Raw genomic sequence first — 288,358 nt, forward strand, 5'->3', positions numbered from 1 at the left:
AAAATGCATGAATTATTTCTGCAAACACTTCAAGTAAGAGTATTTGAAACCATCCCCTTTCCTCTCCTAAACGTTAGTCAGCCATAAAGAGGCTACATATCACCATTTAGAAACAGTTAACAATTTTAATGTTTTTGTTATTTCTTCTGTTTGGGACATAGGAGAAAGTTATGATGGACAACATGTTCAAAACAGAAACTTAAAGATAGCTTTACAAGCCTAAAATGAGAAATGCTCTCGTTTTCAGAAAAAAAGTGCTGAATCTATAATTAAGGAAAACAAAAATGAAACCTTAAGCTCTCAACTTTCAGTTCCACTTCGCAAATCTTAAGTCAAACATCACTTAACAACAACAAAAAAACAAGCAAACCAAAAATAAGCATACAAAACACACAAAAAAAGGGAGTATAGCCCATGTAGACTGGAGATAATGAGGCTGCTCACCGAACAATTCTGCATTCGTTGCAAGCCTTTAGCATCCAGGCTTTGTTTTGAGTCATATCGCTTTTCAGTTTCTCACCCCATGAATGAAATCCTGAGTCACACACACTTGGAGAAAATTTTCTTTTGGTCTCTCCAAGACTTGTTTTCTTGATAAAACTGGGACAACCTATCTTTCTCATGGAAAATGGCATCACCTCTTTCCTCTGCAATCCCAGTGCGCTCACAACTACCTAGCAATCAAACTGCATCTCTCCCATTACCTGCAAAATCCTTCAAAACCCAGAGCCCATCTTTTTTATCACGTCTGTTAGACCTATTCAACAGTTTATCAGATGACTCAACCTATGCAATATTTTTATGAGCCACAACAATGCTGTACACGTGTACTTAATACACCAAGACTTTGCTGCCATTCAGCTCATGTTCCTATGTCATGTAAAAATCAAAGCACAAAAGAAATATGAATGTAAAGTTAATGAACTTTCTTCTTCAAACATTTCGAACTTATATTCTTTAATAAGAAGCCTTACAGAATGTGGTATTATTACAGCATAAAAGCATCCTTTGAATATCTAAAATGAAAGACTTTGTACTGATGCCTTGTTTTTAAGAAGAAACCATCTTCTGGCCTCGCTTTACTGAAATACATTATCTAACAGACAATTAACACACTCTTGGAACAGACTAAAGTTTTTGACTTTTAGCCCATCATGCAACGATGACAAAGCAGGGATCTGGGTTACAAGCAGGCTGGCTTCTGGCTCTTGTCTCTGGCTCTTTACCTCTCCAGTTCTTATCACAGCTTTACTTTGCCAGCAAAATGCTCCATTATTTCTACTTTGTCTTGAGACAGCCTCCCTAACACACGGCTGCAGCAGAACGCCGCAGCTACAGATTATATACACCAAAGCTAAAACCTACTGAGGTCTGTACTAGAGTATTTTTCTTTCCCAGCCAGCTAGGATTAGTTTTGAAACCTCATAACAATATATTTGGATCACTGCTTATAAGGTTTCTAGAAGAAATACAAAATGCATCAAGTAAGTTCTTGCTTAACTGGAGACATAATCTTCAGTAATAGAATCAATTATAGTATAAATAGGTTTAGGATGCCAGTTTAGGTTAAAAAAAAAAAAAAAAATCCCCCAAAACAGGCTTATTCATGTTTCACAAAGAAAATGCAGTCTAGATTAGCATAATTTAAAAAAAAAAAAAAAAAGCAGAAAGAGATCAGACCATAACCCTCTCCCAAAAAACAGGGAACTCAAGGCAATTGTGTCAAGCAGCATTGATTTGTTCCACACAATTAAAATCACGTTTATAGAAAAAAAAATCAATATTTCATGGTAAAAATATGTTGAAGTTGAGCTTGCAAACTGTAATCAAAAGGGCTTTTCTTGGTGAGTGGGAGAAGGGTATGCCTGCTATATTTATAAAATCCAACTTGGGGGGGGGGGGGGGGGGCGGGGAATCTGTTCCTGGGGCTGTGAAGCAAATCTGCCAAATATAAAATGAGACAATGTTGTCATCCGATGGCTACAGACAGACTTCACGCATCCCAGATAATTCTCAAATGACAGCAATACAAAACTAACAAACCTCTGGCTGCTTTTCAAAAGCTACTAAACAACTACCCTCATCCACTTCAGCTGGCTGCTGCTTTGAAAAGTTATGAGGAGCAGCAAACACTGTAATAATTCTAAGAGGGTGGGGGCAGAAGTCAAACACTTCTGTTCCCATCCTCACCCAGAGGGCTCCAGTTTTCTCTCCCCTTGTAATTAAATGGCAGAAGAAAACAACTCCTCTAAATAAAAGCATCTATCCCCATACCGACAGCTGAGCTCTGGGTTTGACATGGTGCCTAAGTACTGCTCCGGAACAGGAGCTGACCCAGTGGCTCCTCCTTTTCAGCTCTGCCTACAGTTTGCAAGCTTTCAAGTAAAACAGGAATGCATTTTGTACTGCCTCACTCTCTCATTTGTCTTCAGTCACAGCAAATAACGTTAAAAGATGTTATCTTTCCACCTGATGTTATCTGAGCACATATTGCATTGGCTTTTTATTGGTCATCTGCTGAAGACATTTGCAGGGACTGGCAAAAAGTATTGCTTTTTTTCCCCCTCCTGTGCATAACTGCCCGTTTTGTGGTCACAGTGAATGCGTGTTCATCCTAGACACCATGCAGTACCACCGGTGGACAAAGCAACAGGCTTGATGCCAAAACTTTCATTCTGAACCTACACTGTTTTTTGAATTACTGTGCTAGCACTAATCTCTTGGTAATCAATCATTATCCTCTCACTTTTATAACTTACACCCACCATTAAAAATGACACCTTGCTGTCCTTTAACTCAAAGGCCACACAACACCTCTGGCACCTTTCCTTCATTCCAGAGGGACTTAGCATGCTGCTGAACTTAATATTGCCAAGACAGGTAACACCACGGCTTTGTGGTCATCTCTGGCTAGTCTGAAGTCAGCGTAATTTCTAGAAAGGCTATCTGACCCTTTACCTTCTTGGCCACTCATTGCTGCTTTGTGCCTCCAACCCACCTGACCTGACATAAACAGTACTAGAGCTGCACAGTAAAGCAACCGAAGGAAGCTGTTTGGAACTAATTCAGCAAAGGTGGGGGGAAAGCAAATTTAATGCCAGTCAGTTCCCTGATCCCGTTAGCCATGTGGCTACAGTTGGGTAGTCACAACAACAGTTGTGCCACCATGAAGATAAAGCTGAGAAGGAACAAGGGGTCAAGGCTTGAAGAGAGTGGGAACCCTTTTCTGTAGCAGCGCCTACTTACACTAGCTGGAAGTGACTATGGCCTAAGATGGAAAATGAGGTCATCTTAAAATAACAGCTGCGAAAAATACTTTCTAAACTGATATGCACCATGAAGCTCACATAACCAATATGAAACAGAAGTAATACTTAAAGATCTTGAAAGCGTGCAAGAACAGCATCTATTTCATAACAAACAATTCAGAGCTTCAAAAGACTTCCAGAGCTAGCGACGCTACTCAGGACTAGGCTTAAGCACAGAGCAACACCTAGAGACCTACACCACCTCAGCCAACCAAGCCTCAAGGACTGGTAACAAAACTTGAGGGGAAAAAAATTCCACCTTCTATTCCTTTTGATACCTTAAAAAACCTGCCTGTTAATCAGATACTTGTGAGTCACATCGTTGGCTGTGCATCTACTACCCTTATTGTAGCTCTTTGGAAATCACACGCTGAGTAACCCTCATGCGAGGGACTTAATTCTCTACTAATGATAACAAGGTTAAAAAAAATCTTGACAGATAAAATTTAGAGCATATTGTCAGAACAAGATAGGAGTTTATGAAAGGAAACTTGTTCACACTAATAACTTCCTTCAATAGGAAGACTTTACCTACGGCATCAATGTGATTTAATTCCACTTGCCTCACGAGGAAAGAAGGGAAGACATACAGATAAAACGTTTAGTCAGAAACAGCCTCCCAAACGTAGACATACATAGTATTTTGCATGTTCACATGAGTAACAGGGATTTACTATCTTACAGCATGAGGTTGTAGCATGAGGTTGTCTTACAAACTCATGGTACCAAAGCAGATCTACCCCAAAATTAAATTTAATTCAGCCTCTTCTGCCAGCAACAGGAACCTTGGCTCCTTTTGGTCCATATGGTCAGACTCCTGAAAGGATACTGGCTCCTCCCTTGCCAGACACCATCCCCTCCATTTCGTGCTTCCTGCATGCTCTCTCCCGGCAGAGCACAGCGGGGGCAGCAGTTGCAAGTTAAGCATACTTACCTCCACTGAGGGAGGCCACCTGTCCTCCTGTGCTGCTCTGTCTTTGATGATGGCTCCAGGCACTGCTATGCATGCGATATAAACCCCTCCTTTATAACCACTGGTAGTATGTTGGCTCAGAGAAATTAATACACTGTGAAATTTTCAATGATTTTTCTGAATGCTTCCTATCCTCTTCACTTTTAAACAAAAACCAAAAAACCAACAGCCCCCCCCCACCACCCCCCCAAAAAAAAGAAACCCAAGCAACCATTCAGGAGATCTACTAAGTCAGCTAAGTGGTTCCAGTAAAATCCAGCATTTCTAATCGCACATGTGTTCTTCCATATGCGTCTGTGAAAACTGAAGGGCAGGTGTCTTAACTTACTCCACCAACGGACTGTTATTGAAAGGCCGTTTCCTTGCTGTCCCTGTGCTAGATCAAGGACCAGACCTACTTGTCACACCGCCATTGCTCACACACTCTAAACAGGGAGGAGAAAGCAGCCTGCCACACATCTCAGGCGTGAGCCAGAGCCTGGTAGAGACTCAAGAAAATACAGCCTTACCGTCAGGGCTTTTTTTCCAGTTGGCGCTTTATCAACAATGTCTCCACCCGAACCCAGGGCTGCTTGCAGCACCACCGTGTGCCTGGGCAGGGCCAGGTGTCCTTAGCGTGACCCGGGGACAAAACGGGGCCCACCGGTCCCGAGCCGTGGTCTCCCCGCCACCGGGGCTCCGCGGGGATACACGGTCCTCGCGGCTCGGCGCCCCCCCAGCACCGACACGGCCCTAAGGGCGGGTTAACGCGAACTCCGCGGGGCGCGCACCGGCACCCTGCGCCGGCTCGGGCGCTGCGCTGCGGCGGGTGCGAGGCCTCCCCGTGGCGGGGACCGCGGGGAAGGAAGGGGGCACCCCCGCTCCGCAGAGGCTGGCACCGCCGGCCCGGCAGGGGGACGCCCCGTGCAGGGGGTGGCACGGCAGCCCACGCTGCGCCGGGCTGTGCCCCCCCAGCCGCTCGGCGCGGTGCAGCACAGGTGCAGCCCCGGGCCGGCTGCTCCGGGGAAAGCCCGGCAGGCACGGCCCGCCCCGCTCCCCACGCTCCGCGGGCGGCTGTGTGGGAGGTTACTGTCTCGCAAGCGCTGCCCGGCCCCGTCCGAGCGCACCGAGCGCACCGACCGCCTCCGCGGTTGCGGACAGCAGCGCCCGAGTCCCACGAGGCGAAGGGGGAGAGAAGCAAAGCGGGGGGGGGGGGGGGGGGGGGGATCCCGGGCAGCGCCCCCTCCCTCCGCTCCCGCCGCCACTCGCCTGGTTGGGGTCGGTGGCCCGGAAGACGTGGCAGGCCATGGGGGAGTCGGGGTTGTCGGGCTGCGCCTTGATCAGGTAGGCGAAGTAGGTGAGGTCGTGGCTGTTGTGGATGAAGCGAGAGATGTGCTGCGCCTTGTGCTCGAAGATGAAGACGGCGGGCGCGGGGCTGGCGGGGCGGCCGGGGCCGGGGCCAGGGCCGGGACCGGCGGGCACGCAGCGCAGTGTGGGCGAGCCCAGCAGCAGCAGCACCTCACGGGCCAGCACCCCGCTGCCCGGCACGCCGCCGGGCTCCTGCCGCTGCCCGCGGCGGCGGATCTCGGCCATCAGCCAGGGCAGCATGGGCAGCGTGGTCCCGCCGGTCCAGGCACGACGAGCCCACGTACCACAGCCTGAAGCGCTTCTCCCCCGGCGGCGCCGGCTGCGGCTCGGGCTCGGGCTCCAGCTCCAGGGGGTGAGAGAGCGGCTCGCCCTCCCCTCGCTTCTCCATGGCGGGTCCCCGGGCGGCGGGCGCCAGGTGCAGCCGACGGGGCCTGCGCTCGGCCGGAGCCGCCGCTAAGCGCGCATCCCGCCGGGCACGTCCCCGCAGCCGCGTCGCCCGCCTGCCCGCCTGCCCGCGCGGGATCGGCCCCCGGGTAGGGGAAGGACGGCCGAGTCACCCCCCCGCCTCCTCCTCCTCCTCCTCCGCGCCCCGGGGAGGAGCGGGCAGGCTACGCCCCGAGCGGCTCCGAGGGGCGGGGCGGTGCCGCCCCGGGCAGCAAACAAAAATACAACGTGGCCTCCGCTCCGCTCCGCGTCGCCAAGTGCGCCCGGCCCCACCGCTCCCGGGGGTGCGGGCCTCTCCCTGCGGCCCCGCAACGTGACCAGCCCGCCGGGGAGGGGTGGGGAAGGAGAAGGAAGAGGAGGAGGTCCGCAAAGAGAGGAAGGTCGCCGAGCAGCGGCGGGAAGGAGGTGGGGAGGCCGGCGGGGTCGCCCCCCGCCCCGTTTGCAAAAGCTCCCGAGCTTTTTCCCGGTCGGTTTTGCTTGCGGCAAGCCGGAGGGGCGTTGGGGGGCAGCCCCCGCCCCCCGCCTTCCCCGCGCGGGGAGGCACAGCCTTGCCGCAGCGTGCGGGGGGACCTTATGGCTGCATCCCAGCAGCATCTCCCTGTCGGGTCGCTCGCAAGTCAGAGTTTAATCAAAACTGCTCTTAAAATGCTGTTTCTTTTTCCTGCTTAAGATTTTATCTGTGTCCTGTCCCGTCCGTTCGCACTCCCCCCCCCCCCCCCCCCCCCCGCTATCGCGATAACATCTCCTATCGATGAAAAAACCGCCACCTACTGTAGATCTTAGTAACTAGTCTCCTCTACCTGATAAAGTAGCTGGACAAAGCTTTTCCAGTCACACAGCACCCGTATCCATTCTGTAACTGTCAGTTTGAGTGGCTGTCCTTGTGCTTACATCGGTAGCAACAGCGGCGAGAATTCCCAGTAACGTGCCATTATAGCAACCGCTTGAACCCTGTCTAGAAAAAAAGAAAAATAATCTGTAACTCAAACCGAAGGGCTGCTCTGTAATTTCAGGCTGGGTGGCAGATTTGGGCAGAGAGGTGTTATGTAGGTCACAACGACCACAGAAGTGACACAGAAACGGTGGCACGAGCAATATTTCAATAGCATTACCAGCAACTGCGCTCGCTTCCTGAGCAAAGTATTTTGCTCCTCTTTTTCCCAGTTTAATCATCTGGTTTATGCATTTTGGTTTATCAGTTGTAGTTTTCAGTTTTAACGTTCTGGTTTGGAAAGATGTCAAGTATACCTCTTCCCACAGCATCCTAAAATGAGCTATCCTTTGAACAGGGCAGCTAATGCAAAAAGTCTTACGTAGGTTGGACACCAGCTTTAGTATTTGCTGCAATGGTACAAGTTAAAGCCAGAATGGAATTGCTTTCCCAAACGGATTATTTTCACACACTTTAACATCTGAACTGCGTTGGTGTACAGTAGATTTTACAGCTGGGCCAGTCAGAATAACGGATGCATTTTTTGGATCCCAAAGCTAAAAAATTTCTTGTTCCCCAGTCTGCGCAGTTAGCATTAACCCTTTAGCTGAGAATGGTACTTGAAATATGGCTCCAGCAACTACGGGATGACGGTTCAGGATCCTCTAACAGTGCGCCTGGGAGAAGACCCATTTGCTGCGTGGCAGCAGCCCTAGCTCGCGTTTAATGCTGCAATGAACTGCGCCTTTTCTGCCAGCTCAGTTCTGTGAGCCGCCTCTAATTTAAGAGACAGCACTCAAAAGACACCGCTGTGGGCACAAAGGAAGCAGGAATAGCTGCTCTGGGGTGAAGAGGGCAGCAAGACTACTTGCTCCTTTTGGGAATGGTTGGTTAGATGATTCATCCGATGTATGAAGCTGCAATTCAAGTCACTTGAGCACAAAGACCGATTTAAACTACCAGGGAAGCGAGCTGAACGCTGGGCTGGCACCAAAGCAGTGGGGGGAAACCCCCTCGTGCATTCTGTTGCAATGTTTTTAGATGGGATAATCATGAAATGGCTGTAATGAAGCAGCCTCAGGGGGAGGCTGCAACATAATGAATTGCTGCAGCTGCTTACAAACACTATTCAACCCCTCTGTATGATGTTTGTGCATGACCTACCAAAACCAGGTTCCAGACAACCACCTAGGCTTTGTAGGTGCTGTGGCGATACAAATTAATAATAGTCAGGAAACGTGAAGACAAACATGGGAATACATTTAAAAAAATAGCAGAAAGGTTGAAATTCTTTTAACTAATCAGAGATCCATCGATGTTCTCACATTGTTAGAAAAGAACAAGAAGCCTTCACTTTAAGACGCTACAGACCCATGTTTTCAGCTGCTAAGAACACATTTCAAATTTTGCAAATTATTTTGTGAGGTAGAACTGCAAGAAATAAAATGTAGAAAATTAATCTGAAATTCTTAAATTATCACCATTGTGCCAGTTATGTCAAGCTGTTTGATTTCTTCAGTTGGGTGATTTGCTTAATGTGGTATGAGATGTGATTATTTTAACCTAATTTATTTTTATTATTGAATTCTTTATACAAACCCTTATAAGACAAAATTAATCTATATAAACTGTACCACTAATATTTTAACTACATCCAAAATCAAATTCTCAGATCTTAATCCAAAGTTTTCATGCTGTCTTCCCATTTCAGCTTTTTATGTCTGAATCCCATTACCTTTATCCATTTACTTCATCTTTTCTTATCCTTTAATCTCCTACCACTTTTTATCCCCATCTCATTAATAGTGTTTCATTAGAAACTCAGTCCTTTAGTTACATAACTTCTTGAAGTTAGTGCCCTTTTCTCATTTCTTCTCAGTTGTAATATTGCATGCGTCTTTAAGTTAAAACTTCCTAATTTCTGTCATACTGAGTACAGTATTCCTTTGCCCATGACTTCTGATTTATTCCTCATGTAATTTGTCCCTTAAGTGTTTAAAACTGTAATGGTGAGAAAAGAATCATCATCTAACTCTTTGCACAATATAGTTAGGAATTAGCCTAAACTATATACTCCTTATAGCTCAGTTAATGGGAATCAAAAACTTTGAGACAGAGAAGAAAGGAACTTTCCATAGCCCTTATCCACAGAGCTTTGAAAACATGCCTGTTCTTGCTGAAAGAGCAGTTTCTCTCGAGGTCATCCCAAATGGATGTGTAAATGCAGCACCCATGCAGCGACGCAACAGACAAAGCCTCTGATGAGACGCCACAATTTTTTTAAAGTTCCTGTTTTAATTATTATTATTGGCCAAGCTTCTTGAAACAAATTGTAAAATTCAAAGTGAAAACTATATTCAAAGATCTAAAGTACATAAAGTACTAGGGCTCAATAATTGCCATAGCATGTGCTGCAAATACATGCTCAGTTGGTCAAATAAAACCCACCACAATACCCAGAGTTTTGAATTGTTGATAACCTGACATTGATTTCTGCTGACTGTATAGACTTTAGATGCAAAATCTCTTAAGTGATATTGTTGAAGTGACCAAACACGGATGCAGTTAACTAAATGTAAGTAAACATAAAGAACATTTTGGATTCAATATGCCTGTCAGTGAACTACTACATGTAAAGATTATTTTTCCAAATAAAATTGATATGTTCCTTCTATTAAAGGAAGTATGTTTTGTTTATTAAGACAGTATCTTGGTAATATATACTGTTTCTGCACATGGCATCACAGCAACCGTTTCATTTATCATATCTAGATCATCAGTTCATATTCAGTGTTAAAGGATTTAAACTTGTAAAATGGTAAAGCAACCACAGTTCTCAGTAATATCTTAAGGAGCAGAGAGACCTCAGCATCTCACATGATCGGACTGTTAATTGGTGGTAATTATCCATCCCCTTAAGCTCTCTATCCACAATTTTAACTGCAGAAAAAAAATTAAGTTATTAGAGGAGCTGTAGACTTTACAATCCTGTAATTTATGCATAACTTCAATCAGCTTGGACTAAAGTACTTTATTTCAGTAATATGCCCTGTAGCTGGAATTGCTTCTCATCCTATTGCTTTTCTAAGAATGCTGTCGCTTAACTCTCTGGGATTTCAGGGTTCACTATTGTATTTGCATAATTTTTAACTAGTAAAATTTTATTTACTCCCAGATTGCCTCTTAGGAAGATCCGAGATACAGACATTATTCCTTTAGAAAACATTTTATTTAAACTACCCAGTCTTATTTGAAGACTCTAATGAATTAACTTTTGGAAATACAATTAAGTTTTAGAAAGCAAATTCAGTGGACTGGGCATATTACCAAGGCTTTAAAGTTTAGCTGCTAGAGAAACTCTGGTGCCTCCTCTATCAAGTATGTTACGAAAAAAAAAAAATCACTAGAAATAATGAAAATTGTAGATTTTGCAAGATACATAGAGGTTATTATAGTTTAAAATACAATGCCAAAAGTTTGAGTAAGACATACCAGTCTTGTAGAGACATGTCGATAGCAGGAGACACTCACTGAAATTTATACACAATAGAAACGATGGAAAATTAATCTGATAGGGGGTTGGTGATGTGTTTTTTTTCCTTTCAAATGGCACTAATCTTTTTTGATCGTAATGACAGATTATAATTTGTTCTGCCAATAAGAACCACTCCCAAACAGATTTAGGGGAACTGGAATGAGCAAAATTTGTAAGATAATCCTAGCTAGAAGTTTCATAAACATCTCTAGAACTTAAAGCGACCCACCACATTTTTTGTGTTCAGTGTATTGTTATTCAATTTAACATAGCACTGATTAAAGAGAAAGAATGCATTGAATTCTTATATTTCTCTTGAAAGAATTATTTGATTGTGGAAAGATTCTTATTTTTGTCATTTTTTTCAAGTAATAGCCATCCCATGAAGCTTTCTGGCACAGCAGACTTTGATCCAGCAAGGAACAACAACGTTTTCTATTTAAAACTAAGTTTGAATCTCGAGTCTTGTGTGCTTACGTGTGATCACAGCATCTTTCCAGATGGGAACATTTTCAGTTTGTTGGGTTTAGGATTCTTTTTTAAGGTTTTTCCCAAAAATGGAGTATCGGCTTCATGAAATCTCTGCTCTTGAGGTAATACAGAGTTTGATGGCTGTCAGCAGCTCAGGTCAGTTGCAAAGCTAGTTATTGCAGGAGACAGAGCAGTTTCTGCAAAAAGAACTTCCACATTCTCAATTATTCCTGCTTTTATATAAAGTAGACATTTACTTCCCAACTATTCCTCAACCACTGCAGTAGCATACAAAGAAAAAAAAAAAAAAACCAACAAGGAAGAAGAGGCTACCGCAGCTGCTGGAGTCTGTTTTTTTCCCTGATAGCGCCCACTACCCTCTACCTCATTTTGTGATTTGGAAGAGATCCAGGTCCCCTCCAACTCTCCAGCAATGGCAACTAAGAGAGAATTTTTCATCATTGCCAAAGCTAAAAGGAACATCTTGATATTATTCCACAAATACATTATTACAAAGGATGAACCACAAGCTAGAAAGGTTAGCAAATCTGCAGTAGACTGCAGAAATAACACCAAAGAGAGATGCTTTGGAAGTCAGGAGTACTTCAGCTTTGAAGGTCACAAATTATACATGTTCAAGAGGAAAACACCATTAAGACTTCAAGAGTGTATCACTGTTAAAATGTTAGTGCCACTCCACAACTCAATACTGTATGTCTGGTAAAAGGTACAGCTTACATGAACAGGGCACTTGTCCCAACACAGTATCAAGAATGGTGCCTGGGTAGCTGCCAAAAAAAAAAAAATAAATAGAGCAGATGGGAACCACTTAATCCTCTTTCTCATTGTCCTTGACTCTCCTAGGTGAATGGACATCTGTTGTCTTGACTCTGTTCAACTGCTGAGCATCTCTCATCTTCCCACATTCCTAACTGCGAGAAACAGCATCATACAGAACACTGATGATTCATGCAGGACACACACTTCCAATCCTGTGCTCTTTTTAAATGTAAACTAATTTAGCACCCCTCTCAAGCTTCATGTGTGGTTGTCAGCACCCAGTACTTGCCAGTTCAGAAGCATCACTGTGAGGGAAACCTGCTCTCAGATTAATATTATTTTTTAAAAGTACCTGTAAACTGCTGAAGACACAGCAGTGATGACATTCATGAGGAACAGAGAAATTCTTTGCAGCTTCAGTAGTAACAAGAACATCAGTATGTTATTTCTCAAATTCAGAGGTAATTCATGTAGTTCACAGGGGAATTGAGTAACTGGGCCACGTTCAGTGGCAGAGAAGTGTATTCTTAAGCGTGGTATAAAGACACTGGAAACTAGGCTGCATGACAAAATATGGAATAAGGATTTTAGAGTGGATAAACTGCATGAAAACCTTGGACAGAGAAATGCAAATGCTTATTCTATGAACAAGATACAGATCTAGAAAAATCTAGCTGAAATATGATAAACGGGAAAAATGCAAAACAAGAATAGGCCCCAATAGTACTGTAACACGATACTATATAAAGAGCAAGTCATAATGCAGATATGTTAGTATATTTAAAATACTGTTTCAAGATATTCTGTTATTAAAAATATCCGGTGACATAAACAACATTCTGTATTTTATGCTCATCTTTTTACTAATTAACACAGAAGTTAGAGTATTTCCCTACAGTTTAAGAAACAGAATGAAAGTTATGGTGACATGAACGTGTACAGTTCCAGAGAGAAGCTACACGGGCAAGTCCTTATCCCGTTTGCCAGACAGGCTCTCAAAGGAGTACCGTGTATCAAGGCTCTATGTAGCACTGCCATCTGGTGACCAATGCTGTGACAAATTCCTCTTCAAATAACTATCTAGCACAGAAATTTATTGCATGAAATAATAAATTTTCCTTCTTTTTTAATATGCACATTAAGGCTTACTGTTCCAAAGCTCAGTATGCGAAATCCAAAACTGACATTGAAATTTCCTATTTGTAAATATAACATTTGTAATGTAGACACTAACAAGAGTATTTGGAAACTATGGCACCTACACATATTAAGCAGAAATGGCTCTAAAGTTAGGGCAGCTAGACCATAATTAGTCATAGGAGGAAAATGCAGTACAAGGAGAAGGAAACCCAGAAACACTAAAATTAGCCTTTATGGAGAAGTTCAGCAATCTCGGTTTCCTTACTTTCTCAATCACACCAAGTCATAATTAATTAACAGACACATCCCAGTAACTTAGTTTAAATGGCAGGTCATTTCTCCACCTTTCCTCAGAAAAGCCTTGGAAATAGAGAGTCAGGAAGTCTTTCAAAGCATCCAGGACTAGGTATGAAAAGTACCTAAAAGAGCATCATCCCTGTAACACACGTGCTTCCTTATGCACTCAAGTACCAAGATTGGAACTGGTTGAGTATGTATGGACAGTGCTGTCTGGTAGAAGTAAAGGAAACATTTGGCCAGAATTGCACAGTGACAAACAAATCCAGTTGTTTATAAGGTGACCGAGCCTCAGGAAGGGAGCACTGTAATACCACACAAGCTCAACTCAGGCTGAGGCACTCCTCCTGTCATACATTGACCTACATAGATCCAATGCCCATGAGCTAGCAGCCCAACCAACAACTATATAACATTTTACTTTAAAAACAAAAACACTCACACACACAAAAAAAAAAAATCTGTCTGGGAAATGACCAACCACAGGGTACTAGATAGGATAAAGGCTGTTGATTTTTAAGTTCTTCCCCTTTAAAAACATTCTTCAGAGATTACGCATTTCTTGCCGCAGGTATACCAAATGAGTTAGGCCCTTTAATCTAGTACCTGCAAGGGTTAAACAAAAGAACCCTGCATGCCTCTGCAAAGGAGTGGAAATTACCCTCTCATTATACCCACAGCTAAGAGGATAATAAAACATTAGGGAACAAGGCAAGCAAGAAAGAAGAAACAACATTCTTCCTCTCCCCCAGTTTATCATCTCTCTACCTTTTTGTTTTTTATTGGTCCAAGCTAATGCATCTTCAGGTGTTTAAATAGAGTGCAAAGGCTTGAAAACAGGAAGGTAAAAAAAATAAAGGGAGGTGGTCTCACAGTGAACAACATATCTTTGAATATTTACATATCTTTGAAATGTGGTTTAAAAAAAGGCAGTACAATTTTGTGGAAGCAGGAACAGAGGCATGCTCTAGGCCAAAGAGTACAGAAGCTAAATATCCAATACTGGTGCACTGCGTACTTTCTGTGGGCCTGTCTCCATTTTTTCTGCAAAACAGCTTTCTTCAAGTGGGGCTGTGTGTTTGAAACTAATGAGAAAACCAAACAGTCATGTGAAGAAGATAACAGACAGTCATTGGCAGGAGATTATTTCATTATTCCCTCCCTTGGGTTTACTATGTAAGACATCCACCCCCCACCCACCCCTTCTTGCTCTGTTCCCCATAGATGTCGAAAAAGAAAAAACATTTACATGTCTCCTAAATACAGTTATGGAAAGGTAACCACTTGAATGAATTTTATTCAAATATATATACAAAATATATATTCTATATATATTCAATATACAAAATATATTGAATTAAATTATGCAAAATTTTATTACTCTATGTCCTCTGTCTTTTCCTCATTCAATAAAAAAAGTCTGACTACCTGTAATCGATACAAATACTCCTTGCAGCCTGCAATTATCCCTCAGCTCTTTGGTACCCCATCACAGAGAAAGACTGCATATGTCTGAACTTCATCCTAATTTAATACGGAAAGAATTTCAGTCAAAGTCTAGTCCTGAACTTCACCCATTGTAGTATTTGAGACAGACTTAAGTGCAGTAGGCTTACAACAAAGTACAGACCATCTTTAGCTTTGTTACCCATATGTTTAATGACTGTGGACTTACAAAAATATTTGTGTTATACAATTTCATATCAATCAACAAGTAGAATTAGGAACACACAGGGACTCCTGATATTCTTTGAAAAGATCTGGGTTTTGCACATATAGACAAACAACTCAACAGCTTGTTTGAGCATGTTAATATTGCTACCCTGCAAACTTAGGTTTTTAGTTTGGTTTTGGGTTGTTGGTTTGGTTATTTTTTTAATACTTAATTCTTCCATTACTCTGTATAGGAATTCCTACTGACAGCACTCAAGACAAATCTCACAAGTTTGAGTACATAACCAACTTATAATCACATCTCCTAGATGTCCACAAACGCCTCTGAAAATTCTCAGACGGTAAGCTGGTATAGCATAAATGCCTAGGCATCTTTCAGACAGACTTACTACATGCTAGAGTTCAGGGACATGACAAAAATATTCATTAATATTTCTAGAATATCTGCCTTGACAAAAATGGAAAGTTAGACTTTTCAAAGGCTTCCAACTTTCTCCTCTTGGTGATAGACCATGCAAAAACGGTAACTGAAAGTTTCCTCATTACCTTCCAGCGTCCACTAAATAACTGTTTCTAGAAGTTAAGACATGATTTAATTAAATCTTATTTTCCATCCAGTTCCATTAAAGGCACAAGTATTTCCAGCTATATGAAGAACTTGACTGCATTAGAATAAATAGGAAGTATTTGTAAGGCTACAGCTTTACTAAAAAAAGTATTCTTCTTTTTCTGGAATTCTTGCATTGATGTAAGCCAATTAACTCACTACACCAAAGCATGACAATGTTTTCCAGTTATAGCAGTCTTACACTCCAACTTCTGCAAATTAAAAAAATAAATAAATCAGCTGCTCACATCACTTTTCCAGACGAAGAGGGGATTTTTTTCACTGTGTTCAGCCCCAAGCCCTTGCAGACAGACAAGGGAAAAGGCAAATGGGTAGTCTGCTCCAGAGACCACTCTGTGACATTCCATTGAAAGGGCCTCAGAAAAGAGCAGTCTGCTCCCCCCAGCCACAAATCAAACACCTTGGACTTCAGCAGCACAAAGGAAGTACCATCCAGATCAATGGCCACAGCCCAGAGCTTTTACCGTCTTTCATTAAAGCCAACAGTTTTGGTGTGGGTTGGTTTTTTTTCCCCCTCTCTCTTCTAAGCAACTCCAAGCACTGCTTTTATGCACCATGCATAATGTCCAAATAGTGGGGATGTACCCTTCTTTAGTGAAAGGATTGCAGTATGCAGCACATGCAGTGTGCTGCAGTTTATTTTCAGGACACAAAAAGGCAGGCATAACCTGTATCAATGACTTTCAGCCAGCTTCTAAAAAAGTTAATAAGAAATCTAATTTAAGTGAGTTAAAAAGGTAGAAGTTCCCTCTTAAGGGAGCCTGAAATCACTTGAGGATCTGTCCCAGCAGAACTGGTTCTCAGTCTCTACCATTCTTAAGTTAAAACATAAACTTCAGTCTGCTTACCAGTATGAAATGCCTCTCTTCAGATTTACTTGTTCTACCATACCACAGCCCATCTTGAAATGCAACAGTATTTTTATTATCACTATATTTGCAATTTGTATTTTGTTTATGGAAAATGCAAGGGGTAAAAACACCAAACAAAAACAAAACAGCATGCAAGCACACCAGATTTATTACTCCCCCCTTGGAAATGCCCCCATTCTTCAGAATCAAAGTCAAAATTTTGCTGTTTAGGACATTCTCTGAGAGCAGTCACAACACAACAAGCATAGAAATCTTGCTGAATTTTAGTGCAGTCCTCTCTCTGATGTGCTTGGCTAACACTCCAGCCTGAATTTTCAAGTTTCCTCTTGACTTTTCTAGTTCAGAGCTTGGAGCGAGGCAACTACACCAGTATTCTAATCTAATTAGAAAGTAGACTGGCGATTCAAAACATCAAGCAGAGTGCCACAGATTAGAGTTGGATTAAATGTAAAGGCAAAAATATATTTAAATGTTTTTGAATAAAATTCACCTTTCTACCTTGACTTAAAATTAGCCTCTGGGCTTCTCAGAGAATAAACTTTGCATCTCCAGAAAAGCTTAACGCATTAACTCAATTTTTATAAGCCTAGGAAATAAGTATTTGAAATAAACAAGCTGTTAGGATAAGTACATTCTCCTGTTACTAAAAGACAACTGGAAGCCAGGTCTGCAAATGCCTGCAACTAACTACTTGACATTGCTATTCTTCAAGAATAACTGTATGTTAGGCATAACTTCATATACTCCTTAATATTATAGAATCCAAGCACATCTCAATTTTACAGACAAAAGTGTTAATGTGGGTTTTACGCTTCTGTCAGCATCTTCCCAGTCAACATTTGTGAGTGACTTCCACGCTCTACAGTTAAATGTGTGGTTTCTTACTCTTGGATATTAGGAAGTCTACAGTGATGCTTCTCCATACACATCCTGATCTTTTGTCTACCAGGATGAACAAAGCTGAACACATTATCACAAACACTGCAGAGTTTGCTTCAAGTATTCAAAAGTGAGGAATTCTTCACAGCAATTCAAGGATGATGCTGACAAATACCTGTTGAAAAGACAAGGATACATACCTTGCTGAACAATGGCACTTTATTTCCTGTGCAGAACAGAAAGTTTACTTGATCTAAGTTTGTCCAAAATTTCAGTGTAAATAAAAGTTCTTTTCAAACTGTTTCAAGAATAGCTGCCATTTCCTTGAACTGTCTGAAGAAGTTCTAAAATGCAAGAGTTAAGACAAATTTCAGTTGCTTGAAGAAAAGCTCAAACCATAGTTCAAATTAGCATGTTAGGAAAAAAAAAAAATAAATCACAGTCCATGTTTCTCATATTCCCTTTTTCTTCCAAGTGAAGTTTCCAGCTTGAACTGAAAGTTTCTGCTTTACTTTTTGTAAGTTGGTTGACATTTGGGCACATTCAGTATTAAATCTACACAGGTGTTGCCTTATTTGTATGGGTTTGGCTATTAACAGGAGAAGATGCTATGAAAGAAAAATACTAAGTAGCTCTCACACCACAACAAAAAACAAAAGCCACCAAAAAAAACTTCTCACGCAAATGTTTCTATTCCCAGCTGAAATAATCCAGGCTTCTGAAGTATAACACCCATTTCTTATAGTAGCTGAACAGCAAGTTATTAAATAGGTTTCAACTAGAGTGAATGCAACATTTCACAACACCTAAGTATTCAGAACATCCTTGTCAAATTCCTGCCAGTCCAAACCAAAGGATTTATTTGCTTGGAGTATTGTGCAAGCTCACAATGTACTCACCCTTTAAAAAGGAATTACAACACAAGTCCTACATTTACACAAAATTAAACAAAGTTACATAAATTCATAGATGAAAGCTTAGCAATTAAGAGCCAGTGGTGACAAAGCACACTGACCTCCATTCTTAATCATTAGCAAGTGTTAGGCTTAACCCAAGTTTTAGATTTAGTTTTAGAGACTAGGGAACCGTTCCATATATTTAGAATATTCCTTCTGGTTTTAAAAAGGCAGAGTGACAGCTGACAGAAAAGTCCCAAAAGTCTTTACATCTTCAGTTGTTAGCTTATTTGTAAGAGAACACATAAATTACTGCTAAATTAACAGTTTTGGGTAAAGTGATGTAGAACTAAATGCTATGAAGTTAGTATTTAGCTTCAGCATTTTAAATATTTAATGCTTCATCTTTGAATGACTGTATGAGTAAAGAAGCAACACAAACATATGCATTAAGGTATACAGTTGCTCCCTCACAACAATGTCACTGTTTTTTGAGACTGAATCAAGTAACACTGATTACAGACCTTGAACTGTGGGATTGTCATTTCAAAAGATTTGTCTGTTATTTGTCCTGAAGGGTCTGCCACTTTTAGCGTCACTGTAACATAAGGATACTTCAGAGACCTGCAGGTGTCAGAACTCATCGCAACTCCCAGTTTCCATTTCATATCTACAAACTACAAAGAAGAAAATAATTGGAAACAGTGTTAAAGAAAGATCTACCATGGTTATTCTGTTGGATGGATGTTTTACAAACCATATAGGACATCTACAGCTCATATCCAAATAGGAAACAAACATACATATTCAGATATTAATGTGAATACAATATCATTTGCCCTTCCTTTTGATAATGAACAAATAAGCAATTTAATTTGTTAACTAATCTGTTTTCCTTATTCAAACACTCTCAGTCAAGTACAGTCTAAAGTTGTAGTAAAAGCAGCTTGAGCCACAGAGTTCACCTGACTTATAAAAAAAAAAAAAAATCACAAAACCATAATGGTATACAAGTTTCTAGATCTAGTGGAAACATGAGAAAAACCTCAGACAGTGCACAAGAATTTTATAATAGCAGTAATGAAAACAATTAACATCTTTTATAACTGTATTTTTTATTTATCTAAGTACATAAATTTCAGACAGGTAGCATTTTTAGTCTTTTACGATAGGCAGAACTGTTGAATGAAGAAGTGAAGAGAGCCTTTAGAAGCCTACTATCAAGCTGCAGACTTTTTTTCGTAATTCCATATTCTTTTAAACTATTGTTAGACAAAAAAGATCTAAAATGCAAATATAGTCTTATTTTTTCAAAAAGGAAAAAAGGAATGCTGGAAATTGACATAAAGTATCTTTAAAAACAAGAGTTTAAACTTAGGGAGACAAAATGATCAGGCAGTGGTGTTATCAACTCTAAAGAACAATTCAGATTACATTTAAAACAGATTCACATTAATGGCCAATACAATTGTCTACCACACTGACTGCCATTTACCTTCCCTAACAGTACTATGATGCATTAATTTTTAAAACGCTATAAAATATGACTTTATCATCCAAACAATAATATTAGAAAACTGGTCAGCATTTAGAAAACCTTTATTGTATATGCTTATTTATCTGGGTAGACAATTGGCAACATATATATAGAAAAGCTTTCAGCAGTTAAGATACCGCCCTGTGCTTGAAAATACAACATACACAATGAAGCATTGATATTTCTGAAAAGTTAATAGTTAGCTCAACTGCATTTTGTCATTTAGTTACCTGCCCCACTGTGGACATATTTCTTGCATCTTCTGAGACACTAACGGATTTGCCCTGCTCGTTCCATACATGACGAATAACTTGAACTGCATGTTTTGGCAGTGCGCTGACTGTATTGCCCAAGGTGGTGACGAGTTCTTCTGTAGAGAGATTGTTTCTGGCTGCTGTGCTATAGGTATATCCAAAGAACACCATATCAATTTAATTCTCCACGGATTTAATAAAATTTCTCACTTCACCCCAAATAGGCAATTTTGTATTGCTGCTTGGTGTGTCTATGTACTTTACAATAATTAGGCAGCCTATGATTTTTATTTTTTCCTATAGAATATTTAACTACGCTTTTGTATCCACATGCAAAAAACACCACTACTTGGCTTTCAATGTGTCTTAATATGCAGAGACCAAGCTTTGCTGGGCTTGCACAACATGCAACATTATAACAAGAAATAATCACAGTCCCTAAGTTCTGTTGCAACTGAAAAAAACCAAGCATAATTCAGTGAAAGACATCTGCATAGAGCATTCAACAATACTATTACTTTAGAAACAAAGCCATTTTTAATTAAACATTTAGGAGAGGTAATTAAAGTATCACCTAAAGGCAAATAAGGACCTCTAGGTAATGGTATAATTGGTACTAACAGGAGTCAAATGATGCAATACACCCTCAACTGAAAATGCAGCAAGTCTAGAGGAAAATTGCTACTCTCTCCTCTACCAGAAGTTTTTAAAAAAATTCCCATCCTTGGCTTGTCCATGCTGATCCACACCCCTTAGAGACATTAATAGACAGAAAGAGTTGGTCTGCCAAGTAGCACAGTCCAATATAATTTAAGGCTTTCTATATGAGAGGAAGTAGTAGTATCTTAGATTTCTACTGGTATACTTTCTTCAATCATGTTAATGTTATGTAAAATGTTTAGATACTAGATATTAGAAGAATAAGAAAGCTCTTGAAAATTTTATCTTTCTGAAAGCAGAAAAACTTAAGAGGAAAATAACTGCTGAAAATGCTACCTAAAAACTCTGTCACAGCAGAGTTCAACATCATAAAACTGTGCGCCCTTCAAACAGGCACAAATGCTGGTTTCTAATCTCTAAGAAAGTTTTTAGAACACACTTCTTCCAGGTAAAGGCCTAGCCGACAGCTTCAGAACTGAGCTTAACTTCAACTTATTTGGCCAGTAGTTCCAAAGCTTGCAGACAGGATCTTAGAACGTTTTCCTCTCTTTGTTTTTTTTTTTTTTATTACAAAGAGTGAGATGATTTATTAACCACATAATTTTTTTAAGAACATAAACTAAGTCCAGAAGTTCATTTTCATGTACTGAGTTACAAACTTCTGCCCTTTTCCCAAATCAGTTCATTTTACATCCACATTCGATGTCACTTTTTAATACCACTGTTAAGTTGGGGTGGAGGGGAAAAAAAAAAAAAGACGTGAGGCAACATAATTTATTTTGTGCTTACCTGAATAGAAAGGAAACAATATTAGCTACTTTTGCTAGGTCACCAACATTAATCTCACTCCCAGATGTTTGAATTCTCTAGAAACAGAATGTTTGAGCAATTACAAATAATCATGAACAATGCATTAATAAACCCCTCTTTGTATATACACACACAAAAAGAAAACATTTACTGGGGGAATCTATCCTTTACAGCATATACAGCTAATATACTTGCTTCTAAGTGCTAGTATCTAAACTTACCTGACACAGTTCAGCTACATTTACACCTGGGATCTTCTGGTTCAGATGCTGAATTATTTGCTCACACTGTAAAGAGAGTAAGTTTGAAAACATTCTTAATGTGTATTTTAATATACAAGACAAAACTAGTTTGACTACTTGGAGACTAAAAAACAAAAAAGAAAACTAGTTATTGCAAAAATGGACAACAAGAATATGCTTTAAATGCAGAGTGGAGAATAAAGTCATTGAAATGACTTTTAAAGTTACATCAAATTCAAGAAAAGCAAATAAACTCAGTCAAAACTTCTAGTTACCACCTCACTAGCTATTCCTACTTAACACACCATTTTAATGCTAATTGAGCAGTCATCTTGTTCAAGTGCACACTACAATAAACAAACTGAATGTCTTCTGGACAAGCTCACCTGATATCTTCAGATGAAAAGCAAAAATACATATTTAGAAATCTTATATGATAAAAACATTTAAAGCAATCCCATTTCTTTTAGCAGGATTGGCCCATTTCATGAGTCATGTAACTACCTACCACATACAAAAGATTCCCTTTGCAACAGACAAAAAAAAAAAACCTTAAACAAAAAGGTTTCATTGAATCAGAGTAGCAGAAGCCCTTCAACATCCAATTTATTGCACTACTTACCAGTTCTGCAAAAAAGTCTTGAGGTATTAATTTAATCTTATCTGCTGCACCACCAACATCTGCAAAACACAAACACTAGCAATCAGAAGCAAATCCTCAAAGTGTTATGGTACTACACCTAGACTCTCGCTGAAGATTTCCTAGGTCTTCATGCATGTATTTAACCTAAAAACAAAGCTTTCTTTAAGGGGGTTTGTCCTGAATTGCATTAACATCATCTGCTCAGCATGTCAAGCACAGTCTAATAGGAGAGACTCCATAAGGCCAGACCAAGTCCATGCAGTTGCAGTTTCACAGCCCTGAATAATCCCTCCAAGCCAGTGGAGCTGTACTTGCACCCAGTTCCTCAGCTTACCGGGGAGCCGGGCATGCCCAGGGCCGCCCTCTGGCACCGTAGCACAGCACCGCGGCTCTCCCTGCGGCTACGCTGCTACATGCAGGCCGCCTCACGGTGGCAAACCCCCCAGGCGGCCCGCGGGCAGCCATGGAAGGGCCCCGCTCGCCCACCCCAAGCCTTCACCAGGACGCCGCGGGAAACGCTCAGGAAGGGGCAGCGCCCGCCCCCCTCCACAACCTACCCTGCGGGTCCGGGTGGGCCCAACACCCCCTCAGCTCCCCACCGCCACCCTCACATCGGGGTCCCCACCCTGCACCCCGACCCTGCACCCTCACCCAGCGCCTCCAGCGCCCGCACCACCGCGGAGCCGGCGGCCATGGCGCCACGCACCCGCCAAGGCCCAACTTCCGCCACACAACGCTTGCCGCTCTGATTGGCTCCGGGCGACACCAGAGCGAGGCAAGGCCAGCGAGCTCGCCCTTATTGGCTTCTGGTCAGGGAGCGTGCGCCCTTCTTGCCTGGGAGGGCGGAGCCTGCGCGAGCAGGTCGGAGTCCTCCGCATTTTTCGTCCGGGTTGGTTGCGCGGGGCGGGTTGCGGCGGTTTTCTTTGTCGTTTTTGAGGCAAACCGCGTCTTAAATAGTTACGAGTAAAGTCAGGACAGCGTTTTAAGAGACTATTGAGTCGTTGGGTGGAAAAAGCCACTTACATATGGTAGGCTAGGGCCTGCCTGTGCTTCCCCTCAGGCTGGCCGCGCTCTCTCCTGCCGCAGGCCCCTCTGGCAGCGCTTGTGTTAGTGACGGCTTGGGAAATGGCGCAGGCCTGAGAATCGTCTGGGGAGGCTTGTGGAAATGCTGGTTCAAGTCACACCTGGTTTGCGCAACAAGCTGTTTACTGAGTTTGGTTTATTGATAACTGGTGTCAGGGCTCTCTCGGTGCTCCCCGCTGTAGTCTCGGGATCTTAAATCACGCTCTGTGCTTTGTGAACGCAGCAAATACAATATATTAAACAGTACAGGTACATAGACTGACAGTACTTTGTACAGGTGGATTGTGCAATCAACTTGTACACCTGCAAATAAACTGTGCAGTTCATGGATGATTTGTGTAGATAAACTATGTCTTCAGTTTTATGAGAAGATCGTGGTTTTTTTTTTAACTACAGCTAGAACTGTTCAATAAGCTTTTCAATCCTTTAAATTTAATTTAACTGCATTGTTTGGGGTGTGACTACAGCCCTAAAGCATCACTAATTCTTTACCAGTTTCACCTTTTAAAAATAGAAAATATTCTTAGATTTCTCAAGTAATCAGTTTTACGTTTGCTTTTAGCTTTAAAAAAAAAATACCACAATGTTACAATTTTAGTACTTCTATTGTAGGATTGTGACAGTAGTAAAACATAACCTGTCATGCAGTAGTTCTGGCAAGTTTAAAATTACATATTTGCCATAAATGGTAATGGAAGAACATAGAATATATTTCAGGAAAAGGGTAATTAAGGAATATGGTATGTGTTTATGAGCTTTATACATTCACAGCTTGTCTGATCTTGGCCTCTCCCTTTTAAAGTATCTAATTAAGCGTGCAAACGTTTTTGAGTAGTATGTGTTTTTATGACCTCATGATTATCAAAACACTAGCAGTGCACGTACTGGTAAGATCTGTCTCTGATAGCAAGGACTTGATTTAATCTCTTTGTTCTTATTGCATACTTTTTTACCAAGACAACTTTACATACTATTTTATATTACAATTTCACCAAGTCTCTTAGTCATGCCTTTAGCACTAAGACTAATATTGTTAGGTTACTTTTTATTCTTTCTCCAAAATGTGGAGGTAGATGTGGAGGTGAGTATCTTGCTGGTTGGGTAATTACAGAATCATCTGCTGAAATTTGGAGTTATTTGGGGGTTATTTTCATCAATATGTAGACCTGCGTTTAGTTCTTTGAATTGTGAATAGAAAGTGGTGAAGTATGTAATGGTTTCTGCTTGTCCGCCCATCCATGGAATGAAACTATGTATCTTTAGAAAACTCTGCCTTTTGTAAGTGTGTTCTATGAAGCTTTTTGTGGCAGAGAGGTAGACAGTGGTGGTGATCTGACAGTACAGGCCCATGTCTTAGCTAGGTAAGAACTGAGAACTTAGTATGAGGAGACACTGTGTATAGAAACTAAAAGACAAATCTACAAATAGACAGGATTGCTGAAGGGAGACACTACAGTATTGTTGACAGGTCAATGCAGAAGCTTCAGGCACAGGCATGTAGCGTCCTGCTAAATGATTACAGGGCATAAAATAAAATAAAAACATTAGGTAATTTACCCTAGTTCATAAACTTCACATTTACAGAATGGGGTATCATTTACATCAACACTGAAGGACTACAACAAGTTCCTCAAAAAGCTCTTCAAGAAGATATGTTTCTCCAGTGCCTGGGCCCTCAGTTGTATGGTATCCCCAACACCCTACTGCCTGGCACCTTGGTACTCCTGTCTTTACAGTACCTAGAAACACCAAGTGTTCATATTGTACTCCTTCCTTTCCTCATGGGGATCAGATCTGCCTGTGAACTGGCACAGTTCCTAGTCTTCCCGCACCCTCCCTGCTCACCCTGGATGTTTATTTGTGCTGACCCACCTTTCTGCCCCAAACCTTTCCGGGCATACACTGGGCAGGCCTGGAGGTGCAGCTGAGGGGCTTCTACCAAAACCTTGTCCAAATGTCCGCTTCTGAAAGCGTGAGGCCCTGTGCAAGTGCTGCAAGGGGCTGTGTAGGTGAGCTGCAGCCTGTACGGAGTGGTGAGCAGATGCAGGCGGGGAGGGCTGGTGCCGAGAAATGACAGGTTCCTTCAGTTTTTGCTTTTCTGATTAACTTGAAAGAAGATGCAACACAATCTGATATATATATATGTGAAATATCTTACACCGCATATGATATGTATATGATACTGTGCTTGATCTTAGCCAAAACGCCAAGAAACGGTATGTTGATGCCACTGAGATGGGAAAGCACGAGGGGATTCGCAGCGTTAGAAGATGGATGCTATTCTCAGTTGGGTTTACCACATCAATTTGCAGCAGCTCACAGAGAGACCTCACCACCCGTGTCCCCCCGCTGCTACACACGGCTCAGCCTGCTCAGGCGGTGTGGCGGTACCCGCTGCCGCGGCTGGGCAGTTCCCTCCGAACGCTTCGTCCGCTCTGGCTCCGCGGCCTGCCCCGTTCCCGGGGGTGTGTACGCGCCTCCCCGCCAGGGAACGGCTGTAGCTCAGTTTAGCTGTGAGAGGCCGTTTCGCACGGGCCCGGCTGTACCGAGCGCCTGGCGCCTGCTCCCCGGCCGCTGCCGGCAGGGCCCCGGCGGGCTCTGGGGCCGGTGGGGGGCGGTGGGGCGCCCCCCGGCGGCTCCTGCGCACCAGGCAGGCCCTGACGGTTGGGAGCAAGCGCGGGGCGGGGCGGCCGAGGCGTCGCCCCTTGGCACGTGGGAGAGCCCATAGCCGGGGGGAGCCAAGAGAGCGGGGAGGCGGGAATATTCCGGCCGTCGCTGCCCGGAGGCGCCCCGGGGGGAAGGCGTTGGCTACCGGTGTCCGCCTGGGCCCGCCGCCCCGGAGCGGGGGAGACGTGTGGGGTGGGCCGCCGGGGGTTGCCTTCGTCTCCGCTTCCCCCCCCCCCCGCCGTTCCCGCGCGGCTCGGTGGTGCGGTCCCGGGTCAGGTCTGAGGCGCGGCGGCGTGAGGCGCTGTCAGTGCCGTGCTGAGAGGTTCAGCCCAGTGCCGGTACCCGCCCCGCCGCTGCCGCCATGGAGCCCCATCGCTGGCTGCCCCTGGAGGCCAACCCCGACGTGGGTGCTCGGCGCGGGGGTGGGCGCGGCGGGAGGGGGTGGGGGGGCTGCTGGGTGCGCGGGAGGGCTGGCGGGAGGGAAGGAGGATGGCGGCGGGGAGGGGGTCGGGGCTGCGGCCGCGGCGGGCTCAGCATCGCGGGCTGAGCCACGGCTGGTTGTGGCAGGGAGCGGGGGAGGTCTCAGCCTGCGGATCTAACTGGGGTCTTAACTTCTCTCTGTTTTCTGCTTTCTTTCCAGGTTACGAATCAGGTAAGCAGCTTTTATTCGAGGTAACCTTTAGTGTCGCTTCAGCTCTAGGCCCATCTTTCATTTTCGTGTAGTAAAGGCTCCTGCTTCTCCAACGAGAGTAACCCCTTCCTCCCCCACGGGTGCCTTCTAGTACTGGACTGTACTGGACACTCCCCTGAAACCTCTCAGTACGTAGTGTAATGTAAAGATACTATATAGAAAAAAAAAACCAAAAAACAACAACCAAACACCCACAAGCTAAAGGAAGAGAGAATAGAATAGATAATGTCTGGCTATTAATGTAATGTAACCTCTGATGTGTCGCGAGGTGGGTTTTAATTAATTAATTGATGATTAAAACATTATTATATAATGTGTGCCTGTTCTGGACCTGTACAGGATGGCTTTGTGCACTTGCATGGGTTTACTCACACCACTGTGTTGTCTCTTTCTTCTTTGGCTGCCCATAAGAAATAACGTCATTTTACTATTTTTGCACTTTGCTGCTTATTCATGACCACATCTGTGTGATTTGTTATTTCTGGTTTTGTAGCGTAGTAGAATCCATGCTAGAGAAAGGAAGCTTGTTCTAGTCCACAAAACAATGTTAAGTGCTAGATAAATTCTAGCTGAAAGGGTATCACACATACTCCAACCCTGCATCAGGTTCTCAGTGGCAACTTTGAGTATCTTTAACAAGCATTAGAGGGAAGACGTTGATCCTAGCAGGCCTGTTGATAACGTTAAGGGTAGTGTTTAAGCCAAAGGACTTAAGCTTCCAGCTGTAAGATTACATTCTTAAAACTGTATTGTTGAAGTATTTTGGAAATCAGGAATTTCTGTGTGTGAAAAATGTTTTGTTTGTTGTTGTAGTAATACACTGCGTCTTCAGGAGAGCAAAAAGTTATTTGATGCTGCGTCATTTTGTACTTTGCTTTATAGTTTCCTAGAACAAATAATTTTATAATTTTTACAGTATTGCTACTGTGGAGAGTTCTTAATCCTAGTCCTCAATTAAAATTAACAGCCTTTCGTGGGAGTTTTTCTTGGATGTGTGTTATAATCTCCTTAAGTTTTAGACTTCTTTTAAGTTTTGTAATTCAGAGACTAGATTCCTGTTTAGAAGGAAGTAAGTATGAGTAAATGACTAGTACAATTTCAAATTCTCTAACATCGCTTTCCAGATGTTGATGTTGAGATGAGCTCGTTACAGTTAATTTAAGCTGTAAAGTATAAACTGAGGAGGAAAAACAATGTTACTTTTTTAAAAAAAATCTGAATTATCTTCTGCCACTACGTTTGTTATACAGAGTAAATCCTGAAAAAACACTAAATGAACAACTTAAGCATGTTGAAAATCTGGCTGTCTTGCCCATTGGCTTTTTGTTGATAATGGATATCTGTCAGTTGTGGGTGATCATGGATTATTGGAATTTTCATTCTGCAAGGATTTTCTTCTTAATATTCCTGTACAGAAAAGGCCACTTTAGACCACTTAGACTTGCTCCTTCACTGTATTTTGCCAGTCTTAACTTAGCAGTGGTTGTTGCTACTATCTAGACTAAGAGATTTATATTAAAAAGAAAAGAAAAAATGGTCAGTGTTGAATATGAATACACTTTGCATTGTTAGTCATTGTTCTTTTAATCTCATCAGTACAGTGGTAAGCTGTAAGAACAAGGCTATTAGTCACAAGTTGCTCATATCCTGCTTATGTTTAGAACAACAATAATAGTAATTTGAGATTCAAATGAAGTTGCAAATGCTTTTTAAAAAAATCCTGTCAAGTTAATTGCAAGGACAGACTGGTTTTTTTGTGGTACTCTGTGTTGTGTTCTCTAAAATATTCTAGAATTCCTCAGGATTTTAAAAAACCCACAAACTAACAATGGTGTGCCCTTAATAGCTGTAATGTATTAAGATACATACACATAAAGAGATACATCTAGTAGTATTTTTTTACACAGATATCTAGACATGTGTTTCTTGGTGTTTTGGGGTTGGGTTTCTTGCTGTTTTTTTAAAAATTGTATTTTGTTTGTTTTACTTGAGTGTTACACTGTCCTTGCAATGTACTACTCTTAGTGTTAATGTTATTGCCAGGTGTGTGAGTGAACTCTTAAAACTAAAAAAAATTCCATTCACCTGTAAGGTGTGTGGATTCTTAAGTCTTAGTTTGTAGTCAGAACTGTCATTACAGTTTAACAAATGGTTAGCCTATTTTGGTTATTGTACAAATCATACCCTATTTTAATAGTAACTGGAAAGAAAATGTACTAAATACAGGTTAATTTGCATTTAATATGTGCTTACTATGCTGTGTGCTCTCTGGTTTTGACATGTAAGTTGCAAGTTTGAGACTTTAAATCTTTGTGGTTGGAATTCAGACAATAATGGAGAAGTACTGGTATTTCTCAGGGTATGTGAAATCTTTTCAAACTATCTTGCAAGCTTTTCTCTATCTGAAAGCATTTATGCTGTAATACAAGTCTAGGAATTTCTAAATCCTTGGTGTATATATAGGACCTCTCTTCGTGCATATGTGTTAGAATTATTTAAAGGTTCAGAAACTGACTGAGGATAAACAGGGATATTCTTTTTTAGCTTGAAAGATTTACAATGGCAGTGACTCACTCGAAATACCACAGCCACCTATCTGTTGTGGTATTTTTAAGAGAGAAGTCAGCATACTTAGATGTACCATATAGTGCTAATATAATTGTCACGATGCCTTTTTTTTTTCTCCTCCCCTTCAACACTGATAGGATGAATTGTTAGTCCACCTCTGATACAGAAGGTGTTGATGATTCAGCTTTTACAAAGCTCCACTTTGTGTACAGTGATGATTGGGAGTGGTTCCTTTTCTTTCACCTTCAACTGAATCTCTTATGAAACCTTCCCCACTAATGGGAGAGAGAAAGCAAGAAAATGGGATTTATCTGCCCACTGTTTACCATATTATATTTGGCTGTGTATGTTCTCAATTTCTTCTACACACACACAAAAGCAAAACCAAAAAAAAAAAACAAAAATGCAACAACAAAAAACCTCACCAACCCCCAAAACCAGACTGCAACAAATTATTGCAGTGAAAAGGCCAGACACAAACTGATTGTTCATGATGTCACTTCAGTTTGGCTTGCAACCCATGACTGATTTCCTAGCATGCACAGATAAACACAAAAGTAGTATTGGTTGTTATCTTTTTTGATCTTCTACCTTTCTTCATTCTCTCTTACCTTTCTTCATCTCACGTGCTCTAAGAAACACCCCTACTTTCTACATAAGGTACCATTTCAACTCAAGCATTGGCTTCAGGTAGTTCAGGTTAAACAACTGGGAGGTGACTGGCTTGGGTTTCTCTTGCCACCTGAGGGCTTACTTCCTGGTTCTTAGCTACCTTCCAGCATTTTTTCCAGGCCTTTGATCCTACCTTTTTTTTTTTCCCAAATCCATTAATGTACTGAGACTCAGCTACATACAGAAATTAATTTTAGTCCATGGGTGACCTTGACAGCTGTGACTTTAGAGTCACGGGGGCAATAAAGATCACAAAACATAGCACAAATGGCAGAAACTGGATACAGCCAGTCTTCACCCAGTCACGGACCACATTTTTTAAGGGTGTTGGGGAGACACAATGTAAGTATTCTGAGGAAACAAACTTTACTCTTCCTAAAAGGTCTTTCAACTTTATGAACTCTTTAACATTATCACACAAGCTTTCCCAAAAGAAAGCCCTAGGGATGGAAGTAACTGAAAGTGCCCACGATTCCTGATGTGCAGGGTGAAAATACTTGTAGATGAGCTGTGTTGGAGTGGAAGCATGTTGGATGTGAAGAAACAGAGATGTCCTGAAAATGCTTGGCTAAGCTTACTTTTTTACTTGGGAGTGGGGGAGTAGAGTTGAACTCTCTGTTGCAAGCAGAGTGGAAACAGTAGACATAGCATGCATGCCTGGAAAACAGCCTGTTACTATGAGCCTCAGAAGGCGAAAGACCAGGACTCAGTTTATGCCTTTCTGTAAAGAGAATACCCCCAGAAAGCCTTCCACAGAGCCAGCAAACGGGAATTGTTGAGGCTGTGGCATAGCATAGCAAAGAATAAGCCGAAGGACAAATACAAAGGGATTGTAGACATCCACTGTAAGATCACTTGTTGAATGGCTTCTAGTTTAAAATATCTCGAGCTATATAGACGTCTTCTTGAGTTTAAATGGGTAGATATGCTGTAAAAGGAAAATTGTAACTTGTTTTGGGGTTTAGAGCATTATATATATGAGTAGTTGAAGGATTGACTTAGATCTTCCTTTGTACATTCCTCAGTAACTGAAAGCTAAGAAAACCACGTATTGCATTTCTCTATTTGTACTTGCCACTTCTGGCCTTTTATTATGCTCTCTTTTGCTTAGTTTCTTCTTCTGTTTCAGTGACAAACTAAAAATTGTAACCATGAGACCCTTACTCTCTGGAACACTGTTTAAGGGAATGAGGTGCTACAGAGTGGAAAACCAAGCCATAGCAGTTCATGTGATAGGTTACTATATTGCACTGAAGATGCTTTTCCCCACTTTCGCGTTTTCCTTGGCTTAAAGGACAAGCAGAATCAGTAGAATCCAATTGTTGGTTTAGTATGCTGTAGAAATACTATCCATAAAAGCTTGTTTGGAGGAGTGGATTGGTATGGCTTGTGCCCAGTATGAATAATTTAGAGCATAGAAACAGGTCTCTGTTTTTCACAGTGTAATTTGGTGTCCTGTGCTGAACCAGTGGCTCAGTAGCTGCACCTCAGGACTCTGGAGCATTCTAAAACTCTCACTCACTGGGGTGGTTTCAAAGGAAGCCTGGGTCAGCTGGTTAGTTTGGGTTTTTCAGCACTTTGTATTGTTGCCTGTGTGATATCCTGGTTCAATATATGTGGCAGTACCAGTACCTGGGCATACTTAGTATTAAGTTTCAAAACTGCTTGATGGATATGTTAAAAAATAATATACCTCTCATGGTGAAGATCAGCTGTAATTCAGCAGTGCTCTTTGAGACACTCTGAAAAAAAACTAACTCAATTGGAAAGATAAAAATTTTGTGGGTGTAAGATCTCTCACATTTTTTATGAAGTTGAAAGTGTTCCCTTTTTTCCCCCTTCATTGCAAATTTTCTAAAAAAAGTTTAAAAAATTGTGATGATAAATGGGCTGTATTCTTTGAACTTTATTATGAGGTTCTGAAAATCAGTGTTTGAGGATATTTAAAGAATTTCTAATAAATATTGAATTTCCCAAATAAGTTTATTATAATGGAGCATCTCTTGCGTAAGCAAGACCATACTGTGGCCACTCTAACTGGGGAGTAGTTGGTAAAGAAGAGTAACGCACCTCATGTAAGTTACAGCCATTTATTTGCTTCTGGTATGCCTTTTGACCAGCTGTATAGAACTAAAGTTTCTACAGCTGCTGCCGTCTTGTCACATCAGTCAATTTGATTACTAGTCTGAAAGATGCGTTCTCTAAGACGTATTGATAAACGATCCCTTTATTTTAATTCCACAAATTCCATAATGAAAGAATTAAGAAATATATCCTCATAAGGCCCAAACAATAAAATACGGTTTGGGTGATTACCTTATTTCTAGAAAAGGATTTAACTTCTGAAACAAAGTATTTTGCTTTCAAGTCTTTATACATAATTTATAGGGGCATATTACAAAAATCTGTATTTATATTTGTAATATAGATTAGTAAGAATTGGATACTTAAAGGGCTGAATACAACCATGTATTTTTGGATTTTTATAAATTGTAATATAAGTGCTTTTCAGTGTGGGGTTTTTTTTTTTTTTTCTGGGTGATAACTCCCTAACACATCTTATGCAGTGACTTACGACTTCCTAGGTAAAAAGATAGCTTCGGTTTAATGAAGTGCCAAAAATTCTTGGGCTTTAACGAAAAAGTTACAAAATATTGGTTGTCTCACTTGGTTTATTTGGATGTAGTCCTCCCTGTTTCCTACAGCCATAGGCTTGTGTTTTGGTATTTGTGTGGTTTGTTTTTTGGGGTTTTTTTTTCAGAAGAAGGTCTTAACTGTGTTTTTGTTGTGATACAGCAATGCTTTAATGCGCTGAGCAGAAGTAGAATAAAATGTAGACTCTGTTGGTGTCTTGGCTTGCATTTGCATTAGGAAGAGGATTACAACAGTTGGTTCTTCCCACAAAAGCCCTTTGACTTTTGCATCTGAATGTATGGAAATGTTTGTGCTTTTTGCCAGTTTTATGGTTTCATGGTTCCAGCTTCTATACAAGTACTATAGTAAAATGTGGAAAACTCAGTCATTACTATGATGACTTAGTATTCAGAATGTGGCATTCTTGAATATTTGCAAATGCTGTCCCAACTTTAATTGCACCTAATTTTCAAAGTCCATCTTGTTTCAGTGTTTGTCCTCACTTTGTTTTTATGTGCAAGTGACAGTACAAAAGAGCACTGCTACTTCAGACTATTTAAATTGCACATTAACTACTCCAAAGTTTTCTGTTAAAATAAATTGCACCCTTACTTCTTCTTACCTCACTTACCCTTCCCACATCTCCAACAACCCCATAAATCACTTCTTCCTACTGGCTGCATAACTGTGTTGGCAGAAGTACTTCTATTTTACACTGCTGAAATCAAGTCTCATGAGTCAAGATGTTGCTAAGTTGCCTCTGTCCACTGGGTTTCCATTCTACTTTGAGGCTCTTTAAAAATAAATAAATAAGCATGAATTGTTTTTTTATAAATAAATAATTTTCATGAACCTTAAAGGTAGCCAATGTGCTTCAGAGCAGAATCAAGTATTAAAAATAACTGCTTTGTGCTTCTTTCAGGTCTAACAGTTAGTAGGTTAAAGTATTGGTACCAACAATGAAAGCAGTGTAGCTTATACCACATAGGTAACGTGCCTAAATGTGCTTATTGTAATGCTTTTTGCTATTAACTAACATTTAGACATACATATTTACAGTGCGTGGTGATTTAGAATAGCATAGGGTTGGCTGGAAGGGACTCTTAGAGTTCTGTAGTTCAGCCATGTTCTCTTCAAAACAGGTTGCTCAGGAACTTGTCAAGTTCTGAATTCCTGAAAGGATGGACTTCACAGCCTCCTGGGCAGCCTTGTACTAGTGTTTGACCATGATCGTTATTTTTAAAATTTAAATGCTTTCCTTATCAAGTTCAAATTTCCAGCGTTCCAGCCTCTGTCCATTGTTTCTCATTGTTCTATTGTCCACTGCTGAGTCTGTCTTCATCTTCTCTGCTCTCTCTCTTAGCTAGTTGAAAACAGTATTTCATAAGGCGCTTCCTTCTCACCTGGGGGGGGGGGGGGGAAGGAGAAATTGAGAAACGCACATAAGGAGGAGTGTGTGGAAAGTAATTTCAGAAGTGTTTTGTCTGATGGTTAGTTGGACCAGTGAAAAACCAAGAAGAGTTTCTTAGGAAGGTATTTTCATACAACAAGAAAAGAGATAACTGGAAGTATGGCAACAATCAGTAAAAATAAAGTTCTGAAAAAGTTAATAAACTAGATACAGGCATGCGTGATGTTTTTTCTTGTTGCTGTTACTGTTCTTCATGAGCCCCTGTAAGACTTCTGCAATGAAGCCAAGTATGGTTTTTTTTTCTTCTTTATCTAAGGATGCTCAAAGAGGTGTAAGTTAAGGAGTCAGCAATGTGATATGCAGTGACTGAAAAAGACTATCTAATACTCTCTTGTGCAGCTCTAGAGAAACATAAAGGTGCTATTTAACCTGAGTACTTATTAATAAGCTGAGAGAAAGAAAGCAGCTGAAAGTGAGTAAGCCCTCAGATACAATGTAAAGTACCCTTAACTGCTCTGTCCAGCAGGTATCTGTAGAATAAAATTGCTTGGATAATTACTGAATAATTGGAATACAAAGCACCAGAGGTCCCTCCCTATGAATGACACTGTCTAAAAAGCATGCAGAACTGCCTTCTGTCCTAAAACAGGAATGCTTTTGTCTGAGGGGAAGGGGTTGCTTCAGCTCCTGGTGCATAACTGACTCCTTTCTGTACCAGCATCTTTGTCTGGGCTAGGAAAAAGCTAGGAGACTGAGGGGGGGGGGGAAGGAGGTTTAATATAGTTATTACTAAGCTATTCATGCAGCTTCCCTAAACTGAAGCAGTTGCTTGTGACATCTTTTTCTGACCTTCCTGTGTTACATCTAACTAATATGCGGTTTTGTCCTTCTGAAGAACTCTTCCTGGTTCCTAATAACTTCTTATTCCTACAAAATTTCTTCTACCCAGCCTTGCTAAATACAGTCTTACCTTGCTTTTATCAATTCATAACAGTGGCAAAAAATTATTTATCTGGCTGTGTAATTGACTGAACTCTCTTTTTTTTTTTTCCCTTGCATGTCTCCACATTAAAAATAAGCTCTATATATTTGTTTTAAGAGTTCTTCCCATGCTGCCATCTATTATTCATCTGTTACCCATCTGCCAGTCTGTCTTACACAGGGGCTTATGCTTCCAGTTTTTATCATATACTTACTGAATTTTCAGAAGGATATATCTCCCCTCCTCCCAGGCCTGAAGGAAACCTTCTTGATAGACAGAGGCATCTCTTTTGCCTATTTTTGTCTCTCCTTAGTATTTTTTTCTTTTTTTCTGACAATTATACAATAAAGTTGTTAATGCTGCTCACATGTTTAACATCACTGCCTGTCATACTAAGCCTGTGCTCTTGCTGTTCCCTGTAATGCTGATCAGCACTTCTAGTCATCACTGTCATATACAGAAACGTACAATTCCTTAGATTGTAATGTTTCTAGGCAGTATGGTAACACAAAAGGCACCCTCTATCTGTAGAGTTTTAGTTATGCTGAATATTTCATTAAGGAGTTTGAGTAGCTGTTCTTGGGTTTAGGGAGCATTCTACTAATGTGGAGTTTGTGGCTTTGGTTTTTGATTTGGCTGGGTTGGTTGTTTTTTTTCCACAGTGGTGTAGAACAGGACAGGAGACCCTAAATCACTTATTTCTCCAGTAGCTCAATATGATCCTTCTAGCATTGCCTCTTCTAGGCAAGGGAAGTGATTGTCCCCCTGCACTCAGCACTGATGCGGCCACAGCTCCAACACTGTGTTCAGTTTTGGGCCCCTCACTACAGGAAGGACACTGAGGTGCTGGAGTGTGCCTGGAAAATGGCATTGAAGCCGGTGAAGGGTCTAGAGAACAAGTCTTATGAGCAGCAGCTGAAGGAACTGGGGTTGCTTAGCTTGGAGCAAAGGAAGCTGAGGGGAGACCTTACTGTTCTTTAGAATCACCTGGGAGGAGGCTGTAGTGAGGCAGAGGTCCGTCTCTTCTCCCAAAGAACAAGCGATAGGGCAAGAGGAAACTGCCTCAAGTTGCGCCAGAGGAGGTTTAGATTGGATATGAGGAAAATTTTCTTCACCAAAAGGGTTGTCAGGCATTGGAACAGGCTGGGCAGGGAAGTGGTTGAGTCCCCATCCCTGCAGGTATTTAAAAGATGTGTAGATGTGGCACTTGGGACATGGTTTAGCAGTGGACTTGGCAGTGCTAGGTTAACGGTTGGACTCAATGATCTTGAAGGTCTTTTCCAACCCCAATGATTCAATGATTCTGGTTGTGGGGTCTTTTTCTAAACTGAGTGTTGTTTTTATGTTGTTGGGGTTTTGTGTCCTTACTTCATGTAATCTTGCATAATAATAATAATTAATAATAAATTTTTTTTCTGGTTATGTTACTTTTTCCACAGTTCTGAATCACAGCAGTTAAAACGATGGAAAGATTAGTCATTTGCTTCATAAGGAAAGTGCTAGAAGTACAAACAGTATTTTAATGCACCTATATGCATACTACCTCCCCTTTTGCTTTTGTTTTTTTTGGTTAATCATAAAGTGGTAATTATTTTCACAACCTTGAGGGTTAGAATAGGAGTTCAAAATATACGTCTTCTGTTTCATCAGCTAGTAAACACTTAAAATTTTCCCTTTTCTCCATTTTCACTAAAACATAATATTTCGGCCTTCTTCCCAATCTTGGTAAGACTCAAAGATTGTACAGAACCAAAAGAGCTTAGTGCATTGCATAAGGAAATTCACTCAGAAGATTGCTTACTGTACTTCAAAACTACCTTGTTTTTTGAACTAGTCAAAAAGGCTAGATTCTACAAAGCCTTCGTTATGACTTGTGCACGGTTCCATAAACCTCTACATAAGGAAGGAAAATTTCCTTAAGAGCCTGATAAAGACACTTTATTACTGTAGATACACAGAAAAGCTGTATTTTTTCAAGATATTCTTTAAACTTTTTTCAAACTTAAATCACCTTTACTTGCCCTTTGTTTTGATGTCATGTCTTGCAGTGTAAAATGGAAAGAGAATAATGCATTTAAAACGGTAAAATTTTGGGGGTTGGTTGGTTTTTATTTCCCCCCCTCAAAACACTGGCTACAAACTGTAGCTTCATTCACTTAATAAACTTCAGGATATTTGTATTTTCTATTTTTTGCCCCTTTTGTAGCAAATATCCTTAAGTGTTACTGGTAAGAAATCTTCATCTTCCTTACTCTTTAGAAATCCTTGTTCTCCATACATTCAGCCTTTGTAGAAACTGTTTCCTTTATATCTCTTTTTAAGTATTGAGAGACAGCCCCTTTGCTATGTTTCCTGAAAGACAACCACTTTGCCTCTTGCCCATTACAAGTTGAAACTGGTATTTGAAGGGATCTCATGTTAGATGAAGACACTTGTCTTTTGTTGTATGTTCTCATGTTTTGTTTTACTAAAATACTCATTTTAGGTATTTCTCACAGTTATATAGGTATGAATCTACTAAAAAATGGTGTTACTGTTACTGAATTCTTGTGTGGATGTGTAAACCTGCACGCTAGGTGGATTATGGAAAGAAGAGAGTCATCTGTGCCTTTCATTTAGGCTTATCTTACGTTATTCTTAAGCATCTTTGCTGCAAATGTATCAATAAATAGATTTTCTCAAGTAGGGTTGAGCAGGAAGTATGATGAGGCTTTTAAAGTAATCTTTCCCCTCTAAGAAAGATAATGGGCAAATCACTCTGGTCTTTTACAGTATCACTTTTGGGAACAGTATCAAGAACTGCAGAGTTGAGTTTTGTTGGGAGCTTGCTAAAGAAATGCCTTAGGAGTTCATTGTTTTTCCATTAAAGAGGGTAGAGGAATATTGCTTGCTGCATGTTTTTTCAGGCATTTGAATTTACAGCTGTTTATCAGCAGACTCCTTATTTTAAACTTGAGAGCCCCAGGTGGCTGGATAAGACTTTTGTGTGGAATATGTTTTTTCAGTGAGAATATACAGTAAGTTATGAAACGCTGACTTCTTGGAAAATACATGGGGTTCCCACATCTTTAAGTTTTTCTCCAAAATGTATTACTTTTACCAGTAGAAGTAGTTTCAAATTAGGATTTGTGTATGCCACAGTGTACAGCTAGCTTTTCCTTATAATTATGAATGGTCAGTGTGTGTATAGAAACTAGTTTCTGAATTCAGTTAGGTTCTTCTAGACTGGTAATAGAAATACTTCAAATTATTTTAGATCATGCATAGTTAATAATTCTGCAGCTGTTATTGTGGTACATATCTGAGTAAAAGAAGAATATCTAATTAAAAAGTGAACACCCAATTGTAGGCTAAGGTTGTCAGAGCTTAGTAGGTGCTGCAGTCTCTTTCCTTCTTAAGTGGCTTAATGTTAGGTAAAAGATCCAAAATCACTTCTCGTATTCTGACACATAGCTATAATATAGGAAACATGATCAGAAAGCCTTTGGCTGAGATGCTGTTCAAATATTCTAAAAAAGCGACTGAGAATTACTTGAAGATTCATGATTAGTCTGGTACTTAATCCTTGTCTAATTCAAAATATGTTATTCTATCATAGTTTGAAAGGATTTTTCTTGTAAAAGAACACCTTAAAAAGTACACCTACTGAAATATATATCTTGTATCTCTTTGCTCAAAAGGTCATTAAAGATCACAACTTTTTGAGCTGCTAAAACCCAGCAGCTCCAATATAATGAGCGCTGGTGTCAGGTACTCTGTAGTACTCATGAGACAAATAATATCATGTTTATTCATATGTGCTCTGATCCATGATTTGTAGTTAGTGACTATTCAGTACTTCTGTATTTTATGACAAAACACTTTCAAAATGGCTGAAATCCTTTAATGCTTCAGTAAATAGCGCTAGGAGTGTTTTCACTTCCGTTTCATAAAGCTATTTATTTAAATAAAACATGGGGATTTTGAGTGTCATTGTTAGCGCTATGATTTGTTTAGCCTTATTTATTAATACTTGAGTCTCGTTTATTCTCCTTTATGCTCCTTAATTTTTGGAAAGTACGGGTTGTCGCAATGTATTTCACGCTGTAAATACTCTGTTATGTTTCTAAAAAGGTATGTATATGAGCATATTCATTTAGTAGTATTCTATTTTTTTCTTTTCCAGTTTCTCAAACAGTTAGGTATACATCCTGACTGGCAATTTGTAGATGTTTATGGTATGGAACCAGAACTGCTTAGCATGGTGCCAAGACCTGTCTGTGCAGTGCTGCTTCTCTTTCCAGTAACAGAAAAGGTAAATATCTATTTAAAAATTGGCTAATCACTTTTGTTGTAAATGAAATGGGAATGAACAACTTGAGTCTTGTACTTTGGTGTCATAAACAAGGTGTGACTCAAACCTTATTCCAGAGACCTCTTAATTAAAAAAACCAAAATGCTTCCTTCAGAATCTTCTTTTGATAATCTGATCTGTATATTTCCAATTTCTTTTCAAGTTGGAATGTGAACAGCTAATGTAGAAGCACAGACAAATACATCTCACATTTTTCTAATACAGACAATTGATGGTGGTTTTTTTTTAATATGCACTGTGAAATGGCTCAGATCCGCTACTTATAGCGAAAGCTACAATAGCTTAAGCAAATTAAGAGGTAGTGTGTAAGATTATATGAAATGTAACTACTTCTGGAGTTTTTGTACTGTTGCACTGACCAAACTTCAGTCCACTTCCAGTTCAGTCATCGGTACCAATATGGCTTTTGCTTCTTGGACTGATGGGGCATACTTCTAAAATGAGTTCCCCCTGCTTCTTCCTCTGTTAGACATCGAAATGCTTGATTTGATTAAATCTTCTAATCTGTGTTGTGATGTGTTTCTACGTAGCAAAGACATTCATCTTGCGTATCTCCTTTGAGTGTTATGTGAGTTGAAATGCATAATTCATAGTGATCTTCCAGTTTATAGAAATCTTATGTGATTGTGATAAGGTTAGCCAAAAAGTTTGAGGTGAATCTACCTAAACTTCTTCCTTCTAATGTGTGTCTCAACAAGAACACATGGTTTATAAGAACAAAGCAGTTAGCTATTAAAACTTAACTTCTACAACAAAACCTGTTTCGAGGGAAGAGTGACTAAGTTAGTAGTCTTACTCATCAGGTACTGCAAACTTCTGTGTTCACAGTTTCTCCATACAGCTATGCAGGCAGTCTTTTTCAGGCTTGATTTCAGCCACCTTGATAGTTTTGAATATAAGCAAAGTCTTAACTGTCCTCACCTGTCTTTGGGGTCTTTCCATCACCTTTAAGGCATTGTTTTCTGTGTTCTGTGGTTTCTGTCTGGCTGCTTGAGCTCCACATCTGAGCTCCTTCTGTGACTGTCACTTTTCTTTTGCCTCCCTGCCTGTGCAAACTTCCTTTCTTGGATCATGCTATGGGATCATCATCCCGTGGGAAAGAACAACTTTCCTCTTGTTCCAGAAGGTGTATCCAATTTCGTCCTGAGGAAGCATATGACAAACAGAACTGGAGAAACAGCATATGTTCTGTTGCATCGATCAATCACATTTGATCATCAGCCAAATATTTGAGACTTTCTACAGCATGTTGATACTTCAGAAACATAAGGGACAGAAGTGTTTCAACTGTTTAGCCCGAGTGTGTGAAGTCTGAATCTTTCATGTGGAAGTCACAATGTTCTGAAGCTTTTGTTGTTTAGTGTGAACTCCACGAGACTCTTGAGCGTTATTTTGTATTTCTGGAGTACTTCTCCCCTCCTCAGTCTCCCTTTCAATATGGCCTATTATATTCTGCTTTTATTTAGTTTATTATTTATTTATGTTTCCTGGCTCTGTCTACACTTATGAAAGTATGCCTCTTAGTTTTGCTGCCTTCGTAAATGCTTTTGTGTCATGCCTTTGCTCTTCTGTCTAGAGGTTCCTTTCTTTTGTGCTTCCTAGATACCAATTTGCTTAAACTTGCTTTTAGGGCAAGATATTCTTGTTGGCATACAGATAGTCTTAGGGTGCTTGTCCAGTTTAAAGGTCAGTGTCTTTTTTTTCTTAGTCTTCATTGTCTGTTCTAGACAGAGTGAATACTGTAAGGGTTGGGCGTTTGGGGCATAGTCCAACGAACATATGTGGGATAGGTTAGGAGGGACCTCTTGAGGTGATGATCTGCTCTAACCCTTGCTCAAAATTGTATTTCAGTATTCTCAATATTTATATGTTTGGTTTTGCCATGGAGTTTATTTTGGTGAGCGGGAAGCGAATGACAGCTATGTTGGTTACCCTCTGTAATCTGAACTTTTGTCCAATTATGCTCTCCGAAATTTGGGCTGGTTTTGTTAACTTGTAGATAAGTGGTACCATTCAGACAAGGTGTAAGCGTGGAATCGTGATGCTGGAAAAGTTCTTGTTTCTGTTTGTCACTGATGGTACACAGAGTCTGAGAGAAATTTCTCATGGGTTTTCAGGAATAGTTCCATGATAACACTCTGCATTCAAACTCTGCTTTTGTCACACTTGTATGAAAAGCCCATCTACTTCAATATTTTCTTTTTTGTCTGCAAAAGTACCTAGTAAAGAGGTAAAGGAGGAAGAAAGAACAGTGTTGTCTGGAATATTTGAAGTTTTCTTTCATTCTTTTCCTGTTTGAGATGAAAATCTTAAACACAAAAACCCACACAACAACAAAATCCCCCAACCAAATAATAAAAAAAAACCCACAAAAAATAACCCACCCCCTGCAGAAGAACCAACAAACCACAAGGAACAAAAAAACCCCCACAAAACCAACACACTGTTACACAGTATAACAGATTTTAGTCGGTTATGATCTTTATAAAACAAGTACTTTAGATTGTTCAATCAAACTAAATTACTACTTTTATTGTGGAAAATAAACATTCATTTTACAAATATGGCTTTTAAAGGGCCATTTTTGAGGCTGTAAGCATTATATAAATCTTTTTTTAAAATCCTGGAAAAAAATGAAATTTAAAAATGGAACTTGTAAGAATGTTTCATGCTGATTAAACACCTGAAGTATTATGGTTTGCTTGATAGCGCTTTGAGACCTCTGGCCTTAAAAGCTTTTTGTTGAAGAGAGATGGTGACAGGTGCTCAGATCAAGGAAATATTTTGAACATTTTTGAAATTAGATTAGATAACATAATATTTCAAAATTGTTTCAGCTGTGACTGGTTTTTGACTACTGACAAGGCATTGGTTTAAGAAATGATATAGAGCTGTTCAGTTGAGTAAGTTTACATGTACGTGTTGGACCACATCTGTTAAACATTTCAAATTGCAAGTTGAGTTTTGGTTGTTATTAGTTAGCTGTTGTTGCTTTTAAAATTACTTTTGCTTGAATACTGTAGCCAGTATCTATTTGTACTATATGTGAGACGTTTGTAACTTTCCTTGTAGTATGAAACCTTCAGAACAGAAGAAGAGGAGAGAATAAAAGCTAAGGGGCAAGATGTCAAGTCATCAGTGTATTTCATGAAGCAGACCATTAACAACGCTTGTGGAACAATTGGGCTAATTCATGCTATTGCAAACAACAGAGATAAAATGAACTTTGGTAAGTCTTTTTTTTGCCAGGTGGGTTTTGTTGGCTTTTCTCTTTTTTTTGTTAACTGTGGGGAGGCAGGGAGGGAAGGACACATTTTGTACTATTTTCTCTGAATGTAACTATTCATAAAGGACGATCTCTACAAAAGAACATTTTGACCTATAATTATAAAAACTATATTTCATACTAATACATGAACTAAAGAACTCAAAACATTGTGAACTGCCGCAGGTAGCAATTCCTTTTGCAGTCAGCCTTCAGTGTCTTAAAGATACAATGTAATTACATCTTTAAACCTTTCATTGGATGTAAGCATTCTATAAGCTTTGAATGAAGTTGGAGTTAAAGTGTGACTCTAATGATGTTTCTTTTGGTGTGTTTTTTTTTTTTTAAGAAACTAATTCTTCACTGAAAAAGTTCCTAGAAGATTCATTATCTATGACTCCTGAAGAGAGGGCCAAATATCTAGAAACTTATGAAGTTAGTATCGTGTGGTTTTACTTTTATTTAAAATGGTATAAGAATTACTTGTATGAGCTGGTGCTGTCCTTAGGACTTAATCCAGTGAAGAAGCACTTGAACAATTTGATTTTTACATGTGAGCTTGTGATCAGACAGTTGCTACAAAGAAAACCCTACGTTGGTGGGTTTTAAAGTATTCCTGCCTGCCAGCAGAATGGACTTTGTCAATGTTCCCTCATCCATGTTAATTCCCTGGCTTACTTTTAAGATTACTTTGAAATGGGTGACAGGCGTTTGTGATCTTTTTGGTGGGTTCAGGATGCAGTTTAATGGGCAGTCTAAGTTGATCTGGGCCAGCTGCTGAAGAGATGGTCCTTCTGCTGCCACCTTTCATTTGTGCCTTCTAGTTATCTTTCTTTCGGTTCTAGCAGTTTGGGGCACACAAAGAGCTGATTTGGATGAAATATAATCTCCTTTCCCTGCTACGCCAAGCAATTAGATGAGCTAGGTAAAAGTGTGGTTAGCCAGATTGTTAGTGCTGTTTGAAAAGATGCAGCAGAAACATCTGGCCAGTGGTAGAAGCGGAGACCAGTGTTGCTGCTTCTGATGGTAATGATGATCTCTCAAAATGAAAGTTTCTATGTTCTGAGTTCAATTGAAGCTTATTATGAAGTGCTCAGGAGTAAGGGTGTTAACATGTGGCTGAGGGAAGTAGTAACAAATATAAACAGTAGCGGTTTGATGACATTTTCTGTAGAAGTGTTGGACATGATGTTTGATCAGAGCTTCTATCTAAAGTATTTTGTCTGCTCACAAAGTGATACATATACCTCCAAAACACTTGCCTGTGGTGTTTTCTATGTGTAAAAGTGACATTACAAACTGTTAGGTATTTGATTTGAATTGACTGTGATGAAACTGAAATACTGGGCTTCCAAGATCCTTAGAAGTGGACATTTTTTTATTATAAGCACGGAACAAAAATAGTTACATTTATGGCATTTAATAAAATTAAGAGCATACAGTGATTCTTAAAACACTTAAAATCTCTCATTTAAAGTCTGATTGAAATATGTTTTAATTTTAGGCTATTCGTGTCACTCATGAATCCAGTGCCCATGAAGGTCAGACTGAGGTATTCCTTTTTTTAAAAAAAAACTATCTTTGTTAATAACTGCTTTGAGTTGACTGTAATTGAAATGAGTCATATATTAAAAGTTTACAGTAAAATGGAGACTATTGCTTGGTTTGCAGTATTGTGTCATTAGTCAAAAATCAGGCTACAAAATCAAGTGGCATTGTTGGGGCAGGGAACCAGACTTGAAGCTGGTGGTGGGTTGGGGGTATTTTAAGCTTTTGTGTAAGGTGTCATCTTTTCAGAGTAATTCAGCCAGCAATAGTGTTTTTAATGAAAGTTGAGGTTTTGATGTTGCAAATTAGTAGGTAAGACTGCAAGATCTATAGTAATCACACAAGTGGAACAAACATTTTACAAGTCTGGAAAGTTCTACTTCAGGAAAAGAAATAGTACAACACTTGGTTTGCCATTGTGTATGTGTTTTTTGTATACAAATACTAATTCAGATAAATTCTCACTAATACATGTATTTACAAGCTTTTTTCCCCCAACAGATTGGGTGATATATTTAAAAAAACCAAACACCACCCCCACCCCCCAAAATCCCACAAAACCAAAACTCAATTCCAAACCCAACAAAAAACCTTAACATAAATATAATTTTCACGTTCAACATTCTTCTGCTTCAGTTGTAGTAACTCAGTTTTCCATCTTCCTGGTTCAGATTTCAGTATCTGTTCCACAGAAAGAAAATTGATTAGACTGTCACTAGCACTGCTTTGTTTGAAAAAGAGAGGAACCCTCCTTTGTTTGACTGTGACTCCAGTGGCTCATCCACTTTTCTTTTTTTTTTTTTGAAGTACAGAAGGTAAGGTTTTCTCTCTTCTTATGGCTTGTGCAGTATCTTCTGAACAATGCAGGAGAAAGCAAAGCAGTCCTTTCTGCTCCCTCTTGCCCCATCGTCTGGAAATTAAAATTAAGAGGATTGTTTTAACCATTTCGGTTAGATACTGAACTGTCTTTGTGATACTTTCATTAAAAACACCACCACTCTTTCTTCTTATCTCTTTCTCTAAATTAATCAAAGTTTTATATTGCAAGAACAAATACCAGAACAAAACTGCATTTCTCTTCTTTTTCTAAGTGAGACTCTAAAAAAAATCTGGTCTGTTTTCTTTACAAATGAGTCCTTTTATAGATATTCTTGGCAAGCTCAGTATGAGAGAGGCTATGGAGATTATTCCCACAAATTGCTGAAGACTGAATCTTTTCTCTTTCACAAGAAAGGAACTTAGGAAGAATTTCTTTAGCGCTTCTGATGTACTGTGACATTCATACAGAGCATGGTTTGTCTCTGCATTCTTCTGGCAGAAATTATGGAATGATTGGGAAAGAAGTGCAAGGGCTTTGTAGTTCCTGAGAGTCTTTGTAGAGTCGGGAAGCATCTAAGTGATGATGGAATACCCTAACAAGTGACAGTTAACTTCTTGAGCTTTCACAAGTTAATTCGTTTCCTGATCAAGATAACCACAGTACAAAAGATTAATAATTACGTGGAAATATGAAGACTTTTTTCATAATAAAAATTTACAAGATTGTCCTAGCAACCATGTCTAAAGACACATTAAATAAGTAGTTTCCTTGCCAAATATTTATTATTACATTGTGCATAATTTAATCTGGAAGTAATTCAATATGGATATTCCTTAGACTGGTAAAATAACTTTTTCCTGTATTTCTGTTTCCAAAAGCTGAAATACTACAATGGTTAAGTACGTGTCTTAGGACCATTTTTCAGAATACTTCTGAACCATCAACCAAGAAGGGAAGAAATAAACAAGTTACCTTACTGGAACATCTAATTGCCTGAAGATCTGTCCTACCACAGTGTAGTTAAACGGGCAGCGCAGCCTCCCCTTTCCTCTGTACAGGAGGAATTTTTTTACTTTAAAGTACAGTTCTTCTTAAGCAACACAAAATCTGAAACATGAATATGCCGAGAAGTGTAATTGAGTGTTGGAGTGAGTTAATATCCTAGTTTTTTCCTTCCAGTGGTACATTTTAAATGTTGCTATATACATCTTAATGTACTGGTGAAGGAGCTGATGAACAGCCTGTCCTTAAAGATGCTAAAGTTAGCATATGCAGGTCCTACAAGGATGTAGACTTGTCCTGCAGGGTAAGTTCATAACTTGTAGCACCTTTGGAGCACGAGAGGAGAGAATCCCATAATTCCTGCATATCAGTTATTGTTACGATTACTTTCCTGAGAGTTTAAACTTCCTTTCAGAGCACTGGAAAGGAGCATGTTTGCCTTCCTATGTATGACTCTGCTGGGGTTTTGTTTTCCCCATGACATTCAACCCTCACCCCCCCACCCCCCAGGATAGCTAGAGTGTTTTGCATAGAAATCTTCCCTTTGAATAAAGTTGCTCAGTAGTAAGTGCTGTAGCTTTGCAAGCAAAAAGTCCTTTCCAGGTCTCCTACAGAATTAAAGATTAAGAAAACATGCAGGTCTTTCTTGGGATGATTAACCTGGCTTACATTCTTCCCAAGAATAGCCTGCTCTGGAGGTAGTTCTGTCCCCTTAGATAGGTATTGTATACTACTGTCCACTCAGATTCTTTTGAAAACATTTCTTAAGCTCAACTGTATTAGAATAACTTCCAAAAGTGGGATATATGGCAGTCAGCTTTGCTGATTTGGTTAAGAAACTTTGTAACTGCTTTCAGGATTCCATTCTCTTTGTTCTGCCATGCAAAACACACCATCACACCATTGAGATTTTCTGAAATTTTGAGATGTAGAAAGGTTCTCTTCTGATAATGCTTTTTTTTTTGGGGGGTGGAGTGGCTCTGATTTCTCAGATATTTGAGGATGCTGCCTTTAAGGCTTCTAAGTAAAGCCTTGATTTGTTGATTGCTGACAGTCTTTCTGAGTCTTCACAAGCTTTTTTGTATCATCTCAATGGCTATTTGATTTTTACGATATGCTCTGGATTTTCTGCTTTTGTTTCTGTTCCATGTATGTGAGTATATCAAACCTTAAAATAAAGCAAGTCTATTTAGGAATAAAAAAAGTTAGAAATAATAGAGCAAAGCAATGCTATCTTTCTAGTATCTGTGCATTCCATCTGTTTATCTTGTCTGGTGGGTAAGATTTGTTTCTGGTTTAGGATAATCTATAATCAGATATTTTATTTTGTTTAATTTCTTACGTTTTTGAAGAAGAGTTCTATTTGGGGGAAAAAAATAATTATTTGGCAAGATATTGCTTGTGTAACTTCAGTATTAGTGGCCTGCTAGATTCTACATTCCAGTTAGTGATTGCTGGAAGAGAGGAGTTATGGTGAACAGTTTGCTTTTGGGATTTATCATTACTGTGCAATCTATTGAGATGAAGCATTAAGATGAATTGCTAAGCAAAGGGTTTGAAGCTGACAGCTATAGAGTGGGGTGCTTTAGCTTTAACAGGCTTCCCAAGTTTGATAGCTGTGATTAATTTGCCTAGTTTAAAACACAACAACAAAAAGCTCACAAACCACCAACAAAACCCACAAACAAAAAAGAAAAGTTTGTGTTCCTAGCCATTTTATATAACTTCTGGTATTGCATTTAAAACTGTTACAGGCCATCTATAGACTGGAATAGAAGTGAGTATTTTGGGGAGGGTTTTATGTATTAGAATATGTGAGACTTTTAATGAAGTTTAGTGAATTTTTTTAAAACATATTTCTTAAATAGAGACATTTTTTGTTCTTTCAAAGAGATTAAATTTTAAAAACTGTTAAGCAGTTTTCATTTTGCTATTTCATCTCAGGCTTGCAAATTCAAAGGGTTGTAAATTTGGTCTTACTCCTTCAGGCCAGGTTTTGTACCAGGTTTGATTCAAGTTCTGTGTTAAGACTCCTGGATTCTGTGGCTCCGTGGCTCGCTTTTTCTGCTACAGTGAGGCAACTAAATAGATAAAGCAGTCTTATGGGTACTTTTATGTGTGGTTTTTTTTTTTTTTTTAAAAAAAAAGGTAGGTCTATTTAAAATTAATTTGGTAGCAAGGTCTGGGAATAATTCCACAGGAGTGGTGTTGGTTTCAAGGGTGGTTTGATTCTGGTCCCATATTCCAGTACCATAACGATGCCAATTGATGTAACTCCTGTAACAGTCTTTCTGTTAAACTTTATGCTGCTGAAGCTTACACTTTCTCAAGTGACAAGTACTTCGTATCCAAAGCTGCCAAATAAAGGACCTAGGTCTTTACGATAAAGCTTCATGGATCCAGCTCGCTGCTCTTTCTGTGTGATAGCTCCTGAAAGACAGCTATTGCTGAGAACAAGAATAATTGCCAGCTACTCAAGATCCTCTTTATTCTTTCATGAGTCTTCTGCTGAGCATATACTTTTGTTTGTAATACCTAGGATGTCTGAAGATGTGGAAAATATAACCTGTCTCTTTGCAGAACTGCACTTTTAAGCTGGTCCTTATATTATTGCTTCATACTGAACAGTGTTTGAGCTTTTCTGGTTTTGTTTTGCTTTTTTTTTTTTCCTTTTCGTTCTTCCTTTGCCTCATTCAGCAGTTCTTGAACTCCTAAAAACTGTGGTACCACACATCGTCTTGACTACCCTCTTATAAAAAAACAAAACAAAAACCTGAAAAAACACCATCCTTCAAAAATATTGAAGACACAATAGTTTGTGGATGCTAGACCATCTGCATTAGCTGTCTAACCTACAGTGATTATTAACAAAGAAATGGTGGCAAAATCTCAGAGAGGAGAAGCAGCAATTAATAGCACTGATCAGGGTCAGTTTTATATCTAACTTTTTTTGTATTACTATCCTGGGTTGCCTTATTTCCAAACAATCAAGTAACAGATGAGGAAATCTGAGGGGAGAGTTTTCTTTAAAAAAGGAAAATGTGTCATTGCATAAGAGAGACTTCCACATCTGGAGTCTTTTGCAGAGCAAATACCAGCTTTGAATTTGGAGTTAGGGAAGAAGCTTCTTCCCTATCCTGCCTACTAATTTTTAATAATAAAAAGTTACTGTATAGTTTTCTGAGAGAGTAGGAAAGGAGGAAAATGGAAAGGCACGCTTAGAAATAAACCAGTGGAAATTTTCATTCAAACAATGCTATGCTACGATAGCTTGAGGGAGGTGATACCAGGTAGAAAATATTATCTGTTTGATTCTTGAACTAAATGACCTTTTTAATATGTGAATATAATAATGTGAGTAGCAAGATATTTTTGTTGTGCTCTCATATTACTGACATGCACTTCCACTGCTTTGCAACTGTACTTCATTACAGCTCAGTTCTACAGTAAGGAAGATGGCAAGCTTTAATTGGCCTTTGGTCAAGAAATCAGATCTAGAGAATAATCTTTATTCAATTTCTGCATTTCTAAATGCTTTAACATGCTTGACTGTTGTTCAAGTAATGGTCTGGTAATGACATCTGAAGTTTTAGCCAGCTATGTGTGTCTGTTGAAGTCATTCTGGATTGTTAGATTATCTACAGTACCTGCTGCCTTCCATCAGCTTCCTAAACAGCTTCCTAAAAGAGCTCATCCTATAGCCTTGTAAGAGCTAACACTGGCACAACTGTGGCAGAAGCACACTCCTGGGAAGAGAGAAGGCTTAACAGACTAGACTTAGATCAGCTTTTGCTTCTGTGGACAGCAAATACTCAAATAGCTGTGGTGTGAAGTAATTGGCGGGCAGTTCGTGCAACATCAAGGTATCACTAACTGCTGACAGATAGCTTTCCATATCACTCTGTTATAAAGTTCAAATGATAGAGCAAACTTTTTATTATGTCTTGTGGTACTTGCGGCATATGGAACCACTTTTGTGTTTGAGGTTGACATTTTTTTGGACAGGGGAGTTTTAGCATGGTTTATGCATTACTGCTTAGCAGAATGTGATTTGTGGTCTTTGGGAAGTTTACTTCTTTAAAGGTTATTACAGCATAGCTCAAAATAATGTTTCAATCAATCACATAAATACAAGTGAAATGGCCCCATGAAATACCTGTGTTAGATATTGGTTAGAGTGTAATAAGAGTTTTTGATTTTGTTTGTGGCCTAAATTATTAGGAGAAACTTAGGAGCTCTCAAATACCTGTGTTTCCTTTCCTCTTCCTTAGAGGTTATTAAGAATGTCCAATGAAATGAAGTTTAACCTACAGTGTTTCAGTTACTAGTTAATATGGAAGAGAGAGGAAAACAGAACTGGAATATAAAATATATCAACCATTTCAGGGAGCACAGAAAATACTATCTCTGGTTCTGTAACTTTTCCTGTTTATTTCGTTGTTTTGTTTGGGGTTTTTTCAGTTCACTTCATATGTCTATTTACCAACTGACGGCTTTGGCTACTAGAACTATACATTGGGCTAAATGAGGCTCAGAACTGAGAAGACTGAGGTACTGCATCTGAGCTGCTGCTTCAAATGAAAACAACATTCTTGTACCTCATTAGACCTCTATCAAAAGATCGGTGGTGGAAAAATTAGCCTTTGAAAATAAAAACTGGTATTTGACTCTGTCAGTATAAAAGTCATAAGGAAGAACTGGCCTTAGATGTTCACAAAAAAATGAAATACTTGTGCACATCAGTATATTTACTTAGATGTACTTTTTGTTCACAAGTATGATCATGAATATTTTTAACATGGATTGAAGTTGGCAGCTACTAAGAAAGCTACCACAGCTTGATTTCTTCCTTAACTCAAACCATAACTGCAAACTGTAGTCTGTAAACTTGTTTAGTGTGCCTTGAGAACTATAATCCTGCTTGGAATGCGCCAAGTTAGGCTTTGATCACAGTAACAGTCATTAACATTGGCAAGAACTACGTAGAGTCAATGCACTCTGTTCTCAACTGCTATAAAACTTGAACTTTCAAAGATCTCTGGTTCCCTGGGGCATTACAATTTATCGTTAGGGAAGAAACATAAAGGAGCTTCCCTTTCACTCCTGACAAGAACATATGGTGGGATTTTTTTCTTAAATAGCCCATATTCCTTAGTGTTTCTTCTGAATAATGCCTGGTCTTGTAAAGAAACATTTGCGTCTTGGGAGAATATAACATCAATTATATAACTGTTTCTAAGATGATTTTTGTTTAGCTTAGCATTACAGAACAAACAGGTAATCTCTTCTGTAAAGACAAGGAAGTTGCCTAAAACTATTAGCTATACCTTTTTTCTCTTTTACAGCCTATGCAGTGAAAGTGTAAAAATGAGCTTACTAGAATCATGTGTTTTGGGAATCATACTTGGTTAGTCTTTGACTCATTGCATTGCCGTGTTATTTAACATACCAGTGTTTCAGAGACATGCAACAATCTGATTTCTGTACTTCAATGAGCAAATAACTAGTAAGATATTAATACAGTATTGCTCCGAATTGTTGTTCTGGGTTTATGCTTAACCATAAAATCTGCATGAAGGAACTCTGATTCCTAGGATGAAACATAACTATAGAGGATATTCGCACCCATAAAGCAGTCCATGAATTTAAATAAGTATATAATAAATAAATAACACGTGAAGTAACAAAATGTTTCTACAGTTTTGCTTCCAACTTCTCTACCAATCAACTGCCATAAGTGGGGGTTTTTGTTTGTTTGGTTGGTTGGTTGGTTTGTTTTTCATCTCTGCAATCCATAATGCTGGCGGTGCTGTTCTTGCACTATCTGTGTAAGAGACAGAAAGCAGCAGGCTCTAGCCATGTGTTTGCTCAGTGGCGTTTTAGCAGGCTGATCATGACAGGTGATGGTGGAGTTCACACTCAACCTGCTTCCCTCAGGCAGAAGAGAAACTGATTTGGTGCTCTTTTTTTTTTTTATTATTTTTTTTTATTTTCTTTATCCAGCCACTAATTTGGGGGAAAAAAAATGTAAGAACTTAAGATCCTTAAGACTCCCAACATTTTACCAGTATGACTGAAGGTAGGCAGTAGGCTAAAACTATTCAGAGAATTGTTGCATGAACCAACTTTGCTTGAGGAAGCACTCTAAAAATATGGTAATGGGATGTGCAACAATGCTGTTCAATTTATTTAAGAAGAAAAAACCTTGCAGATGAAAAAATATTTGAAAGAACCTAGTTAATTTAGATTTTGCAGAGCTCCCTAACCTTTGGAATTTTCTTTTTTGTAATTCCACTGATTTTTGATCACAGAAGTCACCATTGTGATAATCTAGCTTGACTTTTGCCTAACATAGGCCATAGAACTTAAATTTAGGTCTTCAATAAAAGGTAAATTATCACTGATTTTGGAAAGATTTTTGGGGGGGTGGTGCTCTGATCTGACCATTTTTCTTGTCTTTAAGCTCTGTCTTTACCCATTTGTCTAGCAAAGTAATACTCTGGGGATAATGTCTATTCCTAATCATGGATTAAACTGACTTGGAGAATACTGTAAAGATTTTCTTTTTACCAGCTGCAGAAACACTAATTAAATGTACTGGTACAGAAGTTGATCAGCTAGTAGATACAGTCCAATCCAGTTTTTAAACTGTAGTCTCAGTTTCAATATATATTAATGCTGATAATTGTAACATTGACAAAGCAAGGAGGTCTGTGAGGACCTTAACTTCCTGCGAGTTTGCTTGTGGTACAGGCTTTCGTTACATGTAAGGAAGTTCAAGTTAGGATCAAGGCTTTTCTTGCAGTTGAAATATTCATAATGTCTCTCATTCGTGTGAATTCTGTGATGTACTGTTGGAGATGAGCTCACGAAGCAGCTTCTGCCTCTGTGGAATACTTATTTTGTCAGGCTCCTCTTCCTGTCTGGCTGCTTATCTTCTTATAAAAGACTGAAGGAACTTAATGTCTCTCAAGATTTCACCACCACCACCACAACAGGCTTGAAATGTAGTTAAAAGGTTAAAAACACTTGTGTGAGAAGAAGGAAGAGGTTTTTTTCAGATAGTGTGATGCATAGGTTTAATCTGCAGTTAAAAAACCCACTAAGGATAATGACTTCTAAGGAAGAAAAAAGCTATTACACTTTAAACTGTAATACAGACCCTTTAAAACATTGTGTTTAATTCAGTAATGAGTAATTACTTAAGCAAAATAAAAAAAGCCTCAAGAGGTGGTGGTGGAAAATTCTATTAAGTACGTCCTCCCTGAGTATAATCTTAAAGCTGTAATAACTCTAGTATTGCCCGTTTGGCTGGAGAAGTTGCACTTCTTACTGTCGCTTCGACATTCTCCCACCTCTACTACAGGGCTTACAGTATGGGAACTGTGTAACAAGGCCACAAACAGTTTGTTGGGAGGAATTACTGCATGCTTTTGGACTGACTCAACTGAGCAGGTGCAGGACGTGTGGCTGGGCCTCTGATCCCAGGGCTGTGCATAAGAAACAAAGACCAGGACTAAAAGTATTGTATCCCAGGTTTCCAGTGATGTTGGTATGCACTTAAAGTTCGTTTGATCCCTGTCCCAGTGCAGCCAGCATTTCTTTCTACACAGTGACACAACCTCAAAGTAAAGGAAAGAAGAAAGCCCCAGTCCCAGCTATAATTCGTCAGCTGATAGACAGGGAAGCTTCCTTCGAGGAAGGTGGCGTGGGCATGGACTTTCCACTGAGAGGATGCCCTGAACCTGAGCTTCCAGAAAGGTGACTTTTTGTAAACGCTAGCAAGTTAATCAGTAATAAGTATTTCTTATTAGAAATTTCAATGCAGTACCAGATGCTGCTTTGTCCTGTCAGGTCTTCAATGTATTGGACATGGACTTTGCTGGATTGGGTTCCCCAAACAAGATGAGCACACAGATCCCTGTTTCTAGAACCCGACAGGTTTGGGTATGAGCCAAGTCATGAGCTATTTGGCACTATCAAACTTCTGCACTTTTAGATATGTGCAAAAGCACAGCTCTTGATGCCTGACAGATTTTATAGGTGTTTCTTTTAGATCTTAGGTTTAAATGGCTCTAGGTTTTAATAACAGCTATGTATCGGAATGAGTTTTGGATTGGGGCAGATGATAATTGCCTCAGCATTTTTATTTTTGGACCTATTCCATTACGCTTTTAACTTGTTTATAATGCATTTTTTGCATTACAGACCATAAACTTAATGTGCTTACGAGTTTATAGGACAATATCATTAAATTATATTTCAGGATTTTTGTTTTACCACTTCAGATATTTGACCTGCTACAATTTTCAGTACAGAAATATGCTCCTGTGATCTTTTAATCTTGTGAAGTTAGTCTCACTCTCTTCTTTGCAGTTTCTAGCTGTTAATAAGTCTTGTTTGAATAGTGTCTCAAGTCATGATTTGTCTTCTACGTTTTAAATTAAATGTGAAACATACAACTTTATTTGGAGATTTGTATTTAACATTAACTTCATATTAACGTTGCAGTGTAATTTATTTTTTTTTAATATTCAATTGCAAAAAACTTCAGTTATAGCTTTAATTTTGTGCTTATTATTAAAGCAATTTCATTTATGGCTATCGTAGCCTTGTTAATTAGACAGTGTTAACTTTGCTTTTCCAAAATTCCTATATACTGTCTATTGAAATTTCACTCTTACAAATGCCAAAGTATATTTGCAGTGGGGAGGAAGTTTCTTTTTGTCTTGGTTGATCTCACTAGGGGACCCACTAAAACAGGAAATAAAGGATAAAAATTCAATAAAAGGAATTCAAAATGATGACAAACACTGGCCTAGAAAGATTAAAATATTAGTTGCCTTAAACTGCATTCTGGATTATAAATTCAGTTTTGAGAACTTAGTCTTTTCTGGTCTCGTTCAGGCAAGGGGTGTTTTTAATATATTCTCATTATTTTAGCAATATTAACCAGGAAACAAAGAAGTGCAATCATTAAGAATGGTAAAAGTGAAGAATTTTGGTGAGACTGGCAACAAAAGTGAAAAAGGCTTTATTAAAAAAAGTCTATCAATATTCTGGTCATCCCTGTACTGTTAAATAAATCTTAAATTTGGTATTATTCAAAGTCTTATTAATAGTTTCAGAGTAATTACACTAGGATTGTTAAAAGACAGGGCATTTTCCGAGCAAAAGTATACAGTTTAACAGCTTCCAGTCAATGGAATGCATCCAAGCCAGAGTAAATTCCTACTGTCAAGCTTTTGAGTTTCATTTTTTTAACTATTTCTAAGTAAACCATTACTATGTTAGTCTTCCTGGAATCCGCAATAATGTTGTCTGTTTTGATAGCAGCAGCTTACAAAATTGTAAAACTTAATGTGCTGTGTCTTGCCTTTTATTGTGAACTGTCTAGTCAGCAAAGCTCTTAAATTTCAGTCCCACAGCAGGTTCTAAACTTACAGGTTCTTCCCTCCACAGGGAGGTCTGTGGACAGCGAGGACTTCTAACAGCAGTGTTTTATCAGTCATTTTTCAGAATTTTGTTACACAAACTGAGAATAAATTGTTTTTAAAGCCATCTGATACATTATCTAAATGTAAAATGTCTCATTTTAAATCAAGTGAAGAATTTGGGAAAAACCCCCAAACTATCAGGAGTACAGATCAATTATAACAGCCATTACACATTTGTAAGCTTCCCTGACTCGTAGAAGTATTGTCATTGCTAAATTCCTCTTTCTCATACAGTTACATTTTGGGGCTGGAGGTTTTCTGGTTTTGTACTCTTACATGCGAAGCTGCTGAGATTTAGGAATGGATCAGAATGCTTGAAAATCAGAAGCTAACTGAAAAAACCAACAAACCCAAACACGTGGAAAACCCTATTCTCTGGGCAGGTTATGAGACTTGGTAGCACTTCATGCTTATCTCTTGAGCTTTACAGTTGTACTACTGTACAGTTGTGTAAGCTGTACTTGATGCTTGCTTTTCATGAAGAATTCCTATCCTGTCTTTGTTCGTTAAGGCCAACAGTACAAAAGCAGAAAGAACCAATTCGTTGTCCCACTTCTGATAGGAAAAGGGAAAAAAAAATTAACAGGAAAGAAGATTAATTGCTTCAAAATTAATACAAAGAAAGTAAATGGTTTTGCTGTCACTTATGCATTTAAAAAGAGTGAAATTTTTTTTCAGAGAAGCTAGCTAATATTTGGTTTTTGAAATCTACTAGAATCATTCAATTGAATGCGCAATGTGGGACATATTGTAAGGAACCGCATTGTCTATCCTGATTGCATAACTTCAGTGGATTCACAAGCAGCTGGCAGGTCTTAGTGTAGGTAAGTGCAGTGTCATTGATGGATAAGTGTATTTGCTAGTGGGGCTCGGCAGAGATTGGTTCTAAGACCTGTACTGTTAAACAACTTCTATCAGTGACATAGAATCATTTAGGTTGGAAAAGACCTTCAAGATCATTGAGTCCAACTGTTAACCTAGCACTGCCAAGTCCACTGCTAAACCATGTCCCAAGTGCCACATCTACACGTCTTTTAAATACCTGCAGGGATGGGGACTCAACCACTTCCCTGCCCAGCCTGTTCCAATGCCTGACAACCCTTTTGGTGAAGAAAATTTTCCTCATATCCAATCTAAACCTCCTCTGGCGCAACTTGAGGCAGTTTCCTCTTGCCCTATCGCTTGTTCTTTGGGAGAAGAGACGGACCTCTGCCTCACCACAGCCTCCTCCCAGGTGATTCTAAAGAACAGTAAGGTCTCCCCTCAGCTTCCTGTTCTCCAGGCTAAACCACCTCTATTCCCTCAGGGACTCCTCATAGGACTCGTTCTCTAGACCCTTCATGAGCTTTGTTGCCCTTCTTCAGAGACACTCCAGCACCTCGGTGTCTGTTTTGTAGTGAGGGACTGGAAGACAACATAAAAATACACCACAAAACCTACAGGCAGTGTAGGAAGATCCAGAGATAGTAAAGCACAAAACATCAACATAGGACAGTCTGGATTGCCCTTTAGGCTAGCTTCAAACAAATTTTTTGGAGGCTAAATAAAAACTGTGTAAATAGTTTAAAAGATAAAAGTTTGTTTCCTGGCAGAAGGTGAGGGGTTCTCTGAAAGACTGAATATGATATTGGGCATTTTCATATGTGCTGAAAGGGGAAAGTAATGGTGGATGGTAATCTGAAGGTGAGCCACTGTTTGACATTGTGGCCAGATGAACTAATGTAATCCATTATTTCATGTTCTTATCATCATTAAGCAGGACTAGAAACATTGCCTTTTCATTTAGCACTAATGTATTCAGTAAACTGTATGAATATGTCCTTACTGTCTTTGTAGCTATAGACAGGATCAGTTGAAATTTTGATTTGTTCTGATATATTTCAGTAGTAAAAAAAAATTGTTATGCTTGAATGTTTGTTTTTGTATTGTATGTTCTCATCCAAACAAAACTTGAACTTGATTGGTCCTGTGGCCTGTGTGGGAAGAAGATCAAAACTAAATCATCACAATGGTCCTTTCTGGTCTGAATATATTTACTGTAACTTTTAGTTGCAGCTGAGAGTCATTTTTAATACTTCTGTGGTCTTTCTTCTAATAGTAACAATTTGAATGGTTTAACATAGTCCTACTGCTTCCACGGATACTAAAGGGATCCTGAGTGTTAATGGCAGTACTGCCACTGGCCTGCTATTTTAGAAGAATAGGTGAAAAACTTAGGAAGTTGCATACCTCACCACGGTAAGCTTCCCTTTTCCTTTGCTTTCCTTTTATGTTACACACGGAACAGTAAAGAAACTCTGGGTTCTGTTACAGTAGTTACTGGATTCATTTAAAATCCCAGAGTAGCACAACCTAGCTTTCCCAAATTACCAAAGAACTGTTGTTCACAGTTTTTGTAGCTGTAAACAGAACTTATTACTCTGTTTTCAACTCTTCCTTCTGTCAAATACTTAAAGCCCCCCTCCCTCCTCACTTTCCAACAATTTGTCTCTTGAATGAGTCAGTTAACTTGTCTTCATATTGTGAAGTTCACTGGGTGTGAATAACCTCTAGTGTATCTAGTAATAAAGATAAAGATAAACTTCAGATTTGGACCATGTCTTTGCTTATTTTCATTGTTCTTTTTGTCTTCTCATTCCAATTCAACACATTCTTGGTTATTATTTGCGTGATTTGATCAGTTAAAGGACAGTATAATAATAGTGGACAATCTTTGCAGTTGCCTTTTTAGGTATGTTACTTCAAGTTTAAGTGGGCTAAGTATGTTCTTTTTTAATGTTTATGTAGTCGTCATCGTCCTCGCTGTCTTCACCACCATCCTCATCGCAGCCTCAGGTTAGCCACAGCAGAACGAAGGCTTCACCATTGTGTCACTCTGCATCCCTCTCCTGGGCCAAACGTAATCATGTAGGTCCTGCAAAGGCTACCAGTCCGTCAATCCGTCTTCGTCGTTGGCGGCCCTTGATACGCCTTCCATCTGTTGGGCTTCATTCTGTTGTAAGTGTAGTCCATCTTCAGTCTTTTCTTACTCTGACACGACTGGCCTTCTGCCATGTAACTTCAGTCTTCAAGGCATCATTTTTTGTTGGGGTCTTTTCTCAACCATTCTTAGGATTTCTTTTTTCTTCCTCGCCCACTCCCCCCACCCCACCCCCTGCAATGGCAGACAGCAAAAGTACATCACTCCATGCTTTGCTGTTCAGGTATTTTTGATTCAATACACTTGCCAAATCATTTTCAAAGCATAGATGGAGTTTGCCTTTCATGAAGTGGCTTTTTTTTTTTTTTTTTTGCCATAGGCTCCGCATCCAGCCTCTTCTTTTCACCTCATCTTCATTATCTTTCATTTGGATGTGCTAAACCAAGGGGCTTCTAATTCTTTGTCACGTTATATTATTTCTTCTGTGTTTGAGACCTGGTTTATGTTCTCATATCCTAAACCTAGTCTCCTTTCATTCTAAGTCTTGCTTAATGGTCCCTGGGTATTTCAGTAAAGATGAAATGTTTCCTGTAATCCCAAGGGGCTGGTTTACTTTCTCACTTGACATCTGTTTCTCTATCCAGCTTGTAGAGATACATTCTAGTTGAAGGTGAAGACATTTGAATAAGAAAAGCTTGTCATCAAATATCGTACTTACACTTTTTTCCTTCTTCACTCACAAGGCACAAATATATCTTGAAATACATTGTGAATATATATCTTGAAATATGAAAAAATTGCATGCATGGAACAGCCAATATTTTTAAACTGTCCTATGAGCACCATCAGAAACACTAAGCTGAAAGAGTTGTTTAGTGGTAGTTCATCCTGCTTTTAAGGAGTGATCACGCTTTTATTTAGTACACACACAAATATCTTCATATGTAGAAGTGAATGGATGCGAAATTGGGACAGTGATTTTGTTTTTATCGTTCTTTGGTAATGATCATATTTCACCTGTGTTGCTAGAAATTCTTATTTGAGGTATGTGAATTTTTTACTGAGGTGAAATAACTATTCTGACAGTGTTCCAAATAATTTCCTTTTTCATATGGATCTGTCTTTCCAGATGTGGAAGTCCTTCTTAATGTTTTATTGCTATTAAAAATTAGTGTCTAAATGCTTCTATTTCTTCATAGCTTTTATATTTTATCCTAGTAAGTATCTCAAGATGAGACCTTTTCCCAGAGTCCTTTCTCTTTATGCGAATAGTAATAGTTATTATTGAGTATCCAGCTCTCTTGTAGTCTTCAGAACTATGGAACATTCTTGATCTTACCATTTGGAGCTAGTTGAATACCTTAGGATTTGAGGAAGCATGGAGTTTAGCACAGAGCTTAGTTCTCCTCATGCTTCTTGTCTCCTTTTAGTATTTATGCCATTAACATTGGCAACCCTCTGACATTTTACCTGGGGACTTTTTTGTTCATTTAGCAAAACTTGGAAAATTCTGCATCATATTTCTGTAATTTGAAACTGGGATCTTGTATGAATTTGATCTATACAAGCTTGTTGTTTACAAAGGACTTAGTAAGGAATACTTGAGCTTGAGTGTGCCTGCCTAGAACAAAAACTAATTGACCCCGAGTTTACTTCAACACTAAATAAACCGTGACTTATCCAAGGATGGCCATTACAGCATAATTTGTTGTGATTATACTAGAAAACCACTGTTGGCAAGTTGCGAGTTCTATTTACTTCAGAAGATTTCTAAAAACAACTCCTCATCCATTAGCAGTGAGCTTTTGCTTTGAAAACATTAAAAAAATTCATTCAAAAAATAAGTTGCCTTCAATACAACTCTATCTGGCAAAACAGAAGCTTGCCACTAAAAATAGTTTTAAAATAATAGTCGTTAACTCCCCTGAGATCCTGACTGTCTCCATCTTACAGATAAAACTAAGTCCAGTATGCAAAGACTTATCACTGAATACAATAGTCTGATATTTATCAGTAACTGAAATGTTGTTCTTATCTTTACACTTTTATATAACATACTTTTCAAAGAAGATTCAAGAACATAGCAACTATACGTATATTAGCTTAATATGCAAAAACCCCAGCATTTTGGGCATTAAAGCTGTCTCAGTTGGCTTGATAATAAATACTACCTTGTCCTTCAAGTTTTGTCCTGTCAATGCCCGTCAACAAGTATTATTAGTATAGCTCTGATTATTGTTAGATGTACAAAGAGGCTTATTGGTCTCAGTGTTGTATGATAATGTTCTAGTATTGCTTTTATTAAGGTATCTATGCACTTTAAATTTAAGGGCAGAGGAGGGGGAACAGGATGTCTCAAAATTAAGGGTGAAGGTCTTAATGATGGGAGACTGTATTTATGCTCCGTAAGTAAAACCACTTTTCCTGTTTGAAAACTTCCCTTGTCTTTTGTGGTTGGGTTGACCTTGGCTGGATGTCAGGTGCCCACCAAGCCGCTCTTATCACTCTCCCCCCTCAGCCGGGTAGCAGGGGAGAAAATAAGGTGGAAGAAATCCTCATGGGTCGAGAAGAAGACAACTTAATAAAGCAAAGGCTGCGTGCAGAAAACAGAAGATACTATCTTCTACTTCCCGTTATTGGGTGATATTCAGCCACTTCCCAGGAAGCAGAGCTTCAGTATGTGTAGTGGTTGCTCCAGAAGGTGAACGTCGTAATAATGAATGTCCTCCTGCCTTCTTTCTCTTAGCTTTAATTGCTGAGCAGTCCTCATGATATGGAATATCCTTTTGATCATGTGACCTGGCTATGTCCCCTCCCAAGATCTTGCTCACCCCCAGCCTAGTGGTGGTGGTGTGGGGATGTTGGAGAGGCAGCCTTGATGCTGTGCAAGCACTGCTCCGGCAGTACCTGAAACACTGGTGTGTGAGCAGCACCTTTCTAGGTACCCATACAAAGCACAGCATACAAAGCACAGCACTATGAGGGCTGTTGTGGGGAAAACTTAACTCCATCTCAGCCAGACCAAATACAACTTTTTAGAGTAGGTCTCCAGATGAGTTACAAACATATAATAGAAAAAAAAATAGTATTGAGAATCCTGTCCTGAAATGTTTTATGCAATCCTGATAAATTGCAGTAGGTGTGGCAAATTTTAAGCTACAGGTAACGTCTCTTTCGTTAGTAATGTTGACTTTCCCTCAATCCTTGTAATGATTTCTTATTCTTCTGTCTCATCTGTTCTTTTAGTTTAGTGTGTCTGCTTGCCTTAGGATCATTTTGCTGCCTTTTATATCTGAAGTTAATATCCTAATTCTTTTTTCTTCCCTACTTTTCTCAAGTTGGAAAACATGCTCTTCTTTTTTCTGCCATTTACTTTCTGCATTAAAGTATCTTTTAAAAAGTGCAAAAAAAACCCCCCACCCAAAACCAAAAAAAACCACACCAGAAAATACCTATTTAGAGCAACATACTCTTAAATAATCCCTCTTTCTTATGGATCTAAAGGGAGATTTGTGTTTGTATAAATAATCTGTATCCAGATTCTGTAGTCCATTGATAGAGCTTTTCTCTGAATTTCACCTTCTTGCTTGACCTCTTATTCAGAATCAGATACTACTGTTCTGCAGCTTGGAATTGTACCTCACCCGACACTTATTTATTCTAGCTATAGCTGGGGACATAGAGTTAATAAGCTTGAGATAGGTTGTCTACCGTGACAGTGTGGTAGAAAAATACATAAGGCAGTGCTTAGGAAATGAACTTCTTGTCCATTCTTGGGTTAGCACTTAAGACAGTCCCTCAGCACCTTTCTCAGAAAAATTCTTTCTTAATATTCTGGACAAGGGATACTTTAGATCAAGGTAAACTGTAAACTCACTGTAGTATATGGGGCGTGAATAGAGACATCACTGTTCTGTGAGAAAGCCCGAACTAATCTTGCTGAAACTTGTGATCATCATTCCAGTGGTCTTTGTTTTAAGTACAATATTTTAACCAGGATTGAAATCCCTTTCACAGGCCTACACAGTACACTTGCCCAAGCATGCTCCATGCTTCAAAATGGAAATTACAGGCACCTTATCTACCCAATGCAATAGCAATTGCATCACTTTTTCCCCTTTACAATTTATTGAATCCAAATATTACCTAATGTGCTGTTGTGTAAACTTGCATCTTTTAGTACATTTTCCTTTGGCTTTCATGTAACTCCTTGAGTGAAATTGTATAGTTAAACCCCTAACGATTTTTAATTCTCTTAGACTTATTTTATGTTTGTAATGGTCTTTCAGTTGGATGCATCTGAAACTTTTTATTTCTTTAAGGTTCTGCAAAATTGTCTTTTTCTATATCACTCTTTACTGCTCTTCTTCAGGAACCTGATAGACTCTTGATACCAGTTTCTTGACTTAGCACAAGTGGTGCTTTTTCCTTTCTCAGTCGCTACCTGTAGTGCAAGGCATTCTACCAAACGTTTGTGAGACTTCTTGTTTCACTCCTTTCTCTGAAGAGCAAGTGTAAGAAAATGATAAAAATACAAGATTTAGTTAGAAGTTGCCTGAAATCTGTCATGTAACATTGAACCTGGTTTTGTAATGTGGTCTTTCAAAAATAAATTGTAAGCAGGATGCGGTAAGGACTTGTTCGTTAAGTCCATGAGAACAAGACAATTTTTTTTTATTCCAATTGTGTGTTTGTCCCAGTAATGCAGTTTCAGGGAAAAGAAACCAGATGCACATCAAATGTGATGAACAGTTTTGTTCTAAGTTAGCAATATTTCAAATGCATGGAAGTTGAATACTGACTGATTGGGATAATGGTCTAAGTGCATTAGCAAGATAGACTGTGTAGGTGATGAAATACAGTTTATTAGCCCAGCTAATAAGATTGGGCAAACAGGGATATAGGGGTGTACCGTTGAGTTTCTGAAGGTTAGTGCAACAACAAGAAAGAAGACTGTTGTAGTTCATAAGGAGAAGGAAGCAGGCAGTGGCGGAAGGTAAAATCAAGGAATTTCTTAGTACAAGAGGGAGTAGGAAAGAGTTATAATTTGTATAGTAAACACTTCGGGAAGTGCCATTTTAAAAATTACTCATTAGAAATCTGCTAGTGAAGAATAGAGGAGGAAATGTAGAGTGCTGTTTTGGTAACAAGAACTAATGGGTATTGAGCTGAGACAAGTCAATTAAAATTGACAACTCACAGCAGCCAGCAATTATTTATTACTAATTTCAATGTCTAGGTTAGCAGAGAAGGCCTCTGAAAAACTGGGGTTTGGTCATTCAGGTGCTTTTAACGTGGTATCCCAAATTAAGAGGGCATGACAACCTTGGTAGTCTCTCTTGTATGTGACACTGCACATTCATAGAAGTGCTATATTATTATCATTAAGCATTATCTCAGTACCTTGAGAACAAACTACAGCCTAGAAGATATTCTTGCAACCATCATTTTGAGCGCAAAACTTTGCATTTTTCCTCTTCAAATCAGTTTCAATCCTATGGGTCATTTTTCTGTTGTGGGTTGGTGGTTGTTTGTTTTTTTTTCTTTTGAGGAGATAAGTTGGAAAAATGATGCCCATTAACTCATACCACCAAAACTTATTTCTTACATTACATTTGAAACCATAACATAAGCTTCTGTAAGCTACTCGAGATGCTGGTTATTTGCCCTCTTTCTGTCTTTTCTGGATGGGAAAGAAATACAAATTTTCTTCAATGTGTGCTACAGCCCTTCACAGGACATGAAAAATGAGTCTTGAATCCCATAGATTAGCTCCAAATCCTGATTAGACAATCATCTTATATAGACTCCTGTGTCTTTCTCCTTCCTTGGGATTCACACATGTGGTCATTCAAATGTGCTCTCTCCTTTTGCGCATCGAATGGGCTTTGAAGTGAAAAAAAATAATCTAAAGGAACATGTTATCCCAACACTTGACTGATGTTCATGTTACTGTGGTCTTTGACAAGAAGAATAATCAGGAGAAAATAGTCTATAATTGTTCTGAAGGTACTGCCTAGTGATGAACATGCAGGCAGACTTCTTAAAGCTATGTTTTCTTGTTCTTTTAAGCATTCACACAACATTCAGACAGCTTTATTAGAAGCTGAAAACTTGGCGAAAGGTGTAGTTTTTTCAAGGAGACCACAAAAGACATCTCCCTGAAGCTGACATTCCCTCTTCTTTCCATTTCTTTGAAATTTAAAGCCTTTGGGTTCAAGTGTTAGAACTTCTAGAGCTTCCCAGTGAAATAGAAATTGGCCTGACTAGGCTGCTTTTCATCTGTGTGTGTGCATCATGCGTGCACGCATAAGCAATAGATGTATGTTTTTGTTTTGGTTTTTTATTTCCCCCTCCCCCCAAGGAGGAGTGGGGGCCTTTCTAGTCCCATTCATCACACTAGGAAAGTTTGATCCAGTTACTTGTTTGCCTAAGTCATAAGCAACAGATTTTTATAATACAAACTTCTAGGTCATATGACTATTCAGACCCTATTGTTTCTCTGTGCTTATGATTAAGCAAATAATTGTCTGTCAAAAATGATTGAAATCCTAATTTTTCAAGAATTACAATAGTATTAAATATATCGCAAAGTAGTTCTATCTATATTAGATGAAGTCACAGTGGAAGGAGACTGTCTACATTAGAACATGTGGTGGAAACTTTAATAATGGCATGACACTTTCGTTCTCTGAGGTTGGGGAATTAAAAATGTAAAAATGCAGCATTTCTCATCGGTTATGGCAATAGCACAATGAAAGCACATTATTTAGATTAAGTATGTACAAAAACTCAGCAGGATTCTATAGGAATGTGTCTCCAAGTAAACTCTTATGAATTTTTTGGTGGCTTCCCTATCCATCTAGCTGTATATAGGCTCAGCATTCCAAGCACGCCAAGTGTGTTTTCTCTATAAAATAGGTGTTTATTAGAAGCTGGCAAAGAACACAGTCCTCAAAAGAGTCAAAGGGGAAACTGTATTTTGTTCTGAATGTGATGAAAACCAAATCCCTGAACATCTCAAAGTTCTCTGAAATAGTGGTACTTTGAGCTCTTCTAGCTGATGTCAGTTTGAGCGCTGGTAGCGTTATGTTCAGATACAACCTTTTCAATGCTAAGCCATTTCCTTGCTAAAGTAAGCCAGACTGGTAGTGGTCTTTCTCCTAACCCTGAAAGTTAGTAAGTTTAGTTTGTAAATGAACAGCTTTATGTCTGCTAAGGGAATTAGGTGGCAGTGTGGGGTTTGGCACGGAGTGTCAGCTTTGCCTGCCTGTGCACTTTTGTATCACCACGGTTTAGATGCCTGTAAAAAGTTGGTTGATTGATGAGCATAACGAGGTGCCATTGGTTGCTAGCTACTGTCTTGTGTGTTTTTCAGCAAGTTATGGAAACCTGTGGTCCTTGGAAGTTTACTACTGGGGCAGTCAAACTCTTGAGGCTGCTTGTTTTTGGGATCCCTCTGTTTGGCCTTCTGTAAAACAATTCTCAAAGACAATCACTTATTCCGTAGGGAAAAAAAAGAGGCTTTGGGTCCTGATGGAAGGGTCCTCTTGTTCCTCTGATAGCAATCTCCTCTTCAGCAGCAGAGATGCTTTTTCTGCATTCTAGGCCCTCTGAAACAGAGATGAAACAGGTTATTTATGCCTTTCACACTGTAACTGGTCATGGAGATGAATCTCAGATGACAGTGAGGGGAGGTTGTGGGGGGTTTTTTGTTTTTCTCTTGGTTTTGAGCTTGCTGCATTGAATTTCTGTAAGCTGTTGGCAGTTCCTCTGTAACGCTGTGTTCTTTGTCACTCTTGGTGTATTGAAAGACTTTATGGTGACTTCTTGTCCTTTGCTTTGTTGTTCTCGTTGTTTGCTACATTTCTTCAATTTAGATCATCTTTTGAAGGCTTTTCTCATGACTTCTCAGGAAGAAATAAACTTAACCCAGTCTTCAAAACATGATGCGACTGTAGGGTTCTACAACTCATTTTACACTCTAATCTGTTTCTGGCAAAACCTTAGGGTTTTGGGGTGCTTCAAGAAATTCACATAAGGGTAACAGTAACTTCAAGATGGAAGAAAACTGCATTAAAACTATTTTCACAGAAGTCAGGTCTTTGATAATTTATGAAAAACTGTTTCCCTCAAACGGTTTCTTCTTAATTTGTTGATCAAGGCTCAGATGCAGACTGGAAGGATTGATGAGGAAATAAGACAATCAATTGCTATTGAACACAACAGTGGTGATGCACCTTTTGGCTCTGGGGATGTATGCTAGCAGAATATCATGCTGTGCATGCCCTGTGTTCTTCTGAAAAAGCTTTTGCTTGCTGTAGTTGACAATACAGTACTGGGCTAGATAGATCTTTACCAACTGTGACTGTTTTTTATGCCACGTCACTTGATGCTGTCAGTGTATTTCAGTTCTTTCTTGGTATGGTGGCTATGATGCCACTTCAAAATTTCAGTCTAAGCACCTCTGGTTATTTTCCTTCCTCTTCACCTAAGATGTGAGAAGTGTTTCTTTTGACTGCCTGTGTAGAGAGAACAGAGGAACTGTATTCATGGATTATGAGGAAAAAAATATTGTGACCGAGTGATTATTTCAAGTTTTACAATACTATGGGTTCAGAGTTCAGCTTTGCATTGTTTTGTTTTGGGAGATGGGTTATTGAAGGAGTTGCTATTTATACCTATCTTTTTTTAATGTTGCTGTATTTGAGTTGGTACTAATTCGGTAATGAAAAACAGAGCTTTTATGTAGAGCTATAATTGGAAATACTTCCAGATACTTCACTGAAAGGATTCTTATGGATCTGTGCGTTGCATAAAGCTTCTTTATATTCCAAAATGTTCCACAGTGTGACTTCTGCCATTCTGTATAGATCCAGAATGTGCTTCTCACTTGTGATTTATCTTGGCCAGGTGTTTTGCATATTGTGTTCTCATTAATCATATTGTGATAAGGGGTTTAGTGAATACAATTTCTTTTGTTTTGTTTTGTCTTGCAGGCACCAAGTATAGATGAAAAAGTAGATCTTCACTTTATTGCATTAGTTAACGTAGGTGGTCATCTCTATGAATTGGGTAAGAACACTTTTTATCCACTCTCTCCATGTGTTTGAAACAAATACAAGCAGTAATGTTGTTAACTATGAAAGTTGGAGAGATTACTTCATGGGACGTATGGCTTAGGTTCCTTTTCAACTGCATCATAGAGTCTGGGGGTTTCTGGCAAACAATTGCAGCCACCTTCCCCCTGGGGTTTTTTTGTGTTCTCCTTCCCTCAACTCCCTCCTCTTAAGATAAAATGGTACAGAATACTAGACTGCCTCCAAACTTCTTTTATGATTTATAAGGAAAGGAAACAAGAAAGAATTAATGAACACTCAAAGTTTCTGAAAGAAAGTACTGTTATATCCCGATATATAATTTTGGAATATATATAATTGTGGAATTAATAAATGAACTGTATGCCACTTTAGAGTGTTAGCTATATTATTAAATAGTGTGATACAGTTAAACTGAAATCACGTCAAGATACTAGCAGAGACTAATATTCTGCAACCCATTTGTTACAGGCTGGTTACTTCTGCCCTTTTGTGGTCACTAGACAGTTAACTAAAACAGTAATCTGTTTTCTGACTTACAGGTGGTTGTTTGTTTTTTTTTTTCCCTCTTCAGATTGTGTAGTACCAAATTCTGCTCAGATAATTCTCTAATGGCTCCAATCTTAAACATGTTGCTGGGCAACTAGGTTTTGCTGCAGGTGCTTCAGAAAACTAGCAAGTAGATCAGGATTTAAAAGCTGCAATTCACTGGTCTTTCCTAACATAATTTTTTGCGCTATTTCATGGTGAGAACATCTTAATCTTCTGAAAATCAGCATGTAATTGAGAATTGCTCTTAACGAGTGACAACTAATCATAATCTGGGACATAAGCAGTCTGTAAGAAATGCTTATGTTAAGATTAAGGTGATCTAAGGGCTCTTATCAGTGGTAGGTCATGAACAATAGGCGCACATTGCTGCTGTATTTTTATGATGCTCTATGTCTGTCAGTGAACTAGATCAAACAGTGAAACAACTACTTTTAGGATGCAATATAAATATTCTATAAAGCTAAATTTCAAGGCATGATGTATGGCTCATTCTTCGTTTAGTTGTGTGCCACTATTTCCATGTTACCTTTTCGTTGTGGATTAATTTACTCTGTTTAAAAAGCACACCATCGACTATGACTACCATGTTTAGCTATTCTCCATTAATATGATGCAAGATAAAACCCACATGAATTTTTTGCTTAAATAATAATTCTAATAAATATTTTCCTTAAGTTAAAAAAAAGAAGCATTTAGCTCCACTGTATAGTTGAATTCAAATACTATTTCCTTTGCTCTTAAAATAACTTTTCTCTGTACCACCGGAAGAAAGCAAAAAATACTTAAAAGTAGGAAAATGGAAGAAGGTTTTTCAATTGATTCACTGGCCTCGGTCACTGTGGTCAGCATGTGGGCTTTGGCAGGCAGAAAATGCTAAAGAAGCACATGGATGTTAAATGCTTATGATATTTGTGCCATAGAAAACATGTTATTTATAGGCACATGAAATTTAAATCCTGTTCTGCCAAGATGTATGTAAAAAAAAAAAAAAAAAATCCAAAAAATCCCCACAAACCAACAAAAGCCTAACAAATCAAACTTAGCTTGCAACCATACAGGCCATTCAGTTTTGTGTCCCTGGCACATTCTGAGGGTTTTGCATTGTTGTATCTTCAATCATGGTTGTTACAACAATGAGCAATCTCTTGCTCATGTAAATCCAAAATTTATCTGCATCAAATCTACTTTTAGTTATGGTAAATGTCGTTTAGAAGTGTTGTCAACTTCAATGGAATCTTTGGGGAGGGAAAAGTCTTTACAAGGGAGGGCAGAGCCAAAAGGAAATCAGGTCTAGCAAATATTTAGGATATCATGACATATATTCTCACTGTTAGCTTCATAAGTAACCTGAAAAGTATTTCTAGTGAAATAATTTTTTAAATGCTGAGAATTATTATATTACAAATGGGAGAAAAAATAATAACTATAACTATAGCAGCCATTTTAAAATGATGTGAAAATACTTGATACTTAAGAAGTTATTAGGGGGTGGGTGTGTTTATTTTAAATGAGAGTAACATTTCAGTTATGCGAGACTCTTCAGATTGCTGGGTTTGGTATTCTCTTCTGTTGTGGAGTCCCTGTTAACAGCTGCCAAAGACTACAGACATACAGCTGTCTGTCTGGGTAAATCCATTCTGTGTAGTTGACATTGTTCTTCTCTACTTGAAAAACCAAAGTACTATACCAGCATTAAAACAATCACAACTTATAGCCTTGACGTTTTCAAATAAAATATATAAAAGTATCTAATTGTTTTGATTGAGTATTTTTTTGTAACATAACAGACTGCACATAATGATCTCTTTTGAAGCAGTCAACAGTGGAGGAGAGACCAGGGAATAGCTAGCTGCATGTGTGATTCTTTTATGAAAAATGAGGTAGCATTTCTGTAAGTGAAGAGCAGAATATCTGTTCAAAGAATTTTTACTGCAAAAATGAATCTTTTCTAATTTTATGAATGTGTTGTTCAATCCTGCTTTGTGTTTCAACAGATGGGCGCAAGCCATTTCCAATAAACCATGGGGAAACTAGTGACGATTCTTTTTTAGAGGTACGAATAGAAAACCTTCTTAGTGCTACACAAAATTCGTGCTACATTTCCACAAATTTTATAGAAAATACTTATAAAAATATGTATTAAAATATTTCTACAAAATCTTGCTTTGTATATGGTTGGATGAGGAATAGAGTGAGAGAAAACTAGGTTTGCTCAGCTCTAAAAGAGGTATTTAAGAATGTTCGTGTTGTGACTCTGGTTGACAAAGTATCATAAAATAGTAACAAGAAATATCAGATCAGAAGGGTTGACCATAACAGAAGATCAGACTGACTTGTCTTCTGTGCTGAGATTTTCATATAACCCTGCTCTTCTCAAATTGTACATGAGTCATCAGATTGAAAACTTAGGATAATTTTTCATTCTCTTTCCTTTGGTTTAGTTATAGTTTGATAGGTGCCGTGCTAGACAGAAGTTGATTTCCTTTCTGACGCTTACTAATAATCATTCTTCTCCGGTTTTGTGGCTTCTTTTGGGTGCTTTTTTGTTTCACAAGCTATTTAGCCAAGAAATGAATTAGAAAGGAATATACTGAACTGGGAGGATAAACTGTCATCCCCACAGAATGGTGTGAAGTTGAAGCTGAGAGAAGGCAATGCATAGATCTGACTTTTATGGTATCCAGACTTAGCTTTACAAACTGGACACTCCCCAGACTTGCCAGTGCCTCTCTGCTTGTGCTTGGTCCTAAATGGCTGTTCTTCCTCTGCCTTCACCAGGCTAAAAATGTTCAGAAGATGCTGCTTCTGTGAATTAGCTTTTCAAAAGGAAGAAACCAGAGAAACTACAAAACAAAGGAGTAAAACCTTTTATAATTTAGTAGTATAGACTAATGTCTGTAAAGTTTGCATACAGTTTATGCTTGTTGAGGCAGGGGAAGAAGCTGGATAAAGCTTTAATTTTTTCATATGTGGCTTTTTTCTGTTTTACTGATAACATGTGTTCTCCAGATTGCTCCCTAAAGCGCAGATGAAGGATTTACTTATAATCTTTCACTTACCCCACACAGCTTAGATTCATTTTGAAACAAAGGAAAAACTTCTGAATACAGCATTACTAGTAAAGGCAAACTGCAGAGATGCATTTAGAAAGTCAGACAAGCAACACATCTGTTGCACAAAGTAATACTCAGTCACAAAAATCATTGTTGCTAAAGTTCTGCATAAAACGTTGGCCCTTTTAATGCTGCCCATATGAGTACTGTAAATAATCTTGAATAGTGGTAACTCAGATCAGAAATACAGTTTATGTAGATTTGTGACACTATTAACCCTTAATGGAAAAATCAGTTTTGAACATAGTTTGTATAGAGCACATCTTCCTATTTCAGTTTTGGGTGGTTGGTTTTTTTTTTGGTTTTTTTTTTTTTTAAGTAAGTATGATTTATAGTCATCTTTTGTTTTGTTGTTTTGTTTTTTACTTTTTTTCCCCCTAGGATGCAATAGAAGTTTGCAAGAAATTCATGGAACGTGACCCAGAAGAATTAAGATTTAATGCAATTGCACTGTCTGCAGCTTGAAAGCCTTTTCCAGTGGGGCTAATGTATTGTAACAATAAAACCGTTGCCATATGTTAATAGTACAAATTTTGATACTTCCTTAACATGCTGATTAATTGTAGCATACGTGGAATAAACTTTGCATTTGTCCTTGCTATATCTTGCTGCTTGTTCCTAAAACAACTTTGGGTATTTATATACACGCATGCATTTTGTGCAAGACTTCTTATGTGGTGGGTTTTTCCCCTTCCACCCCTTTAAAAGTTTTGGGAATTACTGTCTGTGTTATTTCATCATAATAATGATGAGCTGGTTCAGAGGAGGGTTATCATTTGTATCATTCACAGATAACATTTTGAGTGGAGTATGTGTTATGTTAGTGGGTAAAAACTCAAAATATGAGGCTATCTCCATCTTTTACTATGATGGTACATTAATATTATAAGAACTTTTGCAGGTGACTCAAAAGACAAAGGCATTTTTTTCAGTGCATTATTTATAAATAAATAAATGGAAGAAAAAAGGGACTGTTTCTTCTAACTGTTGGTGAGCACTAACATTTTAAAATTACCTTTACATTTTGAATAAAGCTTAATTTTGTTTCTCAAGCTTAATAATGTTAATAAATTGTCAAAAACCTTTAGTTAAACTAGTGTTTGCTCTTTGTGTATATGGAAAAACATGGATTTTTGCTCCAGAAAAGCCACGCTGATAATGCTAGTTCGAACGGCAGGACTGCAGAGGGCACACACAGGTGGATGCAGCAATGTGAAGTATCTTACCTAACTGAAATAAAGGATAGAAAAGCAATGATTGTTGTAATGAAGTTTTGTGTAACAAGAACAGAAACAGACTATAGATTTTAGGATACACATGATAGTCATATACTTTTTTTTCCCTTTAGGAATATCTATTGTAAGTTTGTCACGTGGCATTACTGAATGCTGTGTGATACCCTTCCCCTGTGCCATCCCTCCCACCACACGCACTGGATCTTAAGGTACTGTTGGTCAATTTCTACAGTCAAATTAGTAACAACTTGGGGGTTTTGGGTTGTTTTGGGTTTTTGTTTGGCTTTGGGATTTTTTTTGGCTGAACAATCACATGCTTTAGGATTCTTGTGAAAGTTTATTTTGGTTAACTTGCTGGTTTTGACTTCCAGAAGAATATTCCTTATTTGTTGCTTTGAAGTGAAATAATTCAGGTTTGCTTCCAATCAAGACCACTGCCAAAGGAAACTGAACCCCCAGTCCCGGAGGGTTGCTTTCATTTTCTACCAATTGTCATTGCAGGAAAAATGAATGGGGTTATGCCAGAAGCAATCTGGCAGAGTTTTCCTTCTTTATAGAAAAGAAAGAGGCCTGGGAGGAGTCTGTCTTATCACTTAAGAACATCTTTTGCACTCTAAAGAAAGTAGGAGTGTCTGTCTAAAACATGTCACCTTAAGAGCCCACTAACAACAAGAGTCTGTTTTCTCTAAGTGAGCTGGTTGGAAAAGCGAGGGGGAAGAACGACACTAATGAGCTTCTATTTTTGAGAGCTTTTTCACTCCAATAAAAAGCAGTATCGTTAAGACTTGCTTTATGTTGTCATGCTCATTAGTAAAGCCATGAAACCTGCTTTTAAATAAACATCAAAGGACTTAGTTACCAAAACAGCTGCATTGTCTTCCGGCTAATATCAGAAAAATCAAATAAAAGTTGTCACAATGTAATTAGGATATTGCATATTTTATGCTGAAGGTGACTCAGAGGATTACATTTCAAGTAAGCCATAGTTGATATCGATAAGGTGCTTCTAGGATAGGGAGGAGGGTGAGTAAAAAGACAAAGCGGAAGTGCAGTTCAAAGCTGTTCAGCTACCTACATCACTTGTCCGCTTTGGGGAAATTTTCACAGTGTGTATGCTCTTCAGTGTTCAGCGGATTTTGGTAGTTTTAGGTAATAAATGGAGGGGCACTGTTTTTGTGCAATTATTTATTGCAAAGTCACTTCAGGACCGGAGCTTTAATTGAGTATGAGGACTAATTAAGTGAATTCATGACAAACAAACCCAAGGTTAGAATAGTAAACTTGGGGTAGGATTTTTCATGTTCACACTGGAAAAATCTGGAATCTTAAGTAAAAAATTATGAATAAGAGGTCCTATTATTTTGGCAATATGGTAGCTTTGCTCAGTGGGGTTTTTTGAGGGGGGTTTGGTTGTTTGGTGTTTTTTTTAATGTAGACTTCAAATCAGTTGTCCTGCGTGCTAAGGTTTCCTTCTATTTTGTTTTACTTTCAGTGTTCATTTCCAGTTTATTAATATATAAAATGGTACTTTTTAGTGAACATTGCTTTTGGAAAGGTTCTCAGAAGTTTGAGATGACGAAGGAAGTGCAGTGCACCAGTTTTTACGCTGAACTGTGTCTGCTCACTGCGTGGTCCCTTGCTAGACTGAAATTTTGAAAGACTGCGCTGCAGAAATACTGTTTCGCCTAACACGTACGGTGTAGCGACCTTCCAGTGCTTCTTGTAAGACTATGCTTTGGCACAGTTATTGGTGGCCCTCTTGAGGAACGCAAGAAGTAAAGGGATCTACAGGGTGCTGGAATACCTTTGGCATTGGCATAACCTGTATAACTTGGATACAAGGAGTGAGGTATGAACACTTGGCTGACCTGCATAGTCCAGCAAGGTCCTGACCAGGGGCGGGTAAACCCTGCAGAACACATGATGCTTTTGGCGCTGCGATGCCCATGCAGACGTTGCCTTAATTGTACAATCTGTGCTTATTAGCTCAAGCTCCGTGGGAAAATAATGCTGAATTTCCTAACTTGTACAGCCCTGCCAGAGCCTTGCCACCTTTGTGTGGAGCATGGTTTGGCCACAGGCACGTAGTGCTGGTGGCTGCCAGGAAATCCGTCTTCAGCTTCTGCAGCCTGGGCCAGCCGTACACATCATCTTATGGAAATGGTGCATGTAGGAGTGAAGGGATGATGCATGCTCCGTGCTTATATTAATTTTAGCTGATTGGAGCAGGTGTGCTATTAAGCACTTGGGATTGTTGAAGCTCTTTTAAGTATATATTGGTGTAAGTTTTCCCATGTTAGTACAAGCATTTTATTGAGAAACTGTGAGAATCTAATAACTAGTACAATGCCCTTTCCTTTCAATCACGGCTGCATGACTCAGTTAAGGAAAGAAGGAGAAAAGTGTTTTCTGTCATTGAAATGTCAGTTTTAGAAAATAAACACACTTAACAGCCTACATTTAGAAAATAAATACAGTCTTTCCTTAAGGGAAGAAGCCTGCCTTGGTAGAAAATATTATTGTATCAAATATTTGTAGAACTCTCTATGAAAAGAATATGATGTAAACTGTTGCTTGACTTATCCCTAGGAGCACACACATTGAAAGGGTTTATTTTTGCCAAGCAGAACAACATTACGTTTCCCACTTTTGACACCAACAATTACCAGTCATATCTGGGATATGTAATTTTTTTCTGATCTAGGGGTCTAGTGACTTACCTTGTTAGCGCAAAGGAGTATTAAAATATTTTGGTTGTCAAGGCTTGCGTAGATAAATTATGTATGATGGTTGATTTTAAATTCACTTCAAGGAAGAAATTTCCATGTTGGAACTTTTTTTACTCAGTGAATAACGTCAGCTTGACAGCTGCTGTGGTCCATGCAGCTTACTAAAACGAGGACTTAGTCAAAATACTTGATTACTGAAATTATTTCATCTAAAACATTAAGCACTTTATTCATAAAGAAGAGTGATTTGATTTGCCGTCTAAGTGAAATAACCAGAAACAAGTGAGAACCTGGAAACTTTTTTTAAACACAACCTCTTAAAACCTGTTTCATAGAATTTTATTCTCAAATAAAATTATTTTTTATATTAATTCATAGTTTTTTTCTCTTCCTTAGGGACAAGCAGCATATTTTTATATGAAGTGAAAAGGCAGACTTCAAGTATCTGGGAAAAGCTGCATTAGTTCACCAGAAAAATGTTTAGTAATGACAGCTCACACAAACTGGTGCCAGCCAGCAGCAGCACATACACGCTTTATTTAGACGTCCCCCCCCGCCCCCTTTGTAGTCATGCATGATAAATAGTGAGATGAGAGGGTGGTTTTCTGACGCTCAGGCTTCCCACTCGAGAAAAATGCAGATTCTTCATTTGTATTTGGTCTTGTGGCTGATGTGGCTTGGAGCAGGAAAAAGGAGTAGGAAAAAATTGCAGAATTAAAGCTTTGCTTATCATTTCATTCACCACTGGCTTTATAGCATAGATGTCTCGGATCACACCACTGTGAGGAGCCAACTACATAATTTCTATGCATTTGTAACTTTAATAAATGTCAAACATTTCCCGTGGAACTTAACTTCAGCCAGAGTCACTGCGTTTTCCTTCCTGTGTGTAGCACCACGAACACTTCGTTTCCATGTCCTGCAGAAACTGATGGCTAGTAGCTTCTTGGGGTGTTGAATTAATCTCCTCAAATCTTCCCTAGACTAAGAAGATTGTTTGCAGAGCAGAAAGAAGGTGTGCTGCCAAGTAGAAGATGATAATTTGTGTGAGGTATAAATTTTAAGTTATCTTTTCTCAGTAGTTGCTAAGAAATGACCCCATGCTCTGCCACGGACCATGTAAGTGGAAGATGGGTGCAGCAACTCAGTTTTGCTTACAAAGAAAATATGGAAAGAAAAATACTGTTCAAGTAGGAAAAGATCATCTTAAATGCAATGTTAAAATGAAATAAGGTACTTTAAAAAAACCAACTATAAACACAACTGAAAACAACCTAATGCTGTACATGGATATTGAAAAAAAATCGTCTTTCCTGGTGCTTTATTACCATTTCTGCTTAGCACATGCCCCCTCCGGCCCTGGGAGGAAGGGGGTTGCCCTGCTCGGGCAGCACACCTGCCCCGCCGCGGGGCCCGGGCCAGCGGGGGGGATGCCGTGCCGGGGTGCAGCCCCCGCAGCTCCCCCCGCGCTGGTGGCGGCCGCCGCGCTGGGGCTGCGCGGGGAGCGGACCCGCCGCACGGAGCCCGTTGCCGGGGGCGGAGGCGCGAGTGGCCCGAAGCCCTGGGGGCTGGCGGGGCGCTGCGGGCGGGCCCGGCTGCGGCACAGGGCGTGCGGGCAGGGGGCTGGGGGCTGAGTGCGGCTCCGGCGCTGCCCCGGGCATCCCCGCTTCGCTCGCTCCGAGTGAGGAGCCCCGAAGCGTGGCGCTGTCATGTCTCCCGAAGCAGAGAAGGCTCCTCGCTCCGTCCCCACGCGGGACAGCGCTGCAGCGGGGCGCGGGGGCCGTGTCTCGCCCCCAGGCGCCCCGCTCCGCTCCCCGGCGCTGCGCGGCGAGGGGAGGCCGCCGGCCCGCGGGGTGGCCCCGGCCGGGCGGGGGCGGCAGGTGGCGGGGCCGGGGCGGAGGTGGCCGGCCCTGAAAGGTGCGATTGTCCCCAGCTATTCCTGGTATGCGGTGGGGCGGGGGCCGCCGGGGGCGGGCTCTGCGGGGCGAGGGGCGCCGCGGCCCGGCGGGACGGAGCCGCCGCCGCGGGGGGGTGCAGCCCCTGCCGGGCGCCCGGCTGCCCCCGGGGGGGCGCGGCGCTGCCGTCCGGCGGCCCCGTCGGATTCCTGCGGTCGCTGAGCGCCGGCGAGCTCACGGGAGGGGGAGCTCGGCGGGGAGGAGGCGGAGGGGGAGGAGACGGCGCGGGGAGCGTTAAAAGGCGGCAGCTGAATGACAGCGGCCGGTCCCCGGGCCCCCACCCCAGCACCGGCCGCTCGCCGCCACGGCCCCCCCCACCCCGCCTTCGCTCGCTCGCTCTGCCGGCCATGGAGGGGAGAGAGGACGCGGAGTGCGACTGCCAGGCGGCGTTCGCCGAGGCTCGGCGATGGGTAGAGGTGAGGCGTCTCTCGGCCCTTCCGTGCGTCGCCCCCTTGTCGGCCCCGGTCCCCTCCCGGGGTCCCGCTGCCGGGCGCGAGCTGCGGGGACGCGGGTCCCAAACTTTTCTTTGTGGGCGGCTGCGGGCTGCTGCCGTGCCTGGACCGCGCCGCGAAAGCTCGCGGAGATCCGTCTGCGGTGTGGCCGGCGCCCCCCTCCCCAAACCCTCCGCTCACGGCCGGCGGAGCTGCCCCTCCTGTCATTAAGGCTTGTAATTCCTTGCCGCCTTGGCAGTTACTTCTCCAGCGCTTGCTCGGAGACGGTCGGAATTAAAGACGCTGCTTCTCCCTGCCTCGGGAGCGTCCAGGACGGCGAGTAACCTGAAGTTACAGCCCTTTCCTCCTGTTTGCAAAGGCGGGTGCCCGCCCGCACGTAGCGCTGGGTGCGGGTACCTGTTTCTGTAGCCTGGCGGAGTCCCGGGGGCGCGGTGAGTGCTAACGCGGGGGAGGGGCCGCACACAGGGGTACGGGGGGTATGGGGGGGGGGGCAGGCTGCTGGCGTGGAGGCTGTTTGGAGAGATGTTAGGAAGGTTGAACAGCCTCGCTTAGAGTTAGCTCGTCGCGTGGTTTTTAAGGGTGGCTTTGCCGTGCTGGTTCGTGTGTGTTTTAACATACGAAGCCTTTGCACCCGTTCGCTTGAGATGAAACTTGCTGCTGTCAGAAATGCCATGCCGGTAACGTGCGGAGGAGTAACTATTCGAAGAAGGTTGGTTGGTAACTTTTTACCCCCTCGTCTTTGTAAGCTTGTCGAGACCCGAGTCCAGGCTTCTTTGTTTCCTCTGTAAAACGATGACATCTAGTGCTTAAAATCTATTGAGAACTTTGAACCAACAGCACTGTAGGCAGGGGTATCGCAAATGACTTCCACAAGCGTCGGTTTTGTAAGTGTCACCCGTGACCGTAGGTAATTGCAGCAGCCCTGGCTTCCCCGAGCGCCGATTTTGTAAGAGCCAGCTGTGAGTTTAGGTAATCAAAGCATTCCTCTCGCGCGTATACGTTTCTTGCATTGCTTTCTTTAAACTGGCAAAGCTTACCTGAAATAGTTTCATTAAGGTGATGTAACGTTGTCTCTGAAAATCCTATTAAGGGTTTGGGGATTTGTCTTAATTATTACTAATTTTCGTTTGATACTGGTTGTACTGTTCCAGCGAAAGGCTGCCCCTGCCTGCTGGTAGCACAAGGGAGCACGAGCACTAGTGAAGCCATGGCAGCGTAAAGCCTGCACTGCTTGTGTAGTGGAAAACACACTTCAGCTTTACCCCTTCCCCATCTAATTGGTGTGGCTGTACTTTGTTTCTGATACGTGAAAGCTGTTTTTATTTTAAAGTAACCTTTGAACTTACTCCTTGGAGAAATGTCTTGCTGTAAATGGAGTAACGTAAAAACCTGAAGGTATCGATAAACAGGATGTTATGAATTCGGGAATGTTGAAGGAAAATATAAATACTTGTTTCACTATGAAATGTGGTTTCAGAGGGTCCCTTGTGTGTCTCTACTCTTTAAATCCAGATGGATTAAAAAGGCAAGACCCACCGTTTCCATTCTTGTAAAGGTATTTTCAGAGTAACGAGATACGTCCCGAGGTTTCCTAAGTCCTAGTGAAACGAAGTGGTGTGTGCTTGACTGAGGGTGAAACTTGGTGAGTCTTAATGATTAAGCAGTTAGTTTTAAAGATGAGGCAGATTTCCAAATATTTACAAACTTGAAGTTCTTGTGTTTTGGAAAGCTTTTGTGTGCCAACTTCCCCCCTAACATTAGAGGAAGATTAAAGCATACAAACACTAGCTACTATGTATTTAAAAGAACAAGCAAAAATCTCTTTGTAAACCGTTACTATTTCCCTTTGCTAATGACATGTGTTAACGTATTTCTGTATTCAATACAGAGCTTTTTAGACTCCTGAGATTTAAAAAAAACCTCGGAAGACCTGAGCTTGAACCTTGAAGCTGAGGGATTTTTGTGATGGGGATTGAGCAGCTGTATTTGTCAGATCTCAAGGGGGAAAAAAACCCACCCCAAAACCGTCAAAAATTTTCACCTCATCTGTTCTTGAAGCTTTTGGTGAGAGAAGATTCTGTCCTGGCCAGGTTCTTCTTCCTCCTGTTCCCAGCTGGAGTCTCCATACTGTATGGCAGCCACTGCCTGGTGGGAGCTCAAACATGTGATCCTAGTTCTTAGGCTGTACCAAAACAAAAAAACCCCAACAACATGAATAAGAGTAGTAGCAACCAAAAATTGCATCTGATAGCTAGTGTTAGTTTATGAAAGTCTTTGTCCTTTAATTCACGTTTACGTTGAGGTACCGTTTGTGGTCATGCACACAAGGCAGGTCTGTGGCCTTTTCCGTGCAAAGACCTCTTCAGGCACAGTCCCCAGCCTTGTGCTCCGTGTGCGGCAGTGAGCTGGGAGGGGGGACTGTGTCGCTTGTCTCCGTATCGGTTACTCTCGTTGGAGGCAGTCACCCTGGGAGAGCTAGCTGTTGAGGACATCTACCTCTTTTGGGGAAAGAGTTGTCATTTACTGTGCAAAAGTCAAGCTCTTCAGGTGCCCCTTCTCCAGATAGTGGTGTTGGGACTTGCACCTGGGACTTTTGGAGTCTTCTGAGCTCTGCCTGTAACAACTGGTGCTGGTCAAACTCAGCCGTTACTTAGCACCTCAGCTGGGCAGATGGTGTGTGCCGAGCCCAGAATAAAACACCGAGACACCACAACTTAGAAATAGTTTCTCTAAGGTAGAGCTTTGTTTGCCAAAGCTAGAAATAGCTGGGTTAAAGCTGTTTTACTGTGTTCTGTTCCATATTATAACTTAAGCAAGCCAAAAGCTGTTCCTTCAAACCGAAGCATTCTTCCCCCAGCTATTAAATATCCCAGACTGCCGAGTCTGTTTCCCCGCCTCAGGATGTGGGAGAGCAGCCTGCCTCTTCCTCTCCGCAGTCCGCCACGAAGTTCATCCTTGTGAACAAAGGGGAGACGTGGGCCCTCGCCCCCAAAACACCCTTCACCGTTTTAGGGGTGATGCCCCTCTAGGCGTTCAGGGGGAAAGAAGAGTATGTGAGCTTTTCTTGTAAAGCGCGTCAGCTTTTGATTCCCATTCTGTATCTTAAGTGGACCCTCATCTTCAGGTGAATGTCTACGGTTTGAAATTGTTTGCTAAAGCAACTTGAAACCTGACCCACGAAGTCTGTAAATCTTTAGTTAGAGTGCCCCGAGGCAAATAACACTTGAATTTATTTTTTTTTTTTTTCCCCCAGTGTAGCTGACGGTACAGATCCCATCTGAGGGAAGGTGGGCAGTGAGCGTGTGCCTGAATGAATTGTTGGAGTGAAGGAGCAAAGCTGTAGGAAAGCACGTGGAGCAACCTTCACAAATCCACTGAAGTGAAAAAGAGGTGTTGGGCCAAGTAACTCTTAATATCACATGCTATTACAGGGCCTCTTGGAAGCTGAATTTCTTCTCTTAATAACTGATCTAGAGTTGTTAGTCGGATGTTCTGAGAGCTACAGATTTCATCTGACACCATCTTTGAGGGTCAGTCTCAGAGCCACAAGCAGGACTCTCTAGTCCTGGGACTGTCCCTCATGCAGGGACACCGCAGGGGAACAGAAGTCCTTCCTAGTTCTAACACTACCCAGTGTTGATGGAGAGAGGTGATTCACCGTTGGGATTTCTGTGGCAAGATAAGGTTTTTTTCATTTTAAATAGACGGCGTTAGAGGAAAAGAGCCCGGTATGTCTGGATAGCAACTAGAAGTACCTCTGCTGCTCGTGTCCACCATGGCCATTAAATAGGTGGTGAAATAGCCTGATTTATTTGAATGCTGTGGTGTATGCTAACAACTTCATTCATTATTGCATTGAAGTCTGCTTTTCAGAGTCCAGAACTGCCTTCCTTCGTGGTTTAAAGCTATCTATTACATTTTGGATGTTGGAAAATTATTTGAGAGCTTGTGGTTTTGTCTTTTTCCAGGAAAAAAACAAATGTGTGTATACACACAGACACACACCCCTACCCCCTGCCTGCTCAGAAGATTAAAAAAGCAGATTTGTGGAGTAGCTTGGTAGGAAGAGTGAGCTAGAGGATAAAATTTGAGAGCCAAGACTACTTACTGAAACCTTCTGGTTTAGACCAATGGTGCAGCAGTCAAATCCGGTGAATGGTCTCTGACATGTGGTCACCAAATGTTTCTATTTGTTGAAACTGTTCGAAGTCTGCATTTCTACTGTACGCTTTTATGGCTTCTGCAAATGCAGCAAGAGGTCTAGCACTGATGTTTTCCCTGTATTTGCATAGAGATCTTACCTCTGTGATTATTTTGGTTTGTTTTTCCCCCAAGCATGAATCTAATGCATACAGTCTGGTATGGCACATGGGAGGAATAACTGTAGAGACAGAAGATTCGTCTTACTGTTTGAATCCTCTTCTCGTACGTACTTTCATTTCAATTCACATAATTGTTGTGGAAAGATTTTCCTCAGTTCTGGGTAAGGTATTCTCAGATAGTGTGTAGAGAGCCAGTCGATGCCCTGGATGGGTGTCAGAATGAAAAACGGGTGAATGAAAAGTCAGAATCTATATATTGTGTTGCCTAAACTGTGTCGAATACTGGGTAATTCTGTCAAGTCATAAAACCTGGGTGGGCTGGTTTCTGGAGAACTTCTTACAGCACAGCTGCCAAAGTCCTGGCTTGCATCTACATAAGGGATGTATTTAACCCTCCTTTAGGTGGATGCATCAATATTTCATTATTGTGTGTTGATACTTGGCAGTGAGCCCTTGCGTGGAATAAGTCTAAGTGTATCCAATTAATATAGAAATATGAATTGATACATAAATACACATGCTGTGAAGTAAATCTGGAAATGTAAATCCTGGAAATAATGTTCTCCACTGGCTGCAGACTACAAAAGCGCTGTAGCAAAATATCATGTAACAGGGCTAGCAATAATGTTTTAGAGGGAGAGGGTGACATTAATACCGTTTTATCTGGCTGCATACTATTCTGTTACCTTGTTGTCCCCTTCCTTTGGGACCTCAAGAAAGGTATCTGTGGTGTATGTGGTGATATGTTTGAGAGAAACATGGGACCAGTTTGCTTGAGAGTAAAATCTGTTTCCTGGTTTCTGCAAGGTGGGTTTATATATTTTTTTCAAGTTAAGTCTGTATTTGGATTTCTTAAGAGTCGAGGAAAGTCTGTCTCAAAGTCTGTCTTCACAGAGTCCTGTGCGATGGGCATGCATAGCTTTGAGCTGAGTTCACAGTGTAGTTTCCTTTGTGGATGGCTTCTCTTTGTAGTTTTGAAAGTTGTTTTAAAATTTTGCATGAAAACGGCATCTGCAGGCACTTTAAGAGGAGGAATTAACTTGTTGACTATAGAAGTGGGGAAGTCTTCCATACTGGGGAAATGCATTGCACCTTAAGGGGATCTACAGACAGTTCTGACTGGACTTTTGTTTTCTTCTGTTCTGTGTTTTGTGGTTACAAGCTACGGTTAGTTGTGGTGTTACTTTTGTTCTTTTCCTCCTGTCTTTTTATTTGTTTGTGTTTTGAACTGTATCCTGATCCTTTATTCAGTTTTCTGAGGTCATATGTTTTTTTCCACCTATAGTCTGGGGAGGAGGTGTGATGATGATTTCCATGTTTAGCATGCTCCCCTCCTTCATTGCTTATGGGCTGCCTTTTAGCACCTTTTCTTTGTCAAACACTTTTTTTTTTTTTTTGTCCAAATTTTTGTTTTTAAAGAGCACTTGGGTGTATTACATTAGACGGTGACCTTGCTGAGCTTTGGAAAACACTTGTGTTTTATTGTGTTGTAAGAACCAGATACATTCCAGCTGTTCCTTGTACCTACCACTCCTCCTCTCTAGAGTTCCTTTATCCACCTCTGGAGGAGTTGGTTTTTAAAACAAAACAAAACCCCCAACCTTTTCTGCTTAATGAGACTAATGTAACTCTTAACTATAATTTTTAAAAAGGTCTTTCCAGCTTCAGCAATTTAATGAAAAACAGCATGTGCTCTCAGACACAGTGTACTAGAAATGCTTCTGCTGGTCTAAGGTGTGTTTGACACACCTAACTTATTATCCAAATTACCTTAGGAGGAGTGTTTTGGTTTTGCTGTTTTTCACATATCTGAATGCTGTCAATCCAAGTAAAAATCTAACTTCAAAGGAATGTAGCGAATGAGATACTTCAAAATAGTTTTTTTGGTTCCTCATGCTGTGAGCTTCTGCAAGCAGTTGTAAATTTAGTGTTTATGAATAGTGCTAAATTTTTATTTTTCCAATGAAAAGATGTATGGATGTGACTCACAGCATGCTAGATTCCAGTTGGATATTTAGCTGTAAAACTTTCATTTGTGTTACACTGAGTAGAGAAACTGAATTTCAACAGTGTTTTGCATTTGTGGTACAAAACATCTGGGATTATCATAGAAGAGCATGAGGATTATAAGACTTGCCTTCCCCGCCCCCCCCGTTTTTTTTTTTTGCCAGTGATGGATGTGTTGGGACTTTTTTTTTTTTTTTTTTGTACCAGCTCATGTGAAAGCCCTAAATTTTGTTTCTGGACATGATTCAGCTTTCAGTCATTACTGTTAGAAAAGAAACCTGATATACTAACTTTGGGAAATAGTTTTTACTATGTTGGCCAAAAAAGTCAAAATCATCGTCATCTAACACAGCTTTAAAGGGATATCTAGGCTGGGATCAATTCAACTAAGCACAGACAGCGAAAACTGTTGGCTGGGCCAAGCTTGCCTCCTAGGGCATGTCCCACAGCGACACGGTTTTGTGTCAGCACTGGGACATTATAACAGCAAGGTGTTGTTGAAGCTCCTGTGCTTGGCATGTGCTTCTCATGCCTCCTTTTGTGATGGCAGTGGCATTTGTCTGATCCTCCCAGTGATCTGGTTTTCCATCCATCTGACAATGGGAAGTCAGCCCGTTTTGTGGAATTTGGTACCCGCTTGGCTCCTGGGAGGTGAGACGGCACCAGTGCTCATGCCAGGGAAGTGGTGGTGTTGGTGGAGTTGGTCTTTTGGTGGCAGCTTGCTGCTGGATTGCCGCCAAGCTAGTGGGATGAAGAGAGGCAGACACCTGAATTTAGACAAGCCATCTCTTTCCCTGGAGGCTTCTCAAGTCACCTGCTTCTGCTCGTTGCCTGGCTCTCTTCCTTACATGACTTGGGAGCTGTTCGCTGGGTGCCTGGGGTCGAGGTATAAGTTAGACACCTGAATTAGGGAGGCTGGCTTCTAGCCATTAATAACTTCTTCAGGATGAATTTCGTAAGGCTTATAAATACAGTTGGCCCTGTTTTAAATAGAAAGCATGCCAGGAGCTTCTGGGCCGAAGCATTTGAAAGTATTTTGTATGCTTATGCACTGCCTTCCGCTATGGCAGAAGCAGCCCTCGTGTCTCACTGGGGTTTCGTTTGTTGGGAGATGGTCCTTCAGAGGTTTTGGGCCATCTGGCTTTCAGGAGGGCAATCTAATCCCAGATCTAATCTTCACTGTTATTTGCAAATTCTTTCCTGGAAGTACTTTATTGGCCCTGCTATATGTGATGTATTTATTTATTATTTTTTCCTTCAGGAAGGAATTTGAAAAATTTAGCTTGTGGAGTCTGATCTGAGGCTTTCTATGTGGCCAAATGACCATGTCTGCTAGTAAATCACGATGTGATAAAGAATGGAAGCAAATGAAGCCAGATGTCAAAGTGACTGTGAAAAAGAGGAAGAAAAATTAAGATCCCGGTTTGGCGCTACGGGGGGGGGGGGGGGGGGCTTGTAGCAACAGCTGTTGCACTGCCTTGAAATGCTTCTTTGGGTACTATTTCAGGTTAGGTGAAACTGGGGACAGAGCTAGGCATTACTGTGTTTCTTCTCTAGGAAAAACCACTTTTCTTCTTTGTGTTGCCATTCTCCGCTTGCCTAAACGGTGCCACTGACAAAATGTACCTTTTTGATGCACCTGAAAATGTACTCCTGAGCAAAAATGGGCCAGACACTTGACTGCAGGTTCTTTTGCAAATAGAAGGAGTTGTAAAAAGTGACATCAACTATCTGAACCAACTACAAAGGTCTTACCTTCGTGTATATATATATATTTTTTAAATATCACGTTGGCATCCTCATTGCGAGTTCCCGGCATTCAATAAAAAAGTTGCATGGAGATGCTTGTGTTTGAACTGAATGAAAATGGGGTGAGGATGAAGGCATGAGCTCCAGGTATAGATGGGTATCTTTCACAGACATTTGCCTGGTGCTGTGGAGGGGGAAAAATCCCTGATATAATAAACATCGACTTGATGATTATTCAGGAGGGTATTGCTTCACAACTACGAGTCTTTCGTGTTGACGAATCTTCTTCAGAGACAAATGCCCATTAAAATGCACAGACTGGGTTGCTCACTAACGACCTGGCTTTCATGTGTCTGATAAAATCCAAAAGTCCCCTGTGACGTTGGGGTAGGTCTTGCAGACGCAGGCTGTAATCTCATTTGAGAGCATCGTTAAAGATTCCAGGAAGTTCTGCATGTCAGGTATCAGTGGATGGGGTTGGGAGCTGCAGCTGTGGAGAAATGACAGAGGCTTGGAAAGGGAAGAGCAGAAATGTACACCTAAGGTTATTTGTAAATAAGTCCTTTTTTCTTCTTACTGGAGTGAATTTCTTACCTTGTAAGTATTTAAATTATGAAATTTTGTAGAACGTACTGGCTTTTAAAATCTGTTTCTTTGGCATTTGTTTTGCATTTTTGTCATTTGAAAGATTGGGAGAATACAGTCTCAGATGGTTCTGAATTTCAGAGTGTCTTATTACATTTATTTTATCTTTTTTCATGCTGAAAAATGCATGTATGTGGGTACCTATGGTAACTTTTTTATTTTCTTCCCTTTCTTACCTCTGCAGCTAAGAATTTCTGAAATGTTTTGTTGGCGGTTTTTATTATTATTATTATTATTAAATGTGGCGTTCCGTTTTCCAGTAGAATCTTTGGTCTTGTGAAAACTGTCTCCCCTTGAAAATTACAGTAAAAAGGTGAATGTTCTTTTCCTAAACTTATTTGGATATATCATAGTTAAAAAGAATGGTGCTATTAAATCACGTCTGGTTCTCAATATAATGGTTAATTTTGTCAGAATACAAAAGACTTAACACACGCATTTTTGCCACAAGATTTGCTGTCTGCATGCAGGCAGGTCTCTTGCAAGAACCGTATTTACTGGTCACGGAATCAAAGCCGAAAGTCGGAGCAGCGTTTTCCAGTGCCTAAGCAGATGCGGTTGGGAGGCTGGCAGTAATTCGGTTTCCTGTGTCTGGTGCATAGATGGGTTAGATACAACCCAGCTGTGCAGATTTCCAGCGGTGACTCATCTGATTGCTTTCTCTCCTCTGTGATCAGCTGCGGAGGTAGGATAGAGGAGGTTTTCTCTTGGGGAGTAGGAGAGATCTCTAATGTCACGCTACCTTTCAGATATGGGGGACTGAAATATGAAAAGGATATTGGTGTGTCTCGGCTGTTTTTAAAGGTATGCCAGCATTCCTCACCTTGGTCTTATGTTTTTTATGTCCTTAGAGTGTTATCCCTAACCCAGCTGTGCTGTGGCTGTAACTTGGCCATGTCTTAACTTTATTCTTGCACTACTGCACAATCTGGGAATGGATCAGCCTAGTGCAGGATCGGTTTAACAGACATTGCTCCTGGGGGGAGGATATGGAGAAGAGATTTGGATTTCCAGATCTTTCTCATCCCAACCTCAGCACATGCGTCTCCGCTCGGGTAAAGAAGTGTATGTGTCTTTGCTTCTTCTTGAGGTAGGCAATAGATGTTGCCCTTTGGGAAGGGGCACTCTTCTGCAGACTGCTAGTGGAGGCAGATGTTATATACACCAGTTTTACCAACCTCTTCATCTACCAATGCCTATAACGTTGCTTAGATTGCGCATAGTGGTTTTAATTTTTGACAGAGATGCAGATTAAGAACTTTAAGTGCTTTGACTGTGTCTGCCTACCTGATGTAGGCTGGGAATTGGAAGCAGTGTGGCTGCTGTGACGCAGAAATCCATGGGAGCCAGTGTAGGTCTGGCAGGAGTACCCACAGCGTTATGCAACGGAAATATCCTTTGAGATTAGGATGCTACGAGTTAATTGCAGCTGGACACAACTCAAAATTTTCTTAATCTAAAGAGCCTGGACATTGCTCACCTTTTTATTTTGTGGGAGAAGATGTATGCAAGAAGTACGAAACTTGCTTCTATGTAACTTCTTCTGTGTCTCAGCGAGGCTGTTTCCCACCATTTCCCACAGCACTAGTATTTTACAAGTATTGTAAAAGTGTAATAGCCGTTCATCTTTCTCGAGCTTGATAGTCTTAGTTATAGAATGCAACTTCCTTACTGTGAGAAGTGTCTGTTGGAGAAGCTTCTCTCGAGAAAGCTGCTTTAAATCCTGTTGTGTTTAGAGGTAGGTATGTGGATTTTGTATGCCGCTTTCTCTCCTGTTACAGATACGTAATGCCGTATTGTAAGAATTAAAGCCTATATGTGTTAGCATTATATATCCCCTCCCATATACTTTTGAAATAGTTATAATCCTGTGATTCGGAGGGGAAATGGGTAACGTGAAGGAGATGCAGATAATAATCTATCCTGGGTTTGGGACCAGACAGTTGGGCAGCATTGGTGTATTGAAGATCTTGGTGTACAATGAGGAAGGCTCCGGGGACTGAATGTTATTGTAACACTGGCAGTTAGGTACTGAGCATCACTGCACACTTGCACTTTACACATGTGGCGTTGTCACATTCCTCAACTTAGTAAGAGGAGTTTTGGCCATCTTCTCAACTACCTTGAGCAGCTCCTCTTTGCTGGTTCAGTTTAAATGATCTTTTTTTTTTTTTTTTTTGGTTGGTTTTGGTTTTTTAGCATAGGTTTTATGGCCGTGATGCTCTCTGGTTTTCTGCTGAGAAAAATCTGGTTTTAATCTTCGATTCTAAGCTGTGTTTTTTTGGAGGTGCTCAGAAGTAGGCATGAGTGTTCAGTATGAACTAACAGTATGTTTCCTGGATATAAGTGCCAGGACACTTTCTACTTTACGCTGAATTTGACCAGGCTGTGTTGCAGCAGCTCCCAGTAGTCATTAAAACATCACCTCTGCTGCTGCTCTTTCAGTTCTATGTAGAATTACACTGACATGTTTTGGAACATTTACATGGTGCACTTCTCTCTGTTTAACTTTTTGGCATAATTAGGCTCCAGCACTGTCATGAAAACAGGGTTTTGGTTAAACACTGCAATGAAAGTGAAGTCTTTTAATGACCTCTGGAACAGTGTAGAAGCACTGTTAAATTATAGCTGTCAGGCTGGAGTTGTGAAAAAAATTCCTGAAGCAGCAGCTAGTTTCAGGGAGAGGGTTCTCCAGCAGTCAGAAAACTGGTGTAATGCTATTTCAGACCTTGGAGCCCCTTGCTTCTATTTATATATAGTGCCAGCGGGTGCTGGTTGATGATGCTTGTTGCAGATACCACTTGTACAGCCTCAGACAATGGGGGAACTGCTGCACGGAGCGAAGGAGCAGCTCATGTTCTTCCTCTGCATAGACTGATTAACTATGTTACTCACATGTACGCAGTCTGGAAATATTAGAGGTCTTTGATCTTTAAAACTTAATGTTTGAAAATGTAAATGATGCACTTCTTTGATCTGCTTCTTAAATTAAATGGTAATTGTGAAGATTACATTAGCCAGCTTTCCACTTAGAAGTTTGTACTTTTCATTTCACACTGCGTTGATTTTAAGCTGTTTGTCCTTGCTGGTTTTTCATCAGTGAATACTGGTAAGGGGGAAATCCTTACGTTTCTACATGGCCTAATTATCAGCGCTGTGTGTACTTCGTGATTAGACCTTAACATGCGGTTCCTCTAATGCTGACTCCAGGGACTGTCAGTTTTGCCTGTCTGCCTGTGTGTTCCTAGGGCGGTAGGAATCCTTAAGGCTGAGCAGTAGGAATGAAGACGGTTTGAGCCGTGTGTGCCCAGGGTGGGGGGCTCTGACATGTTGACTTAAAGTGTCAGGGAACACTTGGGCATGTGCTCTGCTGCAGTCTGGTGGTGTGTCCACCCAGGCATCTGCTGACGGCAAAGTAGCAGAAACTTTGAGTCCTTCTGTGCTACTGAACTATTTGTTGTTGCCTTTCCAAATTACTGTCATCTTCCAATCAAAAAAAAAACTACTGGGTAGTTTAGGGCTCCTGAAACGCTGATGAAGCTCATGCTAAGTTCAGTCTTTTCCTTGCATCAGCTTTCTAGTATGTAGTGGATTTGTCTATCATATTTACCATAAATGATGATAAAGACCCTTCTGCCTTTGTCCTGCTTTCTTATGAAAGGGGCCTTTGAAGTCCGGGGGCCACATCAAACTGCCAACTAGTAACTTACTCGTTTATTCAGGATCTTATCCGTGTATAATAGGTTCTTTTAAGCTCCTGTTGGTTTAATGCCAACTAAAAATCAGCTGCTAAACTGAAATGGTTAATTACCCCCTTAGTAAAATCACTTTGTGTACTTTTCAATTATTAGTATTTGTTTAACTACACAGAGATTAAGTTTGTGGGGGAGAAGGTTCAAGGTGATTAGTACTGAATGTCTGCCACAACAACTTTAAGATGTACTCGTGACTGGAGGAGGTTTTCTGGGGGTTTGGTTTTTTGGTTTTTTTTTTTTTTTTTTTGAGCAGGTAAAGACTCTTTGTTCCAGATCAAAAACTAGTCTGTGGAGTGGGATTTTCTGTTTTGAATATCATCATGTGGACTTCTGCTGTAACTCATACTGCAGTCCCAAAATTTGTCTTCCTTCCTATCTCCTGTTGATTTCCTTTAGTGATGCTTGTGTTAAGTTCAGCATCATGCTGAATTACCATATTGCTGCTTTTTGCTAATTTCCATCTGTATGTGTGCTGGTGGATTTCAGCATTCATCTCCAGTAATTTGCATAGGATGCTAAACAACCTGATTGCTTTAGTGGCACCCATCAGTTAGGAGATTGCTCAGCTGAGGCAAACAGGAACATCTCAATTCAGAGCTGCTACAGCCACCTGCCTGTGTATTTAAACTTCTTTTTTTCTTTAAGCACAAAGCAGAGAGGAAGTATTTCCAACCAGGGATAAAAACAGTTGCCAGGGAGAAGAAACTTGAAATATCTTTTCTGAGGTTATGGAAATTATTTAGCATGGGTTTCAGTGCTTCAGTGTCATACCTTCCTCATTAAAATTTCTTTTAGATGGATAAGGACTTCCAGGTAACTGTTCAAAATGAAAATGAGCTCTCAGATTTTTATTTCTTTTTGAAGTTGGAAATTGGATGCTTAAATTTTACTTCTCTGTGTCTTAAAGTGTGGAGGATTCTAGATCATCCTTTCCCAAAGTTTCTCTTCCCCAATATGTTCCTTTGGCTTCTGCATCCTTTGAGTAAGGAAGACTTCTAGAATCAATGTGAAAACTCATTCTTATATGTATGTGAGTTAAAATTATCTGATCAAAATGTTTGGATTGGAGGCAGAGGGGGGCTGGCCGGGAGCAGGACCATTCACCGCCACTTGGGGATCTTCAGCCTCTCTCCTTACCCAAGCCTCAGGGTTGTGTTAGTGTGGTCACGGCTTGTTTTTTCTTTTCTTAAAGTCTGGTTTGAAGGTCCTGTGGCTTAAAGTGGGGCTTGGTTAGGTGGTAAAATACCATTTTAAAGCTGTTAGTTTAAAATACCAGGTGGCGCTGAACTTTTTTGTGGGTTTTTTTGGTGGTGTTTTTTTTTTTTTTAATTGTTCCTTCATAGTGATGAAACTCATTTAAAGTCAAGTTAGAGCAAGTCATTAATTAAGGAATTTTTGAAGTCTGGATTTTTTCCTCAAACTTGAAGAACTTGAAACCAGTGTACTCCAGAGGTGCCTAAGAGCAGGTAACTCGAATTTCCTGGTGAATGATGTTGCCAGTCTTAAACCTCTCTCACTGCTCCTTTATGGCTAGCCCAGACCTAAATAAAATGAAAGACCTTAAGCTTCAGACCAAAGCTTTGACTCTGAATGAATTGCTCAGAATGAAAAGAGAAGTGGTAGGTGTGTTCTGTTTCATCGATTTTAAAAAACAAACACCAAGTAGTGCCTGCTACCCCATTCAGAGCCGTCTGCTGTTGGCAGAGCTTTTCTCCTAGAGTCAAACTGTCATAAACTTTCTGGAGCTCCCCACTTTTCACCATATAATTTCATTTTTAGCTTTGTTTGGGACCCTTGTGAGAGTTTAAGGCTTTTCCAGAGACCAGAGCTGCCACAGGCCTGTAACCCTTTGTGCAGCACAGTGGCCAAGGACTTGTTGTTTCCTGTAAAGCTCAACAGGAATGGGAACCTGATAGCACAAGTCTTTCTTCAGGGTGTGAGGCTGCCATTAAATACAGATATCCCTTGTAACCAGAAACAATTTTTAATAATATTTTGCTTCATTGTATTCTTCTTTCCCACCCCTCCTAGAGACACTGTAGGAAAAAGGTTTGACAGAAACATCTCAAGCAAAGCTTGCTCCTCAGGGGCTCTGTTAACATCAGAAATGTAGGTAATAGCTTGAAATCTTGGCAAACTGAAAGGGTCAAGCTTTAGGCTTAGAAAAAAAAAAAACAGTAAAAAAAAAAAGTTGTTCTTATTGTCCTGTAGGTATGCATCATACATCAGGCTTCCTTTTCAGTTTTATGATAAACAGTGTATATGCTGGGCTTTGGCATTAGATCTTTAAATACTAGTAGTTGGATAAAATGGGCTTAGACAGGCTTTACTTTGTTTTGGTGTCCTAGAGCTAATCATTTACAAATTGCTGAGCTAAGGGGCACAAATTAATGACATTCCAGCATCTTAAAATAGCCTTCACTATGTCATATGGAAAAAATGTGTATTTGGTGTTCAGATGCTATGAATTTCATAAATGTTTCATTTATGTGAAAAATAGGATCAAGACACAGAAAGGAACTGAGTTATTGTTTTATGTCAGTTATTTTCGGTTAATCTGAACACTGCTATACATTTTTGAGTAGCACAAAAATCTTTGCAAAATTACTTTATAGTAAAGAGCTACAAGGAGTTTTCTGCCGCAGTGCTTTTCACGTGTACATTTTTTTTTATTTTTAGCAGAAATGTTGGTATCACAAATTTGCTCACAAAAACTTCCTTTAGGCAGAAAAGTGTTTACTACTTAATCTGGTTTCACTTCTTAGAAAGTTTTCAGCTTTGATGAAAACGTCTTCCACTGCAGTAAATTGTGACTTCCCAAGGATTCAGCAGATATTTTGCAGGGATTCTCAAATTGCCTTTACAGTGTTTATAAGGGAAGTCCTTCATTCCAGAAGAAGCTGTCTTCAAATAATATTGAATATATTTCTCAGAATTCTTTTTTACCAAAACAAACAAACAAAAAAGTGTTTTGGGTAATTATATTGTGGACTTACTCCTGCATGTAGGCAAGAATATTAACTAGCTTTTTGTTGTTTTTGTTGGACATTATTTAATTTTAAATTGCTTCTTCAAAGCCACTAAATGAAAGATGGGCCATTCAGTTTATTGACCCCAGATCTGTCCTTTGATCCCTATTGATAGATCTAATACAAAGACTGATGGTCACTTCTCATAGGCATATTGTTTGACAGAGACACATATTGGTGTTAATTTGGCACATGTCAAAGTGTATGTAGCCTTGACTACTACAGATCTCTGTCCAAACAAAACCTTGGAGGGCTACTTCTCATCTACCAGCTTTTGACTTTCATATTTCGGATTTTTTGAGGTTCTTGTGTCAGCTGCCATCACCGCAAAATGTTTGGTCATCAGGCCTTGTGGTTGTCTCAGCTTGTTGGGTTTCCGTGAAACCTCACTGAATTGAGTGGTAATGTTGCACAGGGCTGCTGGAAGCAGTAGTGGAAATAGATTTATCCAGACTTGTGCCTTCCATATATACCTTCTATGGTGCTGGGTATAGGCAAAGGCAGGAGACCAATGTGTAGCAGAAGTCATGTCCCCACCGCCAGCCTGATGCAGGGTTATGCGAGGGGTGTGCTGGACACTATCAGTGCATGGTGGAGGGGATGGGGTAGGCAACAAAAGTGGCTGTTCTCATCTTTCCACCCCCCTGTTGCTCAAACGCAAACACAAACAGCACATTTTCCAGGGTTCTCCATTTTTATACTGTGTTTTCTCCATTCCTTACTGTGGCAGCAAGGCTGTGTGGGGTTTTTCATCTTCTTCCATAGGGTGGCAAGAACTTGGTGGTTTTCTGTTGGTTTTGGGTTTGTGGGTTTGTTTTTTTTTGTGTGTGTGTGTCTGAAATGACAGCTTGAGCAGGTGGATTCATGTAGCGCCTGTGATGAAAAGCTATATAGTGAAGTCCAGACCTGCTCTTAATTTGAATGTTCCCTTCCAAAAAATATGTTTCTGTTATTTTTCTCATGTGGTTTCTGGAGATTCTTCAAATAAAACACTGCAGTAGCTATAGCTCTTCTCTCCACTGGTACCTGCCTCATTTCTACATAACTGTCACTGGAGGTGCCCAGGAGGAGCCCTTTGTCCTTCAGATCTTGTAGGTCACTTCTTTTTACTAGATAAAGACAATCCTGCGTCAAGGAAAGGGAAATCTGAATTTTTGGTGGTTGTTGTCTGACACCATCCCTGTAATCTCTGTGTAGATGTAGAAAGTACTGGTGGTACTCAAGCATCCTCAGCAGAACTACCACCTTGTGCCCTCCCATCTCTCTGCAGGCATCTCTAGTGGTTCCAGGGAAGCAAGGCAGTAGAGTAGCACAGTTGGACCACCAAGAGCTTCCTTCTTCCCCATCCCCAGCAAGTGACAAGAACTAACAGGTCATAGAGGAATTTATTTTGGGAATGGAATTCATTAGAGAGCCTAAATTGGATGCGACCAGTACTTTAGCCTTTAAATTCTAAGAAATTGTAGTTCCCTATGCAACTTTTACCATAACATTAGAGTTAGAGAATCTGGTGTTTGGGTTATGTATGATAGTGTAAGTACCACTTAAAATGTGTGTCTCCAGAGCTGGCAATTATAGTTACTTGATAGTATTTGTGTCTGTCCCCCACCATGGGTATACAGGTTTTCTTTTTTATTATCTTAAGAATGTCAGGCCATAGTAGGCATCGGTTTGAATTTCTGACTTGACACTTAGAGTATACATCCTAAAATAAATTGATTTATGTGTAGACATTTTTTTGTGTCTAGGTTACCCTGTGTTTTGAGCAGTTGCTGTGAAGTACCTAATTTCCAAAACTCCCCCTGAAACTACTTTGTTTTGTTATATGCCCTAAATCCTGCAGATGCATACATGCTTAACAAAGAATTTTCTCTTGGTTTGGTATTCAGATGATGAGACTGAATGAGTAATAAGCTCTTTCATGTGGAAATAGCATACATGGCTGGAAGGAGCTCAGAGGTCACGTAGTTCATGACTACTCCCTTGTAAGACTGGATATTCTTATACCTAGACCACTGCTGGCATAGGTATTATTTATTTTTTTTAACCTCTTTAAAACTGGCAAACTGGTCTATGGTACATAACTCTTACGGTTAATTTTTCTTCTCTAATATGTGACAATCTTCTTTGTTGCAAATTAAACCAATTAGTACAACTTTTTCTCTGATAAACTTGCTAGTTTTCCCCCTCAGTCTCATCTCTTCTTTATAATAACCAGTCCCCATACTCTTAAGCCTCTTTTCTGTCTTGCCTTGAAGCGTGATACATGCAATAGCACGTACCAAACTAAGCAGGACAGCTACTGCACCAATACAATCCGGTAAATAACCACTTAGGGCAGTAGCACTGCATAAAAGGGTGTGGGGGTGACTAACTACAAACTGAGGTCAAGTCTGTTGTAGGAAAAAAAAAAAGAGATTTTGAGGTGTACGGGAATATCCTAATTTTGTGTTCATTTTCCCTGTTTCAAGAATTTAAGAATATTCAGTTTCTCATCACGTTTTTGATAGAATGCAAAATTAAACTAAACACAGTACTTTATTGATTGAACACTTAGGAGATTCCTTAATAGCCTTTACAACAATAAATAAAGTTTTGAGCCCGCTTGCAAGGTACTGTTGGGTAGTCTCTATACACAGACAACAGAACTGAGGCTTCTTCCTTATATTGTACAAAGCCATTGTCTTTATTAATACAGCATCTGAGTGGAAAACTAGGCTGTCTTGACATGCTGTATTTAAAGTGGTTCCATATTTTAAAATATCAACTGTAATGTTAAAACCTACATGGTACTCATGGTAGTTTGTATAACCCATCTCTTGGCATTCTTGCTGACAGTCTCGGTATTCCTTGCTGGAGTTGCAGTAACGTTCTGGGGGACCGCTCTGCTTTAGTTTCCACTAGCTGGTGGCTGCAACCACAGGCAAAAGAAAACATGTGAGGAATGGTGCGCGCGTGCGCGTGTGTGTGTGTGTGTAAACTAACAGACTGTCACCTGGACATCTATGCAATGGAGTAGGGTGCCATATTGAGTTTTAATGAGTGTTTTGTAGTTACAGTTGAGGATCCTTTAAGATTCAGTGGTTTATTCATATTAGGCTGTTGCATTTCCTGCCTTTACTCCAGTAAAGATGTTATGGCAAACTTCCATATGTTTGTCCCAGCAGAAGCAAAATCTTTAGTGATTAAAACCAAGTAAATAACTTAACTATATGTATGCAGATGAAAATAAAGTTGTTACACACAGAACAATAAAAAACACATTAATTCTAGTATTGCTGGGAAATTACACAGTTGTGAGTAAAGACTTTTTTTTAAAGAAGGAAATCTTGCCAAAGAACTGAACAAGACTATTTCTTACTTGTAGTTCTAAAAGAGAGAGGTTCTTGGCGTAAGGATGAACTTGCTGATTTGAGATGAGGGTCTCTTTCCTAGTTAAACATGAGGATAAAAAGAGCATTTGGCGCTAAAAGACTTGGGCGCTGTGCCGCTGTCTTTCTCTTCCTTGGGCAAAAGTGTTATCTGACTGGGAGATACAGTCTTAAATTTGTACTGTTTATAAATATTTGATCAAATATTTTATCATCTCCCGAGCCATGGGAAATCAGCAAGTCTGGCAGAAATAATGCAAGCTGTAGGTGCAGTTTTGTTTTGATGTGTGTCAGGCGTTACGATGGGAAAGGAAGAGCAAATGTTCTTTGAGCATTTGTGATTAGTACAGTAAAGGTCCATGGCTTAATCTTCAAGATCAAGGTCTGAGAGGAGACATTATCCAGGAGGAAAAGAGAAGTTTAGAAGTAGAGCATCATGATGGACACCCCCATTTCTTCTTTTCCCCTCTGAAAAAAGAAATTTCCCTAGCTTAAAAAGTGCTGTTGTGCTGCCTTCAAAATCTTGCCAACCAAGATAGTCATGATTCATTCAGACTAACAGTTTCATGGATGTTAATATACAGGATATTTATAATATGATTTCTTTACTGACCAGTACTGTCAAAACTCAGTATAGAGTCCTAGACTTGCCTGTAATTAAGACATCTTGCTAGTCTACTGTAGAATGTTTTTGCAGTGAAAATGCAACTTAAACTGTAAGAAAAAAATAATCATAAAAAAATAAAGTACTGCTTAAAACCAGTTGTTGGACTAGCTTCAGATTTGCGATAGTCTGTATATTGCTGTGCTTGGTGGTTTTGCTGTATGAAAAGCCTAAAACAGTGCATTCTCAGATGATGTTGGGACAGTTTGGTAGCATATGTAGAGCCCAGATGCTAAAGAACAGGGTATGTGTATTTATGTAATAGTCAAATATGCAGCTTATAATGAACAGGATGATGGGAACATGAGGGGGGAAGAAAAGCTTGGGCACGTTATTTTTGTGCTTCATGGTGTAAAAGAAAAGTGACTTTCTCACAATTTCTTTACCCTGGATAATTGCAGATACTGAAAATTCTTACTTGGCTGAATGCAGTATTCTAAGGGGAAAAAATGAAGAAAAAAAAGACTGTAAAAATAAATTCCACTTTATAACAGCAGAGGTCAGAATGTGTCAGGAGATAATGCGAGATCAGTTTTGTAGTGACACCCAGATTCTGTGCGAGTTCACACCTGGTGTCAATGCAGGCTCTCGAACTGGGGCACCAGTCTTAGAGAACATTGGCCAGCATAAGATGTATGAATTTTCAGTCACATATTCCTGGTTATGTGATTTAGTTAAAAAGGCGTTCTATAGATTTAAGGCTTTGCATTTAACACAAGTCAGGCTTGTGTCCAGCTTTTTCTGGATACACATCTTATTGTATATTACAAACAAAAATTTCTCCTTTCTGTAACAATTTTTGATTTAAGAGAACTGTCCGTGAAAAGATGTTACTCTCCCTAACTGTGTTTTTTACCATTTAATTATAAATTTAATTATAAAGAACGGTAGAACTCCTCTACTGTAAATATGACAATACTGGTGTCTTCCCTAGCTACCCTGCGAATGTGCTGACACCTGGTACAGGCCACTGTCAGACCAAGGATGCAAGACAACTAGCTTAGCTTAATGGGATAATTCCTTTGTTAGTCTATAAATGTCGTACAAGTGGTGCTTGAATGCTTCAAGCCGAAGCTACATCAAACTTTTTGTTCTAACGGAAAATATTTAAGAAGACCCGTGTCCAATAAAACACATAATCTTGTGATGCCCCCAAACGAAATTAAATCTTGCATCGGAAATAAACATCGATGATACAAAGTACCATTCCATCCTCTCTGGAATTTCAAATAAAAAAAACCCACAACCCAAAGACATTATTCTGCTTTGATAAAGCAGTGACCTAATGTTAAAAGCACTTCACAGTTTTGTTTTTGTTATGGTAGGAACAGTGTCTTCAACTGCTCCCCTGAGCTGTAAATAAAATGGTAAAAATTTTCATGTACAAATGGTAACTGTGTACCCGATCAAGCAGCAGAAATTGGCATAACTTCATGCAATATGTGTGGAGAAAAATATTTAAATTGGGGGCAGTCTATGCTTTGTCTCAGTTGCTAGGCAAAACTTCAGGCATTCTTGAAGTCTGCATGCCATGGAAGGCAGCTGGTCATAGAAAACATTGTGGCTCAAACCCAAAAATGCTTAAGGCATCTTGCCTATGACAGAATAAAATCTCATGTCTTCCAGGACCTAGATATTCTCTGTCTATGAAAAACTGCATGGGTTACTGATAATATTTCTCCATTTAATGCACTGTTATTTTTAAAGACAAAAAGTTAAGCTAGAGACAAAAAATGCCCAAGCTACATGCATCTGGTTATAATCCCAAAAGTGCATCTTCTCTGTGACTGCAAGGTACAAGCATAATCCTACTACGTGAATGGAATAGAGTAGTCTTCCAAGACTGTTTTTATAGCTCTGGATAGCACATGTTCTGGTACAGTTTGCCTACTTGCATCTCAGTGCTTTTGTTGAGTGTGTTTTGTGTGGCTTTTTTAATTGTGTGGCATTACGGGAGATTATGTGAATATATGTGAACCAGCCCACTACAAGTTGGAAACTCCCTGGTGTTTCCGTGTGGGCCTTAAGGTCAGTGTCTCCCTTTGCGAAAGGATGCACAAGCCATGTGCAGATTAATTATTTAATATGCCATTATCTTTTTTTTTTTTTTCTCCAGAGGAAAAGAGATTTTTTTTTTCAGCAACATGGAATTTTATAATGATTTTAAAAAAAATATTGAGGAATCGCATTTTAAATGTTTAATGGGTTGAATATGGAAACTAAGGGGTAAATTTCTGCCTCTCCTTGGCAGAGTGTGGAATTGTTTACAAAGAGTCATGAACATTTTTGCAAGGATGTCATAATAAATATAAGCAAATTATAATTGTCTTCTGTAATAAGGGGAAGATTGGCTGCTTTTGACTAGTAATTAAATCCTACCTCTGGGCAGTGTGCATAGCAACCCTGGGGAGCTGCTACGACAGTCAGTCTTATCTTGGGCTCCTCTAAACATGCCCAGGTGAGGAGGCAAGCACTCTGTCAAACCAGTTTGGCTCCTTAAATATTTAAATAAATAAAGATGCATTTGCTGAGGAGCGATAAAATGGCCAGAGGAAGTGTCATGCTGGAGGTGGTTGAGTAACACTTGGGTTGCGTTGGTGCTTAGCCTTGATCAGAAGTGGAGTGGCAAGCAGTGATGTCCAAGAGGAAAGATAGGAAGGCGGAGGTGTTGGAAGGGTTTGGAAGAGCAACAGTTGTCGCTGGTGACTTCCCTTCTGTACCACAATCTGTCCTCTGTGCTCTTTGCTTCAGTTCTTTGAAGCGTTGCAGTTATCCCTGTGCAGGGCCACCTATGACTTTAACAGCTGCTAACGCTTCTTCTCTCTGTGGTTTTGCAAACCAGTGGAAGAGTTTTATGGAGGGTAAGAGCTTGCTAGTGGTGTATTTGGCTTAATAAATACTCAGATGACTAGACCAAAATGTTCAGATAGGAAAGACAGCTGACAGGGCCTTTTCATATCATCTTTAATCTTTAAGTAGGGTGAAGTCCTGATTTTGAGGTCAGTGGTAGCCCGATCCCCGATTTCTGCTAGCAATGACTTTTATTTTTGTAAAGGCAAATACATCTCGAACAGTGAAGGAGTTACGTCTTGGGGGAAAATACATATGTAATCACAAATAATGGGTGAGTAGCGTAGGCTACTGTTCAGGGTGGACCCATGTCTGCTGTGAGATGACAGAAGGATCTTGAAGGAGGCGTAGCTGGAATAGGATCCCCTGAAAAGCTGAAAGCTCTGTGATCAAGCACAAGAGTGTGTTCGTGTCAGAGAACACACGTGGAGTGTGTTCTCCAGGTATGAAGACACTTCAGTAGCTTGTTATGTGTTCATCAAATATTCCTCTATATTTAAATCCTTTACAAGGGCAGCGTTCACATTTTAAAATTCCTCAAAAAACCTAATCGGAGACAAGAGTTGGTCAGCAAAACTTACTGAGCGTAAATTTCCTTGTTCCTTTGCCCAGACTGGTATTCTGCCTCCTCTAGTTGTGCTCCTGTTGTCTTTCCAAATACACGCCATCCTTTTGTGGGTCCCTTGGACTTCAGTTTCCTCCATAGCCATCCTTCCTCGTCTGCAATTATTTAATTTCTTTGCCAGAGGCAATTTCTCTCATCTCTTGCCAAGGAGAGGGACTACATATAAGCATAGAGCCTCTGGTCATATGTCGTACCTGGCGTCTCTCATTAGGTGGTGCTGCGAAGCAGTGGCGATGTCCGACGCTGTAATATAGGAGCTCATTAACGCGTTATATCACTATGAGACTTGGGAAATGGAGCCTTCAGAAGCCTTGCTCCCAGCTTAGTGACTTGGTACACGTACAGTGTATTTTGAATACTCCAATATAATTATTTGCATGCGTGTTATATTTCTTTAAACTTCAGATTTTTAAAAGTAAAAAAAAAACCCAAAGAAAACCCATGAAATACCTTTTTTTTCTTGACGTTGCAGTTCTGTATAGCTTCTCCTACTGCTTACTCGCTCTCAGATCTTGAAACTTAAATGTAGTTTTGAAAACTTCCAACCACTAAACTGTAGTAAAGAACATTACAGTCTTGCTTTTATTTTGATTTGAACAGGGCAAATCAGTAGAGTTCTTGTAAGTTAATCTTCCCTCTGAATTATTGTAATTCCAGAGAAGAGCATAATATTTCTACAGCTGAAGTCAGAATTCATTTCAGTTGACTTCTACCTAATGGATTATTTCCATGTAACTGTTGCTAGATAATACTGAAACTTCTCAATGACATCATTTAAGCATTGAAATTAATGCCAAGTGCCATAGTTTACTGGGAAGTGGTGTCGTGACTCTTTTTTCCAGACTCCGTACATGACACTTATTGCCTTTATGGTCGTTTCCACACAATTTCTTTGCTTGCTGTCCCTTTGTTGCCGTGTTAACGAGCTAAGTAAGCCTGCTGAAATGGGTTGGAAACCTGTGGGTGTAGATGGAAATATAAATATCAGGGCATCTGGGGACAAGAGGGGAGACCCGGTGAGAAGGCTGTTGGTTCCCCAAACCCTGTGCGCACACACGTGTGTGTGTGTGTGAGAAAGGGGGATGTTGGTGAAAGTTTTTGGCTGAAGCTGACTCAAATCGTATCTCAATGCGTATGCTGCTCAAAGTACTGCTTCCAGTAAAGGTTGAAAAATTTGTAAAGATTGACAAATCTCCAGTAATAACAAGAAATTACTTCCATGCGTGAATAATCTTGCTAAACACACAAGAGCAATTGTATCTAAAGCATTTCCTTCTTGTGTGCATATTCTTTTATCTGATGCCTTTTTCCTCCTTCTGCCAAATGCAGTTTCAAGACCTTGTGGTTAGATCCCCAGTTAGCTTGCAGCACCAGTGCTGCCCTCCAGAGAAGGGGGCATATTTAAAATATTTTGATATTTTATATTTAAAATACCAAAGTATTAGGTGCAGCCAGGAGCAAGGAAGTTGATTTGTAACAGATAACTGTAATGTAGGGCAGAAGTGTGCTCTGGTTTTGGCTGTTTTGTTAGGTATCTCTATCTCTCTGCCACTAACATAAATAATCCCAACAGGGACCTGCTTGCAAATAGCAGTGGAGTTTTAGCATATTTTTCTTAATCAGCATAAGCAAAGATATGATTTTCTTTAAGATATGACCTTCCTGTAAAAATAAATGCTAGTGAACTGACAGCCTGTGTTAAAATCAGCAGTGTATACTCTGACCTGGAATTACAATAAAAGTAAAACTAAGTTATAGACTTAAGAAATACAAACATAAGGAGGCTTTTTATAGCTTACATTTATCTTTTATTCTAAATGAGCATAAACAAAATATTCAAAGATTCAATTATAGTGTAGTGGAGGCATTACTTGGAATACTAAATATAAAATAATACATTAAAACATTAGACAAGTGTGATTTTGGTACCTTTACAGCAGAAATGTCCACGTTTATGTTTGCTTTAATCCTTCCTTTGTCTTACTTAGACAAATCTGATTTTAGTGTCACTAACATTTTATCTGTTAATATTTCAAGTAATGTCTCTTACTTTAATTGAAGCTTGTAAAACCATTTTTTTTCTCGTTCCCATGAAACAGAAGTGCTGCAGTTGTCATAAACTTTTTTTTCCTCTTTTAGCAAAAGCAATGGTATAGACAGATTTTGCATAGAGGTTTTCAGGGTGGTTTTTTTCTATTATTATTATTACTGTCTGAACTTGAAGTTCTTTGTGAGGGCGTGTGGCTGTCCACCCCATTCGGTCACATACCACCTGGCTGTCAGGGCGCTGAATCACTGGATCTTTGGGTATGTTAAGCCTCTCAAGAATCTGCACAAAGTCCAAGTGTTATTCCTCTCTCATCTCCAGGATGTTGTGGGTCCAGCCCTGTGATGCCCTTCTCTGGTGCTTGGAACCCCTGGCTTGATTGCCATGGTTGTTTTGGGTCAGGGGAGAGGCAGTGGGATGCATGAAGGGAGTTACGTGGGGATATTTTTTTCCTCCCCTTTTCTCATTTTTAGTACTATATTAAAGCACAAAGTAGTCTGGATGATTGCAGGACACTTTCTAAATGCAGACCCTTCACATGGGTGTGAGGAGGAGAGTGGGAAGGGAGGCTCTGGTGCAGCAGGAAGACCATGGTTTTCTTCTGTGACTGGACTGCTCAGGCAGCTCTACCAAACCTTCTTCTGTATGTGGTGTGTCTAAGCCTTCTCACAAGTCCTCTTTTCTAAACTGTGTTGTTGCCAGTATTCTTCTAGTCTTTTTATTTCAGCTTCCTAAGGGAGATGTTGAAGACATACTGATTTTTCTGTCCAGGGCAAGCTTTTTGTATGCTCCAGGTGGACGCTAGGGAGCAGTCCAGCTGAAGACACAGCTATGCATAGATTAATTCATCTCTTGATCATTTATTCCCCAGCTTGGAAAGGCATTAACAACTGGAGGGCAGGTAATAACCAATGCAGTGCTGAAGAGAGAGATGTTTCAGAAAAAAGATTAAGGTATACAGGGTGACTAACTTTCACAATGGGCAAGTTCAAAATCAGGCTAGCATGAGAGCACGTATGTTATGAAACATGATAATTCCAGAAAAACTAGAATCTCTGCTTGCCACTTCTTCTCTTACCTCAGTCAATTGTTTTTCTAGAAATCATTGCTTCATAATTCTTTTTCCCTGGGTATGGTTTTTTTCTATGGCACATCTAGTATACCACCATCATACTGTGAATTACTTGGGAAAGACAACCTTCAGTAAACTTTTTTTTTTTTTTTTTTTAATATTTATAGAATTAAGTGGTTGTTTTCTGGCAGTTTTAGGGGTGAACTGAATGTTTGGACGTTTTTCTCATTACTGCTTTATCCTCTGCTTAATTCCGAACGTTTATGGTTAAGGGGCCTAATGCTACCCTTCTTTTACCACCAACCACTGAACTAGTATGGAGTTCAGCTGGCAAATTTTAAATTGTAATGTTACTCTTCTGTTGTCTTGGGATGGTGCATAAATATCCACTTCTATTTAACTGAAGTTAGTTGCAAGTACATGTGACAAAGTAAATGCATGGTTAAAGTTGAAATCAGCATGCATCACTTAGGATGGCAGCTTTAGAACTTGCATGCATTTAAATTGTTTGCAGAATTAATAGTTTCCAGATAAATCAGGTGTACCTATATAATTACAATAAAATCACGATGATTCGGGTTTTTTCAGAGATTCCTAGTAATTCAGATTTCACTTTGCATTTCCAAGTTTTACATCCTACTGGAACACCTACCTCCATCTAGTTTATGCTGCCCGTCTCCGCATATACCGTGCGGCTTTTTTATCACACTTAGTAATAATATATGTTGGTTTTCCTACTTTGACTCCTGTCAGTACAGTCATCGGTATAAATAACAGTAAGCTTATTCATCTTGCTGTTTTGGGGGTTGATATTGTTGGGGGGGGGAGGGGAGTTTGACTGGATTGATTATTCCCAAGTGTTTATCCTTGCTCTTTCTGCAGTGTTTTTCCCCTAGGTCAGGGAGTTCCTTAAATATTGGAAGTAAAACTTCACTTCCATCCTTCTTGTTTCTATATGCAGTTTAACAGAAGAGCTGAAAAAACCACAAAGCGTAAGCAGCTGATGAGCAGAGACTTACGCTTCTTGCACCTACCACACCAGTAATAGTGCCCCTTCTAGCTTGCCCTTTCTTCATTGTTTTTCTTAATCTTTTGTAAAAATTTATGTTATTTCAGGAGTCTTGGCTTGTCTGTCCAGAAGGCATACCACAATAAGACCCCATCATTATGTTGATGATAGAAAATAACAGTAAGACTTTTTCAGTAATCAACCATTTCCCTTTATAAATGTCTGTTCTGGTTTGTTATCAAAAGCAGTTTTGGCTGAAGGCTGAAAAATTTCCACATCCTCTGGAATAAGATGATGCCCAGGGATTTGGGGTATATGGTAAACGGGAGAGTATGGCTTTGCATTAAGCAATAGAGCAGGAGTTATTCCAACTGAAAAACATTAGTGTTATGGATGTTGTTATGGGTAGAAGGGGGAGCATTCACATTGTCCAGCATAAGTGATCAGTGGCAAAAATATGTATCTGCTCCAGCCTTCTTACTTTTGCTGTACAGTTAAGATTATACAGCAGATCTTTTTTTGGTAGATATTTTTCTTGTTATTTCCAGCCACCCCAGCTCTTTTCCTCAGTGAAGTTGTGCATGTCATGGATTTTAGCAATGAGGTGTGAGGACTTGAAATGAGGAGCTTCCTTCTGTAGAAATCCAGGCCTTGCTCTTGACTCCTGTGAAGCTGTTGGGCTGGGCAGTGTTGTAAGCCCATTGTCGGACAGCTGACTGGGAAAGCCTGTGTGGGTACCAGCTGCTTGAGCACTTGTTGATGCCTCAGGAGTTGTTTGGACCATGTCAGTTGTGATCAGAAGGGGAGACAGCAACATGGTTCCCTCTGACTTTGGCCGTTTTGGACCTGGCGTTGTCTCTGCTGCCAGAGGTGGAATGCCAGCAGTGTTCTCCCATGAGTGGAAGATATGAATGCCCGATCTTTCTGTTCATCTTCCTGGGGCCCAAAATTCAGGGAGACAGATCTTGCTTGCCTCAAAAATAAGACACTCTTTTTCTGCTGCTTGACCTTGAGAAATCTGGTAATCACTGTGGTCGGGCTGTGTGCTGCAGTGCCAGAGGCTTTCTGCCTGACCAGCTGGTTCTTGTCGCTTGTGTGTTGAGGATTGTGTGCAGCAACCCTCTGAATGTGGTTCCTACCATCTGCCCTTTGGGAGGGATTTGGATAAATCAATTGACTACTAGAGCAAACTGTGGCAAGTTTGTGTTTTTTGTTGTTTGTTTTTTTAAAAGAAATCCAGAGAGGAAGAACCAGTGTGTGGGGGAGAGAACTGGGCAGGGAGTCTGCAAAGGCCGAGCACCCACAGCTCCTCACCTCAAAGCACAATGGCAGTGTTTTTGACAGCTACCGCTTAAGCCGTTCAAGGACAAGCTCATATCCTGCATTGGATTTAAACAGGACTACAGATAGCCATGAAAGGGGGAGGCAGGACTTTGGGTAATGCATCTGAAGTGTCCCACAGAGCAGCTGCCTTGTCATTGTCACAGTCTAGAAGAACCACCAGTTCCTACAGGAACACAGGAAAGGGAAAAATCCCTACTGCTTTTGTGCTACCTTTTTTTGTTTGTGTGTTAGTCTTCCTTCACAACAGACCCTAAAAGATAAAATCAGTCAAGATGAGATTAAGCACGTTACTGAGGTTAAGCATGTTACTGACAACTGTATATAAAATGCAGTGGGCTTAAAATACCATATGGAAACATGTCGTGAATCTACTTCCAGGCCCTGCCAACCCGTACAGGTGCCAGGGTGCTGGGAGCTGCTTGAATGCTTGCTTGTTGGCTGTGGGTGTAGCCTGATATCTCCCTGTGCATCGTACAGTAACAGTACGTTCTAGAAGGGTGTGTTGGGTGAGGGCGGTTAGAGCCAAACAAGTGCTGTAAACGGAGATATGTAATGCTGGGGTTATGTAAGGATGGGGCCATTTGCTATGTGGTCTGATCCAGATTTTTGGTAATGGGTAGGGGGAAGAACAGGCCACTAGCAAGGTAGTAATTCAGACAGTGATATGTGTGTGAGGTGATCTGCCGAGGCTGGCACTGTGACAGAAACCAGCAGGCATAGCTGAAATTCTGTAGTGGGGTGGTACCTCAGCATCAGATTCATAGTGTCCCGGTTCCCTACAGCACAGGACTGCTCAAGTCCTCTCTGCAGCATGATAAACTTGGCTTTTCTTGCTGCAGCAGGCTGAGCTGGGGATCTGAAGTTCATAAAGCGGTGTAGTATCCTTGAGGTTGCCATCTGATGAATGGCTTACCCCATGAGATCCTTGCATGAGCCTGCATTAAGGCTGTTGCTGTTATGCGTGGTTCAGTACCTTTCTTGAATCTTCCATCCCTAACCTACGACCCTACATCAGGGAGCTGTGTGCTTCATGTGGATGCAGTTAGCATTTCTCTCAAATAGGTGCACAGCGTCCTTGCGTGGTTGGAGATGGTGCAGTCCACATGGGACAGTAGTAGAGGAGCTCTGAGTGAGGTGGAGAGAGGGGGGCTGGCCAGTGTGAACTGTAGAGCTGGCTGGGCGCCGAGTACCTGGCTCCACTGCAGCAAGGCATTGTTCAGGTCCCTGGCTGGGCATGATGCAGAGCTGCCTCCTTGCTTCTGAGCAGCTAATACTCTTGTAGCGGAGAATTGGTTAGCCAGCATGCCTGTGTATGTGGTACGAGTCCTGTATTAGATGGGGAGAGTCTAGCTTTGGTGTTTCCACCACAACAAAGTTAAATGGAGAAACGTGCCAGTCCCTTGCACTTTGAGTTGCATGTAGTGGTATGTATGGGAAACCAACCCACTTGAAAACATTTGCTGTCCTGCAGTAAAGCTGCGTTATTGCTAAAGCCATTCAAACTTGTGTAAACTATGAAAGCAACTTGACATAAACTCCTTTAGTATTTTTTATTAATACTGAAGAGCCTTCAACTTTGAATAGCTTTTAAGGCAAGGAAGGCCTATTCTGATCAGCTATATTTGGCCTCTAGTAGGACAAGCCAAAGCCATGTACTCGGTGTTAATTTTGATACTGAGGCATATAATTAGCATATTCTTCTGTGCCACGTGCTGTTTGTTCATTCCATCATGATTTTGATGTCATTCCATCTTCAGAACGGTTGATCTTTGGTTATTTCTTCTTGATTTGTCTCCTGCAGGAATCACAGTAAACCCGAAATGAAACCAGCCCTCTGTGTATGTGTAAGCAATTTTAAAATGTCTAAATTTAAGTAAAGACTTGATTTGCATACTGTTTGAAGTAAATTGCTTGAACTTGGCAATTGCAAGTTACCAAAGTATTAGGGGACGCTGTCTTACGAAAATAAAATCAGACTCTTTTATAGCAGCAATTACATGTGATTTCATGATACAGCCTTTAATTATGTCACTGCTCTTTTTCTGTCAAAAAAGCAGAGAAAGAAGCAGAATACATTCAGCTGAATGAAGGAGAGAAGAGAGACATAACCTGAAGAGTTATGTTGTTCAAACATGGATAAAAATTGCTTTTGCAAGATATTTCCTTTATTATTTGGTGGCTCACAAGGCCTAAGTGGTTCAAAAATTGTCCAAAATCAATTATGCCTGTTACATAAGAGTACCACACCCAGTATAACCAGTTTTAATGAATAAACAGTGACTCACAAATCGTAGACATTGTTTGAAGATGTAATATCTCGGGGTGGGATTCACTTCATCTTACTTGGGTTCTTAAAAGTCAGGGAACTCTGAGCCAGTCCTTGGCTTTCCATTTTTGTTAATGATACGTAGTTCCTCTGTAGGCTATAATAGTTAGAGCTGAGCTTGATGCCTTGCAGTGGGTGTAAGTTGGATGACAGTCTGTGCTGAGAAAAGTCCTCTGTCGCTGTATGAAAGGTTTAAAAATGGAGCACTTATTTTTGTGACATCAACAAATTCAAGCTGTTGTGCAACTTGGAAAACATTTCAGTTTCAAGCCACCGGTGTTAAATTGTTACTTGAGAATACCTCTTAATTACTTAATTATTAGTTGTCCTTTAAAAGCCAATATTAATGAAACCTAGCTTGGCAGTACCAACGCTTTTCTTTTAATGTCAACAAACCATGTAGTCGTCAAAATCTGTGGATCACATGATTGGTCGGAGAGCTCCATCCATTATATCAAATCAGTGTTGATTGCCACAGTGGCTCTGCAAATAACTCAGTCAAAATGCTTCCAGGTAATACCTTCTAATGTAATTTTAAGAGGTCTGCAAGTCTAATAGTAGCATTTACAACCTTGTACTGAAGTTGGATTCTTGTTGTTCAAGAATGTTCTAATTACCTGAGGTCATGTGCCTGAAGACTTTGTGGCAGTCAAAAATGTTTTGCACTCCGTTTTGGAGGGCAGGTGTTGGGTTTTTTTTGTGGAAAAGACCACAAGATAGGCCACAAAAACATGGCCATCCACTGCAGCGTGGCACTCCCGTGTTCTGGAGGGGCTATGCTGAAGTTTAATGTGTCTTTGGTGACACATGCTCCTTGACTTCTTGAGAATAATTTTTGTGGACTGATCTCCTTATTTAAATGCTGCAGTTCTAGGATTTTTTTGTTTTAAAGGACTTACAGCACGAAGGTTGTAGATGGATATATAAGACATTGCAGGTTTGGGATGGGCCCAACTCTAGGTGAAGGAAACATCAGTAAACTGTCTACATAAACCCAGACATTTGGACTGTGTAGTCCTGTAGGTGTCAGTGACAACTCCAGAATGAGAACAACTTTTGGACTCTTAAAATGGGCACTTGAAACATAACCAGAAAGCTAGACCCCTGTCCTACAGCCTCTGTTGCAGTACAGTTCTGCTGTATGACATGCACGCTTCAAGTTTCTAGCTTGAAGAATGAAGGGCTTAATTTATAACCCGTATTCCCTATAACCTAGGGAACACAAATATTTATATTTAAACATTCAGTGCTTTTACATTAGCTAGTTTCCTCAAAATTATTATCACTGAATATACAAATTTGGAAGCAAAAGACCGTATTTTATTTGAGGTAAAGGTAATTTTCAGATGCTGTGTTTTTAAATGACTCTTGAAAATTATATTGCTAAGATGCAAAATCTGCTCTCTTGAAAGAACAGACTGTTGTTATAGGAATACTGTATAAAATGCAGTTCTCCCAGTTTGTCATCCCGTCATCCTTTGGTTTTATTAAAAGTTGAGGATTTTCTTTCTTCTTTCCCTGAATTTCAAAATTTTCCTTCCCTTGAGTGTGCCATCATTTAACTCTCTCATATTATTGTTAAATCCTAGAAAACCTTAAACCCGAAAGGAGAGTTTAATAACATCTAGCTTTGTCCTCAATAGGGAGACTGAAGTTACAGCTTTTGAATGAAAAGGTAACCTACATTAAAACTGGTTACTTAAGTTGCAGGATTTCTGGTGTCAGTATATGTTCCTTTTGCAATTTGGAAAAAAATAATAGGGTGATAATGTAACATATCCTTAAAGAGCTACACAGTCTCCTTTGCTCTTTTACCAAGCACAGCTCATTTGTTTCACTACTAATTTCCTTAATTACTCTGGTAATCAGTAGCTTTGGTCTGGATGCACACAGGTTCCACAGCACATTTAATTGTGTCCTTGAAGTCCTGTGCAGTATCAGGGATGGTCAGGATCCCCAAAGGGAGGTTTGTAATTAATTAGTGACTTAACCTTGTGACCTTGAAGCTCAAATACCCTTCCTAGCGTTTGATTTCTATACCCAAATGGGATAAAACCTTCTTCTGGACTCTTTTAGGAATATTGACTCCTTTTCTGGCTTGCATGTGGGTTACTCATCTGGGTACTTAGAAGAAATCTGCCACATTTGGTCCCTTCAAGGGGCATGGGCAGAGTGGAGGTCTAGTAGGAAGCACCCAAGTGAGTTTAGGCTGGAGCAGGGTGCTGTGTTGATGGTTTCATTTGAGATGGAGGGAGTCAATGCCAGGAGCAAGCTTTTATGACAAACAACTTTGCTGAGAACCGGTAGGCAATGCTTTTGGCATTGGGTACGTTAAGTCCTTTATAAGACGCTGTTCACTGCTTTTTGTTCTGAATATAAAAAGTAGTCCCACTAGTACAGTCCGACCGCTTGCCAAGTAATGGGAATTGATGTGCACGTGGTAACGCGGACTTGCTGGGGTGGTTCTTTAGTCACACTGCCTTAGGTGCAAGTGGCAGGAAAAAAACCACCCTATTAAAATACTTTGTGCCAGATATCATGAGTATACACGCTGTAACATGAAGTAGGAGATAAAAGACTTTTCCTCTTTTTTGCTCTTCTGTTTGAAATTTATTTTATGCTTTTCAATGTGGCTGGTATTGCTTTAGAAAATAATAAGTATTCCCAAAGAATTTATCTGATGATTGACTTAAACTAGAGGAAACTGCTTGAAGATCTTGCCTCTGACTTCTTTTGAGGCATAAAGAACTGTTTTTAAAATACTTATTTCTTTTGAAATTAATATAAGAAAATAATAGTATGAACTAAAGTTTGACTTAAAAAGTTTTTGTTGGTTTATTGGTGGGTTTTGGTTGTTACGTTTTTTTAGTACTTCCTAAATGCTCTTGCTAGTCCTGATTTTGTGTGTCTGTCCAATTAACTCTCAATTCTTATTTTTATAGACAGTTACTGGGAAAAGCTTTGGAACCAATGACTTTCGAGCAGCTCTAGAAAATGGAGTCCTGTTGTGCGAGTGAGTATTGACTTGCCTATGTTCTTCAGGTTAACATTAGTTGGCTGCTTTCCTTAGTGACCCCTGAAATTCTTTTCTGAAGTACCAGAAGTATTTTGTAATAAGTAATTTAATTTTTGTAATACCTGTTGTTTGCTGTCAGAAGGAAGAACAATTTTCAGACATCCTCTTTATAGACCTACATGTCCCATGGCTTGTCCCACACACTTCTTCGTGTGTTACAGAGTGGATCGTGCTGATCATCTGGCCAGTTGATTGGTTTTATTGATTATGTTGCTTATGGTATCGCTGGGCTTTCTCTTCAGCCTGTGCAAGGTGATGTGGCCATGGCTGGGATCAGAGCACTCATTTATCCCTGTACTCGCTGTTGTTAATGTTTGGGGTTTTGTCCTCTATTCCCACTCCCTAGTAAGAAATTATTGTAAACTCTGTGTGCTGGTTTTCTTTAAATCCTGAAAGCTACCTAGTCCTACCAGACAAGTCTACACTAGGATAAATTTTCTTTTAAAAGGTACTAAATTTCAGAAGTGAACTTTACAAAATTGTAAATTGACAGGCAGGCATTTGATTTTATGTGTCCGTTACTAATACTGCTCAAACAGTTACATCCAAGTATCTCGGTACCTTAGAACCTATTGGATGTCATTTGGCATACTTTATAAAAACATTAAAAAAATGCTTTAGGGTGATTAAAGTAAATGGACTGGGTCTCAGCATAACACAGAAATATGTTGTCAGGTAGGTGCACGTGCAGTCCAGGTTTCAGGACTTTCTGGACTGACTTCGTTATTGCTTTCAACAGCAAACTCTGACCTCAGCTCTTTTTGGAGTGCTTTCTCCAAAAGCTTCCTTATGCTTATATATTATAGGCTTGGCAATAATGGGACTTGTCTGGTTTCGTTGCTAGACTGAGTCAGAGATGTAAAATACCCACTTGTCAGGTCTCTTCCACATATCTGTAATTGGTTTTGTACTTACTGGAACAGGTTTCAGGACTGGAAGTGGTGCTAATCCCTTAGTATTTTAAGGAACAGCAGGTGTAAATGTCATTAGAATGCTAGTGCAAGAGAAATCTTTTTAGAGAGCTACCTGGGACACTTAAAAAAATCTCTTGAATCTCAGAACCACTCTTAAATCAGTTCAGCCAAGCTAACTTTCAGAAAATATTTATAAAGGTTTAGTTCTCTGAAATTTTTTTTACTATATACCAAAAATAATCAAAGCAATGCCAAAAGGCAACATCCCTGCATTTTCCCTTCTGTGAATATTACTGTCTTTTCTGTCCTTGTCCTTCTATGTTTCTGTTTTGGCACTTCGCCCATTAATTCTGTCTTGCTAGTTTCTTCTGTAGTTTTCTTTGTGATATGGGGAGTTGATTAATTTTGAATCATTTCGTAGAGATGGACATTGTATTCTTATTACTTAGGTAATCAAATGTTAACTAGACTGAATGTGGTAATAAAAATAATGTATACTTTTAATAAGAAGATCTTTCTTCAGGTATGTATTTAGTGGGATGTGTGTATTGTGTTCAGCTGTAACTTTTAAACAGTGTCTTTAAGAGCTGGCAGTAAACTGATATATTCTAATTCTTTGATATCTTCATTGTTGACGCTTATTTGGCAAAAGAATATGAGCCTCCATCTGCCAAATGCAAATCAGTTAAATTTATCTGTACTTAATAGCCATATGCAAGAAAAAACATCCTGTAATTTCTTCAGCTAAGCAGCTTGCCTTAGGAGGCATGCAGCTTTCTTGAAAGCAAGATGCCTCATTATGTTGCACTAAATCATATAGCTGTCTTCCTGTGTCATAATTTTAAATTTGACATACTCAAAGTACAAGAAGTGATTTCATAGAAATTCTGTGGAAGTAGAAAAGAGCAAGATGGGAAAGGTTTTCAGATGTCTACTTTGCTGAAAAGTCAGAGTGCAAGATCTTAAATAATTGAAACAAACCAGACATGACATTGCCCATTTCCTTGGTTTACCTGGGACGTGGCTAATTTAGTGTCCACAGATACGTTATCTCTGGAGATGGTGTATTTGACTGAAACTATAGCAGATAAGATGTACACTTGCACCACATACTCCTGTAGCAGTCCAGTTGGTTTGTTTGGCTTACTTAATGACCAAGTGTACATGTTGACTGAGTTGACAAAATAAAGCCTTTTACATTTTACCAGATCTCCTGTGTATACATTAGAGGAAGAAATCACTAAGGCTTTCGTGATCACATGCTACTTCATGTTCTTAAGTACGCTAAAACAAATAAAACCTATGTGTTTGGAAGATTAAAAAAAAAAAAAAAAGGGTGGGGGGTGGGATGTCGGGTAACTTTTTGTTTATTAATTCCACCTCAGCAGATCACTTCTTTTTCCTTGTCATGGAAAAGTCATCAAATGTATTTTGTTTACTAAATAACTTAATGCAGTTGAAAAATCTCAGGACCTGCTGCCATTATTTCTTCTGCAGGCACATAGAAATCTATTCTCCATTCCAGTGTATCTAGGTAACTCTCTTTCTGTTTATCTTCCAAATACATTTGCTGCTTCAGCAAAAAATGCCTTTTCCTACACAGAGTTTTAAACTCCCAAGTCCTGACTCTGTATTGGTGTGGGTAGATCACAAATGTTTGCCGATGCTTTGTGGGGTAAAGGGTCTGGCCAGACAAGAAGCAGCAAGAAGAGGGAGCAAGTCCAAAATCCTCAAAGGTATATAGGCAGATGAAGCCTGCAGGGTATCCTCAGTTCCCATTCTGTGTCGCTCCTGTGGTCTAGCATGTAATTTGGTGAACCACAGTATTTCACTACCTCTATGACTGAAACCTTGGATATAAAGGTGCAAGGAATCCTGTGTCTTTTCCTCACTGCAGGACAAGGTATGTGTTCGGGCTTGTGTATTTAACAGTGACATGTTAGTCTGTCCTGTCTTAGTTTAATTATGAATTTTGTATAAAGTAAGAGTGATATGAGGCAGAGTTTCTTCTGGCCGAAACTGAAAATTACTTGTGTGTGTTAGTCACGTTTGCCAAAAATTATTGTGGCACACATTGTACGGGGCTTGACAACGTTATGAAAACTCAGATGATTTCTTACACTTACAGGAATATCAATGCTTTCACCTTGAACTCTGAAAGTTAATATTCTGATATATTTTTGCCATCTTCCGTATCAGAACTTTTATGTGAAGAAAGTCTTTAAAAGGGAAATTTGAGTGTCATCAACATCACCACACGTGTAATAGTAACACTGATCCGTTTCTGCCCATGGCTACCCAGGCACTTTCTTTACTTTTTTCTCACTTTGTCATTCTCAGAAATCTCTTTTTGTGCATGTGTGTGTGCAGCTTAGCCTATTTTTGCTTGTATGGTCTGTTGTTACTTGTCACTTCTTGGAAAACTGATTTTAAAAGACTTATTACCCTTTTGTGAGTAAACAAATTCAAATAATTTTTTCTTCATTCCCCCCTCCCCAAAGAAGCCTTTTTGGCTATTTATGTGTACTAAAAAAAATAGGTTCAGATTTACTTGGTTCAAGTCATGTAGGTAGCACTACATGCAAAGTATTTCTTAATAAGCATTGATGCTCATGCTTAAAGTTGATTATGTAACAAAATCATATGTCTTCTTTCTAGTTTGATTAACAAGATCAAACCTGGCATCGTTAAGAAAATCAATCGTCTGTCAACTCCAATAGCTGGCTTGGTAAGTAGCGGCATGAAATCTAGTATCTGGGGTATGACACCAAGTTCTCTTTGGTTTTAATGAGAGCTTTCTTGCTTGTTGTTCTTACATGGTCTTGCTACAAAAACCTACTAAGTTTTCAAAATTTAGCTTTGTTTCCCTTTCTGTTTAAAATTGTACCCTTTATATGTTGCCTTAAACCACAAAGGTTACCTGTTCTGTGATTTGGGTCTGTACCTTTAATTAGGTTGTCACTGTGAAGCTTAATCATCCCCAGATATATCAAACACAGATGACGGCTGCTGTGCACAAACCTATACAGTGTTACTTCCCTTTATTTAAAGGCCACCATCCTATTTTATATTCACAAGCCACTTCAGATGTCCCTTTATTAGGGAATAAGCAGACTAGGAAATGTTCTGTGTAACTGGAATATTTTTAGAATCTGCTTCTCCCCACCCACAGCAAAGTTTAGGTTGCATTAAAATAACTCTGATGCAATGATCTCTCTTCAGGCTTCAGTTAAGGGATTTGCCAATGTTTTGGCTGTAAATCACATTGTCAGAGGGAGAGGGGGGAGACAGATGTAATCATTTTCACAGGAAATGTAAAAGATTTCCTGTATGCTGTTTGGCAAAGTTGCTGTCAAGAGACCGTAGGGTAAATTTTGTAGCCATTTAGCATCAGAAACCCTTTTGTGGGTAAACAAATGCAAATATTTTTTACTTCATCCTTCTCCCTGCCCCCCCCCCCCCCAAAAAAAAAACCCCAACAAAAAACAAACAAACAAAAAACCCCCAAACAAACAAACAAAAAAAACCAACAACAAAACCAACCACCACCACCCCACCACCCACCCCCCCAGAAAAAAGCCTTTTTGGCTATTCACGTGTACTAGGGTATCTAGGCCATTTAGTCCTGTCACAACAACTCTATTGGTCTCATCTTTAAAAACCCAAGATAAACAGTGACATATGCATGATTCCTGTTAACAAACGGAACATCCACTTTATGGTAAACATGCAGTGTCAACATTAGGGAATGTTACCTGATTTCTTAGTAGGAGTAGAATGCAAAACATCTCTAGATACTTTTATTTGTATGTTTTAGTGGGATGAGCCCACAGTACATCTGCTTTTGCTGGTCAACCATGTATCTCATTAGAGAAGTGTAGGTAAGTGTGGCTGGAGGTCATAAGATTGAATTAACTTGCCATATATTATTGCACGAACTGAGAATGCGCATTTCCACATCAAATAAATATAGAAAGTATTAGTTGCCTTTGTCCCAGAAAAGCTTAGGGTATTAGCCTTGTGAATAATGAGAGCTGCACATTCTTTTCCCGTGAGGCATTCAAAAAAATTCAAATGAAACCAAAATCATTCTGGGGAGGACAGAACAGTTATTCTATCAGCAGTTTGATTGCCTAAATGGCCTCTGAAGTAGCCATTCGATCCAAACCAGAAAACCATAGGCTGGATTTAATTTTTGTGGTGGCTTTAATGTTGTCCTGAATCCTAACTGTAAGAACTGTTGGGTTTATATGCATTTTTTTGTTTGTTTGTTTCCAGATGCAAAAATTCAGATTATTCATTAGATGTTTAGTTGGTATCTTTCTTGTAGTGTATAATTGTTCCTTCAAGTTGTTTCTAGTTCCTACAAGTCTTCAAAAATAAAGGGGAGGAAAGGTGAATGATTCTCGTAAACCAAGATCATCCAGTGGTATTATTAAAATACCACTTCAGAATAGTTACTGAGTGAGATGATGTTTTGTATTAACCCATGGAAAAGGTTTTACATAAAATACTTCAGTTTCAGAAGATTGTTATTATGAGGACCGTAATGGGAGGGTTCCAGAAGATGGTGCTTACGGTGGCAGTGGAGGGAGGGGAGATGTGTTTTCCCAGACTTGAATGTGCTCAGTGACGCCAGGTTTGAAGAGCCCAGCTTTCATCCCAGCATGTAAAACTCAAACTGAAAATGGTGGGGTTTTGCATTTATGGAAAAGCATGCATTGATACCTGATAGGCTCAGGATACTGTGGCTGATGAACTGTAGGGTTTAGAGGTGGAAAGAGCTTGCGAAGGAATTAGCCAGAAGGCTGGCTTGCCATGTTCTAGAAATATTTTCATGGCTTGTAAGTTGCTTATCCCACGGTGTTTTCTGTGGCTTCATATATATACTTCTGTGGCTCTCACTTCGGATTTCCATGTCTTTCAGTCTTGCATTAATTACTCCCCACCAAACTTTTAAGATTTAGAAATTACAGTTGTTAGGGGGAATTTTTTTTTCTTTAAACCTGATGGAAGTTTTGACTTCAAGAGATGACCTTTTTTAATTTTTTTTTTCCTAAAGGATAAACAAATGCTGCAACTTGAATTTGTGTCTTGCAAATCCTGTAATCCAAACATCTTTTGATCATGTTCTTTCTACAGCTTCTCTTCGCAGTCCTCTAGACTCATGTCCTCAAGTCCGTTTCCAAAACATTTTATCCATTCATCGTTGGGCAGCTAGCATTTGTCTCCTGGCTTTTCTGATTAAAAGGAAGCAAACCTCCCATATTCTTGACAGTTTTGTGGCAGTCTGATTATCAGAAGGAAACAAATGGTTTCAAAGGCATCTTGTTTCTTTTTTTCCTTTGTGTTTTTTTCCCTTCTAGGAATTTGCTCAGGTTTCATTCTGTTCTCTAGAGAGTTAATATATTTGACTACCACGTAAGTGTGTATGTGTTGTGTTTACTTCAAATACTTGGCAGGTTTTCTCAGCGGTACAGAAATGCAGTGTTCAACAGGCATGTTCAGCTGAATCTCCAGAAGGGTTTCATTGTATTGTTTCTTTGAGTTCATGGTTATTTTGAAAACAAATTTTAAGTAAAATAGGAAGTGAAAGCCTATGTAAATAATGAAATATTCTGGTTTATGTGGAATATTTTGTGCTATAATTTTTTTTTATTGAGTTAGGGTGAGGTGCTTGGTGCTTTGTTGTTTTTTTTTTAAATGGAGTAAATGCATTATTAATATATGTCATATTTACTTTTATGACACCTTAGTTATCATAAAATCGAACAGGGGCTTTATATTAGCAGGATCACCTAAATTCCAAGCACATCTTAGCTGGTTTTGGGTGTGGATTGCAGTGGTTCAGGTATAAACATGGTGGCACAGATAAATATGTGTGTTTTGACAATTAAATACTGAAAAAAAACTTGGCATTCAGTTCACAAAAAATGCTGAATTGGTACTAGGCAAGCTTATAAAATATTGATTAAATTCATCCCCAGTTTGGCATGGCACAGGAAGGCTGGGCTGTGCCTTGTGTGAGAGTGTTTGTTACAACTCTTTGGGGCCATAACTTGACCTCCACTTCATGCTGCTTCGCCCCTGCTGCTCTGCTTCGCCTCTGAGGCACATGCCTCCCATGGTTTGGGTGAGATCTAGCCATTCACTTAGCCATGTTTTTCTGTTCATTTCTGTGCCAGTTTGGAAAACTGCTTCAGTGGGGTTAAGGCAGGTACCACAGCTGTTGCAGGGATAGGATGGTGAAAGACAGGTGACTGAAGAAATGTCCATACAGCTCTTAAGGTGGTTTCCTGAGCAATGAGGCATGCCAATTGCAGGGTGCAAAAGACTAACTTCAGCAGTAGTCGCAGAAAGATGCCACTTGGGGCAGGTTGATTTTTACCAGCCCATGGCAGGTTTTGGAGATGGCGACATTCCCATAGGTTTCCTGAAGGGAGTTGGCTGGGATGTGGCTGTTGGTTTGTTTGCTTTAATGTTGGCCATTTTTAAAAAAATGCCATTTAAAACCTTTGCATTAAAATAGTTTCTGGAAAACAAAAATTTAATTTCTGCTTATCTTCCAAACTGTCTAAAACATGGTTTGTGCAAAGAGCTACACGTGTTTTCCCTAGTACAGCAGAGCAGGCAAGCAAACCGGTGCAGAGTAGCAGTTCCTGAAGCCCTCAGGCATTTCTGGCAGAAATGGTAACAGGGTAACCAAAAAGTCAGAGGATGGTGGGTGATGAGGTTTCATTATGCACGGTAGTGCAAGTGCAGTCTGCCTTAAAAATCCACTTTTTCTGGTCCATACTTATGTGAAACAGAGATGGTATTTAAAGAAGATGACTCAAATTTACAAATCTTGCTGGGTTCAGATCCTGCAAAATCATTTTGCTCAGCACTCTCAGAGGGTGGGAGTGATAGAAATAAAATCAATGCTTAGCAAAAGCAAGCCCAGAGAAAACCTGGTTCTCGATAAATACGGATGCTTCAGCTGGAACCCCCTCATGTGAGATGGTTTGGGTATAATTACATGAGGGGGAGGACATTGTGGTCTGACAGCATATTTTCCAACAAAGCCCTGCTGAGCATTTTTGGAGGTGCATCTCTGGCTGCAGTGTCGTTGTTCCCCAGAAACCTCATGTTTCCAACACAGTTGGCTGAACACAGAGACTCATAAACTGGGATGGAAGTCATAAGACATCACGAGACAGTGGGAAGATGAATGGGTTTTATGTAGTATATGCAAGCTCAACATATCTGTCATAATAATACATTGCTTGTTGCTCAGGAGGAATAACTGTGTGTGCTGTAGCAAGGCAAAATTTCAGTTAAAGTAAGTTTCCAGCTGAGACCAGGTGGCGAAGCAAACTCAGAGTTAGTTGATAGCTTCTTTGGAGAGTGGTAGCTAATGGGAACTTTGCTTTGCAATGTAACAATTTGGTCTTCTAAGACCATCTATCTATCTTTCCTTGCAGCCTCTGTGAGATGGAAGTCCAACACTTCGCCCTGTGGTTGGGAAGCATTTCATCACATCAGAGGCGTGAGGGCAAACCACAGGGCAGAGCAGAGAACTGTTGGGTTTTCAGAATTGGAAGTGAAATAACATAAGTGCATGTTTTTTAAAGTTGGCCCCTGATTTCAAATGAGTAGAGATGTTGATAACTGTCTCAGTGTGAGTGCTGGATGAATATTAGTGCCAAATGTCATCTTCATTAAGTTCTTCAGCTTTGGCAGAAGGCTTTTTGTGAACTTCTGTTTCCCTTTCACACAAGAGAATAAATCTGCGCATCTCTAGGCAGTCCCAGCTTTGAACATGGGCATCTGAAACACTGTAGAGTGGTATTTTTGTTTGGTTTTTTGTTCTAGTGGGGAATTTGGAATCCTATAGGGTGAAGAGTGTCTTGATGGGTTTCTGGGTAGGGTATTTCAAACACTCATTTTCCTGGTTCACCAAGGCCCAACGTGCCCTTCTGACAAGTGCTACTCAAACATCATTCTTCTCTTTAATGAAATATAATATACCACTACATTATATAATTTACTTAATGTATCAGAAGGTATTAATTCCACTTGCACCAAGGCAACCACCTCAAAGAGTGGGGGAGAACCGCTTTGTTATGGAGATCATCGGCATGTACCTTCTAAACCAGGAAAGTAGGGAACAATAAAGGTAAGGAGGGAGAAATGTAAAAGAAAGCTATACCAAAATGAAAGAGAAGATAAAGACAGGGTGGAGAACGTAAAAATGCTGCCATTAAACAATATTTTTGTAAGCCTTTGTGTCTAACACTTTGCAAACTGTGGAACCACCCTGGTATTTCCTTATCTCTTGTCATCAAGTAGAGCTGGCCAACATTTTCTTTTCTGTGGGAAAGTTTTCTTGACAGGTTTTGGTTTCATTTGGGTTTTTTTGTGTTGGAGGGGAATGGCATGCAGATGACGTTTTAACTTTATTATAGGACACATTAAATTTTTTTTTTTTTCAGGTAAAATCCACATTTGCAAAGTGAAGATTATTTCAGTTTTATGTTTTATTTAGGACTTGGCTACAAAGCTCCTTTTCTAGATTACTCAATCAAATTAGTTCTGTTTTCCACTTTAATTTGAAAAATCTGATGGTAATATTAATATGAGAGGATTTATTTTAATTTTAAAAATACAATTTTTTTTCAAAGCAGCTCTAATTCTGCAGTTCACTACTTCATATTGAAAATCCTGATTATTTTCTCCTGCTGTTCACCTCCTTGTGTCTAGTATAGCCTTTATATTGGTCCATGCTTTCTGACTTCTTGCATTTTGTATTTCTCTTCTAATAATTTGATTTTTAAAAATTGTAAACTCCTGCTCTGTGAATTTGATTAGTATGGGCTACATTAGTAATATTAATAGTAGCTTGTCTGGTATGAGAAAATGAGTGTATGAACTTCTTTCTATTCTTTGTGAACAATGAGGAAGGGCAAATACACAAATACATGGACTAAGTTACACGAAAGCTACTGTTGTTTGCTTTGCTACCAAACACCAAAGAATAAAAGCTCAAACCTGGAAGGAATTGCTGGCTGTGCATTCATTAACGGGGCCCAAAAATGTTCATAAGAAATAGCCTCGTAAATTTTGGCTGAGAGCTAGCTAATGAGCTGGTAACCATTTGACATGTCTGTTTGCTTGTCTGATGTTTTCTTTCTGCAGCGATGAACGAGTAATACTGAGTTATGTGGAGTGGTGTTTTTTCTTCTGAAGGTTTAAGTCACCTTTTTGAAGAGTACCAGGACACACTACAGCTGATGCAGCAGATGTGGGTTCTGCCTTGAGCCCTGCCCACATCACCCTCTCTCACGGCTGGCCTGGCTCTTGGGGTTTTGATTTGTCTCTGAAGTGTTAAGTTCAGAGGTACCGGGTAAATGTATACACAGCGCTGCTGCGAAGGATGAAGTTGCCCAAGTCATATTTGATGTCTTTCACCTGGAGGCTGATTAGTCTTGTATTGCTTTTCATAAGGCAAGGCACAAGATGATACATGTCTTTTTTCATGAAAAGCTGGTAATTTCAATATGTAAACAAAGTTAATGAGCAATGATGCCTCTTTTTCCAGTTGCATATGCTCAGCAAGATTTTGGGGAATTCAGAAAGACAAGTATTTTAAGAGACTTCTAGTTACTTAGCATAATCCTTACATCAGTGGAGATTTTTGTTTTAGAGTAGCAGTCGGTGTTTCTTCTGACTTTCAACTTCAGTATGTCTAAAACTGAGGAGGAAGGGGGAGGAAGCGAAAGTGGGTATGGTCTGACAGAACTCATGCCCTGCATCACACGTGTGATGTCCTTTCTAAGGCAGCTTATACATCTAATGCAGGCTCAGGAGCACTTCAAATGGCAGAAATAAGATCAGGTTCCTCTATACAGTAGTAGTTATCGACCTCTTTTCATTCAATATCCTTTTTATGCTGCAGGTAACAGAACTTGCCAAAAGTGTTGTTTTCCTTTTTCTTGTGGGAAGCAAGAGATTAATGGGAAATGGGAAGCATTAACCTTTTTAAAAATGGGTGCAGGAGGGAGGGCTCTGGGAACTACCGACCTGTCAGCCTCCCCTCTGTGCCTGGCAAGATCATGGAACAGATCCTACTAGAAGCTGTGCTAAGGCACATGGAGGACTGGGAGGTGATTCAAGATGGCCAGCGTGGCTTTACTGTGGGCAGGTCTTGCCTGACCAATACAGTGGCCTTCTGTGATGGAGTGACTACATCAGTAGACAAGGGAAGAGCTATGGATATTGTCAGTCTGGACTTCTGGAAGTCCTTTGACATGGTCCCCCACAACATCCTTCTCTCTAAATTGGAGAGGTATGGATTTCATGGATTGATGGATGAGGAATTGGTTGGATGGTCACATCCAGAGGGCAGTGGTCAACAGCTCAATGTCCAGGTGGAGATCAGTGACAAGTGGTGTCCCTCAGGGGTCCGTACTGGGACCAGTACTGTTTAATATCTTCATCGATAGCATAGTCAGAGGGATGGAGTGCAGCCTCAGCAAGTTTGCAGGTGACACCAAGCTGAATGGTGCAGTTGAAATGCCTGAGGGATGCAATGCCATTCAGAGGGACCTGGACAAGCTCAAGAAGTGGGCCCGTGTGAACCTCATGAGGTTCAACAAGGCCAAGTGCAAGGTTCTGCACCTGGATTGGGGCAACCCCCAGTATCAATACAGGCTGGGGGATGAAGGGATTGAGAGTAGCCCTGAGGAGAAGGATTTGGGGGTACTGGTAGATGAAAAACTGGACATAAGCCAACAATGTGCACTTGCAGTCCAGAAGGCAATCCATTTCCTGAGCTGCGTCAAAAGGAGTGTAGCCAGCAGGTTGAAAGAGGTGTTTCTCCCCCTCCACTCCACTCTGGTGAGATCCCACCTGGAGTGCTGCACCCAGTTCTGGAGTCCTCACCAAAGGAAAGACATGGACCTGTTGGAGTGGGTCCAGAGGAGGACAACAAAAATGCTCAAAGGGCTGGAACACCTCTGCTATGAAGAAAGGCTGAGAGCTGGGGTTGTTCAGCCTGGAGAAGAGAAGGCTCCAGGGAGGCCTTATTGTGGACTTTCAATAGTTAAAGGGGGCTTAGAAAATTTCTTAGAAAAATGGAGGCAAACATTTTAGCAGGGTCTTTTGTCATAGGACAAGGGTTTTTTAAACTAAAAGGGGCAGATTTAGACTTGATATAAAGAAATTTTCTATGATGAGGGTGGTGAAACACTGGAACAGGTTGTCTGAAGAGGTGGTAGATGCCCCATCCCTGGAAACGTTCAAGGTCAGGTTGGACAAGAGCTCTGAGCAATTTGATCTAGTTCAAGATGTCTGTGTTCATTGCGGGGGCGTGGGGGGGTGGGCTGGGGTGGACTAGATGATTATTAAAGTCCCTTCCAACCCAAATCATTCTATGATATTACCTTGAGAGAATACGTTCTCACCTGGGAAGTGACACAGCGTGGTATTTCAAATGTAGTCCTCAAACAATGTGTCAGATTTCTTACCTAATGAATTTTAGTGAGATTTTGTCAGTGCCACAGAAAATGCAATCGGAAATTAGCATGTGTGTTTCCGTTGTAAAAATTGGATGTTTCAGTTGCTTGTACTGCAAACTCCTAAGCAGATGTTGTTTCAAATTTGGGAAAATATAATGGGGGCACAAACTGGGGGAATGAAAATCCTGATTGAAAAAAAAAAAAAATAATAGAAAGTTATAAATTGTTGTTGGTCTTTGTAAATTTATGAAGCATTTTAGAAACCTGATCATTATGCTTAAAAATGTAAGAAAAGTCTTACCTCTTATATAAAATTTTTTTTTAATATATTAGGCTTCTGAGTACTTAGCAAAGATCTCTTTACCATGGTTTTGGTTCTACACCAGAATATAGCAAACTGTGGGCAATGGTAGTTTTAGTGGCTTTCCTGAGGTCAATCAGTAATTCAGAGTGGGGGAGTAGGGTAGGGGTGAAATTTGGACTCTCAGTGCAATTCTGTCATAGACTATCCTGCAAACAAACAAACAAAAAAGTAAAAAGAAAAGAAAAAGTCTGACCTGTGTTCTGAGAATCTAAAACTATAAATTAGCAAATGTTAAGAGTGATGCAAGACCCGCTAGGAATGTATGCGGAACTATAAATCACTTCTGGTACTCTTTCTGCTGTCTTATGGGAAAGAGGAATGTGGCTTGTATGGAAATACCTCTCTTAGACAATTAAGAAAAGAGGGTTGTGTGCTAGAAAGGAAGTATGGTTATTAATAGTTAGAGATGACATTGTTCTGTAGTCTTTCAATGCCTGATAGTGGGAGTATGTAATCTCGGCAGTGGTTTACTGATGTTTTGTGTCCTTCTGCTTGAAAACATATGGTATGTTTCAGCCTTAGCTCTGAATTTCCTTTAATTGTTTTCTGTTGCTGCCTAAACACTTTGAAATGTAGGGTGTGGGGAAAGAGGAGGTTGATGCAAACTCTTTGTGACATTTTTAGTAGCTGCTCAAGACTTCGATCAACCCAGACAACAGATTGAACTTGACAGGTTTTGAGTGGGTGATGATGAAGTGAAATGTATCTAGGAGGCATTAGTGGGGAGAAATTATATGGGTGCCAACCCCAAGAAACAGTGGTTCAGCTACTCGCCCTGGTTGCTTGTCAGGAGACGGTAAGTGCTGTGCCTGTTGGCTAATGCGTGTGAATCAAAAGTAGTATTTTGGGGAAGCTTTAAATGAGATCATGTCTTCCAAACCGACGCTTCCAGTGTGTTGCTGGGATGAGATGTCAAAATGGTAATTAATTCATTCAAAAATTCTGGTAAACTAGTGCTAAAGTAATATGATTGGCAGCAGGAACTTTCTAATGTGGAACCTTTTCGTCCCTCCTCCTGCTTTGAACCAAAGCTCTGAAAAAGTGTGACATTTTTCACCTCAACTTGCCAGCACTTAACAAAATACATAAATCCAGTTGCCAAACAAACTACAAACAAATTCCATTTATGAACTCAGTCAGCTGTAGTCTGTGATATACTCTGCCCTTTTTTTGCTGTTTTTATTTCTTTAAATAACTGATGACTGTTTCTGTGTTTGTAAAGAAACATTCCTTCCTAACTGGAAAAAGAATGTCAACCACGTAGAAAAGGTACACACCTTAAATCATACTGGTGTTGTTTATAATCTGATTTCTCCTGCGTTTGCCAAGGAAGCATGGTTTTGAGATTTCTTGCAACAGTCAGTCTTTATCTGTGTTAAATCTTCATTAGCTGGACACTACAGTGGTTGTTTTTTTTTTCTCTGGCTTGTCAGATATTTATTGATGTGCTTTGTTTAAAATTTGTTGGCAATTTCCAAAGACAGTAGAAGTTAATTGCAGCGGTGACAGCTTTTGCTGTGGTATCAGTGCTGGAGCTGTACAGCTGTGCTGCGCACTCTTCTGTTTGGTACAAAATCCTCATACCACATGTTTTAATGCCTGTCTGAACACCTCTGTGCCTGTGTGCCTGTGCTGAATCACCCTCCGCCAGTGATGTATGTAAAGGAGCTATTGAATACAATACCCGCATCAAATGCTGCCAAATGCAGAGGACTGAGCTGTTTGGTGACCAGGCGTGCTTTCTGTGGGGCACGAGGGCGGGGAGGGACATGAGGAGGCCCGGCACTAATGCAGGAGTTCAGATGGGCTGCAAGGCAAGTTGTCTCCCAACCTGCTCGTTGATCCGGGTGTGCTGGGAGAGCTTCTCAACAGCACAGGACAAGCCCATGTAGGGCAGCAAGGGTTACATACAGTAGTAGGATGCTGCTCCTGTTGAGAAACAAAAGATATCTGGCTCCTAAAGGATGCAAAGTTGAACTTCCAAATTCTGTTTTAGGAAGAATGGAGTAATGAATTATAGTTGAAAAATCAGGGACTACGTGAAATAAGAATCTGAGACAACTTGCTCTGTTTCAAGCCCTGTGTGTAGAGGGGCTCAATTTTATCTATATAAAACTGTTAACCTGTGCAAGCAAAACAGAAAAGCTTCTGTATACCACTAAAAAAAAAAAGGGTGGGGGGAGGCAAGCCCGGCCAAAACTTTGTGTTTCAAGAACAAGAGGTCTTCTTTTATTACTCATTAGGCTTCAGGGGAGTTTCACCTTTAAGTGGATTACTGTCGTTCCAGTTCTGTGTAGTGGAGTGACTTGGCGCTGGAGTATTTAACACACTTTGCTTATAAAGTCTGTTTTGTATAAACCGTTTGGGGTGAAAAGCACATCACTTGATTATTTTTTTTCTTTTTTTTCCTTTTTTTCTTGACTTTGACTGGAATGCAACTAACTGGTGGGAAAGTTAAGGCTTGTCTAAACACAGAAATAGCCCAGGATGTTTATTCCGTATTAGCTTTCTGAGACTATACTTTCTTTACAGTAAAAGTGCCTGTGACTGGGCGAGCTAAATTCCCCTTGTCTTGTCCAAAACGGGATGAAACTGTGAAGTACAGAGAGCTTTCTTGATAACAAGACATGTCTGCATGGGGTGCCCACGTGCTGTACTTCTGCCCTTCTCCTTTCCAGCTGGCCTTACTGGTAGCAGTGACATCCCAGAAACACACCTGCAGTTTACAACCTGATATTCACTCTCTCTTATCAGTAAAAGGCTCGTTTGGTACACATTGGTGCTGTATTATTGAGCTGTACTGTCATAGTAAAGGTTATGCTGTAGAGACATGTAAGAGACATGGGCCTGGGAGGGCTTTTGAGTCACTGGGGACAGTTGGTCCCTTTCTGTGTCAAGCACCTCAACAGCTGTCAACCCAGAAGTCCTGCTTCAAAATGAACCCATTAATTTCTGTTGTGCGTTTTCCTTAATCCCATTACTCCTGTTGGAAAGAAACTGTGGTGCTCAGTGCTGTGAGAGGTTGCAGGCAATGAGGTGAGCTGGGCAGAGAGGTCTTGTGCTGGCCATTACACACAGCGGTGGGCAGCACTGGGAGCTGAGGAACAAACTGTGGGGAAGATCCTTCAACACACACCTTGGTCTTACAGAGGTCTGTGACCAGCTGCTGTCATTACATGGAGCTGGGGTCTGGGGGATGAATGAGGCTTTTTGTCCAAAACCAGAATGGTTCTTACCTGGTAAGTCTGCTTCAGAATGTGGTTTCCATGGTGGTTGAACCCTGAGACTTGTGAATGGCAGTGGTGAAGGGGAAAGTTCCTCTTCCCAGCTGATTTACAGTTACTGGTACTGGGAGTACTAAGGTAATGGGAGAGTTTGTATTGGCAATGGGAGCACCTGCTTTTTGAGAGGAAAACTGGAAATGAGTTGTTGAAGAGTTGGTGTCTGTAATCATGCATAGAGCTGGGGCAGGGAATCCCTGTGTCAAGGATCACAATAATTTATTATTTTACCCAATGTGGAAAAACAACGAAGGGCGTGCAGAGGGGAGTGGCAAAGCAATTAGCATCGTTTCTGATCTTTGGCCAATACAGTGCTCAGCGCACTCTGTTACAGGTGGTATAATTTACTGAACAAAAGCCCTGAGGTCACTCTAAGTCAAATTACGCCTGTAGGATGATTGTTTTAATTATTATTTTTAGTTTTGGGCCCAAAATGGGAGGAAAAAACCCTAGTTCAGCTATTCCATTCCTCCTACTCCTCCTTTCTGTTCAAGGTCGAACCCGTTAGCAGCCTTCAGAGAAACAGAGCTGTAGGAGCTGGGATCACAATCTACAGATGGGACGAGTGGGTGATGGGGATCAAGCATCCTGATATGCAAGGCCAAGGTGGTAATTGGGAGTTCCTGGCTCCCAGGCCTGTGGTCAGACCACAAACTTGGTTCAGTCCCATTCCTCACTCTTCCCCTCACCCCTTCTAACCCCAGCTGCAGCCAGCACTAATAACCGAAACGTACCTCCGAGGAAGAGCAAGTTACCCGACTTGTTCAACGAGCTCCTGCTGTAGGTTTTTTCCCTCACTCCACCTCTGAATATAAACAGCGGGTAGCTGTACAGTGCTGCTGCTGCCAAATGCAGCTTTAAATTCTGTATGAAACTGATATGAACTGGCTTTGATGGTCAGTAGAATGCTACATCTACAAAAAACATTTTCTACTTATAGAAATTACCTCTTGTTGTAATGGAAATACACCCTTATTTAAGAGAATGAGGATGCCAATAAAGAGGGTTTGTCGTGAATGCTGAGCTGAAGGAGGCACACTGTAAGCTTTCAAGGTGACTCCAAATGTCTTCATATAGTACTAAGATAAATGCCTGTTACATATGATCAAGTCAGATGATTTTCAGAATTCTGTAGCCAGAAAAAACCATCAATCTCTCTTCCTAAAATGTTGTAAGTTTTTTGTTGCTAGGCACTGTAGGTACTGGGTGGATTTTTTTTTTTTTTTTTTTGAGCCCAGAAATTGAAAACAACTTCTGGCACCAAGTCATGGCCTGGATGATGCTGGAATACTTATACTGCATGGTCCTGTGAGCATAGGGTGCTGTTATGAAATACTGTTCCCATTCTTCCCCTTCATACTCTGCAAAAAACCCACCCTAAAATCCCCAGCAAAAAAGAAACAAAACAGAGCTTGAGTATCAGTAGAAATAAGGGCTTTAACTGAAATGGTAGGTATTTGCGGGAGAGTAGGAGACAACCTGGAGAACTGTCTTCATCTGTTGGCTGACGCAGCCGGGAAAAACAGAAAAACACCACGTTAATTAAATTGTTTTTCTCCCAGATGCCAAGTGAACTGAAAGATGTGCCACAACTTGTATGCCTACGAGATTTCACTGTGTTTCAGTGCATGCGCAGGGCTTCAGAGGAACAGTTAACTAGGGAGAAGGCAGGCTTACCACACAGTATGACTGCACCCTAAAGAAAGCAAATGTATTTACACATGTATTTAATATTCCTGCTGCCCTACCCAGATAATAATGATAATGAGGGATTTATTTTTTTAATTAAATTGCAGCTCAAACATACAAGCTGAATTTAGTGTGATTTTTGCATTGCATATAAGTAATCAAAATAAGATGGTATATGCACATGATGCGGAGACTTCTTAATTACCTTTCACTTCATGCTCTTTCCTTTAAGAGATTTTTAAAATTCTTTTTGGTATTTATGCATTGTATGTCCATTCTCAGGTTGGTGGTTTTGGGTTGGGTTTTTTTTCCTACTTAAGGTCAACTCTGTCTTGATCTTTTTTGCATTTTATCTTTTCCCTCATTTTCCTGTTGCTCATGGTTGTTTTGTTTTGGTGTTTTTTTCCTGTTTTAGAAAGTGCCCACCCCCACCCCCCTTTTTTCAGGATTTGGGTGGGGGTTTTTTGAGGTGTTGAGGAGCATATGTACTTTCCCCCACCTCCACCTTATCAGCGCTGTCTTGTCTTCCTTGTCATAGTGCTGCTTCACCTGTATCTCAAGTTCTTGCCACAGTGACATACGTTAGGAGCTGATCACAGTGCAAGCACGGCACCACTGCTGCTTCTGATCACTCTCTTATTATTATTTGTACATTTTTTAATCATTCCTTTTTTAAAGGAAGGTGTCTGTATTCTTATATTTTCCCATATAATGAGTAGCTTCTTGTGTTTTCTTTGTGGCCTGAAAGATAGTGATGGGAACGAGGAGAACTGCAGCAGCAGCCCTGCCGTTCCCTCCCCATTCACATGATGGAGGTACAGAGCTCGGCTGCAGCCCCCTTGCCTAGGAGCAGAAGCAGCACTGAGGTCCGGCAAGGAAGGACAGGGAAGGCTCAGCTTTTTCCGGTCCTCATGTCCATGAGGATGCAGGAGTGAGAAAAGCAACCCTACTCTCCTAGGACATTGGAGGGAGGGCATGGACCACACTCACTTTCAGTATGGGCAAGGCATCTTGGCTCCTTCTCAATGTTGGTTAGAGGGGGATGCTTTAGCAACAGGCAGAGGGAAGGTTTTGTGGCTAGTGACACCCTATGGGGACCAGAAAGGCAGGTGCATGCCTGAAAGTGTGTGGTATCATTTGTAAGTCCCCCAGACAGTGGTATTTAAATGCCTGCTCGTGGATGACCTGCTTCCCACTGCTGGCTCCCTCTCTCCTGTGTTACGACTTAGCAGAGTTTTTGGGTGCGGTTTACTTTGAAGTTTGAGACAAAAATGAAATGCTGAATTGTAATAGCTCTACCTAGTCAGCATTCTGTGCCGTGCATTTAATGTAAGTCTGTACGGTGTGTGGGAAACTCAAGTCGTGCTGGGAGCATCTGAAATGCTCTGCTGTCTGGGGGGAAAAGCAGTCCCACTCCAGTCTCCTTCCAGCTTCCCCACCCCCTCCCACCAAAACACTTAGAAGTAGTAAAAACATACTAGAAATGAATTACACTTGAATTTTGTGGTTAAGACTTCAGGCTTTATTTTTTGTTGTCATTTAAAACCTGTAGTTCTGTGATGCTAATTCCAGCTGCACATGCTCGCAGAAATACACTGATTGAGCTTTGTGTATTAAAATCATGTAGTTGATTTTTGTCTGTTATCTCTGTTAGTTCAGGAGCTTCGTCTTTTAATGGTCAGAAACCTTATATGTTTTCTGCATAAATGTATTTGATCTGCCTGACCAAGCTTTTGGGCTGGACAGCTCTTCTCTCCCCTTCTGGTTTTGGTTCCCTTGTGCTGGTAGATGGCAGCAGTTATTACCTCTTGTGCTCGCCCCATTTTATTAGTGTAACGGAACCACGTTCTCTAGTTCTCATTATATAGGTCCCTTGTCTTCCCTCATCATCATACTCCTCTTTCTCTGCATCTCTGCTAATTCCAATCTGTAAAGGGCCTGCCCTCATTTACAGAGACTGGGGACACCTCAGTGGCAGGGTTGTCGTTAGGCACAGTGTGAACCCTTTTTTTTCTCAAGCGCGCCGCTTCGGTGACTTGTGGTCACGAGGAAATAGGTCTGGTGTATTGTGCTTCTCCAGGCTTTTGAGTTCAGAATACTTAATGATTTTTGTGGAGTACGATGAGATTCAGATTGCAGTATACCCTTTGAAGCTGCAGTGGTAATGACCATTAGTCCTGTTGAAGTACATTTATTTTGGTAAAAGGAATAGTGCGATGACTTCTATATTTGAGCGCATTAATCACCGAACAATGTTCCTGTTCACATTTCTAATGATAAATCTAATTGTGAGGTTGATAGCTTGTCATTTTTCTTCTGCTTATTTCTGTGCCGCTATTTAAAATTAATATTCAGGTTCATTATTCTGGTGGAGTTTAAAACATCTGCTAGCTATTTTCAGACCTGTAGCTTTGGTGATTACCACAGTGATTAGGGATGGTCAAGAATAACTTGGCAAGGACAGTATTTAGAAGTGCTGATTTGTTGAAATTACACCTTTTTGTGTCAATATCCAAACTGGAGCAATAGCCTTTTGGGTGTCACCTCTGGATGCTCTGGGGGTCAGCTCCAGGCCGTGGCTGAAGGAGAGCTGGTGTTGGGGCAGTTACCTGCGAGATGGCAGGCACGCTCGAGCTGCTGGCTTAGGAGCTGGGGGCAGGCAGGTTTTGAACCATGTTTCATCTTGCACGTGAGTGCTGTGACTAGCTGTGCTCTGCCTCCCATGTTATCTCCCCCTGCCTCTGACCCATTTCTGAAGGTCTTGACTCATGTCAGCGATGATGTTCTCAGGGCCGTGTTATTTATCAGGAGGCTGACGTTTGATAGGTTTAATTGCTGCGACACCTTCTAAATCAATTCTCTTGTGTGCCGACAGTTCAGTGGTTGTGCAGCCAAGCAGTCATTGATGAGCAACTCCTCTGCTTTGTTTTTGTTGTACTCAGGGTGTAGGCAGCATCCATTTCTCTAAATCTCTGAATCTTCTTCCTTGTTTACCTGCACAACATGCTTGTTTTCCGCAGTTAAGTTGACGTAACCCATCGTTTTGGGAGTTTACTCAAGTTTTGGCAATGGGTGAGACCAATCAGGGCATGTTGCCTTGGTTGGCGTTGGTGCCACTTAGTTCATTACCTTGCAACTGCTTGTTCCTTGCACCCTGCTGCTTCCTTCTTTTGCCTTTCCTGCCAGTTTCTTGGACTCCCCAGACCCCTGGACGCTGACAGTTGTGTGTGATAGTTGTGTGTCTGTTGTTATTTAACAAGTAGTTAATCTTCCTGCGACTGTAGCCTGTTGGCCTCTTCTATGCTGAAGAAACAACACCTTTTCAAGTCCTTGGGGTTCTGGTACTAATGTGACACTCAAATATTAATTGAATAAAACTGACTAGTTTAGCCAGCTTTCCCTGTGATGCATGAAAAGGAAAAAGGAGCATTGCATGGGAAGGGGAAAAGTAAGTGCCCCTCCTGAGATTGCACCCCCCAGCATGAAGCTGTACCTTGGCCACTTGTGCCAGCAGCCCCGTGGATGCTGCAGGAGCTTGTGCGGAGGCGAGGTTGCCTGTCCTCTATCCTTCCCAGCCCCCTCCTCTCTGCCACCACATTGTGTCCCCCATCACCGTTGTCATGTTGCAGCCCCCCATAGCAGAACAGCCCCCACCATGGCACATCGTGCATCAGGCTTTGGGGCATAACCGTCACCGTGTGAGACACCTAGGATCTCTCGGATGTGGTAACACGAAGCCCACAGCCTGCACGGGGAATACCTTGTTCAAATATTTTCTTTGAATTAAGCTATGTTTACAGACTGATAAGAAATACTAGAATCCTCGGGACCTTCAAAACAGAAGGTTGTGAGATTCTTAGGTTTGTTTTACTACTACTGTCTGTATTAAAAACAGCTGTTGTTTTCTCTGTGGATTTTTTAAAAATAAATTTTAAATGATGGAATAACTGTTACCAGTGATGTATCAAAAAAACCCCCAAAAAAACAACACGAAACCCAAACCAATTTAAAGTGTATGACATTGCCGAAGCAGAGCTTTTTGGTACTGTTAAACACGGGTACCAGTACCTTGAATTACAAACCCTTCGAATGACAGGGCTGTGCGTAGCTTACGAATTAAGTAACTTTGTGTACCTTTTCCTGTGGCTCCCAGCTGAAGGGTGCAAGTGCGCAAGAGGGCACATTCTTTTGTTGTTGATAGCATTCCGGCTTAACGAGAAGGAATTTCTTGCCTGTTGCCTATTGTTTATGAAGTGGAAAGCGATCACAAGTTGTATAATCTCTCCATATCGTTGGATTTTTAATTTTTTTTTTTTAAACCCTGCTCTCACGAGTCTGTTGCTCTGCAGCAGGTGCAGCGAGTGGGTGCTGTAATACGCTGCACCTATATTTTGTTATATGTTGTTGTGAGCTGGAGGGGTCGGGGGGAGCAGGGAGGACGAACACAAAGAAGCAAAAAAAAAACCCAAGTAAGGAAGCAGGAAAGCTGAATACAGTTTGGTTTCTGTGTCTCTGGAGCTCAGCTCGGCAACCAAACCCAGACTCCAGGTGCAATATTCCCTCATCGGTCTGTGAGCATAGAAACGGCGTGTCCCTCCTCTTCTTCCTCCCCTGCCAAGAGTTTCTGGGTGGTGAACGCCAGTAGCTGGAGTTATTTTTAAAGGCAAGAGGTGAGGCTTGTCGTGCAAAGCTGGGAAGAGGGCGTTTGTTTGCTGAGCGAGCTGACATCAAAGTGGTGATTGCTGCCTACTGGCTCACCAGTGCCTTATGCCAGGTAATCTTTAACGTACCCCTCAGTCACTGAGATGGCAGCCCAGCCTGCCTGTGTGCATGAGAAATGACCTGTGTTTGTGATCCAGAAGATTGCTTTTTCAGTATTAGTTACATGAGCTGGACTTTGACATTTAGAGTCACACTAATCATCTTGCAAAACCTGCTTAGTGCTTTTAACTAAGCAACTGCCTTCTACTTCTCTTTGCAGGATAATATAAATGTTTTTCTGAAAGCGTGCGAAAATATTGGACTGAAAGAAGCTCAGCTTTTTCACCCAGGAGATCTTCAGGATTTGTCCAATCGAGTTACAGTCAAGTGAGTTTTGTGGTTTTGCTTTCTCCCTCCTCCCTCCCCTTCTCCCTCTAAGCTGTTTCACGGTGGGTTGTTTTTTAGTTGTTTTGTTTTTTTTTTTTTTGGGGGGGGTGTGTGTGTTCAATTTTTTTTTAATGTTTGCTTATGGAAAATTATTCCTCTAATGCGGTATGAGCAGTTCTGAATACTGTGGTGAGTGTTTAAGCCTTGTTAAGACTGGTAGATAAGACTTGCACAAATTTAATTTAAAAAATGAATTATCATTATGCCTCGTATGCAAACTAATTGTTAATGAATATTTACAGCATTTAATATGAGATGGAAACTGTTCAAGTTATTTTAAACTTGGAGCAATATTAACTGTTAAATGGTATTGAAAGCATTGCTTCCCTTTATGCTTTGAGATTTACTGATGTAAAATCTGGAAGGCTGAGGTGGTACTTCTGATGCTTATCTGAATGGCTCTGAGGCTTGGGTACAGTGTGACTACAGGACTGCTGGTCTCACCACTCCGAATATTAATCAGGTGTTTGTCACCAAATGTCACATCTCCTGTCAAGGAGGGGGGGGGGGGGATGTGTGTCTGTGTAGAAACCAAGTACTGGATTGCACAAAGGGTTCATGTTTTAATGAGAAAAGAGTTTTCCTGTGAAATAGAAGTGGTTCGGTTCTGAAATACTATTAGCAGATCTCAGATTTCAGAACTGCTGTGTCTCCTAATAGGAGTTTTATGACTAGTTCTGAGAGATTTAAGGTGGAGTTTTCCTATATAGACACTTCACAGGTGTTTTAAGAAAAATGTGTCATGTAAAAATACTGTCTTGGGGCATCTTGCTTTGTTAAAGTATTAGTTGGTTTCATTGTGTTGGCACAAAGGGTGAATTTATGAAATCTAAAAAAACCCCACAAAACAAAAAACAGCTTTGGTGAGTTTTGCTGGAAACCTGTGAGGTTAAATGTTAAGAATTGATTCCCATCTTAAATTACCAGTTTCATGAAAAAGGAATAGGCAGTAATCCTTCTGTAAACACAAGGGAAAAAATATTGTGAAATGGCACATAACTGCTTTAATTAGAAAGCAGTCTTTTGTAGGTGGATCAGGCAGTAGTGTGTTACCTGTACCCTCTTCCGGGTTTCAGAATGAAAGTTCGCACCGTTTTGAAGGCCTGATACTTGAGATGGCAACGTGTTTGTCAATCTTTGACTGATACCCGAAACATAATTTCTCACTAATGTGGTGTTCAGGGAATGGGCACCTTTCCAGGACACTGTTACTCTCTCTGCTGGTTCCTACATCATGCTGAAATCTGGAGGGGTTGGTAACTTCTGCCTTGCTTTAATTATCTGCAAAACTCTTGCTGAAGTTATTTTGGTGGAGGTTTGCTCCAAGAGTACAGCTGTGAAGTGTTGGAGGTGGTCAGGAGCTGGTCTTCAGCAGCATCAGTAGGACAAGCTGAAACCCCAGGGAGGTCGAGTTAGCGAACTGTTGTGCAAGATGTTGTCCAACTTATCCCTACGTTAACCACTGTGCCCAAGGGAGGTCAGTTTTTTGGGGTTTGTTTTTTTGTCTTTTTTTTGTTTGTTTGGTTGGTTGGTTTGGTTTGAGGGTGGGTTGTTTTGTTTTGTTTTTTTGATCCTTTCAGCTCTACTGGTTCTCCTCCCAGCTCTGGGAGCAGAGGCTAAGGCTGGATTTGGAAGTCCTCATAAGACAATGGGGGTTTTACATCATACCTACTTGGCATTGAATTAATTAGTGTTTTTCAAAAAGCGGCGTTAACCATTGAGCGGTTCTTATGGACAGCAATGCAAGGAGTCTGGCTTAGAGTCAAAAGAGCTGCCAGCCATGTAGCCATGCTCTTTTAATTTGTGTCAATATAAGCTTGATTTTCCACATGTTATTTATCATAGGACAGTCCCACAGTGTGTGTAAAATGCTTAGAGTAATTCAAAACTTACATATCTGAGCATGCTGTGAAGTGGTAATGACCTAACTGTGCTAGCACATTTTGATGTGTTTAGGAATTTGCGGAAGGACAGGAAGGAAGTTTTTATTCCAATAAATGAAAGAAAGAAGTTATACAAAGATAACTCCATTGAAAAGTTAATTATGCGTCATTTGATTACCCTAAGGGCAAGCTAATTTTCAAAGGGTTTCCAGGGAAAGTCATATGTGTGTCAGGAGAGAAATGCTGTTTGATCAGGAGCTTTATCTGATGTATTTTTTACTTATTTCTATTAAATAATAATTTATCTCATACGTTCAAGCTGAATTACAAATTTCTTCAAAACTTGTAGGTTGCCAGGCCTCAGAAAGGGGGTACTATTTCCTGTCTTGCTTTCATGTTATCCAGTGTTAACCATAGTTTCAAAATTAGAAGTAAAGAATTTCTTGTCACAGAGGGAAAACTTTTCTATATGCTGATTTCATAAAAGATTGCATTTAATTATTGGCTTTGTAACATTCCTAAGCAAATTCATTTTACTGCCATTGCCTGAGACCTATTGCCCATATCTTAAACCAGCTGTGCTAGGCTGTACAGGATAGCATTGTGTGCCTGAAGCAGTGTCTATTTTGACACCTCAGCAGCGTTGCTGTGTTCTGCTGTTGCACCACCGTTAGCACGTGTGTTTTATCTACCCAAAATAGACTAAATAAACTGTTGTTTAAACAGTCAGCTTTTCAAGCTGGGGTGGCTGGAGATAGTGTGCTGGTAGGATGCACGAATGTACTGCCAGACGTAGGGAGATGCTGGAGTTGCCTTGTATGTGGGAAATAGACAAGAGGAAGGTACCATTAAATGGGTGGGTCTGCTGCTGTTGCTGAGAATTGCCATCTTATGTCAGAGCAAAATTGGTCTCTGACACTGGCTGGGGGGTTGCACCTCAGTCCCTGCTGCATTTGGCCTTTTGTAGACTTGTCTAATAGCTCTGCCTCTGGTGCTGGGAAGGTCCTACAGGAGGAACACGTGGCCTCTGAGGACGATGTGCTCTGTGAAGAGGTGTTCCCTCTGTTTCTCCCATCTCTGCTGCTGGGCAGTTGTGTGTGGTACCTCTTCCTTTTTCTTACCTTGTGAGAAATCCTTGGGCTGTCAGCATCTTGGACCACTGCTGTATCCCACCTGGGCAGGCTCCCTTCCCAGCAGGAAAGTTATTTTCTCCTCATACCTAATTTCTGGGCGTGCATGTTGCCTTTCACTATACCTCTGCTGATAGGACTTTGTCTTTTTGTCTCATCAACAACACCAAGCCATTCAGAGATACCAGATGCTTTATTTGTATGTGGTGTCACCTGAGTTAAGGTAAAGACCCTCTGTTCCTCATGGCTTGCCAGAGGCTGTACTAAGAAAATAATCTTCCCATCTGGTAAGGAGGTTACAACTTTCACTTGTATTTTTTCTGTTGCAACTGAGATGATGCACAGGCATGACATGAAACCCTCCTCTATAATTACTACTAGTATCTGGGACAGGAGAGGCAAGTATCCTCTTAAATATCCAGACTCTCAGTTCCAAGTGATTATGTGATTATCCTTTTTGCAAAGAAAAAGCTTCTTAAGATTTTATTGTTTAGAAGTTTGTGTGAAGAGAGCTGGTCAAAATTACTGGTTGCTGTTCAAAGCTTTGCAGACTTCATGCTTTGCTAGATCGGAGATGAGTTTGGTAGTTGGGTGATGTGGAAAAAATACACTAGTGTGGATAGTTTCTTTTCTGCCAATGAAAATGGGAGCAGGGATTAATGTCTGAGATTTATAGCTCAGTCTTCCTGTAAATCTGCAGAAGGTATTGCTCAATGGTATAGTACGGCAATGTGTCATGTGTTCCAATAAAGATTATCCAGATGGACTTACTCTTCACACACTATGTCCGGCAGTCATGTGCACATCATCTTTTTTCGTGGCTAGTGATTTGTATAAATGTGTATGTGTTCCCCTTCAATTCTTTCAGTGTGTTTGATTTTGTTTTGGTGTTTTGGTTTGGTTTTTTGTTAGCCTAAGATTTTATGTTTAAATGGAGGAGATGTTATTTTAAAATCCAGCAGCTTGGTATTTTTTTTCTTATTATTAAGGTTGTCTTAATACTTCATTTGATTCTTTTTTAGTTCTATCAAAGTAAGAATGTAATATGAGCTTAGTGACTCTCAGTTGTCAGCACGGTTACTATTTAAAAATGTTAAGCACTTCCTTACCCAGCTCTCTAGAGGTGACACACCCAGTTGTTCCCAGCTGTGGAAGGGTTCTTAGTAAAATCATGTCATGGAGGTACTGAGATGGAATTTGTTATCCCAAGCATCAGTTTTAAAGGAGGCAGCCTGAACAATCAGACTGAGAGCATAGCTAAAATTTGTCTTATTTCTCAAGCAAATAAATTATTGTTCCGATATAAGAATTAAATTCTATAAAATGAGGTATCCGCTTAAAGAAGCTCATTAAATACTACTAATAAATCCAAACAATGGTGGGTTAAAAGATGAAAATATTAAACTAAGAAAAAAAATACAGAATAGAATCATTTAGGTTGGAAAAGACCCTTAAGGTAGAGTCCAACCATAAACCTAGCACTGCCAAGTCCATCACTAAACAGTGTCCAAATACCTTTTCTCTCAGAATATGTTCGTTAATGGTGAAAGTGAGGCAAGGTCTTCAATTCATCTGTTAATATATCTAGCTTGCTTTCTTTATCACAAAGTCTCTCTGCAATTCTCTATTTTCATGAGCACAACTGATAGCTGCGGGTACCTGCCGTTCTCACCGAAGTGTCTCACCAAATAGGCTAGAGACCAGTCTGAGTAGAGGGCTGGCAGTCTGTGCCCCCTGAAGATTTGGGTGCTGGTTGCTCCCCTAGGCTCCTGAACTTACAGTCTTAGAAGGTCAGGATGCCACCTAACCTTGGGGCTGCCTAAATGTCTGCATAGAAGTTTGCCTAGCACTGCTCTGGTCCAGGTGATGCTGTCCCAAAATCTGTGCTCAGTCTGACATGTTGAACTGAAACTCATGAATCCATTATTCACTAACAGTCTTGCTTTCTAGCCAGGATTCATCTGGCATCCTCAGAGCGTGCCTACTATTTTCTTTGCAAATGCTGTTTTCTAGTAGCCAGCAATTTGGTTTAACTTCCACTTAGAATCATAGAATCAATTATGAAACAATTCACTCTAAAATCCTAAATAGCAACCTTGTTCTAAAGCTACCACAAGCCCCTGAGTTCTGATGTTGAAGTTTGACCATATTAATTACATTCTTCAATAAAATGTCAAATTAAAATATTTGGCTTCTATGAATATTATTATGACAGGTTTATATGTAGAATAGGTCGTGAGTGAAACTCAAAAATTGTCTCCAGACATAGCTGGAAGTATCTCATCACCTTGCAGAACTTGGTATTTGAATAAGGCGTTCACTTTTTTTTGCTGCTTTGTACTTTTTCATGTATTCCTTATCAATCCTGTATGCTAAATTAAGTGTAAATTATATAAAGCAATAAACAGAAGACCTTGCTGAAGTCCTGCTGAAGCGGGATTAAGTGCACACATAGATGAGATAGTGGATCTCTGACTCTTGCCCTGGTATTTCTAACTTTTGGATAGTTTTAACTTAGCAAGTTAGTGTTTCTTTAGCACCATTATTTTTCATGATTTCCTAAAGCAAAAAAGAAACCCTAGAAAAACTTGAATGCCGTGCTTTCTGTAGCATGAAGTTCTATATAACTAAAGCTAACTGGAGAGAAGTAATGACTGTTATCTGTCATGTTAGGCATTTTGAGTTTGAGACAGGCTCTCTATTTCAGTTCAGAAAGAATACTTTATGAATATGAAATAACACAAAAAAGTTGTTCAGGAATTAGGTGTTTTTAAAATAAAGCCTAAGAAAATTAAGTAGTTGCTGTGTGATGCAGCTATAAGCACATATTTTACATCTTTTCAGCCATCTGGAGGAGGGTACATTTCATGGGCTTTTCTTCTGATTAAGTAAGAACGAACAATTATACCCAGTAACTATTTTAAGCATGCATATAGAATCACTATCTGCCATATCACTATTGTCCCATTCTAAGCAACTCTCTCCTTTTAGAGGCTGTCAAAAGGGAAGCCTTCTAGTACTGAGTTAAGCCAAACACAAAGCATCCTCTAGCACCTACCTTCTTTATGCTATAATTCAATTCAATGAATAGAATTCAAGATTACAATAGCACCAGTGCCTCCTTTCAGTGATTAAGTTGCCTCACTTGTCTTTTTGGGTACCACCACTAAATGTGCAGGTATAATAGTGTTCCTGAAAAGCAGTACCAGAGGGTGGTGAAATGCAGGTGTAGCTTCTTCCAGTGCTGTGTTCAGTCCATTAGCAAATTCCTCTTTCTTGGTAGGAAAGTAAGTGCACGGTATTTAGTGGATGTTAGTTTCTAAGCAGAAAATATTATGATTTATGTTTTTAAAAAATGTCAGTTGATGTTTCTCATTTCTTTCATGTTCTTCCTGTGTAGTTCTGGGCAATATGCTGAGTTTCCTGATTCCACTTGTGTTTCCTGCTCAGGGTGCTTTTTTCTGAAGGGTCAACAAAGGCAAAGTGAAATTTCTGTTCTATGGGATGAATGTTGCCACTGTCAGACAGATCACTGAAGAAAGCAATCTGCATAGAAATGCCTGAAAAGATGGTCTTTTTAAGTGGAGGATTGTTGTCAGCGTTCTTAAGAATTTAAGAATCTGGGTTTTGGAGAGCTTTGATTGGGAAAGCAGTACCACATCTCAGCTTTTGGAGGACCTTATTTTTTTTTTTTTTTGGGGGGGGGCGGAGTTTCTTTACCAGTAACACTCAGCTCTTTAAACTTACCTGGAAGCTTGGGGTGTGGTGATGATGATGATGATAAATTCTTTTGGGACTTGTATCCCATTTTTTCCTTCTGGTAGAGCTGCCTTATTTTGCTAAAACGAGACAGAGTCAAGTACCTTGAAAATCGATAATTTTTTTTTTTTTTTTCTTAAAAAAAAAAGGAGGGAGAATGCAAGTCAATTTGGACAGGTAGCTCAGAGCTGATGTTTGCAGTTCATAATACTGAATTCATCCTTGGATCTTCCTCCATATCTAATACATTTGCGGAGTTGCTATATTTTCTTGAAATCTTTTTGACTCAAGAATTTCATGCTTATAATAAGTGCATGATGGAGCTGAACCTGAATTTACTGTGCTGATTTTTTTCCAAGAAACAGATATTTTAATGAGTTGAAAAACTTAGTTCTAATTTGGCTTAAAAAAACCCAAAACAAACACACAACACAGAACCACCCTTTCCTGCCTTTTTAGTTTGTCTAGAATAGAAAGTTGTGTACTGGATGGAAGCCAAGTGCTTCAGTGCAAGGAGTACAACAGTTGTTAGTCCAAAACTTATACCTGTGTAAGGTCTCCAGTTTATACCTGTGTGACTGAAGAACAGTCAACTGAAAGGCTTGGGCATAAAGGTTTAAAAAACTATCTTTGCTTTCATCCCAACTTGAATTCAATAAAAGGCATTTTTTGTTGGTCTTGATAGCTGAAATGCCAACCGTTTAACCAAAATTTAATTAGAACAATGAATGCAATGATTGTTGCTTTTTTTTCCCCCCTTATATCTAGGGAAATAGCATTTCTTAGCATGTGGTTGTAATAGGCTTTTATTGTGGTAACTGAGTTTCCTAGTGATACTGTCCTTGAAATGGAAAAGTGCAGCACCCTTGCTTCAGAATGACTCTAGAAATGTTCCTACAATTTTGTAAGTATGGAAATTCTCTTTTCGCTATGGCCTTTTTCATAGAAATGGGTAATATTTACTTCCCAGGCATAGCCATATTCTAAACATTGAAATGGTTCTATTTAATTTGTTTATGATATAACTAACTTCAAGATAATTCATTTCGCACATTAAACTCTTATTAATATTGATGATAGTTATGCAGAGAGAAAGAAAACGAAAATAGAGTATTTTATCAGTCTGTGCGACTGTTGTGCTTTGTGTAAAGCATTCACACTCATGTCATTAATGTGCATAAGCTTTAAATCATTGCAGTAAAAGCACTGTAGGTAATAAAATATGTTCCAGACTTTGGACTGTACCTGCTAGAAATTTACCTCCAGCTCTTCAGTGTAAAGTCTATAAAGTCTTGGGTGTGGTGCTATTTAATCTTTCTACTCAATCTGTGAAGTTTCTGATTGCTAAGAGAAATGTTTGAGATTGGTTGGGGTTTCTTTCTTCTTTTGTTGAATAACTTACCATTTAATAATTTACGCTTCCTTTAGGCGATTATACTCTTGTTAATGCTTGATTTATCTATTTTGTGAAGATGGTTCTGCTGTAAGAATGAAAAACATCTGGGATTGTACACCTGTAACTACAAGTGTACATGAGGAGTCTGAACAAATTTTGGGGAAAAAAATTACATTTCGTGTGTGTTAGTTGTATTGAGAGCAATTTGGCTCTCTCTCATGACATGGATACTAGCCTTGTATTGGAATTTAAGTAGTTACGCTGCAAAAGTGAATGATTTCCTGAAGGAGGTCACAGTAGCTTTCTGCTGAAAGGTGTTGATTTGTTTGAAATCTTCATTTTTGGTCCTATAACTATTAGAAGTATATTTGGAATAACTTTGAGGGGGGTACAAAACCATTATTACTAAAAGCCTTTGCAATACTTTCACAACACTTCTGCTTTGTGTTAAGAGAAGTTTCAAACCTTTCAGGATCCCTGTGGGAATCCATCTAAACCTTAGGCACCTATATTCATTTTAAGCATGCACATCAATCCCTTAACATACCAATACTAAATACAGTTTATAAAACAATGCAGTAGAGAGAGGAAAGTAATTTGGATGAGTAGCAGTGAGTTATGAAAGATGGTAAAGAGAAAACCTGCATTTTTTAGTGGTGATGTGGCTTTCCCCCCCACCCCCCACCCCCCCCAACAAAAGTGCTCATCACTGAGGTTGGAAGTAGAAGGACTTTTAAAAAGAATAAGCTTGTGTTTGTGTTAATATAAATCAGACAAACATGTGTGCAAGTTCCGTATCGTATTATTTTTAATTGTATTTTACAGCTAAATTGCTGCAGTTCAGTTAGCTTTTCTGTAGACAGGCAACTCAATAGGAAGAGTTCCTATATTTAAATGCAGGAAGGTGACTTTTTAAAGTATTCCATGGATAGAGGAGTTTATCAGTTAACCATACTCTGTAAATAGAGAAAGTAAAGCTGAACAGTGTATTGACAGTTCTGGATCCTCCATACAAAACCCTATTTTTGGCCGTTTTTATTCCTGAGCTGTGATTAATACAATTGTTACAGTGCTTTCAGAGAGTTCAATTCTAATTGTTATTACTGCTTAAATGGAGCACGCATAGTATCCTTCAAAGTGGAATTAATAGATTTACTACTGTGTTACAGAATATAATTGGTAATGCAATTACAAACTCTTAATATTTTTTATGAAGTGCACATCAAGCACGTTGGACGGTTGTTTTCGTCTTGTCACTGAAACCAGCTAAAGGAAATAATGTTTTACCAAATGGTTGGAGGCAAGAAGGGGCAGGGGCAGAAATGAAGAGTGCTAGACAGCAGCCAAGCTTAGCTTCACAAAGGCATGATGTTGTTATGTTTCTTTTAAAAGATAGAGTTCTGTTGTCTTCAGGAAATAAAAGGAAAAAAACCAACAACAACAAAAGACAACCCAACTGGAGAACTCTTCTCCAGGCTGGATGATCAAGCTCAAGATCTCCAGCCCTGACCATCCCTGTCATCTCCACTCAAGTTGCTACAGTTTACCAATGTCTTTCCTGTACTGAGGGACACCAAACTGGAAACACCAGCATTATAGATGTGGCATAACAGACTGTCAGGAAAGGGGGGATGATCAGATCCATCAGCCTTCTGGCCACACTCCATTTCATACAGCCCCAGGTGCTGTTGGCTAAAACTGCAGGGGTCTGCTGCTGGCTGACGTTCAGCCCAGCAGGACCCCCAGGCCCAGCTCCTGACACTGCTCTGCCATTGCAGAGGTTACGTCCATCCCAGGGGCCGGACTTGGACTTTGTTCTTGTGGAATGTCACGAGATTCCTGCAGAGCCAGTCCTCCCAGCAGCCCTGCCCTCTGGTGTATCGACTGCACCCTCCCTGCACTCCCATCTGCTCAGGGAGGGAGCGTGGTATCAGAAACTGACTCAGAAAGAAAAATTTGTGAAAGGTGCTGCAGCCAGTTGCTGCGACAAGAGTAAGAAGGTTGACTAATGCAGATGATATTTCCTTTTTCCTTTCCCTTCTAGAGAAAACATCCTGCAAATGTAAACATGTACACACCTTTGAACCCAATATGTACAGATATGCATCAACTGACGTGGATTCCAATGCATTACACAATGAAATATTTAACTGGGGCAGAGAAAGGGAGGCTAAGTTCAAAATACTTCTGCTTTTGCAAACGCTATTAAATTACAGACAGCCCCTTGTGCCCTGTGAATAAATGCTTAAATATGCTTGTCAGCTTTATGGCAAAATAATGTATTCTTTTTAACTCTGTGACCTGATGTTTGTAAGATGCTCTCAGCTGTGATCGTTTTCTGGAGTAAAGGGATGTACTTGGTAAAGCACTAAAAATGCCTTGGTTGACAGAAGGCACAGTATATTTATGTATGGCTTGACTTGGAAGATGGGATGTATTTTCATCACAGATCCATGCAGTTATGGAATTACTGTAGAATTCCACAAACTAATCCTAACCTGTCCAAATTTACCAGCATCAACTACTCTAGTAAAGAACTTTTAGTAGTAGTTTGCAGGTTAATTTTTCAGAAACTGTGTTCTTTTTTATGTATAAAATAGAACTTAGGTTACTTAAAGTGAGAACAGAAAAATCAGAACAATTCCAGTTTTGTCTATAAAGTGATGAATTCTGGAACAGCTGATACCACTTGGGCCTTAGATATAAGGGGTTAGGAGTTTTGTGAGAGTGTTGTGAAGGCATCTATCTATTCAGTGTTCAGTGCCAGTTCAAGAAAAAGAAACAAAACAACAATAACCCCACCAAAAAACCTAACAAAAAACCCCAAACAACCATCCACCTCAAAGAACCACCCAGAAACAAAACTCAAGCATTGTTAAGGAGTATTAGGAATGGAAAAAACAATGGCAGATCACTGTGCTGCTGTGGGTAGTCTGGAGTTTGCTGGTGTTATGAACACCATCTGAAGATTTGGACTTTGATCGTTTTCCCTTTCCTCACTCTCTCACAGCACCTCCCCAGATTCCCCTCACGTGAAATCTGTGGAACTGGAATATCTTCAGCCTCATGGCATTTCTTTGACCAAAAGTAGGAATAGTTTCTGCTGTAGGTTTAGTTAAACACACTAGGAGTCCTAGGCCTGAAGGAGAGCCGATGGATGGAGAGGTTGACAAAGTAGCAAGCTTAAAACAAACAAAAATACCTAGCAGATGGCATGGTCCAAGCACTTCAGCTAGTCCTGTATCTGATGTTACACAAATAATCAGTGAACCAAACAAAGGGGCAGTAGGCTTCTCTGTCAACAGATGCTGTGGATGATAAAAATTTACTTGATTTCAAGGGGTAGTGGAGAAGTTCACAGAAGGGAAATCTCTTAAAAGTTACTTAATACGGGGAAACGACATCTAGCTTGGGAAATCCACAAGGGAGAAGCATCCTGCCTGCTGTTTTTACTCTTCCTTAGACGACCACTTGGGATTGTGTAAGAGGATGGGATCCTCGGCTAGACAGTTTTTATTTGGCCCCATGTGGGTGTTCCTGTGTGTGGTTTTGAAAAGGTCACATACAGTGAAAGCTGCTTTTAACTTCTGTAGATGTATGATAACTTTTTCCAAGAAACAAAACTAAGAAAAAAAATACGACACAGATTTTATGGAAGCAATTAATTTGATTTGCTAAATCAATTGAGGATTCTACCACTGTTAAGCTTTAACAGGTATGGAATATTGTGTTCAGAGGTATTTGAAAACGTGAATAAAGTCATGGTAGGACTCTTAATCTAGACCAGTATCTGACTACTTCTATGTCTGATCAGGTTGTGCAGTCACGGGGAAAAATGTTATTATGACTTCTTAAGAACTTAACATTTGATGGTTTTTCATCAAGGCATTTGAAATTTTAGTAAAAGCTTCATGAGAATAATAAATGAGAATGGCTGAAATTCTCTTGTAAATACATGTGCCAGCTTGATTTCATATACTATATTCAGCTTCATTACTTAAAACCTACTTTTGCTCTAAAAAGATCACTTAATTTGAGAGGGTTTTGTTACTGATTTTGGCATGGGTAATGTAACTGCAAGATCACACATCAGATGGTTATGCAGAAGGCACGCCCACCCAGACTGAGTAAGCGCAGAATGAGATGCATCGGTAATGATACTCCTCTGCTATGCTCATCCTGCAAACCACTCTTTTTTCTGTGCAGAACATTTTATTCTTTGAAATCTGAGCTCCTTTCTTATATTGAATATTGACTGTTATTGAGAAATCATACAAAAGTCACGTAGCACTGGTAATTTATTAGTGTTTGCCATTTCATTGCCATGCTCTTCTTCCTTCAAGAGGAAAAAAATTATCTTGCAAAAGGATACTTCTGTTCTTATTAACAACATTTTGTCTTTCTGAAGCGTTTTCCTCTTTGAGCTGTGACCAGATTTTTTAGTTTAAATCAGTCTTCTCTATAACTGTTTGTATAACTTATGACTGTGTTATCAAAAAACCTGTACAGAACTCTCCAGTTGTCCAGGTGGTGTAGTCAGTCTAGGGTGGTGATCATCACCAAAATGATGTGAGTGCATTTGTAAATAATTTCTCTTATTTTTGGTTCAGTATTATTTTTCATTGATCAGGTAAGAATTTAAATCTACAAATCCATGGACTGATGGCACCAAACAACACAAGTCTGCGTATCTGAGCTTTGCTTGCTTGGGTGCCACATGAGCGATGAGTGCACAGTACCTGCTCTCGGCTGCGCGCCAGGCTGGCAGCACAGCAGGACCTGCCGGCCCATTCCAGTGGTGCTGGCAAGCCAGGCAGAGGGGTGTGCTTGTTCAGACTCTCAGAATAAAACAAAGCAGGTACTCCGTGCTTATGCTGTGTTAGGTGTTTGCCAAAGCTGCTTGATAAACTGCCTTTCTTTAATGGGCAGCATGGGTTTTATCAGGAGAAAAGCTGAGATGAAAAAGTTCCTGGTTTTCTCAGCTAGTGTATTTACACGCTGGGGCACTGCAGGGAAAGGGCAGAGAAGTGGGGGGAAAGCTGGGCAAAGGTGCACCTTCAGTAAGTTTGCAGATGACACTGTGTTGGGGGGAGTGTTGATCTGCCTTAGGGCAGGAAGGCTCTGCAGAGGGATTGGAGCGATGGGCCCAGGCCAGTTGTATGAGGGTCAACAAGAAGTGCCAGGTCCTGCATTTGGGTCACAACCCCAAGCAATGCTACAGGTTTGGGGGAGAGTGGCTGGGAAGCTGCCTGGTGGGAAAGGACCTGGGGATGTTCGTTGACAGCCAGCTGAACATGAGCCAGCAGTGTGCCCAGGGGCCAAGAAGGCCAGCAGCATCCTGGCTTGTGTCAGAAACAGTGTGGCCAGCAGGGATGGGGCAGTGCTTGTCTCCCTGGACTCAGCACTGGTGAGGCCCCACCTCAAACACAGTTCTGGACTCCTCACTACAAGACAGACATTGAGGTGCTGGAGTGTGTCCAGAGAAGGTCAATGAAACTGGTGAAGGGTCTGGAGCACAAGTCTTAATGAGGAGCAGCTGAGGGAACTGGGTTAGTTTAGCCTGGAGAAAAAGAAGCTGAGGGGAGACCTTATCACTCTCTACAACTACCTGAAAGGAGGTGGTAACAAGTTGGGTGTTGGTCTCTTTTCCCAATTAACAAGCGACAGGACAAGAGGAAATGGCTTCAGGTTACACCAGAGGAGGTTTAGGTTGGATATTAGGAAAAAATTCTTCACTGAAAGGGTGGTCAGGCATTGGAACAGGCTGCCCGGGGAGTAGTTGCTGTCCCTGCAGGTATTTAAAAACTTGTATATGTGGTGTTTAGGGACATGGTTTAGTGGTGGGCTTGGTGCTAAGTTAGTGGTTGGACTCAATGATCTTAAAGGTGTTTTCCAACCTAAATGATTCTGTGTTTCTGTGAAAGCTGCTGTGTTAGCTTAATTCTGGTTCAGGAGAGGTGGGGAAGCAGTGAACACTGGTAACTTCTTCTTGTCTCCTGTTGCCGAGGAATGTGTTTGTGTGGTTTCTATCATATACAAATGACGTATAGCTGTCTGATTCGTCAGAGGAAAGAGAGAAGGTCACTTTTATCTTCCAGTGAAGGAAAGTTCTTGATGAACATATACCAAAGGCATGCGTACCTAACTCATGGAAGGAGCTTTTGTTTGCAGAATTTTTGTCAGGAAAGCAAGTATGTTCAAGCTCCTAGAAACTGTTTGGTCAAGCTTAATTGCGTGTAGGTTTTGGCGTACAATGTTTAATGGAATATGTTCCTGTTTTTTGTGTATCTGTAGTTGCAGGAGAGACTGGGCTCCTTATAAGTTGAAATAAAGAGCAGTGAAAACAGTAGAAGAAAACTACTAAACAGTGGTTTTTTTCTACCTTCACCCATGAGACAGTACTCCAGCTAATTACTTCAGATTACTTCAGCTCTTAGTAGTGTGGCTTCTTTGTCAATGCTACATGTTTATTTATGAAGGCTCCTTTCAGTTTCAAAATAAGTGTGTTAAGGTTAATCTTCACCTGTAATATGTTCTAGAATCTGCTTTTACTGTAAATGAAAAGGGTGTAGCATCTTCTGAGTTTCTTTCTAGTTCCTTGGCCGTAGGTGGTCTGCATGCGACCGCTGCCATTGTTTGGAAGAGCCTTCTGAGAACTCTCCAACTAATTTGGGATACCCGGTGAAGATGCTTTCTCACTGTTCTCATTCTCCGCTGCTCAGATGTCTCTGCCAGGCAACTCACAAAACAAACAGCAACACTGCATCCACCTCAAAGAGTGCACGCTTTGAAGTAGAGGGCAGGTGACGGTTATAAAAGCTTAACCTTTAATGGTATTACAAAAGGTAGCTGCAGAGGTTTCCATGCATTTGCTTATTAAAGTGAGTAATGCCCTGATCCTTAAATACAAAAAAAATAATTACTGGGTAATTATTAGAAAAAATTACCTTGTCCTTTCCTTGGTCATGGAGGATATAGCAGAAATTAGTTTACAGCTTGTATTTGAAAACCTCTGGTTCTTCAAGTGATGGACAACGTAGCAAGGCACAGGGATGGAGACAAGAGTATAAGACAAACTGGGTATGGAAGGTCAACTTAAAAGACTTGTAGAAGAGAGTGGGCAGAAAAAGCTTGGTCATTAAACAAAGCAAATTGCAGTCTATTCTTTGTACCTGCAATAAAATTAATGATTATTTAAGAGAGTAAATACTGTGATATTGTGTTCATTGGATAATTATACGTTTGATTTTTTTTATAGAGAATTGTTTTTTGATTTGACTAAAGCACTTGTACCTCTGGTGGTGCTCCCTTGGCCAGTCTTCAACATGTGAAAGCACTTGGGCAAGGCTTGGTTGTACCCATGAAATACAGGATCCTCTATGCAATCCAAAATTAGCAAAAATAAAAGCCTTTCTGAAGAAAGCAGAATTTCAAACTGGTTTTTATTTCTGTAAGTTGCTTTGGAATCATGTGCGTGTTAGTGAACATATTTTTGAGGGGAACTGGTATGACACTCAAAACGAGCGTACTTGAAATTTTGCACATTGTAAATCAGCACCGAATGAATTTAAATGTGCACTTATGTATTTTAAAAGGCCTGTTTACTTCACATCCAGTCTGCTGATTTCTGTGCTATCAGCATTCATCAATGCTAAAATTTCAATGTCGCCACTTAAAAAGAGAAGTGATTTGGGAGTGCTTCTGACGGGAGTTTGTTTCTTCTCTTGCAAAGAATGATACCTCTGTGCTTTTAATTTATTGTTCTTTTCCTCATGGCTTTCCTTTTTGAAGCATTGCCTGTTTTTTGTTGGTAACTTCATTATACAAAAATACTTCAAATATTGTCACCTGTATACCTGTCTTGTGTCTATTGGGGTTTTTCCTTTGGGAGCTTAAGTAATAACTATGTTACTTTTAATAATAGTTCAAATAATTGCATACTTGACATTCTGTCCAGAGTTCATACAACAGTTCTGGACTTCATTCCCTAGGAAAAGCTTCCACAGATTCTTCTCTACCTGAAAAAAATTTTGCAGTGCATACTTTTACGTGGACTCAATGTGCTGTTTTCTAAGGGAAGAGCTTTAAATGCAGTGTGGCAGAAGACTTCAGATTCATCTTCTTTCTATTTGAGCAATAAACACCCAACTATTGCAGTGATTCTGAATTAGTGTCTTCCAATAAATTAGCATCAAACAGATGGCTGATTTGTTATATCATGAGCTGGTTTTGATAGTACTGATTTATTTTATTAAAGATGAGGCTTGCATAACTTACAATGCAGTATAAGCTATTTTTGAGTATCTTAGAAAATTTGTGCACTGTACTAATCTGCCATGAACGTATTTCCTTGATGATGAAGACTGTCACATGTCTTCGTACCTTCACTTGCTTAAAAAAAAATATACAACAGTGATTTTTATTAAATTTATGTTTAAAATGTATACTCTAGCAGGTTAATTGGGCCACTAACAGCATCTATACTGAAATGTAGAGAGGATAATATGTTAAGAGCACTCCAACTTTTTCGTGGCCTTCTCCACCTATCTAATGCTACACAGCAAGAAAGTGAAAGTATATTGCAAAAAACTTCCAGTGTTCTGTGGATAATGCAGTCAACGGTTTTCCGTCTGGCAACCAAACATGATGATAACGCTCAAGGTTATCTCCCATACATGCTATCTGTGGGTCAAAGGGTGAAGGTATTTCCATCCTGTTCTTTTCTCCTGTACTTTATGGTGCTTGCTATAGGTGCAGTCGAGTTTTGTGCGTTTTGACAGTCTGTTCCTGAATGATGTATCTTCCTCTCATTGGAGGATGCAACTGGTTATTCCTCCATTGCAGTGTGTTAAGTTCTTCTTGTAGCTTTGTTAGCCTGGAGGTGAAAAGGAGGAGGGGAGACCTTGGCAGTTATTCTTAGTCACAGTGTTGCAGCGTGCACCTTGGTGATGAGACCTCTGAGATGGTTTCCTGTGTGATTCTTCCCTGACTGTCATTTGTTTCAGGTAGGCTACACTAGAATTAAGTGTAATCAAGAGGAGAAACATCAGATTAGTTTTATTGAACTGCCTTTGCATTTCTCATCCTGTTTGGATTATCAGTCGTAATTGGGGGATGATAAGGTCTTGGTTTTCATTGAATTGTAAAACAGTGAATATAGTGACAGCACTGGTTTTGTTGGAATTTCTCAGTTAAATAGGGATAAAAGCTTGAGATCTAAAGGTCTGCTTCTGTAGGCATTTTAAAGGTAGGAGGTCAGCATTTAGCAGTTGTTAATGCAGCATGCATACTGCCCCTTATGGTGAAGCTGAGCCTTGTAGCAAACTGGTGCCATCAACATACTTGGCAGTTTAACTTGATTTAATCTTTGCAATGATTAAAAACAATAATGATTGCCATTCACAGGGTTTTTCAAGAGACTCTTAGTCTTCAGAAGCTGTGGGTTCTTAGATAAGGGTCTTAAGGTTCCTGTTAACCTGACCTGGGTCAAAAAGACTGCTTCATCTTTGTGTAGAAATGATGAGGATTGTTGGGGAAAGGTTTTGTGGAATAGCCTCTTCCAGAGCCCAAGGGTTACTTTTCTGTTATGCTGGCTCTGAAGCTTGATTGACTTCTGGGAAGTATAGCTTACAGTCACCGTGTGCGTTTTAAGGAGGCTGCTTCTGCAGTGTTTCATCTGGCTAGACAGTTGGTGAAATTCTGCAGATGACTAACTGTAGTTTCCAAGAGTTGGTGTATGTAGTATCTCCTTTCTCATGAGAAGGAAGAGTCCTAATTTAGCATTTACTCATGCACTCATTAAAGATGTTGGGAATATTGCCATGGCCTCACTTGGAGCAGAATCGGAGTGTTTTGTTCCACTCCACTCCCTCCCTACCACCAGACTTAGTTGTAATAGCTTGCTGGAGCATTTTGGTGGTGTCTTAATTGGTGTATTAAGCTTTTTTTTTTCCCCTTCAGTCATCAGTTTTGTGGTACAAATTACATACTTCATGAGTACCACTGAAAGAGAGGTGTGAGATCATCTATAGTCTCCTGGCTGGGATTGTTTTCCCATATCATTAATTTTGTTCAAGTTTTTATTCTCAGACTCCTCTAACTTTACAACAGAAACTCTCAAGTGACTAATAGCGCATTTCGTTTCAGTAGGTTGGGATGCTAAGAACTGATGTACATTCTCCAACTTCAGAGTTACATGGTCAAACTAGCTTAACTGCCCATCCCCCCTCCTTTTTGCCTCCCACACAGGCTTTCTAACATTCTGGCATAGCAAGTATTTGGACTTTTACCCATTCTCTCACTTTGCAGTAAAGAAGCATTCATTTTTCCAGCATTAAAAACTTGGCCAGAAAACCTGGCCCAAAAAGTTTAATGTTTTGAGCAAATGTTTAAAAATACCCTCTGACTTGGCCGCTGTAGGTAGCCTTGAAGCACGGTTGTCTACTGGGTTGTACAAATTACTTTTCCCCCAAAAAAGCTAATAAAAAAGCTACTACTTATTAATATTGATAGCAACAAATTGAATTTTGCAATCTCAAATGTTACAGAAATAAATCTGAAGCCATAAGGAACCTGAGTAAGAATAGTTACATCTTTAAGGAGCTCCCTTACGTATGAATGTTGCAGGAGCTGAGGATGGAAGGTGAGAATTGTAGTAAATATGGAAAATAATATCTGCTTATCTTCGATCTTGTCTGTCCCCCAAAACAAAAGGGCACATTCTGACTAAGACTAGTAGACTTTGTGTATTTTACTTGATTTTTGTGTCTTGTTCTGAAATTGTGTTGCTATTTCACACCATGTTTTCTGGGAGAGCTGGTTCAAGGGAATACATCCTCTCTCAGTATTCCCTTCTGATAAGGGTGAATAGGTTAACATTTGATTCTGCATTAAATGAAGTGCACTTCCCTGGCTCTATATACATCTTCAGAAATGAAGGCAGATCAAGAAAACAAAAGAAATAATTGCATTGTGTACCTCATTTTTGGGCATATATGCCTCTAACTAAGTTAACGGAGAACTGACTTCAATTGAAGGAAGGCAGGTTCAGTCTATTCTATACTTTTGTGCTCGGTGTGATGAGTGATGATGTTGTGCTCTTTGTTGCCAGGGTAACACAAAGAAACACAGAGAAAATATGGCAAAATTTCAAAAAGGAAGCATTATAATTTCTTCAGTGCTTCTTATTTACTTGTGAAATATTTTGCCAAAATATTACTGAGAAAACCCAGTAGTCCTTTAAAGTTTTTATTCTGAATGTAGGGACTAAACTAAATTATGCAGTCATGCAGCAGTGATTTATTTCTACTTAAAGACAAATTCCAGTATCACTACAACTTTTTTCCAAAATCTTTATCGTGGAATAAACTGCGCTTACCTTGTACCTCCATTTTGTCCATTTCTATAAATAAACCTAAATTCTTTCCAGAATCCTAGCTCTGTGACACTTTCCCAAAAGCTGTGCTTTTAGTAATCCCTATTTTAAATGCTAAAGTATTTGTTCTTTAATAATATGACAAACGTTGAAAATGAAAAGGGGCTGGTGTAGGCACTGCACCAGTTGTCTGTTCTCCTGTACTGTGGTTTAGCCAGCACTGTGCTGGAGTTGCTCTAGGGGCAAAAATGAGCCATCGGGAATCTGCCAGGTGACTCCCAGGCGCTGCATATCCCACGTACCCCAAAAATGGAGGGGGTCTGTCTCCTCTCTGGAGAATATATCCATCCTCATGCGTATACCCGACGTTTTTGGGTCTTGGCTCCCCTGAAGAGATGGTGACGGGAGTGGACTGAAGTCTGGATTACTTCCCACTCACTGGCCATGGATAGGGCATCTGTAGTTTCAGCTGTGAGTCACCTCTGCATTGAATTGTTTTCTGTGTATGCGTTACAACAGCAACCGAGCTGATACCTTCTTGGACTGGTGAAACTTGATCTGAGCACAGGCGTGAACACAGGAATACCCGGTACAATTTACTGTCAATCATCTTTTTTTCTTTACCAGTGGATATCTTCATTGCCAAATATCTGGTATAAATTATACAGTATAGACTTGAGTTTTGGTTTTTATCTTTTTTTGCACACCCCAAGAAATTAAATAAACCTTCCTATTGAGTGTTACGAGCTATGGTAAACTGATTGGCTTACATACGTAAGGCACTTGTACATCACCACCTGTTTGCTTGACACAAAAATAACAAAGGATTAAATTTACCACATTTTTCCCTGGGCATGGAGCAAGGGAGGAGATTGAATGCAGGAGGTTGTTTGGAGTTTGGGTTTTTTTTTTCCCTCCTCTCTGGTTATAGAGGTTATAAAAATCTGTCTCTCTGAGCAAGCAAAGTTGTATAACTTGCCAAATCCTAGCTCTTCCCGAGGGACCACCTCTTAGTGCTTTATCCAAATTGAACAATTGTATTAATCCTGGGGGTCAAGGGTAAGAGAGTGCACTCAGGCAGTTGCTATGGAGTAGTTGGTAGATGGAAATTTTTTTGCCCTACGTTACCTTGCAGTAACTTGTTTATCTGTACCCAGAATTGGTGCAGAGGTGTCTAAGCGATGCTTAGAGGGAATAAATGAGTCTGTATTGAGGGCTGTTCTACAAATTTACCTCTGGTATTGGCCTTTGGGAAGAGGTGATATTGAAATACTTCAGTTAAGTGGAAGAGGAGTGGGAGTAAAAAAGGACACCAATTCTGGAAATACTTGATTTAATAATGGCAAAGAGGCATCAGGCAATAGAGAAGGTGAATTTTGGTATTGAAAAAATGGGAACTGTGAGTTGCCATGGTTGCTGCAGCTTAGCTAAAGCAAATAACATACTTCATACAGAATATTTTCTTTTGTAAAATGCTGTTGAACTATTTCTGTGCTAGTGAACAGCAGCAACTTCATGTGGTTTTGTATGTATTTCTAAAAACTTACAGGGTTGCACTTAATTGCTGATTTTGATAACTTATTTTTCAGAGTGACTGCACAGATATACCAGCTATTCCTTTTGGAAAGAATGCTAGCACAATCGCGTGTTCCCCATGTGGATTCCTCTTCAAATTAATCAATGAAATTTACATGATATGGTCTAGGTGGTTTTGTTTTTTTTTTTTTTTGGGGGGGGGGGGGAATGAAGGTAAAGGATGTTAAGAAAAATTTCTTCATCCAAAGGGTTGTCAAGCATTGCTACAGGCTGCCCAAGGAGGTAGTTGAGGCACTGCCCCTGGATGTATTTAAAATATGTGTAGATGTGGCACTTAGGGACATGGTTTAGTGGTGGACTTGGTAATCGTGTTTGCACGTTGGACTCAATGATCGTAAAGGTCTTTTCCAACCTACGCAGTTCCATGATTCTGTGATCCTCAAAACTAAATGCAAGAGAAGTTAATGTAAGTAATGATCTCGATGATCAACAGAATGAGCTCAAGTCTGTTTGCTCTTTGGAGAGGAAGTTTAAAATCTGAAAATTTTGAAAAGGTACAAGGAGAGGAAAAAGGTAGAAGTTGTAACATTTATTATAATCCTGGGGGGTCAACTGAATTGTACAGGTTTAAAAAAAAAAAAAAAAAAAAGGCAACAGGGCAATAGAAGGAGGAGAGAGTCAGCACATTAATATGTCCAAGTTCTAAAGACTGATACTTCGGAAGTTACAAAAATCTATAGGGTGTGTAAGTAATGATATGATGGCTTTCAAGCTATTTAAATTGCTTTGTATTTTGAAGTGTTTTGATATTTTTTTTCTTGAAAAGCAATTAATTTCACCTCTGAAATTCGAACATCCTCTTGAATCTGAACAAGCTGTTTGATTTCCTTTGAGAACTCATAACACTCCATGTGAGCTTGGAGTCAACTCCACAACTTCTAATTCTTTCTGCGGAGTCCATCATTTCTCATAAAAGTCAATGGATGGTCTCATGCTGCTTGGTCAAAGTATATGACACACGATTGGCAGCTTTCAGAAATAAAATACCCACTATTTACTTAGGTACCAGTCTAGGCCTGGAATTTAAAGTAACAAATACAGACCAGAGAGGAATTCTAGATTAGGCCTGGAAAAACCAACCAACCACCCAAAACAACAGAAGAAATACCTAGTTTAATTACCTGTAATCAGTGAAGCTGCTGACTTCTAGGTGTTTTTAGGAATAGAGTGAGGAAAAAAAACACCAAAAGGGACCAGTCAACAAAGCTACGCTAATTATAAATATTTTAATTGTCTTTAATATGGTTTAATATTTGAGCAGGAAGCTGCAGGTTCCTATCAGTCTCCTCTTTCTCTGCAAGTTGTTGCTGCAGCAATGGTCCATCTCTCTTCCCTTGCCCACCCCTGAGATGAGAGCCAAAGAGTGCTCAGGTTATCTGACAGGCTATTCTGCACAGGCGTATTCTTCTGGGATAGTTTTGTGGGTTTTATTTTTATTTTTTATTTGGCAGGTATGCCTTCTGCCCTACACAATCATGAATATTAGTTTTCCCTTTGGGAGAACCTGTAGATTAGACCGAAGTATGAGGAAGCTGGCAGAGATGGCCTACCCAGGGAGAGGTCGGAAAAGAGCTTGAGGAAATGGATAATGTTAGTGTCCGGTGACTCGTTGGGGCTGATGCACATGTCTAGAAGTGCCTGTTTTTGTTTTGATAAGGAATTTAAGAATAGCATGGAAGCATAATGGGTTGAGATCAGCAAGGAAGCACCATGCTCAAGAGGCAGTGTGAGAGTTCAGGCTGAGATGGACAGGGGCACATTCCCATGGAGGGTGTTGGCCGGTTGTGTTCCCTCTCCACCTTTCCCCTCTTGGGCTTCCCTTCTCCACTCCTCAGCCCTTCATTAGCAGGGGAGGGTGTGGGGTGGGGACAGGCTGCTTGGTCATCAGGGCCCACAGAGCCCCTTGTCAGCCAGTGTTTTTGTAGGGGCATGGAGAAATGATTTTACCATCATTTTATACCGGACTCTGTGAGCTATTACAATGTAAGTGGCACTGGGTCCAGTGGATGTGTTGCTATGGTAAATACCTGGGCTTTTTATAGTCAAATAGAAAGGTGTGTATCCAAAAACTGTTCTCAAATGCCGCAGCCGAAACCCGACTGTTTTACTTCCAGCAATCACGGCAGTGAGCTGTGGCTCTCGGGGTTGAGTATCATTTAGCTCAGAATCCAAGTGCTGGAGGAATGTCCTCATGTTTCAGTACCCATGCAGCAGCCCCATCTTTCACCGGAGCCTTTCTATTCTCAGCAACACGTGGGAATTCAGTGAAATCCGATAACTGCAATATTAATAGCAGTTGAGTAGGTGGCCAAAGAGGTTGAAATTTAGCACAAGCCCGCTGCTAGTTGGACAGCCAGCATTCGTCTCCTGTGCTGCATACCTCAGCAGGGGTGGAGAATCCTTCAAACCCTCCGACGTCCTCTGCAAAAGTGTAAGTAAAGCTGCTTGGTGTCGGGCTAGAGCGCCTGGAGCTCGGCAGGGTGCTCGGGAGCAGGCTTGTTCTGCAGCCTGCTGATCTGCTCCGGCTCCCAGGCCAGGGCATGGCTTTTCCAAGTCCTTCAAAGGACATCTAGGTGGTGGAGCTACTGCCTTGGTGGAAGGAACCTCAAAGGAAGAGCACCGTTACTTTTTTTTAAAGTAGAAATCTGTTCAAGTCCTGTGTTCATGGCATCTGTGGTACAGAGGAAAGGATGGAAAACAGATAGCTTTGGCAGCTGTTGGGGTTTCTGGAGTATTCATCACCAAGGGAAGGGTTTGGCTCTGGGCAGGGTGCATTTGTCACTGGCACATTCCTTTCTATCAGTGGGAGTGTCTCTGTCCCTTCTTTCTCCCTGTAAATGGGTTTGGATTTGTCTTATCTCTTTGGGCATGACTGCATGGCCTCTTCGCAGTAGATAACCCTCATTTAGGGGAGGGGAATACTCTGATCTAGCAGTTTTGTTTTGTTTGTTTTTTTTTTAATATATTGTAGATTGATATCTATATTTTAAATATGTTTCCGTATGAGAAATAGACCCCCAGAAAGCCACATCTGAACATGATGCTGTAAAATATTCTTCCAGAATTTTGCTCAGACTTCTATTATCTTGGATATGGTGTTGAGCTCCACGTTGATGTTCTCTCTGGAAAATAACGAAGTGAAGTGCCAAAACAGATTTGACGTTATGAGTTGCTAGTTGCTGGAATTTAATACGTGCTAGGATGGGGGGGAACTGAACCATATAATGTGTTAAGAAAACAAAATCCAAAGTATTGAGTTTATTTGTTTAAATGTTTTGAAAGAAGTCAAACCTAAACATAGCAACTTAAAATGCACTGCTCTTGTAAGAAGGCACAAGGAGGGGTGTCTGTGTAAGCATCAGCATTGCTAGTGGATATATTTTATAATTGGTTGAAGTTTAGTTCATGATTTCTTAAGGTACTGTGGTCTGCTAGCTACTGTAAGATTTGCAAATGTCTTGTACAATTTTTTTTTTTTTTTAATTTTTAAAATATCTTAAGTGCATTAAAATAATCCTAGCAAGCTGTTCTCAATTTGTGAAGCTAAGCATCGGCAGATGAACGGGAAGCACAGAGTGCCTTTGGCTGGGGTTTTGTCACATGGGGACTCTCTTGGTAGTAACATGTGGAGCAGGGTCCTCCTCCACTGAGCCCCCTGCCCCGTTCCTCTGCGGCAACATGTTACCTCTGCCCTGGTGCTGATGCAGTTGCTTGTACGAGTGTGCTCTAGAACCGATGAGCAAGTTAATTTGGAGTTTGAAAATGTGTATTAGGAAAAACCCACACAAAGAAATGGGCACAGCCCTCTAGTCCTGATGGGCAGTGTAGAACCGCAGTGTGATTCAGTCGTGTTGGCATAACCACGGGGGCAGCAAACAGGAGCAGCTGGAAGGGAAAGAGAGACCAGGAAATCCTTGAGCTAGAGCTGCTGCCAAAGCCTTTGTATTGCAGGCTAGGGCCTTGGTGACTAATTCTGCTATTTAACCTTGAGCAAACAGCAGAGCTGAGAGTAAATTCCTTGAGCTGCAGCTCAGCCTACTGATCTGCCCTGTCACTTTGCTTTATTCTTGTAGAGTGGTCCTTGTTACAGAAACATCACTTGGTCCCTGCTGGCTGGGCATAAGTGATGTTTGTGAATATGCATTGTGGATCAGATATAACAGAAGTATTTGGTCTTGAAGCCTATCACCTACTAACAAGTGAGCCCTGCTTCTGTCCCATTTCTCTTTTTTTCTGTTTGCAAAAAGATTGACGTAGATAATACGATTTACATAGAAAGTATTATTTCTCCACAGGTTGTTATTTCACACCTTTTTGCATCAGTGTTCAATGGGGATTTGTGCAGTGGTGCTTCACAATTATAATATCCCCGACATGTTGTTATCTCATGGCCTTTAGACTTTCATGCTGTGTTTGATAGATTTTTTTTTTTCCCAGCATGGCTAATCTTGAAGCTGTACATAAACTTGTATTGAAACCACTGCCAACAATTAAGGTTCACACTTTGTGAATTAAAGTTGTACAATTTGGAGACCTCTTTTTTAGCTGGGGTTTAGCGTTGGGGTTAGGTTAGGTAATGCAAAGGATCAGCGTTGCTTTTCTTCTAAGCTTCAGAATGAATGCTAAAATGCTGAGACTAGCAGGAGCAGATGAAGTATTTGTAAGAAAATTCTTTCTGTGAGATCTTAACTACTCTCCTTAGCAGCTTCCTTTCTTTAGTTCAGACATCTTTGGCAAAGTTACATTGATAGTGAAAGGAGATAAAAACCTCTGGGAAGAGAAGATAATGTTTGAAATGACACAAAGTGATTTAATAAGTGGTGCATCATCATTTGGAGAGGAACCCGCTTCTTCCAGCAGATTGTTTTTGGGATGCAGCCTTGGCTGTGCCCTCCTGAGCAAAGCAGCAGCCTGCTTATAACTTTCAGCATAAGGCATTCATTTATTCAAGTCAGAAATTAGGTTACACAGTAATATTTTCATAAAGAATACAGTCTGCACCAACTGGGTTCTATGACACTTTTGGATGAAAACATCAAAAAGCAGGCATCCTTCACAGCTGCCCAGCGTAGGATTGACATTTGTTTGCATTGGTGAAGATACTTCAGCAACTTCATTTCCTGTAACAGTTTTTGTAGGACAGGTGTTTCTACAAGTGTGTGCACTTCAATGTTATAGACTTACATTCAAAACAAGGTGGTTCTCCAGGAGTGTTTAAAAAGCTTAAACGCTACATTGCTGTAGTTATTGCACTCCACCCTCTGATTTCTTCCAGTACAGTGTGAGAAACTAAGTGTTTTCAGCCCTGTGTTTTTAGAGCCACAGCTGTGAAGGGTAGCAGAGGTGGGAGCAGGAGCTCGCTGTTGGGTGGCAGCACGTTGTCAGAGGAGGCAGGGTCATGTCACAGCAGCAAAGAGCTGGCTGTGCTTGAGGCTGGTGCCTATGTCTTGTCCCCAGCTATGAACTGCAGTTGTTCAGAGTTATACACAAGACCTCAGTTGAATTCTTTTAATAGTACTGCATAGTATTTACATTCTGATAAAAACTTCATGGAGAACTTCTATTTAATGTAATTATTTCATTTTGTATTTTCATTTACTGCAGTTGAGTTAAAATCTTTTTTTGTTTTCATGCTCACAGAAAAGTCATTCCTCTTAGAAGCTCTTCAGCTTGTATCACATTTCTATCCAATAGATATTTGCCCAGCTATTTTAAATGTGATGTACTGGAGGGCAACTGGGCAATGGCTTGTTCACATAAGCTCAGATGTGCATCATGAGCTTGGCCAGGTTGTACATGTAAAAGGCTCTTTATTACTTCACTCAGAATGTTGTTAGCAAGTGGACCCAAACTGCATCTTCTGCAAGTTGCATGCCTCAGAGGAGAAGTAGCTGTGAAGTTCGTAGGTGACAAATGACTTCTAAGGTCTTCCAGTAAGATAACAGCATTGCTTCTTTATTTAGGATTTTGTGTGTGTGTGTGTGTGCGCGCGCATGCGTGTGCGTGTGTCTGATACATGAGGAACTGATTGTTATAGATTATCAGGGGTTTTCTTGTTTTGGTTTTTCTTCTGCTCAGACTATGTCTATCATGGCAAGCTGCTGAAAAGGTTTAGTGACCAATAGGTGTAGTTTAAAGAAGTAGAGTAGTAAATACCAAGTGAAGAAACTTTGCTCATGAGGTGTAAAGCAACTTACCTGTCTGCTTCTGTTAGCTGAGCAAACATGTGAATGGAGCACAGTTGATCATTCAAGTGCGTGAAATACCTCCCTGCCTGCATTTTGAGTCTCAACTGTGCTCGTTTGTTTACCTGAACGACCTAAGTTTTGTGTTGTTTGTAACACAAGTACACAGGCCTAGTGTGTTTACAGCTATTCCAGTATAGAATGTTGATATATAGAGGTAGCTGAATGTTGCTCCTGTTGCAAGTGGTTGACCTAAATGACCCCAGAGAACTTCTGGAAAGCAGATGTGGATATCATCATGTCCTGTCATGTAGCTTTGCTCTACATGAAGACTGGAACGTCCTGGATACAGGGTCCAGCTGACTAAGGGCAGAGTTTTTCACTCCTTAGTAGACTGCTGAAGTTTGGAAGCAGACTTTATGGTATCCTTAGCAAGGGCATGCATAGCCTCAGCTTTTGTAATTGCAAATAACAGCAGAAATCCTGCTAATGAAGGGTTTTTAGACCTTGAAGTTGAAGAATGTAAACCTTTAGAGTGCTCTCCATTGGGTATAAGAAATTTAATGGTGATACAGAATAATTTTCCATCCTCTGCTTGGGAAACCAGCCTGTCTTTAGTCAGCACATTAGGTGACAGCCATGGTCCTGCAACATTGGCATCATAAAAGGAATCCACGTACTGAAGAAAAGGAAGAGAAAGTTTTTTTCAGAAATAGTCTCCAGTGGGAAAAGAACAACAATGTGTGTTTAATATTTTATTTTTTTTTTTAAAAAAGTGTAAATAACTCATGTTAAAGGAGAAGGGTACCTCTTTATCTATGAGAAGGAGGTCACTGACTACAAAGCCAGTAGCATCTCTGGCATGGGATATTAAGGAAGCTGCAGGCAAGGACTCCGCAGGTCAGAGCCATCTCAGGACGTTGTGTTCTTGGCAGCCTGATTTCTCTATGGTGTGGGGACAGCCAAGGCATTACAGTCACACCACGTGGGAGTGGGCACTCTTAAACTACGAAGAGAGAGAGATGGTCTGTGTCCCTGACAGTTGTCATGTTGCATCAAACATTTTATTTCCATTAATAGTGCCAGTTATGCTGTCCAGGCCCTGTCATCATTTTGCTAACTTGTAACTGTCCCCTGAAGTTTATGCTGTGTTTTCTCTGCAACCTTTGACTAGATTTTTCCTAGACAGCCAGAAACAGCTTTTTTGTTTAAACCCCTTCACCATGCTTAATGTGTGCATTGGTGCACTTCTGAGGTGTGCCATAAATTGGCTATATGTGTGTGGGGGGGGAAAAAAATCTTACTAGTGTTAGTGATTGCATATTTATTTAATATTTTTGAGAAACACTCATCTTACATAAAAGTATACCAAACTGCTCCTTCCAGCCCTACAACATCTCTCTCCAGGTGTTCCGGTTTCAGTTGCTCTTTTTTTTTTTTGTTTGTTTGAAAAAATCTCACTAGTCTGAATTGTTCTCTGTGTCTGAGGCAAATATTTTAGAAAACATAGTATGATCAGCGAAAATAATAATTGAATCTGCTTTCATATGGAACTGAAGATCTTCCTGGCTAATAGGTGCTGTATTTCACTAAGTCATTAGTTTGTTGTCCACTCTTTATTTTGTTGGTAACTAAAAACCTTAGCTAACTAAAAAACCCTAGGGCCTTTCTGAGTACCTGTCAAATCAGAAACTATAGTAGATAAACTAGTTTCTTGCTTTAATAAATGAAATAGTACAGAGTTATGACTATGAATTCAAAGTAAAATGATTTTGATTTCTTTCGGGACATAGTTGCATATTTTATACTGGTCTCTAATTGGGCTTGAAACCTTATAAATATTGAATAATAATTAAGTTTTAAATCAAGGTATTTTAAAACGTTTTGTTTTGTTTCATTTTTCTCACCCCCTGCCCTGCTTCAGACCAGAGGAGACCAACAGAAGAGTGAAAAATGTAAGACACGCCTACTACAATGTTTTCTGAAAGAATTTCACACTAATTCTGACTAAATATTTTTAAAACACTTTTGTTTATGGCACTATCACGTTTACCTTGTTCTTCAGCTGTTCATTTATCTGATAGAAATTAGTGCCGTCTTACAGTGATCTCTATGCAGCTTACATTCCCAAATAATTGTAATAATTACAAACAGTACTTAAATCTGCTCACTTGAGATACATGCAATGCGTTGTAACACTCTTAACTGGTTTTAATGGAGATCATAGCTAATACTGTAAACAATTCGTGGAAAACATCTCTAACAGCATGCTGAGATTCTTTTATACTGGTACGTGGTACGAGAGGGAAGTGATGAAGTTTGTATTTCAGGGTGGGTTTTTTGTTGTTTTTAGGTTTTGATCACATTATACTGGCTTGGCAGAAAAGCTCAAAGTAACCCTCATTATAATGGTCCGAACCTCAATCTTAAAGCATTTGAGAAGTTATTAGGGCAAGCATTGACTAAGGTAAGGAATCCAATAATCACAAAATTCAGAATCCATCTGCTCTGATTGATGTAGTAGATTGTGAAGAGCCCTGTCTTGGATTCCCTTTGGCTGGGATAAGAGAAATTTAAGACCTTCTGTTGAACCTCCTATCCAAGTTGTTGTATGTGTTATTTTTAGGGGTTTGCAATAGTCTTTGTTGAAGTTTGTGCACTCAAAATGCATTTTAAAAATTTTTGAGTGAAAACTCAAGAACAGCATTTGTATCTTAAATTATTGTAAAAGACCTTTCAAAACTTACTGTCACAGGCACTTGAAGAGTCCATCCACCTGAACAGAAGTGGCAGGGATAGTGGGTACGGTGACATTTGGTACGTTGACCGGGGAGAGCCCTTTTCATCTTCAGCTAACCATAAAAGAGACGATTCCTTTGATAGCTTGGACTCTCTTGGTTCAAGATCATCAACAAGCTTTTCATCAGATATAACCTTGAAAGGTGGCAGTGAAGGTATGGTTTCCTCTTTTAAATCTTTTGTTGACATATGTCTTATGAGTGTGGAAGAAGACAATGTATGGACCTAGTACTTGGGGTGCCCAGTATTTACATCGACTTGAAAGGCAACTCTAGTTTTGCAACTGCTGCAGTTGCGTTTTGGTTAAGCAAATATTGACCTTTAACGGCTGGCAGGAACAAAGCAATGCTCACATGAATTTTCCTAGGAAGGGTTGCTGGGACTCTTGCTCTCATTGCTGCATTAGGGTGTGTGTATGTGCAGGGTATTTTACCATAGTTCAGCAAGAGTAATTGCTGGAATTCAGATCACCTGATGGGATCACCTAAAATTCAGCAGTTGCAAAAGTCCCTTGCCGTGTTCCTCATGCGGATATGTCAAACCTTTATGTCTTCACTCCTTTTGTGAATATGCACTGTTCAGTAGGGGGTTTCCTGCCTAGGTTAAGAACTGAACAGTAGTTACTACTTCTGATAGTTTGTCATGGAAAGAAAAGTAACGGGAAGAAAGTTTGTGAGATTGGATCCCTACAGCTGTACTCTTAACCTTTTTTCCTCCCTGTTTTAAAATTCAATACCAACTTGTAGTCTAAAAAAATAGCGAGCTTTTAGATTTTGTTCCATGTGAATAACATAAAATCATTGGGCTGAGGTCACATGGAGCATTTCTGAGCCGCATGAAGCAACGTGTAGCCATGCTGCATATGTGACATACCTGGGGCTTCTACTGGGCATTAGCCTGGTGACATGAGCTTGTTGCTATATCTACTTGCTGGTAACTTGTCTTCGACAGTAAATTTGAGTGGCAAGTGTATTTTTAATTTAAAACTCCTGTGCTGTTTTATGTCTTCAGCCTAGAGGTTAGTGCTTTGTTTCCTGCAGGAGGCTGTGATAGTGAAAGAATGGAACAAATGTAGCAGGGGCATGCAAACCAAATTCAGCCTAATGGACCTTATCGCAGCATTGCCACAAACGTCTAAAAATACCTCTCCTGCTGTCCTGCTGTCAGTAGCTTGGGAGATTTGCAGCCAAAACACCCCAAATAAGGAGTTGGATTGATTTTAGAATGTACTTTTGCAAGTTCTAGCTAGAAGCTTCTGTCTAGAAAATGATGCCTGTGCCTTCCCTTTTCTCCCCTTTCTTCTAAGGTTGCGACAGTGACACAGACTCGGAACTGCCTTTCAAAATGCATGACTCCCATAAAGATGACAGGTCTTACCGTAGGATTCCTGTGATTGAACCGAAGCCTACCGCTGACTTCAATCGCTTCTTACCCAGCAAAAACAAGCAGACAGCGTATGTGCCGGCACCCCTACGGAAGAAGAGGACAGAGAGAAACGAGGACAATAGGAGGAGCTGGGCAAGTCCTGCCTACACAGAGTCAGATGCCACATTTTCAAGGTACTGGTGTACAGCCTTTTAGGACTTCTTAAATAAATTATTTCTTTATTAGTTAAAGAATAGCTGGTGTTGCTGCAGTACAAAGTAAAGCATTTGAGTTCCCTTATTTTAATGGAGGGTGGATGTTTTGGTGTGGTTGTGTGGTTCGTTTTTGTTGTTCTGGTTGTTGTTTTTTTACTTTGTTCCACATAACTAGTTTTCTGGTGTTTGAGTAATCTTTTGAGGCTGGCCAGACTCCACATAGAGGGGATTTAAATGATCTCAAATGGAAATTCATAAAAGAGACACCTATGGTTTTAGTTTCTCATTAAAGCCTTCCAAAATATGGTGGTGAATTCTGATTGTCCGGCTTCTTGGTGCATACAGATGAGATTAGTGGGCAGTTCTTGGGTTTCATCATTGCCTTCATGACTTCACTGTCTTCATTCTGTTCCTGTTTTGGTCAACCTCAGTGGACGTGAAAGGAATCCTGTAGCTTCCTGCCAAAATAGCAGAGCAGAGTGTGGTCTCACAAATCCAGCTTCCCTCCAGATGATCTATGAGTGTGACAGTGGCTCTGATTCAGAAGATGAAAGAAGGCTGCCCGACGTGGTTATGGATGACTTAGCAAAACGTAGATTTCTAGTCAGAAAGAGCCCTGTAAGCTCTGCTGCACCTGGACATCATTTCATGTTGCGCAATGACTCTCCTAAATCTTGCTCACAAGAAAATTATCCAGATGGTCCACTAGCTGCAATGCTTGAACCACTGAGGTCAGAGATACTAATCCAAGATCCAGTAACTATTGTATTACCTAAATTGCAGTCCATAAATAACTCTGTAGTGTAGCCTCGTAATTGGCATTTTAACACAGCTGATAATTGTTATGCCTTTTCTGTCAAACTTTGTATTTTTGTCGGAGGTGATAGGATGCTGATATAACCATTTAACTTTTTTTTTTTTAATGTATTTTGTTATTTCTGGTGCTGCAGTGATGGAATTGAGAACTAATTTGCTTCATTCATGAGGCTGAACTCCTGAGCCAAACAGCATGTCTTTTTGCATTCTTTATGTCAAGTTGCTGCTAAAATATCTTAACTGATTGGGTATTTTGAACAGTAACCAGAGGAGGCAGAGGCAGTTGGATACTAAAGAGGAAATCAAACCAAGAGTTAACATTCCTTCAGAATTATCTGGGTATTTTGATGAGGATGAGGAAGAAGAAATAGGCATCCCAAACATTGAAAAAGATGATCTCTATTTTCGCAAGCTAAGTTCTTCAGCGGCAAATACAGTTGTTGCTTTTGACAAATTTCTTCCTAAGTTTTGGACTCCAGAAGAAGAATTGCTATGGAAAAAAATCAGGAAATCCTCTTTCAAACCCTGGTATAAAGAGATTCAAGGGTTCAGGTGCGTTTTCATGCATGCCCCTGTTTCTCTCCTGTGTGCAAAACCTATAAATGAAGTTTAGTGGTATGAATTTTATTTTATTTTATTGGGTATTTTCATTCTCTTGCCAGTGTAGCAGCAGGATATGTTTTCTTTCTCTCCTTTTTGGTTTGTTTTGGTTTGTTGGTTTTTTTAAGAAAAAAAATAATTGAAATATTATTTTCATTACACTGTTGCACTGTTACCACTGTGCATTTTACTCAACGAGTACACTTCATGGGTTTTTTTCTTTCCCTCTGTTCATTCTTTGTGCTGCGGCACAGTAGAAAGAAATCAGATTCCAAGGATGAGGAATTTGCTTACCAACAAAGCTCTGTCATTGTTGCTAATCAACCAAGACCAAGTTTTGACTGGAACAGCAGTTGCAGAAGGGATCAGAACTATAAGCCAACTGCTGAATATGTGGGAAGCTCATTGTCACAGATTACAGAAGGAAAAATCTTGGAGGCTTCTGATCAGCCCAGGTTGATACTGCTGCATGAGCTGTACTCTTGCTGCATCAAAAAGAAATGGCTGGATATGCAACAGCTAAATGGAATTAAACCACGTCCTGTGATGTTGCGCTTCTTTGATTATTACTATTTTGGATTTTGGTTTTGCGTGGGTTTTTTTGTTGTTTTGTTGTGTTTTCTTTTTTTAATGTAGCCGTAAGCTGGTGGTCTTCTGAAACGTGTAAATGCAAAAGCGTAACATGCTGCATAGGGTTACTGGCTTTGCGTGTGAGCATGTAAGCGTGCTGTCTCTAAGCAGGTTAGTATGCTGTGATACCTTTACGTTGGTTGACGTGTGCTGTGCTACAGTTAGTGGTGGTGAATGCCAAGTGGTGTAATTGTACTGCTTGGGATACTGCAAGCCTAAACCAAATGTATATCGCAATACATTGTGACCTGCTTGTCTCTTGCTAGTTAATGATATTTTTACTTCCCTCCTTTTGTTTTATATGCTTCAGTCAGTTTTCGTTACTTCAGGCCCTGCAAAAATATTCTGACTACTTGTCTTCTGAAACGAAGACCAAAATTGATCCTACTTCTGGCCCTAGGCTCATAAAATGTAGAAAGAATATTTCCTTTGTACCAGGATGCAAGCAAGGAGATGCGGAAAATGGATATCTGTACCCAGATTTAGAAAATGATGACTTGTTTGTTCGGAAAACTGGGGCTTTCCATGTGAATCAAGTTGTTCTCCAAGACCCTCGGTATTTAAAAAAATTCTCCGAGCAGGAGCCTCCCCTAGAGGGTGAGATAATCCTGCAACCCAGAGATGGCCAAACTGTAATTCCAGATTTGGAAAAGGATGACATGATTTTCCGTAAAATCCTTTCCCAGAAAAAAGAGGTGCCTTTATCAGGTGCTCCAGACAAGTATCACCCGGCACTTTTTCCTGATCCATGGAGTCTTCCAGAGGAGATCCGGTCCAAATTTCTATGTTTACTTGAAAAAAACACGACACCGGAGGAAAGGAAGAGCAACGGCAGAGTGCTGTCACCATCCTCCCGCCATAAGAAGGATGATATGCTGAACCGCAAGATTGAATCTTGGAAGGTGGGAAGCAACATCCAGCCAGTAAATTTCATCCCAGGTCCGTGCAGTGAAGAAGACTGGAAGAAGTGGGAAGCAATCAGGGAGGCCAGCAGAGTTAGGCACAAGAAGCGGCAGATGGTGGAGAGGTCAGGTTGTGTCCTGCACGGATTGCGCTTGAGTGCAGTTGATCCCCTTCCATTCAGAAAAGCATCGTCTTGTGCTGAACCATTCGTACAGTGCCAATCTGCTATTTGTTCGTGGCGTCCTGGACAAGCTTTTTATTTGCTTTGAATACCAGCTCATGACTGCAATACCATATTTTCAACAAAAAAATTATGTTTTCTAGGTTTAGGCTGCTATTTTAGAGGAAAGATGTATTCCTTCAGGCTCAAACTTCTGCATAAGTTTCTTTCCATGCTTGAACAGGAATAGTGATTATTCAAAAGACTGTGGAGGCTAGAAATATTTTCTTTTTTTCCCCATTATAATTGGTAAAAACATTTCTGGAACACATGAATGCTTTAATGACAAATTCTCAGAATGGGCATTCTGATACTCGTGCTTGCACCTACATTTGAAAATGCTTGTAAACTGTCCTGCCGCAGTTTTGAGGTGGGGGGAAAAATAAAATAAAATCAGTGTTGTTTTGCCCACCTAAAGTCACAGTGCATGCAAGTTGTGTGTCCATGTAATATTAAATTCCACTGTGACGTATTTCATTCTGCCAGTATTTTCCCCCTGCTTTTTTATACAGTCCTGATTAATACTCTCCCTTAATCCTTTCCTGGTATACTCAGAATTTCTCTTCTCTCACTAAATACTGTTTTTAACTACTTTCTAGCTGTCCTTTGGATTTCGTACTTACTGGGAGAGAGTGGGGTTTTGAATGTTTCCTTAGGTCTGAAAATACGGCATTGCAAGTTGCAGTTCTCCCAGCTGTGCATCATTACTTTGTGACTAAGACACTTCCATGTTCCAGTTGATACTTCAGTGTTGTTGCATTTAACTTTTAAGCTTAATGCTGTTAACAAAGTGTGAGCTTCACTGAGGAATGTTTCTGAAGTGCTTGAAAATATTTCACGTTTTAAGAATTCATTCACTGGAATAAAATACTCATTCAAGAATACTAAAAATCCTCTTGAATCACACTGGATTAATTTGGTTCTCCACTTAATGTGCTAAACTTCTATACAGGGCCATTTATTCTTATCCGTTCCAAGTATTGCTTTCATTAAGTATCATAAATGGTTTAAATAACAAGAAAACAGCCTCTGTGAGCCAGGCTTCTTGCTGGGACTTGAGGTGACATAAATTTTCATTTCTTGAAATGAGTATCTTTTGAGCATCGCGCTGTTCAGCAGCACTGGAATAAGCGGTGCAGAATTAATACAAGGCTCTACTTGTGCAGTATCAATAAATCAGAAGTGTTGGAAACTTGCAGACAGCCTTGTTCTGTCAGTTTTCTGCCCGACTTACACATCGTGCAAGTCCTCGTGTGTTTTTTGACTAGTGTCAGACCTCTGATGTGCTATTCCACGCTGGCTGGTCCTGAAGTGTTCAGTTTCCCCTTCACTTACTGGAGTGCTGGTGTACTGGTGGTGTTAACGTTGTTATGAATATTAAGACACTGAATCTTTTCTTTTTTGGTTTCTGATTTCTCAGACTGTTTCAAAAGCTTTCTGATGAGCAAGGGTAAGTTTTGAAAGATCATAACGTTATTTTTGCCTCCAAATTTTTGTGCATGCACAGTAGCTAAAGACTCGGTGCTGAAAACAACTTGTGCATGCTGCTTCGTTTTTCTGTGCTTGGGCAATTTATGTAACAAATGTAAGAGACTAAAAGCTATGCGTCTGGCAAAAGTTCTCTCTGGCGTCTAGGGTATCAGAGTTATGGTTATCAGGCACTTGAAAAATCATCTCTAATATTTTATTCCTGCTGAAGGGAAGTATTTTGTGTTCTGTGTTTTAAATCAGGCTTTAAAACATTCAGAAATTTAAAGGAAGATTAGTAACTTTTTTCTTTCGAAGGCTGTACAGTTAGAATCTGAAAACAATTAATGACGTGATACTTATCGTGGGACTGATGAATGTTTTGTGGTTGTTTTATATATTACGGGTTATTGAATCCTCAGTGGTAAACTGATTGCTTCACACAATGTGAAATTAGGTGTTGTTTACAGTGTACTGTGACTCAAAGAGAAATATTTTTCCACTTACGGTGTGATGGCATGTGAAGTATTTGGTTATGCATGTTCTCATTTTTTATTTTTTTTTAGCTGTACATTTATTTAATTGCTCATTTATTTTTACCCTGAGACAAAACTTGCTAAATGGCTAAACGTTCCCGGAAGAAGCAAGAAATGTTTCAGAAGTTAGATGTTAGGGGAGGAAGACTCAGAAGGCTCAAGTCACTAGTTAGATTTCAAAGTTAAGACTAGAATTGAAAGTGATGTCCTGTTCCTTGGTATGAATACACGAATATACCCGTTCTTAGGGTGTAGATTTTCCTATTTTGTTGCAGGCAGTTATAGAAACTCAAGAGAAAGAAAAGGAAACCCTGGTCATGTAAGTGTTCTTAAGCTCATCTGGAACAATTTGATACTTACGTACAGTTCCATTACCTAAAACCATTTTTACATGCAATGTAAGTTAACCATTAAAAAAAAAAAGAAAAATAAGAGGAAAAGAACTGTACTAGAAAAGCGTTTCTGCAGTAGTGACCAGGAGGCCTTTTTGCTACATTTGGCATTCTTCCCATTCAGAAAATAGACAAGCAAAGAGGTGTAATAAGTTAATGCCCTAGCCTTTGTTTCTAGAGGCCAAAATCTTATGTTACCAACAAAAGTAGTTGGGGCTTTCGGGAGGAAGCGAGAGAGTCTGGTTTGTTAGTTCAGCGGTCTCTGGGTGGATAACAGATGAGAGCAAGGCCCTGTGCTGGATCAGTTTTGGTTTTAACCTGATCTTCCGTTGTATCGGAGAAGTGCCACATTTTCAAGCCCTGTTAGAACTCTGTCATTCAGATTTTGTTTGGATAAATGCAAACAGAAGTATTTTATTTTTTAAAAAAAAAAAGTAAAACACAGCAGGCTATTTTTCCTTTTAAGTTACAGCATTGAACCTTATGATGAAACACCTGCATTATGCTTGGTGTCTCAGAGGCTGGTGATCAGCTCCAAGCAGGAGTCTTGCCCTACACCTGAATTAAAAGTCCAGTTATGTTTATCGCTGCAGTGTGAAAGAATAAAGGAGAAAATGGTATTGAAGGGAGGGGGAGGGGGGGCAGGGGGAAGCAGGAAAGGTGATCTTTGAGGAATTTAGATTAAAGGGAACTAATGAGTAGGAGTTCATGGGGCAAACTTGCAGCCATGTTCAAGGAATTAGTGAGATGGCTGTGTTAGCCATCCCAACTTGGATGGAAAGCATCAGGGAAGCTTGGGGAAGTGTAACATAGGTTAGTGGGGCCCGTGACATGCATGGACTGAGCGTTTGGCAGTGAATGACTTTCTATCTTTTAGAAACGTGCATTGATAGATGACTTGGTTTTATGATTAGCTTCAGGAAGGAAAGAATGGGAGGTGATTCTGGGGCTGTTACTGGAGAAAAGAAGTGAAAGGATGGAATATGGACTCAAGGAGGGGAGGACATCTTTTAGGTCAAAAAAAGGAGCAAGGTCAATAAAGAGAGTAACAAGTTTAAACAGAAACAGCCGTTGGGTATGAGAGCTCAATGTGAATGATTGGCATGGAGCTGCTACAGAGCTGCTTGTTCCCTTAACCTGATTTTATTTGCTCAAATATGCAACTACTGACTTGAGTGCTGCCACTAGAGCACGTCCTCAGCTGCCCCTGTTTCCTGCTCAGTTCAAAATAACACTCGAGCGCTCAGTTGTACTAATATAAATCTCTCTCAAAGGTTTCACTTGCATAAATGTAGGCCGAGATGTCATAAAGTCGAGTATTCTTTTTCTTTCTAGGAGTAAATCTTTGAACGATGTCAGCGCAGAGGAGCTGCAGTCATTGCGCAAAATCCGTTATGAAGAGCTACAAAGGATAAAAGAACAGTTGCAAGAACAAGATCTAAAGTGGCAAGAAGTAAGTGTTCTTTTTCACCCCTCCTTACGTGTCCTGCTGAAGGGCTGGATGCCATCTACCTTCAGTGTCCCTAGAAAACAGGCTTTGGCACATGTGCAGCAATTTATGGGTCTGTCTTCTAAAATGATCCACCTCAATGCAACTGCTAGTGGTTTGGGGGATGTCTGTTTTTAATGCGGAACTGAAATGACTTTAAGTATCGTCATAAGTGTCTGATTAATGCTTCAGGATAAGACTTTAATGTATTGTTATAAAGCCTTCAGACTTGATTTCTGTGAACATAAAGAAAAATCAGGACATAAAGAAACACAGTTTCACGTGTTATCTGAAATTTGTGAATACTTTTGTGAAACTATTGGAATGTCTTGAGTATTTGATACTTTGGGAAAAGGGAGGGAAATAGTATTTCCTTGTGCAAATTCTTGAGGCTCCTATGCCCTAATAATTCTGTCTTAAATCCAGCTTGTAAACTGCTTTGGTAGCTTTGCACAGCATCATTTGAAGACCTTTTCTTTTTTATTAAAGTCTGTGCTTGACAATGATTACCAACAAGAAGCTGAAATTAAGAACTGAGCACCAAGTAAGAAGTTCATAGTTGTTTGTTTAATGCATCTCAGCTGTCTCGGTTCTAATATTCAGTACTTCTTTTAGCTCAGCTCTGGTATTTCGTAGAGAATATTGCCAGTTCACATTGTGGTTTTATAGAAATGAAGAAAATACAGAAGTATATGTTTTCAATTTAGAATTTAAGGCCTATTTATTCTCAAGCTAATATATCAGTCTAACATAGTAGTGATTTGGAAAAAAAATAATCCCGAACTCCAAAGTTTACAACAAAGAAATACAGATGGCATTTGCATTAGTTTTCAACTATGTGTCATTGGGTGAAGTATTCCAGAATGAAAAAATTGAAAATATTAAGAGGGAGGGCGCAGAAAGAGCAAACCACGTACTTTTCTACTTGTAATCTAGTAATTACAATTGCTAACTTTAGCAGGAAGTGAGCCTGTAACCCTACCTGAAATACGAGAAACCCTTTATCGTTTAGGGGGAAGGCACACGAAAACATGGCCACAATGCAGACACGCAGATAAGATCAGGGCAGTAGGTAGCAAGTGATGGGATGCCTCTGTAGATTTACGAGGACATGAGAAAATCTGATTGTATATGTTCATGTTAATTTTATAGGATCTAGCAAAATGGAAGAATCGTAGAAAGAGCTTCACTTCTGAATTGCAAAAGAAAAAGGAAGAGAGGGAAGAAATAGAAAGGAGAGCCTCTGAGGTGTCTGAAAGGAGTACCAAATCACTGAAAGAAGTGCAGCAGGAGAGGTAATGACCCTAATGGGAGTATTAAGTTGAAGAATTTAAGTCTAAGCATTTTTATTCCCTTGAATTCTTGAGCAGCTTTCACTGGCAAGTTGCAGTTGATTCTGCAGAGATCTCAAACGTAGTAATCCAGGGAGTTGAAGGAAGGAATACGGTCCAGCAGTGCATTGTTTTTGCAGAATGTTGAACAGTTTTGCTCTATAAATGATGTTTTGCTCTGCTGTCCAGAAATAAATGTATTGAGAAGTCCAGTATTTGCATCCACCTTAAAGAGGTTAAAGCAATAGTGTTGGACTGGGTAATTGCCTTCTTTATTCTTGGGTCATTTTAACTATTTTTTGCCTCTACCACCTGCCTCTACCATTTGCTAGTCTCTTAGCCACTGTGGATAAATACAGCCAGAATTTTAATGTATATCACAGAGCTGTAAACTCTTACTTGACTTCCCCTCTATCCCTAATTGTTCCTCCGGCTATTTGCAGAACAGAATTCTTTCCAAAGACTAAAAAGTGTAAATTGAGTAGCACAGTACCATTTCTAGTGATGACAGTCTCTTTGTTTGTCTATTTGGGTTTTTGAAATGCATATATGACTGAGGTGAAGCGGATATGTACATGGCATGTATTCATAAAAGAAATCTAAATGAGTCTTAAAACAGAATGTGTTTGGTTTCCGATTTTTTTTTTTTTACTTATTTGTGAGGACAAAAGTTAGTCTCTTGAATAAAAATACAGGTGCCAATTGTATTGAATATCCAGTATCGTCAGAATCTTAAAAATTATGTGGTAAACATTATCTCTGTGGTGGTTGCTCCTTTATGACAAAGAAACGAATAGCAGAAAAACAAATAACCTGAACTGCAGGATGCCATCTTGCTTTGTTATCTAAAGCTCAGTACAGCATTTTCATAGAGCAGAGACATCAGCAGAGCTCTACAGTTCAGGCAGTGTTATGGGACTACCTTCTTCCCATTCTTTCCTCAATAAAATGCAGATTTCTAGGATATGTAACTTGAACGACTATATCCTTTTCTTGGTAGAGAGATTTCTGTCGTGGTGGCAACCTGATGATGTGACAGTAGCGTGTGCCTGAGTGTCATGGGAGTTATGAAATGGGGGGGAGGGGGAGGCAGGTAGATTTAAAAATATATTTAAATAATAATATTTTTAAATTATGCCATTCATTTTTGTTTACTGGAAATGTGTTTTTCTCATTTTATGCCCTGCTTTGAATATTCAGTAGTTGAAAGACTTAAGGGCTCACCTGTTTGTCTGGTACTTCAGCGTACTCTGTCCCCACAGGGAGGACAGAGACCAAGACTCCTATGGGCAGCGAAAATATGAACACAGATGGACGTATTCACTGAACGATGACGTGTTTAGTGAAGAAAAAGCACCTTCCACACGGTCAGCAGCAAAAGCTGACCTTATAGAAGAAGATACCTCCTACAGCACTAAGGACAGCAAAAGTGCGTATGCCACACGGCTCTGCAAGGAGAACCTGCCAGAGAGCTCGGCTGCTCCTGAAGCTCCTGCTCTGCCAAAGAGCCTGGCAGAGGAGCAAAGCTCGGCTCTTTTGTCTAGCCGCTACTCAGTGAATGCTCAAACTGGGTCAGCTCAGGTTTCAGCTTCTTTCCCGAGAAGTTACCAGAAAAGTGATACCTCTAGGTTAACATCTGTGGTTACACCAAGACCTTTTGGTGTTCACTCAAGAGGAATCTCGTCACTTCCACGGTCGTTCACGGTAAAATTCCACTTAAATCCTGAAGTTTGTAAACGCTGGGGTCTTGGATGGCTGGGGGAGCAGTAGAGTTTTAACTTTGGTTGTTCTCTTTCTAAAAAATCATCTGTTGTTTGATGAAGGCTGTGCTAATAGAGCAGGCAATTCTGTTGTGGCTTTAGATGCTTACTTGTGTTCCTGGACTTAAAGGCACTCCTAGAAATAAGGCTGACAAATATATTTGGTAGAAGAATCTTTTTATTACTTGTAGTAAGTCTCCTTAGTGTTCATTATCAAAAAGCTGCCTTCGAATGTAATTGCCTGAAGCTAAGTTAACATAAGGTAGTGTTAAAGACATGTTTCAGATGATGTAGGTTTCCTCTGCTCTGCTGACTTTGGAATTGACATTTTATGCTAGCCTAAAATTTGCCTACTCAGTAAAGCACGGAAACACAGAAACTGATTTATTCCCCCACCTCCCAACTACTATATCTATTTTCATAGCTTTCTCCTAAATCCCTATTTGTTTTGAATTAAAAAATGGTAAGAATGCAAATCATTCTAAGCAGATGATTTTAAAAAGTTTATCTCTAAAGAGTCTGGACTACTTATTCTGCAAGCACTTGAGAAGAAAATAATACGTTTTTCTTATTTAAAGTGACTAATAAGTAATGGGGTAATGGGTACAGTAACCAGAATTTTTGTGAAAGGGAGAGGGTTTTTTTATTAAACATCTAGATTGCTGAAAGATTAGGGAATTTTTTTTAAAACACGTATTTACCAAACTGTCATTTTTGTCCTAGATGGATGATACCCAGAAATACAACGGAGAAGTAGAAAAAGCTAAAAGAACTCAGACTTTGTTCACCAGCAGTTCGTTTTCTCAACCAGACTCTGCGCACCCTCTCTCCACTAGTGCGTTCAAAAGCAGAGGTGAGGAGGAGGAAAAAGAAGGTGTTCAGTCAACACCTTCTCCTAGTTTGGCATTACCTGCAAAATCCCAAGACACAGATGCTGGAAGCAGTATTCTTAAACAAGAGCATCGCATTCCCCCTGATTCTCTTTCACTTGTATCTTCTGTAGAAAATGTGACTCTGCCGGAGCCTGAAGTTTCAAAATCGCTGGTAAGTGTGGAAATAATGTGATTACTTAGTGTAACTGAATGCTACAGCAGAGTAAAAAAATAAGTAAATTGCATCAAATGCAAATATCTTTTGGTAGTAAGAGAACAGCTCAGACAACTATTTCCTTTGATTTAATTCAGGAGAAAGAAAATAACTGGTTCTTTTATTGCATTTTTTCCCTACCCTTTATATGTCCTGTGCTTAGTTTTATTTCTCATTCTAATTCAAAATAGTTGTTTTAAATTTTGCTTGATGCTTGCAAAGTTGTTATTCTCTGAATTAGCACAATCAGGTATGTCAGTTAGATGAATGATCTGAGCTGCTGTAGCATTCATTTGCACTTTCAAACTGATGGTGGAAAATAAAGACTAGCTTTTCAGAGGCCAGTCTTAAACGTTAGTATCATACTATCCTTTTTTCCATCTGTTGTGGCTGGAGCCCCTCCTTTTTTTTTAAATAATTTACTTGAAATTAATCTAATTAATGTTCACATTAATGAATTTTATAGCAAATAACCATTGCTTTGTGTTTGTGCTTATCTAATTATTGGGTCTTTCAGTGGTTTTTTTTAATATGTATCTTCAAGTACTGTTTCATCCTGATCAAATGTTTCACATGTAAAAAATGATCAGCAATAGCTTTAATTGTTGATACCTTTCTGTATACGTAATGCTGGGGTTCATGCCCCTTGACAGATTAGCGATACTTCTTTGCATTTCTAATGCTGCTGTAAAAGTTAATTGTGCCAGTTGCTTGGGTGAGGATCATAAGAACTAGGATGCTGATTTATGAAGTCACTTCTCACACCAGCTTTATATAAATCCAGTCACTTTGAACCATTCTTCTTCCTAATCACTTGGTGGAAAATGAGCGCATTTCAGTTTAATACTCCTGAAGCCCCTTAACCATTGCAATGAATTTATCATAACTTTTTGGAAACATGATTGTTGTATAAGGAAAGAGATCATGATAATTTTTTTTTTTCTGTGTTGTAGCAAAAACAGGCAGAGGAATTGCTGTTCTGATCAGTGAAAATATAGATTAGATATGGGTTCTTTGATTGTCTTTAAACGAGTCAAAGGAGAACAACATGTACTAGGTCCATATTTTTTCCCTGTAATTAGTCACAAGACTATAAATTGTCCTCCCTGCAAATGAATAATGTGGTGTTGTTTTTAAATTTAAAAAAAAAAAGAAAAAAGAAAAAGAATAAAAGCTTGTGTTGTGCCTCAAATGAGTTATAACTTAAGGAATGCAAGTTACATTTGGCATGTTTGTAAATCATCGCCAGAGTTAGGAAACTGATACAGGTCGCTAGTCATCAGGGCAGTAACACTAGGTTTGTGGAGTGCTAAGTGTTTTGGAGACTATCTGTACAAATGGTGAAGTTCAGTATACAAAGTCACATTATTCCTCAGGCAAGAGGTAGGTTTCAAAAGTAGCTGGGTTGGGATGGTGGAAATAAAAATAACAGCAGCAGTAATTTCCTGGAACACACTCATATTCAAAAGCTTTATATGTGCTCTAGCCCAGTGTGCTAACCTGTCTATTAGTAGATTCACTTTTAATGTACCGTTACTCACCTAAGGACTTGGGTTGTATAGGAGCATTTGCAAGCTAGTAGCTGTGCTTTGAAGAAAGGGTTTAATTTCTACCCTGGGCAGTAACAGGGAGTGTTTTCTAATGAGTAAAAACCTCAGGATGTTGCCTTGGTGGTGTCTTCTGTACCCAGCACTCAGGTACTGCTGGAGCCGCCTCTGGCTGCATCCTGTCCGGAGACTCTGACCAACTACATCTGCTTGTGCAGTGCTGCCTGTTGCATCCTAGCAGCATAGGAGCTGTGGGGGATTGGCTTAGATACCTAGGCTTTTAAATATTTTAAGTTAAGGAAAATTAATCCCACCCTTCAGGAAGGCTTGTTCACTAGGCAACTAAAATATCACTGTACATTTAGTGCATACATAAAAGCATGTGCGGGGTCTTCTTCATGCACATGTTGGAATATGTCTGTTTTAAGTGTTGAACAGAAAAAGTCTTTTTTTTCATCTTTTTTTTTTTTTTTTCTTTTATAGCAATGTCAGTTCCAGGATAATGAAAATAGCATGCATTTGTGTATTTTAATTGTTTTCTTAATGAGTTCATATTAAAATGTTAATGCATGCAACACATGTTCATAATATAGTGTGGGATTGAAAGCAAGTTTACAAAATGTTTTCCCAATCAAATATTTCTGTAGTTTAAAATAGTAATGTTAAGTTTCAATTCTGACTTCGAAAGCATCTTGAAAGTTTGCTAGAATGGGAGATCTGGATTCTAGCTAATGTTGGCATTAATTTTATTATTGAAGGCCTCCATTACAAAATCCATAGCAAGCTAGTAGTATTTCATATGAAATTAAAATGATAATTGTTCATTCAAGTAAACCTAGTTGCAGCATTGAACCTAAAGGAAACTGATGATTCCCACTGAAGGATGTACAAGAAAAAAACAAGCTTCTTTCCAGTTATCTAGCTTTTTCACATCTCTGCTTGACTGGTGCTCTCTCAGGAGGCAGCATGTTTCACAAATTCACAAGACTGTCCATGAAGACTCATTTAGGGGTTTAGAGTCATCAAATTTCTTATATTTTATAGCATTGTGTTACAAAACATTAAAAATAAGAGAGATGCACAGCTAAATATGTATGTAGAGAAGATGTAAATGTAAACCAAAAACATACCTGTTTGAATAAAAAACAAATTAGTTAACTGACTTCAATACTGCTTCCTTTTTCTATGATGCTAATAATAGATGATGAAGGTGCACATTGTGAACAGCCTCACTTATTTAGAGGATAAACTTTCCCTCATTTAAATTCCTGTGATACCAGATACTGTAGTGTCATGTTTTATTTTTCAGGAACAGTACAGTGAAATGAGAATCAGTATAAACCAGAGACCTGGCCACAGTCGCAGCTTTGGATTTACAACAAATTGGAGTTCTTCAGGGGCCTTTGTACAGACAGTTGAAGAAGGTAAATGTGTATTAATTGCACAAATTTTTCTTCTTATGTTTAGTTTGCAGAGGCTTCTAAATTAAGGTGTTTGCTGTGAAGAAGGCTGTAAATGTTAAAAAAATAGGTAGAGAATTGAAAAATCCGTATTTAGTTTGATAATGTATTTCTGTGAAGCCTCTTCACTTGAAATGGGCTGAATTCAGAAATACCAAAACTGCGTTTTGCTAGCCAAGGACATTTCTATAACCACTGAAAAAGGCGTAAGTGTGATTACTCACATAGTCACCAAACCCTTTACAGAACAGTCATAAGTGGCACATACAGACTTCTAATATCCATATTGTTCCTTTCAGCTAAGCTTGGAACATTTCACTTCATATGGTTTGTAATTACTTGCAGAGGAAACTTAGTTAGGAGTTAGTATTTTCATTTCAATTTTCCCTTTCTTAGCCATGTTGAATTTTGCAGATAGTTAATATTTTTAAGCAATTGCAACTTCTAAATTTATTTCCAGTGCAGTTTTTTCAGATGTGTTCATGCTGAGGAAAAGCAAACATTTTTGTCTAGATCAAAACATCAATAAAGTTTATTTCTAGGCTTTAGTAGTCTTCTGCAGAGACAAGCTTGATTTCCTTAATTAAACGGCAACAAAACCCAAGCAAATCACGTGTAATGCTTGTTTTCTGAGCAATGATCTTTCCCATTGCCAGTAATACTTGAGGAGTATTGAATTGTGCCCTTTCTTCCAGCTAACACAAGATCATCCTGAGAAAGGAGAAATAACTGGAAACTTCTCGTGTAGTTAGCCCTTCATTATACTTTCCAGAGAGGAAAAAATACTATTTAACAGCACTTACTGAGCACCCTTGATTTCAGCCCCGCCCCACCCCCTCTCCCCCCAGTTCAATGTTTAGACCTCTCTGCACTATAGATGGGCACTTCTCATAATTAGATTGTAACCATTAATACTCGCTTTGCATGGAGAGTAACTTTCCAATGGCTTTCCCTGCTGCTAGGCTTCTGGTTTAATGTTGTTATGTGGAAGGAGACGACTGTCTTTTTGCACTGCCAGGTATAAGTAAGAAACCTGAGGGGAGTGAACGTTCCTGCTGGTCATTCACATAGGTCCATGTGGACTCTATCCCCAGCTCTCTAGGCAAGAAGATGACCTAGTGGCTGTTACCTCCATTATGCTTTATTACCATTTTTGCAAGGAAGGGTGCAAAGTATAAAGATTGAATGGAGAATGGACTGTATCTTGGTATTCTTGTTTATCGCCTGTGTTTAACATAATTTTTTCAACTAGCTTGTGTTGTATCCTTACTCAGTAGCTGTAGATTCCTTTAAAGGAATGAAGGATGAAAGAGGTGAATGGCCCATTGAAAGAGTAAGATATGCTTTCAGCTCAGCACCTCTGAATCTTGTGTTTCCTATTTTTTAAGGATAAGTCATAGGACAATTCAGGTTGGAAAAGACCTTGAAGGTCATAGAGCAAACCCCTGCTCAAGAAAGTGTCAAGACTGAATTCAAACCAGGTTGCTTAGGGCCTTAGGCAGGTGGGTTTGAGACCCTCCAAGAATGGAAACTGCACAGCTGCTCTGGGCATTGCGTAATTATCCTCTCAGACAAAATCTTCCCCACATATCCAGTCAGACATACCTTTGCCTCAGTTTATAACACTGTGCTGTGTTCTTCTGCCATAAATTTCAATAAAGAGCAGCATTTGTAATCTACTGCTGCCAGGGTCTCTCCAGCCTATCAGCCCCCAGCCTGTACCAACATCAGAGTTAGTCCATCCCAGGAGCAGGACTCTGCATTTCCCCTTGTTGGGTGTCAGGTTCCTACTCTGAATGGCAGCCCTGCCCTGCAGTATATCTGCCACCCTGTCCCTTTCGGTGTGGTCTGCAAATCTGATAGGGGTGTGTTTCACCTTCTCTTCCTCGTGCTTATTGGTGAACGCGTTAGAGAGGACAGGACCCAGGATTCATCCCCTGGGAGAGCTCCACTTGTAATCAGCCTCCAGGCTGAGTGTGAACTATTGACTACTACCCACAGAGCCTGACAGCCCAGCCAGTATTTCACCCATCTGGTCATTCTGCCCTGTAGACAGTATTGTCCCAGCTTCTATAGTGATACTGTGGAAGATCATGCCAAAAGCCTTATTAAAGACAGGGTAGATGGTATCCACCACTCTCCCTTCATCCACAGGTCTAGTCATGTCATCATTGAAGACAACCAGGCTGATCGAGTGTGTTTCAGGCTTGGGAACTCCATACCAACTGTTCCCAGTCATCTTTTTCTCTTCCATGAGCCCAGAAATAGCTTCCAGGGAGACTTTCTCTGTTTGTCTTGACATACGTGTCATTCTGACTAGCTATATGGTTTTCTTCAGGTGATAACCTGCATTTATCTTTTTACTGATTATAAATCACAGAATGGTCAGGGTTGGAAGGGGCCTCTGGAGATCATCTAGTCCAGCCCCCCTGCTAAAAGCAGGGTCACCTATAGCAGGTTGCACAGAATCGTGTCCAGGTGGGGTTTGAACGTCTCCAGAGGAGACTCCACAGCCTCTCTGGGCAGCCTGTTCCAGTGCTCTGTCACCCTCAAAGAAAACAAGTTTTTCCTCACATTCAGCTGTTGATTCCTGTGTTAGTTTGTGCCTGTGGCCCCTTGTCCTGTCACTGGGTGCTACTGAAAAGTCTGAAAATGTCTCTGTGTTATACATAGGTTCTTCTCTTTCAAAAAAATTAAGAAAACTACTTGGCAAGCAAAATTAACTTCTTATAAGTGTTCTCAAATTAAGCTTACTAAGAGTTAAGCTTGTAACACGTTTCAGTGAGACCCATTTACTACATATAAAAGAAGATAGTGCTTATTTTTTACAGTAATTTTCAATGTTTACACTAAAACAGAGGTAAACAGAAGGCCTTGAATTCATTAATCTAGAGGTTGTTCTGCCAACCTCCCCAATACCATATAATCTTTATTGTTTCAGTCCTTCCCCTTTCACCCACCCTATTCGCAATCCTTTTTTGAGATTGTGTTGATGCAGGAGTGCACATCTGCAATCAAACCCTTGCAGACATGTAGGACAAAGTAAATTTGACCCGCTTCCTTCAAGTTTTAATTAAGCTACTATTTATCTGTTGTTATTGCAACAGATGGGGACAGGTTAGAGATAACTAAACACGTGTGGAAAACGAGTGAGTATTTGGCTGGTTTTGTTTTCACTGGGGCATAGTAAGAAAGAAAAATATTTACCTCCAGGGAAACTAATGAAAAATAGCAGTACCTATTTTATGTAACATAAACTAAATCCTCTACAGCAGTATAAAGAAATTACCAGTAACTCCTATAGTCCTGAAAGGAGCTGGACAGAGAGAGACAACTGGCACCGTACAACTTCTGGCACCGGAATTGCCAGCTAGTCTCTGGAGGCTTCTCTGGAGGTGAATTGGAGCAGAAGCCCAGTATAGTCACCCTGGTTTGCACTCTTAAGCTCTTTTATTCACAACTGTAGAGGCAGTAGAGGAAGGGCAGCTGGCAAAGTAACGTGCCAAAAATTGAGAGGTGTAAGTTGTTCTGGCTGTGTTAGAAGTTAGAAGTTAGTTACACGACTGCTGCTGTTCATTCCAATCTGTATGTATGGTTTGGGGTATGGTCTGGATATGTCTTTCTGGTGGTACTGGAGGAGCCACGCAATCTTAAATTCCCTTCCTTTCCTAACACTGAACTGAGGTATACTGTTCTCACCTCTAAGGTGGATCTCATCCCTGTCAAACTGAGTAAAATGAACATTCTGTCACAGCATAAAAGGGAAATTACCAGTTCTGATGATCTCCTTGAGCCTGAAGCATTCCCTGTACCATGAGCATGAAGTTCAGTCTATATGTGGTCAAACTATATGGTATTAAAGATTTCATGTCTTGAAATCAGACACAATTCCAAATGTTATATGGTATTGTTGAAAACAGGAACTTCAATGGTATCCTTAATAGTGCCTTCCATTAATATATTTGAAAATCTGTTAATTCTTTAACATTTTCCTGGCTCTAAGGAGACGCACATTTTTTTGTTTAACTATCACCCAGGTTTTCTTCCTTCAAATGAAAACCCTACCTTTTCTTCTATAGTATTGCTGAAAAGTAATTGTTGTGTTTTGAAATCTTTACTGATAACTGCTAATGGAGTTTTTAGTCTGTAGTTTAAGAAGAATGCAGAAAAATAGAATATGAAGCTATTCTCTCCTAAAGTAGTACTCAGTGTTGTTTTTTTAGTGAAGTGTGATGGATCACTGTTTCATGCAGTATTAGGAATCATAGCATTTCTTTATTTCTTAACTTTCTGGGGCGCCAGGTATACTTAAAGCTATCTGAATCCTTAGTGGATGATCCACACAGCAGCGTTTTATTAGTGAGTTAGAACATTGTCAGGATGAAGCATATGGTGTCTAAATTCTTCCGTCATGCTTGTCCACATTAATTTCTGATAACGGAGTATAGCATTGTTCTTGGTATATTTTGAATAAGGTGTGTGGAATTCACTACTTACACAATGGAAACATTTTCCAAAGTAATTCAGATTTGTTTTATTCTATTAACATGAGCATTTATTGTGCAATCTTTAACTATGTTTTCACTTAGCTTTTCCATTTTCTATTCTGCTAAGGGAATAATTGTTAATGGAAATGGTATGGTAATTCATAAAACATTATTTAGGGAAGTCTGAGTTCCTTAGCTCATCCATTTTCTGAATTAAAACAGCAAAAAGTTTATTAACTGATCCTGTATGTTCTCTGTTCTTAGGCTAGTGAGTTCACCTGCCAATGCGTAGTAAATGAAAAAAGAGTATAAATTGCAGCCTATCCTGCAGAATGTCAGTAGAATTCAAAGTCCAAGCTGCAATAAAATTTGCTCTTAATAGGCAAAATAATTAGAATCCAGAGAAGTCTGATGGGACAGCACCCAGCAATATCTTGAGCCCAATTACCAGTCAATTCAGAGTTAACAAACTGTTTTAGAAAAGAAGTAATGCAGCATGCTTTTGCAGTAGAGCCCAGAAAATGTAAATAAGAATACGAGAAAGCCAGCTTCTCCTAGGACTAACAAAGTGGACGCCGTTTTCTTGGGCAAATAAGAGGATTACCCAAACACTGGCTGAATTTCAGCTAATCATTGGCTACAGACACGGTGGTGCTGCCTGTCTCTCATTGTCCCAGATTATAAAGGTTAGCTAGTGAAGGCAGGAGTGGGCCCAGAAGTTGTTAATTAAATGGGCTAGCCATAATGTGAACACTTACAAGTCCAAAAGACTGATGTTTGTAATTTTCATAACTTTCAAATTGAAATGCTACCTGGATACTGAGTTTACTGACCTTACATTACAGTGTCATAGATTGTTCTCAAAGATTTTTCTGAGTATCCATCACTTAAGTGTTTCTTTGAAGGATTCCCCCCTGACCTAGCAACAACTGTGGTAAAAAAATAATTGTGAACTGAGACACAATTGTATTTTTCTTCTGTTTTCTGCAGGTAGCCCTGCAGCACTTTGTCAGCTGCATGTAGATGATGAGATCATTGCTGTCAATGGCACAAAGGTTTCAGGTATGGACTATAGTCAGTGGGAAGAAGCCATCAGCAGAGCACTAGAAACTGGAAACCTACTCATGGATGTCAGACGATATGGAAAGAATGGTGAGTTGTTTCGTCGGGCAGATACAGTATGCTCTGTAAGGCAAATAAGCTTTGTCTCTGCTGTACCTGACAGCTGAGAGTCCTTATTACCCTTACAGTAGTAATATGTATCTAAGCTAAGTAGTTTGCTAGCATGTCTGTTGCATTTTAACACAACCTGGCTTTTTTTAACTACTTGTGCATTAGAAATGTGTTGACAAGCAAGTCTACAAAGTGTTGAACTACTGACCTCTCTCTTACGCTCTAGCCTGTTTCTGAGAGGATGGACAGGTAAAAAAGTATGCAACCACCACGCAAGGGAATATAACATTTTCTTTCCTGCCATACCACAAAAATGAAGAGGGGATGGTCTCTAGACGATAGTAACTTCTAGAGCCTCTCTCCTGCGATCAGCAGCTCCCTTTCTTCAGGGAAGGAGGATCTTGTGTTCCTTTCTTCAGGGAGTGCTTCAGGTGGCGTACGAGCTTGTGAGTGATGTAGTACCTTGTGCTATGCTTTGGGTATTGACCCAAATCTTGAGATGCTGCGCAGCCTCTCCAGAATGGTACTACCTGTTCTGGCTAGTGAGGCTTTTCATCCTGGCTGAAGGTCTTTTAGCATCTCTAGACTTGTCATGGGTTTAATGAGGATACCCTTTCAAAGTCCCAAAAGGATTTTTCCAGAGTTGGAAGTGTGACCAATGACTTCTTTCACAGTACAAATGCAAAACATTCTTCTAGTGGGAAGCTAGGTAGAATACACTGCCAGCAAGTGGGGAAAAAAGTAGTGGGGTGAGGAACAGACAGGAAACAAATCACTTCTACAGGGCCTAGCACGAACAAGGAGTGAGATTAGTGGAGAAGTCATCACTGAATAAATTTTAGGTAGTGGGAGGGGAGAAATGATGGGAGTGCAAGAGAAGTTTCTCATTTGTCTTCGCCTCATCATTTTTGCTAGTTTAGGTTAGACTGCCTTGCCCCCTGCCTTCTGTGCTTCTTGATGAGCATGGACATAAAAATGACACTTCCCTGGATAGCATATGAGTCAAACTGTACCTTGTGTGAGTAAAGTTGGAAGAATTTTCTCGATCCTTACTAATGCTAATGAAATAGTTTCCAATGAATACTAATTGCTCTGTAATGTTGAGCTACTGTAGCCCATGCTAGCAAAATATCTGGTAAACTTTTACCTGGCTTATGACTAACACTTGCATTTCTGGGGAAGGCGGTCTGCTCGTAAAAGCCCTTTTTCCTCTCTTCACAAATTCCACCTGATTTGTGTGTCTCCCTCTTCTGTTATGTGGTGGGTTGTGTGTGTGTTTGTGTGTGTTATTTTAATGTGTTTTCTCTAACTCTTGTTCTGTTCTTTGACATTACTGTCCACATTAATTTCTTGATCTTCCACATACCAAAAAGACTGGGGCAAAGACCAGCCTTCCCTGCCACATGTAAGACATAAAATCCTCAATCTCACCAGTATGGCTACCAACATTATAGGTACATCTGAAAATAAATGGATTGATGCAACTTCTGGAGAACACATTTCAAATGTTTCCACCATAACAACAAAAAGAGACTTCTCCAGCAGCCTTCAAAGTTCTGTGAGTATGTTTTTGAAGGGTTGTGGGATTTAGGGGGAGGAAGAAAGTAAAAAGTCTAAGACCTTGATGGGGGGAAGATGGAGAAAAGACCTTGGAAGTCTTGTTTTTATTTGTATTGCTTAAGGAGCATATAGGGTACTGCAAATACAGAGATGTAGTTACGTATGTGTTAAGCTAAATAAGGCATTTTAAAGACTTGCTACTGTCCATCCATGAGCAGACACTGCTAAGGGAGGAGTATTAAAATATGTGCAGAGTGCATTTGAACTAGAACATATAGAGCGTTTATCCTTTAGAAAAGACTTTTACCTCCATTATTCATGTAAATGAAAGTTGCAGCCCCAAAGAGCAAGCATATCTGTGCTTTCAAATTACTTGCAAATAACACCCTGCCTGCCGAGGAGCTGAAATAGCAAGATCGCAACTTCTGGCATTTTCTTGCAAACTGATGGTTGTGGGTTTTTTTTCCAGCCAGCAATTCACGGATGATTATTGATCCTCTCAAATGCCTGTTATCTTTTTGTCTTATAATATACTCAGGCAGTTTCAGATAGTTTTGTATCTTTCTGTGGAAAGTGTTCTGAAGTGTTCAGTGATACACAGTTCCTGTCAGGGAGACATGTAATTGGTTAAACTTCCACAAATCCAATGAACCCCAGCCCTTTTATTTTTCACTTTTTCAGGATAGAGAAACAAAAATGATAAATGGAATGCAAGGAGACCTTGGCTCTAATGAACAAAGAGGTAAACCACTACTGCTTTTCATCTGCTAATTGTGTGGGTTTGCAACAAGCGCTGACATTATACGTGTAATCATCACAAGCTTTATACAGCGGGCAAAGCAAGACCTTAATGAACTGAAAGCTAGGCAGGTATCAGAGATCTAGCTGCATCCAAACTGGGTGTAGTTTGCTTCCACAACATGCTAGGCAGTTGGAGAACTGACAACAGCGCAGTGACAAATCCCCACATCTCTGCATTAGCAGTTGTAAATTTATTGTGCGGTAGGGGTGAAAGAGAAGGGGAAGGGACACAATCTATTGTAATTGCTACTGCGTTGTGTAGAGACTGACTCAGTATGAGCATTGATTTATTTCACTGCTCAGGAAGAGTGTAAAAAGTATTGAACTCACACCCCCCCCCCCCCCCGCCCTTTTCAGTTGTGAGGTTTTGGGGGTAGTTGTCATTTTTCTAATATTATTTTACTTTTATTCCTGGAGAATGCTATTAATAATACTGGTATGAACAATAATTACTTATGATGCTATGAACAGTTATAGCCTTACTTGATGACAGTGAGAGAAACCAGGTACGTATACTTTCTAATGGAACAATGATCCTTAAGTGGGAACTTGGTATTTCATTTTGTCTTGAATGCACATGGTGAATTGTATGAGTCCCGTCATGTTGTACTCCGTACCCCTCCTCCCCCCTGGGCCAAGAGATCAGTTGCCCTCTGGACATGCTTTTCTGATGACTTTAAATGATGATTAGGCACCTCAGTCCAATTTGGCATGTCAATTGAGGAGGCCTAAATTAGACGGAGAGAATCTGAGTCTGACACTTGTACTGTTGTTACAGTTGGACATTGTTAGTGATAAAATGAAATACTAATCAGTATATGATGTAACCTACTAAAAACTGTATTTGTTGTTACAAAAGATTAGATTTCCTTTGTGTTTCAGGGGCTTTTTGTTTTTTCTGAAATGGCATTGCTATAGATTGGGGGTCTAACAGAAGTTTCTTATCCAGTGGGGATAGTCATTAAAAAAAACCAACACAAAACCCACCAAAACCAGCACCTCATTGACTTGTTTGTGTTCTTTGTATTTTTCAAATAGCGTCTGAACCTATTTCTTTGAAAAACTTAAAAAGACGGTCACAATTTTTTGAGCAAGGTAAACCAAAGAGCTAACATTTCATGTACTTCCATGAAATAGTTCCTGCTGCACACTCTTCCTAACAAGTCTGGTGCTGGGTACTATACCTCTTCAGCATTGTTTGTTGAAGTTACAGCGAAGCAACATAATTGATTTCCCTTCTTTCCCCAGGGTCATCAGGTTATTCTTACAATTCATGGGTCTACCTTTGTGGTAATGGGTCTTTGTGTGTTCTCTTATATCTATAGCTGTTAAAATCTCTTCTGTGTTGTTCGTACTTTTTTTTTCACTGGGTAGGAGTAAGAAGGATCGAGCACTCTGTTCAGGTTTGCTACTACCTACAAAACAAGAATAACATTGGATGTTCCAGCAGAGGCTTAGTGCAGACCTCGGAGCTGTTGATAAAATATTTAACTCTGGATTTGAATTTATCTTGAGTTGCAGCACTGTGCTTTCATCTAAATTGGTTGGAAAAAAAGGTAGCTACTGGCTTTCCACTATGTGGTGACTGTCACAAGATCCCAAGAAGACCTATATAAATTTTGAATTGAATATGTTAGCTTTTAAAGGCAAAACATTTTTGCCTCAACTTCGGTTTTGTAGGTTGCCTTTTGGTGTTTGCATGTCACAACTCACATACTTCCACTAATGTTGTATGTCTAACGCTGTCTTCAGACTATGTATGCCTTGCTGTTTTGCTGTAGCCTGAAAGAGTGAAGTCCTGGCCCACTGGAAGTTCAGTGTGAATTTTGGCAATTATTTCAGTGGAGCCAGAACTTTACCTTCAGTGGTGATGGCTTCTGTTTTTTTTCTAGAAGAGATATGTGAAGTGCCACAGCATATATCTGTGTTTGTGGTTCTGTTTGCTTTTGAATACTTCTGCTGCATTGTATCTGCAATATGGTGGTATTTTTGTTGGATTATTTTTTTTTAAGACTGGTTATGAAGTTTGGGTTTTATTTTAATAAATTTTACAGTAATATTTGAAGTATTTCAGTTGTGCTTGAGGGGGAGGAGAAGGGTGTATTTCTAGAGTGTATGCTCAGTACAGTTTTGTTCATTTTAAACTTTTGACACTTTAGCTTTACAATTATATAAAGATTCTTCTTTCTAAACATGTACAGGCCAGCATAAGCTTGCAAGGCAGAGAGAAGTGGAGAGCAAAGATAGGCGCTGTCTATGCCTCACTTCAGCATCTGCTGGTGCAGTTGCAGGAGATCAAGTCTGTCATATTGTCCCTGTGGCTGCTGCGATCTGATAATTACGACAAAATTGTGCATATATAGTTCGGATGCTAGCCTGTGACTCATTAGATGTCTTTTGTAACCTATTGTATTTGAATTTTCTCCACTTCATGTGGTCGTACTCTACAGAAAACTGTTGCAACTTGTTGCTTTTATGCACTTTTTATTTTTTAACTGAAATTTGGACAGCTAAGTGACAAGTACGCTGGCAACAAAGAAAAATAGTGATGATGCTTAGGAAAGGCATCTGTGCTTCTCCATGTTTTCTCAATTTTTAATGTATTGGCATAATATACATCGCTTATAGTCATCTTGGCACAGTCTAAGACCGAGCATGATGGCCTCAAATAGCATAAGGTTCGTAGTGAATGGTAACAAGCTCATCAAACTCAAGCGTGCTTTTGGGAGTAGGAAAAGAGGACAGTCAGAAAGGGGAAATATGTGGTTTTGCAGTAGAGAAGTTGCCTGTGGATGTCTGTTGCTCTTAATTCACATTAAGGGCAGTAGGTGAGTAGCTGCTCTACCCTGGAGCAGCGTTCTGGTGATTGGTCATGCTAAACAGTCGGGTTTCACAATAATAATAGGAGAGAGGTGTAGCAAAGAACCTCTATATTGCCACAGTGGGAGATGTACTGCTAATGCAAGCAATTGCTGATGGCACTTTTGAGCATGTAAAGCTTTTAAACAATTGCACACATTAGTTGAAAGCACCTAATGAATTCTGCCCTCAAGTAAGTTCAGTAGGGAAAATGCAAGCATGGCTTACAAAGGAAGCAAAAATTTGTCTGAAGCTCAGACTTTCCACATTTACACACGTCTTGCAATAGTGAATATGTATGGCTCTAATGATTTCTGTTTTTTGCCTTCAAAATCTCGCAGGAGGCCCAGAGCCTGCAATGCCTGATGTAAGTACTATTTACGAACTACTGATTAGTTGTATAACCCTGGTCTTTTCAAGAAGACCAAAGCTTTCTATTGCTTTTTATGCTTCTTTAAAATTGTGATCAAATCTGAGAGGACTAAGATTTTCTAATGCGCAATAGAATGGTTGCTTTCTGACCCTTTGAAGAAAAGACTAATTTAGGTCCTTGTCACTATAAAGCTGTAGTGTTTGTAATGGCTTTTATTTCCCACTTCAAAAAAATGTTTTTAAAGTGTTGATTACATGAAAGAAGATAATAATATTTCATTTCTGTGCTCTATTAGCTCCCAGTCCCATCCATTAGTGCTCCTACTCGTCGGGTTTGGGATCAAGAGGAAGAAAGAAAACGACAGGAAAAATGGCAAAAGGAGCAGGACCGTTTATTGCAGGTATAATTAATCTTCATAATCATAGGCTGGCAATCCCTTGGGTGCAGCAAATGTTACTGAAAGAAATTAACGTGTAACTTCTGCAATTCTTCTTACTGATGGCCTAAGAGGACTTTCACATACATTTGCTGGGCTGCACAATTACACACACTAGCAATTATTCAGCAAAAAGAGGACAATCAAACCCAGACTGTGTATTCACTACGTCCAAAATGCTCAGTCATTGCAAGGCTGGTATGCTTTTACTGGCAACAGATTTTAAGGAATAAGCAAAGACTTAAGGGCTGTAGTGTTCACTTTGGAATATGAGTTTTATTTTTCCCCCTTAAGAAAATTTCCTCTAGAATGAGTTTTTATCTTCAATCAGCGATACAGCCTTATAATCAGAAAGGGAGAAGGCAGCCAGTGCCTGCTTAGGTGTCTGCTAGCATCCTGTTGTTTAGCAATCGGCTAAACAGTTGGAATCAACCTGGTTCCCAGGTTGATATCACTTTATATTTACTGTATTAACGTGCCCAATTCCACTCCATCTTTCAAGAAGTACCTTAGATAGCTGATTTTTGTTCAAATGGAAACTAAACTGTAAAACGGGGAATATAAAAGACATGAAGTCAGTTGTTACAAGACTTAACATCTAATAATCTTGGATTCTCCAAAATTAGTTGCACAACTTTGGATTGTAGTTGAGCCAGGATTTCAGTCACTTATGGCAAACCTAATGTCCTGGTGGAGCTCAAGCATGTTTTTCCTATGCTGGTCTGTTAAAAAACACATTAAATACCAGAAGTACATTCTAATGCAAATAAAAACATACCATGTTTCTTATTTGTGTGTTTAACTTCAATCTAATGTGACAGGAGAAATACCAACGTGAACAAGAAAAACTGAGGGAAGAATGGCTGCGAGCTAAGCAAGAAGCAGAAAAAGAGAGCTCCAAGTATTTTGATGAGGTAGGCTATGAATATGGCGTCACCTTTGACTGTTTACTTTTTATGATGCCTTTTTTCTCTTATAGCAGATGCATCCAAGCAGGCAAATGATTTATTTTGCTATGTCATTTATCTTCTCATTTTGGAAAATAAATTGTATTGGTAGAAAGAGGTTGCAAAGATGGGAAGAACAGAGTAAATGAGATGTTTTGACTTTATTCCGTAAGGATTGGTTAGGTAACTAACACCAGAAACATGTCAGCAGAAAGTTTCAGCACGTATTAATTATTGTGACCAGAATGGAGTGTCACCTTGTATATACACCTTTGCGGTATATTTACCTCCTGATGCTACTTGTTGGAATTCTGCTTCAATACTTCATCATGAGGCATGTTCGTAAGTGCCTGGCTTGTTACTGGCAGCTGGTTCATCCCATGTCTAGTAAATCTGCATATCAAATAAACGTAGATTTGCTATCATATGTTTCAAAACATTGAATGTGTGTAGCTTCTGTAGATGCTGACTTTGAGGCTGTTGCTTATGGGAAGAGGAACAGGTTTTTTCCTGCGTATGGGAGGTGTCTGAGATATCTCTATTGCTATGCAAGTGCTGCTTCAGGCATCCTAGCTAGATCAGTTGTGTTTACACAGTCACAAGCAAGTAGATTGTAATTTAAGGCTTAGGACTTCAATAAGAAACCTCTTTGAGCTGTTAGAGGGCTTTGTCCGAGAATGTAAACCATTTCATATTTTTCCATCGTTAGAGGTTTGGATGGACCCATAAAAACGGTATTTGTTCTCTGCAACTAAAACATCTTTTGACCGCTGAAAGACCTTTTCTCATGTTTGAGAGAAGGGTCATAGAGTGGTAGGTCTGAAACTTGACTTTCAAACGGTAAGAGAATGGAGGAGGTTGGGGGGTTCACCCACATGAGGATTCATGTGAAATTCATTGGTCTGATGTGCATTTGCAGTGTATCTCTTTGTGTATACGTTCTTAGGTAGGTCTTGGGTTTCTAAGTCAAAACAGTAGGGAGAAATGCTGGGGGTATCATGGATGAGTTTGTTTTCTGTGGGCATTTAAGTGGGGATGGGATGCTTGAAATGTAAGTGATACTTTAGAAAGCAGAATGTTTCACATAGTTGTGGCCGCGCTGCCCATGGCGCTTGCTAAGGCTGCTGTGTGGAATGAAGTTCTTTCATTAGGAGAATGTGCTAGCAGTCACTCAAACCATGAAAACAAAGTATACCCTGGGTCTTGCATTGAAAGTGTTTGGGATGCTTTTTACACAGTCTTCCCTCAGAGTAAATGAACTTTTCTGAGTGAGAAACCTGTTCAAAAAATAGCTCCCTTCCCTAAAAGCATGATTATTTTTTTTTCTTTGCTACAGGAGCAGAGTGTTCTAACCTTAAACACAACATCTGTCCCTGCATGGGCTCCATCTGCATCCAGCTGGAGAGCAAGCCCTGAAGGAAATACTTCTGAGGAGCCAGAAGGAGTTGGAGCAAGTGAGCTGGCAGCATGCTTACAGGGTGAGGAAGAAGGAAGGAGGAAGCTGCAGGAGGAGTGGAGGATCCAGGACGAAGCAGCCCTGCATTTTGAGCAAGAAAGGGAACTCCAGGAGCTGGAGCTTGAGAGACAACGTAAAGAGAGGGAGCAGCAGTATGCTGAGGAGCAGAGGCGGCGGGCAGAGATGGAGGAGGAGCAGAGGCGGCGGGCAGAGATGGAGGAGGAGCAGAGGTGTCAGACTGAAAGGCAGAGGGAGGTGTTGGTGGAGATGCCTCAGTACCAAAGGTGTGCAGTTGTGATGGGATGTACTCTCTCTTGCTTTTGCATTAAAAATTCAAACAAATTTCTTCTGGGAGTGTGTATGTCCTGAATATGTAAGGGTATTCATTTAAGATTTGTACTGTAATCAGTCAGTGCAAGATACCACAGGATGGCCTTTCTTTCTAAAGGTAGAAGGATCAGGCATAAGACAAAGTCTTTCCCCATGAATCAAGTGCCCCTTAACCCACTTCAGCTAATTTTTTAAGTAGGAAGTGTAAATAAATAATTGCAGCCAAATTAAAGGTGACCTGAAACGCTTTTTGTGAAGATTTTGTAAGAATCCTGATTAAGGCTGTAAATTGAGAGCCAGTGGCTCAATATGCAAGGCCTTTCAGAGGAAATAATAAGTTAACTCTTTTCCAATAAATGCATGACTGATTTTCCAGACTCCTCTCTTTAGTTCGACAGTGCAGTAGTAAAGTTTAATTGCACTACTGGGTTAACTTGCTGATGAGGGGTATCATGGTGTATGAGCAAACAGATGCTGGCTTAAAAATATCATAGCCTGTTAGAAATACTCACTGTGGATATATTTATTCTAAAGCATGAAGTGGTTTCTTTCATTACCTTCTTTGGCAGCTTGGTTTAAAAAACCCAAACCAAAACCAAACAAAAATCCCAACTTTTACTTTACAAGTTCATGTTCTGGCCCAGAAGTTTTCAGACTATTACAGGCATCATGGGAGATTAATCTGTCTGAAACAAATTAAACCAGTAAGTTTTTCTTATTTCTTGTGCATTTAGCTTAGTGCCTTGTGTATTACTAGCCTTGCTGTTTCTCTTGAGGATTTTCCCCTGTTCGTAAGTAAGTAATAAGAGATGACTGAAGATAACGCATGGTATCAAGTTAAGTCTTAAAAGAGGAAAGTATGATTATAAAATTGCATATATTTGCAGGAGAGATTGCGAGACCTGGGGTTACTTTAGCTCATTGTAACTGACTGCTGCTTGAGATGCCTGCTGAGAAAAGCAGAGGCACAGTTGTTACAATGGCTAAACAGGTTCTTCTTGGCAGCTGAGCCAGAATATCTCTAGAGTTTTAATTTGCCCCTGTTGCAAGATAATAGGACTTTGTGCGGTAACTTATAAAGCTGCTCTAATGTCTGCATATCTAAATCCTTGATATGTGCTTTAATCCTAGGGGATTCCATTGCTTCTGAGGTTGCTGCCAAAAGATGTGTTTTGGTAAAGAAGGAAGGCTTTGCTTAATAGTAAAAGGAGAAAGTTTAGTGAAACTGGGGTTTAAAATATCTGGTGTTAAATGTTTGGTTTACGATGGTATCAGAAGGTGTGACTTGAAATCTGAAATGTTATACAAACATCTGTGAAGGCAGGATACTTGCTGCTAAGAGCACTGAGTTTGGGGACAGGCAACTGGAAGAGCTTTGTCTGTGGAAGTTAGAGTTTTTCTCTGTGGGTTATAAACTACACCTATACAATATTCTAGAATATACATGTAACTTTTAGAGAACTGCTATGTTTGGACAAAGCTTACCTCCTGGCTTTAAAATGGATAAGATAATCACTGTCATATAGTGCTAATGGTAAATTTTGCAGCATCTTAAAAAGTCTTCGGAGATTTTTTCGTGTATTTTCATATATCTAACATATCCAAAATTTCTCAGTTTCCTCTATGTATACTTACTGTTTGCTCAATTTCTAGAAAATGTTATTTTGTTTAATACGTATTTTCTTTTATCTGTATCTTGTTTCCAGACATTATGAGCGCTATGAAGTATCTAAAACAATAGAGGATCAAGCTGGCCATCCTCTCATTGACAGGTAAGAAATTGAATCAATAGGTAGGTTTTCAGCCTACTTCATAAGTATCAACCAATTTGACATGCTTACGTTTGGATTCCTTGTCACTTAACAAAACAATTTCAGGCAGTTTTTCTGACAGCCTTTCTTTTTCTGCCCTTTGTGTTTCTGGCTGTTAAAATGAAGTCTCCTTAGAATTTAACTGTTTGGGGTCCGTCCGTCCCCCCCGCCTTAAGGATCTGTTTTGAATATTTTTAGTAGGAACTACTATGGTTTCATTTTGTGGTTTTTTTTTTGTTTTGTTTTGTTTTTTTCTCAAGGCATTATGAGCGTTATGAAGTTTCTAAAACCATTGAGGAGCAACCTGGCCAGTCATTTGCTGACAGGTACGTGTGATACTGAATCTTGCTGTAGACTGTAACGTCACTGTTTGTGTCAGAAAGCTTTGAAACTTCCAATAAGCTTTAGCCATGGCAGTTAAGTGAATACTTCGTATATGCTGCTGTGTTTTGCAGTGTTTATGGCATGTTTTCATGTTGAGAAAAAAAGCAGCTAAACTTTTGGCAAATTATATGCTATGCTGTAAACAACAGTTAGTCAGGCAGTAGGGTTTTACTGGGAGAAGCAGAACTGTAAGGAAGTAAATATGTGGGTGGTACTGGTTTTATTTGGCTGGAAAACAATTTCAAATAATATTGTGGTTGTGTCATAACGTGCCACACAAACTAAGGTGCAGTCATCCCAGTCAGGATTGTGCAACTTGAGAGTAAACAGGGAGGGAGGAGAGAGACAGCAGCAGCGTATATATCAGGAAGGTATTAGATGTGCCGCTTGTTTAAGTTATGCTCTCTTACCTTGGCTACTTTCTGTCTTGTGTTGCTTGGTGGTTTGTTTGTTGTACTGTTTTGGTTTTGTTTTGTTTTTATTTCAGTAGAGTATATTAACCACTGCAGGTTTGGGCTTCTTGAATAGATAGCTTTTTCTTCTCCCTTTTAATAACTGGGCTATGGTTAAAAAAATGCTGAAGTTACTTAAATCCAGAACTGTTTTATCAAGTCTTTGTCTTAGATGGCATCCCACAGTAGTTCTAAAAGATCACCTCTGCTGTATATACTTAATCAGTTCTTACAGCTGGAGTGAGCATACCCTTTTTTATATGAAGAGGAACCCCAAAATTCACAGGGTACTACTAATGGAAGATCTAAATCTAACTTCAGAAGATGCCTGCACTAAATAGATACATCTTGGATATATGTGTGAGGAAGACACTTGGGTGCTAAAAGCATCCCAGGCGAGGCTGACCTGCTCTTTGGAGTTCGTTTTTACCACAAGCGGTTGTGAAATTGTTGCATCTTCTCAAACAGAATAAAATAAATAGGTCTGCACCACAGGATGGACAATCGGAACTTGGGGGAGCAAGAAAAGTGACACAGTTTTATGCATCGTTTATTTATAGACAAAGGACAAGAGTCCCACAAAACACTGTTACGCAGCCAGTACTCTAAGTGTAAACACATTAACGTAGCAGCTTTGAGTTGTGACCCAGTAAAGGATTTCTGTTCACTTCTGAGGTATTTTAAACTAAGAAACTGCATTTATTACTTGAGACTAATAACATAGCACAGAGGTGTTACTGAAGCTCCAGTTTGGTACTGTCAGAAAACCAGCTTTTTGCTGCTTGTCTGCCTGTATACTGAATGACGTATCTTGTCTAAAACTCATTAAAAATTATGGGTTTTTTTTAATCAGTGATTGATAAAATTCCAGGGAACTATCTGCATGCAGTGTTTGAGCAGGTGTTTTGCTTACAATCTAGTAATGGTGCTGAAGTATGATTTAGTTTTCTCAGGATGTTAACTCATTTATAAACCTGCTTTGAAAGTTATCACTTCTTTAACTGTCTGACTGTAGTCTTCACAAAGCTTCCAGAGAGGAGGACTTTGTTTTTTACATGTTTTTGTTGAAGCAAATACAATGATTGGTCCCTTATACCTGAAGCACTGGGAACTTTCAGTACATAATTTTAACTTTTAATCAGCGATCACCTATTGACATTTAAACATTGGCATCTTTTTCTCCCCTTAATATCCTGTTGGTCTTGGTTTGGGTGTTTTTGCCTCTTGCTTTAAGTTCAGCATTAGTTGTTGATGGGAGGGATGGTGAAAAAAGGGGTTGTGTATCTTCTCTGCAATGATAAGATCTTTGTCTGTGATGAGGTCTCCTAGTTGAGATAGAGAAATGTTTTCTATATCCTTAGGAATAAGTCCAAGTCAAGTTCAGAACTGAATGAATTCAACACAATCAGAAATGGTAAGTACTGTTTAGTTTTCATTATTTTGAAAATGTATTTTCTTGAAAAAAGGTGTGTTGGATGTGGTTATCCTAAGAAAATTAATTGTCAAAGTGCTTTTTGATAGCTGCAGTGTAGTTCAAAGTCATACCATGCTACAGCTTAATGAAGTTTCAACAGCAAGAGGAAATTCGTACAGTCAGCGTCTTGCTGGATTAACTGCTCCCTTGAAGACTGTAGCAGTGATTACAAATGGATCTTGGGTGCCTAAATTTTAGATGTCTGATACTTATATGAGAATAAACCAGTTGTGTAGATATATCATTGAAGATGTGGGTTCTTTTGATATGACTCTGTCAATAAAAAAAGCTGTTCATACCAAGATGGTAATGTATTTGATACAACTGTTTGCTCTTTGTAACTACTGTTAAGAGTAACACAGCTAGAAGTCAGTGCTTGATACTGTCGCAGTGGCTTGTTTTCTGGACTCTAGTTCGTTGCTGCCTTTGAGTTGTCCTTCAGTTACCTTCCTGTGTCTTGAAAGGAATGTGTATAAAGCAAACAAACCAACCAGATGGTCATAATTATGTTACAGTAAAAAATGACTGAAAGCTATTCTTGTGTCTAAAACATGGTTGAAAAAAAAGTAATTGCAAGTAATCATAGAGAGGTAAATGGTGTATTAGAGGATATGTTGCAGATTGACAACATTGCTTTCACACATTAAAACTTGATCATTGGAACTCATAAAATATTGTGGAAGTTGACTCACTTATAATGGCAATCTACAGCAATAAAACCAAGAGCAAATCTATAGTCAGAGCAGTATTTAAAAGGGTTGAATTTTAAATTGAATGACTTCTTGCAGAGTAATTTTCTTTATTAGTCTTACTGTAAAGAAGTTACCAGATCTAGGAAATAAAGAAAAAATTGTTGCCTTCTAGCATGTCAACACATTGAAGAAAGATGGCTTGTTTCTTTCCCCTTCCAAAATCTCAAAGGCCGTCTATACCATAAATGTAATTTCAACTGAGTAGTTAACACAACATACAAATTACAAAGAAACTGTGTAAGATTTCCCTGTCTGTCTCCCCCCATATACATAGATACTTGTCTAAAACAAGATAAAGCAATGTGCTTAGTGCCTTGAATAAAGAAAAAAAAATCTTGAGAACAGGGACAACATACAGGAAAACAGGATATGAACTCTTAAAGGGAGAGAAGGTATCCCACCGTTCAATGATATATTCTATACATACTTCAGTTTGTATTGGAGGAAGTCTCCATACTGTGGCACTAAAAGAGATCATGCTCTTTTAAAAATACATGTATGTGTGTGCATACATACGCACACACAAATGGATAGGCATATACACTTAGAAAGTGAAGGAAAATGCCTGCTTGTATTGAACTTAACATAAAGGACCACATAATGGAAATACGATTTTAAAAAGTGTAATCATAATGATATATTGGCAGGTTTGATACTGGTCACCTGTCCATAAAAAGGAACGGGAGAAACTTGTGAATGTGGTGATGAATGACTGCTTTGGAGTTACAGCCAGAGCACTGAATCTGTGATAACTGCCTTTGTGCCTTAAGGTATCTGGCTGAAATCTGTGCATTTTGTCCAAACAGGTACCCAGAGCAAGTACTCAGAGAGGTCCTGGAACACGGGTGAGTCACAGAAGAAGCCTCAGAAGGAGCAAAACCTGTCTGCAGCAGAGTTGGAAAGACAGCAAATCCTTCAGGAAATGAGAAAGAAAACATCTCTACACACGGACAGCAGCTGGATTAGGCAGCGCAGTTCCAGTATACATAAGGAGCCTATAAGTCTGTACAGCAGTAGTATGAGGAGGTAGGAATTGCGTTAAAAATAAACTTTGTCTCTCATCAGGTAATATTGTTTAGTGATTCTAAACCTCAGCTTGTATTACAGAGCACAGAAATGAAATGAGTCTGTGAAATGCTGTAAGCTAAACTGCATAGCAGCACAAATAGAAGAAAGTAGCTGTATTACAGCTGGAATTAAACTTTTTTTTGCGAGTAAAGAATATGGATGTGACCTGTAAATAACTCAGCTGCTTATTTCTTGGTTGGTGTACCAGCAATGGAAATCAATAATGTGCTCTGTCATTGACAGATGTGCTTAAGAATTTCAGCATGACAATTTATTGTGGAAACTAATTATTATGGCTAAGGAGTATACCTCTTTTTACGTAGAAACGTCAGAAAGTCTGGAGTTTGTTTCTTGCTTTAAGTAATGTATGTATGTTAGATTTGTCACTTAGGAAACAGTCATCAGTCAGAAGAGTGGCTGTTGGGCCAACACCTTGTACCTAGATGATACTGTCCAGCTTGGATGGATTGTTATTTTCAATCTGTTATCCCTTGGAGAAAACAAAAACAAATGTGGTGTCTGAGGTCCGTTTCCCTACAGTGGATTTTGATATGGTTCACCCTGATAAGGCTGCAGTGAAGAGTGTTTTGCCTTTATTCTGTAGTGATTAAGTCCCACCTCTCTTTTTGCTTCACCTGCTTTTTCCCGTGAGACTGAGATTGGACACAAAGGATAATTTTCTGCTCAAACATTTTAAATCGGTGTGTGAAGAATATTTCTCAGTGTCATCAGACAAGCATGTTTATGCTAGAAAATCTTAAAAATGCTAGGATAATGATTTTTCTTTTTAAAAAAATCAGAATATAGCTCTTCTTCTCTAGCTGTACTGCTATTTACATTTTTATGTGTACCTTTGTTACAGAGGGGAGTCTTTGGACAATCTTGATTCTTCAAGAACAAGCTCATGGAGGCACCACACATGGCTGAACCAGTCTGCCTCCTCTTCATCTTTGTCCTCTAGTCAAGATTTCAGTCGCCCGGTGTCCACTTCAAACCGAGCCTACATGTGCACTCCTTCCTCCAGCAAAGCACCTCCTGCAGGCACCTCTGCAAGAGCCCCCTCTGTGTCCCAGGCAGCCCCCCGAGCTCAGTCTCCCCTCTCTGCTTCCCAGCCAGGGTCCCAGACACGCAGCAGGTGAGTGAGCGGTGCCCTTCTGCTGGGAAGGTATAAATGCTGGGCTGCCCTGAAGAGAGCAGACTGTGTGTATGGTGGTCCACAGCAGCGTTCTTGCCCATAACATTGATAAACAAGTCTGAAAACTACCTGGACTTAGTTTTCTGGCTGGATGGGGCGGTGGAAGTAAGGGCTGTTATTACCCCCCTGCTCCAGTCCTTCAGAAAATTCCCCAGGTTTGTCATCACTGCTTGACATTGGGTTAAAAAAAAAAACCACACCGGAGGAACTGGAATAATAAATCTCCAGTCTCCAAGCTGTATGTTGGTTACCAAAATGATTAGTAAAAGCATACTCCAGATGGCATTTCTGACATTTATTTTCTTAGGTTTGTTTTAACAAAAGATTCCTGAAACCCACGCTTTATGGCCCTCATCTTGGTCTTTCCTCCCCCCTTCCTGGCATGTGGTCAATATCATCTCGAGGAGCGCTGCGGAATGCTCATAACCCATGACCCTGGGGAACTGCAGAGTAGGATGTTGGTTTAAATCTAGGAGGAGAAAGCAAAAATTGCAACATATTTTGAAACAAAAATGGAATTCACTTGTGGTAGGGTAGATAACTGCTACTTTATGTACTTGAAACGTTTTAAAAATACCTTGGGGTAAGGCTATAGAGAATCATCCCCACACAATTCCACGTGTTATATATAACAACAGTGTGAACATTGCTTCACTAGCTCTTATGCTTTCAGACACTTTGTGATAAATTGAACCTGTTTTTTTCTTTTTAGTTTTCTTTTTTTTCCCTCCCAAAGCTAGGTTCCTACATTCTTTATAGTGTACAAAAATTACCTTTTTAACCATGTTTACTTATCTTGTTTCCGCTTCCATTTGCTAACATCTTGGCAGATCTATAGAAACTGACCTCTGTATGGATTATGTTCAGAGTTAGCATAATATTATAGGCCCAGGAGTAGCCTTCTGTTACCTAACGAGGTGCAGATGGTGGGACTTGGCAGGGCTGCTTGCTAAAACGTAGCCTTCAGGATAATTCCCCACAAATAAGAAATAAGGCAGCAGCACAAAACCTGTGGTCTTACTCTCCAAACTTAATAACATAATTTTTATGTTTATTTGTAGAAGGTATTTTATACAAAGAAATATCTCCCAAGAAAGTGACAGAATTTCTCCATTTGTTCCTGTGTAACTTTGATTTAAATTATAACACTTCAGCTTTACTTAGCTTTCAGATTTACTGCAAATGATATTTAATTTTCAGTTTATTTTCCCCAGGCTGCCTAATAGTACACTTTTACACCAGTGTGGTTTTGTTTCTAATCTCAAAAAGTCTTTGATAACTTTTCTTTGTCTTTTAAACCTTTTCAAACTGGTTTTAAGGATTTTCATTCTATATTTAGGTCAGTCAGTGGGAAGAAAATCTGTTCATACTGTAATAACGTTCTGGGCAAAGGAGCAGCCATGATCATTGAGTCTCTTGGTCTTTGTTATCATTTACATTGCTTTAAGGTGAGAGATGGGAGTAACATCTTGAAGGAACAGGAACTAATCAGAAGCACGCATGGCTACTCGGTGTTATGCTCACAGGGGCTCTACTAATCACCTGCTTTGCCTTCTACTCTTTTGACAGCGTGGCGCATGCATATTTCCATGAGGCAGTCGTCTCTGCAGGCATTTAGCCCTTAACTCTAGAAGTATTTGTTAAATGCTAGAGCTAACCAGTAGGGCTTTGACAAATAAGATGGTGATGTTGACTGTGAGATCAAAGTTCTTCCTTCTTCGAATAGGCAGCAAAAAAAAATCAGAAGGGGCTGAGCCACTTCTCCCAGAAACCTTAAAACCAAAAAAACCCCACCCTAAATAAAAACAACCTAACCCCGTCCCCCCCCAAAAAAAAAAAAAAAAAAAACAAAAAAAAAAACAAACAAAAAAACCCCTCAGCCTGGACCCTGGCAATTGAACGTTTAAGGTGGCCCATCATTTCTAAGCTAATCCTAGCATAGTGTTCACATGGTGTTTTCCAGGCAAAGGCGTGCTGGCAGCGTTCAGCCTGGCAGGATAGAACCCAGCACCAAAAGGAAGCTGTTTAGTGCCACTCGACCCTGGACAGAAGCTGGTATATCAGCTCATGCTTAGCGCTGAGGCATAGTTACATGATTTGTAGTCAGCTCGGGGCATACGCAAAGCTGAAAGAAGAAATGCCTGCCTGCAAAAGATGTAAAAGCACTTCTAGTTCCCCTACTCTAGGACCAGATGATAAATTAGACTCTGATTTGGAGGTGCTGTGGCACCCCTCTGCTCTTACTCTACCTTGTGTTGGATGGAGGCATGGCTTTAAGAAAGAGACTTGGGTGTCTGGTTCAGAACACTTGTCTTCTGTGCCCATCTCAAAGGCATCACCCAGAAAACTACAAGGGATTGACTCAAAATTTCCCCTGATCCTGCCTGCCTGAGCAGAAGGTGTAATCCATGGGGGTGCGTTGTCACTCCCTTTATGCAGAGTGTATTCTGTACAAGGGAGTCCACCCATAGCTCCTAACCTACATAAGAAAATACCAAATCTCTGTGTTTCAAATCTCTGGAGATTAATGAGCTGTTGAACAGAGTGCCAATCTGCCAAATCTAAAAGATTCATTACTCATGTAAGCAAGCAGGCAAACTGTCTGTCCTTCTGTAGTCAGCTGAGTACTTCGCTTCATAAATTCGTAAGGAGTGTGCTATGGTTTGGGTTACATTCCTTCCAGAGGTAGTTCATATTCATAGCAAAGACTTGTTCAGCCACCATAGTGAAATAGTTTATTGTTAGTATGAGAGCTGTCAAGCCCCTTATTTGTGTGTTGATCAAAAAAAAAAAATTAAATTGGCCCCTTCTCTCCAAATAAGAACTCATTTCTGTGATGCAAGCCCAGGAAGTCAGGGGTGTTTGAGCATTTGCTGCTCTGAGTGCCAAAGGGCTGAGGATACCAGCAGTGTATAGTGCCACATGGAAATCTGCAAGCAGCCCACCCAGGTGTTCTGTGCCAAAATTGCTGTTGCCATCTAGACAACAACTTTTTTTTGTGTCGAGCCAGTCTTAGTTTTCAGAGAAAATTAGATTTAATGAACTAATCTCTAAAAAGTCTGCTTTATGTTTGCTTAGTTGGTGTATCTGCTATTCGTTGTCCAGTCGTCGCCTTAAAATACTTTCTCAGGGTTAGTTGCGTTTTGATCTACTAATTGTTACACATTTGCTGCTAGTGGCTGTGGGTTTATCGTTCAAGCTTTGTTGAGCTTAATCCAAGCTGCTTTTGAACAGCTTTCTCATTTCTTAATATTTTGTAAGGAGTTCTAATTACTCATCTATCATGCAGTGTGTTTCCTGTGGATGTGACCTCGGGGGATCCCGCTCTGGAGCTGAAGTTCGGATCCGAAACAACAAACTCTTCTGCAACGACTGCTATATCAGATTTAAAAGTAAGGCAATCCACCTGCGGTGTGCGTGACAGTAGTTCTTGCCTGTGCTGTACAGCCTCAAGTGTTTGCACGGCTGAGCCACTCGATAGCTTTCATATTTAGCTTTAAGTTGGTATGTTAGTGAATAGGTTCGGCAAGGTTTGATTGCCAGTTTCTGCCCCTCGTAGGGTAGTCAGTCATTCCTGACTTGTAACTTGCTGGTAGCTGATTTTACCACCTTGTTATTAAGCAGCTTCAAGCAGACAATGTGGTATAGTCATCCTGCTTTCTTCATAGATCTGAGAGAGTGTTGTCAAGGAGTTGTCAGTTGCTGAACAGGCTTGTCTTGATAACAGAGAAGTCTTTTTGAAAAATTGTTTACATTTTTGAAAAACGTGATCTGAATATATATATTTAATTCAATCCTAATGCATACCTGGGAAGCTGTTAGTTTATCCTGTGCAGGTGGCACAAATGCTGGTTTCTATTTGCGATGCTATTATTATTTGAATTATAGGTCTGTGATTGGTTATTCATTTAGGTACAAGTTCAGGAGGAATTGATTTACTTACAGATCTTAATTAAAAGGTGCAGTATAATTTTTTTCCTTTATTATGGTTTGCAGAATTCTGATTTACTGGAGCATGATATTAAGGCTTTGAATAATGGTGTTGAGGGTTTTTTCCTGCTGTCATAGATGATGGTAGACAACCTCCTAATTCTGACAAGTCTTGAGAGTTTTGTATGGCTCTATTTTTATGTAGCAAATATGGAATTCTCTAGAATGATAAAATTCAGCTAAGGGAAAGCATCTCTGAATTAATTCCTGGGAAACATGTCCACATTTCTTCATGAGCCCGGCACATTTTTCTCATGGTGGACCAGAAGGCAGTGAAGGGAACAGGATACCTATGCTGCAATACTTGAGCAGGACTTGGGCATCTGCTGGCTGACAAGCCTAGCTCAGAAAGAGAAGCTCTGCATCTGATGCTGTTGCTGTTTTCAGGATATTTTTTTTGCTTCCAGGAAGAGGAGAAGCTGCCTGCACCACAGAAATGATTGTGTGGTGCCCCAGCTAAAACCAGAAAAAAACCCACCTCTCCTTGACACTAACAGTGCATTCAGAGAGGCTAATGTTAGGTGCAAGGATGCCACTATGATCAGTGGAAGGAGGAAGAGAATCGCCACCTTCCATCGAGGGGTGATCCAGAGCACTGGGTCATATGTCTCTGAGCTAGTGTTCGGAGAATTTATCTCCTTGTTGATGACAAGACTACATCAAAGTGACAGTGTTCCTATTTCAAGCACCCAGATGTGTGGGAGATTCAGTCTGGAGCCTGTTCATGTTATTTTATCTTTTCTTCTGGGGGCAAAATTGCTGGGTGAGTTGGATAAGTTGGGTACTGGGGAAAAAAAACCAAAACAACCAATAAAACCTGTTTTTATTACTCCCTGCCAAGACAGTACTCAGGAATTTGGTGATGGAAGTAACAAAAAATTTTATCACGGATGAATTGCTATTTAGTCTTGACATTACAACCCATAAAGTCACAGCAGTGCCTTTCAGAAGCAGAGCTGATCTGTGAGGAAACGGTTCGATTCCCTTCCCTTCAGACTGCATCTACTTGGGCCAATGGGCACCTCAAAACATAATTGTATGAGATATGAGTAAATCAGGAACTGTAAGAATTTGTGGGTACAAAACAAAATATTTGAATTAGTGATTGGTAATTGAAATTAGCTATTTGAATAATACAAAAACCAGCTATGTTATTACCACAGTGAAAATATACTGACAACACAGCACTGGTGTGTGATGCAGATTACTTTGCAGTTGGCATTTGACATCAGCCTGGCTAATTATTTGTTAGTTTCAAACAGGAACATATTGGCTAAAAGGTTTCATAAACTGTAGGATTATTAATATTTATGTTGTAATTTTATGATATTTTTGCACATTTTTATGTTAATTGTGTGGTTTAAACCTGGGACATTGTAGCAAAACACCAGTGTATGGGCAGATGCCCACAAATATATGCAGAGAGGGGATAAAAAAGTTCTTTTTTTAAAATACTGATAGAGTTATTTAACAGATTTTGATTTGATTATTGAAGGGTAAATTTAGAAAAATTGTCACCCTGTCTCTATGCTGATACTAAAAATAATTCTTAAAAACTTGGTAAGGTGCATGTTCTGTGGAGTATTACTTGGCCTGAAATACTTGCAGTGCTATAATTGGATTAAACGTAAATTTGTATTGTTCACAAAATCTGGATTGCTAAATTCAGAATGTATGCCTTAGTTTGTGTTACCATTTTCAATAGGTATTGGAAATACTGTTGTCTGACTGTTTATAACTTCGAAATTTTAATTTCTCTCACTAAGATTCTTCAGTAGCTAGGCTTTAATTACAATTTCTTCTGTCTCTCTCTAATAGCTGGACAACCAACCTCCATGTGAAGCAAATGAAGATATGAAACCACTGTTGCAGATAAAAGAAGAGGTGATTGCTGCTGATGTAGATCTATAAATATATATATTGTGTGTATGTGTGTTTTTCCTAAGAGTAACTCTCGCTTATCTAGTCTTCATAGCAATGCATCGTATTCTTCATATAACTATTTTTATTTATAAGAAAGTAATTGCAGTAAGGAAATATCTGGGGAAAATGCTTTAACTTTTTCAGCTTCAAGTACTGAGAGCACAAGGGAGAATAAGTATATTTTCAGTAATAACTTCAAAATATTTTTGAGGCTTATAATCAACTAGTTGACTTTCCAATGGTATATGAAGAGGGTATTTTGTTTCTAAGCTCTTGAAATGAGTGTTAGAGAAATAGCTAATATAAATATATATTTGCAATTACTGTCTTTATTTTTGACATATACTGGAAGTGAATTCTCTAGGTTAATATGAAGCTGCATTTAAATACACACAAATGTGTTTGCTTTCCGTATGCTGGTTTCTAAAATTATGTGCTTTTTTGAAACTTAAATACAAAGAATAATCCCTTTGCTCAGTGGTGTTGGCATAATATTCTGTGGAATACATTTAAGGGGAAGAGTTCTCTTTTCCCATTTGGAAAATGTAACTATCACTTTTTCTTCCACAAAATATGTGGAGAATGGTTATTGAACTACAGTACATTTGTAAATAAAATTTCTGATGTTGCATTTAGTAGAAGTTTGTTTTCTTTCTCTCCAGCTAAATGTGTCTAAGATGATTTGCTGAAATACAGAATTTTGAATTTCATCTTGGGAAAACAGTTTTTGTGACAGGATTAAGATGTCCACCTAAATATGTACAAGAGCAAAGTTCTTGCTTTTCTCTTCCCTTACAGTAGACGTCAAATTCTGTATATAGTTCTTCTGTCAAGCTCCTCATGCTCTTTCCCTTCAGCATTTAATCCAAGTGGCAAGACTCTTTCTTTGTCCTGTACCTCATCCCTGAGGCATGACAACTGGAAGAGGTGAAAGTTGCCCAGAACTTCTCTGCACTGTCTAGAAATGAGGTGCTGAAAATTTTGGGTTAGGTTCTGCTCCTGAAAACACGACTGGAATGTGTGCTGTGTTTTCCAGCGGTGGTTCCCAAATTGCTGTGGTCAGTGGCTTTCCCAGATCTTTTCATGCCCAGTTACATACCCTTCTGTGTCCATGTCCTTAGAAGCAGCGAAGAAAACATGGGATGTAGATCAGAGGAATTTGGGGGAGCATCTTGTGGATGAAATGGAGGAAGAGGACAGCTGGGAGGTTTAGGAGGATGTTAGCTCTGAGTTTGAGCTTGTACGTGGCACCATGAGGAGCCTGTCCTGGTTTTGGCTGGGATAGAGTTAATTTTCTTCTAATAGTTAGTACAGTGCTGTGTTTTAGCTATGATGTGAGAATAATGTTGATAACACACTGATGTTTTTAGTTGCTGCTGGGTGATGTTTATACTAAATCAAGGACTTTACAGTTTATTGGCCCGTGCCAGCCAGAGGGCTGGAGGGGCACGGGAAATTGGGAGGGAACGCAGCCAGGACAGGTGACCCCAAACTAGCCAAAGGGATATTCCATATCATGGGACACCATGCTGAGTGTATAAGCTGGGAGAAGAAGGAAGGTGGAGACATTTGGCATTATGGCATTTGTCTTACTGAGTAACAGTTATGTGTGCTGGAGTCCTGCTCTCCTGGGGATGGCTGAACACCTGCCTGCCCATGGGCAGTGGTGAATTAATTCCTTGTTTTGCTTTGCTTGTGTGTGTGGCTTTTGCTTTACCTATTGAATTGTTCTTATCTCAACCCTTGAGTTTTACATTCCTTTCCAATCCTCCTCCCCATCCCTCTGGGTGAGGAGGAGTGAGCAAGCGGCTGCGTGGTGCTTGGTTGCCGGCCGGGGTTAAAGCACAGCAGAGCCGCAGTGCGGGTGCCAAAGCAGCTTAGGGTGCTCCTTCCTCACAGGGGGTCTCAGGGATGGATATGAGAACTCGAAGATTGGGGAGAGAGATCATGGCTTTGATAGCTGGGGGCAACAAGGGAAGATCATGCTGTTTTGGTGTACTGGGAGTACTTCACCTGTGTGGGCCTTGGTGTAACTCCTACTTGTAGCTCTGTCAGTCTCCTGTTTTGCTTTGGTTTATTGATCTTTCCCTGAACAGATGGGCTCTGTCTGCTAATAAATGCTGAATTCCAAAATGCCAAACATAATTTTCAAACTTTGCTTTTAAAACAAAACAAAAAAATATCTAAACCACCTCATCAACCCAAAGTTGCCAAGCTCCATGTTCAGCCACCCTTACAACTTGGCCTTTGCTTTTGGCTTTCAGTTGAAAATGCCTCTTATGAAGCGAACTGGTGGATATTTCATTTGGTTTGCACTACTGTGTTAAGTAATGACACTGTGGACTGCAGGTGAGAACTCGGGGATTTGAAGACCCTAGTCCTTAAATACACACTATAGAAGGATATTCATGCTGCCTGCTCACATGGCTGTCTGGGAGCCTGGGGTCCTCTCTGCTGCTTGTGGAAGAAGAGTGCTTCCCTGAGAACGCTTCGGAATAGGAGCCCAAATCAGGTGCTGTGCAGATCTGGGTCTTGATTAAGGCACGTACCTAATGGAGAGGGTGCAGATGCTCCTCTACCCTCTCTAGTTTTCAGCCTTTTTTTTATGGCAGGCAGCACCAGACTATGAATAACTGCTTCCCCCCAAAAAAAACCTGGATACTCACAATCTCCATCAGCAGCCCTGAAACACAATGAAACACCCAACATTTTTTGTCACAGGTCAAAGTTTCTCAACCTCCAAAGCATCAATGAATTTATCCTAACCTATCCATGATTCCCCCTCTCCCAGCACTGTGTTATGCAGCAAAGCTGTGGGAACAGGGATGGCTATGCTACCTTTTGCATCTTGAGCCCAGTTGTGTTGACCCATCCCTGGGAATCATTTGGGCATGGAAATTGCCTGGGGGGGGTGAAGAGCAGAGGGAGACAAGAAAAGTCACCGCCCTGTGATGCTGCTGGAGCTGCCTGACTGGTGTCCTGCAGCCTGGAGTTAGCTCTGAGCCAGGCTGGCTTTTCCAAAATGGTATCAAGTATTTCCATACAGGCTCCAATTTCATCTTCCCACAAAATGTCTGTGGAAAACTCTGTTATTTCATTAGCTTGTACCAAATTGCTTGCCTGTGAGCAAACAGAGAATGGAATTTTGGATTTAGTGGGGCTCAAAGAGTAGAAATCGAAACTTTTGCAGAGTTGAAGCCGAGTTTCTCACTCTTGTTTAACAAGGAGCCTGGTTTAACAAGGCTCCTTCAAACCTGCGTTTGCTAACTCGAGTTGGCAAATGCAAGCAATGAAAATTCCTTCCTCCTTGCCTTCCCCTGGAGGGGAACAGGCAGAGAAACCCACCTTAAAAGTGTTGTTGTGTCTGTGTATTTTGGTCCTTGCTAAAGTATTTGGACCGTGTTGGGCTCTCAAATTCAGCGAAACTGATTATCTGCTAGCAACACAAGATGGCAGTGTGTCAGTGCAGCTTGCACGATAAAAAGCCTTTCTGTGGTTGTAATCCTGTAAAAAAAGGGTCACGTTTGCTAAATGGCACTACAGATGCAATGTAATTAAAGTTGTAGAGAGAATTTCTCTTCATCCTGGGCCTTTCTCCCCACCTGGTGTAATGGAGGTGCAACATGCAGCCGAATCTGAGCAGTCTCACATGATTGTGTTTGCCATTAATTAACTACTTAAACCAGTACTAAGCAGAGATAGAGGTAAAGAGAACATTTTCTGTGAAGAAAAATAAGTTAGGTGATTTCTAGTGGAGGGCTTTGCTGTATTTTGTTAGATTCTTTTTTAAGATGATCTTCAAGCAAGGAGCACCCGTTGCTTTCCCTCGGTTCATCAGATTCAGATGCTCTCTTTAAGATTAAAACCCTTAAATGCAGTTGTCTATAGGTGAGGTGGGCCTCTGTGCTGCTATTAAATTCTGAGTGGACTTAGGGCTCTGCTCCATTCCTTACTCTTGGGTATCAGGTGCTGCTTGGGATGTTGTCGAGTGTCTGGGATAGCTACCCAGGGCTGGCGGGGGAGATATGGTGCAAGTCTGGGAGATACTTGTGCAGCTGCCAGTGCAGGTCTTACAAGATGCTTTACAGCATCTGAAAGGGCAGCAGACATTTATGAGCAAGCAACTGAATCAAGCTCAGTTCCCTACAGGCAGTGGAGCAAAGGTGTGATTTCATGGGCCGGGGAGTAGGTGTCCACCATTGGGCGAGGTGCTTGGCTGTTTAAGGTTCACTGACTTTAACAGGCATGTGGATGCAGGCTCACATGTAGAAGCCCCCATTTTTACGTTGCCTAAGTTTACCTATCTTAATGCTGACTGAATTCTTCCAAAAATATCTGAGAATTTCTGATTCAGCTAAATCCTTCATCTAGCCTATCTTTAGGCTTGCAGGCTGTCAGCTAATGAATTGCAATGTGCCTCTGAATGTGGCTTCAGAACTGAGTGGTCTGTGGATAGGCACTCTGGCACAGGCCAGTTAAATGGAACAGCACTTCAAAAATAGAAAATGTTTTCTGTAACTTTCAGCGTGAGCTTACTGTGTGTTATCTCTAATGCCGAAGAACAAACCTATCAGGTATCTTTGAGTGAAATTCAAGATATTGGGTATGCTCTTCATTTTGTTGAGATTTCTTTAAGAATTTTTTTAATAGAAGATTCATCAGAAATCTCAAGCTCGATTACCTATGCATTCGTCTCTTCAGGCAAGCTGCAGCACTGCAGGCCGTGCTGGTTAGCAGCAAGATTTATGCAGCAAGCCCTTTGTTAGAGCCTGGTCTCTGAAATCAGAGCTCATGCTGATACCAGAAATGGCACAGCCACTCTCATTATTTTCAGGAAAGTACCTCACGGGTGAACCCCAAGGAAGGTCCAAGTGATAAATAAGTTCAACACTTCCCTTGGGTAATAGCTGTTGTAACTTGGCCCACCTTGTCACTTATGGAGTGTAAAAAGGTTTGAAACCTGCCAGTTTGAGCTCAACGTGAACACCGGTGTACTTGCAGCAGTGTTTTAAATTCCAACCAATCATTTGTAATGGATTAGTAAAACCTGTGCCATGGCTATAATGGAAGGCTATTAGCAGCAGGCGTAATTACATGACAGGGCAGCTTCATGCTGGAAGCTCCTCAGCATTTTCATTTTAGCTCCATGCTTCTTGGGAGATAGGGGCACCAACATAAAACAATATAGGAGGATGATGTGGAGCAGTTGCTCACAAAATGAATATTCTAGGGTGAGCAGTAGGGTATCGGTTTATTAAAGCTGAAGAATCTTTTTAATTGGCTCAACCTACAGGAAACAAACTTCCCAATTAAGTTGCCGCTGTAGGCAACAAACACTCAAAAGACATGTGTCGTGCAATGGGAATTATTAGCTTCTGTGGGTTTGCATTAACAGTCAACATTGTGCAAAGAACCAAAGCACTTTAAAAAAAAAATAAATATGTACAAGGGTGTGCATACACACAGATTCTCTTTATTAATTGTAATAGAAGAAAGAATGGAAAAGCTAAGGCTGTTGAATGGACAGTTCATAAACACAGCCTAGTGAGAGTAAACACAGCCTAGTGAGGCTTGTGGTCCACACAGTGTGCCATCTTAAATGGCCTTTTGCAAGTAGCTGTGTCAGAGCAGGTGTTTCTGATTCCCTGAACTGGAATTTTCGTTTGCCCCGAGGCAGTCAACCAGATGTGCCATTTATTGGTGCATCAATTGAATCTGGCCCTTCCGGGATGGAAATTCAGATTTCAGGGTCAGATCGGGCAACTGCAGTAAGCTGACCAGCCTATATCCCTGCAAAGATCAGAACCTCCCGCCCAATAATTCCCATATTGAACACACAGCTTCTGTGTGAACAACAGTGTTCTTTGTTGGAAAGAAGCTCTGTGTAGATCTGAAGTATGCAAATGATGGAAAATCTACCAAGTCAACATAAATTGTTTCAGTGGTTAATTAGCACTCTTAACGATGTTAATTTTATTTTTAGCTATTTTATTTTAATAAGCTTTCTAGCTTATTATGATTTTATTTTCATTCATGTAACTTAATTTAGGCTCTTAGCACTGGATTAACTCTTCTTTTTCTCTCTTAGGCTGTGCATGTGACTTTACAGTCCTGTCCCTCCATCCCTCTCCCCCCCTTTTTTAAAGTTTTTTTTCTTATACCTGTTCATAAAGCCTTATTGCTGGCATCAGTCAGAAAATGCAAGATTACCTCCATGGGAGGGTGGTGTCGACAGACTGGCCCTCTTTGAGTGAATTACAACACAAAACTCTCCTAGGAGAATATCTAGAACAGAGGGGAAATAATCTTTAAAAGCATTAAAAAATCTGAAGCTCTGTAAGAATTTCTTTGTGTAATGCACAGATTCAAATAAGAGCTTTTGTCCTCAAGGGTGTTTTGCTGCATAGATTTTCTGGCATAATTAGTAAGGCATTGAATTGCCTTTGTGGGAATGACTATGCCTGAATTCCAGTGTAGTTGTACTAATTTTTCCTGTCTTGGGGAAGCACCCGTAAGAGATTCCCATGCTGACATGTCTGGGGGATAAGATCACATTGTGTTTTTATGTCTCGGCATGAAGTGTCAGCTGCAAATTCCTGCTCATTCCTGCTCTGTTTGGCAGGTATTGATAGAAGGGTCCAACTTGCAGCCTTTCATCAAACTCTAGCTTCGTAAAGATAGCAATTGCTGTTTTTTGATGCCCATGTAAATAAGACTCCTGCAGAGAAACATTAGTTTTATTTGTACGTGATACTTCATTTTAAATGAAGTTCATTCCTGCTCAGGTAACTATTGCATTTATGAGATATATATGTGCTGTACCTCATTATTAATGCCAATGGTTCTACCAGTGTACTCCTGTCTGTACAAATCAGAAGAGAATCCTAAAGGATTCTTTTAGGAAAAGCCCCATTGATTGCAGTGGGGGTGAGTAAACAGGCAGCCTTCAGCTCCGCACAGCTACTGCCTGTTAACAAACCATCCCAGGTAGCACAGCACACTGAAGAACGGCAGTCACAAGCTGCGCTAGTTAGCATATTTTATGCACATGCCTGCATGCATTTCTATCAACAATTTGAATGCTTACAAGTACTTTTGAACCTCAGCAAGTAAAAAAAGTGACATATCACTTCTTTGCCCTTTGCTGTTGGGATAATTGGAGCTTTTAGTTTTTTGACGGGTGGACTCAGCATTCTCTGGAGCTTTCTGTTGCCTGTAATAGTTCCTAGCATGTCTAACACCCACAGACCTCAGGGTTTTCTGTTCCCTCTCCCTCAGTACTGTATCAACTCAGCAATAAAAGAAAGGCAATTCTGCACAGAATCCCTGTCAACATACAAAGGTATTTAGGTTGTTCAGAACATTCTACATTACGTGAGCCACCTTGGTTTCACCAACACCTAATCTTTTTAATTTCATATGCTTCTTCTAGTGATGTAGTGCTTAACAGAAAATAAAAAGTGAGCAGATAAACACCAGTTTGTAATGGAAAGATGGGTAGATTCTAAACAAGAGGTATATAGGCTACACAATCCATTTACCCTTATTATGCTAATGCTCTCTGATTATTCCCTACAGCACTTTGAAGATAGATAGTGTTATCACACAGCATATCCTTGGTGTCATGTGCACTGATGTTCTCTTAAATCCTCTATCTCTATAACATCTTGGACTCGAAGCCAAGAAACCTGCCTATTCAGAAATACTGTTTACATAATCTTTTAATCCTAATCTCCTTGCCAGGTCATGAATTGTTCATAAAACTGAATTGTGCATAAAATACTAACTAAAGTTGCTACCTTCATTGAGCTTGTAAAACGAAAGCATCCCTCCGCCTAGCACTAGAGAGCATTTGAATTATTCCCTTCAGTGTCTCAAGGTTATGACCTTGGAAGTATGTCCATAAAAGTCTCAATGGACAAGGGCAAAAATGTTCCTGGTTCAGTTCCCCCAAGAAGCAGATATTTACACTCACTGATTTTCATGGTCAAAGTATTATTTTTTTCTCTCATCAGTCCTGCTTCACTGTTTTTTTTTTCCATGATAACAACAATGGTTATACTGTTCAGCAAATATGTTTATCTTCTGATCAGGCTTCATGCTGAGGCAGCAAAACAGATGCATTTATAATGCTCTTCTCATGTGCATAGATCAGCTGCAACTCTCTGATTCCCACAGAGCCTGACTGGTTTTAAGCAGAGCACTCCTCAAAGCGAGCCTGGGAGTCAGCTGCCTGCCTCTTGCCTCCCCTGATGGAACAGGCTCTTTGCAACAGCACTGCCGTTCTCTAGCCTGGGAAAAAGATTTCCCCATACAACCCACAGGTACCTTCTGCTGTTCACTGAACTCTGGTGGCTTGCGTGAAGGAGAGCCGGCGCCACTGGTTTACTTCATTGCTGGCCAGCTGGAACAGGAATATGACTCAGATCAGCAAGGCCCATTAGGGAGGCTGTGAAGTGATAACCTTGACTGAGCTAAATACTAAAGGCTATATGGTTGGGCAGTGTTAGAAAAATTCTCTCTGTTGTGAGCAGAGCCTCAGCTGGGAACGTATGTGTGATGCAGATAAAATTACAACTACCTTGTAATTTTCATCTCTACTTTTTAAGTTTTTGTGTAGGTCCTGTAGAAGTCTTGTACAGCCATACAGGTACTGTCAGGGTTGGTTTTTGGTTTTTTTTTTAAGCTTGAGAGAGTAGCTGGAGATTTAAGAGAGTAATGAAAACAATATGCTGTGATTCTGCGAAGATGTTGAGTGCTCACCTATCTTGTTGGCTTATAAACCTTTTTTTGGGTGTTCTTGAAACTTCTTGTTTCAAACTTGCTAATTAAATGGTAATTTTTATAAACCAGCTGACCTTTTTTCTCCTCAAATCAAGAAAACAAGGAGAGCAAAACAGATATTTCAATAAAAAATTAACTTCTGTTGGAATTTCTTCAGCTAATAGAGTGTGAAGAGCCCTTGATAGATGATTGCTTCACCAAAAGAAATGCCGAGGTTGAATTCGTTCTTAAATGAGAAAATTAACCTCAAACAATCTGCTAGTCCTGGACTCCTGAGTGACAGGTTTGTGATCCTCCACTACTTTTAAAAGGAGTCTGCGGACAGTGTTTTCTAATTTGTCTGATTAGATGTTTGTAACATGGATCTGTAGTACTGATTATTATTTTCCACGTGAAGACTTAAGTTTTAAATTTTTTGGACATATTCGTAGCACCCATCAGCTGTTAGTAAGCTTCAGTATTCAACTAACCAACCTGTGAGCAGAATGCTTAGAAGGATGACAAATGTTTCTGTTTAAACTTAGATCTAAGTTCAGCTGAGATCTAAACTTTTTCTTCTTTGCCCCTGTTTCTCTGTGTGGAGGACACTCGGTGTGGGACTGGGGAGATTGTATTGCAGTACGTCATCTCCAGCAGTGCTAGAAGGTTTTGGGACTCAAATCTCTTGGCAGACAAGTCCCTCTACTGTGTGGGGTCAGATTAGAAGGAGTAGTGTTTGTTTCTTTTCTCTGCCCAGATACTAAACCCCAAACATCTGAGACCTGATTCAGCACTTAGAACATGTAATGGGTAGAAATGGCTTTCATCTACCAGCTTTTCAATACAAGACTGAGCAGATAACATCCAGGACAGATAAATGCTGGGCAAGTTCTGCTGTCCTACTTCCTCTGACATCAGAATATGGACGTTCTCCTTTCTGCCAGTACAGGATTTGCCCTGTGGGTTGCCTTGGGCAGAATTTCACATATTTACTTAGTCACTTTTCTGAGCAGGACAGCAATTCCTGGTGCATTGGCTTCACTGGTCATTCGGGCCAAAAGAGTTGAATGCATTCCTATACCATGGCTGCTAGTTTTACCTTCTTCATGCTCACGTTCTGGCACTAAAGTCAGATTTTTGCATTCCTGACAGCTGAAACAGGAAGAAACGTGATGTTCGGCCCCTATCAGCCTCTCCCTGTAATGTCAGTAATGAACTGTAGTGTTTGGCTTGCTAAGCAGCAAGCCTTGAGGTTCTTGCAGCCACGCTGGAGAGTGAAACGTAGCCATCTCCTCACTTTTCCTACTGCACCGTCAGGTTGGCTCAGCCATTATCTACTGACAGTTGCGCTGCTGGCAGAAGGAGTAATGTCTCTTTGGCAGCTAACCCGCACGTGACTCCATACTTAAGTTATTATTTCTTTCCTTCAGCTCTGCTTCAGCAGCACTGCCCAGATTCAGCCGGGGGTCAGGTTCCTTTTCTGCATTTACTGTGCTGAGGGGAACTTTTCCTCATTGAACCTGTAATTAAGTCAAGTCATAGGTTTCATAAATCATCTGCTTTAAATGCAAAGTACTTTTGGAGTTTCCTGATTTCCATCAGCCTTATGCCTGTCTGCCACCACGCAATGGAAGTTGCTTATTTTCGGCAGAAGCCACCTCTGCTGTCAGAGTCTCCCGGGGAGCAGTGCGTTTTGACCCTTTGACTGTCTAAATCAGGTACTGGAGGAACAGTATAAATTCAGAGTAAAAGTAGTACAGCCATGAACTGTTTAGCTGGGGAGATATTAATCCTTTGTATCCCATTCCCAAGAAGAGCAGAAATATGGGGAACCATAGGAAGGGGTTGCCTCCTGTTTTTGGGTGATGCTGTGGTGAAGTGTGTTGTTTTAGGTGAGACTGATGAGTATGACAGTATATGCTGACTGCAGGGATTTGAATGAAGGCAGATCACAGCAGGGAAGGGCTGGACCCGGAAGGCAGCTCTCAACTTCACTGGCTGCAGTCATTAAAAACTATTTCCCTTATCATACCTTGAGCTGCACCTTTGATCATCAAAGAAAAAAAATTAGAACTTAATGACACGATGCAGAACAATTTTGGGGGCATTTTCTGACAGATGCCTTTAATGCCTCTCTCTAAGAGGTTATAACCAGTTTGGTGAAAACCTCACTCGACTGGAGGACTATGTGGTGGAAATATGGCTTGCTTAACATGGTGAACAACTGGTTGCAAAGTTATTTACACCAACAGAGGGTGTCACGGGTTTGATTTCATCCATTTTAGGCTGTAATAAACTCCTTGTTTTGCGTTTCAATCAAAGACACCATTTCTACTAGCTTTTCTCTGAAGAATTCAGTTGGGACTGACTCGGTGACAAGAGTAGCTGATCCACTGGCACTAGAGCAGTGAAAGAGCTGAATTTTGGAGATTTTTATCTGAAAAATACTGAGCAGTTTTTCTATGTTTTATGAAAACAATGTTGGCTTTAGACTATCTGTAACTGACACTTTCTTGCCTAGACGGTGGATTTTCTCTGAAGTTTCATCTCTGAGCTCTTTGTAGGTTTGACCTTGCTTCCCTTGCAGCATTTGAGGCAATGCCTCTGGCTTTGCAGACCCATACAATGATTAAAGACTTAGATATGCCTTTTAATTAATTTTTCATTAAAATGGAGGAAGTAGAGAAGAAAAAAAAAAGACTACTAAAAAGCTTAAATCTTTGTTCTGCTCTGAGCTGGCTTCTGCTGTTGTTATGTTTGAGAACTACAATTGATTCAGTCTTTCCAGTTTGTTAACAACTGGCCAGGGTACATGGACATTTTCTTGCAAAGTGCATCCAAACTTTTTCTCAGTTGTCTCTGTGTGCTGTGGTCTGATCCTAAACTCAGAAGCCGTGGATCAGAAATCAAAGAGGCTCACAGAGTGTACTGGCCATTTATTGAAATAGTAAATATTAAAATATTTTTACAGGAGTGCATCCATTAACACAAACTGTTATACATTTTTTGACACAACGTAATTGCCTTCTTTTCACCCCTTCTTCACCCTCAAAAATCTTGTCACCCAGCATGAATCTCATCTGCTCAGGTTAAATGCATTAAGAACATTTAATAAATGGTCATGTTCTTTTCCATAAGTGCTATTTAAATATATTTAGAGGATGAGTTTAAAGATTTTTCTTTAAAATGACACTATAGTTAATTGCCTTTTTATGCTGAGAAACTTTATCAGAATTAATGAACTGCTTTCATAGCTCAGTATAATATTCAATTAGGTGAACGTACCAGTTTCTATTTTATTTGCTACCAGTCTAATTTGTAAAGATCAAGTTTTGTTTTGCTTTTAGATTGAATTCAGATAATCATAAATTGTATTTCCTTCGCATACACTTAGAATCCTAATAAATGGAAGGGGAGCAGACTAAGTCTTCTAAATCATATTCAAAATGCAAGTTGTTATAGATCTCATGTGGCGGTTGTAATAATACATGTAGATGCCATGTGAGGCTGTCTGACTTGCGTTAGTTTTTTTTAATCATTCAAAGTGCTCTGTGCATGACTGTCCTATTGCTTCTAGATTTGATTGGCCTAGTAAAGGGTTGAAAGAGAATATGGTGTTTCATGTACAAATGCATTCAGGAGAGGGAGGGAGGTAAAAAAGACGAGATCTTTTTCAGTTAAGAGGAAGCACTGGCATGAGCTCAAAGTGTTGTACACTGATCATAAATTTAGACTGGAAATTCAAAAGTTTTCTGACCATTTGAAGAACGAGACCTGAACTAGTCTTCCAAACACAGCAATAGAGACAAGGTGAACTTTCAGAGAGATAGGGAGGAGTGTGTATGACAGACAGAAAACAGAACCATTCCTGGGCATAGAAAAAATAGTCTTGTGGCCCAAATTACTTTGTGTCACATGTTGGCATCTTGATTAATTTCTACCCTCTCTCAATGATTTCTGAGGCATGGTAGTTTGGCTACAACTGCTGGCATGAGTAGGGTGTGCTGGTCCTTCTAATGGCATTTGTATATTTTCCAGGTCCTAGTTCTATATGCTTTGATCACTCACAGGACTGGCTGACTTGCCACTCTTGGGACTGGGACGGAGTCCTTTCTGGGCAGTTTGGCCAGTGTGTGGGACGTACTAGGAGAAAAAGGGAGCTTCACAAGGCAAATTCCCTGTTGCTGGCAGGATTAAGGACAGCTGCAATGCTCTTGATCTTTCCCGATCTATTTCTGTGGCATGTTATAAAAATTCACCCTCTGGCTGAAGTTGGATGTGACGTACCTGTGCATTAAGTCTTTTTCACTCTGTACAAGTACAGGTGGGTGCTTAGCGTTTTCCTGTGTAGTTGAGACCTACATCATGTACTCGGTTTTCTCACAGCTCCACCTCCCTGCTGCAGTTTGCTGACTTCTTTGCAATGCAGTTGTGTCCTGCACTGATCTGAGTTTTCCAAGAACTGTCATTATTCCCATTCATTACCTGAGGTTGCAAGCATACCCCTCCAAAATGTGTATGATTGTGCTCTGATTGAATATATTCTGTTTTCCAGGTCATTAAAGATCTTGCCCCAAAGTAGTCTGAAAAGGAAATTCTGAGGCATCTTCCACTCTTTCAGTTCATAGCACAGAAAGACAATACGACTTAATTTTTCAATTGTGATGATCAGGTGCAGTATTTAGAGTTTTATTAAAGCATGATACTTTATGAAGCCTATATTCCCTCTACCTGCCTTCTAAAGGTCACTTCCATATCTGTGTACGTCAGACAATGTTTTCTTTCCAAAATGTAGTCACAGGGCAAGTTACATCAGAGCTGTAAGTCAGTAAACTCTGGGTATGTGCATAAATATAATCTTTTGTCTTCTTCCCGTGCCATATTAGTATTCCTGGGCCAAAACCTCAGCTTACTTTCTGACATCTTTGAAAGTGAAGGGCAGTGACTGCTTCTCGACTTTAGGGAATTAACCCAATACAAATTTATTTATGTATTTGCTCTATTAGGGATAATTTACAATGAACGTACATTGAAAACAAAATATTCATTCTTTGATTTTTTTCACTTGCTTTTCAAATTGGGCAGTGAAAATAATGAGGACATTATTTAGTCAGTCTGTGAGATTCATTCTTCAAGTACGATGTAATGGAAACAATTTCAGGAAATGCTTAAATGCCATTTCCTAAAAAATATCACCCTTGTAGAAATGTTTCATGCACATTGTAAAGAGAGAAGTTGGGAGCTCCGTGTTGAAAAAGAAGAACAAAAGGAAGTTGGTTCCTTATTGCCCCACGTTAAAGGGCAGTAGTTGATTCTAAAAATGAGCTTACTTTTATTTCATTTGTATGCAACAAGAACAGCTATTGTACAAACTGATGGATGTGTATTTGTCAGAAAGGATATGATCATTCATTAATTTCAACACAGGGCAACTTTGAAAGTTGATGAAACATTTGATGATCTTCCAAGAGCTGTGAACTTTAGCAGCTTGAGGTGGAACAGGAGATCAATCCAAATCAGTCCACTTCTTTGAAAGTTAGAAAAAAAGCCTGGAAAAAGTGAGAATTTCCCTCTACAATAGCTTATATTCTTTATTTCTTTATTTTTTTACTTTTGCTCTTACCACTTATTTCCAAACATGAAGTGAGCTATGAGTTGAAACAAAAATCAGCAGTTTTCCTGTGCATTTTAATTTTTCAGCTGTTAATTACAGAGTGCATTGGCTACCTAAAATGGTTTTCCTTTTTATTTTTAATAAGTTGGTAAGTACTAAGTTTAACAATAGACAGTGATTTTTATTAGTTACCATGGCAACATATTCTGTAACATCTCCTTCAAGAAATACCTTTTCATTTATTATGTCCTAAATCACATGTTAAGCAGTTCACTGTGTCTTAATGCAGTAAATGCTGCTGTGTTTTATTTTATCTTAAGAGTAGCATGTTAGGTCACCCACGAGCTTTGTGCCTGATTTTGCAAATTGACTTAGTAGACAGAGGCTCTTAATTCATTAAGAACGTATATAAATACTGTTATTATTATTTTAGTTCTTCTAGTCTGCTTATGCAGGTTATTTTAAGTATGAATCCCTGTTTCATTTTTCATCTTCCCTTTTATTTGATGATGCTCGTCATGTTCACTGAGAGCCCTTGCATCTCTTTTGAAGCAGTTGACCCACTCACACTTCCTTTCCATTCTCTCCACACTGTGTAGTACCTCTGCTGAGATATCTGCAGTAAAATTCTTACAGCTCAGTGTAGGTTTAGTCATTGACTTGTATATATGTATTTTCAAGGTGATATGAATTAACTACATGTGGCATGATTTACGTACTGTTTTCTAAGGAGTGCACAGTCTGCAAAAAAAGGCCGAATACATCCAAAATGGCATATTGATTATAGCATATTGAAAATTAGTTTCTGGTACTAGGCAGTGGGGGTATTTTCCCCTGACACATGTTCATGAATTATTTTAGCATCTAGAGATTCAAGTTTGTGGGTCAGGGCTGGACCATCTCATTGTAGAAAATCAGGAGAATCCCACAACTGGATTGTGATGGCTGCACGCGCTGTACTGCAACTCAAGATGCAGATTTGAAATCGTAAAATCAGAATAGTGGAATAATATGCTAGATTGTACTGGCTCTGTTTATCATATTGAATATGATAGTATTCACCAATATATAAGATGTTTCAGAAATCAGTCAGAGTGCAGTTGTACTTGTGATATTTTAACAAGCGCACTTAGTTGTTTCCATTGAAACCTTTCAGTTTTGTACCCTGTGAATCAGACTCAGTGATAATGCTGAGCCAGAGTCTTTCTGTTTCTCTTGTAGAGTCCCTAAGGTAGTACTGTTTTTCATTATCTCTAAAACCATCAGGATGTTAGTCTCTCTGTATTTTTGTATTCTATGAATATCTCAGTGGACTGTGGTACTCCAGTGGAGAGAATTTTTGCTCATTTCTTATCACAACAGGGCAGTGATTTTCACTGTGGCCCAGGGACTCCTGTTCTTTGGACTTCCTTTGAGTTCCCTTACCATTGCAGAGTTGTGGCTTTCCTTTAAACTTTGCTTTTCTGTTGACTGAGATAGGTTCTTTCATTTTAGGTTTTGTTTTGTGTGTGTGTGTTTTTGGGTTTTTTTTCTTCAAATAAAATGATGACAATTCTTGACTATTTAAAGGCATTGTGTTGTAAAGGCTCTCCACTGCTAGTCTTTTTCTTAGCACTGCCTAGCACGTGGTGCTGGGAATCTCCCTCCAGGTAGAGAAGACAGCTGTAACAAGAATAACTCTATCAGGCAACTAGATGGTTTTGTTTATTTGGTTTGTTGACTTTCAGGGAAAGTAAACATCTATGTTGCCCAAATTTATCAAATAGCATCTCAATAAATCTTGCAGAGGGGTTGCACATGTGGAAAGAACAGCTGACATCTTCACAATGTGTAACTGCTGTGCAGATAACTTATGGATTATGGATTAGTACCCTCAGGTATTACCAGGATTTCTTTTCTCCTGCAGCTGTACATAGGAAAAGATGATGCTCATGCTTAGGTATGGACTCCCCCTGCTAATGGGAATAGCTCGCCGATGTCCATGAGCTATGTAAAGTACCTTTCTCAAATGGCTCAGTGCTGTTCTCCATAGAGTAGCAGATATTAAACCCATTTGACAGTCTTTCTGGAGGAGAAATGCCTGACTCCGGTAAAATATTTAGTGAGTGGTAAAAGAATACTATAAAGAATCTCTAGCCTAAATCTCCAGCTCGGGCTCTCTGGTGGCAGAAATCTTCTGCCAGCTATTTGGAAAGGCGGTGGCTGAAGACACTCCAGCAGTAAGACATCAGCGGGTTGCAGCTGTTGTGCACAGATTCATGCATGAAATGTTAGTAGAGACTTAGAAATCAGGAGTTGCACTGTCTTTGTGGGTACAGGGGGGAACCTCTCAGGGGGACCAGAATGGAGAAATGTATAATTTCTTCATTACTGAAAAATAAAAAAATACTGTTAGTTCGTTCATTGCCATCTGTCTTTTCTTGACTAATCTATTCACTGAACACAACTGTGTTTTTCCAGTGTTTATCTGCCTGTGGTACAGGCCCAGATGCCTCTTTGCTGTGCAAATCCAGACATTCCTGGATACAATCAGTACTGCCAACGTCCCCTTGAAATACATGGTTAACTGTGAAGAAGAAAAGCTCTGCAAGCACACAGCCATCTAATTTGGCTGCCATAGCCTCTTAATGCTGCCTGCTTCTGTTCGTGTAAAGATGAGTTACAACAATAACTTGAAGGAAGCATATCCTCTGGTGGCTGGCATGCTCCCAGACAGTTGACTGCTTACTCTTGGAAGTAAGTTCACTGCTCGCAAAGCTGTTGCCTCATTAGTAAGTAAAGCTCACCACATCTTGGCTGATGACTTCCTTGAAACAGTTGTAGGTGGTTGTGCAGTGTAACTCCAGAGTTTGATAATTTGTTTGTGTTTTTTTCTCTATTTAAAGGTTTTATTTAAGGCTCATTTTCAGAAAGACCTTTGTAGATCTCACAAGTAACAAAATAGTGACAATCCCAACAAATAAGTTTTTTAGATGTGGAAATACATCACAGGATAACCTCAACAGATAATGTATTGTCTGAGGGAAAGAGAAGGGAACATTTTTGTAATTGCGAATATTCTTTGTTTCTTATTTTGTTTTGGAAAAGTCTTGTTTTAGCTTTACTTTAAACCTGACACAAGCAAATCACTGCGTGACGTTCATATAAAGAGTGCAGATAAAGAGATGGTGAAACTTTCATTTAAAGTATTCAAAAATTATGAGAAGAATTTCCCTCCTTTCCTTCCGCAGGCAAAAAGAAAGGGAAAGGAAAAAACAAACCAGAAGTGGGTTTATATGGGTCAAAATTGCTGCTTGAGCCGAAAATGTGTGAAATTCTGTGTAAAATCTTAGAGTGCTCATGGCATTTGCTTAGGGATCTGTAACTCACATGGTAAAAAGCATCTGCCTCACCCTGCTCCTTCTTCAATTTCCACCTCTTTGTCCAGCCTTTCCCTGATGCCACCTCTTCTGTCTGGGTGTTAGGGCATGTGACATGCAACATTCCTCTTTGGCGTTATTGAGCAAAGGTGTGCGTGTGTCTGAAAACAGGAGAGACAGCACAAAGTCAGACCCGGACCCAGTGGCACAGTCCCCAGGAGAGCCTAGAGTTCCTCTGAGTGAAGAAAGAGGGCTGCAGCTGTAAGTAGTGAAACACCACATTTTAAAACTCTGAAACAGAGGAAAAAAAATTAGATAGAAAGTACAACTTATTTAAAGCAAATTTCCAATGGGATTTCAGTGAAACTTTAGACGGGAGCATTTTACGTCTACATAAATGTGCAGAAATGCAAAGAGAAATTCCAGAAGAGCTTGTAGACTCAGAGATGTGGTATGAGGGGACCCACAGAGTGCTCCAACCCCTGGGTTTTCTTCATCCAACACAAGTGCTATGACCACAGAGCCACTGAATATTCATGGTGGTTGCTGGGTCTTGCAAATTTTTTAGAGGTCATGACACTATTCTCCCTTAGAAAGGAACAACTGCTGAGAAAACAAACTTTCCCATGATCAGGAATTGCTTTCTGATGAGCCAGGCTGTTGCTTATTGCTGTCTGACTCCTGTTGTGTTCAGGGAAACTGCTGCTTCTCTGCTTCATTGCTAATAAATAGCAAGGCAGTAAAAGAAATACTGGATGTTAATGCTGATGACTTCTCCAAACTGACTCTGACTCCACTTTAGACTTTACCTGCCTGCCTTCAACAGGAAAGTATCGGTTTCTCACTGGTTCTTCTCCATGTCTTTTACTATTTGCTTTCTAGTTTTGTGACTCTCTCTTTTTGAATCCATGGGCAGGTATGGCAGGTCTATGCTCCTTACCTTTTTCATGGAAAAATCCAGAAACACCTGGATGAAATATGAAGGTTTACCTTTTCTCTGCAGTATCTAGCAGACAAAATCCAGCAAACTCAGCATTTATGCTCTGGCCATTTTTTTTAACATGGCTCTTCCTCTGGGGCATCAGTGCACCATCAAACATTATTTTTGCTTTAGATTTTGTACAAACTAAATCTTTTCACCGGAAGAAGTGTGCTACTTTCAATTCATACATCCTCCAGGGTGAGTGAAATAGGAGGTGTTCCCCACTGACTCAGGAAATACCTTTGAAACCTATTTTTTTCTGCTTTCCTATGTGTAAAAGACTTCTGTCATTGCATTGTCTCTGTCTGTCAGGCTTTTGTTGGCTAACATCCACTTAACCTGGCAGAGATGTAGAAATCTCAAAATAACTACATTCCTGGGGGTTCTGTGAAAATGCTGAGCAGACGGAAAAGGCCCAAATCAGCGCCCGCGCTGAGAGCTTTTGATAAACAGAGATGGATCCCGGCTCAGCTGCTACTTGCCTTGGCTGGCGTGTGCCAGCTGGGTGGCTCTCAGCCATCCCAGGCTCTTCATGGAGGTATCGCAGGGGCTGTGGGGAGGTGGAGGTGTGGTAGCAGGGAGGTTTTGGGGACAGAGGCCACAAACCCATAGGCAGCCAGCGGCAGGAGCCTTCTGCTGCTCATGGAACCAGTTGGTTTTGAACAGGCATGGAAATGGCTTTGCAGTGTATTGACAAGTCTTGACACATTGTTTATGCTTTGCTGCCCACTTAAGGGGTTTTTTTCCAAGTTTTTTTTCACTGCCTTTCACCCAAGTTCATGGTTAAATCCGGGAACATTGCTTCCACATCCTTCACCTTAAACAGTCTTGAAGCCAGACGAAATAATGTGAAAAGCAGATGAAATCCTTTTCAAATAGTCTGCGAGGGTGTGTGTGGAAAGTGTCAGCAACTAGCTGGCTAATGTCACAGCACAGCTGATGTCAGGCACAGAGGGTAGAAATGATGTTTAATCATGGATGTGAACGCTTATTTTAATGGGTGTTCAAGACAGTGTTCCAAATTTTGTGGTGACTTCAACTTTCATTGAAAGCAGCTGTGTATGTATTGCATATATATATAAAGTGTGTTAACAAAGCAGGCACATGACCCAATGTAACTCAACAGGGTCCAAAAGGAGAAAAAAATGGTAAATACATATGATTTATTTTTTTTTTAACGCCCTGCCTGTTAATACTTTTTTTTTTTTTCCTCACTAAGTTAACAAGTAGATGACTGTCATAAATGCTGGCAATCAATGGAAACACATTTGGGAAAGGATCTTGGACACGCAGGGATTTAGTTCACTTTGGACTGAAAGGAGTCAGTTCAGAATTTGGGATGCTCTCATCTTCAGGCAGAGATATTTGATGCATGCAAGCACTGTACTGAGCTCCAGATTCACATATTTATGTATACGTCTACATGCTTACCTGTTTGTGATGTGTGTATGCTCCCACTACGGTCCAAGGGGAGCTAATCAATACAGTCAGTGAGACTGATTGAAAGGGATGGTTCTGTGTTTTATCCTATACCAGATAGCTAGGGCTCAACTCAGTTGTTAATATATAGGCATCTAGCGCTGTTTGAAACAATCCTGGATATCTGAAGCATCTGCCTGGATATGAAGCATCTCATACCTCAGATCTGAGGGATGACTGACTGAGGCAACTGAATCGCATCCTTACATTTACTCACTGAACTGCTTTTCTGGTGCCCTTGGCTCTGTTGATTAGATCTCCACTAACACCAAATGTGGACACTTCTTCAGGTATCTACATTGAGATTCCTGAATCTGCAGCAGCCTCCTGGATTCAAGTCCCAGCGTCCCAGCGCGGGGCTTGATGAAGTTTCTCCATAGTCACGGTAGCTGTTGGATGACTACAAAAGATGTTCTCCAATGAGCAGGTCTCAAACTGTCTGGGGCCATATATTGCAAACCCAACACTTTAAACAATACCGTTGCAGCAGTCATATGTTCGTGAAAATGAAATAATATGAGCTGCACTGAGCAGTTAATGAGCTTCCCATGTGGGCACTCAGAGGCTGTGACAATGCAGGCAGGAACCAATTCAGAGATTTTAGATGAATCAGTTCTGCACATAAACCAGTTTGCACTTAGGTACTATTTTTGTGGTCTCAGTTGATTCACCTCTAGTTTATTGCCATTTCTCTGGGTCTTCTGCCTCCACTGTCGCTGGATCTACCCTTTTTCTGGCATTAGCTCATTGGTTTCGCTCTCCTGGTTTCTTACAGCCATAGAATTTGCTTCCCTCTTTGTTAACCTGGACATGCTCCATCTAACATAGCCACCTTAAGCCATTTCATCAAAGATTTAAAAGTTAAGCTACAGCAAACTATGTCAGAATGAGGATGAGGGGGAATGAGCTTCGAATGACAATCATTAAAAAAGCCGCAAGAATATACAAGGTTTTTGTGCAGGTACATGAGATAGCAGTGAAGTTTCAAAGCTGGTTTTAGGATTTAAAAACCTCATACTATCTTTCTTACTCATGAGGAATGAAATTGAAACCTCAGCAGGACTCAAACCTGGACTTTGTGTTCATGCTATGAAATCCTGTCACCAGCGAAGTCAACGGGCATCTCCATTTATTTTTAAAGAAAACATGACAGCACCCTGCTGCCATGGCCTTTAGGTATCATGTACTTCCTAGGAAGCTTTGTGCTTTCTAATTCTTCATAGGGCAATTCTGGCATGAACTGCTTTTAACAGGACCCCCAGCAAAGCAGAGAGCTGCCTCACAATGGAATCGAAGTACAGGGAGTCTCCCAGCAACTGGGACCAAATACAATCAGCAAATGTCAGCGGGCAATCTTCAGAAGGTGTAGCAGGTGAGACATTTAAGTGACATGTCCAGCGATTGAATTCCACCCTTTTCATTTTAGCTCTGACACTTTTCTCTCTTACATGGGGCAGAGGGAAAGAATAACTGGCATGTGTCTGGCTAACACGGGGAAGTTGATGTTCATTATTAAAATTGTTAGTCTTTTAGAAAAGGACTAAAGTCTGGATGCTGCCACACTTTTTTTTGGTACTCGGTGGCTGAGATGCCATAAATAATAGGCTTTACAGTCTGTGGATGGGAATACACTACTTTCAGAGCAAAACACTTTTAAGTAAGCTAGGGAAATTGCAAGGATCCTAATTAGTATCACTAGTGACTTCTGAGAACACAGACCTCTTCCCTTTAGAAAAACTGGTTAGGAACACCTTGTAGGAGTGAAGACCAGTGATCCTGACACATGAGGGACTGGGACTTCTATCCCTATTACACCAGGTGTGATCAAATAACAGCAAAGACAAGAAGGGACCTGCTGCTGTTTTATTTCCTTGCGCAGCTGTTGCAAGAAGCCTCTCCTCTCCCAGCCTCTGTAGGAGAGACAGAGATGCTGGGGAGCACAGGCTAATCCCAGGACAACCGCTCCCTCTGCAGGAAAAAGGCTGGAGGGATCCACTCCTTAGGGCTGGGTGAGAGAGCAAAGCAGTATGTACCACCACATGAATGAAGCAGAAAATACAGGAGGTACATGACACGACGACATGACCAACAGATGTTTTACATGCAGGTGGTCCATGTAACTTCAGAATTTGCTGGAGGTGAGGTCTGAAACCTCTGTGGGACGCAAGTCTGTCTACAGGGGAATGACTGCTGTATCCAAACAGCACACTGATAGAGGAACCTGGTTTGTTAAGTGCTGCTCTGCTCTCCTTTTGCTCAGCCCAACCACACAGGTAGATCTCTGAAGTCTGGTGGATGGTACCTTACCTGCGCTAGGAAAGATTTTTTTAGACCATTTCTAGACTTGACAACTTTGGCTGTTAAGACGGGGCGATCTGTGTATTTACTGAACTCAGGCATTGTGCCTGGCTGTGAATCTCTGAATGTGGTCTCGTACTTTTCTCCCCTGATGTGCTAAAAATAATTCAAAGCTGGCCCAGCCTCACAATTGTAAGTCAGCCATGGGACATAGGCATGTTTCTGGTTTTGACAGAGTTTTTCTGGGCAGAATGATGTGCTTTTTATATTATGTATGTAAAAATAATTAATGGGGTTTTATGACCCATCTGATATTAAAATGGAATTTAATATGGAATTCAGACTTTACAGCATGGAGCAAGAACTCTGCTTCTCCTTAGTTTGGTTAATAAACATTTTATGAACTTCATGAATGTATGTCTAGAGTAGATGCTAAAAGTTCAAATGTATCAATGAACCAGGTTTTAAGAAAATCCCTAAATATGCATTTGCCTAATTTGGTATTTAAATACTATGCATACAGACTTCCATAACAGACCAAGACAGAAATGGGCTCAGACTCTAACAGATCTGCTTCCAGTCCTCTAGTCTGGTCAGAAATTATAAATTTTTCTGTATGAGTCACTGAACGATAGCTGTTTCTCCTGTCTTCTTCTATGTGAAAGTAGACTAAATAACTGCAATGATGCTCTCTGTCCTTGGCAATATGAATCCATTTTAAAAAAATACCCCAAAGCAGTACAGATCCATTGACCTCAAAGTGTTTTAAGTCTACCAGGTTACCTTTACAGTAAGGATTATATGTCTTCTCAGTCTTTGAATATGACACATAGGGATTATACACATTAACACACAGTTGGCTATTCACGAGGATAAATGATTTTTTTTCTGAAAAGAAATACATGAAGTCATTTAACTGGCTTGTCTGATTTTCTCCATAAGCAGGAAAGAAAGCTGGGAACTGAAGTTTGGGATCTTGTGATGGTATCCCCAACATTTTAGGTACAGTTTAGGTGAGGAGCTGAAGTTCCCTATAGAGCCATGGGGAGAGTTAACTCCAGAGAGTAATTTGGACCAGTGAGATTACATATACTTTTGCCTCCCTATTTAGATGCCTTCCAGATGCTTTTCTTCCTTCACTGATTGCATGAGGAATCAAGTATCTGCAGCCAGGTCTTTAAAGTTAGATGACAAAGTCAGGAACCATTTCTGATTGGTTTTAGTACTGCTGTACATTGCTCCCTTTTCCCTCTGAAGTAAACAAAAGTAAAAAAAAAAAGTACAAATAGAATAGATTATGTTTAAAAAGCTTTTAAAATTGCATTTACATATATATATATACATGTATGTATACAATTATGCATGCATGGAAATAACAGACTGAAATGAAAATGAGTCCTAGCATTTTCAGGTAATCCACAACACAGAATTCTTTTCATAAAATATTCTGACTCTCTCTCACAATGAATATGGAGAAATGCCTTTGCTTCTTGGAGATTCTTTCAATACATGCTTGAAAGAGATGAGAACTTAAGAAGCAATGTTTCTGTTGCTGTTTCCATTGAAAAAGGCCTCAAACAATCACAGTCGTAGCAAAGCCCAGCAGCAAAGTGAAGGGGCAACCCTGCAAGTTACTGCTTTCATGTCTGGAAACCTGATAATGGATGAAGGGCATTTACAGCAGTAGGTTGGAGCACTTGTAAAGTGTAAAATTTGTAAAAAGTAAAAATAACTTTTAACTCATCACAACGTTAAGCACCATAATCTTAATTGCTGCTTTGGCTGTAAGCTCCTGGACATCTTGTTTATCTCTTTCCCTATCTCTTTCCTTATTTTTCCTGTAATTGTCTTAGATGCTAAGGTTTGAAATACAGTAAATGTACTGGAATAGCAGACCAGAGGTTACTGTGTATATTACTTTGCCCATGTTTTGAACTAGGCATTAGCTAATCTCTTTGGGATGGGACTGGAGAAATTTCCAAATTTCCAAATCCAGTTAACCAAAATCCAGATGATTCATTAGTAACCTTGCAATGTTATTCAGGAATAGCCTAGCTTCTTAAATCATCACGTTTGGAAGAAGCAATTCAATATGGTATTAAGTATGGTTTATATTTAAATTCTGTGTTGGATTATCAACAAGAAAAACCAGAAAAAACTTCTCTGGCAAACCCAGCAGTTACTATGAAGCTTTTAGAAGGATATTGGATGTTAACATTTGGGTTTGGGGTTTTTTTTGTTTGTTTGGTTGGTTGGTTGGTTTTTTTACATGGATATATCCTAGAGAACTGGATAGTTAATGAATAAGTTGCTAATAATTGCTAAACACACATTATTATATGCTATAATAATGGAAGGCTTAATGCACAACTCCTTAAAAGTCACTGCAAGTCTTTTTTCACTGATTTCAGTAAGACTGAGATCAACATTTTAACCTCAGTGAGACTGAACAGCTCTTCACTATCCAGGCCGTGGACAGTTTGTTTTCTTCCTTTCCTTCATTTTGCTCATTTTAGACACCGAGGTTAGCTGCATTTTTGTTTAGTGTCAGTCTTGTTTTCAGGACCTGTGTCTGAGGAAGCTTACACTGTCAGCAGTGCTGGGAAATATGCTTTTTGTTTAAAACCAGTCTATTCCCATAGATATCTTAAAGCAAAGCCAACAGTACAGATCTGTAAAAGCCTGTTTTTACAAAATCTATATTCTGAGGGAGCAAATCTGAGTTGAAGAGGTTCCTTTAAATCTCTTCCTTAACGCAGCTGTGTCCCTTTTTCAACAAACCTGATTTTTAATGACTTCTTGTTTAGGAAATGGCTGTCCATGTGTGAGCTTTCCGACTGCTGCGGGGGAATAATGGCACGTCTCTGCTTCCTTCTGCAGAGCTGTTTTCAAGAAGGCTCAGAGTAAAGCAGAATCTTTTTCTCTGTCCTGCTTTTCCAGGCTGATTTTGAATCAGTTTATCTCTGCCTGGTTTTGTCCAGCCTTAGTAATGTTGTGTTTATTTTCCCCAGTCTTTTTGCTTGATTTACAACAGTGGGGTTTAGTTTGTGCCTTAGAGCGAGGGCAGACCTTCATGCATGATTTCCAGAAGGTCTGCAAAAGGAAACTAAGAAAAGCAGTGGGCTTAAATCTGGACTATGGGTGTCTGTCCTTCCTTTGGAAACTTTTCACAGTCAGTATGCTGAAGAGTATTTCAAACTGCTGCTCACTGCAATACTCATCTTACATCCATGCCTTTTGGTATGACATAAAAAGCCTAACAAGTAACCCCTTATGCTCTGAATTTTTCTACATAAATCTAGACTTTGATCCTACAGTCCTATACAGACCTGCAGGAATTTATATCTGCTGAGGGTTGGTTCCGAGTAAATGCCATGGGTTCATTTCTGCTGGCTGCAGATTGTGGAGGAAATGGGTGGCATGCAAACACAGAAAACAGCTATCCTGATACACAAGATCCTGTGGAGTATATGCTGGCGGCTTATATTAGTGGGTTTTAGGACATAAGCTGTATACTGGCAATTTTTCTGAGTACCAGCTGCAAGACAAACGTAATCCATATTTAGACTTCTGTATCTCCTTTTGATTGTTGTGGATTCAACAAAATAAATTGACCGCTATTGCACTAATCCTGAGGATGATTCAAGAATGTCTTCAGTTTGGTATGTAATAAAGCTCCTGCTTATGTTAGGTTTTGTAATGCTTTTATCTTGTAAATGATTTGGATGCTTTGGGTTTCTGATGTGACCTTGGCTGTGACTGAAACTTGTATACAGGATGCTTTAAACTGCTGGTGTAATGGATACACTGTAATTTCTGGGTTGCAAATCATGCCACTGACCAGCCTGTAACAAGTAAAACTACAAAAATAGCCTGTAGGAGGGGAGCTCAGAACTACTGTCTGCAAGGAGCTGAAGGTGTGTCAGAAAGTGTCTTCACAGACTGTCTGACAACAGCCTAGTGTTAAAAATGTGGTATTCTGCTGTGTTGGCTTGTCTATTGCTTTGTTTCATTTCTTGATATAACATATTGGAGGTGTTTTCCTTTTGCTCTGCAGGATGCAATTTCTGTATGTAGTCCAAAAGCAGGAGAGGTTGGGAAAGTAAAATTATCGGTGTGCACCTTTTCCTTCTACAGAACTCAGAAGTGCTTAGAAAAGCTGCTGTCAGAGTAGAGAAAACTCATTTGCTAAATGTCTGTATGTCTCGATTGCCATCGTAACCACTGCAAACATCAGTGCCATGGCCTTGAGGTGACAAGCGAGAAGAGACTGAATGGTATTTTATGAAATGATTTATTTTCACTAAGCTGAGTTAATCTCATGATTTTTTTAATGGTGAACCACAGCACTTAGACTCGTGCTTCTCTGAATGCAAATAAGGCTGCCAGAAGAATATTTTTCTGCTTTTGTACTGCAAAACCTAGCTTGATAGACTATTTACTGCTTTTGACATATTTTGTTCAAGCATATAGCCATTCCATTTATTAACTTACTTATGGTTATTAGTATGGCATTTAAATCAATTCACAGCAGACTTAATGAACTAGGTGCCGAGGCTTGTGGGTTCATTGATATGTAAGACTTTAACAGCACTTGCCATGATGCATGATGTACTAGTCTACATTAAACTGTGGGAAAGAAAGTGTTGAGCAGACATCTGGGGTGCTTCAAAATTTTTCTGTGGTCATTTTTATTTTATATTTATATTAATCCATTTAAAAATAATTTTCTTCCAAACCTGGTTTTGGAATAGGGAAAGATTATGAAGTTTTGTGCGATTTTAAAACTGTTGCTGAGGAAAGCTTTTTTTCCTTTTCTTTCAGTGTTTGCATTGCAAAACATCACCATCTGCTGAGATTTTTAAAAAAAAGAGCATGGGTACACAGTTATGTGTTCTCCACTCAGCCTTTTGATCTCATCTGCCTTTACCATTTTCAAAGTGCTCCAGCAGGCACACATGAGATTGGGATATCAATTCCTCTTGCATTTAAAACAAGTTTTCTCCATTTAAGTAATTTAGTATGTATAGACATAGCAGAGCAGAGCTTAGTCCTTTGTGTATTTCTTTCTTTTCCTTTTCTTTTTTTTTAGTTAAATAGAGAACTTACATACTGTCTGAGTTGCCTCACTAAAAAAGAAAGAAGTGAATTGAAGTCAGGGGATTGGAGTGAATGACAGGTGACTGAGATAAGCCTGAAATAGCAGCTTAAAAGAGTGACAGGGGAAGATTAAAAGATATAAATGAAGGCAACTGCCAACAACCCATAGAATCTAGGACACAAGATGATGTAGAATAAAGGAAGTTTGGAGGGGAAAGCAATTCAGACAAGATGAGAGTGAAAGGGGAGCTGCCACATTTCAGTGGTTTCTCTGAGAGGAAAAAAAAAACAAAAAAAATTTGTAATAATACTTGATAGGGAAGGAACAAGCAGGCTCCTGCCTGACAGAGAAATAAGGAAAGTGAGGAGGAAGGGGAGTTAGGTCTTTGCAATAAAAAAGATAGTTCAAAGGCCTAAATATTTTTTTCAGAATAAACCAGGATTGTAGTCCAAATTGTTCGAGGAGGCAGGACTCGGTGTAGTTCAAAGGCTGAGGCACTGGAGGCAAGCCTGAGCTAATTTCTGATACTCTTTAATAGTGTAGTGAACACTATTCATAAAGCCTCTTCTTTTTCCTGTTTTCATTGAGCAGTCTAAGCATTTCATATATCAAAAAGTAGGATTAGATACATACTTTTGGTAATAATGCTGGTGAAGAAAAAATGTTTACTGACACAAGCATAACAATTGCTAAAATGGGATGCAAAGCAACAGCAGGTGACAGATTTAAGGGAAAATCTTATTCTTCAGGAGAGCTCCTTCCTTCCTTTCTGCCTAGGCCTGAGAGCATGCTGTAGTTAGAATTAACACTTTGTGATAATTACTGACAAAAGCTGGAGATGTGGACCACCTACTGACACACTGCTTTAGGTAAGTTTCTCAAAGGGCATCTGGGCACAGCCTTGGAGCCAGGTGTCTCTCTGCTATCACAGCACAGTAACTGGACATCACTTATAAGAATTACAGCATTGTAACCCCCAGACCATCCTTGTGTGATGCCTGAAGCAGGATTCACCCAATGGTTTCCAGTGCAGATATTAACGACAGCAGGAGCAGTTCTGTACCTCCTTCTTAGCCACTGGAGAGGAAGGGGGACATTTCCTCTCATCCTAGTGTAGATATCTAACAGGTAAATGGATCATTTTCTAAAAATACCAGTCTTTCTCCATTGGCTATGCAGAGAGCTTACGGCAATTTAAGCATCCCAAGTTAGGTGAGATGAGTCCTTCACCAAGAACTAAGTCTATCTCTGTCCTCCCAGTCCCCTTGTCTCTCTATGGGTGAGGTGCTGAGACCTTCACATGACTGCAGGGGCTCTGATGTGCAGCTTGGCCCCGGGAGGTGAGTTCAGCCCAGCAGTAACCTAGTTGTTCAGCCTCCCACATGGAGTAAGATAAGCACTTCAGGGATGGTTCAGCTTACTGTGAAGTGACTAGGCTTGTACTAGAGATAATCTTTGGGGCTCACCTCCTTCTTTTTCTCGACTCTTAGAGGAGCCTGTATCAGCATAGATTGGATGGCTTTTGGAAAAAGATTCATCTTCCTGAACTTCAGCTAGGCGTACCGCATGTGGTGTCCAACTGAGTTTGTGTTTGAACTCCTGTTTGAAATCAAATGAAGTGGGGGTGTATTTTCCTGAATGAATCAGAGCCACAGCAGAAAGGTCTTGCTTTTTATTTTTTAAAATTTTTTTTAACTAATGCCTAAATTTATTAGTAACACAATTCCTTCCTCCTAAAGGCCATTTCTGTGTATATTTCGGAGAGAGGGACTTCTATCTTCAGAAAGTGTATGTTAAAACAATATTTCAATATTAAAACAAACCAACACATGAAGCTTTGTAATTTTCCTTATTTTTATCCTTGAAGTAATTGTATCATGGAGATGGCTAATAATATCCTTTATTCCACCAGGGAAATGCCATGACAGTCACTTTATCTTTGCCTCTTGAAATTCCCACCTAAGTTATCCCTACAGCACTCTTCTGATAACACTAATTGGTCTCTCGATTTCTGTGCTTTGAACCTGCCCATTTTATTGTCTTCCAATTATTATCTCTCAAGGCAAAGTAACTTAATGATATTAACTACTAGCTTAGTTATGGAAACGCAGATTTTTCATTCTTTTTACCTTCTCTAATTTTCATATAAAAGCAGCAACTTAATAGTGGATAACTGGGCGTAGGTGTAATTTTGTATCGTGCTCCCACATACCACTCAAAGCAGGGCTAGACCCTTCCAGCCTAATAAAGCACGATAAACTAGGAAAACATGCCTAGAAACTCACAGATCTTAATTCAGCTATTGAAAACTCTACTGGAATACCACTAATAAGGTCCAAACTTATAATGATTATGTACAGCAGATGTACACATTTTTTTATTTATTGATTCCTTTATTTAAAAAAAAATCACTTCAGAGATTTTGAACTGAAAGACCTTTCAGTGAGTTACTTTTAGTAACTTTAAAGGCCCTGTGTGACATTGAACATTAAAGAGAGTACATTCCTTCATTTTGGCATACTGGATACTTTGTTTTTAATTGCAGTGTTAGAGATAGCTTTAATCCATGATGATTTAATTCCTTCTGAACCTCTCCACAAAATAATTGCAAATGATATATTTTATTTTTTTTTTTAATTAGTTACACAGAAGGACTGGAGTGGATGAGAAATCATCTTCCTATCATACTCTTGACCATTACGGTTACCTATCAACTAAAATGTTGGTTGTTTTTTTTTATTTTGGCATTACCAACACCTCATTTTGTAAATGACCATGGGAGGAAGGAGAAAATAATTTACACTAGTTAACCACTGACATCTGATTTTGAAATCATGCAACATTAACCCCAGGCATTGAGTTTAATTCCCTTTTGTGCAATTTTCAGTCTTACAAGAACATCGTTCTTTTCTACTACTCAGAATTAGTCTGTTCATACAATAAAGCATCACTTTGCTGCCAAAGGTATTTTGCTGTATGTAGAAGCTGGTCAGCATATATATTGTATGTAACAAGTGAGCCATTTCGACCTGTACTCAGTTAAACCTGTTTCCACACAGAGTCCTGTTGGCACCGTTTTAAAACCACAGAATCACAGAATGGACCTCTGGGGTTGTTTGGTCCTCCTACTCAGGCAGGGACACCTAGAGCTAGTTATCCAGAACTATGTCCAAATGGCTTTTAACTATCTCCAAGGATGGCGCCTCCACAGCCTCTCTGGGCAACCTGTGCCAGGGCTCAGTCATACCTGCAAGCCCAGGACAAAAGTGGACCACCCCCCCACCGCCTGCAGCATCTAAAATTAAGAAAATCTAATAAAGTTTTTAAAAAATTTAGTAATGATTTGCATGTCTTCATTGTGCTTTTTAAAGCATGAATGAACATGCTTCCTCTTTGAGATTGTGCTTGTATTAGTGATTTGAGTTTAGTTTCTGGATTAGCAACAAACCTCCCCCCCCCCCCCCGGCCCCTCTCCCCCCCCCCCCAAGTTTGGCTTAAGAGATGCAGTAGAACACAAGCAAAAATTATTAAAATAATTGAAGTTATTAAATTAATTAAACTTATTAAAATGTGAATGTGAGAGAAGAAGGAAGGGGAGGAGGTACTCCAAGAGCCAGGGCAGAAATTCTCCTGCAGCTGATGGAAAGCCCACACTGGAGCAGGCTTGTCTTGAAGGATTGCATCCCATGGAGAGGACCCATGCTTGTGTGGTTTTTGAAGGGCTGTATCCCACGGGAGGGACCCCATGCTGGAGCAGAGGAAAAGTGTGAGGAGGAAGGAGCAGCTGTTATGGACTGACTGCAAACCTCATTCTCCATCCCTCTGCACTGCTCTGGGAGGAAAAGGAGGTGGAGGAGTTGAAATGAACAAATGAAGGTTAGCCTGGGAAAAGGGGGGGGGGGAACCAGGGGGAAGGTGCTGTTTTAATTTTTTCTTTGTTTCTCAGCAACCAACTCTATTTTAACTGGCAATGTATAGAATTAATCTCCCAATTCAAGTCTGTTTTGCCTGTGATGTTAATTGGTAAGTGATCTCCCCTGTCTTCATCTCAGTCCATGAGCGTTTTCATCTTATTTTCTCACCCTGTCCTGTTGAGGAGGGGGAGTGAGCGAGCAGCTTGGTGGGCATCTGGCAGCCAGCCAAGGTCAGCCCACTGCAATTATATTGCCTGCAAAGTCATGCTGTGAGCCAAGAAAAGACACAAGGTCAGATCCCTACCTGATGAGACGTGGCAAAGGCTGATGGATTTCAACAAAGTGATTCTGCTGACAGAGATCCCAACCTGTGATTTTTACCATCACACATGGTGCAAACAGCAATATTTGGTTGCTTTTGGAACAAATTACATGTAAAAGTACTGAGATTCAGGAGGTGCAAGTCTGGGATTTTAGTTCTTTTTTTGTTAGCTTGTAGCAGTAGTTATGTAGTGGAAGGCTAGACCTATTTTTGTCTGCACAGCAAACAATCTGAGCTCTGGCCTGTGGCCTGTTGGATATGAAATTATCTGAGCCATTCTTCTGAACAAAATCTAATACCATTCTGGAATTTGCTTTTTTTCTAATTGAGCTCAGAATCAACATAGTAAGATACTACTCTTCAAAATGAAGTGCAAACAAATGAGGAGTAATAATGATTTTTTTATCGTGCAGGAAGAACATCCCTCCCTCCTACCTGCCTTCCTTCAGCTCCTCCATGTGTTCTTTTCCCCTGGAGATTTAAGGCACTATAAATAGTAACCTTTTGTTCCCTGGCATTATGATTTTATCATTGCTAGATTTCTTTAGTTGCTGGGTTTCTGTATGTGGTGGACAACTAACAGCCTTTTCTTTTTTTTTCCAACAGGGACCTCTCTAAAGAAATGAAGTTAGTGGTAGCTTGAAAGAAGACATGTAATAGGAAGGGGAGTGGAAAACAGGCCAGTTAAACAGTCAAATGCAGAACGCATGGCAGCTGTCACTAAGTCATTTCAGAAGACTAATGCAAAGAGAGCAGCAGCAGTAACTAAAACCCACCCCCTCTTGCTCTGCGCAGTCACTGACCTTACGTGTTGCTTTTAATAGTTGTGCAGGCTCAGGGATGAATCTACAGGAGTATAAGAACAATATTTGTACTTTGAATGGGGAAAGCTGCATTTCTTAGCTGCCCTCTGGAAGCTGTACCACCAAAGAAGCCTACCCTGCACACACACAAGAAGGTGGTGTGAAGTCCAGGCTCACCTGAAGCTAAGCTTCAGTCACCAGTTACCTTCTGAAACTTCTGACTGTTACCTTTGGGACCTTCCTGGGTGTGCTCAGCCAGGTGTCATGACGACACTGGCTTTGGTAAGTGAGGACCTGATACTTTTTTTGACACTGAGGGGATAAAAAGAAGTCATGGCTAGATTATGATTGGAGCCAGCACATTTCATAGCTGAGGTAAGAGATATCCAGATATTGACTGTGTCCTCAGTTTAATAAGAACCATGGAAGGCCCTGCAGGAGACTTCATGGTCCAAGTAATAGAAATTGATCTATGGTCTATGGAACAGAGCACAAAGTGTGCGCTTTTAGCTTTTGAGGGCCTTATATTTCCCCAACAGCATTTTAATGTTTCCGTATGTTAAGGCTGTCTCTAGCTTGTATGGATGTTACCCCCAAACTATTTGTTTCACTGTCAAGGAGAGCTGCAAATGTAACCAACCCTACTAAACAGCAGGCAGAGGCAGGGTCTGGCTTAGCTACTCTTCGTATGTTAAGGGACTAAACTAGAGGAGATGTTTTTAACTCATTGGACTGAGATTATCTTAATTGTGCGATGCAACCTGGTGGCGACATGGGTTGTAAATGTTAAAACTATTGTTTATTTCTGGAATTGTTCAGTGGGATCACTGAACAAACACTTAGTTTTTACTTTGTGGAAATAGCTTTGGAAAAGTATAATTAATGCAAATCTATGTAAATTAGAGTGAAAGTTTAGCCTAAGGTGTAAGAATTCCTTTACATCCTTTTGGTTAATTGATTGGATTATCCTCTCAGTTACACTGCAGTAACTCAAGTTTCCCTTCAGTCACTTAAACCAGGTGTTTGATGTGGATGGAGCTCCTGTGTGAACAAGAGACTTAGGCCCTGAGTACCTGGATATACTAATCAATTCCAGCCACAACTCTAATTTACTACAATGAAGCAAAACCAAATGCGCCAGAGATTAAGTCCAGGTAATGTTTGGGTTTTTTGTAGTTGTGGCTAAAGAGGCAGAAGAGTTTAATGAATTTCTTTAATAAACAATAGGAAATGATGTTTCAATAAATGAAAGTCCTGAGTAACTGAACTCAATCAAGGCCTCGTTATAATAGCTTTTTCCTATAAATGTACAACCCATGTACCGTGCACTTACTTAAAAATTATTAGTTCAGGGAGAGCCTTAAAATTGCATTTCAGCATCCTAAGACAGAATTCAGAAACTCAATTCAGAAATTACCTCAAATTACTATAAATAGTCATTAAAACCTCTAAGCAAACAGAGTTGGGGTATTTTTTTAGTATTCACTGAGTAAGTGTGATTATCTGAGTGTTAATAAAAGTGTATTTGAATGTATTTGTATATTCAGGGTTTACAAATTCACCCCATCGCTATGTTTTGGTCAAAAGGAGATTTAGTTAATGGACCTTATTGGTATTCCAGCCAGAAAAACAAAGAGGGAGGGAATTCATGCAGAAGTAGCTCTTTCCAGAAGAATTTATGCAGGTTTTTCAAGCCTGGCAACCAAGGCGTTGCCACCAGGACCACGTTAATACCAGTGCTGTGGTAGTCAAACTCAAACAGTAGTCAAACAGTAGTCTGACTCTTGTTTCAAGCAAATGAAAGAATTCTGTGGTTACAGCTCCAAAATGGCTATTACATATACTAGACGTATTTTTTTCAGTTTAATGGGATCTGAAATCGTATTACTATTTCTTCATAATTCCATGTGTGTCAAAAGCAAGATTACATCACTCACTGCAAAACAAAAAAGTTTTCAGCTGGCTTCAATAAAAAAAAATATCTCAAAAAATTAGGTATAGTGCATGGAAAAGAATTGTGTAGAATAGGATGGGAAGACAATATGGATACAGTCCTCTGAGAAGATCTCACTGTCTCTCGGATATAACTAGATATTTTTCCATTCCAGGTGAATATTACCATTAGAGTTATCACTGTTATTTGTCTTGGAAGAGCACACAGATTTGAGCCTGACTGTGCCAGGTGCTATCCAAATAGGTGTGAAAACATAGCTCGTATTCATACACATTTAGAGCCAAGCTGCTAAAAAACCTGCAGTGGGGAGGTGTCATAGCTTTGGTTCTATGACACTGAGAACTACATGACCTATCAGCCAGGGGCACAGGTAAGGCACGGCTGCAGGGACAAACAAATGTACTGCCTGTTCAGTTCAGTCAGGAGTGAGGGAGAAAGTGGTCTGGGAACAGATCTCTGGGCTGGTTGAACAGCCTTCACTGCCCTCCATGCCTGCTCTTGAATTGCATGGTGGGCAGGAGTAGCAGCTGGTGAAGACCAAAATGTTCCCTTTTCACGCGGGGCCACCTCACAATGGGAGACAGCAGATCCAGGCACAGATCCCTGAGCTAGATTAACTTTGATCAAGTTAAAATCAGGATCCTGCCTCAAACCACTGAGCAGTAACTGGCCCTCAGCAATTTAAGGTTGGCTAAGAAGTACATGCATGTGTATATCTATGCCTATAAAATAAGTTTCCTCTGCTCTTTTATTATTCTGCACCATCAGTTTTAAAAAAATAAATATCCCCAAGTTTAGAAGCTCTATGTCACGAGCAAGACAAGTGCATTCTTCCCCTGAGCTTTGATCCAATATTATTAGCATCCTGTGCAAGTATGCAGTAAAAAACAGGTTTTGCTAGGCAGCCAGAAACCATATGGTTAAGACTCCAATCCAGATCCAAAAATTGCACCTGGGCTTGCTCCTGCTTGTATTCATTTGCAAGATTGTAATCAGATTTGTTATTCAGTGCACATATGGGTTAAATCCTGCTTGCCTGATTGAGAGAGTTGTGTGAATTAGACGTGGGTGAAGATAAAGAGGATTCTGGCATACATTTCATGTACTAATTGCATACAATTCAAATATGTGTTTGTTTCCTTTTTCTTCCTCCTTTTTACTGATATGACATCTCTGGACTGTATTGCCAATATTTAACATGTTTTCAGGAAAGAACTGTGTCTTCTCAGTACATTCCCACTTAATGCACTTTTTTGGTTGCAGATCCACAGAACTTCATGGAACTTGAAGGACTCCTTTTGTTCTGTAGGACCTAATTAGGTCACGCTGGTATTGGCCCTTCTGATGAACACCTGCTTTTGTGGCTGGGATTCGTCACCCTGGGTGCAGAGATCTCAGAATTGAACACCCAGCTGTGAGTTATACATCCTACCAGTTCCTTTTACTTTCTGTGGAGGGAAACAGATTTTTTTAAGAAGGTGATTTGTAAGACCTGTGTTAAATATTCCCAGAAGACATTCTATGTCATCCTAAGAAAGATATCAGAGGGCTTTTGGAAAAGGCCTTGCTTTTCTCCATAAACTACAGAAGGTGATGATTTAAAAACTGTTATTTGCCCTTCCTTCAGGTGTTTGAAAGTGAAAAATTATGTGTGTCAGCATGTATGAACACTTCCAAATTTTGTTTACCCAACAACATAAAGATACAATGCAAAATAAATATGCAGGAGCAGAATGGTAGTTATTTCAGCTAGGAATAATTATCCATGAATCTCACAAAAACAAACCTGGGCCCAAACTTTTCAGTTTAAGCAAAGCATTCATATATGAATTAATTTTAGAAATATTTTCTTTCTTTCATTTTTTTTTTTCTTCTTTTCTTCTGTGTGCTGTCATTTGAGACTGCACTGGAACACTGGTGACATTTTTAACAGTAAGGAAAGAAGAACAACTAGATGATAGTCATTCTCCTGCCCCATTCCCCGCCCCCCCCCCCCCCCCCCCCGATATTACTACAGAGTAAGTTCAGAGAGCTGCAAATGCTGTAGTATATATTTCCACTGTTGTGTTGGAACTGGCTCATACAACCTCCTGGGAATCCTTTCTTAAAACTCTTTCGATAGATTGAAGCAATTAATTTCCATGCATCTGGTAAAACTCTGCATTTGTTCCAGGCCCAATATGATCTGTGATTCATAAAAATACTTTTGAAGAGCAACTTTTTTCTTTGGGATTGAAGCAGTTTGCCTCAAACAATAAGAGTTCAAAAACAACAAGAATTCCAATAGTTAATTGTATGCATTAACTATTGTGACATAACTCTATCCTTAAGTAATAATTGAAGTTGTGCTGTACAATCAAATATTGTTAATGTATTCTCATTGACTGTGTAGCTGTGGTGCATTTTGTTTCATTGGTGAGTGACTTTGAGAATGTGCTGCATTAGCTGGAAAAGAATGTTGAGAGTGGTAGGATCTATGAAAGAATACAAATATGCATCGATCAAATTAGATTTGGAGGCTTGAATATTATGCAAAACAAAGCCCATGCTGAGGAATTAAAATGAGACTGAAAGAAATTCTCAAGCCAGGTGAGTTTACCAAATGAGATTTTGCCCACTCTAGTTTTCTTTGCAGAGTGTGCAGAAAAAAAGAAAGGGGAAATTTCAAAAAATGAGGGTTTTTTCCCCCCAAAATGATATTTAGAAGTTTCTTTCAGTGAAATGCAGTGGTATGGAAACTATTAATACGTGAATAATTAAATAAAGAGAAAAAGCAAGAACACCACAATTTGCTTTTTTACAACATATGAACAAAACAAAGGCATTTCCCACCTTTTACTGGTTTGAACTCTACTTCTTTCCGTGAGAGCACCTATTTATGAAACCAAAAATGAGCAGGTGTGGGAGAAACCAGAAAGCTTTTCCACTGCAGCTCCAAATGCCTGACCCAGATACAAACACACTGTAGCATGGATTTCTTGAAGATGATCCCCAAATTAGGGCTGGAGAACCTAGAAGCTTTAAATAGGGATTTTGTTGCATCTAACTTCATGGATGTGTTACTGTATATGTCTATGTATATGTGTAATACATGGAGAAAACTATGTTATGATTAACTGACACAGTACTCGCTGACATATCTGTTTCAAGGTCATTTACTGCCAATGCCACAGAAGCCGACTGTGTTCTTTGGGAAGAGTGAAACATATAGAAGGTAAGGGTACAACATATGATACTATGAATGGAAGAAATGGCTGTTTAATATTTGCTGTAAGATTTTATCTGTTGACATGCAGGCTAGTGGGAGGAGGTGTTCAGGGAAAGAAGGTGAAGATTTTCTGAGAAGGATCAAGCTAACATTAGTGAAAAATCTTGTGAATCTTCAAAGTATCAGAACAAGAAAAGACACAACTGAAGCTGTGTCAAAAAACAGAGCTTCACCATGGTCTTGCATAACTCTGTGTGTAAAAAAAACAATAAAAGAAAAGGTAAAATCAACAGACATGACCTTGGAAATGGTAGGAAGAGTAGAACAATTGTACATGCATAGATATTCTACAGGCTGCCCTCTAGTCCTTCTGCTGGTGGAGGCAAGACACCATCCAGTTCAATTTGTCATTGTTGTTTTTTGTCTCACTGTTGCCTACATTTGCCTTCAGGTGGTACTTGCTGAGGCCCGTCAGTTCTGAGCAGACACCAATCCTATGTGCAGTCAGAGTGAGTAAATGCATAAGAAGGATAAACGTATCAGTTCTTATTTGAAAACATATGCACCGTTTTGTGTGGACCCTGATAATGGCTCTTCTGCTGCCCTGGCATGCTGCAGAAGGCATGATGGTGCGTGTCCTCATGCAGAACTGTCTCACTCCAAGCTGAGCACTCACTCAATGGCTCAGTTTCTCTCAGAAATGCAATTCAGGAGGTATTTAAGCTGTTCTGGGATAGTTAAGCTATTACTCAGTATGGGCAGCATAGGACATAGGGTCTTCTCCTACCCTAGCTAAGCCCTAAGTGTTTGGCTCCCACCAATGCTACGACAGAGCCAGATAGTCAGGCTATTTTGAACAGTCTTCTCATCTAGGAGCCAACTGAGAGAGACAGACTCTACTTCTAATTGTATCATGATAATCTCTGAACAATCAGCTTCTTTAGCTATCACATAGAATGGTGCTCAGTATGGGACACCCATAATCTGCCATCTGCTTCTGTAATGGGGTATCTGCAAGAACACACAGCCTCCATCCTCAATATTCTGGAAGAGGTCAGGATGTATGTACAAGAACTTTTGGAAATGCATACACTCTTGTCAAAGGCAAAACTGGCAGAGGATGGGGAGTCCTCAACCATTTCTGTGTTTCCCCAGCTGTCACGAGAAGTGAAGCACTGGTTCTGTTTTGGCATTCTCAGCACACTAGGCTGTGCAGCAGAGGAATGAGAGAAGAACAAAGAAGGAAGCACAATAAAAATACTTCAAAAATAGTGATCAGCTGCCTAGTTACCTGAGCCAGCCAGTTTTGTGGGTTTTTTTTTGTTTTGTTTTTTTTTTAAATTCCTCTTGCTGGATCCTGATCTCCTTTATCTTCTTTTTCTTGAAAAACCAGTTCTCAATTGGCTATGTTCCCACTCTATTGTATTTGGCCTTTGGTCTTTTCTAGGTCCCAGGGCATGCCATGTAGCTCTGCATCATGTGTTCTGTTTTATGTGCTTTTCCTCAGCTCTAAGACATACTTACCTTTTCACATGGTTTGTTTTTTTTTGGGTTTTTTTTAACCATCTCAAAGCATCTGAAACTTCAGTTGGTTGCGGTATATCTCACCAAACTGGTGTTTTTCTAGCACAAAAATAAGTAAATAGGATGTGACATGAGAACACGAGAGAGAGTTGAAATGGGTAGACTCCTGAGCTAGTGTTGAAGGAATGTATTTTATTAAAGGAGCCAGATTTGATGCAATTTCATTAATTATCTTTAGGAAGGGTCTCAGTCCTCCAGGGTCTTGCCTGAAGTTAAGTGAGTTCAGAAGTTTTCAGAATTGCAGAACTGATTGTTCCCTCAATGCAGCACAGTCACAGATCTCAGAAAAGGTCTGCACAGATCTAACACAGGGGCTTCATCAATGTCAATTACTCCAGATTGTCTGATGTACCAACAGTTCTGAAAGCAAGACTTTCATTTTGCTCGTAGTTGCTAGATCAACAGGGAGGAGCAGGTCTCTTAGCGATCAGATGTGTTCTGTTTTGTTTTTCTGTTTTGCCTTTTACCTGGATTGTTCTGTTCCAGCCAGTTGTCTGAGTGTCCAGAGAAACGGTTTTCAAGTAGTGCGCGCTCTCTCTCTCTTTTTCTATGTCTCTATAACTAGATGCCTATATATCTGTGTCTGTGTCTCAATTTATATCTATCTATAAATATTTTTTGGTTTTGTCCTTTATCACTTTGGATCACATGCTGTTTCTTCAAAGTATGCAGAGACTGATTTTATCAGTGGCCAGTCTGCTTTTCCTGGCCGTGTTGGTCTGGCTCCTCTGAGGTGCAGAATCCCGTGAAATGCAGCTACAGAGTTCCCTCTGTCTAGGAGTTCATGTGGCTTTTAACTGGTCCACAGTTTCTGGTACCAAAATGAATGAGCACTGTGGTTTTCACATAGTCTGTAAAGTTCAGGCACTATCTTGAAAAATGACCATTTGTACATGTGTGTATCATGAGCAGCATTTTTACCTCAGCATTTTCAGTTTTCAGTGCACTTTTATACTTAGGATTCACTTGGCATTTTATAATATTGCCATGCTAAGTAGTAGAGGATGGTATTCTCATTCATACAGAAAAAAATACAATTACAATTTTTGAGGTAAGATATTTTCAGCTTAACTTTAATAACATTCTGTTATTTCCCTCCCCTCTAAACTCTGAAGCATAAATATCAAAGTTAAGCCTTATAGTTATTATTGTCCTTCTTGCTTAATATTAAGCTTCCACTCTGCAGCATTAGTACATCCCACCTCCAAATAATATATTAATGGTTTTAGTAGGAATATTATCACGAGCCTTGAAGAACCTTTTTTACTGTATAATATTTATTTAGAGTGTATATATTTATAAATTTTACTGTATAATGTATAAAAAAAGAAATTAAAACATTCTGTAAAAAATTGTCTATTTTTGAGAAGTTGTGGGTAGAGCTCAAACCAGTCAGCAGAATTTAATTCCTGAAATAAAAATTATCCTAAAATATTTACCAGTAAACATGTACTATTGATGCTGAGATCTTTGCCACTTTTTATACAAATTTACAATGCAGTACGTATTATTTCTACAGACAATCTAAACAAAAATGGTAATGTGAAAAGGCTAAAAAAAATGCTTTGCAGTGCATATGCTTTCGTTAGATAGGCAAATTTATTTTGTTTAAAAAGGGAGTTCTTGTATTTCTTAGGTCTGGTTTATCTAAGATAAACAAGAGATTAGCTCATTGTGAGACATTGTAAAAGGGGAAGGAGATATTTTTCAAACAATTCATTCAGACACTCGTGGTCATTCCCATCACTCACTCTCAGACCCACCAAGCAGCACAAATAAACATGTCCAAGTGGTCTGCCCCATGTCAATTGTGTGTGACAGGAAAAAGAGACACCAGAAGATGAGTCCTAATCATGTCACCATGTGCTTTTCTGGCAAAGATAACCTTTGGTTTTACTCTTTTTATAAGGTATGGTGTGATTCTTTTGCCTCAGAAACTTACTTTCTTCAGCCTGTCTAAAACACAGCAAAGTTTTGTCAGTGTTTCCTGGTTTTGGATCTCCTTACAGCTATACCTCATCTTCCATCTGGGATAAGAGCAAGAGGGATAGAACACACTGTGGTGTCACCTTATTGCTACCTTCCTCTTGGTAGCACGCAGGCCTTCTGCTGAAAAGTCTCCTGTGCAGTGGCATTATCAGACCACAGACCTGCCAGTCTTTATATGACCAACTACCAGTTCCTGAGTTTTATCCAGCCTACTGCTGTCATCATGCCCTTGTCATTAATATATGCTATTATTTTCACCTTTGTTCTATATTGAGACCTCTTGTGCTTTTGCATACAGATATTTCCATTAGTTCTTCATTCAGACCAGTCAGTGTTTCTGTTAAAATTTCTGAGTCAGTTTGGGTCATTCTCTGTAATTCTGACCGTCATTATCTTTTGTGGCATTCATTTTGCCTGTCCCCATTCTCTCTGAAACTCCTTGACCTTTACTATATACCTAGCTTTTAGGGCAGCTCACCTAAGTGCATGGTTTCAGGCAGCCTCTTTAGTCCAGTAATTGATAAATTACCCTGAAAAAGACATAGACACAGCTGGTGTAACTCAATGTGGTTTCAATGAAAGTTTCTAATTTTCTTCCCTTATTTTAAGTTATTTAAATAAATTTTTTACCCCTTCCGTCTAACTGTTTCCCTTGATGTCTTGGAAATTTTCACCCGAGTAAACTGCAAAAAGCTGAAGTCAGCGTGGCCTACCTGGAAAGCCCTTTCTCAGCTACATCAGGCTAAGAAAGCTCCTGAAAGACTATGCCATACCCCATGATTTTTCCTCTTCAGCACCTTCAAGATCTCCCATTCTTTTCCTCATGTCATGTATCTCAGTTAGCCCTCTGTCTCCTTGTCCCAGTTACTATTCCTCAGCATCCCAAACACACACTTTATTCTATTTGAAATGCAGCTCTGATACATTCACACTGCACTCTTAAATACCTTCACCCTGCACAGTGATCATAAGATCATTAAGATAAAGGGAGGCCATTGCCAATTTGACATGAACATAGAACAGCAAAGAAATTATTTTTGTTCCCCCTTTTCCTCTCACCCACTGGTTTGCCAGGAGACCTTAAGAAATGCAGGACAAGAACTCCCTGATTTTTTAATTGCCTTAACATAAATCATATAGTTAATACCAATGAACACACAATGCTTATATCTTTTTGGATGGACTTCTTTTTTATTGAGATTATAATGTCTTTGCAACAAGACACTTCTGGGAGTGGGATGATGGTCCCATGGTTCCCCCAGCCCTACTGCAATGCAAATACAACCTTTATTTTTTGTAAGGATTTCTCCATTTTTAAGAAATTGTTGCAAAGCTCAAACTATTAATCAAAATTTTAACTCAGTTCAAGGAAAATGATAATACAATATTCACAGATTATCCCAGAATCTATTCTGCAAGATATTTGTGGTAGGTCTAGCAATGGAGCACTGGATACTTTACATATCTCTGTTAGGATTGCAAATTAGCTGTCATGTTTTGGCTCAGAATACATTTGTGTCCCTCGTCCTATACATCTTTATATGAAGTTATTTCCTGTTAATCTTCATAAATGCATCTCTGAAATCCAAATATCTAGTCTTAATAAATGGGTGCTAGAGAACAGTATAAAAGAGTAGCATCACCATAATATAATAAACCCACCTATAATGTCTTGGAAAGCTCCAGCTGCTGTTGAGAATACCATTGGTACTTATTTTTGACCCCTTTTTTTTGTTTTTTAAGGTTCTCAGTCCAAGTAAAAGGAGTAAGCATCTTACAATGCAGGTGCTTAAACAAACAGTTCAGGTAATCTCTTGTATTTAATGGATAAAATACCATCTACCTCTGCCTGTAGCAACTCAAAGCAGTTACCATCTTGTTTTTTATAGGTATAGAACAAAATGCTGAAGCAGAAAATAATGGTGAGGGCTGCTAAAGCAGTTATATTTTCTGCAAACTAATACAACCGCTGACAAAGTACATTAACAACTAGATCATTAGTTACTTTAAATTATCTTAAGATGTTTAATAAAATAACATTTTTACACAATATCACATTTTGGCAGATGTTTGTGTGTTCAGAGCAAGCTGTTGGTTTAGCGCTCATGTAATACTGCCTACCAGGGTTCCCTTGGTCTGGATTGTCAGACAGAAACAAGAACAGTTGATTTTGTTTTACAGGATTGTATCACCACATGGTGTGACAATCATGGGTCTTACCCAGTAGCTACTCTGATATGGACCATAAAGTAAACAATGCCCCATGCATTGTACAGTGTTCTGGGTTTATATTTGCAATTAGGGTTCTGCAAAGAAATTCCAGTTCAAAATTTTCAAGAGGCTCCTGCTATGAAATCACTGATTTATTCATGTATCCCAGTGAACAGTCTGCCAGTGTAAACTGGCATACCTCCATGTCCATGTCAGTTGTGCATCTTGTCATTTCAATGCAGGTGTCCCAAAGATAGTGGATAAAATAAGAGCAGAGAAGACAAAGAAGGGAAAGCTAAAATAATTAAAAGCCTTAAAGGGCTTTGATCATCTCTAGCATTGCTACTTTACGCAGCCCACCAGTAGTTCTATATGCAGTTCCACTCAACTGCACAAAAAAAATTTAAATAACTTAAAATAAGGGAAGAAAATCAGAAACTTTCATTGAAACCACATTGAGTTACACCAGCTGTGTCTATGTCTTTTTCAGCTTAATTTATATGCTAAACATTGGAAAGGCATAAAGTCACCAAACTACAAAGCAAATGAAGACTCTGTTATATTACCAAGGAAAGCTGGATGCAATATTTTTGATGAATACAACTCTTTGTTGAAAAGCTGTTGCTTCAGCAAAACAGAAATAGTTATTGGAGATGTATGAATTCTGCAAAGATTTTAACAATAAAATATTTGATAGAGGGTGAAAAGCAAACCAAGTAGTTAGACGGAGTGTGGTACTTCTATTTTTTGACAGGAGAAGTTGAATATTTATGTAACTGGATGACTAGACAAAAAAAATGGCAAATTAAATTCAATGTAGATAAGTGTAAAGCAATGAACCTGGGAAGAAAACAATCCTATCATTGCCTGGAATGATAGCCTCTGAAGTGGTCATTACTGCTGCAGAGAAAAACCCTGGGGTTATGATAGATAGTAGCAAATATCATCTCAGTAGCAGTCAAGAATCAGATCAAGTGCTAGGATCATTAAGAAGGAAATAAAAAACAAGGAAAAAACTCATGCTGATGTACAAACCCATGGTTTTTCCCATGGCTGGTACACTGAGTGAAGGTTTGGTCCCTCCATCTTCTAAAGGGTATGTTGCAATTGGAAAAGGTTGAGAGAAGGGGAGAGAGAATAATTTAAGGGTGAAGAGTGCCAGTATTGCTTGGCAGAGCTCTGCAGAGCTGTGAGTTTCACAGGAAGGGTAAAAGACTGCTGTCTCTTCTAGAGTGAGGACAAAACACTGTGAAATGCAAATAGTGGAAGCCAGATTTAAAGCAACTGTAAGGAGCCAGTTCTTCGTGAAAAGGGTAGCAGACCTGCAGAACTGCCAGAGGATGCAGCCCTTTGTGGCTGTGCATCAGGTGATCTTTGCACAGATAAATGTACATCTAGGCACCTTTATGAACATTTACAGTGACTATCCTGATTACTGCAAATCCTGCCATTTGGCTTTACTTGGATCAGATCCTTTATTTCACAGACCTCTAAATCCCATTTATTATAGGTTATCTATTCTGATTCTTTTTAGTATTACGGTGGAGCAATTTGACTTTGCTCATATTTGATACCTTCTGTTTCCACAGTAAGAAGGTAGCACCCATGCCACTTGTATTTTCAAGTCTGAGTTGTTCATAACTGTGGTGACAGCTTTAGAGCAGCATTAGGAGGTCGGGATGGCTGGATTCTGTTTGCAGTTTAATCACTGAGCTAAGGCAGCTAAGTTACTCTATCTGCACTTGTTTGTCTGGTTTTAGGACAGGTGTAAGAATAATCCTCAATGAGAAAGCAGGGGTATACTGTGCCTTCAGGTTTCCTCCTGTTCTTCTAAGATATGCTCACTGCTCCTAGGGAAAGAGGATTTTACTGGAAGGGCATACAGAAGCTATGTGGAAGACACTGCTTCTGCCATATGCGGGAGGCGTGAGCCCAGCTGGAGCCAGGAGATGCTGTGACCTGCTGCCTCAGGAAGGCGATATGTCCCGAGTCAGGCATTCAGCATCCCTGGGCAGTGAGAGGGGGGTCACACAGCTCTGCTAGGCTCCCTGCCTGCAGGTCCCAGGACCCCACATCTGCTGGGTACCCCTGATTGTCAGTACCCTCCCGTGGTGAAAGGCTGTGGGTCCTGGGTGGTTGCTTGACCTTCGTGGAGTTGGGTGTCTCTCCGCCTCTCACCTCTCTCGTAGTCTGGCATCCTGCTCCCATGAAAGAGAGCCATTTCCAGGGCCTGCTGAGCTTTAACCCATTTTCCTCCCCCTGAAACAGCACTAAAATAGTTGCCTCTCACACATTATAGGAGCTGTAATGAGCTTCCCACATAAAAGCTTAGAACTCTACTGTAATAATGCAACATATGAAAGGTGGATTTGATCCAATGATCCAAAATAGAACCAGATAAATGGGAAGCCCTTTTACGATTATCAGAGCCTCAGGGATACAGCTGACACCTTTCTATTTTCCTTTCTTTCTCCTTCTGTCTTTGTCAGTAAGCTATAAACCTCTTGCCGAGCTATAAAAAAAAAATCAGCAAAGGCTGAAATGAAACAGGTACTGCAACTGTAAAGCAATTTAAAAAGTGCCCTTGGTTCCAACAGCCAATCCATTACAAATTTCCTGGATTTTTTTCCCACTTTTTTCTTGGGAAACCACACAAAAAATCTGCTGCAAACTTACAAATTAAATGTTCATTGATTGTTAAATTTCTTTAAGCTAATGGATCTTCCTGGCTCACTGGGTTTGAAGCTTGTTGACCTTGGGTCTGAAAGGATAAATAAACCTGAGTCAGTAAGACAGTCAGTATTTAAATGAGAAGAGTCTGAGAGAAGTTCTGCTCTGAACTACACAGTAGTAGAATGCACCGTATGCAAGTCTTCCAGTTGTCCTGAATTTGTTGTTTGCAAGTCTTGAAGTTGTCTTGAAATAACAGTCCAATATGTAGCTATTTTCTGCATCTGGAAGCACTTAAATAATCATAATGAACTGTTTGAAGGACCACACTCATCATTCCTCCTAGTCTTATAAGGAAGTGTAGAGGAATGAAGGCAGTGTGTTGATTAGCACATCATTTGCTTTGCACCATCCTAGCAAAGTTCTTATTCCCTTCTTGTTATACTTTATATTTCTTTTTTCAAATATATCTATAAGCATTGTTAAAGTGGAATTTTCTTCTTCTGTACCCATATCAATTAGTCCCCATCTACATTGGGTACCAAAAGTTGCAATTTGAGTCAAGATGGACAATAAATATTGCAAAATACCCATATCAAGTAGTTGCAACAGCTCACCTCTCAGTGTCTGTTACAGGTTGCAGGTTCTTCCTCTTGTCTCAGCTATGTTGGGCACCAGTTGTTGCAGAGTCCAACTCAGCCAGCCTCACCCAGGGCACCAATTGTTGCAGCACAATCAAACTAGTAGACTGCAACAAGGCTTTACCATTGGTGAGATTCTACTGTTTGCATTGTAGCTCCTTCCCCCAGCAATAAGACCACACTACCCTTTCTGCCCCCTCTCCCACAATCCTCAGGGCTATTTAACCACTTAGCAGGAACGGGCTACAGCTGCACATCATCCATGTCAATCAACCCACTGCCTTCGAGGCAAGGCCACAGCTGCATGTTATCAATGCTAATCAACCCACTGACCTCGTTCCTCTACAAGGAAGTATGAATTTTGTTGTAAGAGAGCATCCAACATGCCATAAACTTTGCTTTCTTATCTGGGTTTTTAGTAAGTATGAACTTTTTCCTGGCTTTTATTGTTTTTTCTCCTATGCTGAAAATTCCTGTACAATCTTTCCAAAGATCCATGTGACTCATTGGGTATTTGCAATATGGAGAGACACTGACCGCACGCTTATTAACACAGCCAATATGTCTCAAGCTTGGAAACAGATTGGTGATTCCTTAAATCTTCTGGAATTTCTTTAGAAAGATGGATCGTTACATGAATCTTGAAACAGCATCTAAGTCTGAATTATGCTGTTCACAACTCCAACTCCAACCCAACATTGCCCAAATATGTGTGTTTATTCAATTACTGAAACAAAACACCCCAGAAGTCTCATGATATACCAATGATATACCAGTATCTCAGCTGTGAGCAAAAGGTTCAGTATTACTTACCAGTGATGACAAAGGAGTCTAAAGGTCTTCTGTGGGTTTGGATATGTTTGGTGAGCATGGAGGTATTACATCTATTGTGGTCTTTAAGCATTTTGATTTTGTATTTGGTGGTTGCAGTTCTTCACGTGACCTGCAGTTTCGTGATGTTCAATGCTAACGATTTGCTGAAGGGGCTCTGAAGAGGCTTCTCATAATTCCTCTATCTGATCAAACATGAAGATAGAGTGAAGGCCTTGCTTGTGATCCGGAGAAAGTCCTGACGTTCATCTCTAGGCTACTACTTAATTGCATTATCAAGGCACATACTCATTGTACTGAGGAGTGACTATTTTGCCTGTGAAATGATGAAGCAGGCTGAACTGCAGTAACCCAGAGTCTTCAGACAAATTCTCAACAGAAAAGACTATGAGTGCTCCTGTACAAGGTGTCTTCCTATGGACTGATCATAGAGGGGAAGTAAGAAATTTGATTAAGCAGTGAATTATATTCTGATTGCAAAAGGACTTTATATTCAGGACTGCTTTCAGATCCCACTGTAGCACATGGGGAGAGTCTGGTACATCAGAATGGGAATCAAAGTGTAGACCATCATGTAGGTGACTCTAAAAGTGACAAATGAGGAAAACAAAGCAAGAGATGAGTCTGAAGATGATGCATTATCACCTGAGGTGTCTTCACACATACAGACCTTGTCCTTTTGTAAGAAACATTGAAAGTCACTCATTAAACAGCCCAGGGGTCAAGGGACACAGCATAGTCCTCATGGTCTTTGTGCTCCATCTCTGATGCAACAAATCTTGAAATAATTTGTGCACAAAGCTCAAAGTAGCATTGACTAATTAAAGAATGGGAACAAATACAAATATGTTCTTGCAAGGTCTTTCCCTCTGTGTACTCACTGTCAGCTAGAGGACCCTACTGATTAAGGTAATCTCAAGAAGACATAGGAAGTGGACCTTAGCCTCCCTTTCCTTGGATATGTGACTTAACTAGTGAGGTCTCTGTAGGAATTTGGAGTAGAGGCAAGGAGAGAAGGTAGCAATATTTTAAAAGGAAATTATTGCCACCGTGTAACACATCCATAGATTTATGATAGTTGTTTTCAGCGTACACTTACTGAAGGAATTGATTACTAGATACTGTTAGGGGAACAATTGATTTCTAGACCCTGAGTGATTCTGGACGTAATCTGCCAAACCTCATGGAGTATGAGGCATGGGCAGGGAAAAGCTCAACTGCTGAGCAGCTCTCACTTTGAAAGCGATGATGCTTCCAAGACTAGGCAGCAGCTAAACAGAGACTTGAGGACTGGAATTTTGAAGTTAGGGAGCCTAAATTCTGCATAAATTCTGAGTTCTTTTATTTTCCAATGAAGTTTATGTGAAATGATAGCTATTCACATTCTCCGAAAGCTCCTACTGTGAGATTGCTACTTTCCTGGACAGTACAGGCGAACCAAAAATCTTTAACATTAGGAGAGCAACTGCTTAAAATTCTGGGTCTGAGCTTCAGCTAAACCTGCATTCTCTGTGCTTCTGGCATCAGAAACTGGTGACATGTACTTACCCCTAGTTTACCCTATCTATATCATGGATTACCATGCCTGCTATTGTCCACTGGTGAATGTTTTTGACTTTCTACCAATTTGTTTTTCAGAACACAATACAAAAATGGCTTTTCCCCTTTTTGTGATTCCAGCCTTCCTGCAAAACTGAGTGAGATTTTTTTGCGCTAAGAAAGATTTTTACAACTTGATTGCTGTTCATAAAGTTCATAAAGCTTAGCAAGAGCAAAAGAAGGACTTCTTTTATAGGAGTTCTTTATTAAAATATTGGAAGCACATCACCAGATAGCATGCATCTTTCCTGGATCTTTTCAGTGTATTTATAAAAACAATGCTTATTATTGTAACACAGGTTTGCAAGCAAAATTTATTTTCTATGTTTAACTATAAAGTGTTCCCTACAGGGGAGAACAGATTAACAAGTTAAAATATGTTATTTCTAAGCACTTTGTTACTGAGGAGAAAAGGTCTTATAGGCCTTGGCCAACTGTTAATATTGTTTCTATATATAATTGTCTTAAATATTCATCCTGATTGTTTGAAAAACTCACAGGCAATGTGTTCTGCTACCAAAGGATCTATTTATTAATTGAACTTTTATTAGGAGAATTCAGTCCTAAAGGATGAATCATTGTGGCTCAGAAGAGGGCATTGTGATAGACAGATAAAAGGGAAACAGTATATATGGTTTCATCAGAGTAAAGAAAGAAAGTCTGATTGCTTTGCTTGTTGGAACAGTAACAATTTATTTAAGAGTATTATTATTACTGGAATAGCAGTCTGGTTTATTTCAGGCTGACTGGAGTTGTTTCAAAGGCTCAGTATTTCTTTTCTTCATCTTAGAGAGTTCTACTTCACACTTGGTGGCCGCACTTGTTTCGTGCTTATTCCAGATGCTGCCTCACTTTCTTGTTTTGCTGGGATAACTTTCATTAGCCTTTCTCATTGAAGTATCATCTTATTTTATCCAGCAAATGGAACATCCCAGTATGTTTTCTGATAGCTATAAAAGACAAAAATCTCCACTAATGCATTTGCGGACACAATCCGTGAGACAGTTTTTCTACCTTGATGGAATAGCTAAGGTCATGATTACAGCCAGGCTGAAAGGTCAACCTGGTATTTCCATGCTGGTACAATTATATTGCTTACAGGAAAGAGCCAGTTTTAATGAACTAGTATATATGGAGAAAAAAATAAGCATATTTTGTAAACAATGAAGAAGTTAAATACTGCTGCCCACCTTGCAGTTCTGTACATTCTTTACGTCATTGTTTGCTTGACTAATGATACTGTTACAGAGTAAGTTAGAAAAGAAAATCCTTTTTTTCCAATTACAGCTCTGTAAAGGAGTCAAGGAAATGGTTTTCAGGTATATGCTTAATAGCAAAACCAGCAAAAAATATGCACATGGCCAAAACTGCCACTAACTTGGGCAAGTATTTTCAAGGTGCCAGGAGCTCATGGATCCTGTTTTTTGGGGGTTTTGGTTTTTTTTCTTCTTGTTATTTAAGCAACAGTCAGCTTTCCACTAGCACCTACATTCTTTCATAATACTTTTTTCTCTTCCAAAACATCTATCTTATACAGCAGCTACCCTATAAATATTGATCTCAGAGCCTCTCCTGATGCCCTTTAATATGTTTCTGTAGAGCAGTCTGACCTTCTTCTCTCTTGGTGAGAATTATGTCCAACCCTTTTACCACTTTAAGTGTTGTGGGGAAATCCACACCTTCAGTTCCCCTTGTACACTCTGGCATGTTTCTGGGGCAAACTGTATATTGTCTCCATTGCAATTTGCTTGCAATGCCACTGTCAAAGTGATAGCTGCCATACAAACAAAGAAATTTGCTACCTTATAGCAAAAAATGCTTTCTATCTAGACAAAAGAATTAGAAAGAAGAATGCAATTTAGAAGCCATAAATTTTCCAACTTCTTCGCTTTTCTTCCATACTAGGTTTAGTTGGTGTTGTCCTCAAGAGGATATATCAATGTGTAGAGGATTCTAGTTGCAATGGTTAATCTGGATGAGGCATCAGCACTGATTGGTCACCCCTGATGGAGAAGGCATAGAGAAACAGAAGAAAGAAGTTAGCATAATGCATGAGAGTCAGAAGAAAGGCAAGTGACTTGAACTGTAAGTGGCAGATCACAGCAACAGAATTCAGAGATGAGTAAGAAAAGATCAGACCAAAGGGCAAGGATGTCGACTGTATATCTGTGTGTATGTATATATAGATAGTCAGGTAGATATGTTTGGCATGAACTGTGAGAAGTGTGAGTGTTGAACGAGTCGCAGAGTAGTAGGGAGCAGTCAGCAAAGTGGCCGAAGTGCTTGACTGAGCATTTACTATAGGGACAGGAGGAAAAGGTCAGCTGTGAAAACCAATTTTCCTAAAAGCACTTCTTGGTGGTTGGTTTTTTTTTTCTCCTGATTTTTTGATTTTTTTTTTCTTCCTTCTTTTTTCTCCCTGCCTTTAAATGAGCTGTCTGCCTTTCCTTTTTGAAATCGTGTATCTGTTTGCCTTACATTAATATCCATGTCTTGTTCTTCTGTGTTATGTTAGCTTTGAAGTGTCTAAGCATTTGTGCTTCTCCTAGAAAGACTTAGTACTGAGAAATCTTGGTATTAGGTACCCTTGAGAAACTGCCAGTTCCCTTATTTGCCACTTTGCCTCTGACAAAATGTCATTGTAGTAATGCTGAAACTCCAGTTCTCTTATTTTGCCTCTTCCCTTTTTTTTGTTTGCTTTTTTCCTTAGTTAAATATCAAGCTATTTGTTTCTGTCCTAGAAGCAGATCACTCCTGGTTTTTACCAGATGCATCCCATGTCCATGGTCTTTATGCACTGTGTTAATCCTGTCATACACCCCCTGAACTGTCCTTTATTATCATTCTTCTTTTCAAAGTAAATGTCTCCCCTTGCTCTTAATGTAGTGAACATACCTAAAATGTTGTCTTGGCTCCTCTTGATAAAGAGAAGCAGACATGCCTCTGCCCTGGCAACAGGCTTCCTACGGCGGTGCTAACAGCTTGCTTTCTCCCAGTGAAGGGAACTGCAGGGTGTGGAGGAACTCTATAGCACTAAACTCAGGATGAGAAAAAGATCTACACCTGTGACAAAGGGCATCAGAGAAACATGGAAGCAGATAAGCATACAGCCATTCAAAACATTCACATCAAATGTGCTCCCATCCCTTAAGCAGACAAGTTATCACATGCTGTGGGTATGAGAACAGCATCTTAACAGAGTGATACTCAACAGGGCTCCGAAGCCAAAAGCTGGGGAGCTGCAACTCAGTGTGTTCGGAGAGGGTTACTTTTATAAACACCCAGACCAGCAGCTGTGCATGGCAAAGGATCAAAGGAATGTGTTGCTTTCTTTTTACTCTTGCCATCATGATTTATGCAGAAGACCCTCTCCCTCAGGAGGTCAAAGTAGTGTTTGCTACTAGACACCTTGCTCACATAGAAAGACGCAGTGGGAGGGCTTGGAAAAAAAACTTATGTGCTGCATAGATGCTTTCATCTCAGGCTTTTTTTTTTGGAGGGGGGGATTTATTGTTGTTGTTGTTCCAGTACTAAGAACTGGTGACTAAAAGCTGAGACATCAGTAGTCTGTTGAACACTGGAGACATTTTTACAGGACTGAAAGCTATCACAATTTGAAAGGCTTACAAAAAATGAAAAATAATAGTTTGGTTGTCACCTGTTTCCTTGTTATATATATGTAGAAACCAAATATTTGTCAGGCATAATTACTTGAGAAGATAGCCAGCAATTAAGGCAGAACTCAGAAGTTCTGAAAGAAGATCTGCACAACATCTGCCTGAAATATGTATCTGTCTTTACTATACTATTTCGTTAATGAGAAATATTCCAAATGTAAATCCCAAGTTCTGTATTTTTTCCCAGAGGAGTTAATATTTCTTTTATGGATAAAGAGTAGCAGGAAGCAGTCTTAATATCCTTTCAACCCTGTCTATGTAACAAGAAACTGCAGTAGTTCATGCTTCATAAACTTTACTGCTTTCCTCCTATTTCAGACCAGATGAAGTCAAGATCTACATTTCAGATACTCCAAATATGATTAGCAATCACTTTTGCTCATACATTATTCATGGAGCTGTCATTACATGTGCCAGTTACAGGCATTGATACACGATTGCATATGTTCTTCCCGATTGGCAACCGATTTTAAATTATAACGCTTCATTTGCATTCCAGGAGATGAAATAAAAAAAAATAAAAAATCTCTGTCACTGTCTATAATCTGTGAGTTTTTCCAACAGAGGTCATCCTGAAATCTACTTTAACCTACCTGAGAACAGCACTAATGGATTTTCCATAGCAAATACAAATTATGTCATGTATCCCAGGACTTAATAGATAAATCCATCGATTGTCAGTTGAGATACTCAGTTTAACAGTCTGAAGATGCCTAGGTCATTCAAAACAGCACTAGGATTTGATTTTTCATGAAGACAAATGCAAGGTATTATACTTAGCATTTTCATTAGCTGTGATAAAAACTTTTCATTAATAAAAATACATACAAGCTACGTATTTAAATATAGAAAATACTTTATAATAACATTTAGTCTTATATTAGCACATTTTTTCATACAATACTGCTGTGTAACTGAGGATCACTTTTGGTTTATGCTGATGGCAATGTAAGTACCAGAGTTGACAGGAGAATGGATACTGAAAACTGTCATTTGCAACTGTGTGTTTTAAAGATAAAAGTCCTCATGATGCCTCTCAAATTCCCATCTCCCACAGGCTGAAAGGAAATAGCTCAGTAGGCTGCCAAAAGTTCCTTTCCCCACACCTTCAAGGGCTAGCAAAAGGAGAAGGGGCTTTGGGCCAGGGTAATTGCAGCACAGACCAGACTCAGTGAGAGCCACTGTTTTTTTATAAAGCATGCCCCCAGAGTTGTTAATAGGTGTGTTTTGCTGATAAATAACCTGTCTATTTATCTATTTAAAGCGAGTTTTGTGTCTGATTAACAACAGATCATCCATATTTCAGGGATGTGGGAGTTTCTTAATTGCCTTCCACTAACTGGAAAATGCTAGCTGTTCATGTCATCTGCTAACGTGACAGCTCATATCGTTGGTGTGCTGTTAGACTGGCAAAGCTATTCACAGGTGATATCCAAGAACAGCTTTTAAATAACAGAAAGGTAGCTGTTTCACCAATGCACAAAAGAGAAGCAAACATTTTTAAAGATGCATTGGTAGGAATTGTCTCATTGCATGCACGGAGAACTGATGGATTTGACAGCTCCAAGCGAATATTCTGTTCCAGTGTCAAGTGTTGTTTCTTGCTTAGCTGCTGAAGTGCCTGAGAGCCAGTAGAGAATTTCTGTATCATGTCGTTACTGCTGTGTGAACAAGAAGAGTCTTCAGAAACTAAAGGAGAGAATCAGGCAGGATAGCAGACACCTTCTGGAGGTGTCTCATCCAACTCCCCTGCTAGAAACAGAGTCGGTGTCTGCTCAGAACCACGTTGAGTTGGCTTTTGAATATTGGTAGGAACAGAGATCCCACAGCCTCTGAGACAACTTGTTCCAGTGTTTGAACACCCTCACAGTAAAAACCTTTTTCTTTGTAGCTATTCAGAATTTTCCTGTGTTCCAATTTGTGCTTGTTGCCTCTCGTTCTATAACTGTGCACCTTTAAGAAAAATCTTTCTCCAGTTTATCTGTACCTTCTCATCTGGTATTGTTCATAGCAGTAAGATCACCCCACCAACTTTCTCTTCTGCAGGCTGAGTAGGTCCAGAGCTCACATGATCTCCTTGGATACCATGTTATCTAGCCCCAAACCTGCCTGGTGGCCTCTGCTGCACTTGTTCCAGTATGTCGTGTCTGTCTGCTACTGTGGAGCCCAAAACTGGACACAGCATTTCAGAAGTGGTCTCACAAGTGCTGAATATAATCTCTTCCCTTAACCTGCTGGTTTAACTTCTGCTAATAAAGTCCAGGACACTTTGGTCTGCTGGGAAGGTGCACAGGTGGCTTATGTTCAAACGCTCCACTAGAATCTCTGGGTCCTTTCCTGCAAAGCTGCTCTCTGGCCAGCTGGGCTCCAGCCTGCCCTGCTGCATGGGATTATCCCACCCCACGTGCAAGAGTCTGCAGTTACCTTTTTGCTGAACTTTAGGAGGCTTCTGTCAGCTTAATTGAGAGCGTCATGTTCAATTTTAACAGATTCAGTGTTTTTAAGAAGAGACAATAGAATTAAGAAGGTAGCTCCAACAAATTTTGCTTAAGTTGTTGAAGAGTCTTATTGGGTGTAAAAAGGAAACCTCAGGAAATTTCACAACACTCTTAGCTTCCAAAACCTTTGTTTGAAACCCCTGTTCTCTTCCTCTCAGAAACTGTAAAACACGTGTGTGCAAATGCAACCATGTACTTACAAATGCATATACATACATACATAATACCACAAATTTATCTACCTTCCACTGAGGTCCATTAACACACACAAGCCAACAAAGACAGATCCTTTCACATTATAAAGAATTATAGCTATTCTGCAAGGAGCTGTAGAGAAAGTAAGTTAGTATTAGGTCTGCTGATCTTGACAATATCCTCTTGATTACAGCGTCTTGAATGTGATGCTCAAATATTGCAAGATTCAGCTGTGTTGTTGGTCCATTAGGTACTCAGATACTCTGCTGTGTATTTTTGGGAATAAAAAAAAAAATAACATTCCGTGTAACAGGGGCTCGTGAAACTTCTTAAAACTGGTGAATGATTCAGAAGAAGAATTGAAGTATTAATAGTACTGTTTCTGAAACAATAATTACCACAAGATGGAGGTACACCCTACATACTGAAATGATTAATACAGCCTTTTTCTGAGAATATGATCAATATGGAGAGAGTTTCCTGTGCCCTATTTCCCTTGCAAAACTAACGGCACTAGCTGTAGTCTGAGAGTCTGTACATGTGGAACTCATCGCAGGCTTGGGAATTTGTGCATCAAAACCAAGATATATTAGTTGAAATCCTGAACTCATTGAAGTCAATGGAAAAAATACTACCGATAGATACACACAAGCCCACAATCCTGGCTTTTATTTCTAGAATTTTCTGTGAGCACTTCTCTTGTCCATGTTAAGGTAAATGCCAGCTAAATCAGAGCACCAATATCTCCTCGTCAGAACAGGTTCATTTAATTTACATGCTGCACTTGAACCCAATAAAAATGTTTGTGTTCTGAGCTGTGATAAGTCATTAAATGATGTTAAGAGCCCAGGAAAACAGATGGAGAACCTTCAGGGCATGCTGTCTGATGAATATAAAACTATAATCCTACTGCAAGAAAACAATGTGCAAGTTGTACATATTATATGAAGTTCCACAACAATTAGACTTTTTCTATTAGTGTGGCTTCCATGGGGATTGCTCGTGTGCTTGTGTGTGTATTTGTGTGGCTGAAAGACTCATAACCTGACAGTAACCACCAAAGCATATTAATTTTAAATTTATATTAATAGAGGAACAACATCTGTGCAAAGTGTTGTCTTTTTGAAGAGTTCTGGGGAGCAGTAAGTCAGGTCCAGAAAACCCACTGGCTTCCAGAATCTTCATCACCTACCGCTGGTAGGAATGGGATGCCCCCAGCCTGCCATGGGACAGGATTTGTCAGGCTGCTTACAGTGGCACTGTACTGGGATAACAACCACTTGCAAGCGACCTTTCATTACACAAAACGGCAGATGGCAGCCTACAGCCAGCATTTTTTACTGTGCTGTTTGCTATTGTAATTAATAAACAGAATCTCTCTATGAGACATTTTTTGTAGGGAAGCTATGATATATTTAGGTGCAGAGAAACAGAAGAATGAGTGTTTGTGTTCTTCCCTCCTGCCTTGCCTCTGTGGCACAACTGTGCTCATTTGTATTTTTGGTGCAGAAGGAATTCTCCGTTTTTTCCCTGTCCAGCTGGTGAAATTTATGACTGCAATGTAGTCAGCTCCTCAAAGAAACTGGGCTGAAGCTGCTGATCTGGGGACAGCAGGTGAGGATGTTTTAAGCTGCTCAGTGCTCCCAACTACAGCCTTTGGTGAAGTCAAGAAGGTCTTTAAAATATTTTTTACTTTCCATTGAGCTTTTATTAGTCTGCTTTAAAAGAAATAACTGTGAAGTTACAGAAGCAGCATCTCCCCTTCCCTCCCCTGGCTGCTGCTGTGCTAGTACAAGGTGCTCTGAACGACTCACAAATTGGTCCGTACTCTCTTACGATTTCAAGATCTTCATCCTGCCCTTTTAGCATAAATGCAGCTACATTAGGGCACTTATATTCTAAATGACAGAGGCTCCAAATAATTTTTTTACTGGCCACAGAGTAGTTTGCAGGCTGGTATCTCTTGGAGTAGGTGTCAGTGTGAGCAGAAGGCTGCATGTGTATGCATGGCATGTGTATATCCACACACATGAAGAAGTGGCCTACAATACAAAAATGGTTACCAAATCTAGAAAATATGATCCCGCGTCTTGGATTTACCTTTTTGAGGTTTCAGATTGCTTCTGTTTCAAATGTCTGGTCCCTTCTCCTCCCCTGTTCTGGTACCCTTTGCCTTCCCCAGGCTCCAAGCAGCAGTGTGGGGGGAGGCCACAGAGAAATGCTGGTGCGGGGCTGGCTCTTCCCACCGAGGCTGACACCGCTCCTGCCCTGCACTACTTTGCAGTGCCTCCTGGCCTTGCGGTCCTCAGTGCTTGGAAATAGTGATGGGGTTCTGCAGATTGCAAATGTCTTTTGTGCAAAGACTTTTACGCAAGCAGTTGACATGGTTGTTGTTCTTCTAATACTAAAATGACGGGAATTACTGACGTGTTATCACCTAAGGATGTCACAGTAGGGTGACAGTCAATTTGTAAAGGATTTTCTTTGGATCAATAGAGAGAAAACGTGATCTTTCAGCACAATTTGATTTTATAGACATATAGGGAAGTTTCATGTATATTTGTTAGGTGAACCATGAGCCTACTTCTTTCTTTAATTTGCTGAAGAAAAATCTGACCACAGAGGGTTTTTTTACATTATTAAAAAGGCCGTTAAGTATATTGCCAGAAGGCTCTTGCATCAATAATTAAGAATATCCTTTACAAAATATAGAAATATTTCCAAGACTTCTAAAATGGAAAATCATGAAGTTTCTAAACTCTGTTTCATAGGAGAAGACTAGTCTCATGTGAGCTGCTATCCAGCTGTAGAAAAATGTGGTGGAAGTCACCTTTGATGCTACCCACGGAACAGGGACTGCTCTGAGCTGTTACCTGCCCTTTCCAGCCTTGGGATTTGCCTCCTTTCATCAGGAAACACAAAAATGTCATCTTGGAGCCTCAGTTTTGTCTCCATGTTCTTGCAGTGGGCTGGCTGATCCTGGCCCCCACCTGGTCACTCGCTCCCTCCCTCCCCAGTGAGATGGGGGAGAAAATCACAAGGGGAAAAGCAAGGAGGCTGTCTGCTCAAGGTAAAGACAATTTAACAGTTGAAGCAAAGCTGTGTGCACAAGCAAAGCAAAATAGGACATTGATTCACTACTTCCCATTGGCAGGCTGATGTTTAGATACTTCATGGAAAGCTGTGCTTCAGCAGGCATCATGGTTACTTGGGAAGACAACTGCCGTAACCACAAATATCCCTACATCCTTCTTTTCCTGAGCTTTTATCTCTGAGCATCACATTATAAAGCATGGGACATCCCTTTGGTCAGTTGGGGTCAGCTGTCCTGGCTGTGTCCCCTCCCAGCTTCTTGCACACCTTCAGCCTGCTTGCTGTTGAGGCAGAGTGGGAAAAGGAAAACCCTGATGCTGTATAAGCACTGCTTAGCAATAGCTGAAACATGGGTGTCGATGCCGTTTTAGTCACAAATCCAAAATGGTCTACTTTGAAGAAAATTAACACCAACCCAAATAGACTCAGTACCACTTGCCTTCTCCCTCTCTTTCTCCAGTGGACCAGCATAAGATAGACAAGAGAAGATCAAGAAATTCAACCTTTCTGGTCGCTCTAAACATGTAGTCTTTTCAGACTCGTTCAGTGTAAACAAAAGGAGGGATGGTAAGATGTAAGACTTTCCCGTTAAAGTATACTGTCGAGAGGGCTTAATGGGTACTCCTTTGTAAGCGAACTAAAGCAGTACTCCTTTGTGTTGAGTCAGCATTTAAAGCGGTTAAATTTAGACATGAGTTGTTCAGACATTAAATGCCTTATGAGGTTGCAATTAGCCAGGCTGAACAACACTGCAAAATTAAAAGCTTTTTGCTTCCTGATATACCTGAAGGTAAAATACCTGCCATGATGGGCATTGCTAAAGTGTAGGACCCAGCTCCTGCAGGGGTGGCAAGTGTGGAGGGAACTGCTCCAGCTGCTTCCAGGGGAGAGGTACTGTCATTCCCCAGGCAGCAGGAGCTTACACATGCAGCATATCCCCGTTATAGGCTGAAACACAGTTACCAAAGCAGAGACCTGCCAGCTGGTCTCAGGAACCTGTCCTCTGGTGAGGATGTTCTGCGGAAGGTTTATGGAAGAATTTATACAACCCTGCTGAAAACACCCAACAGTTTTCTCTGCTTATCTTTGTGGGAGAAAGCGTAAGTATGACAATCACAATGTGCAAACTAGAAATTCACCTTTTCTTATTACATCACTGTTTCTCCTGCAGAAAGTGTGAAAGTGCCACTTGCAACATTTCTTAGTTCAGTTACTTTCTGGCATCTCCTGGTCTGTAGAACTCTCATCAGGGACAAAGGCTGTGCTTTACAGATTTTTTTGTTTGCTTTTTTGCCTGCAAGGTGGAGACATGATACCAGTTGTCATATTTCAAGGCTAGGATGGAAGGTGAGATTATAATTATCAGCTCTACTGGAAAGTAATTCTCCCTTAATTTCTCTTATAACACTGTAATAATAGAATCAGAAACAAGGAATATTAACATATTGCCGTTGATTTCTGTTAATGGAAGGTGACTGAAGTATGACTACAATACAGAAACAGGTATTTTCTGAATTATCCCATACTGATTCTCTAGTCCTGCAAATGCAACAACTCAAATCCAGATCCTCTTCTCAAGTGTCCAGATAAAGCCATCAATCACCTTCACAGAGCATTCATGTACGTAATAAATGTTCTGTGTCTCATAACCCTATCTTTAGATCTCACCTGTCTTCTAACATGTATAACACTGATCTTTGTAAAACTGTTATGCATTAGGTGTCAGATTGCCAAGGCTTAGGTAAATATAGAAGTTATTAGATTGCATCCTTCCTTATTCTTCATTCGCTTTCTTGAGTTATGATATTTATACTTCACGTTGCTGGAACAAACTTTAGCTGGTAGGACACTGTGTTCCTTAATTGACAACATATGCAGTAATGAAAAACTTAATTCCAAGCAAATATGTTTGGAATTACTGGACTGGAGATATTTATGAGGAAGTTTTAAATTCACACTGGCCTATCTCTTCTTTATCAAAATACTCAAGTTTGTGTGTGAGGGATACTGGGAGGAAAAGGAAGAGAAGGAAGAATGAGGGATGAGATGGGTAAGCTGTGAATGGCAGATGGTATTAGAGAGAATCAAAAGGGCCAGCTTTGTGCATTTGTAAGTTTGTTCAAGATTCAGACATTTAACTTCACTCCTGTGGGTGTTGATGCTAAATTTGCATGTGTGTCAGAAAGAGAAAACATAAGAACACACACCCCTGCCTCGCTGCACAGACCTTCATACAGGTCACCTATGGTTTTCACCTTTTGCATGGTGGCAGCAGAGGCTGAGCTTTTTCAATGTGGGCAAGCAGAGAAGAGACATGTTTCCATAGCTGTTGACAAAGCTGCTTGATAGAGAAGGCATAGGACTCCTCCTCATTTACCTTGGGGAAAAAACAATAACAAGAGGATGGTATTTAACCTTAGAAAATAGAAATAGCTATTTCTAGCAGACACAGATTCTGTCTAAGTGTTGTAATAGCTGCTGTGGTTCTTCCCTCTTTGTTAAATGTTACCCTTTAGGCAGTACTATTTGCTTGTTTAAGAGTATTTTTTTAACATGGGTGAGCAGCAAATACATAGCTGCAAGTTGTTAAAACATCACACTTTCTTTTTCTTTCCAAACATTGAACAAAGACTAATTTTTTTATTGGAATGACATCTAGGCACAGTCTGTCTTTTAGATTTTTACAATCAGTAAGGTTAGAGTTTATATTCTAGAGATAGCGGTGTGTCAATGAGATTGGTCCTTTAATGTCTGTATTCATTTATTTCAAGTTTCATGACCTAGTGACAGTGCCTTATTCATTACTTGTGTTTCTATGGTAACCAAATATCCCATAATGACTCTGTTACGACGCCAAAAAATGTTTCAATTTAAGCTAATCTATTCAATTTTAGGTCATTATGTTGCAGTCCTAGCAGGGGTGACGTTACAGCTTTTGGGTTTTTTAAGGCTTATTTTGCTGCTGAGAAAGGGAAAAAATCTACACAATAGGAAGCCCTGGGATGTCCACACATTCAAAAAAGCTTTTATAGCTCTCTGGCTTCTAAATCCAATATATTTTGTGATCTTGTCCTCACAGCTGTATCCTGCAATTGATTTTTACTTCGAAAAAAACAGCAAAGTCCTGCTTTGATTCTTGTGTCCTTGTTTTTCCACATTTGGATGTCTTAAGTTTTCTCTATAAGAAACAACCATTCAAGCTTTTCATAGTATATGGGCCCTTATGCTTCAGAAAGTCTGCTTTTTGTACTTATTGATTAAATACTGTAAGATTGATTCAAGCACTCTGATGATAGTAATCTCACGGGTAGACTGACCCCCACTTCTAGTGGCATATTTTAAGAAGGTAACATTGTACACCTGTAGCCTTAACACTGCAGCTACTGAACACATAGGTAAGCTTGAGTCACCAGGGGGCTTGCAAACACCTGTAGTTAAGCAGTTGCATAAAAGTTTGAAGAATCGGGCATCAAATGTAATTTTTTGTTCTGTTTTTATCAAATCAGTGAGCAGAGCAATGGACCCGTAAATGTATTTCTTAGCACAGTTCCCTTTGGTGCAAAAAGCAGTAACTAGTATTTCAGCAAGGTGCGTTGGAATCAGCAAGTGATATGGCTCTTTTTTCTCTATCTGCTCAGTATTCCTCCTGATTTCCCCTGGGATTGTCTCACACTGAAAAACCTCTGCCCTGATACAAACAAATTGATGTATGAGTTATTTCAGTGTTGTGTCGTTACAAATTCCTGTTATGAAGGTGCTACCAAGCCTTCTGGTTTGATGAAATTAAGCAAAGCGAGAAACCCATTTAAAATTCTTGCAACTTCAGCTAGTAAATGTGTTCTGTTACTTGGGCTTGACAAGATAAATACCAGCAGTGGAAGTGTAGCTGAAGGACTGAGAGAAATGGAGTGATTTTGCCTATATTGAACTAAACAGAAATATATGTATATATCCATGGTAGGAACAGAAGATGAAATACATTGGGTGAATATATAGAATGTACTCAATGCTGTAACTGTACAACAGCAGCACACATATGCACAGGCAAATGGAGGCAGGTGGTGGCTGAGTTTTTCTAAAGGGGAAGGTGATGGAAGAGGGGAATCCTTCAGCACGTTCTCCTTGCAGCAGAAAGGAGGTAAGTAATTACTCTGCTTTTCTGTTTTAGATCATGCACCTAAAAAGCCACAGCCTATTGCTCACAACTTTCCCACTATTCCATCCTAACTGCCCTTTCTGTCACCTCCCCCTTGCTCTCCTGCACCCAGGGATGACTGAGTTGGCTAAAAAGACACTACATCCAGCACCGTTGCCCAGTCATCACTCCAGGAGGCTGCAGAGCTGCTCCTCTCCAGCAACGGCAACATCATTAGAGGGGGTGAGATCTCAGCAGTAGAGGCATCAGCTCACAGACACAAGGCAAAGCATTTACTATTCCTGTCCCTAAATTACTTACACATCAGAAAGAGCTGAACTGATAAAGCTATTTGCCTCAAATGACCCCCATTCATTAGATTATCCTACAAGTGTATTAATTTATAGAAAACTGATCAAGACCCAGAAAAAATAATCAACAACATTGAGCTTTATATCCCATTATTGGTTTTATATGGGCCAGAGACTGGTAGCAAGCTTGTTTGTATGTTATAATCAGTAATGAAATAACAGCCTTAAGACATAGGGAAGTTATATGTCACGTGGTGTAGGTCGCTCTTCAAAGTTCAACAGTGAAAGAAACCAAGGAGTTAGAAACAGTTGTGTTATGTTGACCTTGCAGCATGGATTTTATCACTGTAGTATCTGTAAATCTTCTCTGGAGCCAGGAATGCTCAACCGCTTATTATTGGATGCCTTAAAATGGAGCTTAATTTTTGTGATCAATAATTAAAGAATATCATGGCAGAACAGACCCTGAGTTGCTGTAAACCTTGTTCTGTCCAGCTCTGCGCAGTGCAACAGTCACAATTTTCATCAGCTGAGAATACAAGCAAGAGCCTTCACATAGCTCATCAATATTGTGCTGTTTCCAACCTGTCACGAGAGTATTTTCCAAAACCAAAGCATTGTCACTCTTGCTTTCAGCATTTCTTGTGACTGGGTGGGATGCTTTGTTTTTACTGGAAACATCACTGGTAATGCAACATTACAAAAGAAAATTGCAGAAGATTCATCCATTCACAGTCCCTTGAACGCTGTCCAAATCCAAGTGCAACAAATAGCTAGGATGTGCAGAATGAGATGATAAAAGATTGATTTTGTATTCCTCATGATCCTGAAAATATTCCTGCCTATTTATTGAGAGAAGAATGCTGTTAGTAGAGCAGAAGGTTATCCTTCAACGGCTGTGCTTCCTTTTGGATAGCATCCCCTGGTTCATCAATGGGAAACAGGCAGACGCTCCCTGTCTCTCCCTTTAGGCTGAACATTCATCTTCTGTTTGTGCTCCCAGCCTGCATTAAGCCACAAAATTTAATAATGTCAAAGTTCACTGCTTTGTTTACAAGACAGTATGATGCAACATGTAAAAATACTTTCCATTTTAAAATCTGAAGATTTGTACACAGCCAAAGAATGTACAGGCAACTTAGGCTGTGTCTACATAATGACTCGAACACATTAAGTGTCTATAAAGAAATATTCACCTCCCCTGTAGTTATTAGCATGTAGTCTGTTGGGTTTTTTTTTAAGCACGGCTTTGCAACAACTACGCCACTTCCCTCATCACTTTACACTTCCTTGTGTGCTATTTGGATGTATTGTGGAAATTTGAAGTGCAATAAATGGGTAATTTCAATTGTTAGACTACTATGCTCATCACAAGTATACAAGTGTAGAGACTACCCTTAGGATCACAACACAGGATACAATTTCCTTCTTTAACTAGCAGCCTTTTGCTGCTTTAATACAGAAACTGATAGGAGGGGCTGAACCTACTAAAAATGCACAAAAGCAATTGCTGAAGATGCTTCTCACCACTCACTGAAGTGTTTGTGCTGTCACTCTTTTTGCAATCCAGGATAGGCAAAGAAGGTGATAGCTGATATGATTTCTATTCTGCCAGTGAAGTTCTGTGATAAAAGTGGATATCCAGATAGGTATCAAAAGGCTGTATATTTTGCCATATGGTAGAGGTAAAAAATAGGCATAAGCATGCTATTGCCGGATCCACATACTTTCTGTCTGTCTTGTGAGCTACTGCCACAGCTGCAGCTCAGGCTCAAAGCACCCAAAAAGCTTAGAAAGAGGGAAACTTAAGATGATGGTGGGTTTAGCTGTAGCTTGATCCATCCCACCATGCCTAATCAGTTTACAGTGTATGAGCAGGAAATCTGGCTTTTCCCAAAGGAGACCTTAATGCAGCAAGTCTGATGGCACTGGCAACAAACGTTCAGGAGGGAAAGTGATCTGAATCACGAATGGGCTCAGACGTGTAGCTGACATACTGCAAACGCATACAGGATTACACAGAAAGTTCTGGTTTGGGGAAAGAGGCCACCAGAAAGAGCACAAACTTTAATTTTGCTGCTCCCAGCTGGAGTCTAATACAGGGTTTGCAATGAGTCATGAAAGTTGACTCACAAAGTGAAGTACCTGCAGCAGTAGCTGTACATTTTGCTTCTGCAATTTAATAAAGTTTCTCCTATGTATACAGCGTTGTCTTATTACTGCAGAGGGTAATGCGGAAATTGAATTATGTATTAAAAAAAATACTTTGAAAAATCATTGATTAGATCATTGCATTACTGGGAAGTGCCTGACCAGGTCAATCTCAGTCTCAATCTGACTGAGATCAGCTCCATTTAAATATGCACAAAACCATTCCTTTGCTCTCTTTTATATAAACAGTCTTCCTTAAGTCTTATCTTTGTGCCTCCCAGGGAAAATTGACAATAATTAGCTATTTTGACTCTTTGGGAGTCACCTCTTATTTTAGATGTCTGTAAGGCATGTCTCAAATCCCCGGATTTCTTTTGCAGTGTCTAGTGAGAAAAGAGCACTTCAGGGGGCATCACCTACTGCACTCTAAAGTAGATGTACATTTTTAGAGTGGCTAATGTGCTGCCCATCATTCCCTCTCACATAATCTGTGCATCACCTTGTACCTCTGTAATCTTTTGTTGAGATTGTATACATGTTGATATCTATAGGCAGAGACCATCTTTTGTGTTGGTGTGAGCAGCAGCTGAATGGGATCAAAACTGAAGCTCTGCATGTTCCAGTCATGGGCATAAAAACAGTAAAAGCACAGAGTACTGAATATACTTCCATATAATTATATATCTCTCATCAATGTCATCTAGTAATTTAAGGTTGTTTGAGTTTCCAAATGTAAGATGTACATGTGGGTTGAAAAGATGCAGGATTCAAACAGCCCGTGCTCCGAGTCCTTCACTCCTGTGACACAGCCGCCAGAATCACAAATCTGGGAGCAGGGAGAGTAACCTCATTTATCACCTGCTCTGCTATGGCTGATGAAAATAGCTGTAAGGTAGAACAACCTGAAACTCAGAAGGGAAATAGTGGCATAAAAAGATTTTTTAATTTTTCTGGGTAGAGTCTAATGACTAATCATATGTTTCTCTGGCTAGATAATGGAAAAAGTTTCTTCTCCTCCAGGAAATTTGAATTTTTAGCCTGTCCAACAAAAGTTTTATGAGCATGCTTTAAATACATTAAAAGACATTTCAGCAGTCCCTACCCAATATTACATTCAGTCACTCATTTTATTTTTATAGTATTCTCCATACAAGTGCCACAGAGAGCTCGACTGCAAAGCACACTTAATTAAAAACACAGCTAAGTAAATAGGATTGGGTTTTATAAACCACCAGACACCTATCATTTTAATCACACATGGAAATGTAGTCGACACACAAGAGGCATAGGGTGCTAGGCTAGAGAAACTGCAAAACCAAACCTGCTTTTATTTTCACTGAGTGTCAACAGAGATACTAACAAATATATGTACAATATAGAGTGCTGAGCATCTGGTGCTTAATGTTCAAATAACTAAATACTGAAAAATAATTTCATATGTGTTATAAAACAGGCTGTAAAAGTGGAAAGTTAAAGCCAAATGTCTATTCCCCTTTCAGACAAAAGATTAAAAAAAAGGCTGTCAAAAAAATATGCGCTCTTCAGCTTGGAATCTTCATCAGCAGAATGATATTGCCTTTAACTGTTTTTTTTCTAGTCTTATGAATTATGTTTGTGGTTTTATCATTCTGCTACATCTCTGGATATTACATTTATGTATTCAGTGTGATGTACAAGAAATGAGCCAGATAATTACGAGTAAGCTGAACCAGCCGCAAATACAGATAATGTACATTCATTACGCTATAATAAGAAGCCTGTGTGTGTATGTGAAGGTTTCTATACTGCAATTGTGTCTGGTTTTTTTTAGCTATCACGCCTGCACTGTGAGATGCTTGTCAAGGTTTTCATGCCTGTGCAGACTGTCACCGCCAAGTCTGTGACTCCAGAGAGCTCCATGCTAGTGGGATTTCTGGCAGGGCTTTGTGTCTTCTTCAGCTGTAAATCTGCTTGGAGTAGTGGGTATTTCACAGCAAGTTCACGAGTCCTCAGTCGCTGTAGCCCTGATCCTAAGAGTCAGTGTGCTAGGAATAAACAGAACTTACATAATTATCATACTTACTAAATGAATATTTCATGATTAGAATGACATTTTTTAGTATAAATGACAAATCCTGTAAACAAAACATAGACCCCTTGTCTATGAAAGGAAAAATATTAAAATTACTTATTAAATTCCTTTCTGAAAGGTGAATAGAAAGCTCAGTACATTTGCACTTGACAGCTATTGTTGTTGTCGTGAAATCATTTTGACATTTAAATGTCAAAAATATTTATATGGATATGCTATTCTTACAAGATTTTCATTGTCTTTGATCATTCTGGTATTTCTGGTTTTGTCTTTCAATGTTTTAATTTCACTGTGGATTTATGCCTGAGTGGTGCACTAAGTCCATCATTAACCCCAAATACTTTGCAGCACGTTGGGACAATGGCAATCCTTGCAACTTCTTTCCTTACACACACTTTACAGTAGTTTCCTTCTTCCTTTCCTGTCTGCATTTCCAACACATCTCCTGCCTTCTCTATTTCCATGAGCTTTGTCTTCTAACTAAAAAATGAGAACTGTGGACCATCTCAGAAGGCGGGTGTCATCACACACCTTTCTGCTCTCATGTTGTATCATTTCATCCAGCCTTTTTCTGCCTTGTCTGTTTAGACTGGAGTTTTTAGGCAAGGACCGCAGGTTATTCTGTCTTGCTCCGTTTGGTCCCTAGATGTTATTCCAATAACCATGATTATGAATGCTAATTAGTCTTCATAGATAAATATAACATTGTCTTGAGAGAGACCTGCTTAAGCTTTCCTATGCATGGGGAAAGATCTGACTTAAATTCATGCGTTATTTTATAAGCTCCTTAGGTGAAGTTGGGCAAAATGTTCCTCCCACAAAACTTAGGCATCTAGAGATCCAGCAAAGGTGTGCTTACCTCCATGACTACAGAAAATGCTGAAGGTACGTTTACCATGGGTGCCTGAAAAAAAATGGTGAGAGGGATATGATCCAATGTCCTCATACAAAAAATTGATTTGGGCCAGATGTTTTCAGAAAGAACTCAAGAGCAGCCAGCTCTATTACAAATTAACTATCTTTCTTTGCGTGTACTGTTTGCTACACATTCAAAGAAAGTAATTTTTTTTCTGAGCTAGACCTGTGGTTTCTCAGATGCTCAGGAAGTTGCTCAGTTTCTGTGTGCTGTTTCTTCTCGTGCCTTTAAAAACAAGACCCTTAGTTCAAGGGCCTAAAGGGAAAATACATCTCCTCCAATGCATTCTTGCATTAGTACTATGTATGTAGCTTTTACCAGCATTTCATTCCACTTCATTTAAATAAAGTGTGGCCTTTGTAACCAAGAAGATAATTAGTAGCTGGTGGAAGCTCATTTGTAATTATGTTGAGTTGAAACTAGTGATTATTACATTACTTTATATGTACAATGTTCTTCCTCCCAAATCCCCTCTGATTCCCTCATAGATGCCCATGAATTTTCCAGCAATTTTGCAGTCACTGTTGTGGAAGATGGAAGAGATCCCAGCAGCTCCTTGTTACCTTTCTTGCACCACACAAAAAGGAAGTAATTCCTCAGCTTGTGAGAGAATCAGCCTTCTCTAGGTGATACTGTTTAATCAGAGACAACTCATTGCTGGGTTTTGTTCAAGTATATCTTTCATCTACAATGCCAGAGCTGTCTTAAATGTTACAAGTTTGTTTTCAATACTTTTAGTCCTGGAATGTTTCCTGAGGTTCCCTCTAGAAAATCTTCCATCTTATTAACAATTTCTTGTGACAAACACCGGGATGTGCTACTAGTTGTACTTCTTGTATGGCTTTGGGGGGGACTGGGTATTCTGTGAAAGATGAAAGGAAAAGTGCGGCTACCAAGATGCACCTCAGCGTATCTCTCTGCTAATTGGCACCCTCTGCCCTCTTCTAAAAGGCAGCCTCTTCTCTCCCCTCTCTCTTAGTGCATTCCCCACGGTCTATGAGGTCTCATGCAGAGCCTGGGGAAATTTCTGGGTGTCACACTCTGATGTGTTAGCACCACGAAGTAGTGTTATAAGTATCACAGCTACAGGGAGCCTGTTTGCTTTTCTGCTCCAACCTCCTGCAGCGCACTGCTTGTTCAGCACCAGAACGAATCAACCTAGGGCATCACTGTGAAAAAGTTAGACAAACCTGAGTTCAAAAATCGCCATCTCTGTGTGATAGTTTCTCTTCACATAGGGAAAAATGTCTTCAGATTTATCAGTCCTTAGTTTTCAAACATGGCATCTCTCTGAATATTTTCCTGCTAGTTTTCAGAATTTTACTGACAGAAATTCCTTTCTGTGTAAACCGGTGTGAATATTGACAATAATGCATGATAATATATGCCACGCCTTTTATTAAGTGTGTTTTCTAGACCATGACCAGGTCTTGTAGCTCTCTGTGAAATCCTTAGCCAGCCTTCACCATCTTCTTTCAAATGTTTGCAACAGAGCTACAAAAGCTATTGCAGATGGCATGCAGGGAGGCAACACCACCTTCCTCCTCCTGTTTGATACCATTTGCCCTGCAAGCTATCACATTGCGGTTGTCCATTACCATGATGTTTAATGTTTTTTTCAATGCCTCTGCATTGAAGAAGAAAACTGACATCGTGTAGCTGTGGCATCTTTTTTTCCTTGAATGGTCGTGGCAGATGGGATTCATTTCAAGATCAAGACAGATCAGTTTATGCTGGTAAATTTAGTGCCCGGTGGTGTCTGCAAAGGAGACTTCATGGTCGGTGGAGATGTGGGGAGTAATTCAGCCGACCATCACCAGGGATATGATTTGTTCACACCACAGAGACATTAATGTCACTTCCCATGTCCTCAGTAATCTCATGTGGCTTCCAGCTGCTGCTCTAGAAGGGCGAGAGTCTCCCAGAGGTCCATTTGACATCATCCATACCTTGAGACATATCAAATGCCACTGCAAACCAGCGTGTAGGCAGCTGACTCATCCCCTGGATGTCTGTTTTATCATGGGCTGAAATGCTTCCCAGGCTCTATTGCCTGTAATCGGATTTTAGACATCTATAGACACCTACGTGGAGGCATTTTAAGTTTTTTAGTCTGGAATTGATTTGGGCCGAAAGGCTTGCTTTAGTTGCCTGAAAACAGATATTTACCATTTCTTCAATCTCAGGTCAGCTTGCCTTACTTTTTCTCAGATTGCTGTCAGGACTGCATGAGGGCAGGCTGTGCAGGGAGAGAGACTAATGGGTTTGATACCCCTAAGTAAAAGATCTGCTGTTTTCCTGGTTTGAGAGTATTTAGCTTTAGTAGTTACAACGTTTAAATGTTTCAGACTTGCCAAGGAGGTAGAAGCTATTTTGTGAAGACTGGAAAAATTTCAGTACGTTTTTCAGATTCCTTTCAAGTTACAGATCACATATAGCTGTGGGAAGCATCTACCTTCAGATCTTCATTGACGATTGTGTCAGTGGTGTCCAGTGTCAGGGCCAATGCCAGGATTTCACTTGCACACAGTATGCTGTATAAATAATGTGTCTTGGGTATATAAATAATGGGTCTTGGGTATTTTAACATTCCAGGCATGTGACCCTGAGCTTCAGTAATACTAGCATTATCATTTTTTTTCTTTAGAAATGAGCAATGCCAGTTTCTCGTGCCTATATCTGAGGCCACTAGCATTGGTGTATATACAATAGAAATAAAACCCTTGTCTCTCTGCCAAATATTGTCATTAATCTTCGGCCTTTGTGGTCTTATTAAATAGTGCAAAATGACATTCTACTTCTCTGTTACAGTTCCTTTCAAAATAATAGCAGTGAGATTGTTATAATTAATACTAGAAAATATGTCAACCTTTTCATTTTCGCTTGAACTATGAAATAGTTCTTTTTTAGATTTAAATTTAGATTTAGAATTAGGTCTAGATTTAGATTTAGATGCAGCAGAATCTACCTGCATCTGAGAGCTTGGGGTTTGGATTACGACTCTGTTTCCTGAGTTTGGATATAATGTTCTGTAATGTTTTACAGACAATTTAATATATTACTCACTTTCCTTTTTTCTTTTCTTTAGTGTAGCCTTTGAGATTTATTTATGAATGTGTAAAGTCATGATGCTTGAGTTCAGGGGAGATAAAAGGTGTTGTCATCAGCATTGCCACACAATCTTTTCCACATTGCATCATATACCCTTTATGCCTTAATAGCATGCTAAAATGTACTGCAAAGATGTTGTATCTGATGCTTATAACACTTCACATAAAAGCTTATGGGCTGTACAGCTCAGCTGGTGGCACCAGGTGTACGTGCACTTCATTTCAGGAGATATCACTAAGAAATATTTATGATGGGTAGTGAAATGATTGCAGGAGAAAAACATTGCTGTAATGGGAACTGCAGTACCATTTAACTTCTTTCAAATTCTTTTTTCCAAGTTGCTGTCTTAATAGTGCCTGTCATAGATGCCTTGCATTAGCATACTCATGGTGGCATCCATCTGCCAAAATGTAAGAGTCTAAAAATTAGGCATACAATTCTAAGTTCATCATCCTAGGCTACACTGTCATTTGAGAGATATAGACACCTCCAGAGGAATATTCACATTAAACTCTTATTTTGTGATGAGCTGAATCACCGTTGAAATGTAGCTATCCATCATTGACTACAAAGTGACTACTAGAGTTACAAGCTTAGGTTCAGAAATGTAATTTTAAGTTACCTAGATTATTAAATTTGGACAAATGAAGTTTTGGCTGTGTATAATCACTGCTTATTTGGTTTCATTAAAATCTTCCCCCAAATAATCTATTTTTATTTATGTAGTGTAATTATAATTAGATTTTTATCATTTACCCAAGAACAAGTGACAAAGTATGATAACAGAGATCCAAAATATGGGAGTTTTACAGTAGGGCTGCACACTGGCAAATTACCTGATCCCAAGGTTTTTTGTCTTGAGCAATGTCAGAAGGAAACAGAAAAGAGCAAGGCATCCCCTTTTCAAAGGCATGGAAATGGCTGTGCCCCTCCCTGGGGTGTAAGCCCAGCCCAGAGCTGCTCATACGGCTTCATACTTCTGCTGGGGTGCATGGTGAATTTGTAGGACTGAACGCCTTTTGCTGTCCCTGTAGCTGTTCTCACGTTTCTATCACATTTCTGATGAGACATGCAGACCATTTTCAAGAACATGAAGCCCAGGAGCACATGCTGGTGTGCCCAGTGTTATGCCATAACAAACAAATAGAGTAATTTCCTTAGCTGAAGGTGGGAGAAGCAAAATTTTGGCAGAATAATTGCTCTTTTTCACTGATGAAAAACAGATTGCCTTAATATTTCTCTGTGGTTTTACATACTTATTGAGACAACAGATCTTGGTTTAGTCCTTTGCCTTGTCAGCTAGAGTCAGCAACACAGGCTGAGGCTGATATTATATTATTTTGTTTTCATTAAAATAGACAAAAACATGTTCCTTCTTAATGAGCATAAGTGATTATACTTTAGATGAACCATGAATGCTGTAAAATTTATTTCCATGTGTTTTTTAGGAACAGATCATAAATAGGCTAAGGATTGCTTAGGATTGTTTGGCATTGCTTTTGAGACCAGCAGGTAGGAACAGAGAGTAAATACAGACACTCATGGGCTGTCTTGAGGCAGGGAGAGTTGTTCCAAATTTTATGAGCCAGCCTGGGCCCTGCTGAGTTGCAATGTCTACTATGAAAAGCATGAATCCTGCCCTTTTTTGCTTTGAAGTAGCTTATAGGAATATCAGTTTATTTTCAGATGTTTGAAGTATGTTGTCATAGTTATGCAGTGACTCATGCTACCAAAAAATACATCCCCTGTAACAAAGGTAGTTTCAATTTTATATAATGTTATATAAGGCAGTGGTACCAACACATCTTTGTAGTCTTTACCTCATCCACTTGTTACAGCTAAGCTGTTTGAGAAACGACCTTTCCTTTTAGTTTTTAGATTTTTACTTTTTTAAAAACAAAATTATTAGGATGGGGTGCTGTTTTACTGCTGCCTGAAGAGGCCTATGCTCTGCTTTGCCTTTGGCAACACTGCGTCTTTTTGGTGGCAAAACTAAAATCAAACACTCACTTGGTTCAGTGAACAGGGATCAGCTCCAAATGCCTGTTAGGTTGTGTAGCGTCACATTTATGTGAAGTGTTTATGATGGTATCCAAGGTAATGCAATCTCTATTTCTGTCTTCATCATGCTCCCCTGGAAGACAGAATGGCTTTAATTACCGCTTCAGTAGTAAAGATTCTTGATACCGTACATTTGAAAGGTTTGCTCCATGTGACCCAGGAAGTGTAAGTGGAACATATAAATTAAGCAGCATCTCCCATAGCCCAAGGTAGTATCTTCAAACTGAGCTAGCCTGTGGATTTACTAGGATTTGGTGCAAAGCTCTAATTACCTTAAAGACATTGATTTTTTGGTCCCCTGTCTTAAAAGCCTTCGAGACAACTGTAATCAAATACTGTAGTTATAACTTTAAATAAATCTTATCTGTAAGTAAGAATGAGGCAGAATTTATGTTAGTGTGAGAGATCTATTTGCCTTGAGAGAGAAAAAAAAATTCACCTGAATGAAAATGCACTAAAAGCCAGGAGCTATCAGTTCTGGCAGCTTACATTAGGGAGACATCTCAGAACCAGTGACAAAAAAAGGAGCTGTTTAAATGGATATCCCTCACTTCGGTGGTTTGTCAGAGCTGTTTGTTGGGAGAACTGTTATTTGCCACTTTAATGACATGTCTTTGCTTCTACTTGTTATTGAAATATGGGGATGGCCCTATCTATGCCGGGGTTTGCTTTTTCAAAGGCAGCTGATTCACTCATCTGATTTCCCTTCTGAATAATACTTGTAAGTCCCTAGTGCTTTGATATCCCTGAAATTACGTCCCGTGGGCTTCAGGATGGCTCTACAAGGAAAACAGTGATGTTTCATAGATGTTATAATACTTCTGATTTATTCTTTCTTTCTTTCTTTCTTTTTTTTTTTTTTTTTTTTTCTGAAGTAGGGAATAATTTGCTCTATGATAGAAAAGACTCAGGGAAGTCAAAGTTTGGATTAAAAAATCTTTAGCTGCAGGAAAGAGTTAAAGGCATTTGTGTAAGAGGCCACTATTTCTCCTTGTAGATTAACTTTCATAGATTTCAGTAAGCATTGGAAAACTGAATGCTAAAAAAACTTCAAATAAAATCAGGAATTTTTATGAAGTGGGAAGTGAACGTGCTTATAAAGTCATTTTTAGGACCAGGTACTCCAAACAAATTTGGCCTCCTTTTATTCAGGTTCAAAAAGCAGTTGTTAATTTTTTAGAGCTCTACCCCATTTGTAAAATACTGAAAACAATGTTGCTGGACACTGTGTTCTCTCAAGAGCCCTGTGCCTTAAAGTGAGACCAGGCATATTTGTCTAGAAAGCTCAGATCTGGTGTTTATAGCAATACTACTACTCTAACAGATTCTGCTTTTCCATTAGTCCCTGCTATTTTATATTCCTTTAAACAAAATCTTTTGTAGTTTTCTTTTTTCCAGTAGATTCTGACAAAGACCCTGTTTTCATTTAGGATGGGCCTGCTCACACTTTGCCGTTGGCTGTTCTTTAGTTTGATTTTTCACTGCCATGTGACTTTCACTTCCCAGCACAAACCTCCTCTCCGTGGAAAGATGGTATCTGCCATCAGGGTCTTCCTTTTTGGTGTTACAACTGCAATCAGGTTGCCAGCAAGGACCCCCACCGTCTCATATATGATGATGGAGAGAACTGCCAGACATGCATAAACCAGAGGTATGTACTTGTCATTCACAACAGATGAAAGAAAAAACGTGCCTGGCTGTATGTGGCAATTGTAGACAAGCAGGATTTGGTGCAGAGCTTTAGCTCTGCAATGATAAATGAGAAACCTGCTCTAAGTTTGGGAGTCCGACCTGAGCAATAGCTGCAAGCCCAGGTTGAAATCTTGCAAGACTTGGCATGTGTTATTCCGTGCCTGAATGTAATGATCACAGAACCTAAGCTCTTAACAAGTAGAAACCTGTCATTTGTACCACAGGTTTCATTAGATGCTGAAGCAGGCAGAGGCCATCTGAATATGGGATAGGTTTCTTCAGAGGGAAAAGTGTGATTTTATCATCTCACCCAGCATGGCTCCTTATAGCAGACTGTGTGCTGGATACAGCTGTGCAGCGATCTAATGCTTCTCCCAACCACTCGCAGGGATTCATTTGTTCAGTGAGCGTGTGTAGGCAAACTTCTTGTAGGTCCTACAAACACCTCCTTACTGCCTGCTGTGAGACACATCAAGGAGATCAGAGCAGCTTTCTAGAACTTTTTACAGCATAATAACTTTTTTTTGCATATTTTTTTAGAGCACATTGCCTTATTTAGCCAGAAGAGAGCTAGCTTTGCTTCCCTTAGAGAAAAAGCCCAACTCATCCTTGTAATGGCTACTCTAAGTACCATTTTCCTAGACAGTTAGGATGGATGGTAGTTTTTTTCTAACCTGGATAGGACCACTGTGCCTTTTTAAACTGCAATGGCTTTAACTGGATGAAAACAAGAAGAAAATAAAATACATAAAAAAGGGAAAAAGTGAGGCATCTTAATGACATCTTTTTGGAATTGCCAACTGCTCTGCTTTTGGTTTCAAACAGAGATACTGTTGTTGGCTGCTAGTGGATCTCACTAAACTCTTTCCAGATTTATAGCTCCTGATAATGTAAAGCAAGCAAACCCAGCAACTTGCACTTACTTGTAGCCTGGGAAGAATACTAGCAATTACTTTTCTTTTTGGCAAACAAAATTACATAAAAATGTAAAAAAATGCCAAAGGAATTAAATTATCTTATGTTTTTTCTCAAAAAAACCCAGTTTGAAAACACATTGCTAGTGGTATTGAGGAGACGATAAATATGTGTTGAAGCTACTTATTATGGTTACTTTGATAAACATCTTTGTTTAGAGACATAGGAAATCAAGAATATGTGCCCCGAGCTTTGGTTGTCTATGTTTACTTGATGTATGTTGGTATTTTTTACTACGGTGGCTTTTGTATTAGGTATATTCAGTGAGGTACATGTATAGATATGTATAGATACATGTTTCTCAGGTTTTGCAGTGCCATGCAGAATTAAGACACCCCAAGAATTGTCAAGGGATGATGCACTAGGCACATCTTTCCTTTTCTTACAATGGCAAAGGCAGTTAGACTGTTAAAGTGATTTAAACTTCTATTATTTATGTAAAAGAAAAAGCAACAAATGTCTTTTGGCGAACACCATGTGACTCATACTTCATGTTAGGAATTGCTGATACGAATAAGGTACAGAATTTGCAACACTGTTTGAATGGGCCTGAATGAGAGGACATGAAGGAACATTCAGACAGCCCCGAGTAACCCTCTCCATCTTACACTTCCTGCTCAGACTCCAAATGCACTTCACCTTTTCTGGATGAAAGAAAAAAGATGAGGTAAAATTTTTTTATGGATACAGGCTGGCTAACAGTTGGCTCCCGAACCTGCAGAAGGTGTTTTGTTAGTTTGCAAAAGAACCTTGCTCTCAGAGAGAGAGACACACGTCATGTGTCTGGACACCCAATTACTGAGATCAGTTCATATACATGAGAATTGCTGTGGCCTCTGGAATCAAGTAGTTTTTTTTTGTTTGAGTTGTACAACACCACCACAGGCATTTGAAAGCTTGTTGTGCTTTCGTTTTAGAATTTCCCAGGAATGTAAGGGAAGTTCTTAATCTGCATGGATTATTTTGCCCTTGCTGAATGTTTGGGATTGCAGTTGGTAAAGGTTGAATATTTTGTTGTTCCAGAATTAAGTATCAATTTAAATGAATTATCAATTTAAAAGTATATCTCTGCTTGTTAGTTGTGGGTCATATGGTGACATGTTGTTGGCTTGAAAAGGTTGTTTGCTTTTTTGTGTATTTCAGTAAATCCTTTTGACATGGCTATGGCCTCCTGCCTCCTTGCAAATGACTAAGGAGGTACAAATGATTAAACAAACTATGAACAATCCCAGATATCCATAGAACTGAGACTTCAAAGCAGATGGTCAGACCTGCTGGCGTCAAGGAAAGCCACTAACAACCAAACTTAAACTTGGGATCAAAGTACAAAAATTTAAACTACAGTGCTAGGGAGGCTTGTTTCTCAGTGATATCTGCTACTTGCCATGCCCCTTTTGTTTTGCTTTTCCTTTTTGCCTGTACCCAAATCATTTGAGTTGCAGCTGCAAACATTTACCTCAGATTCTGTACAGATGATCACAGCAATGCAATGCCATGCAGCCACAGGGGTAAAAGGGCTTATCCGTGCTTGGCAGTTGGTTTGACAGGGGAAAAAGAGGAGCAGGAGCAAAAGCTAAACTTCCTCCAATCCCCTCAAACCTTTCTTCATAGGGCTTCCCATCTGTCAGTGGGAAGCTATTAGATCAGGTCAGCTATCTCATGCAATTATCTCATCTCACACAGAAATACTGAGATTTTAAAAGTTTGATGGAAAACAGAAGTGAATATGTACAGAGTCAACCTGCAAAATTTGAGATACCAAAAAATATGACTGAGTAACTTAAATTCTGGTTCTCTGACAAAATAGCAACCATCAGCTCCCAGTAGCGTGGAAAGATCAGGACAATCCTTTATAAGTTCCTGGTGTGATTCTACTTTAATTGATAACCAGAGATTTCCTTCCCTGCCCTTTTCAAAGTCACAGTTTTGTATGTTTGGGGTGTTGTTTTTTTGTTTTGTTTGTTTTTGTGAGTCATGTAGCTATCTGATTTAGCAAGAATTGAAATGTGAGGTAAAGAAATGTTTACTTTCTGACTTACCTTCTTTTGAACATTTTTTCTGTTTGATAGCCTCCTAATACTATTTCTTCCCAAGACTCCCCCCTTCCCCCTCCCCCACGGTGTGAGGGGCAGTGAAGAGATCAGAATACCTTTTGTTCCTCTGTGAATCTCTTATATGGTTGCCAGCATACAAAGAAGTTAAAAATTCTCTGTCACTTTTCATTCTCTGGACCATCTACCAGGAAATGCCTCTACTTCAAGCTGTAATAATGTCTCTCGAACCTGTAATAAAGAAACTAGGCAGCATTTGCTATTGCTCCACCAGGTTGTGTTTCCATTTGCAAAACTGAAGAGATCCTCAGACAATTTTCTTGAGCTGCCTAGTGGAACAATTTGCTGAGCAGCGTACTTGAAGTCACTGTCAATTTTAATGACATAACCACAGCTGTGAGCTGAGACCTCTTCTCCCCCTGTCCTTCCTGGTGGCATAGGTTCTGTCGGGATATACAAGATGTGGTTCCCATCACACTTCAGTAAGCTACTAATAGCAAGAAAGTGGAACTAGATTGTTGTTAATGTGTACCCTTCACTCTTGGTATCACTGTCTGGGGTACTTGCCATGGCCCTGACATTGCAACGTGATCCACTGCCTGTCTGACTGAGCAAGCTGCCTCACAAGTCACTTAGACTATTGCTTTCTCTCCAGAGAGATTACTTTCACACTATAAATAATTAAATTGCATAATTCATTGTCACAGGATATTGTGGAGGCCAAAATGTGTTCACATCCTTCAGCACCTGTTAAAGACGATTACCCGGAAGCGACCTCCGGTGTAGGAAGTGCACTTTTAAAGCTGAATGGGGGTGTGTGTGTGGGGGGTGTATGTCAAGGTCCATTCAGATCCCTCAAATTTGCAGGACAAAGTACTCTGCAATATAAACTTTATGGTCCCTTTGGAGCTCTCAAATTTACAGGACAATGTACTCTGTAATTTAAATTTCATTTCATGAGCTTATTAAGAAATACAATAAACAAACAAGACAAATGGAGCTCAGCCCCCTCTTTCTCAGATGGGTCTATCGCATTAATTCACTAATTCATAGTTCAAGTCTTAAGATTTCATAGTGTATAACCTGTAACTCTTAATATCATGCACCTATGAGCAAAAGAAAATAGTTATGTACCCAATGGTGAAAGCGCCCACCCTTCCTCCTCCTTCCCAGTGTGGGCATCCCCTGTATCACACTGGGAAGCATGAAAGCCTCAGAAGTCCAGCTGCTGTTGGACCTGCTTCAAAAGCTTCTTGGTTAAGTTGATGTTTTATACCCTCTAGCTTGGAGGTTTGGTCTATACCATTCTGTAAGTTAGTTGATTTTGAGGAAACTGCCAGACAGAAGATAAGAGCTGCTAGAGACAGCAATTTGCGGGTATCATGGCTGCATAAACAATGGTCCTTTAGTTCTTCCTGGCCACCTGCCCAGCCTACAAAACAGGTGCTCCTGTTTTGACCTAATGGTGCTGCTCCTAGCATATATCAGGCCTTAGCATGAGCTGGCTTAGCCAAAATCTAATCAGGAGTTGACTGAACAGTCACACAGGCACCAGAGGAACTTTACCTGATGCATGGCCATTTTCCTAAGCATCAGTAACAAGCCACTTTCCAGGACAGAGTGTTGGTTGGATGGATCTCTGGTATACTACTTGGTTTGGCTGATATTAAGCTCTTATCCCTAAAGAATCAAGCTTAACTGCATTTGATGGTGTTTAACCACCTAAATAGTCTTAATGATGTCAGACAGAGTTAACATTTCCTAGCAATTGCATTTTATGAGTTGCAAGGCCTAAGTACAGTGGAATAGCTTAAGGCTTGGATGAGCTTCAGCAGAATTTCTTGGCATAAATCAATATATTTCAAATACCACATTTGAACACTTCCCCCCCGCCGCCCCCCCCCCCCCCCCCCCCCCCCCGAGTTTCTAGTTTCTTCTTTTCTTTGACATCACCAAGAAAGAAAATATTTTGGGGGAGATCTCTCAGCCCCCATCAGAGGAATGAGGCTCCATCATGATGCAAAGCAGCAGCTGGTCAGTCAAAGATCTGAGCTGAAATCCTGACTGTTTGCTGCGTTGCTGAAGTCAAAGGGAAAATGATGTTTAATTTTTGTTAACTCATAATTTCATCATTACTTTGCAGTCTCAGCTGTCCCACTGCTCTGCTATCTTTGATCTTGGCAATAAAGATAAGCTGTTCAATGATTAGGAATGGTTTAACTTTATTGTGTTTCAGCTTTCCATTTTTACTAAGGAGGAGAGATGCAAAGACTGTCTTGGTAACAATTTTTGGATCCTCAAATTAACGGCGATACAGGAAACAAAATATAATCTG

The 288,358-nt window shown here is 40.0% G+C and overlaps 3 protein-coding genes across 12 annotated transcripts; 2 read left to right on the forward strand and 1 right to left on the reverse strand.

The window, feature by feature from the left end:
• Positions 1-14,860: 14,860 nt before the first annotated feature.
• Positions 14,861-23,214, reverse strand: COMMD6 (COMM domain containing 6). 3 transcript variants are annotated; one of them, XM_056329846.1, is made up of 7 exons: positions 23,028-23,214; positions 22,301-22,359; positions 21,658-21,723; positions 21,416-21,492; positions 19,943-20,111; positions 18,700-18,852; positions 14,861-17,454 (listed from the first exon to the last, which is right to left on the reverse strand). In XM_056329846.1, the coding sequence occupies exons 1-7, from the start codon at positions 23,197-23,199 to the stop codon at positions 17,422-17,424; spliced, it is 729 nt and encodes a 242-aa protein (XP_056185821.1). In that variant the 5' UTR covers positions 23,200-23,214; the 3' UTR covers positions 14,861-17,421. The 3 variants fall into 3 exon arrangements, with proteins under 3 accessions (XP_056185821.1, XP_056185820.1, XP_056185822.1); XM_056329845.1 differs by having other exon boundaries at positions 16,531-17,623; XM_056329847.1 differs by having other exon boundaries at positions 16,531-17,623; positions 22,973-23,120.
• A 2,976-nt stretch (positions 23,215-26,190) lies between these two features.
• Positions 26,191-71,799, forward strand: UCHL3 (ubiquitin C-terminal hydrolase L3). Its single transcript, XM_056328759.1, has 9 exons — positions 26,191-26,474; positions 26,712-26,723; positions 39,195-39,323; positions 42,456-42,612; positions 42,998-43,083; positions 44,153-44,200; positions 67,435-67,510; positions 70,080-70,138; positions 71,580-71,799. Exons 1-9 carry the CDS (start codon positions 26,433-26,435, stop codon positions 71,661-71,663), a joined length of 693 nt encoding a protein of 230 aa, XP_056184734.1. The 5' UTR covers positions 26,191-26,432; the 3' UTR covers positions 71,664-71,799.
• Positions 71,800-77,358: 5,559 nt separating this feature from the next.
• Positions 77,359-208,399, forward strand: LMO7 (LIM domain 7). Of its 8 annotated transcripts, XM_056328302.1 has the most exons (34): positions 77,359-77,533; positions 111,327-111,397; positions 115,033-115,102; positions 134,188-134,294; positions 163,602-163,632; positions 164,031-164,144; positions 164,433-164,631; positions 165,783-166,035; positions 166,488-166,787; positions 167,134-167,424; positions 167,727-167,927; positions 168,413-169,129; positions 170,646-170,675; positions 172,956-173,073; positions 174,262-174,404; positions 175,703-176,144; positions 176,924-177,244; positions 180,143-180,257; positions 185,771-185,932; positions 187,327-187,511; positions 188,195-188,255; positions 189,353-189,409; positions 191,515-191,540; positions 191,842-191,946; positions 192,804-192,896; positions 194,266-194,669; positions 196,422-196,487; positions 196,787-196,852; positions 198,724-198,776; positions 200,395-200,614; positions 201,519-201,791; positions 203,191-203,299; positions 205,141-205,243; positions 207,660-208,399. In XM_056328302.1, exons 1-34 carry the CDS (start codon positions 77,465-77,467, stop codon positions 207,680-207,682), a joined length of 5,598 nt encoding a protein of 1,865 aa, XP_056184277.1. In that variant the 5' UTR covers positions 77,359-77,464; the 3' UTR covers positions 207,683-208,399. The 8 variants fall into 8 exon arrangements, with proteins under 8 accessions (XP_056184277.1, XP_056184270.1, XP_056184276.1 ...); XM_056328301.1 differs by lacking the exons at positions 166,488-166,787; positions 167,134-167,424; positions 167,727-167,927; positions 168,413-169,129 and having other exon boundaries at positions 77,383-77,533; positions 176,924-177,053; positions 177,204-177,244; XM_056328295.1 differs by lacking the exons at positions 166,488-166,787; positions 167,134-167,424; positions 167,727-167,927; positions 168,413-169,129; positions 189,353-189,409 and adding an exon at positions 189,563-189,604 and having other exon boundaries at positions 77,382-77,533.
• Positions 208,400-288,358: the final 79,959 nt, after the last annotated feature.

This window comes from Falco biarmicus, chromosome 2 (assembly GCF_023638135.1).
Source record: "Falco biarmicus isolate bFalBia1 chromosome 2, bFalBia1.pri, whole genome shotgun sequence".
In the NCBI taxonomy this organism is placed as follows: Eukaryota; Metazoa; Chordata; class Aves; order Falconiformes; family Falconidae; genus Falco; species Falco biarmicus.

Excerpts from the sequence above, each read along its gene's own strand:
- COMMD6 (XM_056329845.1), bottom strand. The coding sequence starts at position 23,199 with ATGCGGAGGACTCCGACCTGCTCGCGCAGGCTCCGCCCTCCCAGGCAA. Across the intron at positions 21,724-22,300 it reads AAGACTTTTTTGCAGAACTG|TGTGAGCAAATAATTCAGCA; the intron begins GTAAGTAGTGCA and ends CTCTCTTTACAG. Across the intron at positions 18,853-19,942 it reads ATATGTCCACAGTGGGGCAG|TTTGTAGATATGAAATGGAA; the intron begins GTAACTAAATGA and ends TCTTCTTTGTAG.
- LMO7 (XM_056328302.1), top strand. The coding sequence starts at position 77,465 with ATGGAGGGGAGAGAGGACGCGGAGTGCGACTGCCAGGCGGCGTTCGCC. Across the intron at positions 134,295-163,601 it reads TCCAATCGAGTTACAGTCAA|ACCAGAGGAGACCAACAGAA; the intron begins GTGAGTTTTGTG and ends GCCCTGCTTCAG. Across the intron at positions 167,928-168,412 it reads GAGGCTTCTGATCAGCCCAG|TCAGTTTTCGTTACTTCAGG; the intron begins GTTGATACTGCT and ends TATATGCTTCAG.
- UCHL3 (XM_056328759.1), top strand. The coding sequence starts at position 26,433 with ATGGAGCCCCATCGCTGGCTGCCCCTGGAGGCCAACCCCGAC. Across the intron at positions 39,324-42,455 it reads TCTTTCCAGTAACAGAAAAG|TATGAAACCTTCAGAACAGA; the intron begins GTAAATATCTAT and ends CTTTCCTTGTAG. Across the intron at positions 42,613-42,997 it reads CAGAGATAAAATGAACTTTG|AAACTAATTCTTCACTGAAA; the intron begins GTAAGTCTTTTT and ends TTTTTTTTTAAG.